General features: G+C 39.6%; 6 protein-coding genes, 1 long non-coding RNA gene and 1 pseudogene across 10 annotated transcripts; 7 read left to right on the forward strand and 1 right to left on the reverse strand.

Annotated features, from left to right (window-relative positions):
- Positions 1-1,865: 1,865 nt before the first annotated feature.
- LOC131189324 (uncharacterized) lies at positions 1,866-14,485 on the forward strand. Its single transcript, XR_009152978.1, has 3 exons — positions 1,866-2,023; positions 5,388-5,588; positions 13,129-14,485. It is a non-coding gene; the product is annotated as an uncharacterized LOC131189324 (long non-coding RNA).
- Positions 14,486-28,992: 14,507 nt separating this feature from the next.
- MARK1 (microtubule affinity regulating kinase 1) lies at positions 28,993-100,072 on the forward strand. 4 transcript variants are annotated; one of them, XM_058165446.1, is made up of 18 exons: positions 29,004-29,439; positions 61,072-61,275; positions 62,338-62,391; positions 64,188-64,236; positions 65,847-65,912; positions 66,484-66,554; positions 68,276-68,332; positions 69,678-69,914; positions 70,003-70,122; positions 72,181-72,280; positions 72,981-73,093; positions 84,083-84,257; positions 86,939-87,132; positions 89,153-89,253; positions 91,124-91,282; positions 92,041-92,295; positions 95,343-95,387; positions 98,114-100,072. In XM_058165446.1, exons 1-18 carry the CDS (start codon positions 29,389-29,391, stop codon positions 98,466-98,468), a joined length of 2,406 nt encoding a protein of 801 aa, XP_058021429.1. In that variant the 5' UTR covers positions 29,004-29,388; the 3' UTR covers positions 98,469-100,072. The 4 variants fall into 4 exon arrangements, with proteins under 4 accessions (XP_058021431.1, XP_058021432.1, XP_058021429.1 ...); XM_058165447.1 differs by having other exon boundaries at positions 29,009-29,439; positions 84,083-84,236; XM_058165448.1 differs by lacking the exon at positions 95,343-95,387 and having other exon boundaries at positions 28,993-29,439.
- On the forward strand, positions 73,103-79,951 carry LOC131189321 (uncharacterized). Its single transcript, XM_058165451.1, has 2 exons — positions 73,103-77,249; positions 79,759-79,951. The coding sequence occupies exon 1, from the start codon at positions 75,952-75,954 to the stop codon at positions 76,708-76,710; it is 759 nt and encodes a 252-aa protein (XP_058021434.1). The 5' UTR covers positions 73,103-75,951; the 3' UTR covers positions 76,711-77,249; positions 79,759-79,951.
- Positions 100,073-104,846: 4,774 nt separating the features above from the next.
- Positions 104,847-118,404, forward strand: C1H1orf115 (chromosome 1 C1orf115 homolog). Its single transcript, XM_058165453.1, has 2 exons — positions 104,847-105,454; positions 116,433-118,404. Exons 1-2 carry the CDS (start codon positions 105,164-105,166, stop codon positions 116,550-116,552), a joined length of 411 nt encoding a protein of 136 aa, XP_058021436.1. The 5' UTR covers positions 104,847-105,163; the 3' UTR covers positions 116,553-118,404.
- Positions 118,405-123,105: 4,701 nt separating this feature from the next.
- On the reverse strand, positions 123,106-123,519 carry PFN3 (profilin 3). The gene has a single exon (XM_058165452.1). It carries the CDS (start codon positions 123,517-123,519, stop codon positions 123,106-123,108), a length of 414 nt encoding a protein of 137 aa, XP_058021435.1.
- Positions 123,520-126,966: 3,447 nt separating this feature from the next.
- MTARC2 (mitochondrial amidoxime reducing component 2) lies at positions 126,967-144,366 on the forward strand. The gene is made up of 7 exons (XM_058165450.1): positions 126,967-127,461; positions 131,973-132,146; positions 135,092-135,254; positions 138,751-138,891; positions 140,410-140,471; positions 140,552-140,623; positions 141,553-144,366. The coding sequence occupies exons 1-7, from the start codon at positions 127,199-127,201 to the stop codon at positions 141,677-141,679; spliced, it is 1,002 nt and encodes a 333-aa protein (XP_058021433.1). The 5' UTR covers positions 126,967-127,198; the 3' UTR covers positions 141,680-144,366.
- Positions 144,367-147,823: 3,457 nt separating this feature from the next.
- On the forward strand, positions 147,824-159,927 carry LOC131191493 (mitochondrial amidoxime reducing component 2-like; annotated as a pseudogene).
- Positions 159,928-217,727: 57,800 nt separating this feature from the next.
- On the forward strand, positions 217,728-236,159 carry HLX (H2.0 like homeobox). The gene is made up of 4 exons (XM_058165455.1): positions 217,728-219,050; positions 221,105-221,284; positions 222,157-222,341; positions 226,440-236,159. The coding sequence occupies exons 1-4, from the start codon at positions 218,501-218,503 to the stop codon at positions 226,851-226,853; spliced, it is 1,329 nt and encodes a 442-aa protein (XP_058021438.1). The 5' UTR covers positions 217,728-218,500; the 3' UTR covers positions 226,854-236,159.
- The last annotated feature ends 52,199 nt before the right edge of the window (positions 236,160-288,358 follow it).

Raw genomic sequence — 288,358 nt, forward strand, 5'->3', positions numbered from 1 at the left:
GCAAACCTGATAAAAAGCTCTCCTGGAGACGGTCATCAGGTGATCTTCAAATGACAACTGCCCATCCAGGAGAACGCCCAAGTTGTGCATCCTTTCCATCGGGGCCAATGACTCGCCCCCAACAGTCAGCCGCGGCTGCAGCTGACTGTACCGGGGTGCCGGCATCCACAGCCACTCCGTCTTGGAGGGATTGAGCTTGAGCCTGTTCCTCCCCATCCAGACCCGTACGGCTTCCAGACACCGGGACAGCACTTCGATAGCTTCGTTGGGGTGGCCTGGGGTGGAAAAGTACAGCTGCGTATCATCAGCGTACAGTTGGTATCTCACCCCAAAACCACTGATGATCTCGCCCAGCGGCTTCATATAGATGTTGAACAGGAGAGACGAGAATATTGCCGCTGCGGCACCCCACACATGAGGCGCCCCGGGGTCGATCTCTGCCCCCCCGTCAACACCATCTGCGTCCGGTCAGAGAGGTAGGAGGAGAACCACCGATAAATGGTGCCTCCCACTCCCAACCCCTCCAACCGGTGCAGCAGGATACCATGGTCGATGGTATCAAAAGCCGCTGAGAGGTCTAATAGGACCAGGGCAGAGGAATAACCCTTATCCCTGGCCCTCCAGAGATCATCCACCAACGCGACCAAAGCTGTCTCCGTACTGTATCCGGGCCGGAAGCCGGACTGGAACAGGTCTAGATAGACGGTTTCATCCAGGAACTGGGGTAGTTGACATGCCACCGCACTCTCTACAACCTTCGCCGTGAAACGAAGGTTGGAGACTGGACGGTAATTTCCTAAAACAGCTGGGTCCAGGGAAGGCTTCTTGTGGAGAGGTCTCACCACCGCCTCTTTCAGGGCAGCGGGAAAGACCCCCTCCCACAAAGAAGCATTTGTAATCCCCCGGAGCCAGCCTCGTGTCACCTCCTGCATGGCCAGAACCAACCAGGAGGGGCAAGGGTCCAATAAACATGTGGTGGCATTCAACCTTCCCAGCAACCTGTCCATGTCCTCGGGAGTCACAGGGTTGCTCTTCTTTGCACTTTTTCCAAAGTCTCAACATCTTTTTTGTAATGTGATGACCAAAACTGGATTAGTATTGCAGGTGTGGTCTTGCTAAGAATTTACAAGTTATAGTTCATGTGATTTTGATTCTATGCATGACTCTATGCATGTATGTATACAACATATGTATTCTATGCATGTATGTATACCCTCCAGTGCCACTCAGCCAGAATTGCAACTTGCAGGACAAGGATGGGCTATGCATGCCTTTATGAGTTCTTTGGAGAAGACATTCATAAATTAAACAAATAATGCCTTATAAGCTTATAGATTTCTAGACTGAGCCAGATCTAAATATAATTTCATCTTATTTAGATCATTGCAAAAGAATCTTACAGTGAATTTCTACAGTGTTAGGTGACTCAGTGATACTGCTGAATTATCATCCCAGTCATTGTACAACACTTTTTATACCATTTGTGTTCTCAGATTTTCCACCCTTGGTAACTAACGTCATTGATGCCTTTTAGAAACCTTATTCTGACATGATTCTGTGACAGGCATTTTCAACTGTGTCTCAGGCTGTTTATTCTTTTCCTTTATATAAACAGTAGTGAGCCATTTCTATGACAACCAAAGTAATATTTTTATCATTTGTGTTCTAACCACAATTTCATATATGTTTACCAATCCACATTTTTGTTATTATTTTTCTTTATAAAATGAATGGCTTTTAAAAGGGTGGGGAAGTCCTTACAATATTTTACAATAAAGTCCCAAACATCTCCACTCAGCATGAGCCATAATGAGTTTATTAAAATTTATTCCCAGGGAAATGCGTGTGTGATTGCAACTTTGATTTAAAACAAACCATAATTTTTAAAATGGCATTTTATTTACAGTGCAATCATTTGTAAAGAGATCAATGGAATTAATGCTTCTTCTAACATCAGCCAAATATCTTCTGGACACTGTTCATTTGAGACTACTTATCCAAAATATGATTTCACACCTTATATGTAAGCATTTTCCTTGGAAACAAGGCTGTCTCACTTCTAGGAGTACACATTTTTCTCACAGCTACTGGAAAGTTCCATATAGTTTGCAGAAATTTATCTTTTTTTTTCCACTAAAAGCAATTCTTTAAGGGGAGATGTTCTTTTCTAAGTACATAAAAATCGTTGAAAATTACAGCTTTGATTTCCCTCACAAGCTTCTATCTGTAATTATTCCTACACACTAAAACACACGGACCTGATAGGCATTTCGGAGACCTGGTTGGGCACGGAAGGGGGGGTTCCCCTGGTAGAGATGTGCCCACCGGGTTTCCGTGCATTCCATCAGGCGAGGGCCCAGGGTAGGGGTGAGGGGGTGGCGGTTATTATCAACGAGAGTCTAGAACTGAGGGAGACCACTGTGCCACAGATAGCCGGATGTGAGTCCCTCCTTGTGAAGTGGGGCCGGGATATGCAGGTGGGTTTACTGATCACGTACCTGGCTCCTTGCTGCATGACAGAAACCCTGCCTGAACTACTGGATGTGATCGCCGGGACGGTGGTGGAGACCCCCAGGCTTATGGTCATGGGGGATTTCAATCTGCCGTCAGCGGGGGTAGCATCCATGTCAGCTCGGGAATTCATGGCTTCCATGATGGCCTTGGACCTGACCCAGTTAGTGAACGGTCCCACTCACATCGGGGGAAACACTCTGGACTTGATTTTTGTCTCTGGACAGTGGCTGAATGATCTGGAGTTAGGGGAGTTAGTTACCAGACCCCTGTCATGGTCAGATCATTCGCTCCTTCAGCTGGACTTTCGAACCGCCGACCCCGGCCGCAGGGAGACAGAACCGATGTTTGTTCCGTCCCAGGCGCCTGATGGACCCTGAAAGGTTCCAGATGGAGCTTGGGTCATTCCCTGAGGATTTAGCCCACGACTCGGCTGGGGATCTAGTCACCGCCTGGGATCGGGCGGCGGTTGGTGCTCTAGATCGAGTTGTGCCTTTGCGGCCTCTGACTCGGTGCCTATCTCGATTAGCCCCTTGGTATTCCGAAGGGCTGAGGGAGATGAAGCGCCAGAGAAGACGCCTAGAGAGTATCTGGAGGGCCAGCCACTCCAAATCTGACCGGACACTAGTTAGGTTTCACATCCGGACTTATCTAGTGGCAATGAGGGTGGCAAAACGGGAATATTTTTCCACTCTCATTGCATCAGCAGATAACCGCCCAGCCACCCTGTTTAGGGTGACCCACTCGCTCCTTCACCAGGGAGCGGTGGAGGATCCCTTACAGGGTCGAGCTGAGGACTTTGGGCAGTATCTGTTTGATAAAATCACTCAGATTCGGGAAGGGTTGGACACAGATTGGGTAGATCTGGGTGGGGTGGGAGAGGCAGGTCTTGGGGTTACTATCTGGGATGAGTTTGATTCTGTGGCTCCTGAGGACGTGGACAGGATACTGGGGGGACTGAATGCGACCACATGTTTACTGGACCCGTGTCCCTCCTGGCTGGTACTGGCCACCTGGGAGGTGACACGAGGCTGGCTCCAGGGAATTGTGAATGCTTCTTTGATGGAGGGTGTCTTCCCTACCGCCTTGAAAGAGGCGGTGGTGCGGCCCCTCCTCAAGAAGCCTTCCCTGGATCCAGCTATTTTAGCAAATTACCGTCCTGTCTCCAACCTTCGTTTTGTGGCGAAGGTTGTTGAGAGTGTGGTTGCACGACAGCTGCCCCAGTACCTGGATGAAACTGTCTATCTAGATCCGTTCCAGTCTGGTTTCCGGCCTGGTTACAGCACGGAAACAGCCTTGGTCGCGTTGGTTGATGATCTCTGGAGGGCTCGGGACAGAGGTTGTTCCTCTGTTCTGGTCCTATTAGATCTCTCAGCGGCTTTCGATACCATCGACCATGGTATCCTGCTGTGCCAGCTTGGGGGACTTGGAGTGGGAGGCACTGTTCATCGGTGGTTTTCCTCCTATCTCTCCGCCCGGTCGCAGACGGTGTTGACAGGAGGGCAGAGATCGGCCCCGAGGCACCTCTTATGTGGGGTGCCGCAAGGGTCGGTTCTCTCGCCTCTTCTGTTCAACATCTACATGAAGCCGCTGGGTGAGATCATCCGTGGTTTTGTGATGAGTTGTCATCTATACGCTGACGATACTCAGCTGTATATCTCCACCCCTAACCACCCCAACGAGGCTGTTGAAGTGATGTCCCAGTGCCTGGAGGCCGTATGAGTCTGGATGGGGAGAAACAGACTCAGACTCAATCCCACCAAGACCGAGTGGCTGTGGATGCCGGTGGCCCGGTACAGTCGCTGACCGTTGGGGGTGAGTTGTTGGCCCCCACGGAAAGGGCTCGCAATCTGGGCGTCCTCCTGGATGTACGGCTATCTTTAGAAGAACATATGACGGCCGTCGCCAGGGGAGCTTTTTATCAGGTTCGCCTGATATGCCAGTTGCGCCTCTTTCTGGATCGGGCTTCCTTATACACAGTCACTCATGCCCTTGTTACATCCCGCCTGGACTACTGCAACGCTCTCTACATGGGGCTCCCCTTGAAGGGTACCTGGAGGCTTCAACTGGTCCAGAATGCGGCTGCGCGGGTGATAGAGGGAGCACTTCGTGGCTCCCGTGTGACACCGCTCCTGCGCAGTCTGCACTGGCTCCCAGTGATCTTCCGGGTCCAATTCAAGGTGCTTGTTATCACCTTCAAAACGCTCCATGGCTTAGGACCGAGGTATTTACGGGACCGCCTACTGCCACCAGTAGCCTCACACCGACCAGTGCGCTCTCACAGAGAGGGCCTCCTCCAGATACCATCAGCTAAACAATGTCGGCTTGCGACCTCCAGGGGCAGGGCCTTCTCTGTGCGAGCTCCCGCCCTCTGGAACAAGCTGCCTTCGGGGCTTCGTCAACTCCCCGACCTCCGGACCTTTCGCCGCGAGCTGAAGATGCTGTTGTTTCGACATGCAGGACTAGCTTGAACATAGTTTTAAACCAGGGTTTTGAATTAGGGGTTTTAAACGGGGTTTTAATTGTATTTTTAAAAAAATTTAGGCCATTAATCAAATCAGTTTTTTATATAGTTTTTAATTTGTATTATATGTATTTTGTCTTTTACTGGCTGTGAACCGCCCTGAGTCCTTCGGGAGAAGGGCAGTATACAAATACATAAATAAATAAATAATAAAAAACCGTTAAAAGGCTTTGTCACTCATGTTTAACTGTTACAATTCCTGTTGTCCCCTGCTGAACATGATGGAATGTATACACCAAGAAGTCTTGATGTCACCAGAGTACGCTACAGTGTGGAAAACTTTTAACATTTAATGAAATTACTAGAGGAATAGATTCAGGAGCAAACTAAGTCTTTATTTTGTTCTTTTTAGATTCCAAGTGATAGTCTTCCATATGCAATGGTCATTAACAGAAGTGACAATATAAATACTGAACTCTACAATGTTTCAGTCAAGGCTTTCACATTTTGTGGCGGCGCAGTGGTTAGAATGCAGTATTGCAGGCTAATTCTGCTGACTGTCAGGTTCGATCCTCACTGGCTCAAGGTTGACTCAGCCTTCAATCCTTCCAAGGTGAGTAAAATGAAGACACAGATTGTTGGGGTCAATAGGCTGACTCTGTAAACCGCTTAGAGAGATCTGTTTAGCACTGTGAAGTGGTGTATAAAGACTAAGTGCTATTGCTATTTCTCCTTTTACACAAGACAGAGACATAGTAGACAAGGTCACCAGCCCTAATGACACCTGTATCACATGAAACATTCCCTGCTAATGATAACAGCATGGTGCCAGTTTTTCCACATTTGAGTTCTAAGCCAGTTAATCTTTTTAAATAATAAAACCAGTACAGCAGTGTGGCTTTGGTGCTTTATGCCTAGTTGCCAGCTTTTGTATCAGTAAGTTTCTGGATGAGCTCCACGAATAATTTTATCAAGAATGCACTGTAGTTATCTTAACTTGATCAAACCCTGGCCTGGTTAGTTGATGCCAAATCAGACCAATTCAAGGAAAAACTCAGACTTCTCATTACTATTATTAGATCCAGGAGTCTTTTCAACAGCAAAAAAATAAGAAATGACAGTTGGCAAAACAAAGAAACAGAAAATAGTGTTATGTTTGGACACATACTTAGTGTGCCCTACCTGTGTAGTGGCTAAAATACATGCACAGAAGCATGCAGCAATAAAGTTCAGTTCTTTTATCTTATACCAGCCTGCTCTTATCGGGAAAAAAAAATCAACCAGTAAGTTTAAGGGAAAGTCTTCTCCTTTATTTTCCCCACTTCATTCAAACCAGCACCTTTTATCTAATGGGGAATGTTTCCTGCCAAATTCACCTCATTAACCTCCTGTTGGAATCACTTCTGAAACTGAACTCATAGTTTCAAGACTTCACCTGTTTTAGTATTTGCCTGTAGCATTTTGAAGGGAATGTGGGATGATTAAATGGGATCCAATTAGACAAGATTATATCTTCAAAAGAGCAAGAGCTAAAGATTATACAGAAAATAACAATTATCTGGAATAAGCAGATAAAAGCTGCTAACCTTTCTTTGGATTGTTACAAGAAACTCAGGATGCAAAAAACTAAGAGGCAGGTCCTTGCTTATCCAAGCACCATCTCTATTTTTTTAGCTGATCAAATTCATTAGAATTTTTCAAGGATTTATAGTAGCATTCTCCAATCTGTTGACCTCTTGATGTATTGGACTTCAAAACCCATAACTCCCAATCACTATAACTAGGAATTGTTTAGGCTAACAATTAAATAAGATAGAGATCGCTAAGTAGGAGAAATCTGCTATTGTGTTAGTAAAGGAATATGTCCTATTTAGCAAATAATTTGAAAGCAAAACAGTGCAGTAAAATATACTCTATTTCTGAATTTACCCAATTAAACAGATTGGTAATCCTATAGCTCTCTAACAAGAACAAGAATTGAAATCAAATGCTTGTTTACTTGGAAGAAACACCCTGGCATTTAACATGCATTCTTTTCATCTACTTTTCTTAAGGAATGTATATAGTTAGTCCTCAATTTACGTCCATAATTGAGTCCAAAATATATGTTGCTAGGCAGAAATTTGTGAAGTAAGTTTTGTCCCATTTTATGATTTTTCTTGCTACATTTGTTAAATGAATCACTGCACTTGTTAAATTAGTAGCACAGTTGTTAAATTTTCCTCATTGGCTTTTCTTGTCAGAAGGTCAGAAAAGGTGATCACATGACCCCGGAACATTAACACTGTCCTAAATGTGAGTCAGTTGTCAAGCAGTCGAATGTAAATCATGTGACCATGGGGATGCTGCAAGAGTCATAAGTATGAAAAATGATCATAACTTTTTTCAGTGCCGTTGTAACTTTGAACGGTCGCTAAGTGAACTGTTGTAAGTGGAAGACTACCTGTATTGAGACATCTCTTTTTCTTTTCTTCTCTTACACTACAAATCTATCTTAGATTCAAAATTTTCTTCTCCCATATTTTTTTCCTTTCCTGTGCATGGCACTATAACTGTGTCCATGCATTAATGGAGATATTCTGTTCCTACTACATGCACACAGAAATAATCCTTAAGCATGGTTGTAGACCATCTCATAAGAACAGGAATTCCTGGGGAAAATACTTAATATAGCCAAGCTGTAAAAAATTCAGATACCTAATAGAGGGCAGTAAAGGGTTGCATTTGTTTGTATCTCTCTGGTGCCATTTTATGGTAGCTTATATTTCTGCAGCCCAAATTTAGTAAACCTACATTAGGAATACAGTACAGTACAGCATTATAAACTTAACGAAACACAAAATATTCATTTCTTTCTGAATTAGCATTTTTCCTTCACAGGAAAAAGATGGAAAAGTAATTCAGAATAATAAGCATATTTATTATTATATATTAATAAACATATTTAGAAGAAAAGTATTTTTCTGGAAGCAATCTAAGGCTATAATGTCACAGTTTAACTTAGAAATAAATAACATTTTTGCAAGTTAACCTTCTCCCCTTTCTCAATCATACACAAAGAGAGATGGAGGAGAGAAAGAGAAGGCTGACCATAGTGATATACTGGAGCAGGGAGTACCTGATTCTAGTCCTCAGTTTGCACCGAAACAGATAACTTTGGCCAGACTGGGAAGTTTGTGAAACATCTATCTTCCGATCTGTAGCAGACCAGTGTGGTAGATTACAGTCCATAGTCTTCAGTGAACAGGCCTTCATCCTGCCGTGGATTGATTCAAGGTGCAGCAGCTAATGATGATGATGACCAAAATTTTATCAGTTTTCAAAATCAGTGGTGAATTTGTACTTATTTCCAGGAAATAAACAACCATAGTTTTCTCCTTATATACTGCCAGGGCATCCAAAAAAGGGAAGGGGTCAAAGAAGTCAAGGCAGCCACAGCCCCATGTCCAAAACCCTACCCCTTTTTAGATACTTCACATGCTCTGCATATATTAAATGCTTCAATGATGCAGTCATAACCACAATCTTGACTTTTCTGATACCCTTCCAAATTACCTGGTAGATGATCTTGAAGCATCATTTTTTAACATGTTGCATCACTGTTCCAACATGTAGTTAGCCTTTATGGGTGTTTCACAATAGTGCAATATAGGGGTGTATTTGTGTGTGTGTGTGTGTGTGTGTGTGTGTGTGTTCGTTTGTTTCCAGACATCTTTGTATGTGCCACTGTAGCATTTACGGAATGTATTATTATTATTATTATTATTATTATTATTATTATTATTATTATTATTATTATTATTATTATTATTATTATTATTACTACTATTACTATTATTATTTATTATTTATTCAATTTTTATACCGCCCTTCTCCCGAAGGACTCAGGGCGGTGTACAGCCAAGGTAAAACAAACAATGTAATATACAATTTAAAATATGAATTAAAAAACTTATTACATAATTGGCCTAAAACTTTGGAACATAAAAACTAAAACCCATTAAAAATTAATAATAAAACTTTAAAACCAATAAAATTTAAGCCAGCCCCGCACGTATAAATAAATGTGTTTTCAATTCGCGGCGGAAGGTCCGAAGGTCAGGTATTTAGAGTAAGCCCGGGGGAAGCTCGTTCCAGAGGGTAGGAGCCCCCACAGAGAAGGATCTTCCCCTGGGGGCCGCCAGCCGACATTGCTTGGCGGACGGCACCCTGAGAAGTCCCTCTCTGTGTGAGCGTACGGGTTGGTGGGAGGCATGAGGTAACAGCAGGCGGTCCCGTAAGTACCCAGGCCCTAAGCCATGGAGCGCTTTAAAGGTAGTAACCAAAACCTTAAAGTGCAGCCGAAAGACCACAAGTAGCCAGTGCAGTCTGCACAGGAGTGGTGTTACGTGGGAGCTACGTGAAGCTCCCTCTATCACCCGCGCAGCTGCATTCTGGACTAACTGAAGCCTCCGGGTGCACCTCAAGGGGAGCCCCATGTAGAGAGCATTACAATAATCCAAGCGGGAGGTAACGAGCGCATGAGTGACTGTGCACAAGGCATCCCGATCAAGGAAGGGGCGCAACTGACGAACCAGGCGAACCTGGTGAAAGGCCCTCCTGGAGACGGCTGTCAAATGATCTTCAAACGACAGCCGTTCATCCAGGAGAACACCCAAGTTGCGCACCCTATCCTTTGGGGCCAATAACTCGCCTCCAACAGTCAGCTGCGGCTGCAGCTGACTGAATCGGGGTGCCGGCATCCACAGCCACTCCGTCTTGGAGGGATTAAGCTTGAGCCTGTTCCTCCCCATCCAGACCCGTACGGCTTCCAAACACCGGGACAGCACTTCAACAACTTCGTTGGGTTGGCCTGGGGTGGAAAAGTACAGCTGAGTATCATCAGCGTACAGCTGGTATCTCACCCCAAAGCCACTGATGATCTCACCCAGCGGCTTCATATAGATGTTGAACAGAAGGGGCGAGAGAATCGACCCCTGTGGCACCCCACAAGTGAGGCACCTCGCGGCCGACCTCTGCCCCCCTGTCAACACCGTCTGCGACCGGTCGGAGAGATAGGAGGAGAACCACCGATAAACGGTGCCTCCCACTCCCAATCCCCCCAGCCGGCGCAGCAAGATACCATGGTCGATGGTATCAAAAGCCGCTGAGAGGTCTAATAGGACCAGGGCAGAGGAGTAACCCCTGTCCCTGGCCCTCCAGAGATCATCCACCAACGCGACCAAAGCTGTCTCCGTACTGTATCCGGGTCGGAAGCCGGACTGGAACGGGTCTAGATAGATATCTTCATCCAGGTATTGGGGTAGCTGCTGCGCCACAGCACTCTCTACAACCTTCGCAACGAAGCGAAGGTTGGAGACCGGACGATAATTACCCAAAATAGCTGGGTCCAGGGAGGGCTTCTTGAGGAAGGGTCTCACCACCGCCTCTTTCAAGGCGGCAGGGAAAACCCCTTTTAACAAAGAAGTGTTGATAATCCCCTGGAGCCAGCCTCGTGTCACCTCCTGAGTGGCCAGCACCAGCCAGGAAGGACACGGGTCCAGTAAACATGGCGTGGAGCCTCCCCAACAACCTGTCCACGTCCTCGGGAGTCACAAGATCAAACTCATCCCAAACAGACTCAACAAGATGTGCCTCCTCCCTCTCGCTTGGATCATCCCAATTTCGGTCCAGACCATCCCGGATCTGAGCGATTTTATCATATAGATAACCACTAAACTCCTCGGCACGTCCCTGCAAAGGGTCATCCCGCACCTCCTGATGAAGGAGAGAGCGGGTCACCCGAAACAGGGCGGCCGGGCGGTTATCTGCCGACGCAATGAGGGTGGAAGCGTAGGAACGCCTCGCCTCCCTCATTGCCACTAGGTAGGTCCTAGAATAGGACCTAACTAGTGTCCGATCAGCTTCGGAACGACTGGACCTCCAAGTACTCTCTAGGCATCTTCTCCAGCATTTCATCTCCCTCAGCCCCTCGGAGAACCAAGGGGCCGGACGAGATCTGCGCCGGGTCAGAGGCCGCAAAGGCACGACACGGTCCAAAGCCCCAGCCGCGGCCTGTTCCCAGGCCGCAACTAGTTCTTCAGCCGTGCCGTGAGCCAGATCCTCAGGAAATGGCCCAAGCTCCGTCAGGAACCTCTCGGGGTCCATCAGGCGCCTGGGACGGAACCAACGTATTGGCTCCGTCTCCCTGCGGTGGTGGGTGGCGGTTTGAAAGTCCAGCGAAGGAGGAAATGATCTGACCATGACACCAGTTCTGTTACTAAATCATCTAATTCCAGATCATTTAACCACTGTCCAAAGATATAAAGTAGGTCCAGCGTGCCTCCCCCCATGTGCGTAGGGCCATCATTTACTTGAATCAGGTCCAAGGCCATCATGGAAGTTTGAACTCCTGAGCTGCAGTCAATGACAAGCTGGTCGATGGCAAGTTGAAATCCCCCATGACTATAAGTCTGGGGGTCTCAACTGCCACCCCGGCAAGTACCTCCAGCAACTCGGGTAGGGCTGTAGTCACGCAGCAAGGAGCCAGGTACGTGATCAACAAGCCCAACTGATTCCTATGACCCCACCTCACAAAGAGGGATTCACAACCGGCAATCTGAGGAACAGTGGCCTCCCTAGGCTCTAGATCTTCCCTAATAACAACCCCCCCCACCCCTACCTTGGGCCCTCGGTTGATGAAATGCTCGGAAACCCGGAGGGCACAACTCGACAAGGGGGACCCCCCCCCTCTGGGCCCAACCAGGTCTCCGTAATGCCCATAAGGTCCGCGGACTCCCCCTGAATAAGATCACAAATCAGGGGAGCTTTATTAACCACGGACCGAGCATTACATAACATCAATCGAAAACCCAGGCTCTGAGGATCATGGCCGCCCAAGGAACGGGTAGGGACTGAGGGGCCGGAGCACGTGATCACTTTCAAACAGCAAGCACGTGCTCCCAACACTCGATACGCCCCCTCCTCCGCCATATCTGCCTCTCCCAATTACCGTACAGATTGAACAACCCTCTAATCCTGAAACGAACCCCTCCCCCTCTGCCTTCAGACCAGATGCCGTAATGCTGCGAACAAGCCCGGGGACTGGCTCCCTCCTCGACGGGTTTTCTCCCCCACCCGTCATATCCCTCCCCCCCCTTAAAAAACCCTTATTTAAAAATCTATTTAAAAATCCCCAAAGGTTCTTCTTGGCCACATGCCACCTCTCTGGGTCCCAAGACCCTTCATTAAGGTAGGCCCTCGATAACGTGGAGGGCCATTCTTGCGAGGCGGGGGAATCTCGCAAGCGAAAAAGTTTGAAAGGTGAATATCTCATAGAAAAAGGAGGTTAAAAGGTGGCATTGATCCTGATCAATGAAGATGGTAAATAAATAAAAATTATTTCAACTTAATTATGAGACATTGTGAGCCGTGATGGTGCATTGGTTCAAATGCAGTATTGCAGGCTAACTCTGCTAACTGCCAGGAGTTTGATCATTCCTTTAACATTCCTCATGCTAAATAAATAAATATGCAAATAAATATAGGCTAATTTCAGTAGAAGTTGAAAGACAATCTAAAATACACAGATTATATGGACTGGAAAGTACTGACTGGCTCAAGGTTGACTTAGCCCTCCATCCTTCTGTGGTTGGTAAACTGAGGACCTAGATCGTTGGGGGCAATATGCTGACTCTGTAAGCTGCTCAGAGAGGACTATAAAGCACTGTGAAGTGGTATATAAGTCTAAGTGCTATTGCTACTATACATCTGGCAGATCGACCTATTTAAACCATGCTGCTATTCTACTACATGTCCCCAAGGTGCCAGACCTTACGTTTAATTAAAATAAATGGAATTTCTACAAAACACTTGTTCTCTAACCCAGATGAGATTTGCAGCATTTTATCTCGGCATTTCATCTCCTCAGTTCTCAACAGCCTTCTGGGCAAAAAGAAAAAAAGGAGGAAAAAGAAGAGAGAGCTTTTAAGCTACCTGTTTTTATTTCGTCATCATTTATAATTGGTATTAGTTTTGGATATTATCCCAGAATGAAAGTGGGGTCATAAATCATTAAGAGGTTTAAACAGGATTTTAGTTTGTCCTTTGCTGCTATTATCTTTTGTATTTGAAATTAAGTTCAATTCTGCTACACTTGATTTTAATCTTTTTAGGAATGGCGGGCAATTTGGCCAACTCTATTACCAATGCTTGTGGATTTCTGCCATATCAGTGCATTAGGTCCTCTGAGGATCAGAACTTGCAAAGGAAAACCCAGTGACTACATCAGCATCTCTTTGCTACTATGAAGAAGTCAGTAATCTATTTTCCAGTGTGCCATCCTTGGATCATTGAGTGCAGCTTGTTAGTTGTGACCGAGGGATGTTCCAAATACAATAGATTTCTTAGTTTCATTTAAAACAGTTCCTGCTTGGGACTTTAACATTCCTCATGCTAAATAAATAAATATGCAAATAAATATAGGCTAATTTCAGTAGAAGTTGAAAGATGATCTAAAATACACAGACTATATATGGACTGGAAAGTACTGAATCAAGAGGAGTCTGGTAGCATATTTATTGTATTGTGAAGCATAAGCTTCATGCGCTACAGTTCTCTTCTTCAGTCACAGTAGTAGAATTACTAGTTTTGTAGGATTTAAACTGGGATGAGTTAGGGAAGGGAAAGGAGAGGGAAGACAGGATGGTTATGTAGATGCAAGTTACAGGTGAGACCAAGTGTAGGTGCTGCATTGATTAATAATTGTAAAAGGTAAAAACCCATTGTTTGTTGAGGCTTTTGAAATAGCCTGCAAATGTTTAACCTTAGCTTAGCACCCTCTCATTTGATTGTGCTGTTAAAGTTTTCCAAACTAGCTGCTTTGACATTTGTGATACAGCAGTGTTCAAAGAAGCTGATTTAATAATTTTATTTTGTCCTTCTAAGTCCTGATGTTGAACTTGTGCTATTCATTCTTCTATACAAAGTTTGGCCTGTCCAGAGGGGCATTGTTGACAGTTGATGGCATAAATCCTAGTCTTCTTTCTGTGATAATTTTTTCCCGGACCAGAGTCCAGCTGAAAGAAAAAGAATGGAGAGAAATCTCAACTCCTCCCTTTCCTTTACAAAAAATAAAATACCTCTGTATATAAAAATGTCAGGGTAATAATTTAAGAGCTGACCAGCTGCTACAATGATGAAACGATGCACTGATGTAATGATGGGAATGAGTCAGCAAGGTTTTTGGCTGTTATCCCTTTAAAAGCCTGTATAATAAGAGGCCTTCTTTTTATTAGGACGTCTCTCTCTCGCCGTATGTTCTTCCCTGCTGTAATTTACTGATTGTTTGACTTCTGCCTATAGTACATGTATGTATAGTATATACTATTTTGTAGATAAAGCCACTATTTATTACAAACCTGTATTTGCTGTTATTGCTCCTGGGTTGTCTCACATAGTAAAGCTGTGCGCACTCTGACAAAAAATCTAGGAACCATTGTCATGCATACATTGGCCTTAAATTCCATTGAGTTCAATAAAACCTTCAAGTAATTTGTTGAATTTTTCCCCCTTCTCTCTCTGCTCTCTTTGAAATGGATCACACAATTTTCAGGTTGAATACAATATGGTTCTATTTTCTATAGAACATACCGCTAGGCTTAATAACAGAACAGTGGTTACTGATATTTTCTGGTCAGGTTACTCTGTCTTTAAAGATAACATTTGTACTTTTGCAACTTTTATTTTACTTCCCATTCCTTCTCCCACTTTTATTATAACTGCAACTGCTATTTTATCAGTTCCATTTTTTGAAATCTGGGTTTCATCGAAAAGCTTTATTGCATACCCACCATATCAGGATCAAAAAACCAGAGCCACATTAGACACTGTGGCATGCCCAACCTGTGACACAATATATACATTATATATTCTCTCTCCCTCCCTCTTTCTCTTTCTCTCTCCTTCCCTCCCTCCCTCTGTATGTGTGTGTGAGTATACATAGATATATATATACACACACAGTATATTATAGTATCTTATTCCAACAAAATAAGGCATTAGTAACTACTGTGACAGGAGGAGGGATTGCAGTCTTCTTCTAAATGTCATCCATCCATCCATCCATCCATCCAACCAACAAACAAATTATATTTTAATTAAACAAAAACTGCTGGAAATTTGTTTTGCATTCACTGTTTTATCTGTCATTGCAGAATATGGATTAGACCAAAAGATAATTAGGCCCAGGAAAATTTCTAAGTAATTTGATCTTCCATATTTATCTTATGAAAATTTTGAAGCTGGGTATTGAGAAGTCATAGCAATTTTTGCCAAATATTATGATGGTAAGTGAAGTTCTTGATCTCATGGGTGTGGATGTGCTACCAAGTACCTTATGATGTCATCCTGCAAATTACTTGAATAACTTGTGTGTGACATTTGCATTGTGATGCAGCTGACACAAATTACATAATTCGCATTATTTGCCTGATGATGGACATGATACCAGCATGGCTCTACTGGATGCCTGTGCCTATTCTGAAGGGCCAGATTAAAGCCAACTGATACCTTAAGCCAGGGATGAAATGCTCCGGGTTTGGACCAGATCGCCAGATCTGGTAGCGATGGCAGTGGGTGGTTCAGAGTACCGGTAGCAAAAATCCCTGCCCCCCCTCTTGCCCATGCCCAGCTGAGCCGCACGATCATCAGGATTTTTTTTTAACTTTTAAAAGCACTTTTTCTTCAGCCGAAAAAATGCTTTTAAAAGTAACAAAAAAAGCCTTTGATGATTGTATGGCTCAGCTGGGATCGTCAGAACCCTTTAAAAGCATTTTTTCTACAAGCTCTTCGACCAAAGAGGTTGTAGAAAAAAATGCTTTTAAAAATAATAATAATAAAAAAGTTGGCTATGCCCACCCAGTCACATTACCCCCCCCCACCAAGCCACGCCCACAGAACCAGTAGTAACAAATTTTACATTTCACCCCTGCCCTAAGCATACCCCAATAATGCTCCCCCTCAACGAAAGTGAAACTCACACCGTGAGATGGAAACAAGTACGATACCTGTTAACACTGTCAAACAAAATTTGTACATTTTAGTAATTCACCTTGCCAAAGAAATTTTTAAAAAACGCAGATTAACATCAATGGCATTACGACAATTACAGAGAATTTGAGTGTGACAGTGAAAGAGTTATGGGCATGATAGCCTGGGGGGGAAACCTGGGGTGCCCCTCTTCCCTCAGTGCTTCTGATGAATTTATTTTGCTCAATGGTTAATCCAGGGCTGCTATTCTATCTGCCATTACAATCAGCCCACAGCATCCAGTCAGTGAATCAGATGGTCGCTTTATTGTCAGTCTGATCCATGGACTGTTGGAATCGGGCTGCATAACTGAAAGTGAGCAGCGGGTGAGTGAGCAAAACCAAAACCATCTCCTCCTCCATCCATGGAAAAATTGTCTTCCATGAAACCAACCCTGGTACCAAAAACTAAGGCCAAAATATGCATACACATACAACTTATGGCATGAACTATGACTTTGAAGAAGCAAGTTTATATATACAGTATATATACTTAAGTTTGCATATCCTGCTAGATCATATAAAGCATATTATATCTTAAAGAAATATGTAAGCCTAACTTCTCAAAGCAATAGTAAAACTGTTGTGCTACAGTTGGCTGGGTTTCTATAACATTCTTAGGCATAAATCATGATTTACAAGCCACAATTGCTCAACATTATGACCTAGTATGTTATGCAAATCTAAAGCACAACACTGACTTGAGTCAGAGTCTTTTTAAATAATTTGATATATTGAGTGCTACAAGTGTTTCTGAAATAGGCACTGCCCATGGCTAGCCATTGGTATCTAGACTTCATTTTAAAAGCCAGCTATTATTTATCATTGTTGGCAACTGCAGGGAATCTGAACTCTGAGGGATGATTTAATATGGCAAGATTTGAATGTTGAATTTAGTGCCATTCATTCAAAACAACTTTGACAGAACTATTGGGAAAAGATTTTTAGCAACTAATTCTATCCTTTAGTTTGCTCAGCTTCTCTACCATAAGACTGTGGAAATGTATTTTCTAGATCCATGTGCCAATTATTTGTAAATAGGAGTGGAGGGTTTCTCAGGAAAGACTTTAATAGTTTAAAATATCCTAGTATTTGCCTACCAACATTGTTTATGCCCAGAAGAGGTCTGTTTTTTTCTCATGCATACACACACAGATACATGGACCCACACACAACATAATATCTTTATAAGAAGGTGTTGTCAAATATTGTTGAGGGGACTGTCAACCATTCTTCAGTCAATGTAACACTCAAAAGTTCTCACATTCCAGATAACTGTACTTATAACCCCAGACAATGTTTGAATAATCCTTGGGCAACTGTGACAACTGAGAGTTTTTTAAGAACGGCATGCTCCTTGTCATAAACACAGCCGTTGATTGACAGTGGTAAAAGAGCAGAGCAAAGTGGTCTGGCAGAACATGTGACACCACTCAAATTATACAGTTTATGAAATAGACTGGACTTCACCAGATGAATAGTACGGTATAGGAGATCAAGCATTAGTTGCCAAGCTATGTGTCAGATGAACTGCTGAAATGTGCTTGGAAAATGACAGCTCAAAGTTGGATGTACAGTATTTACTGCTTTTTGTCTATGGGCAAAATAGAAAAACTATCAACCTCAATAATGTAAGTGAACATAGTTTGTGTTTGGGAACATATTTGGGTGTAGAGGTTAAGGCAGTAGGCTAGAAACTGAATTCTAGTCTCAGAGGCAACTGGATGACTGGGTCACTCATTCTCTCTCTCTTTCTCAGCCATAGGAAGAACTCAATTGCAAACCATTTTTAAAAATCTTGCCAATAAAACTTCAGGGACTAGTCCAAATAGTTGCCAGGGCCCAATACTGATTGAATGGCACAAAAAAGTGTTTTGAATATTTCCTTGTTTTTTTTCCTTGTTGCTTGTTGCAGATTATAGATTTGTTATTTGGATGGTCTCATTCTCCTTTTCTCAGAACCAGATCCCACAACTTTATGTAAACCCATCACTGTTTAAAGCAAATTAGTAATTTTTTTTGTTGTTCAACATAAATTAACTCAGTTTCCACTGTTTAAAATTGGCCGTCTTATAGCTAATAGCCAATATTGTTATTTTATGATTAATAAAATTTATGTAATAATCATTGAAAATGAAGTAATTGATTCTCATATATTCCCAGAGCCCCTTTTTAAAAAAGTTGTATTTATTTATTTTTATATTTATATATTTAGTTGTCCTTCAGGTTGTCTTTTAAGTTATTTAAATTTTTTAATAATCATTGAGTGTAAATATTTTCTTGCCCATGTATTTTAAAAGTTTTAGAGATTTTGCAGTTTTGGCTTAATAGTATTTGCAATAAGTGAACTGGCTTCTACCTTTTGAATATTTACTAATAATTAATTTTCATTGTATATAGAATAGTTTAACTTATTCAATTATTTTGTGTTTCATTGAAATTGTACTCAATTCAATGACCACAATAAAGATTTAAAGCTCAAAGCATACACAGCCATGACATGTATTCTGGAAGAATGCAGCGATTGTATACACAAGTGCTCTTGTTATAGACAAGTGAAGCACTTGGAAAAATGCTGTGGGACCAAATCTCAGACTGCATCAGAGACTTTATTGATATTGCCACTTACCTTCTTTCATGTGCATTATGTGAATTTGCATAATATATTCAAGAGGTTGTGGGAATAAAAGAATCTTTTCCAGAAAAGAGACTTGCACATAAGGAAGTAAGACCTGACAACTATGAGGTGGGGATAACTAGATCACAAATTTAAACAGAAGAATATATTTTTAAAACAAAAAGCTTCAATATTCAGACATTAAGAAAGGATACATAAAAGAGAAACAGAAAAAAGGAGAAAAGAAAACACACAGAGAAAAAGGACAAAAACATAAGACAGATAAGAAAGCAGCTGTTTTTAAATACCTTGAAAACACAGAGCAACACTGATTGGTGGGAGAAAATAGTTCCCAAATCATGTGACTCAATGCATGTAGGCTTTCAGAATTCACAGAAGAGTCAAGAAAGTCAAGATGTGCTTTATCACAAGCACAACCATGTGATGAAAATGTGCTCCCTTTTTATGTGTTGTAATGCACATAAAGGCTTTGATCGCATGGTTGTAGCGCCATCTTGACTTTCTTTCTTCATCCTTCCTTACATAGGCTTTATTTACAAAAGAGAAAAATTGTATTTCCAGGCTAAGACACAGTGCAAAAGTTCTAACAGTGTAGACACAGGGATAAACAGGAATAAAAATATTTTATAAAAGTATTTAACTTAAAAGGTTGCTGAATTGTTGTGGCTCCCGGGCCTGGCCCCCTGCCAGAAAGTGACTCAGAGAGTGAGGGGGAAGGGCCGTTGGGGCTCCCCTCTGCAGGGCCGGCCTCTCTGGCCCAGGTCCAGGAGCCAGAGGCAGGCCAGGTGGAGGAGGTGATGAGGCCTCTGTCTCCTGTATCTCCCCCCGCCCAGGCAATGCTTCCAGACCCAGCTGTGGACAATCAGTCCTGGTTAGATCCCAGATTTCTTAGACAAGAGAGGCGGGAACAACAAAAGAAGGGGTGGGGCAGGCCTAGAGAGTGCTGAGTCACGTAGCCACACCCCACAGGGTATAAAAGCAGGAGGGGCTGCTCTACTACTTTGTGACAGACAAAACAAACTGACTGGAGAAAACTTGAGCTGAACTATTTGACTGAGCATTTGGCCTGGATTGCTGTTTGTTCCTGACTTTCTGGTTGCTCCGGTAACGAGCTTCTGTGAGGCCGGCATCAGGGAAGATAAAGAAAACCTTGGCAGACATTCGCTGGTCTGCTGCTAGAGCTGATAGCTGCCGTGGACTAAATTGCTGGCTAATTGAGTCAGTTTACGTGTCTCCCAGACTGAGGTGGAGGGGACAGAACATGAATAATGGATCTGTGAAGCTATTAGATCAAAAGAAGCCCAGTTGATAAACACGATGGGCAATTAAAAGTAGAAACCATGGAGTTAATAGGAAAATAAAACTGAAATCATTTTAATTACCATGTTTTTGAGAAAGGAAAAAAAACCAACTTACTTTCATATTAAAGATAAAGGCAAAGGTTTTCATGTCCAGACAGGTTTGACTCTAGGGACTGGTGCCCTCTGTTTCTTTGCCAAGGGAGACAGTTTTATCCAAAGGCATTTTCAGTGGTCATGTGGCCAGTATAACTATAAGCTGAGGTGCATGGAATGTTACCTTCCCACCTCAGTGGTACCTTTTTATCTACTCGTATTTGCATGCTTTCAAAAGTGGGCAGGAGCTAGGCCAAGTAATGGGAGTTCACTCTGTCATGTGGTGCTTGGGCAGTGGTGGGATTCAAAGTAATGTAACAACCGGTTCTCTGCCCTAATGATTTCTTCCAACAACCAGTTTGCCAAACTGCTCAGAAAGTTAACAACTGGTTCTTCCGAAGTGGTGCGAACTGGCTGAATGGGTCTCAAACATGGGTAGTCAGCTTGGGTCTCAAACATGGGTAGTGTTCTGTTTCCCTTCCCCCAATACTCCCAGCAAAGAGTCAGTCAGAGGCCTTCTTTTCTGATTTATTTACATATATATAAATGTCCTGGCTACGTCTACCCACGGGCCTGCCAAGTTTCTGGAGATAACAAGGAAATTACAGATAAGGCCAGAATTACTCACGAATATATTCTTCCCTCCATTGATACAGATTGCCTGCGCAAATTCATTACTTTGTCCAAGACAAAAAACCAGGAAGTCCCGCCTCCTATTTATAGTCTCTGCAGATGTCACTGCATGACAATTATGACTTGGCTTTGTCCCAACTCTTCCGCTGCTGCGCACGCCGGTCACGTCTGCGTAATCTTGCATCACTCCAAAACTGTTCTTGGGGCGTTGCCAAATCAGAAGGAGGCTCCAGGGAATCAGGCTTTGCCGGCCCCTCCTCCTCCCTTTGAGTGGGTGCCAGGGAGGGAAAGGGCTCAAGAGAAGCAGGGCTGGCCAGGTCTTCTCCCTCACTTTCTGAATCATCCGAGTCCAGGAGTCCGGGTCCAGGAACCTGGGTCACAACAGGTAGTCAGCTTTTCAGCTGACAAGTTCAGCCTCTTTAATTGCTGTGCCATTACGCCCTCACCTTCATATTAGCCGCATATAAATGGGGGGGGGGGAATGCAGTGAGGACAAGATAATTTTAAGTCCCTTTCTTTTGGCTTACAAATTTAAAAACTACTGAGGTTTACTGAGTAACATACAGGTCCCCTCATTAAAGAACATGCAGGGGTAGACTGGGACCCTCCTCTTTTTGACATTTTGCAACACCCTTAAGATAGTTTTGTTTCAGTGGGCAACCATTTAGTTTTACATCCTGTAATTGCTTTTAATAGACTTGGAAGGGTATCAACTGAGATTATTATGATTTTATATATGGCCAAAAACCTCTGAACTGGGATAGTTTAATGCACTGATATGAATGAATCAAATCAATAATAAAATAAAATAATAAAATGTATATTATTTAGAAATGGCCAGTTGATAATTCATGTATAACAACAATTCTGGTATTATTAGTCTTCGTCTTTATGTGAAGTCTACAGAGAGTGCTCCTACAGCCAAATGATTTGGTTTAAAAATGGATGTGAAATAGGACAATAGACCCGTAATATGAAGTATGACAAAATGAGATATCTGCTTCATTTTTTATGATTTCCTTTTTTAAAAAGTACTCAAAATATTGTGGTTATCGAATATATTTAATCCTTCCTGCATTGTTTAAGGAAAGAGTTTTTTAGTTTAATTTTTGTTCTTCAGCAGGCTTTAGAAGTCTTTCAGGCAAGTAGATATATATTTTTTCTGTTTCTCAGGGTTGGGGTTTGTTTGTTTTTTTGGTGGTTTCAATTTTATTGATCATCTAGATTCACTATAGAAGAACGTTGTCTAATTGACTTCCATCTTCTAAATTATTGTGGGACTGCTTAGCAATACAGATGTATCCCCAGTGAATCATTCTCTTCTACTTGACCAAATAATACTATCATTCTACAAAGCATTATGGTATAGGACATGTTCCTTGTGGCTTAGGAAACTATGGACTTGGTTTGTCAAGAAGGATTGTTTCATGGTAAAAACTGCTGCACTATGATGACAAAAAAAACCCGATTCTTTTCACTAGGGGGAAAGGGAAAGAAGAATGGATCCTGAAATCAGTTTTGCTCAATGCCAAATGCATTACAGTACTATACATGCATGGTGTTATCATCCTATGAATTATATTAATGAATTATACATACTCCTATCTTTTATATATATGATTTTGGTTATACATATCATTCAAAATAAATATTTTAATTTGGCACATAAATATACTAAACTTTGATAATTTCTTCAACTATTCTGATCAAATATGTGACAATTTCTATTGTAAAAACTTGGGAGAAAACTAAGTTTATAGTCAAATAGTTTAAATAATATTTAAATAAATATGTAAATAATATTTTAAATGTTAATTATACAATTAATTCAAGATGGGGCAAATGGTTCTTACTTCTGATTATGTACATACATACACATATACATATATGTATGTATATAATTGAATCAGTAGACTGGCTCCTCCAAAAATGTCTATGCTTAGAGATTTAACATTGGATTGCAAGTATCATGAGCAATTCCGAAGATACGATTCAGTTCTTGTCTGTCATACAGAAAATCTCACCATACTGTTGTCTGTGGAGATTCTCAATCATCCAGGCCTTGGTTGTCCCAAAAGCACTTTTCAAAAGGCAACTGGACTTTCTTGGGGTTTTTTCCCTTGAAAACATTTTGCTTTCATACAAGCAGCTTTTTCAGTTCTGATTGAATGGCGGGGAATAGGAGGATTTATATTCTTGCAATCATCTGGTTGTTAGCACTCTGAAGGCCAGTAAAGAGAGCTAACAATCGACCTCCAGAGTACTAATGACCAGATACCTGCAAGAATATAAATCCTTCTATTCCCTACCATTCAGTCAGAACTGAAGAAGCTTCTTGGATGAGTAGCGAAACATTTTCAAGAAAATAAAAAAACAAGGAAGTCCAGTTGCCTTTTGAAAGCATCTTTGGGATCACCATACTGTTCTGTATGGTACCATTCTGAACTATGGTCTACATCAGAGGTCCTCAAACTATGGCCTGCAGGCCAGATGAGGCCCACCAAAGCCATCAATCAAGCCCGCAAGGGACCACGAGGCTGCCCCACCCACATCGTCTACCTACCTGCCGGCCCCCACCGGCCTTCTGGAGGCTGAGGAGGCCAAAAACAGGACTCGTGGAGGCCTCAGGAGGCCAAAAATGGGCCTGTTTTGGGGCAGCAGAATGGTTCTGGAAGCCAAGGAGGCAAAAAATGGGCCCATTTTTGACCTCCCCAACTTCCAAAGAGAGGGAGAGAAGGAGGGAGGGATGGAGAGAGAGAAAGAGAAAGAGAGGGACGCACACACACACAAGCAGAAGTCCCTTACCACCACCTTCCCCAAGGCAGCTGCATCCCTTCACGAACCTGCTTTATACCCCCAGGAGCATAACAAATTAAAGTTTAATTTGTGTGTATACTGTTAATGGACTGCTAAATTGGCCACACACACACAATCACATGATCATCTAGCCACACCCAGCCAGCCAGTCTGGCACCCCCAACAGTCTGAGGGACTGTGAATTGGCCCCATTTAAAAAGTTTGAGGACCCCTGGTCTACATAGTTCACAAATCATTTTAAACTTAAGTCTTTTGAATGAGATATTTTGGAGAGTTCACCTCCAACACATTTAGGTGTAAATTATGGGTTTAGGGCCTACCAACAGCAAAATGGTTTGCAGTTCTGCCAATTTTGTCATAAACTCCTGGTTTCAGAGTATAGATTAAGGCATGTACAGTATCCGAAATCTTGCTCTACATATATAGATAATGATATAGAGCTGGAAATACAGGAGATATGGATATAACTATCCATGTAGAGGTACATATAGATACTAGTATTGATACAGATATAGATTTATATAGAAATCTATATTAGTGGAACCATGGATGCAGATACAGTTGTAGATATATTCTTCAACTACACAAAGAACACTATGTGAAGGATGAAGTGATTTCCTATCAGTGACTCAATTTACACATCATTGTAAACCAGTGTTGGACAACTTTTTGGTAATGAAGGGCTATATTAAACTTATTTTTGGGACTTAGAACTACAACATAGATGGGTCTGGAACTGAGGTTGGGGAGAGCTTTGTGATTCATTTTGCTTTCTAAGTGTGATGTGCTTATATAACAGTTTTCATTTATTTCTCATGGTGTTATCATCCATTTTTAATAACCACAGCCAGAATATGGTTTGAACATCAAAGACTATCCTTGCATTACAGCATCATGAGGTTTGTTTGGTTTTGACTTATGGTAACATATTGTATAAACCATGCACTGTTAGTAGTAAACCAGTTTATGCCTTTGGGTTAGGATTAGGGTTAGGAACCCTTAGGGTTCCTGAATTCAGGTATTATGAATTATTCAACAAACCAGGAACAAAACAATACATTGCACAATATGTCATTTAGCCAATATTCACTGCTTCCCATTGATTCTGTATAGCTCAGTACAGCGAGGATAAGTTTCTACTCTCTATAAACCAGAGATTTGAGTTCCTAGGAAAGAATACATAATTACCTTTTATTATCACTTCAGCACTGCTTGAGATCCCAAAATATTCCTGTCCAAAAAGCAAGCAATATTATAGAATATTTTTTTTAAATAGTTGATCCCAACTATATTAAAAAATCCAAATTTGATCTATATGCCTATCATGAATAGCAGTTCCAAAGTTAAGTCTGGTTTATACAACATGTTAAACCATAACAGGGATCCAGCATGGTGCAAATCTAAAATGTTCATCTTGGAGTGAGGAGGTCCAGTTACCCTTCTACTCTCAACTGAAGAAGCTCACTAGGTGACTCTGGGATAGTCATTCTCTCTCAGCTTACTTTCTTGCAGGGGCTTTCATTGTAGGGAAGAAAAGGGAGGAGGTCCTATGTATGCCATCTTGAGCTCTTGAATAAAGGGCAGAATATATAAACAAACAAATAAAATGATTTATTTAATATTGTATGAACTCAGTCTTTAAATCTTAGATATTATCTGCCCCATGTATTTCAAATCTATGAAATGAAGATTTGTTTGTTACATTGAGTTTGTACTAACTTCAGAAAATTGAAAATTGGCTAAAACAAACCACAGCTTGTGAACCTATCAAGTAATCACAAAGCCTATTAGCTAAGCTTATTTAGTTAGGCAGGGAGATAATGGAGTCCAAGCAAATGAGAAGCTGTTGCCTTGATAATTTCTTATGGACTGTTGCATTCCAATTAAATCTTTTTGCTCTCACGTACAGCTCTCCCTATTTCCCTTCTTAAGACCAACCTATCTGAAGAAATAATTAGTATTGTACTATTGACATAAAAATGAGCTATTGGGAAAAGAACTGCCTGGATTACTAGAAACATAATCTAGCATTATGTATGATGATGATCCGAGACAGCAAACGGTCACCTCAATATCAAATAGAGTTAAAAAACATCAACAAGTTTTTCCATGCTTACTGGTGACACTGAAAACATTTGTACGGCTCTTAATTTAAGCTGCTTGCTCCTATGGTCACCAATGGAGAAATCCATGTGGTGCTTCTGAAAAACAAAAAAATATCAATGGAACTGGACTGAGAATAAAAAATTTACCATCTGCACCCACAAATGTCTTCTTGTTTATATATTAGAGTGTGTAAAGCTGATTACATAATTTTTTAGAATAGTGCTGTAAACTTCATTACCGCATACATAATGCAGATGGTACTTGAAGAATCCCATATGGAACTTCTAGATAAAAAGAACAACAAACTCAATTAATATCATTAACACAAATTGTTGTTTTTCTACTGCTATTTTAGTTATGCATAGTTTTCACACAACTGACATCTTGTTGTTTTTCTACGCCCCTTGTAGTACTTTCCAATCCAGAAGCTGCTTTTTCTTCTTACATCTTCTGCACGTGCTCAGGAAAGAGGCTTTGGTTTGCTTTACAAAAGCTGTGTATCAATATTGACATCTTGGTGCCTGGAACTGTACCTTCTTTTCTTAAAAAAGCATTTGGGGCACAGAAGACTGGGATTGGATTATTACAGCACCTTAGCTTTACCAGAGCCCTAGTCCTTTTTTAAAAAAAAATATTATAATTTTTATACAGAATAAAAAGTAACATGAACGAATATTAGGAATGAAAAAAGAATGAAAGAAGGAAGAAAAGAGCAAAGATAAAAGTGCAGAAATTCAAACAAAAGAAAAAACTGACTCCAACTTTCTTTTACAGAAGTTATAAAGTAACCTCTTACATTATGGTTACAGCATTGTATGCACTTTCTATTATTCTATTTCTATCTATTATGTTTATTCCAATCCTCAAAACCATATATCATGATTTTTTTTCCTGCTTCCCACAAAATGTCAATAAGAGATTTCCAATTAGAAAATTTAGATAATGTCCTATAATTTACACAGTCCATTTGACCGTCTCAGCAATTTCTATCTCTATCCATTCTTTCATGGAGGGTATAGTTGAACCTTTCCACTTTTGGGCATATAATAGTTCTGTTGCAGTAATATATAAAAACAAAATTCCGTATTTTTTCCAGTTGCTTATCCATCAGTCCCAAAAGAAAAGATTTCTGATTTCAATTGTATATGTATCTTTAAAAACTTCTGTATTATTGTATCAAAATTTCCTGGCTTTTTTATATGTTCATCAAGCATAAAATATACTTTCTTGTTGATTATATTTATTGCATAACTTTGAAGAACTTTTATACAAAAACTGATAACTTCTAATGACATATATTAACATCATTTTATAAAAATTCTCTTTAAAACTATGATATAGTGTAAAATTTAATCTGTTCAAGCACATATTCTGCATATTATATCACATATAATATACACTGACCGTGTATATTATAACAGATGTTTAGCTTATTTTGTCATACATTCTTTCATTTGTTTTTCTTCTATTCTTTTATGTACTTTAAAATTTTCTAATAATTATACACACAGTTCTGACCAGTTCTGGAGAACCGGTAGCGGAAATTTTGAGTAGTTCGGAGAACTGGTAGTAAAAATTCTGACTGGCCCCACCCCCATCTATTCTCTGCCTCCTGAGTCCCAGCTGATCAGGAGGAAATGGGGATTTTGCAGTATCCTTCCCATGCCACACCCACCATGCCACGCCCACCAAGCCATGCCCACAGAACTGGTAGGTAAAATTTTTTGAAACCCACCACTGATTATACATACAAAATCCATAGACATGAATATCCTTATCCTGTCAGTATTTCTCTTGTTCCTATTCATCTTCTATTCCTATTGTTCCTAATAAGTCTCCTTATTAAAATTCTAATATATCGGAGCAAGTCAACCATTTGTGTTTAGTGTTTAGTTTATTTTCTTCTATAAAATGCTTTCAGTGCTGAGAGCCACAAAGGCATTTTCGAGCACAGCCCAAGTGTCCCATATGCCCATATGCTCAAAAAATAAAATTATTTTTAAAATTTACATTAACTTTTGATTTTATCATACTGTAGATATCCATGCCATCCAAATCTCAAATCATACCCTTCTAACTCCAAAAGCCTCCTGTTTCTTACAACTTTCATTCTTTCCATCCAGACCAAACAGCAGGTTGCAAACTACAATTTCAAATCAGGTAAGCTCAATTTTCCTTTCTTTTGCATCTTGTCATATTTAACTCGAGATTTTTTCCCCTGCTATGCATATTTAGATATGTCTTTCTGCCATTGGTCAAATGGCATGTATGTCGAAACTAGTATTGTCTGAAATTAACATTGTAGGCAAGAAATTAATCCTAATCACATAAATTCTCCCCAAAGATGACAATTGTGTTTTCTCCCATCAACTTCTCTGTGGTGGCCTTCACAAAATCTCTAACCTATTGAGAAACTTATCATTGTCATATCCTGCTTTAGGAAGATTTGTCTGCTCTTTCAACAAATACATTGGGCTTAATTCAAACTGTTAACCACTATCACCTTTGGTACCAGGTGTACATTTCATAAATGTTATGTTGAAAACCTTTTCTATGTACTACATACTCTTAACTGGCAATCAACATAGGGATTTGCTGCTGTACTTCATATTATGGGTATAATGTCTAAACTATTATTTAGTGTTGGCATCCCCTTTTGAAAATTATCATAGCCGTTTCCACTACATACTTTTACCTCCAGCTCATCTCAAATTTTCCACCAATTCAACAGTGGAGATTCGGTTTGAATTTCTGAAAAGGCATTATTAGACTATGCCATTTGGTCTAATTCTGCCTAATTCCTGGTCGCCACTGCAAAACTCCTGCTTTAAATAACTTTTTAATCCAAGCAGACAGAGCCGGCAGTGAGTCTCAGTCAAGGGGTGCAAAACGCCGCCAAAGATCTTTCCCTGCCATGTAACGAGGTGGCTGGCCGCCAAAAGCGTACGAAGTAAAGTGGGGCGAGGGAGGGTCTGGTTTCACGCAGGGACCCTTGCTAGACACGAATCTCCCCGTCTCCACCGGGGTTGGAAAACATACAGCCCAGTACAGGTCAAACTCCACCTGGATTTCGCGCGTCGTTAGCGCACGGAAGATCTCAGTCGGAATTCGGCAGCGGGAGGAGGAGGAGCAGCTCGAAAGGGCGGGCGGTGTGGATTTGGGTTCGTGCTCGGCGGGAGGCGGGAGGGAGGCAGGCTCAGCAATGAATGAAGGCGCGAGCCTCTCCGCAGAGCCGCGCGGCTGAAGCGCCCCTAGCGTTTTCTCCGCACTGCCGGCGACCGGCTGCTTTTTGCGATTCCTCGTCCTTCGCGGGCAGCTCAGCGCCAGCCGCGGTCCCCTTCGTGTCGGCTCAGGAAGGAGGGGAACGGGGAGGAGGAGGAGCAGCCGCCGCCGGATGCAGGGAGGAAAGAGCTCCGGCTCTCCTGCGCAGCGCGGCCGGCTACTCACCTGAGCGCGCAGTGGCGGCAGCGGGAGGAGGAGTCGCCGCCGCCGCCGCCGCCGCCGTGATCCCGGCCCAGGGGGCGGCGGCGAGGGCAGCCGACCCAGAAGCCATGGCAGGGACTCTGGGAGCCTAAGAGGGGTCGCCTTCGCCTCGCCAAAGAGCTCCAGCGGAGAAGCTGCCCCGCAGAGGCCTGCCAACCCGGAGCGGGAAAGGCGGGCGGAGAGCGTGGCCAGGCCAGTAGTAGGCGGTCGTGGGGCCGGCCCTTCTCAGTCTTGGCCCGGGCCGGCTTTGCAGGGCGGCGCAACCGCACGCGCAAGATGTCCACCCGCACGCCGCTGCCCACCGTCAACGAGCGGGACACGGAGAACGTGAGTGCAGCCGGGGTTGAGTTTGCGGCCGGGGCTTCCTTCGCGCCGCCGGTCGAGGGCGAAGGGGCGGCTTTGCTTTCGTGAGGGACCGAGGGAGTACCGAGGTGCCCTTCGGGGTGACGCCCGGTGCCTCTTTCGTCTCAGGCGAAGGGTCTTCCCCACTCCGGGAGGCCTTCTCCGGATCCCCCTTCCGCCCCCGTCCTCGTATGCAGCCACGCCTCGGTGGGATGCTTCCCTCCCCTCCCTTCGCCACACCCGGGGCCGGCTTCTTTTCCCCGGGCGACTTTCTGTCCTTCGTTCGTGCTGCGGGACTCCGGTTCCCCCTCCTCCCCCCGCAGTGCAGCCGCTGGGAAATATTTCTGGTGTGTCTAGTTCTGCTGTTGGCCTGCCAGTCTCGATTTACGTGGAAGCTTTCCAGGTGGTTGGGATAGTCGCTCGTCCGTGGGCAAGCAAGAGGAGGGGAAGGAGCGGGTAATCCGGGCAGAAGGTAACCTTGCAGGTAAACTTTCTGCTCGGATCTCTCGGTGCCTCTGCTAGTACTGATTACCCACTGGAACGGACATCCATTTTTGTCTTGGGATCTCTTGGGATCCAGTAGTCATTCAGTGTCTGCCAGCCCGGATCTTCTAGGCCAGACAGAGATGCCTATATTGTGACCTCCAAAAGTAGGGCTTCTCTGTCAATTCATCATCCATAGCAAGGAGTGAAATTTTTTTTCCACCACCACAATTTTCCTAGTACTTAGTTTTGTTTTTGTCTTGTGCAGCATTCCTATATAGGTTCATCTAAACAATTACTATTGGACGCTGTCTTCACATAACAGTCTCAGAAATAAAAAGGAATGGTTAGTTTTCACTGGGTGGTTGTTATAGGAACAGTACAATAGGGGAAAACAAGAATGAAAAGTCTTAATACATGCAAGTATTTTTAAATGGTGTTGTATAAACACAGACATACTCAAGGATGCAAGATGTTAGACTTGGGGTAGGAGAAATATGACTGGAATGCCCATTTCACATTGTTAATAGTTGCTTGTCTTGTGAAGGAAGAGAAGTTGAACATCCAGGTTGTATAAAACCTAGCATTATATACTGGTAACATGTCAGAATTTATTAGAAGTGAGAGGGAAAAGATATTTGAGATGCAGTAATGCAGTAAGAATTGAACTGATCCATAGTTTTAGAGTGTTCATTTGAAATATGCCATCACTGTTGATGGTGCTTATTTTTCTAAGCAAACATAAGCTCTGTTCACTCTTTCCTGGAATCACTGACAGTATGCTAGGCACCATTTCTACAATCAGTTCTGATTTGAATACTTGCATTTAATGGGAAAGTGTGTGGCAGCAATGGTGGGAAGGAAAGGAAATGCTGACTGTAAAAATAGCTTTGCTTTCACTGGCTCAGTGTAATTAAAGAATTCCAGACTGTTTTAATCAGAATGCTGTATGAAGAAATTGTGTGGATACCCACCTTATCTTATTGCCAATTCCTCAATAATCCTGATCTAGTTTGGCTTAGCTAATACTTTAATATGTAAAGAAAAAAAACATAGTTTTAATGCAGTGTAAGGATCCTGTTCCACTTCCATTATAGGGAAAATAAATTATGTTGAAAGGAGTCAATACTTGTGTCTGTTTATAATATCCCCTCCCCCAAAAGTACATAAAATAGCAAAAATTAACTCTTACATGAAACAAGAAATATTGTTGCTTATCAACTTGGCTAAAACTATTAAGAGTCTTTCTGATTAATGGTAACTTTCTTTTGAAAATGAGATGCTTCTGTGCATTGAAACTTGAGGGCATGGGTTGCAATGAGAAACAGGTGATGGATGGACTTTAGAAATAAATAAGGTCTCTGAAGTTGCTTCACTGTAGATTGAATAGAGTTAGTGGGTAATTGGATTTGAGTAAATGCAGAATATTGAAAAAGATTATTTAATTTCTCTAATAAGTTTCAAACCAAGGGTATCTGTTTTTAGCAATCCTAGCGTTTATTGTAGACTGTGTATTAGAACTTTTCCTTATTTGTGGTTAGCTTGTTCTAATGGATTACAATCTAAAGTATGGTTGTTATTGTCTCTTCTCCTCATATATAATTTTCCTAGAGTGAGTCAGCAATTGATAAATAATTGAAATACTGTAGACAAACAGTTGCTTTTAAAATAATTCTTATTTTGATTTGTAGTCCTTTCCCCGGTTGAATATTCTTATACTCAAGTTTTTAAAATTATTATTACACTAAATATTATCCAGAAAGGTATTGATATTTTTAAGAATGAACCAAATAGGATTTCAAAGAATTGATTTCTCTTTGTCTGCACTTACTGCAGCCTCTGCAAAGAAAAATGAAGGATAATGGTTTCTCTAGACACAATGCTCTTGGCTATCAGAAACTCTTCCAGAGGCAAAATCTGTTTAACTTCAAAAGGAATGTGATTTGTAGATAAAGTGCCGACATTCTAGATTTTCAGCCAACCCGTGATCTGAAAGATGGGGGAGAAAATATGTTTTACATTGATTGCCTGTATTTGACATTTTGCATGCTGGATTTTAAAGTTTGAGTTGATTGTTTTGTTTCTTTTATTCAATATGTGGATGACAGTCCTTTACTGTTTGGTTGTTCCTCCTATAACAGTTAAAATGAGCTGGGAAATATTTAATGTTCATATGAATGTTCTTTGGATTCCTGTAGTCAACTTCAAATATTTTATTTGAACCTTTATTTTCTTAATAGTAATACATAAAAATTCTGGGGAGAAAGCCAGGACTTCTGTGTAAGATTTAAACAATAAAAAGATGGCAAGTTTTGTTTTTCACCTGGGATCACAAAAAGATAGGAGTTGAGAAGAAATACGGGAGAATAATGTGTAGACATAAAACAGCACTGCACTTCTATCAGTGTCATATTTTCAAACTGGGTAGGGCTAGGATCCATTTTGGGAGACAGTTTAAGGAATTTTAAGGGCTGTGGGAGGTACCTTAATTGTTTGCAAGGCTTATTGCTCCTTAAACCCAAATCAACCTGTCTGAAATATAAAATAGGCCTCAGTTTTTTGTTATCACCTAGTTGGGGTCTGGAGACCACAAAAAGAATGCTGATGGGCTGTGCTTTTTATGTGCTTGGCTTGGGATATGAGAATGCTAACATTTGACATTTGTTTCTATTAAATGACCTTTTATTTGTATTAAATGAACTTGTTAGTTTCACATTTAAATGTTCCACAACTCTTTGTTAACTTCTGTAGATTGGGCCCACTTTCATATTAGTAGGCTTGTATTGTTGCCCTAGGTAATAAAATTTAATTAACTGATTATGTAGCCATTTTTTTACTTACCATGTATTAGATTCCTCCAATTTTATAATATAAGGATTTCTCAGCTTGTAGTGCATCTCACTTCCTGTGTATGGATGAGGATGTAGATAGAATTCAGACGATTTTGTTGATGTAAAAATGAGTCCCACTGTATCTACTTTTCTGGAAATAGCTTTTGTTTTCTGGACTTGGAAGCACCAGAGATGTTTGCAGAAGGCTCTAGAGATCAAGCCCACCATTACCAGCAAGTAAAGTCCAAGGCTGACTTCCAAGTTTGTTTTAGATAAAGACTGCCTGAAGTCAGACTCAGCTCCTGCTGACTACTTTATTTCCCCTGTAGTTTGCTTGGAATAGTACAAAAGTCATTTACCAGTGTCTAGTTCGACTGTTTTAAATAGTGAATATCCTTTTTTGTCAGCTCTTTGTAGCTTTAATTTGATGAGTCTTGCTTTCCTTTAAGAAAATTGAGATAACTCAGCTACTGAGCACAATTGCCCTAGTATAGTTTGGAGGTAAGAAATGCACCATCTGCCATAAGACACCAGAAATGAAGGTGCCGAACAAGAATTTTTTTAGAAACTGTAACAGATATAGGACCCAGAAATGTTAATTTATTTTTATTTATTTATTTGATTTTTATACCGCCCTTCTCCCGAAGGACTCAGGGCAGTGTACAGGCAAAAATAAAACAGATAGTACAATATACAATTTAAAATGCAATTAAAAAACTTATTTTAAAATTGGCCTGAAAAGTATACAATGAACTAAAAACCCCATTTAAAATTAGTTAATAAAATTTAAAATTTAATAAAATTCAATTTAAGCCAGCCCCGCGCAAATAAAAAGATGTGTCTTCAGTTCGCGACGGAATGTCCGAAGGTCAGGTATTTGGCGTAAACCTGGGGGAAGTTCGTTCCAGAGTGTGGGAGCCCCCACAGAGAAGGACCTTCCCCTGGGGGCCGCCAGCCGACATTGCTTGGCGGACGGCACCCTGAGAAGTCCCTCTCTGTGAGAGCGTATGGGTCGGTGGGAGGCATGTGGTAACAGCAGGCGGTCCCATAAGTACCCAGGCCCTAAGCCATGGAGCGCTTTAAAGGTAGTAACCAAAACCTTAAAGTGCACTCGAAAGGCCACAGGTAGCCAGTGCAGTCTGCGCAGGAGCGGTGTTATATGGGAGCTGTTGATGCATTTGTCAGATAATATACTATTTCCCAGTTTTTCTAGAATAATCATGCACAGATAAAATTACTTTCAAAATAGTAGTCTCATGTTCTCAATTACTGAGGGAAAGGATTGATAAAAATGGAATATTAAAGAAAATGTATGCATGAAAAACCCAGTTGAGAAAAGCAATGACACAGTTCTAACCCTATTGTATTGCAAAATCTGACACTACTGGATTCATTGTGGCAGTTTGAAATGGTGATGATGATGATGATGACCACATAATTATAGTAATTTCTCCCCTAAACAATATATGTTCCTGCAGCCTATGCAGGAATCTATTGTATCCCAAATAGCTCAAGTGATCAGGAACAATCTGCAGTATCAAAAATAGATTTTTTAAAAAAATGTAAACATATATTTTAAGGAGAAATTTATTTTCCTTTTAACGAAAACTTCTATATACTGTAAAGTTTCATGTGAATTTTTAAAAATATTTTCCCCAAATGTGGGATATAAAAGATTTCTAAAAATCACATCATTTTTTTAACGATTTGAACCAGGAGATAGCTTTCCACAGCTGGACATTTAATTACCTATAATAGATATTATATTAGCCATCCCACACATTAAAATACCACAATTTTTCCTCTTAACTTCCACAACTGCCATTACGCTTTACCAACTTCGTTGCCTAGTGATGGAGTTGCCTGTCCCAATTACTGTAGTTAAGTGAGGATTACCTGTGTACTATTCATAAACCAGTTCCACTAAGTTCAGTGAAACTTCTACCAAGGTCTGTATTCTCAGCTTAAATGACTTTAAAAAACATGTGAAGGAAACAAAAAGTAGCTGAGCGATTAAAAGCATGCATGCCTCTGACTAGTAGGTATGAACTCACTAATTGTGAGTTTACACATTAATTTACAGCAAATCAGTATTCACTTGTTACTTATTTTCATATAATGAATAACAATGATGGTATTTCTTACGTCTCTTATTTAATATTGGACACTGAATTAATTTCAAGAAGAGATGTGTAGACTCCATGAACCAATCTCTCCATCTCCTAGTTATACAGCTGGAAATAAAAGTGTGATAGGAAAACTTCAGAGTCATTGGGAGTTGGGTGGCATACAAATTTAATACATTATGGCTGGTTGTACAGCCATATATTTAGACTGGATTTAGTAGATACCAAGTCCTTCCCAAGGACTCTACCACCACCATCTTAACTTACCCCTGATCTGAGGCAGCATTGGTCATTTTCAGTTTAGAACTAGGTTCACATATTTCAGTAGAGCATAATATGATTTGTTTGCTTTAGCTCTGCATGATAAACCAAGCCACTAAACAATGATGCCTTGGTGCAATGCATGAATTCAGTATATGTTATTAAACTGGTTGCTCACTTAACCATATTACTATGCCAAACAACCACAGTTTAAAATTTTTATTTCTATTATTTTTCCAATTTCCAACTGCATCCACTCATGAATGACTCTAGGAAATTTCCAAACAGTACAATCAGTTAAAAGACAATAATAAAAATGATCATGGTTTGAAATTATGAATATCATTTCTATTTCTGATGGGATTAAAAATTAACTAGGCCAGTATTGATATATGAAAAATAAATGGTTAATTTTGACAATAGATTAATTTTATTACTAATAACTTTGTTGATTAGATAAAATAAGTGTTGTGACATTAAATGAATTCTTAAAGCTATTATAATGAATTATAACATTAAAATGGTATATTTTCATGTTTTAATCATGAATATTAGATATTGATATGTTTTCCGAACATACTACTGTTCCTTTCTTTTGCTTTTATTCTTAAAAACTAGCAACTACCTACTGCTGCAAAATTGGCTCTTTATGCTTCTGCAGCAAACATTGCCTAAACTATATTATCTGTTACACCTTGATTATTGTCTTGCTACTGATTACTATGTTTCTATTTTCAGTCAATGCTTTTAGCTACAGCAGGTGGTCAGAAACAGGAACTTCAACATACTGTGACTTCTGCAGGGTTAGTAGATGATCAGCTTTAATAGCTTCTTATTATGCTACCATAATATAATGTAAAAAGGAGGCTGTTACAGTGATGAGAGAAAGTTTGTGAACCCTTTAGAATTATCCATAATCCTGCAGTAGCATGACCTACAATGTGATCAGAGCTTTATCTAAGTTCTATTAATAGATAAAGAGATTCTGGTTAAACAAACAACATGCAACTGTGTCATGTCTTTATTGAACACATTACCAGGCTATTGAGATCCAATTCAACCTAAAGCAGGATTCTCACTGAATCATTTTAGTAAGATTTACTGAAAAAGCAAGTAATAAGGTTCCAGAAATCTCAATGTCTAGAATACTTTCACCTTAGAACCTAGTTTATTTTTCAGTTTATTAAGAGAAAAGTTTTCTCAACTTTTTTCTTCTGTCCTTCTTAAGAACCAATGTAAATGATATCCAAGTCAAAAGAAATTGTTGGAGACCCTAGAAGAGGGTTGTTGATGCTCATGGGGCTAAAAAGGGCTATAAAACTATTGCCAAAGACTTTAGCTTCCATCAATCCACAGTCATGCAGAAAATATACACGAAGAAAACATATTTCTTTTTCCAGAGTTGTCCAGCAAAAATTACTGTAGCAGCAAAGCATACAAGAGCTTGAGAGGTTTTCAGATGCTGTTGTGTTTTGAACAGCTCTGTAGTTTTATGTCCTTTGCCGTTAAACCCCATGCTTTGTGGTTGGAATTAGAGTATCTTGTTAGAATGCAGTGTTTCATTTTGGCTAAATATGAGAAACCTCCTTTCCCAGTTTGAAACCTCAACTTTTTATCCACAGGATTGGGAATATCATGTGGGGCCCCTTTGTTCTTTAAGAATCTAGACAGGTTGCAGTTCCTCAGGAAATGATGGATTTTGGATTATGCCAGCAAATTCTATAGGAAAATGTTAAGTTACTTGTCTGTGACTTGAACTTCAAATGAGTGTAGGATATGCAACAGACAATTCATGTTTTAGAGTCTGATTTTAATGAATGATTGTATGATGTAAAACAAGGAATCAATGTAAGTATATCAGTGAGTTGAAGCAATTCTATAAAGAGAAACCAGCCAAAATACCATCAAACGTGTGTGATGGATTGATCACTAGGTACAGAAAAAACCATTGTTGCTAAAGGAGGGGCTAGCAGTTATCAAGTAAGGTTTCCATACAGGTAGTCCTTGACTTACAACCATTCATTTAATGACATTCAAAGTTACAACACCACTGAAAAAAGTGACTTATGACCAGTTCTCACACTTATAACCATTGCAGTAGCGCCACAGTCACGGAATCAGACTTTGGGTGCTTGGCAACCAGCATGTAATTACAGTGGTTGCAGCATCCTGGGGTCCTGGGATTGTCAATTGCAACCTGCCTTGAGGGCTTCTGACAAGCAAAATCAATGGGGGAAACCAGATTCGCTTAATGATTGCATGATTCACTTAACAACTGTAGTGATTTGCTTAACAACCATGGCAAATAAAGCCCCCCTGATCGCAGACCTTATTCAGGAAGGGACCGTGGACGTGATGGGCGTTACGGAGACTTGGTTGGTCACCGAAGGGGGGGCCCCCCTAGTGGAGATGTGCCCACCAGGTTTCCGAGCATTCCATCAGCCGAGGGCCCAGGGTAGGGGTGGCGGGGTGGCGGTTATTATTAAGGAGAGTCTTGAGCCGAGGGAGACCACTGTGCCTCAGATAGCTGAATGTGAAACCCTCTACGTGAAGTGGGGTCGTAGGACTCAGGTGGGCTTGTTGATCACGTACCTGGCTCCTTGCTGCGTGACAACAGCCCTGCCTGAGCTGTTGGAGTTGCTGGCCGGGTTGGCAGTTGAAACCCCTAGACTGTTGGTCATGGGGGATTTCAATTTGCCATCAGCCGGCGCAGCTTCCTTGGCAGCTCAGGAGTTCATGGCTTCCATGACGGCCATGGACCTGAGTCAAATAATCGACGGCCCTACCCACGTCGGGGGAGGCACCCTAGACTTGATTTTTATCTCTGGCCAGTGGTTGAATGATCTGGTTTTAAATGATTTAGTTGTTGAACCTCTGTCATGGTCAGATCATTTTCTCCTTCATCTAGACTTTCTGACTGCTACCCACCACCGCAGGGAGACGGAACCAATGCGCTGGTTCCGTCCCAGGCGCCTGATGGACCCGGAGAGGTTCCTGACGGATCTTGGGCCGTTTCCCGAGCACCTGGCCCATGACACGACTGAAGAACTAGTTGCGGCCTGAGAACAGGCCACGGCTGGAGCTTTGGATCGTGTTGTGCCTTTGCGGCCTCTGACCCGGCGTCGGTCTCAACCAGCTCCTTGGTTCTCCGAGGAGCTGAGGGAGATGAAGCGCCGGAGAAGACGCCTAGAGAGTATCTGGAGATCCAGCCGTTCTGAGGCTGACTGGACACTAGTTAGGTCCTATAGTAGGACCTACCTAGTGGTACTGAGGGATGCGAAACGTACGCTTCCTCCTCATTGCGCCCGCAGATACCCCCCCGGCCGCCCTGTTTGGGGTTCCCGGCTCTCTCCTTCATGAGGAGGGGCGGGAGGACCCCCTACAAGGGCGTGCCGAGGAGTTTAACGGTTATCTATACGATAAAATCGTTCAGCTTCGGGACGGATTGGATCAAAATTGGGTAGATCCAGGCGAGGGTTCCGAGACCCGTCTCGTTGAGGTGGTTTGGGATGACTTTGATCCTGTGACTCCGAGGACATGGACAGGTTGCTGGGTAGGCTGAATGCCACCACATGTTTACTGGATCCGTGCCTCCTGGTTAGTACTGGCTACTCAGGAGGTGACACGAGGCTGGCTCAGGGATTACAAATGCTTCTTTGCGGGAGGGGTCTTTCCGCTGCCTTGAAAGAGGCGGTGGTGAGACCCTCCTCAAGAAGCCTTCCTGGACCCAGCTGTTTTAGGGAACTACCGGCCAGTCTCCAATCTTCGCTTCACGGCGAAGGTTGTAGAGAGTGTGGTGGCATGTCAGCTACCCCAGTACCTGGATGAAGCTGTCTATCTAGACCCGTTCCAGTCCGGCTTCCGGCCCGGATACAGTACGGAGACAGCTTTGGTCGCACTGGTGGATGATCTCTGGAGGGCCAGGGACAAGGGTTACTCCTCTGCCCTGGTCCTATTAGACCTCTCAGCGGCTTTTGATACCATCGACCATGGTATCCTGCTGCGCCGGTTGGAGGGGGGGGGAGGGGGAGGCACCGTTTATCGGTGGTCCCCCCCCTACCTCTCTGACCGGACGCAGACGGTGTTGACAGGGGGGCAGAGATCGACTCCAAGGTGCCTCATGTGTGGGGTGCCGCAGGGGTCGATTCTCTCACCCCTCCTGTTCAACATCTATATGAAGCCGCTGGGTGAGATCATCAGTGGCTTTGGGGTGAGATACCAACTGTACGCTGATGACACTCAGCTGTACTTTTCCACCCCGGGCCACCCCAGTGAAGCTGTCGAAGTGCTGTCCCGGTGTTTGGAAGCCGTACGGGTCTGGATGGGGAGGAACAGGCTCAAACTTAATCCCTCCAAGACGGAGTGGCTGTGGATGCCGGCATCTCGGTACAGTCAGCTGCAGATGCGGCTGTCTGTCGGGGGTGAGTCATTGGCCCCGATGGAGAAGGTACGCAACTTGGGCGTGCTCCTGGATGGTCGGTTGTCCTTTGAAGATCATTTGGCGACCGTCTCCAGGAGAGCTTTTTATCAGGTTCGCCTGATCCGCCAGTTGCGTCCCTTCCTGGACCGGGATGCCTTATGCACGGTCACTCATGCTCTCGTTACCTCTCGCCTGGACTACTGCAATGCTCTCTACATGGGGCTCCCCTTGAAGAGCACCCGGAGACTTCAGCTAGTCCAGAATGCGGCTGCGCGGGTTATTGAGGGAGCGGTTCGGAGCTCCCACGTAACACCTATCCTGCGCAGACTGCACTGGCTACCTGTTGTTTTCCGGGTGCGCTTCAAGGTATTGGTTACCACCTTTAAAGCGCTCCATGGCTTAGGACCGGGTTATTTACGGGACCGTCTACTGCCGGCCTCGATCTCCCATCGCCCGGTGCGCTCCCACAGAGAGGGACTCCTCAGGGTGCCGTCAGCCAAACAGTGTCGACTGGCGGCCCCCAGGGGGAGGGCCTTCTGTGGGGCTCACCCTGTGGAACGAACTTCCCTCGGACTTGACAACTACCAGACCTTAGGACCTTTCACGAACTTAAAACCTATTTATTTCGTATGGCTGGACTAGCTTGATTTTTTATCTTTAAATTTTAATTGACTTTTGATGGGTTTTTAAAATTTAAATTTTTGTAATTTTATGGGGGTGTATGTTATTTTAATATTTGGGCAAATTTAAATCAGTTTTTTAAGGGTTGTTTTTACTATTGTGTATGTTTGTATTTTATCTGCCTGTTCACCGCCCTGAGTCCTTCGGGAGAAGGGCGGTATACAAATTAAAATATTCTATTCTATTCTATTCTAAAAAGATAAAATGGCATGACTACTTAGCAACTGGTTTGCTATGCAACATAAATTTTGGGCTCAATTATGATTGTAAGTCAAGGACTATCCATAGTTTTCACAAGAAGACAATGAATATTGCCTTAGGGTGTTTGATAAGGTATGACAGGGTACATTGTTTTGTGGGGTGCTTGTTTCTTTATTAAAACGATTTGAAACTCTGATCACATTGTAGGTCACAGTACTGCAGGATATTAAAGGGTTCATCAATTTTTACCACTACAGATAATCCTCAATTTATGATCACAATGGCACCAAAATTTCAGGTACTAAGAGATTAAGTATGGTGTTACATGATTGCATTGCTTAATGAGAACAATCTTGGCACCCGCTGTTGTTAGCTAAGGAACCACACAAGCCATTCTAGGCTTGTTCTCTCCCAACCCCAAGTCTCAGTAAGATAAGGGATTGCCTCCATCACTCCCCCTCCTATCAAGGCCCATTTGGCCATCCTACACGCTTCCACCAGCAGTCCAGGGCCACGTGATTCTGCTGCTGTTTGTAAGACTGTGGCTCTGGGCCTTCTTGGTGCACTGCAGCTCTGGGGTTGCAAGAAGCTACATAAAGCAGCCATGGTGGTTCCAGTAGTTATGGGCAGAATGAATGCCATATCAAAAAGCTATTGGACAGCAGTTAGAAAATTGACAGTGTATGAAGTCCAATACCAGCTAAAAATCTGGCAGCTGTAATTTCACATTCTTGTGTATATAATAGTATTAATAATTTATTAAACTTGGATACCACATGACTCAACTACTCTCAACAACTTATACTTAGATACTCCTTGGAAATTCTTCAAACTTGTGGTCCTACTTAATTAAGTTAAATGCACAATGGATTTAAACGAACTTGCATTAAAAAAACACAAAGGTTGGCAATATATTTCTCCTCAAACATTGATTGTTAAAAAAATAATACGCCAATAGTTGTGGTTGCTGAGAATGGCTGTATATTTCATAATCTGGAATATAAGAGATTAATGCAAATTGGAGCTATCATGGCTACTGTTACAGCCAACTTGACACCCTCAAGTATACAGGTCTCCAGCTCTTGGAATTCTTCAGTGTCAGGCTTCACACTAGTCACAGCAGTAACTCATAGCTCTTTGGACATTTAACACCCCATTCAGCACTTGGATGGACTTGGGAGAAGACTCCGACACAACCTGGTAAATTTGAATCTTTACTGAAAGCAAGATTGGAAACTTTAACACATAGTTGTCTGCCTGCTGCAGAACAAATAATTGATCATGCTCACTAATATGGGAAACACTGCTTCTCACTTTTCCAGCTTCAGCCTTTTATCCAGAATTGTGGCTTAGTTGCAGTCATTAACCAAGCTGAAAGCATCAAATCAAGGGAAGATAGTCATAGAGATTTTTGCACATAACTTTGTGATGCAGTAATATTATTGTGCAGTAATACTTTGTGATAGTAACATGTCATATTTTTGTGCTGCATCTCCAATATGAAAATGTCATATAAAAACTGCTTTTTGAGGGTAAAACATAAATCCTATCTTGCATAGCAGTATAGACTTTCTGGTTTGGATGATTCCTCAGTCCATGTGATAGGAACTTTCAGTTTGCTTTCTGAGAAAGTAGATTTTCTGTTGTTATGCTGAACCCTTACTTATAGCATTTGACAGTTAGAATAGTACTGACATTTTTATTGCAATTGTAGCTAAACAGGGTTGATTATATAGCTGTATCTGTATTTATCTACATCTATCAACATATATGAAATCAAGACAACTGATGTAAATGTATTTATGTACTGCAGACTGACTTCGCTTAACAACCATATTTTCAGTGACTGTTGGAACTTCCAACAATGCTGAATGAGTGCACTTACAACTGGTCTTTGTAGTTATGACAGTCAAAGCATCCCCTTGATCACATGTTCATGATACAGGTGCTCAGTGTCTCATTCACAGTCACAGTGTTGCAGCTCCCCACAGTCACATGATCACCATTTGCGACCTTCTTTGCCAGCTTCCAATAAAGTCAATGGGGAAGCTGGCAGGAGGTTGCAAACGGCAGTTATGTGACATCCCTGCTTAATGACCTCTGGTGATTCACTTAACAATGGCAATTGGAAATGCTGGAATTTCCATGGCTAAGTGGCACTGTCGTATCCCATGTTTTAGAGCTGCATTACTTAGTGATGGAAATTCCAGTCCCAATTACTGTCATGAAGTATGGACTACCTGTATATTTCATAAATTATCCTTTAAATTTAGCTCATTTCTGATAACCAACTTATTAAGCTCTTTACTATTTTATTTATTTATTAAATTTATATGACTGTGGACTTTGGATGCATACAAGAATAAAAGTGTGTGCGTGTGTGCATATAAAACAATAGTTACTTAAAGCCATGATAAATAATTATTAAAAACATTAAAAACTATAAAAGCAGAAATAGAAAAGAAATATATGGAGAGATGTTGATAATAATGGAGCACCTCATGAGTTCACCCATCCCCCAGGGGTCCCAGACCTAATGGCATGACCAGGCCTTGAGGATTCTTCTAAAGTTCATGGGGAGAAACAGACTCAAGCTCAATCCCTCCAAGACGGAGTGGCTGTGGATGCCGGCACCCCGGTTCAGTCAGCTGCAGCCGCAGCTGGCTGTGGGGGGCGAGTTATTGGCCCCAAGGGAGAGGGTGCGCAACTTGGGTGTCCTCTTGGATGGGCGGCTGTCATTTGACGATCATTTGGCGGCCATCTCCAAGAGGGCCTTCCACCAAGTACGCTTGGTGCGCCAGTTGCGCCCCTTCCTTGACCGGGATGCCTTATGCACGGTCACTCATGCCCTCGTGACTTCCCGCCTGGATTATTGCAATGCTCTCTACATGGGGCTGCCCTTGAAGTGCACCCGGAGGCTGCAGTTAGTCCAGAATGCAGCTGCGCGGGTAATAGTGGGAGCAACTCATTGCTCCCATGTAACACCACTCCTGCGCAGTCTGCACTGGCTTCCTGTGGTCTTCCGGGTGCGCTTTAAGATTTTGGTTACCACCTTTAAAGCGCTCCATGGCTTAGGACCCGGGTACTTACGGGACCGCCTGCTGTTACCGTTTGCCTCCCACCGACCCGTACGCTCTCACAGAGAGGGCCTTCTCAGGGTGCCGTCCGCCAAACAATGTCGGCTGGCGGCCCCCAGGGGCAGGGCCTTCTCTGTGGGAGCTCCCACGCTCTGGAACGAGCTTCCCCCTGGTTTACGTCAAGTGCCTGATCTTCGGACCTTTCGCCGTGAGCTGAAAACGCACCTATTTATTCAAGCGGGACTGGCCTAAAATTTTATTGGGGTTATTTATATTTTAATATTTTAAATCGTTTTAAATTTGGCCACCTTATAATATGTTTGTTTTAATTTCTTTTAATATTTATACTGTGGTTTTTTACTTGGCTGTACACCGCCCTGAGTCCTTCAGGAGAAAGGCGGTATAAAAATTGAATAAAATAAAATAAAATAAAATAAAATAAAATAAATAAAGTTCAGAAGTGACAATTATTATTCATTATTATTCAAATTTGTATACCGCCCTATCTCCCACAGGACTCAGGGCGGTTCACAGGCATATAAAACATCTATATACAAATTAAAATAATCATTAAAAAACTTATTCTAATGCCCAATTATTAAAAATGGAAATATAAATATTAAAACCAATTTAAAAGGGGAGAGAAGATTTCAAAATGCAGGCACCACAGCAAAAAAGACCTGTCCCCTAGGGCTCGCCAAATGTAGGTCCTTAGATGATGGGACCCATAATATGCCCATTCTGTTCAATCAGGTGAGACAAACAGACTATTATACTCTTGATTACTGATTTGTAAAAAAAAAAATGCTGAGTTTCAAATAATAGATTCCTACATTATTTCCCATGGTCTTGTATTTGTACAGTATAAAAAGAAATTAAAAGAATTCTGCAGAGCAAACTTTTGTTTTGTTTCTTCAGCATTGCATAGTCCCAACAGAAATGTTGAGTCTTATGTGAAACAAATTCAACAGACTAAAACTTTCTAATACAAACAGATTAATGGAAATTTGAATCAATTTTTGGAAATAGAATATTTAATTTGGCTAGAATATTCAAATTAAACATTTTTACAGTTTATCCAGATTAAACTCTTACTGCTGTTTTAATATACTAAGACTGGTTCAGATCACAGACACCCAATAAATTGCACCATAAATGAACATTTGGACAGCCCTGTTAACTTTTCATTTTATATGCTGTAATTTAATGCAGGTGGGCAAACTACTTTGCTAATCTATATTACTTTTTTGTATAGTAGTTATTTTTTTTCAGTACTCAAGTATGACCTGTTGTGAATTCCACGATAACGGAACGCATCACAAGACAAGAAGTAGAATATCTTGACTAGGTCTCCAGATTTGCTTTAGGCAAGCATGGGAATCAGTGGTGAAATTCAACTTTTTTTTACTACCGGTTCTGTAGACATGGCTTGGTGGTCATGGTGTGGCTTAGTGGGAGTGGCTTGCTGGGTGTGGCAGGGGAAGGATACTGCAAAATCCCCATTCCCACCCTACTCTGGGACCAGCCAGAGGTGATATTTGCCGGTTCTCCGAAGTACTGAAAATCGTCGGTACCGATTCTCTGAACTACTTAAAATTTCCGCTACCGGTTCTCCAGAACCTGTCAAAACATGCTGGATTTCACCACTGATAGGAATGTTACATTATTATTAAACTATTATTACACTATTATTAATTGACTAGTGTATCTGGATTAAGTGTACTGTATTCAGATCTTCCTAACAAACAGGAAGCAGCAGGTAAAGCTAAGCAAGATCACATCAAATACCTGTACAATTAGCACAGGGACCCCCCAAAGGCTGTGTGCTCTCCCCACTTCTCTTCTCTCTGTATACCAATGACTGCATCTCCAACGATCCATCTGTTAAGCTACTGAAGTTTGCAGATGACACAACAGTGATCGGTTTCATTCAAGACAATGACGAATCTGCATATAGACAAGAGGTCGAACGACTAGCTTTGTGGTGCAACCAAAACAATCTGGAACTGAACACACTCAAAACCGTAGAAATAGTGGTATACTTTAGGAGAAACCCTTCCATACTTCCACGTCTCACAATACTAGACAACACAGTATCAACAGTAGAAACCTTTAACCTTTAAATTTCTAGGTTCTATCATATCACAAGATCTAAAATGGACAGCTAACATCAAAAACATCATTAAAAAAGGACAACAAAGAATGTTCTTTCTGCGCCAACTCAGTAAGCTCAAACTGCCCAAGGAGCTGCTGATTCAGTTCTACAGAGGAATTATTGAGTCTGTCATTTGCACCTCTATAACTGTCTGGTTTGGTTCTGCAACCCAACAAGAAAGACACAGACTTCAGAGGATAATTAGAACTGCAGAAAAAATAATTGCTACCAACCTGCCTTCCATTGAGGACCTGTATACTGCACGAACCAAGAAGAGGGCCGTGAAAATATTTACAGATCCCTCACATCAAGGACATAAACTGTTTTAACTCCTACCCTCAAAACGACGCTATAGAGCACTGCACAACAGAACAACTAGACACAAGAACAGTTTTTTCCCAAAGGCCATCACTCTGCTAAACAAATAATTTCCTCAACACTGTCAAACTATTTACTAAATCTGCACTACTATTAATCTTCTCATCGTTCCCATCACCAATTTCTTTCCACTTATGATTGTAGGACTATAACTTTGTTGCTGGCAATCCTTATGATTTATATTGATATATTGACCATCAATTGTGTTTGTTTATTTATTTATTTATTTATTTATTTATTTATTTATTTATTAATCATACTTTTATACCGCACTATCTCCCGTAGGACTCAGGGCGGTTCACAGGCATATTAAAAAACAATATAATAAATAAGCATTAAAAAGCCAATTAAAACTAAATATGCACCAAGACAAATTCCTTGTGTGTCCAATCACACTTGGCCAATAAAAATTCTATTCTATTCTATTCTATTCTATTCTATTCTATTCTATTCTATTCTATTCTATTCTATTCTATTCAGCCATGAAGTTCCCAAATTGCAATGGACATTTTTTCCATCTGACCTCTACCTTCCATTAAGTTAATAACAATAATCCTGATAATGCCGTCCTGAACCTTTTGAAAGGAAGAATATAGAATACAAGAAGCCTAATTGGAATATAAATATTCCAGATAGTAGGTTAGACATGTCATCTTAAAAAGAAGAGGCCAGTGTTTAAAATTCTCCCCCCCATCCCACATGCCAATTGTTATTTCTGCCTTTTAGTTTAAGTGAAAACTAAACCAAAGTACTTTGTTTGTTGTATGTATATGGGTAGTTGTTACTTAAGGACAATTTTTCAGTGACAGTTCAAAGTTACATTATTATGGACAATTTCATTTCTCATCTATTGATTAATTTTCACCATGATCCTATAAAAAATTACAGTTTTGACAATCCCTTGTCAGAAGAAAGGGCTTCAGAAGTATATTCAAGGCTTTGGGGGTGGTATATATTATGCATCCAGAGGTCAAATCAAGCAGGTTCTGGAGAACTGGTAGCGGAAATTTTGAGCAGTTCAGAGAACCGGCAAATGCCACCTCTGGCTGGCCCCAAAGTGGGGTGGGAATGGAGTTATTGCAATATCCTTCCCCCAGGAGTGGGGAGGGAATGGGGATTTTGCAGTATCCTTCCCCTGCCATGCCTACCAAGCCACGCCCACCAAGCCATGCCACGCCCACAGAACCGGTAGTAAAAAAAATTGGATTTCACCACTGATGCATCCCAATGTAGAAAATTATTGGAAACAGTATCAAGCAACTAGACAAACATCTGCAGTTGAGAGTTTGGTCATTTTAGGCAGATTTTTAATTTCAGGAAAAATTAAAGAATACTCGGATCATATCACCAACCTTTTGTACAACCTTTTCCAAAAAAAGATTAGAAATCAATTAAATATTATCAGTGCTGCTGGTCCAATCATAGTTTCCTGAGGCAGAGGCACAGCATTGTCTCTTTAAAGGCAGATAGGACGGCTCCTTCAGTTAAAGATGAGTTAACTGCTGCTTGAACCTACTGGTGGGCCACCTCTTAGGAGGCTTTAATCACCCCAGGGGGACATGGATGTAATATACCGGTGGCAGCATTGACATCCTCGAGGATCCTTTCACTTCCTTGATATTCACAGGTTCAAAACCATCATGGATCATAAGGTAAGTCCCAACCCCAGTCAGTTCCCTAGGACTCCTCCAAAGTCCAAATCAGAATGACGTTATCTGTAAGTTTCCTAAACTATTTCTCACAATGGCCCTTCAACTATTCTTCTTGTCCCTTGGCTCCCGTGAAAGACTGTTTCCATCCTTTCTTAGCAGCAGCCTAGGTATGTCTTCTGATTCTCATCTGCATCTTAAATCATGCTCTGGTTCATTTTCAAAGCTTGGTTCCTGTCATTCAAAGTGCAGAAAATCTGCTTCACACAAATGCATTGTAGGAGGAGAAATAAAACTTTAATGAACCTCATTTCCTAGAGTTGAGGGTTTTTTTTCCTTTTCCCTTTGTTCCAAAGTGCACTCAGTGTATCTGGTGAGTTGTTTGTTTTTTTTTCCTTTTTTTACATAGCACAATGTGACATTGTTTTGAATCTCGATAAGCTGTTCACATTGTAGGTTAGCAGTGCTTGAAATGTCATCAACCATATCTTCAATGTCAATAACAAATGGGCTGCATATTCAGTTGCATTTCCATCCTCTAAAATGTAGCAGAAAATCAAGATTTGCTTTGTCCAAATGTCTGACGATAACATTTTTAGGTTAGACAGTTCATTTTCAAAAGCATATTTTATGCTGGGGAGGAAAAGCATTTTGTTTTCCTTTGTTTTCTTAGTCCATATTTTCTGCTTTCCTTTCTTTGTTAGACCAACCACTGCTTATGACCTTGTAATATTCTACTTACTGAGTTACTTACTGAGTTCCATAAGCCATAAGCCCTGAGTCCTTCGGGAGAAGGGCGGTATAAAAATTGAATAAAATAAAATAAATAAATAAAATAAATATGACTGAAAAGTATTTTTTTCATTATCTACATACTGTAAATATATATACTTAAGGTGTTATTTGACAATGGTAACTCTTCAATTTCCTTGCTGAATTCATTCCCAAAATTTATATTCATCGTGGTTATAAACCATAGGGGATTTTTAAATTTTGCTTTGCAGTTTGCCAGGCAACGTAAGAACAAGAGCATCTTGTTGTGCAGAATATACAGTTTTATCTGTATAGTCTAGATTGTCAACTTGCTGTCATTTAAGTTATTTTTTAAAAACCCTATTTTTGCCATCAAAGTTCTGTGTTCTCAGCTTCAAGGTGTCTTTTTAGATCATTCTAGTTTAGTTATTCATTACTTAGTACTTCACCCCAGATTTCACACTATGGCTTGACAATTCCATGATCAATAAGAAATGTGAAACTGTCTAAAAAGATGCTCTTTGTACTATTATTTTACCATATTTTGAGGTTATACAAGTCCAAATTTGTTTTTAAAAAGTCAGTGCTATATTCACAACCTAGACTACTCACCTTTTCTGCTTTTTTTTTTATATACAGCAACCAGAGATTCCATACAGCACACCCATAGTATCACAGAATAACTAAGTGCACAGCAAGATATAATAACTAACCGTGCAGGGAAACAAATCCTTTATATTGCAGTACAGAATTTTTAGTCAAGGCCACTGTGAGTCAATAAGAAGGGAAGGCCTATAGATGCTGAGAATTTGAAGTTTGCAAAAGAAGACGTGACTCTCTGCAAGATAGCAGAGAGATTGTGTATACACTCAGGTCAGTTTCGCCTCTTTCCATTGAAAATCTACTTAGCGCTGTTGAATCAGCTTTCAGCTCATCATGAACCCTGTGCAGAAGGAACTTTCAGTTTATCAACAGGACTGTGGTGTTCCACTCTAAAAGGCTTGGGAACTCATTTTAAATTCTTGACTCACAAGTGAAAAACTACTGAATTAGACATAGCAAGTCAAATAGAAGAGTTGGACATAGTTTTCTGCCATTCCACCCACTCCTTGGAACATCATTCCTTCTGAGGTTAGAATGTCCTGTCCCTGTTGGCTTTTCCTAAGGCCTTGGTTGGATGGATAACAGGTTAGATCACGCGTAGCTGCTATGTCTTTTTAATGTTATTTTGTGTTAAATATTTTGTGTTTTTGTTTGTTTTATTGGAAGTTGCCTAAAATGACATAAAAGTGAAATAAGCCGCTATAAGAATCAGGTAAATAAATAATATTGATATTGTATAAAAAGATTCCATTAAAGCCCGGATTTAAAATATACATCTCTCCTCTACCTCTTTTCAAGTTTATAGTTTTAACATAAAACATAATGTTCCTTATAGAGCTAAAATATTCTGAAGTAGTTGAATGTGTAAGTGCTTCATCAATTATGTAAGTCCATCTATTAAAATCCAGAAGAAAAGATGTTCCTGTGTTCTGACTGGAAAAGCTATTATATTCAGTTGTGTGCAGTAATCACCCCGTTAGCATGGTATATCAATTTCTAGTGGCTTAGGAGTAGACAGGATGAGTTACTGAGACTTCATTCACTGTTGTGCAGACATATAAAATAATTTTACTCTCTCTTATGAGATAAGAAAAAAAAGTAGAGAGGCTTAAAGAATTAGTGCAAGGATTCAAACTGAAAGATTCAGTCTGGAAATATGAGTGCAGGCAAATTGTTTAAAGTTTGGAACGAATTTTCCAAATCAATTTGATAGTTTGCTTCAAAAATGACTTAATTTGTGTACTCTATTTTTTTAATAGTACTGAAGACGCTCCTGCTTCCTTCCCTTTTTTTTTTTAAATTTGAAGGAAGGGGGGAAAGGGGAGTAATATGGATGACAGTTGCTGATACATATGAAAAAAAGTTTGATCAGAGGACATATCTATAAAAATGTGGAAACTGGTAGAATATCTGCTTCAAAGCCAGATGGTAATATTTGAATATTTGGACAAGAACTGCTTGCTTTACTTATTGTCTACCAGTGATGGTGATGTTGAAAATAACCATGGCGAATCATTTTGTCTTTATGATGGCTTTCTTCAAAGAGCTGAATGGAGATGCAAACAGCTGCACCATAGCAAATTCCATAGTGTTGTTGGTAATTTATGAATTTAGTTTGAATAGAAGATTAAGCACCATTCCAGTTCAGCTGCCTCAATGTCTCTGCACATGAGAGAAAATTATTTGTCCTGGGGGGCTGTCTAGAAACTTTGCAGAGTCTAGTGTTCCACTAGAATATAAACAATAAATATTAGTAAATCTTTCAGAATTCTAGAATGCTGTTTGCTCCAGAAAAATAGTATGTGAAAAAACTGATCTATTGACCAGCATATGAAACATGCCCCATTTTTAGCCTCCTCGTGTCCTGTTTTCAGCCCCCTCGTGCCCCATTTTTGGCCTCTACGCTGCCGATCACCACCGCCTGGAACGGGCCAAAAACAGGATGCGCAGTGGCTGAAAACAGGATGTGTGGAGGCCGCAATAGGGGTGGTGATCCCCGCAGCCTGGAACAGCTGATCAGCAATATTCCGGAAGGCCGATCCAACCGCCAACCAGCTACTCGTGCTTACCTGTATAACCCTTTAAAAATGCTAGCATTTTTCCTGCAAGCATAGGGTTTCATGGTATATCTTCGACATATTCATCTTCCAGTTAATCTTAATTAACATTTTATATACAGGTAAACAGGTGATTATCTCCAGAACATAAATTGATATCCAATTCAAATTTAGCTCCTGCGAAAAATGAAACTTTTTTTTATTAAGTTTAAATCTTTCAAAAACTCTATAATAATTAAAACCAATCACAAACAAATCTTTCACTTACTAGTTGTTCTTCTGTTTTTATCTTAAATCACTCTTCAAACATCTTCAAATATCAAATAACTCTTATTATGAATATATCGTACTTTTGATTTAACTGAGTGTTGGTCTATTGGTTGCAACAGAAATTGACCGATGCATTTATTACCTGAGCCTAACATGGTGGGGCTGAGAGACAGTGACTGGCCTAAAATCATCCAACAGGCTTTTATGCCTGAGGCAGGAATAGAACTCACAGTTTCCTGGTTTCTAGTCTACACCACTAAGACCAACTGGTTCTCAAATTATTGTAATAACATTTGTTTATGGTCAGCATTCGCAAGTGAATGATTTTAGATTAGGGATTTATTGGATTCCCTAGGATTTGTTTCACTGTTTCTAGTGAATGCAGCAATTTGTATGTGAAATGTTTTTGTGACTACATTGATGAGAGTGTGTGTAGAAGCTTAATGCAGATAGGCGATTTGCTTTTTAAGCATAGTGTAGTCATTATTATTTTCTGCCTTGGAAAGTATTTGTGAGCAGCCTCCACATGAAAGAAATATGACAGAAGAAGTCCTCAGGAAAGGCTGGCATAACTGAATAAGAGTAGGAAGAAACATGCTGGTGTGTCTTTAAAGATAAGTGTATTTGTGTATGTTGACTAAAATTCCTTAGTTAGGAAGTTTGTTTATCAGGCTTTTTACGACATGTTTTCAAAACTGTTCTCTGAAGGCAGTATACTAATTAAGACAATAAAACAAATGCAGAGAGTAGCGTAATTGGAAGGAAAATTGTATACTCAGAAACAGATATGCCTTTCAAAACCCATACAGCAAATAATTGGGAGCTAACAAGCAGAATATTCTTAGTGTATGTCAGTATGCTGCATTTATCTTTGGTGAGTTTGGGCAGCATTTTTTTTTTTGACTTGCAACCCTCTATTAGAATTACCTGCTTGCATAAAATAATGTGAATGCTTTTGATAAACTGTGCATTGTTTTGCTTATGGCATGCAGGCCAAAATCTACTAAAAGTTGATGCCCTTAGTTATAGCTTTGCTATCTTATTAAATATGATAATTTGATAATCAAAACTGTGATGAATGAGTAAGGTCAATATCTGTGGTCCATCTGGCGACAGTCATGGCATATGGAAGATTGTGGTTTGGAATTTAAGACGAATAAAAGGTACATAGCATGAATTAACAAATGAAATGAAAACAAGTAAAATAAATACATTGTGTGTTTCTGAAATCAAGAAAAGAAAGGAAGAATATAATATCTGTAGGTCTTCTGAGTTTTTCCATGCATAATGAAGGGAAGTGGAATGAAGGTATAATAATGAATGAAAAGGCTAAAATACTTGTTAGATAATAAGAATTGGAATCACATAGATTATTATAAAAGTGTAGGAAAAGAGGAATCTATTGGTTGCTAATAATGCATGTTATATTCTAAGGAAAGGTGATAGTGGAAAAAATACAGATGCATTAACACGTTTTAAAGAAGCATGTTAAATGATCTCAATAAGATTTGTGGGGAAAAGTTGTTCTATTAGATGAGATAAGGAGCAAATAAACTAGAAATCAAGAACCTAGCAAAAAACTGAGTTTAAGACTCTCAACACTTTTACATAGCAAAGAAATATATATTGTTTTAAAGTCATTACGTTAATAATTTTGTTGAAACATTGAGAGAATTAGTGAAGGATATAATTGTGAAGTTAGGATTTGGTTATGAATGGTTGGACAGAACGTTTTTAGTAGTATTTGTAATGGATCCGGGGAAAATTGATTTCAAAGAAACATAATCAAAAGAAATGAATGAGAATAAAACAGCTACAAGAAGAGGTTAATCCAATATGAAAAAGTTATAAAAGATAAATTAATCTCCCAACAAAATGCAAGGAAAATGTATATAGGGAAAGAGCAGGTGGAAGTAACTGCTTGGAACAGATTGAAAAGGCTTAGGCTGCAGAATGCCATGGATATCTGTATAGCAACATAATGGGGAACATGAAAACGAATGTTTAATAAAACAATGAAGTAAATGAAGATGTGGATGGAAACTTTTGTTGATTTTCAGATAGTGACTGATAAAGTAAGTAGCCCTGAATTAGAGAATGCTTTGCATGAAACTGGAGTGGAAGACTGATTAAAATTAAAGTATGTTGTTGTTAGTTGCGAAGTCGTGTCTGACCCATCGCGACCCCATGGATAACATTCCTCCAGGCCTTCCTGTCCTCTACCATCCTCTGGAGTCCATTTAAACTCATGCCTACTGCTTCAGTGACTCCATCCAGCCACCTTGTTCTCTGGCATCCCATTCTTCTTTTGCCCTCAATCTTTCCCAGCATTAGGCTCTTCTCCAGTGAGTCATAAAATATGTGGGATAATAAATGGATATTTAGGGAATAGTTCAACATTGAACAGGTAGTAAAACAAGTTTGTATGAAATCCCCTTAGATGTTTTTACAGATAAGTGAATATTTTTTTTTATTTACATTTATATCCAAACAAAATAATGAATTTTGTTAGAGATGTTTTGGTTGGAGATGTGAATGTACTTTTCTGTGCATATGATACCGTAGAGTTAAATGAGAACCCAGTTTGTAACAAATATAGCAATAGCAATAACACTTAGATTTATATACTGCTCCACAGTGCTTTACAGCCCTCTCTAAGCACTTTACAGAGTCAGCATATTGCCCCCAACAATCTGGGTCCTCATTTTACCCACCTTGAAAGGATGGAAGGATGAGTCAACCTTGAGATACCTTAAATATAAGATAGATCATATAATGCAATGAGGAGTACGGATCTGAAAAATTAATGTAGTTGTGTTTGTCAGACAAGATGGAGGAAACAATTGCAAGTTCTACGTTTATGATGGGAAAACCAGAGCAAGTACACAAATTTGCATGCCTTTGTCATTATTTAAAAGACTACTCTGTGATATAATGAGGTCACATGGTATGAGGCAGCTTCTGTGGGGGAAAACTTGAAGTGTAGACCAAGAAAAGTTTTTTGAAGTATGCTAGGTTCAGACTATTTAGGACTACTGTTCTTGAGATATTTTAGATTATACTTCCTGTTTCCTTAACCATATTTATATTCTGAATTAAATTGTAAAGAAGCTAAATTGCTTACCCATGGTTTAGGGATTGAAAAAAATAAATCAAACACATTGTTTCATATTTGGGAATTAATTGTAATTGTGTTTTCTAAGGAAAAAAAACAAGACTGGACTTTTGCAAAACATTATAGAATAAGAACAGATGGACATTCTATTCATATCTCCTAAATGGATAGCTAGTTCCCACTTAACAGAGTGTTAGAAAGAAGATCAAAGGCAACAAAGACCACCACCCTGAGTTGATAAATGCAGATAGCCAGCCATAAGATTCTGTAACCTCTTCCCTTTTTCTTTGCAGTAAACCTGATTAACAAAACCTATGAGAATCAAGCTTTTTTTAACTGTATATTAGAGGACTTGACATTATTGTAATTAAACACCAATGTTATACCAGTGTACTCTAATTAAATACCAATTAAACATCAAAAACAGGCCTAATGGCATAGTAGCTCGAATGCATTATTGCAGGCTAACTCTGGCCGCAGCCTGGAGTTTGGTCCTGAGGGGCTCAAGGTTGACTTAGCCTTCCATCCTTTGGAGGTTGATAAAATAAGGACCCAGATTGTTGGGGGCAATATGCTGACATTTTAAACTGCGCAGAGAGAGCTGTAGAACAGGGGTCCCCAACCCCTGGTCTGTGGACCAGCACTGGTCCACAGCATGCCAGAAATCAGTCTATGCAAACAAGCAAAGCCTCATCAGCAGGATGCAGGCAGCATTCAAAACCATGCCCCCTTCAGTCCAGGGAAAAATCTCTCCCCACAGGACTGGTCCCTGGTGCCCAAAAGGTTGGGGGCTGCTGCTGTAGGGCACCATGACGTGAGTCTATAAGTCTAAGTGCTTTTGCTAGTGCTAGTGCTATGTTCCATTTTGGTGTGCCAATTTGTAAGTCAAATATTTTATATTAACTGCTGCGTCTATATAATATCAAGAGCAGCCTAATGTATAAAAAAAATAATAAATTGGCATTGAACAAATAATGCAAAGATTTTCATTCTCTAGGTACTGTATATCCAATACAAGCTGACCTAGTAAAATACTAGTTATTCCCTAGCTATTTTTGGCAGTCATTTTTCCTAAGTAGGCAAGAGGAGTTTGAGAGAAGAGGTAGCACATGAATCTGAATTTTATCTTGCCATATTAAAGTACAGGAATAAAATAATATTTAAAACTTGTTTGCCCTGCTGTACCTACAAATTATCAATACGTTTGCTATTACGTTGTACACTTTTAGCTGCTGCCAAAAAACAATACATAAGCTTTTGTATATCAACTTTGAGTGGAAAGGATCACATCAACTGTGTTCATAAATAGCATCATCAAATGTCTAATTTTATTTTAAAAAATCCAAACTTTTACTACTGTTTGTCACCCTCCAAAATGCATTCTATATTCAAAGTCTTCTGGCAAAGTTAATTTAACATAACCTTGCCAGTGTGTACCATTCATTATTGCAGTCATAAAATTTTCCCAAAGAATTAATAACTTCATTCTTACTCAAGTTTGCAAAATTAAGGAAAAGTTGTATCATTAAGAATCAAATATTTTTATTTGATAATTATAATGATGGTTTATGGTAGATTAGAATCTGTTGTGAACTTTCTGCGAATGAAATATAATAATATATTGTTAACAGAGGACTTTGAAGTTTAACTTTGCTGTTGGCTTTACCTTTAACTATGTTTGTTTATATATGTAGTAGATTGATGTCAGTTATACTGGTCGGGTAAACAAAATTGTAGAAGTTCCTAAACTATAGACCTGTTTCACAAGGGGGAGAGGGGTGGATTATTATTCTTGAAATATATTTATCAGTATTCAACTAGGGAGGACAATCTATGTGTATGTATGTTTTTATGCACAATTTTTAATGTCTTGTATAGTTTCGCTTTGTTTTTGTATTTTGTATTTTGTCTTTATGGAGTTTGTATTTTAGCATTGTGAATAAAATAAACTTATTAGGAAAAAAATCTGTAAAATTATGGTACTAGAAATTTCTTTATTTACAATCAAAACTGTGGATTGAGGAATTATGTGGTAGAATCCAAATCTATTTATATAAAAGCAAAAACCACTCACATGGTAATCATGAACTCTCCAGAACCGTAAAGCCTACAAACTTGAAATTTGCCACATATGTTCCTCTTGGCTTCTAGGTGCTCACTAAGAAAGGATTTTCAAAATGACCATCAGAGTATTAGTATTTCCTATATTATTAACACGCTCTGACGCTAAGGAGTTCTACTCCCCCTCCCCACCTGCAAAGAAATCTGTTCCAAATGCAAAACACAAGCAGAGGACAGGAGTTTCACCTTCAGTTTTACTTTCACAGCAGAAAGCAGCTTTAATACAGAACACTTGATCTAAGCCATGGCGAGGCTCCTTCCTGTCTCCTTCTTGTTCACACAGCAAATACTGTCTCACTTTCCAAACAGCCCAGGGGCTCGGCCGATCTGGTAGCGATAATAGCTGGTGGTTTAGAGAACTGGTAGCAATCATCTCTGGTGACTCCGCCCCCATCCATCCAGTCGCCTGCTCAAGAGGCACACCAAGGCCGCCTTGCCCATTACCTCCATGTGCTGCGCTTGGAAGGGGCCACTGCCACTGCTCTCACCTCCCTCCCTTCCCACCCGCCTGCCTGCAGACATCCGCCTGCCCTCCTGGAGCACTGCCGTGCTGTCGCCTTTCGCTTTCTTTCTTCTACCGCGAAACAAAAGTGAATGGCAGCGATGGTGTTTCGGGAGGGCAGGTGGACATATTCATTATAGTGGTCAGCTGCAGATGTCCGCCTGCCCTCCAGAAGCATCACCGCAGTGAACAAAACAACCCTATTGCGCCACCCCTCCTCCTGCAGCCAAATGCGCCCAGCTGTGCATGCCATTTCCTCAAATGGGCTGTGCATGGGGCACTTGGAGAGCAAGAGAGCTCTCCAATCTCTGTTTGTGTGTGTGTGTGTGTGTGTGTGTGTGTGTGTGTGTGTGTGTGTGTGAGGGAGGGAGGAATCTGAAGCCGAGGCACCGAAACTTCTGGCAGCGGCGGGGGACGGCTTCTGAGCAGCCCTGAGTCAGCCAGCTCCACCTCACCTACTCCCTAAGTCTCTGGCAGTGGCCAGCCTGATGAGGAAGTGCACAGCCTCGGCTTTGTGCTTGAGGAAGTGAGGGGGAGTGGCATGACAATGGCTTCCCTGCTCAGCCCCGACAAGCTATGCATCCATGGTGTCCACACCAGTATCCCGAGAGAAGCAGAAAAGATCATCGCTTGCAAGCAGATAAGCAAAGGTAGCAAGCGTAGGAAAAATAAGAGGCCCTGTTGTCTCACAGAGCCTGCCGTTGCTTGAGTGGGGGGGGGGCAAGGAGAATGGCGAGACTCGGGGAATAGGTCAAGTGGAGCTGGCTGACTCAGGGCTGCTCAGAAGCCACCCCCGCTGCTGCCAGATGGTTGAGTGCCTCGGATTCAGATCGCTCCCTCCCTCCTTCATACACACACACAAAAACAGAGGTTGGAGAGCTCTCTTATTTCTCTCTCTCCAAGAGCCCCATGCACAGCCCATTTGAGGAAAGGGCATGCACGGCTGGGCGCGTTTGGCTGCAGGAAAAGGCCCAGGTAGAAGGTGGTTTTTTTCTGCAGCATCCTCCTTCCCACTTTGGATCACCCTGCAAGGGGGAGGCTGTGTCTTTGCAGAAATGGGGTGGGCGGTTTGTATGGAAGATTTGCATGGGGGGATGCGCGGCACTCCGGGATAGAGAGCAGGGCAAGAGAAGGCTCCAAGGTTCACTTGGGCAGTCAAGCCAGAGGGAAACGCAAAATATTGGGGGCTTCAGGAAGGCAGAATGTGCAGCTCCTGGCTCTAATGAGTGATGTGAAGTTGGCCACGCCCACCCTGTCACATGACCACCAAGCCACGCCCACCAAGCCACACCTACAGAACTGGTAGCAAAGAAAAAAAGATTTCACCCCTGAAACAGCCCTCTGATGCTAAGGAGTTCTACTTCCCCTCCCCACCTGAAATCTGTTCCAAATGCGAAACACAAGCAGACCAGAGGAGTTTCACTTTCAGTTTTACTTTCACAGCAATAACCAGGGGATAGGATAGGGGAGACTTCTGTGGCGCAAGGGTGAGGGAGAGAAGGGATAGGATAGGGGAGACTTCTGTGGGGCAAGGGTGAGGGAGAGAAGGGATAGGATAGGGGAGACTTCTGTGGCGCAAGGGTGAGGGAGAGAAGGGATAGGATAGGGGAGACTTCTGTGGGGCAAGGCTGAGGGAGAGAAGGGGATAGGATAGGGGAGGCTTCTGTGGGGCAAGCTTGAGAGAGAGAAGGGGATAGGATAGGGAAGGCCTCTCAGGGGCAACCTGAGGGAGAAAAGGGGATAGGAGAGGATAGGATAGGATAGGATAGGATAGGATAGGATAGGATAGGATAGGATAGGATTCTGTGGGGCAAGGCTAAGGGAGAGAAGGGGGATAGGATAGGATAGGGTTCTGTGGGGGGTAGCGAAGCACGGGTATCCAGCTATTGCTTGGATATACATACAACCCTAACACTCAAAAAGGTAGTAATAGTCTCATCCTCTGAATTGAGCTAGCCTTCTAAACAAAGTTTGTAGCTTTTTGCATGTCTATAGTATATTATATTGTCCTATATAGAGTTGAGGTATTTTTAACTAATAACCAAATCAAGTGGTGAGTTGTGCTATATTCAATGTAGGTTCAAGATAAAATGAATCTACATCACAAATTATTTTTTTTATAAATTTAACCTATAAATATAAACTAGATATATAGCATTTCTTTTCCGGGCAAATTTTTTTATTTTTTCCATAATAATTCCCACAATTTGACCAGTGTACAATACAATCACTTATCCAACAATCAATCCTATACTCAAATTATACTCAGTCAGGCCTGCTCGACCGCCACTCCCTCCCTTAATCCTTTCTACCCTTCTCATCCTTCTACTTTCCCCATCATCCTTCTCCTCGCTTTCCTACTTCCCCTCCTCTTTTCCACTTCTCACTACCATCCTTTCTAACCCTCTATCTTCTCCTCCTCCTTCTCCTCCTATCCTTTCTTCTCCCTCCCTATATATATAGGGGAAGAAACAATAGGACAGGAACTTCCTCTGAAGAATTTCCTCTGTTAAATTAATCCAATCAGAGATTAAAGCTAAAGCAACTGCATCATAGTACAATTTCAAGTTAGGCATTTTTAAACCCCCTCTTTCTCTAACGTCTTGCATTATTTTTAACTTTATTCTCGATTTTTTACCCTTCCATACAAAATTACTAATCCCTTTTTGCCATTCTTGTAAATTTGCATCTTTCTTCAATATTGGAATCATTTGAAACAAAAATAAAAATCTAGGCAAAACATTCATTTTTATAGCTGCCACTCTTCCCAACAATGATAATTGTAACTTCTCCAATTCTCCATTTCTTTAATTACTTTTCCCCACAATACCTCATAATTATTTTTATATAACTTTACATTCGATGCTGTAATATATACTCCTAGGTATTTAACCTTTTTAACTACTTCATATCCAGTTATTCTTTCTAGTTCTTCCCTCTGATGTGTATTCATATTTTTAATTATCATTTTTGTCTTCTGTTGATTCACTTTAAACCCAGATACCTTACTATACTGATCAATTGTCTCCTTTAGATATACAGCTGAATGTATTGATTGAGATAAAGAAACAACCAGATCATCTGCAAACGTTCTTAATTTATAATCTTGATTTTTAATTCTAATTCCTTTTATTCGATCTAAACCACGTATATTACTCAATAATATTTCCAAAGTTAGAATGAATAATAACGGTGACAAGGGACATCCTTGTCTAGTCCCTTTCTCAATCTTGAAAGATTCTGTTAATCCACCATAGATATATAGCATTTGATGTGAAGACAAATGCATTCTTTCCATTATGATACACATTTCCATTAAAACTTAAAACATTTATATTTAATAAATAATCAGTAGTTTATTGTAATGACAATAAACTTAGTCTAATATCTGCATGTGCTTTTCAGTTATTAATCCTTTCTGTTATATTTTCTAAACTATGCAAATATAATAATTTTATAATTTTCTTTGTAACTTTAAATAATTATTAAGTGCATTTAAACATTTAAAAGATACGTATACAAAAATATTGTTATATTTTTCCACATTGTTCTCTGATTTCTCTCCTTTAATATCTTGTGACTTCTTGGGTAATATAAAGTTTTCATGGAGTATTTAATTGAAAATTAGATATTAGTTCAATTCTGAACTGAAATGTCCAAGTTTCAATTTAATAAAGAAAAATATAAAGAAAGGAAAGAATAATATTTGCTTATTTTTGAAACATTAGTTGTCTTAATCGTAATAATGAAAGTAATAGTAATGAAATATTTACAAAATAGATTATTATATAGAACACTTTATAAAATTGAACTCCTTTATACTGATTTGCTCTCACAATTTTCCAGTTTTTCTTTTCCCTTACTTTAACTATGTTAGAAATCATAAATCCTGTACAGTTTAAAGTAGTAATTGTTGTTGTTTTCAATCTTGTAGCACACTTCTGCTGATGGATATTCTGAATCTCATATCCAACCCACAAAATCAAGTAGTCGACAAAATATACCACGTTGCAGAAACTCAATCACCTCTGTAAATGAAGACCATCCTCACATTGGGAACTATCGCTTATTAAAAACAATAGGAAAAGGAAATTTTGCTAAAGTGAAGCTGGCTAGACATGTCCTTACAGGTAGAGAGGTAAGTTTCTTTAGGCTAGTCTTGATAACTATTATTTTATTTGCAAAATGTGTGTCCATTATTTTTATTGTTGAAAATAAAATCAACATGTAAACATGTTTTTTCTTTTTGGCTAACTGCAGTGTATATACTTGAACTTTGTTCCTGAGGTGTGGCAGCTTTGTTAGTACCATAAGACACATAATACCAGCAGCTCTGTGGGCAGATTTTGGTCTGTCACTATATTTTTGTAAAACAGTGTATGAAAATTTTTAAAGTATGGTGTGGGTGGGAAGAGAAAGAATTCCCTTCTTGGCTTACTTATCCTTCTTTTTCCTGATGAGATTTCTAAATTCTAAATTAGAAGTACCGGTAGTCCCACTCAGGAGAAAAAGAAGTTGAAAATATTCAAGACAAAAACTTGTCCATATAACTGTGATCACCTTTTGCAGCCTTCTGACAAGCAGTCAGTGGGCAAGCCATATTCACTTAAGTTAGTGTTACAACTTAAAATTGCAGTAATTCATTTAACAGCTGTGGCAAGAAACATCATAAAATGGAGCAAATCTCATTTAACAACTGTCTTGCTTAACAACATTAATTTTGGGCTCAATTGTGGTTGTAAGTCCAGGATTACCTGTAAATATGTTCTACAGGTGTGCTTTCTTTGTTATCTCTCTCTGCCGTGTTTCCCCGAAAATGACCCTATCTTATATTTTTTGAACCCTGAACTAGCATGATTGTTCAGGATGCTCATAATATGAGCCCTACGAGCAAAATAAGCCCTGTTAAGATTGTCAGCCAGATGGGTGTATTTAGTACCATATTTCCCCAAAAATAAGACCTAACCAAAAAATAAGCCCTAATGCGCCTTTTGGAGTAAAAATTAATATAAGACCCGATCTTATTTTCGGAGAAACATGGTATGTGGCTCACTATTGAAAGAATATACACTTTGATAATGAAGAATTATATCTGAGTGGGGTCAGTTTCTGCCTAAAATAAACAATTCTTACATAGTGTAAAAAGTTTGTTTAATTGTTTAACTTTTAAAAAAGTTATTTTTTGCCTTTCTATCCTTAGGTTGCTGTCAAAATTATAGATAAAACCCAGTTAAACCCTACCAGTCTACAAAAGGTAATGTTTTTGTCATAATACATTAGCATTTTAGATTCAAGAGTCCAATCTCTTATTTTTCTTTCTTTTCTTTCTTTGCTCATTTGCTCCAGGATAATTGGAAAACACAGAATAATAGTCTGCTTGGCATTAGGTTGAAAATGACAGCTACGATACATCCTGATTTAATATGGGAATAGATGATAATTACTAGTTAATTTACTATAGGAGAAGGAGAGGCAATGCCAGGGGAGCAAAGTCAAAAGAGGATTCAGCCTAGAATTATGTGTCCACAACACTCCAGTTCCCCTAGGGAGTTCCATTAACACTTATCTAGCCCCAGTTTACTACTGGCTTTTAGTTAATTAGTCTTGTATAAGTTTGAGTAGTAAATTCTCTGATCTGAAACTTAAGTGTAATTCTAATTTGCTGTACTTGATACTCAACTTCTAAAACTGAACTATTTTGGAGAATTCTCTCTGCTTCTGTTGAGTAACTTAACAGGCTGAGCTGAGGGTCAAGGCATGGCTTCAATCTTGTTAGGTGGGCTGGACTGAGAAGAGAGTAACTGGCTCAGTCACCCAGCTGACTTTTATGGCTAAGGCTGGACTGGAACTCACAATTTCATACTTTCTAGCCTGGTGCCTTAATCACTAGACCAAACTGGCTCTCTAATTTTTAAAAAGTATAAGAAGATATTATTTCAAAAGACTGCTTGCTAAGGTACATTTGACAAGAAATGTAAGTGAAAGTTGATGCTTCGCTGATGTAGGCTGTTATTAATGTCAGTCTCAAAATGTCAATCTGGTGTACAATTTCTCTTATAATGAAAATATTTACTTTAAAAATGCAGTTAATATCAGAAATATTGTCTTCTCATCCTAGCATTTAGCTAGACCACTATTTGGTAGGAAGTGAGCTATCAAATCCAAACATAACCATGACAGGTATTTCTCAGAATATGGCTTGAAATAGCTTCTGACTAGTGAGCTGCTATATAGTGCATTGCAACCATTTGGGTATCTTTGTTTTTGTAGGCATGTCTGCCATGTCTGGGGATCATATGAAGAAAAACCATACAATAAAATGTACATGTTAATTTAGTTTTTTTATTAGTCATCTCACAAATCCCCTTGTTTTAATCTAAATTAACCTTTTATTAAACTAGCAAATAAATAAATGCTTTACCTGGTCCTTGAACTGGTTGAGATAATATCAGTTAACTTTAAAAAAAAACTTAAAAATTCAAAGTTTCAATTGTTCATTGACACCAAACTGTTTCCATGTTAATTTATATTTGCACAATATTGATCTTGCTTTGCTGGTTTGAGATACTGCTGCTTTACTGTTGTATTGAAATGTTCTGCAAGAAATGATAATTTTGTGCAGCCTAAAAAAGTATTTCTTCAGATCTTTCTCTTGATTTTCTTATTATTGTGTTTTTCATATGAATGGTATAACCAATCTGAAAAATTGATAAGATCAGTTCCCTAAACCTCAGATAGTAGATGAGTGTGGAAGGAAATTTTAGAAGTCATGTACATTTGTATTAATTATAACTCAGACCTGAAAAAATATTGGCAGTAAAACTAAAAGTCCATTGAAATCAATGTGAAAAGTTAGAGATCATTAAAGGTAAATCCAGTTGATTGCACTGAGAATAATACAACTCATTTAAGTTCTTATCCTTTACTTGTATAGGAACAACTTGCTATTGCACTAGTATACCAAGTTTTAAACCAAACTCCTAAATATATATTCTTTTAATTGATTAAAGTTATATAAAAATTATTCAGATACATGGTTTTTTTTAACAGCTGTTTCGAGAAGTACGAATAATGAAAATACTGAATCATCCGAATATAGGTAGGAATCTTAAAAAAAATTTCTACATTCAATTTATTTTTTATAAATTGTATTTGAATTTTGGAAAATGTCTGAAAAAAATAGTTAATACTTAGTTTTGTGAACATCATTATACACAATTTCTAGATTTTTAATAAATATTGCTTTTGGTTTTTAAAGAATTCATGCTTTCCTAAATAAAGCAAGCATAATAATTCTGGAAAATAGCTACTTAGTTGTAAGAATACAGTAGTAAGGATGCAGATTGTTTCATTGATTTCTGCACAGGCAGTGAATTTTCTAATTGGCTTTCCAGCTTTGCCATGGCAGAATCATAGTCTAAAAATCCAGTTTTGGAATTCCCTTAAATAATTAATCTTTTGTGTCATTACATAGTAAAGACTAAATTATTTCCTTGAAAGAAGCCCTGTTTTTTAAAAAAACAAAACAGGCGTTTTTGTTATATGTATTTGATTCAAATGCTTGCTTGTCCCAGCCTTTTGCCTTCAAGAATGTTTTCTTGCCAATGTAATTGGCAAAGTCTTAATATCCAGCATACCAATTTAGAAACAGATAAAGTGTAAAAGCTTGGCCCTAGTCTATGTTCTGTTCCTTTTGGCCTTGAAAGTTTCTCTCTGTTTAGCACTGAAAAAAAACTGATTACACTACTGTAATTCAAATTCTCATTGTGAAAACGTCTATAATCAGAATTGTAATTCTGGGCTGATTAGCATAGTAGTTAAAATAATACATTAAGCTGTGTATCAGGAATTCCTGGTTCAAATTTTGCTGCTGTGAATTCACTAGCAACTTCAGGAAGCCATTTTCTCAGATACAGTCTTCCCCACCCAGCCATAAATACATGGCAAAGATAATACATTCCTATATTCACCTTCTGGGATTGCTACAAGGATTACAATGAAATAATGCATGCAATACGCTATAAATCTTTATAAGCACTATATGCTATTATTTATTATTAATTTATGAAAATGTGATAATAGTTTTATCAAATAGACTTTAAAGATTTATTTTAGTGAACATTGGTACCACTTCATAATGAAAGTGTGTATCTTTCCCTTTCTGGTTTAGTTTCTCCCATCTTTAAAAACCTACTATGTGATGACAATTCTTCTGGCTGGTGAGGGGTAGAACAATATTGTTCAAGAGACAAGTTATTGTTTCTGAATTGACCAGAGGGCTTGTTTCATACAAGGTATACACATTGTTGCATAAAGAATACGGACCTCCAACTCCTGCTTTCATCAGAATAAGCAGGTTTTCTGGATGCTAAAATCTTGTCAACCTAAACTCTTGCATCACCATAGTCATTTTGGTAATATATTCCAGGGCGTTGTCCTTTTGGTTCTGCTGCCTCCTTTGGGAAACTCTTGTCTTCTTCAGAGGAATCAAAGCAGGCACCATTCTAATCCAATTTAGTTCTAGCAGAATAGTGAATGGTTTTGATTTTAAGAACCACATCTGTAGAACCAAACTGATTTCAGCATGCATTTCTTCATATATGTGATATAGATAAGATACCTCAATTTGGAAATGAAGTATTTAGCTTTGTTTTAAAATATTCTTGGTTGCTTATGATTAGGCAATTTATTACCATTTTTATCTTACAGTTAAACTATTTGAAGTTATTGAAACAGAGAAAACATTATATTTAATAATGGAATATGCTAGTGGAGGTAAGTTAATATTCTGTTCTACTTCTAATGTGTGGAATAGGTGATGCAGATGTTAGAAAGTGAGGATGGAGAATTGTGAAATTTTTTTTTTGAACTTATTCCACATCATGAGAACCATAGTTGAGCTGTAAATTAGCTTTAGGGTTAGCTGGAAGTTACTATTTTGGGGGGATATTGTTGATGGAAGCTGCTTTATGCTTTGTGTCTCTTAGAAACACAAGCTGAGCTACAACCTAATTTTCAATAGATGATGTAATGAATCCCATTTCAGGCTTTAACTGAGGCCTCCTCTGATATCAGACTTTTCACAAAAAACTTTATTCCTACAGATGTTTAGTTTATGAGGGGGAAGAATACTATCCTTACCTTTTCCCTTAAATAAGATATTAAAATATAATCTGAATACAAATTTTATTTTGTTATAGGAAGCAGACACATGGTTCTCTCTAGGATTCAATCTAAAATGAAAAAAGTATTACGTTTTAAAGATAATTTAATTATTTGTAAAACTTAAGTACAGAATACATTTTTCAGTCATATTATACATGTGATAATGTTAAATTTATTTTAGGAGAAGTATTTGACTACTTGGTTGCACATGGAAGAATGAAAGAGAAAGAGGCCCGTGCAAAATTTAGGCAGGTATGAAATAAATAAAAACATACATACGTTCAAATAAAAATAAGCTTGGTTCTTAGTTCCCAAATGGAATTTCAGGTGGTAAAACTAATTTTATTTTATTTTTTTTACGAAAAAACTTTTGAATCAGCTTATCTTTAAAGTAAATATTGATGTGTTGCAGGTTTCAAAAATATCTAATAAACAAGAAATTAATTTATCTCTTTAAAAAATTGTACCATTTTCTACTATGCTGTGAATCTTGAAAACCTTTGAAAATGAATAATTATAATTTAAGAAATTATATTTATAAAAGAAGTAGAAACAAAAAGTGGTCAAGCCATGTTTGTTTGCATGCTTACATGCTATGGTATCAACTCCTTTTTCTACCCTCCTGTCTCCACCCAACATCTGAACCTTACTCCTAACCCTCTTGGGTGGTAGATCCACTGTTAATGTATTATTGCCATTGACTCTTTCTCAATTTTGTACCCACTACTAAATTCCTGCTCCTTCCAACCTCAATCTTCAGAGAATGTGTGATTAAATGATTCATCCTCAAAAATGCAATAAAATCAAATGTTTTATAAAAGGAAGCCCCTGAGTAGCAATACATTAGACATGTCAGCAGAATGAGGACTTTCTCAAGCAGCCAGTTTGGCACAGGAAAAATCAAGTCAGGAATGACTTCTAGGGGTCAGTGAATCTTTGGCAGCTTCCTGCAGTTGGCTCTCAGTATGCCTTTCCTAATCAACATTTTAACATAGTTCATAGTGATTTGGTAAATGTATGTATGACTATCACATAATATGGATGACGTTAAGTGCCAGACAAGGATGTATGTGGATGCGGATGTAGATGTATTTATGTGGATAACAATAAATAATAATAACACTTGAATGGGAGGAATGTATTTTTGGCCTTGAGAGTTTTTGGGAAATCTCTTGCTTCTTTGGCCTGACTTTGAGATTGGTTGAAATATTTGCTTAAAGTACTGTACAAATTATGCTTGTCTAGTTTTCAGTGTATCATGTCGCCTCCTTTAGGGAAGCTACAGTTGTACAAAAAGATCATTTTCCTTCTTCAGTGGTAATTCATTACATTCTTATGCTTGAGTCTAGAGCAAAGAAGAGGTTTCAGCCCCACTGTAGTTTAACTGCATTAAAGTATTAGCATAATGATTGAAATATTAAAATTACAGTTTTAATATAGAAAATATATTAATTGACAGGATTTGAATTTCAAAAACTAATAAGACATAATAATTCTGGTTAAAGTAATGCATTCCAAAACATGGGAACTAGCAAGAGCTAAAATAGTTGAATCTGAATCATTATGATATAAAAAGCCACTGACTAAAACCTCTTCTCTGCCTAGAACTCGTTAACCATGATGGGTATCTCGATGAGGAATCATTGTACTGACCTGCAGCTTCTGTGTTGTCCAAGCCAGCTCTAAGGTTAATGTTAATTGTGATTTGATAAAGCAATCCAATATTTAGAAAGCCACAATTGCAAAAGTTGATCACTGAATGTAGCCATTAATTGAATAATAAGCCATTTTTATTTTTCCTACCAGCCTCCTATCACAGTTGACATTATATGACAATATGTATAAACATATTGCAAGCATTGTATGAAGTTACTAATGCAGATTAATTTGAATGCCTTACAACTATACAGATACAATTATTGTTAGGATTGTCCTTATGTGTTATTTTACTAATAAAGACAATGATATTTCAGATTGTGTCTGCTGTGCAGTACTGTCATCAAAAGTGCATTGTTCATCGTGATCTCAAGGTATGTTAATTTTTCTCTTCAAGAATTGAAACTTTTATAGAACAAAATAAATTAGTGAACAACATTTTAGAGCTTGATTTAGGTTTTCCAAATGGTCTTCATCTTCATCTTACATCTCTGAAAAAAAAATACTTATTATTTGAATATATGCTTCTGTTGAGAAAAGCATATGTTATATGTTACAGATTTAATGTTGACTTTAAGGAAATGCTTTTTTTCTGTATTTATTATGTAATGGTTTTATAATGTCTTTTTCTTGCTTATAGTAAGTTTTTCATGCACTTTCTAATTATGGGCCCCAACCTGTATCTAGTTTTTCCATGTGTACTTTTGTTATATTAATTTTTATGCCTCCCAAGTTCCTCTTTCACTGTCACTGGAATAGCTTCTTTTAATTAAAGGTCTTTCTCATGCCTATTGCTTCTTTAGGTCATTATTTAAAACAGGGGTCTCCAACCTTGGTCCTTTTAAGACTTGCGGACTTCAACTCCCAGAGTCCCTCAGCCAGCAAAGCTGACTGAGGAACTCTGGGAGTTGAAGTCCACAAGTCTTAAAGGGACCAAGGTTGGAGACCCCTGATTTAGAACGTGTGTGGAAAGTAACATGGTAGTTAAGTGAATCTGGTTTCCCCATTGACTTTGCTTGTAAGAAGGTCACAAAATATGACCTTATGACCCCAGGACACCGCAACTATCATAAATGTGAATCAGTTGCCAGGATTTGAAGTTTGATCATGGGAATACTGCAATAATTGTAAGTGTGAAAAATGGTCAAAAGTAACTTTTTCCAGTGCCATTGTAACTTCAAACACTCACCAAACAAACTTTAGAAAGTCAAGGACTACCTATATTCTTAATTTTTAAGCAAAAAAGCAATCTAATAAGTATCATGCACTAATTGAATAATTGAAATAATTAATTTAGAAAATATCACATTAGAAGAGTGCATATTTTTAATAGTTAGAAGAAGCAAACCTTTGGAACTAACAGTTCGTACATGGTATAAATCTTTAAAAGAAGATTCAGACCCATGGCTTAGAGAGTGCTGTAAAGTACTATGAAACTGTATATAAGTCTAAGTGCTATTGCTATTTCTCTACAATGCACAATAATAATTTTTGAAAAAGGAAAGGCTATTAATTTTTCACAAATCTCACTGATGTCAGTTTGATATAAGGTTGCAATCAAGTTGGCAGCTTAGAAATACCAGAAAAGAGGACAAACAGCACATAATTGAATTTGTTATTTGAAGTACAGACATTTGACATTCTAAATAGTTGTTCTACTATTGATGGTATAAAAAACATTTTAAACATAGTTACGTTTAAATTTTCCCCCCTTTATAGGCAGAAAACCTTCTTCTTGATGGAGACATGAACATTAAAATTGCAGATTTTGGTTTTAGCAATGAATTTACTGTAGGCAACAAACTGGACACTTTTTGTGGAAGCCCTCCGTATGCTGCCCCAGAACTCTTTCAAGGAAAGAAATATGATGGCCCAGAAGTAGATGTTTGGAGTCTTGGAGTCATTCTTTACACTCTTGTCAGTGGATCCTTGCCTTTTGATGGTCAGAACTTAAAGGTAGAAATAATATCTGAAATTACTAAAGTCTGGTTTTTGAATTTTTGCCTTAGTATTTGATTTATTTTCTTTGTTTGGCTTTCAAAAGGAATTGCGAGAACGAGTATTGCGTGGAAAGTACCGCATACCATTCTATATGTCCACAGACTGTGAAAATCTACTGAAAAAACTACTTGTGTTGAATCCAATTAAGAGAGGGAGCTTAGAAGTAAGTTCTCTCAATATTTTCTTCATTATTAACCCAAGTCAGTGGAATGAATTAAACACCAGGAGGATTTAAAACTGGTCCTGTAATTCTTCCTGAGACCCTAACCTAAATGTCTTTTGGCCCAAAAGCCATGCCTGACCTTTAAATAACATTGGGGAGGTTGTACTCCAAAACATGGATGGAATCAGCACAGTAATTAAATTGGATTTAATTAAACATAATTACAGTTTGCATTAATTAAATACTTCTAATATAACTATTCTTCATATAGTTAATAATTTCTTTGACTCACAATAAAATGTTTTGGATATGTTAGTGAATTTTTTAGGCAACTAAAAAAAACTTAAAGTAAACAACAAACAATATTACTTTTATTAAGGAAAATAATGTCTAGTAGTCATAGGTTACCCTTGTATCAGAGACAGCATGGCTCTCATATGAGTTACTAGAATACAGGTGCAAGAGAGGATTATTTATTTCTAATTATCAAATACAAAATACCATTGTAAAATATCACAAATCTCTACCAAAGTAGTACATATTGCTTCATCCTTTCATCAATCAAAATATTGCCTTTTCCAGGATAAATTACCTATTTTCAAAACAAATTAAGCTATTGCTTAATATCTTGAAGTTTTCTAATTTTTCAATATAATTTTGGAATTTTAAGAAACTTTATTCTTGGTCTATCAATGCATTGTTAATATTTCTTTTACAATTAAAAACTATTTTCAGTTCAGAATAGCCTAAACAAGCAGTGGGTTGCAATTATATTTTTTGCTAGTTAATTAGGAAATTTAAAAGCTGACTAATTTTAAGTAAAACAATGGGCCTGTTTTCCCCAAAGGTGCTTTTTCAAGAGGCAACTACACTTTCTTTGTTTTTCCTTGAAGATATTTTACTTCTCATCCAAAAAGCTTCTGAATGGTGGGGAATGGAAAGATTTATATTCCTTGCAATGGGTGCTCTGGTCGTTAGCACTCTTTCTGAGAGTCATTGAAGACCTCAACGACTCTCAGAAAGAGTGCTAATGACAAAAGGACCTCAGTGACTCTCAGAAAGCGTGCTGAAGATCACAGCACCTCATTGCAAGGAATGCAAATCCTTCCATTCAATCAGAATTGAAGGAGCTTCTTGGATGAGGAGCGAAACTTCTTCAAAGAAAACCAAAGAAACTACAGTTGCCTCTTGAAAAAGCACCTTTGGTACAACCATGACCTGGGTGACTAAGAATCTCCATAGATAGGCCTGTTTAGTTTAGTATAATCCATACTATCATACGGTCGCTTTCTAAGTTTCAGTATAGGATCCTTTCCTGCCCACTGAAGAAGTTAATAATTAATCCCAAGACTTTTTTGGCTGGAAAGTATCCCTCCATCACTGAAGTTCATCTTTTGCTCAGAGTTTTGTCTGTACTTATTATATTTATTTATTTATTTATTCATATTTTTATACTGCCCTTCTTCGAAGACTCAGGGCGGTGTACAGCCAATAAAACAACAAAAATCCTAAACAAATTAAAACACTATAACAAGTTTAAAAATCTGATTAGACTGCTGTATACTTAAAATATTAGCTAAAATTTTTCAGAAGCTAAAACCCTATTAAAAAACCCACTAAAACCCCCCATATTAAAATCAATCAGGCCAGCCCCGCTTGATGAAAAAAGAAAGTCTTGAGCTCGCGTTTAAAGGTCCAGAGATCAGGGAGGAGACGGAGTCCCACCGGCAGCACCCTGTTTCCCCCAAAATAAGACATCCCCTGATAATAAGCCCAATTGGGCTTTTGAACTCATGGCAATAAGGCCAAGGGCTTATTTCAGGGTTCAAAAAAATATAAGACAGGGTCTTATTTTCAAGGAAACATGGTAGCTGACATCACTTTTAGACCTAAAGAGTGATTTTCTCTTTTGAACAATTGTCAAAGATAATGCCTTTATGTTTTTAAGTAAGATTATAGAATTAATCATTTTAATGCTACTTTAAAACTATATATTTAAATAATATGAAATAATTCAATGTATGGTAATTCCATTTTTCAATTTTATTTATTTTCAAGCAAATTATGAAGGACCGGTGGATGAATGTCGGTCATGAAGAAGAAGAATTAAAGCCATACACTGAACCTGAACCAGATTTTAATGACACTAAACGAATAGGTAACAGTTTTAATCTAACTATTTATTGCTGTTTAAGTTCTCCAAGTATTACCTGCAATATTTCTGTGCTATCTAATTATATATCAGATGTGATTAGAGCTAATTCATATGTCTTGCTCGAGTCTCCAGAATACCATTTTTACTCCAAATTCTTCATTCTCCACTCACTTTTCATAGAAAACATGATTTGCATTTTCCTTTTTTATTATGGCAAAGACATATTTGAAATATGATCTTGAATGGTAATTCAGGGGAGAAATACTTCTGTGTTCAGCTATACTTTGTGCTAAAAAAGAAATGTAAATTGGCTTTTGCAGCTAGGATCCATCATACAGAGGACACTAAATCATCATCAATATCCTTTCGTTTTCTTTTCTATCTTTTATAGTTCTTATTTCTATGAAGATTTAGGTTTGGCAATAACATTTCATAAAACATGGGAGAAATTATGAATTGGCTGATTGATTAGATATTTTTTGAAAATATTTGTGATCTGTGAAGTTCTGAAACATGTTGCTGGACAACTAAATGTAAAGTACCAATATTTTAAATAAAATAGAAAATTATATATAATTAGTTCTGAGATATTCCCAGAATTATTACTTGTTTGGACAAAAACAGTACATTAGAAAATGCCCTTATGTTAGCCTAAATATTTCAGATAGTCTTATCAAAAATAAATTCTGTTTTTTTCCCCTAGATATAATGGTCACTATGGGTTTTGCAAGAGATGAAATTCATGACTCCTTAGTAAACCAAAAATATGATGAAGTAATGGCTACATATTTGCTTCTAGGGAGAAAGCCACCTGAGGTAATTTACCATTATTTATTTTTATTTTTACCTTTATTTTAAATTGTTTTGCATTTCTAATCCGAGGAAATAGAACATATTATATGGGTTTGTACAGACCTTTGAAAGGGACACTTTATAAAATGTTTTATTACGGATAAAGTACCTCTTCTTGACATATTAAGGGAATTGTCTCACATAGCTGCCTCAAAGGCTGTTCCTGGCCCTGTAGATGTCTGGGTATGTGCATACATCGACAAACATTCTGCTTCATTTACAGGAAAATAAAGGGTTTATGCATATAAATGTGCAGACAGCCAGAGATAACCTTGGAAGTAGCTGCACAAGCCTTTCAAACGATGTGGTTGCTTGAGTGCTTTGCATTACTCTAATCTCTCCATAGCATTTACTAACAAGCAAAACAACTCTTTGAAACGTACAGGATGAGAATTTATACATTAGCCATTTTTTAAAACTTTTGCCTAATCTAAGCATGCAATAGATAAACAGTGAATGCTTTGGAGGTTTCAATAAAGCCTAGGGTCAGTATCATTGCTGCATTAGGACTTTAAATATTTTTTCTGACTTTAATAATTAGTGTAAACTTTTGGGCTCTGATATTGACACCTGATTATCAAAAGCATAAACATGATTGTGATACCTGGAGTTCAGTCTATTGCTACCATAGTGGGAAAATACTAGAAAGCATTTGCAGAGCTTCGTCTTGTTTTCTTAATCTACCCATGGTTCTCTGAGGAGTCTTCTTTAACATCAGAGTTCAAAAGCATCAATAGACTCCCTATCCTGCTTTTTCAAATCCAAGTTGCACTTTTATAGAGTGTCACAGGGAATACCATGGTTAGTATAATTCTGATCTTTTGGGTATACTTATAGCATTTGAATATCTTTTCCAAAGCTTTCATGGGTATTTTACTAAGTGCTAGTCTGTGGTGTATTTCTTGACTCCTTGTTCCCGTATTGCTGATGGTTAATCCTAAATGGGAGAATAGAATAGAATAGAATAGAATAGAATAGAATAGAATAGAATAGAATAGAATAGAATAGAATAGAATAGAATAGAATTTTTTATTGGCCAAGTGTGATTGGACACACAAGGAATTTGTCTTGGTGCATATGCTCTCAGTGTACATAAAAGAAAAGATACATTCATCAAGGTACAACATTTACAACACAAATGATGGTCAATATATCAATATAAATCATAAGGATTGCCAGCAACAAAGTTACAGTCATACAGTCATAAGTGGAAAGAGATTGGTGATGGGAACTATGAGAAGATTAATAGTAGTGCAGATTTAGTAAATAGTTTGACAGTGTTGAGAGAATTATTTGTTTAGCAGAGTGATGGCCTTTGGGAAAAAACTGTTCTTGTTTGTTCTGGTGTGCAGTATAACAGAATAACAGATTTGAAAGGTTTCTTGGAGGTCTCCTAGATCAATCCCCTGCTCAAGCAGGAAACCCTATACCATTTCAGACAAATGGTTGTCTAACCTCTTCTTAAAAACCTCCAGTATTGGAGCATCCACAACTTCTAGAAGAAAGCTGTTCCACTGATTAATTATTCTGTCAGGAAATTTCTCCTTTCTCCTGTTATAGGTTGGGTCTCTCCTTGATTAGTTTCCATCCAAAGAAGATATCCAGCACTTTGATACCTTCATTGCCAATTCTGAAGCTGGTTGTTCTAGCTGTTATCATTAGTTTGGCTTTGTTATGTTCAATTTTACTTTCATTTTTTCACTTTCTTCTTCAACTTTGCAGATTTGCAGTTTGCAGAGCCTTTGCATTTTCAACCATCAGGGTAGTGTCATCAGCATAGAGCAGGTTATCGATGTTTCTCCCTTCAGTTTTTCATCTTTTTCCAATCCAGTTTTCCTTAATATATATTCAGCATATAAAATGAATAAATAAGGGGAAAATGCAGCCTTGTTGTACTCCTTTGCCAACCTGGAGCCAATCTGTTTCGCTTAATTCTGTCCATACTATGGCTTCTCATGAGGACAATGAGATGTTCTGGGATTCTAGCTTGAACATCTGAGATTTCTTTTTTTCCCCATGTAGAGTTCCAATTTGCATTGGATGATCCTAAGCATTATTTTCCTAGCATTTCCTAGCAATTAAAGTTATTGTACGATATATCAACAAAGATTCTCAGTCATCCAGGTAGAGTTATCTGGAAGTTGAGTCATGACAATTATACTTATGATGGTTGAAGTGTCCCAGAGTCACATGATCACCTTTTGTAACTTTGTGACAAGCCAAGTCCATGGGGAAGCCAAATTCACTTAACTTCTGTGGCAAGAAAGGTTGTAAAATGGGACAAAACTCACTTAATAACTGTCTTGCTTAGGAATGAAATTTCTGAGTTCAGTTGTGGTTATAAGCAGAGAACTACCTGAATATGTTAACCAATGATAGACACATCCTTATGACTCCAACTCTTCTTTAAATTTAAGATTAGATTCACCTTGAATGAAAGTTATTATTTGACCATAATTCCACCAATCTGGGCTCACCGTTGTTTCTTTTCTGAAAAAAGCTTCCTGAGAGGTCATTCAAGAAGTACCTTCTGTAATGTATTTGAATTTCAGGAGGGAAATTTGGGCGGGAAAATGCACGTTGCTGATTGGCTGATGTCTCAGCCAAATTACTATTTAAAGAGGGGTTTTTGCCTGTTGGTTTTTGCTGGGATCACAATAAACTAAAGAGCTGTTGTCACTTGTATTGTCTCCTGCCTCTTCATTGCCCGAACTTAACATTGGCGACGAGGATGGGATTTTGAAGGCAGTGAGACTAGGAAAAGAGCTGAAGGAGCAACTTAGTTTCAAACCCAGCCAGTCATCCAGAGCGGATACATAGCGATGTCTAGCTATACACCGCCAGCGCCATTCGACCCAGCCAAGGAGAAATGGGGGTCGTACATGGCTCGTTTCGAGTGTTTCCTCGAAGCTAACGAACTGCAAGGAGTATTGGATAATCGGAAGCGCGCTTACTTCCTGAGCCACTGTGGGCCAGAAGTCTTCAATACCGCCAAATCGCTGTCGGAACCAACGCCTGTAGAGTCGGTGCCATGGACAGTGCTACAGACGACGCTAGGAGCACACTACGCGCCGGTGCCGTCGAAGTTTGTGCAATGGTTCAAATTAAGGCAAAGAGTTCAGCGGGAGGGCGAATCGATAAGCGTGTACATGGCCGCATTAAGGAAAGCCGCAACCCACTGTGAGTATAGAGACTTGGAGGACACTTTATTAGAACAACTTATTTGTGGGGTCAGGGACATCCGACTACAGAGGCGGCTGCTGTTGAAAAGTAACCTAACCCTGGCGATAGCCCTGGATGAGGCCAGGGCACACGAGATGTCCACCAAAGCGGCGGAAACCTTACACAAGCCGAACGCACAAAGTCCCTCAGCAAAAGCAACGCAGGTCCACAGCGAAGAGATCCAGGCAGAATGGGAAGATGAAGAAGAGGAAGAGGTTTACCACACCGGGAGGCCGGAAAGAGGCGACCGTGACGAGTGCGTAAGTTGCGGAGGCCAACACCAACGACAGAATTGCAGGTTCAAGGACGCAATTTGTCGGCGGTGTGAAAAGAAAGGACATATAGCTCAGGCCTGCTGAGCCTCCCAACCTTCCTGCCAAAAATTCAAACTGGCCAATCAACAGGGCGCCGGTTCCGCGAAGCGGCCAGGGATTGGCCAGTTCAAAAAAGGCGCGAAGTCGAATCACACCACTGTGCGAGTGGGCCACGCATCGACACGACTAGAAAAGAAAATATTCACTAAGACCAACATCGAAGGAGTGCAGTGTAAAATGGAGGTGGATACCGGCTCATCAATCATGATTATGTCCTGGGACACGATCGCACGGGACCTGCCAAAAGTCGCAAAATGACAGCTGCAACCCCAAAAGCTGAGAGTGCAAGACTACCAGGGAAACTGGATCCCTGTTAAAGGAGCCACAATGGTCAGAGTAAGATATGGACAATTCAAGAAAACCCTGCCGATCACCATCATTGATGGAAGCCTGCCCAGCTTACTGGGACTGGACTGGTTTCGAGCCCTAGGAATGGGCATAACCGGGATACACAGCAATGGAGTCAAACTGAAGGACGAATTGTTGAAGGAATTTGAGGACGTTTTTCAAGACAGCCTGGGCAAGTATGTGGGACCCCCATCTCATTCAATTTAGACCCCCAGGTAGCTCCCATTAGATTAAAAGCTAGGAGAGTTCCGTTCGCTCTCAAACCCAAGATAGACAGGGAATTAGACAAACTAGTAAACCAGGGAATACTAGTCCCCGTCAAACATGCAAAATGGGAGACACCAATAGTGACCCCAGTCAAACCGGACGGATCGGTCCGGATTTGTGCTGACTATAAGGCAATGCTTAACAAGGCATTGCAGAAGAGTGCTTACCCCGTCCCCATAGTCCAACATTTGTTGCACTCGTTAGGACAGGGACAGATTTTTGCCAAACTAGACCTGGCTCAAGCCTACCAACAACTACCAGTTGACAATGAAACGGCCGAAGCACAGACGATTGTCACACACCGGGGCGCTTTTAAATGCACTCGACTTCAGTTCCGAGTTAGTGTAGCTCCCGGGTTATTCCAAAACCTAATGGAACGGCTCCTACAAGGTCTACCGGGAGTAGTTCCATATTTCGACGATGTACTGGTATCAGCAGAAAACTTGGAAGAATTAGGGGTCAAATTGCGGAAGGTTTTGGGCATTTTCAGGTCTGCGGGGCTTTAAGATTAAACTCAACAAATGTCAGATAGGAGTTGAATCTGTAGAATTCTTGGGTTACCGGATAGATAAGGAAGGCATCCACCCAACTGAGAGCAAAGTGCGAGCCATTAGAAAGGCCCCACCCCCAAAAAACAAAACAGAATTACAAGCATTTTTGGGGCTTGTAAACTTCTATGCGGTATTTTTAAAAAATAAGGCAACGGTAGCCGAACCGCTACATAAACTGCTAGCGAAAAAATCTGTTTGGACGTGGGGCAGGGTTGAGGCTAAGGCATTTGAAGGCGTTAAGAATCTTCTGTCCAGCAATAGCCTTTTAATTCAGTACAATGGGATGTTGCCACTAGTACTAGTTTGTGATGCATCACCCTACGGGGTAGGGGCTGTCCTCAGCCACAGGTTACCGAACGGTTCAGAAGCCCCTATCGCATATTTTTCCCGCACGATGTCCGCAGCGGAAAGGAACTATAGCCAACTAGACCGGGAGGCCCTTGCTATAGTCTCTGAGGTTAAAAAATTCCACAAGTATCTGTTTGGGCGGCAATTTGAAATAGTCACAGACCACAGACCTTTATTGGGACTCTTGGCAGGGGACTGTCCAACACCGGTTGCATTATCACCCAGGCTGACCCGTTGGACTATTTTCCTGGCAGCATATTCGTACCAACTGTCTCACCGCCCGGGCAAGGATTTGGGACATGCGGACGCTTTAAGTAGATGCCCGTTGCCAGAAACTATTGAAGACCCGACCCCAGGGACGCCTGTCTTGTTAATTGACTCTTTGGACTCTGGCCCAGTCACATCCACAGAAGTGACTAGGGCATCTTACAAAGATATTATTGTAAGAACTGTGATCGGTTGGGTGCAGAGGGGATGGCCCGCTGCACCGGGGATCGTTTCAAAGAGTTTACAAAGAAGCGTTCGGAACTGTCGGTACAAGGGGGTTGTCTGTTATGGGGGGATAGAGTGGTTATTCCGGAGAAATTACGAGGGCATGTGTTGGAGCTATTGCACGTGGGCCACCCAGGGATTGTGAGGATGAAAAGCCTAGCGAGAAGTTATGTGTGGTGGCCACAAATGGATAAAGACATTAGCGACCGGGTAGGGAAATGCCAAGCTTGTCAGGAATCAAGGCCACTACCCCCAACAGCCCCCATCAGGGAATGGGAGAAACCCCAGGGTCCTTTGTCCAGGATCCACATAGATTTTGCCGGGCCGTTCCATGGGCAGACCTTCTTAATTGTGGTTGATGCCTACTCGAAGTGGTTAGAAATTTTACTCATGAAAACCACAACAGCGGAAGCTGTAATCACAGTCTTGAGGCATCTATTTGTGACACACGGGTTGCCCGACACTCTGGTGTCCGATAACGGCCCACAATTCACGGCCACCCAGTTTGAGGGGTACTTGGCAGGAGAGGGCATCCGACATGTCCTCTCAGCATCTTTCCACCCAGCGACGAACAGACTTGCAGAACGTTTTGTACGCAGTGCCAAGGAAGCGCTATCTAGAATTAGCCCAGGAGATTGGCAATCCAAAATTGATACCTTCCTGGCAGTCCAACATAGAACTCCCTGTGTGACCACCGGCCGCAGCCCATCGGAGTTATTAATGGGTAGAAGACTCCGGTGCCCCCTAGATCGGTTAAACCCAACATACTCCCCTGATGGGTACCAAAGCACGAAGGGAAAAACCAGAACAATGACAACAGGTGACCCGGTATGGGCACATAACTATAGTGAGGGCCCAGCGTGGCTAAGGGGAACAATTGTAGGAGTGACGGGCCCAAAGTCATACTTAGTGGACATGGGGGATGGCAGAGTGTGGAGACGCCACATAGATCAATTACGAAAAAGAATACAAAACGATCCAGAAACCAAACAGCCAGACCCTGACTACCAAATATTTGAACCAACAGCTAGCTCAACCCCGAGGCGATCGGAGGACTTAGCTGAGTCTGAAGAAGTCCAGCGACGCCAACCGGTTCCTCCAGAGGACAGCAGGGACGACTCTGCAAATAATCCAGGGCCGGAGGGCCCAGAGGAGGAGCTGGGAGGAACAAACAGTCCCTCCGACCAGCTCGACTCACTCCCAGGGAATGAATTGCGCAGGTCAGAAAGAGTTAGGAGACGCCCTGTCTACCTGCGTGACTACGTGGAGAAATAACATGCAAAGGTTATGCAAAAATTATGTAAATATGGTAAAATGTGTTCTGGGAGGGGAGGAGTGTAATGTATTTGAATTTCAGGAGGGAAATTTGGGCGGGAAAATGCACGTTGCTGATTGGCTGATGCCTCAGCCAAATTAGTATTTAAAGAGGGGGGTTTGCCTGTTGGTTTTTGCTGGGATCACAATAAACTAAAGAGCTGTTGTCACTTGTATCGTCTCCTGCCTCTTCATTGCCCGAACTTAACACCTTCAAAGAGAATCTTGATTTATATTTATCTCAATAGCTTAGGATATAAACGTCTTTGGTTTCTATGCCCATTACCTTTTCATCCTCTCTGATATCTCTATTCAAATTTTCCAGCACTAATGTAAACAACTAGGAGATAAAGGGCATCCTTGTCTCATACCCTTTTGAATTTCACATGGTTTACTTAAATCCCCATTAATGATAATGTTTCCATGCTGTGATAAGTATCTCTCTTTGACCCCTGGGATAAATTTCTCTCAAAAATCCATGTCTGATTGACCTCTTCCAAGCAGCTGGACACTTTTCTCCAGATTTCTTAGCATAGCTCGTTTACAATCATTATTGTATCTTCTCTTGCTTGCCATTATTTCAGTGATATTCAGTCAGTTCCTGTAGGCTTCCAACTCAATAATGACCAGAGTGCTTGTCTAATTTCATTTTCTAGCCCTAGAAGTTCTTGTAAGTAGAGAATATCTTTTAAGGTATATTGGATGTTAACATCTCTACTGCACAGTGTTTCAGTATACACCTTTCATCTTCTTTTAAGTTTGAATCAGTTACTAACTCTTGAGCATCCTTGAGTAAACTAATTCAAGGCTGAAATAATTTTGAAGTCATCATTATTGTATACATAACATTAAAAAGACCAGCCAGTGGCACAGCAATTTTTCATAATCTAGAGCAGTGATGGTAAATCTAATACATGTGTATTAATGATGTAGCCATGATCTTTCAGGTGACACGGCAGCATTCACCAACACCAAACAATTATTCTTAAAAACAGCCCTGTTTATTATACAAGAATGGAATGTATCCTCGCACAGCCTCTGGAAGTCTTGCAAGAGAGCCATGCTGTCACATGGCCTCTGTAGCTTCTAAATGCTGTCACATGGCCTCCTGCGCAGGCTGCATTGGTTGCCGGTGGTCTTCCGGGTATGATTCAAGGTTTTGGTCATCACCTTTAAAGCACTCCATGGCATAGGACCGGGATATTTACGGGACCGCCTGCTGCCACCAGTAGCCTCCCATCGACCTGTGCGCTCTCACAGGGAGGGTCTACTTAGGGTGCCGTCGGCCAAACAATGTCGGCTGGCGGCCCCCAGAAGAGCGTTCTCTGGGGGCTCCTGCCCTGTGGAATGAACTGCCCGTGGGGCTACGCTTACTCCCTGATCTTCAGACCTTTAAGCGCGAGCTTAAGACTTTTTTCTTTCATCAAGCAGGGCTGGCCTAATGATAAATTTTAATTGAGGGCTTTTAGTGGGGTTTTAGCGGGGTTATTTTATTTTATAATTTTATCTACTTATTTTAAATATTCAGCTCATGGAATCAGAGTTTTAAATATATATTGTATTTTAATTTTTTGTACATGTGTTTTATCTATGCTGTACACCGCCCTGAGTCTTCGGAGAAGAGCGGTATAAAAATGTGAACAATAAATAAATAAATTAAAAACTAGTGCATGAAAGGAGTGTGCTTTTGTGCAATTTTTGAAGGCTACAGAGATTGTGCAATAACGGGGTGTGCTTTCATGTGGCCTTCAGAACCTCCTCAAGATTTTCAGTCTTCAAGTAGTTTCAGAGAATGCTCTTCCGCAGCCTCTGAAAACTGTGTGAAAGGACATCCCATCCTTGTGCAATTTTCAGAGGCTCTGGAGGCCATGTGAGAGCACAGCCTTGGGTAAGCAGCTGGAGCTGTCTACAGAAACAACACAACCTGAAGATAAGCAGTGCATGGCAGATCCTGGGGATCACGCACATGATTGGGCTGTATTTTTTTTTAAAAAATGAAAATGTACAGAATTATTTTTCTTTTGTTTGGGCATTGAGTATTGGTGGTAGTGATGATAGACCAGCAGAGTCAGATTGAGCGTTTTCTGGATTTTTGATGTGTCAACCCCAAAATGGTCTCCATCATTGTTCTAAAATCTTCCTGGTTGTGTTGAACTGCAGTTCCACAGTTATGGAAGTTGTAGTCCACTTCTTTTGGAGGCTACCATGTCATGCTTAACCTGCTTAATAGCTTAGTATTTCATAGATTTTATCTGCTTTAGATAAACATTAAGAGTGTTGCGAGCATTTCATTTACACCCAAATAATAAACTTCTAATCTGTTTGGAAGTTTTCTTCTATAGTGCAAAATGATTAAAAATAAAGGTGTTGGTGCAATTTGATTTCTTAAGGTGTTTTCTAGCACCACCACTACCTTTATGTGAATTGAGAAATAAAAGCAAGATATGCTTTTCTTTGTCACAAGCCAGCAATCTTAGGAAACAAGCTGGCAGAGGCTAGCAATCTATAAACTGGATCAATGGATGCAAGCATGTGCTTCATAAATCAGAGGCTTGTTTATTAAAGACTGATCATTCACTACAAGCAAGCATCTGTCTTCCTGTGATTGATCTTCGTTTCTTTTTCTTTTTTGGGGGGGAAAGACATCCTTGTTGGAGTATAATTAGGAATGGAAAAGCTTTAAAGAATTTTCTCATCCTTTCTGTAACTGATGTTTATTATATATTTACAGTCTTTGTAAACTGCCTCAATGGTGAGACTCTGGATAGTTTACAGCAAGGCAAGAAACAAGAAAATAATAAAAACAGTAACATTAAACAACCCATATATTGCATATATTAAGGTGACCACCCATAGTCACAGATAATTAAAGGCATTGCAGCACTAAAACGTTTTAATTGCTTTTTGAAAAACAATTTATACATTTCTTTTTTATTGCATTTCAGAAAAGGTATAGAAAAAACAAAAAAGGGGGAAGGGAAAATGCAAAATGCAAAATTGGGGGTGCAGCTGATAAGAGAAAGAGCTACAAAAAGAGTAAATTTACAGATACAAACAAAATCTTTTCGAACTAAATTAAATCATAATGTACAATATTTCTAGAATCAATGAACATATCTAGTCATCAAATCCAAAAGCTAAAATTTCATTTCTTTTCATTTCACATAAAAATTCTAAGAATTGTTTCCAGGTAGCAATGAAGATAAACTTTTTTTCTCTAATGGAAGCAATCAATTTTGCCATCTTCACCAACTCCATTAGTTTCACCATCCATTCTTCCATTGTGGGTACCTGTGGGTCTTTCTATCACTGTGCATAAAGAATTGCTGCTGTTATTGCATATAAAAACAAAATTCCATGTTTTCTTTTCAATCTGTTTATCCATCAAACCTAAAAGAAAAGCCTCTGGCTTCATTTTTACATTTAGTGTAAGAATTCTTTGAATTAAAATACATGTCTTATTCCAATAATTCTTAGCTTTCTACATTTCCACAAAAGATGATAAAAAGTACTTTCATATTGTTTACCTTTCCAACATACATTTGACAGACCTATATACATCTTTGACAATTTATCAAGTGTTAAGTGCCAACAATTCATCATCTTGTAAAGTCTTTTTCTAATTATAATTCACTGTAAATTTCAATCCTTTACTTCACCTATTTTCCCATTGATCCAACATTGTATTAACAGATTCAAATTATTCCTTCCACAACAGAATTTTGTGGACAATTGAATCTTCTCTAGAGATAAACAAAAGCCTTCTGCCCATTTTCTTCCTTTGAAGTAGCAGGCTCTTCACGCTGCATTTTACTTTTTTAAAAAAAGAAAGAAAGAAAGAAATCTTGTATAGAAAAAAAAATCTGCAATCTCCAACCAAAATTAAGGTCATTTGGTAATAAATGTTGTTCTAATGTGACTCTAGAAATACTCCCTAATTGTGCTACTTAATTTAACTAAACTTAAGAAAGAAATAGTGTATGTTTTGAGAAAGGAGATATGATCTTGGTTTCCAAATATGTTTTTTATCCTTACAGTGTGATGGGAACGAGTCTCTATCCGGTACTACCCTGAGTCAAAGATCTCGACCTGGAAGTGATCTCAACAATAGCTCTATGCAATCTCCTGCTCACCTGAAGGTCCAACGGAGTATATCAGCCAATCAGAAACAGCGTCGGTTCAGTGAACATGGTGGGGATGGCATTCAACCAAGTAAAGTAGCAGAATATAATTTTAAGTTGTGTTCTCTTTCCTGGGGGCTTGGCAGCAACACCTTCCTGAACATTGCTTAACACATCATGGTGCTTTTATCTTGTGAGCTGTCTGTATAAATATAATTTGGGTTACTGGAGAGAAGTAGTTTTCATTTGCATTTCTTTTTATGTCTGTAGCTATTTTAACTCTGAAGAAAGCAAATTGGTCTGTATTCATAATTATTTCTCCTGGCATATACTTCTTGTTTGAGCTTTTTTCACAGATTTTCAATAGTAGGGGCATTACTAAACTTTTATCCTTCTTTCTATAAGTGCTTTATGATTGGAATTAAATTTTGGATTTTGGTTGCTGAAATATCCACCTCTTTTCAGTGTTGATCTCTATAGTGATATGGACTAAGTTTTTACTTTCCCAGTCTTCAGACTTGAATATTATTGAAAATTTCTAGGGAGATCTCAAATATGCAATACATGTAAAGAGACCTAGGCTGTCATTGAGCTAGAAGAGTTCTACAAGGAAGAAAAAAATTCCCAAAGTAGGAATTTCTATAACCAGTTTCTTTCTGGTTATAGGAAACATTTGAAAACTATTTCTGCCAAAGAAAATGTATCCAAATATATTCATTTGCCATATTCACTGTTCTTTTATTTTAAATCTGTAAGTGTTACTTTCTTACCAAAAAAAGTAAGTTCTTGTTCACATTTGCAAGAAGATTCCATGTTTAACTTTGTATCTCAGGAGATGGTTGAAAAGTAAAATTTAACAAGCAGTATCAAACTTTGCAAATATTTTCTTTCCCAAACCCACTTGCCATGGGAATTGCAGAAAAGAAAAAAAGAGAATGAAGATGGATTAAGGGGTACGAGCATAGTGGCACTTATAAATTTGTGAAGCTGGTTTTTTGTTTTTTTTAATTTATATCCCGCCCTTCTCCGAAGACTCAGGGCGGCTTACACAATGTTAAGCAATAGTCTTCATCCATTTGTATATTATATACAAAGTCAACTTTTATTGCCCCCAACAATCTGGGTCCTCATTTTACCTACCTTATAAAGGATGGAAGGCTGAGTCAACCTTGAGCCTGGTGGGATTTAAACTTGCAGTAATTGCAAGCAGCTGTGTTAATAACAGACAGACTTAGTCTGCTGAGCCACCAGAGGCTTGAATTGTTTGAATTTTTAATATTTCTACGTAAATATGTGCTAAAACATGATCTGTTTTTTACACAAATCCTAAAGCTAGATAAAGAGAACTCAATTAAACAAACGAGTCAAATCCATTAAACTTGTTTATTTATTGAGAAAAATTATTCAAAGCTACATATTTGATATTACTGTTCATATGTGGTAGAATGTGTAATATACAGACATGCTTGAAATGGTATTAGAGGGTGCTAGGTTGGAAATTATTTCCCCTATCAGCTGTGTTCATATTAGAGAAGATATATATGAAACAAGCAATTAGTGAGCTCAATCTTTTAAAACATTGGGCCGGAATATGTTTGAATCCGCTGCCCTTTTCTATCTCATTTTCATTTTTGTAATTATGCAATGTACTTCTTGGATCTGTATTCCATTGAATTTTGAAATTAAAATTGAACCCTAAATATAGCAAAGTATGTCTTATATTTTTGTATAAACTTAGAGAAAATGTATTTGAAAATGAATAAATGATAAAAAAAGATAAATTCTTAAAAGTACAGTATCTTAGATTTAAAACATATTTGGAGTGAGTTTCTTTGTTTGGGATTCTTGCAGAATTTTCAAAAATTTACTTTGTACACAAGTGTATCAAATTGATAACTAAAGAACTGCTGTTATTATTATTTTGGCATTTCCATGAAAATGGTTAGATGTAATTAAAAAAATTCCCTTATTGTAAGTCTGTAAACGAAGTGACAGCCATTAATATTTTGGGAAGTTTATGTATAAAGACTAGAGTTTTCCTCATGGGAGGGGTGCTTCCAGCGGTGAAATGCTCCCGGTTCGGACCGGATCATCCGATCCAGTAGATGGGTGTGGGTGGTTCGGAGAACCGGTAGCAAAAAACCCGTGCCCACCCAATTGCCCGTTTGGTGCTTCTTTTCAGCTCACTCGCTTTTCCCGCCTGAACGGTAGGAATAACTTGTAAAAAATGTTTTTAAAAGGTTAAAAAAAAGGCTCTGACAATCACAGCTGAGCCGTGCGATTGTCAGAGCCTTTTTTTTTTTTACTTTTAAAAGCATTTTTTTACAACCTATTCGGCCAAATAGGTTGTAAAAAATGCTTTTAAAAGTAAAACAAAAAAGATTGCGTGCCACAGCTGATCACACACACACATCCGCGTGCTGTTTTACTTACCCCATGCCTCCTTTTGGCATGCACTGCACATGCATGCACCTCACATTTGGTGTGTAATGCACACCGCGCATGCACGCACACAGTGCGCATTTGGCATGCAGCACCCATGTGCAGCCAGCAAACCGGTAGTAAATCAGTTCAGATTTCATCACTGGATGCTTCTATAAAATTATTCAAGTCAGTAAAAAAATAAATTAAAATTTGCTTTCAAGTAAAATATGTGTGCAATAGAATAGCTCTTGTCTTATTTATATTAGCTTGCCTTACTTGTATTTCAGTAAATGTAAATACTTACCAAACTGACTGAAGCTGCTACATGATGTTTTCTTGGTTTCATAGTTGGCCCATCTATCCCTCCTGCTGTCTCATATTCGAAAAGAGCTCAGGCAAACAGTGCAGAGAGTGAATATAAAGAAGAATGGGATAAAGAAATGTCACGGAAATTGAGCAGCACAACTGTTGGTTCCAAAAGTGAGGTGACAGCAAGTCCATTGGTAGGGCCCGAAAGGAAAAAATCAACAGTTGTTCCAAGTGTAAGTGAAATTTTTTATTCACTTGTTCTGTCAGAGCTCTGTAGCACAGGAGTGTCAAACTTGTGGCCCGCGGGCTGAATGCGTCATGTGCTGTTCACGCCCACATCCGATTTAGCGAAGGGGGGCAACGTTGCAATACGTCATGTGACGATGTGTCATTGTGAGTTTGACACCTGTGCTGTAGCACATAACAAGTCTTTATCATTATTGTTTAATACTTTATGTGAATGGTTTGATGGGAGCATATAAAATTAAGCAAGACTTTGAAAATCCAAGTAGTAACAATATCTGAATAGCAAAAATAATTGTGTCATTTGGATTATTGAGGGATTTGCAGGTGAATTTATATTTTGGCATCTCTCAACTAATCCTGAAAAGAAGACCATATCCATGGAGGAAAAGTTCTATGGTTACCAGCTGGAACCTGATCTCTCATTGTCCAAGTTGCTCAAAATCTTACTTTCCCATCCTTCCAATTTTGCTTCCAGACAACTCTGCTGACTCCTTTATTTTGAATCAAATGCCTTATTGCTTGAAGGGGGGAAAAACCCTATTCATATAGCAGAACTGAAAGTTTATACTATCATTTCTTGATATTAAAATATCTGCATTGTGATTTATAGCATCATCAGCCATTGTGGTGCAATTTAAGCTTAAGCGTAAGTGTATTAAGTGTGAGATAATGCTATAGATTTCTTTTCAGAAGTATGTATAGCTATGTTTTGTTTCTAGTAATGTGGAACAGTTGATAGCTATAGCAGGATATTGTGTACTGAAATCCTACAGCTGTGACTTAGACAGATGACTTAGAAGTAGCAATCTTTACCTTGTGGGTTCCTTGGTGCTCTCTGACCTTAGTCTCCCCCCCCCGACATTTCATTATCAAACTAGATAACATCATCAATACTAGTAGAGAATGGGCTTTGTTTTCATTTTATATATTAGTGCCGTGATAGCAAACCTATGGCATGCATGCCCAAAGTGGCATGCAGAGCCATGTCGCCTGGCACGCATGGCGTCACCTATTCCTCTTCCGGGTTTCTTATGCACACGCAACGATCAGCTGCCCGACGCACGTACTCAGCAGGAAAATGGAAGACCAGCTCTTCTAGTTTCCGGCACTGCCAAATGCAAAAAGGCCAGCTGATCGTCACATGCGCGCCAGAAACCCAGAAAAATAGCTTACTGAAAGCGGAAATTCAGTAGCTAAAACGAGAAGTTCATTTTTGGGCACAAGCATGTGCCCTGGGCAGATCCTCTTCCAGGTTGCGGCTCAGATGTGTGCATGCAAAGTACCTGGTACCAAAAAGGTTCGCCATCACTATGCTAGTGGTTTGTCCTGTCAGTGTTGGTAAGAGTGGACTTTGTGGTATCTTGATTAGGCTGTTTACTGTTAGCTTGTTTTTCTGCATTGGTAGTTCCTTGATTAGGATATTGTTTATTTCTTGATTGTTGGTCTAGTCTTAATCTCGTTGTTAACATTACATTACAGTTCTTATGCAGATCCCCAGTAACATAATAGGAGCTGCACTCAGACCTTTATGCCCAAAGAACGATATTGGGGCTTTTGGATCTTGTGCAGACCCATTTTTGAATCGGAAAATTTCCCCCTCCTCCCCAGCATAATTACCTAAACCCTGACCATCAGATCAACTCTTTGCTGTGTTTTGCTCCATCATTTGTGCTGATGTTGCATTCTATTCTGAATGCAAACTATAGCTTATAGGTAGAGACTAATTAAAAGTGTGGATAGTCATTGAGGCCTATTATTAGGAGATAATTGCAGTAGCTATTGCCAGAGACTATAAAGAATTTGTATTTCCCTTCAAGACTGTTCATCATTACTATCACTTTGCATTTAAAATCTTAATAATGAGAGCTTGTTCTTTTCATATAATGCCAAAGGTTTTGACTTTTCTCTTGTCTATGAGCATGATAACATACTATAAACTTAGACTTTTTCATCCTGCCATTATTTAACTTGTATTTATGTGTAAATCTGTGTCCAACTCTCCTCTAGAACAATATGTTTTCTGGAACTAGCATGACCCGGAGGAACACCTATGTCTGTGAACGTTCTACAGATCGCTATTCTGCCATTCAGAATGGGAAAGACAACAGGTACTAAACTTCATCTCCCCAGAATCAAAAATCTCCTAATTATTCACATTCAACATAATGCAGAATGCTTGGAAACAAATCATTTAAGCAGGTTCTGCAGGAAAATGGAAACTAAGAGAAGCCCAATTAGCCTCAAACAGCCTTCTTCTGATATTACTTCCATTATTCCTGAACAGAACTAATATTAGAACCCATTTGGTCTGTGAATTTCTATGTAGAACTGCTGCTACATGAGCATTATAAATACATAAGCCATACATCAATGATTAACACTGTAACTGTGGGCTGTAATTGCTGTTGGTCCCTTTGTTGTCCTTGCTGAATGATGTCAACTGAATGCACAGGTCAGCTTGGAAAATGCCAGCAAAAATTAAATTGCTGCTTTTTCAAAACACTCTCCCCTTGATTTATTTACTAAGTTAGCTGGAATGTTAATCTTGCAAAGATTATTTGCACGCTTCTTGTCATTCCTCCATAGAAGCATTGTATCCTCCCTTGTTCATTTCTTCTACACATGCCTTCCTTAATTATGTTTCTACTAATTGCCTCTATGTCTCCCCTCCACCCTTGAGTTTTCTAAACAGACCAAAGTGCAAAACCTCTTCTTGCTTTTTCTATTTAAAGCTATCCTAATAGCTCCATGGGATTGACACATTTTTTCATTTAGTGGTTTGCGGAAATTGCAACTACCAGAAAGAACCTTCAAATAAGCAGACAAGGGGGAAAAATAAAATAGAGAAAACACAGCAAGGAAGATAGGTGGGTCCTATGCCTTCTGAATGAGCCATGAATTCAGGCAGAGGTATTATAACTTCTTGAAACTGGTGCAACCTTCGCTGATTAAATAAAAATAAAATAATAATCTTTTTTCCTTACACTATGACAATTAGCCACATACTCCTTCCTTCAGTCCTGGGAAGGCTTTTAAGTGTTGGCTTTTAAGTATAGTTAATTTCAGAAGCAAACCAAAGCAAAGATTTTATAGATGCTTATAGGGCATCTTTCCTCAACTTGGTTATCTTTCAGGTATTTTGGATTTACAACTTCCAGAATTACTAGCCGCCACTGTTGAAACCCTATATTAGCTGGGAATTCTGGATGTTGTACAAAGTCATCTGGCTAGAGGTAGAAGAAAAACATAAATTGTCTAAATACTGACAATATAAAAACATAGCAGAATTATGCCCCTGAACAAACAGTTGTTTTTGGGTGCTCTGAAATCAGTTGATTTCGTTTGGAATGAAGTCTAGATGTGGCTTCTTTCAGAATGACTAACAGATTAATTTAAAACACTGCTAGTAGCTTAGTAGTGGTCAGGATCTGTGAATGACATGATAGACCTAAGCTGTGCCAAAGAGTGCAAAGCATTTATTCTGGTTGATCAAGGAAGTCAACCATAATTGTTTTTCCTAATTAGACAGGCACATACATTAGTTTGGGTAGGAAATGTTTCTCCTTTTTTGGTGTACTTTTCTAAATCTACTAAGTGGATCTTAATTAATATGCTTCTGCTTCTTCCATTACCAAATCTAAAAGTAGTATGTTTTTTTCCTTGATCGATACATAAAGGATGTCACTAGTAAAAAGATTCCTTTCGTGTTTTTGGTTTTTGTTGTTGTTGTTGTTGTTTTTTGTGGAGGAGCAAGAAGAAGGTTACTCAGCCATATTTGGTGTAAGGAAGCTGCCTTGTTTCTATAACTTGAGCCAGTACAAACATTTGCTGCATTTCCTGTTAGAAGCTGATGTTTATGGCTAGGCTTTAACCTTGTTTTTGAAGGGGAAAAAAAGATAAAACCTTTCTTTGGAAATTTTACATGTAACACCTTATTTCAAGATACTCCTCTAAACCTCTTCCTCCCTATAATAAAAGCCTAACAGAAATGTCTGCAAGTAGTACTCCTGCTGGCTCTGCAGTCCCTTCTGCCATATCTGCACGACCTCGACATCAGAAGTCAATGTCAGCCTCTGGTCATCCTATAAAAGTTGCACTTCCAACTATCAAAGATGGCACTGAAGCTTATCGACCAAGGTATTTTTCAAAATATAATAATCATTTGCCAGGTCAGAAGTCTGTAAATAAGCATTATTAAATTTTTAGAAATGATGCCATAGGCAACACAATGTTGCTCTGAAATTTCTATTGCAGACCTATTTGGGGTTGAAGTGCCTAAGGGTAATCTCATGTGATGAGGGTGGAATGTTCTTATCACTTGGTGGACAAAGTGTTGGGATTGTTTTAAGGCAGAAGGTGGTCCTACAACAGTTTTCTGAGATCAGAATGGAAAGCAGTTCATGAAATAAATATGAAACCAGATGTAAAGTTATTGAAGGAAGTATGCAGAGGACTCAGTAAGCTGGAAAATGGAAATCTAAAGGGAGGATAAGAAAAGTGGTTTTTTTTCTGTATGTGTTTTTAACATTACAGCACTTCTGCTACTGGTTTTATTACTGTTTAATTACAAGAGTTCTAAGAGACAAAACAAGCTAGGAAATACTATATTTTAAAGGATACATAGGAATTTGAATAATTTTCTATTTTCAAATGCACTCCATGTTTGTGAAACCAATATCTTGCAAATATGACTGTACTTTTTCAAAAGTATTTCTAAACTTATTCTTTCAGTAAGTGTTGTTGTTTTTAAAAAAAATAAGCAATCCAGATTTATTCAAAAGCATATAAGCTTTGTAATAAATTGAGAACACATGCCAATTTCAACCTCAGCTTTAGTCCAGGGTAAGTTTGAGAGAGGTGCCAGTAAACTTTCAAACTTTCTTCTCCCTCTTCAGTAGCGCAACTCAGAGAGCACCTGCTGCTTCCCCGTCTGCTCACAGTATTAGCACTACCACTCCAGATAGAACCCGATTTCCTCGAGGGAGTTCAAGCCGAAGCACTTTCCATGGCGAGCAGCTACGGGAGAGGCGAAATGCCACTTACAATGGGCCCCCTGCTTCACCATCGCACGAAACAGGGACATTTGCTCAAACTAGAAGGGGAACATCCACTGGCATTATAAGCAAGATAACTTCCAAATTTGTCCGCAGGTTAGTAAGAACCATTGTTTCCATTTCCAAGTTATTGCAAACTGTGAAATAAGAAGCTAATTACTGTTAAAACTAAGCAGGCTTTATTCAGGTCAGTGCTTTGTTTTACAACTCCCTAGAAACCCCACTGAAGCCCAAATGTTCTCAAGATTTGGGATGCAATAATTATGATTTTATTTGTTGATGCCATTATTAAAGAAACTTGGATATCTTGCATGAAATGTAAAGAGTTTAGTATTGGCCAATGTATGTGAAAATGCTAATAGGCATGCTAGCATTTTAGATATTAAAAGCCAATTCTACCACAAGATTCCTACATGGATGTCATTTCAACACCGGGAATTGTGGCGAGCATCTCTCTGTTTTGGCATGTCTACACTGCATGAATCTGGTATTCATGAGTATTACTTTAAAACTTAAGCTGATTTTCCAGATTCTTTGTATTTTAAGTAAAATTTTAAACACTGAAAATGTAGGCATCATCTTTGCAAGATCTCTCATACACAGGACAAAATGCTTTACCATCTGCTGCAGTACTTTAAGCACTAGCTAAAATAAACCTTTTCTCTTGAAAAGCAGAAAATATGAATTTAAATTAATGAATGCAGTCACTCTAAAACTTGTAGGCCACAAAATACACTTTGTGGGTAGATTTTAAATCCCAAATCAATTATTATGTAGTCAAACATTCCGAAAGTTAAAAGTAATTTCACTTTTTATTAATTTGCAGTTTCAAAACAAGGTGTCACCTTGAGACAGTATTTTCTAAATGCATACATTATGAATCTTGTTTAAATGCCTTAAGTTGTAGAGGGAGTTCTACACTGACTGTTATTTTGTATCATATATATTCTGCTTTTAATAAAGCACTTTTCACTTCTGAAATACATTCTTTGATCACTTCAATGCAGAACTTGGCCCATAGCATTTAACATTTATATTTTATACTTTATATTTAAGCTTCCTCAGGTATCTAGATATTTGTAACACAGATTCAAGGTCTTTGTTTGGAATTGTCATGATTGCAATATTTGTTAACCCAGCCTTTTGATTTCTCATGTATAATAGATTGAGAAACATATTTCACTAACAAGTGTTCTTTAGTGTTCAACTGGTTAGTGGCATCTGGAGTATCTGTTTGACATAGTATTAGATCACATGGCATATTTATGCTTTGATATCACAGAGAATAATTTATCTAAAACACGCCCTAACTTATACATGGAACTTTCTGCATATATCAAGCATGCAAAGTTTGTGACCTATTAAGCTGAAAGTGATCCAGTGGGTATCTATAGAAGCCCCCTGAATCATGTTAAAAATGGTGCCCGTCAAAATGCAATGATCTACTACCAATAGAAGGGAGCTAAGATAGACTAACCCAAATTAGAATTTCTGATTAATTTGCAAATAAACCAATTGTTTATTGATTTGGATAACTTCGGAACCAATCACCTTAAAGCTATGTATTGTTTGCTGGAAAGTACAAGCATATGCTACATTTCATTTGATTGGTCACGTGCTATGCAACTGTAACACAGACAGTGTTATAAAAACAGGTAGTCCTTGACTTACAACAGTTCGTTAGTGACCAATGGAAGTTACAACAGCGTTGAAAAAAGTGATTTATATCATTTTTCACACTTATGCCCATTAGAGCATCCCTATGGTCATGTGATTTACATTTGGATACTTGACAACTGGTTCATATTTATGACGGCTGTAGGGTCTCAGATTTTTGTGATCCCCTTTTGAAACTTTCTGATAAGCAAAGTCAATGGGGAAGCTAGTTTCATCCATGTTACTAACTTAACAACTGCAGTGATTCATTTAACAAATGTGGCAAGAAAAGCCATAACAAATTTCTCACTTAACAACATAAATTTTGGGCTCAATTGTGGTCGTAAGTGGAAGACTACCTGTACTCAGTGATAATGTTGAATGAAAATAATAATGAATTATACATTAACACATTTACATAAATGGATGCTATGTTCAGTATGACTGACTCATACATCTATTGAGATAAAAACAGTTGTATTGGATATAAAATTAAAAATCACAATATATAACAATATAGACTCTTTAATCTTATGATATGTATTGGTAAATATTGAATAATTAGTGTTGAATAGAAAAAAAATAATGAAGCATTATTAGAATTGTTTTTCCAAGCCACAAGACAACTTCTGTCAGACCACTGCATTCAAAACAGGGTACTTAATAAATGATATTATAGGAACTATTGAAGCTGGAAGATATACATTTAATATGGAAATTTTCAGGTATTAGTACCCTAAATTTGCAGACAAATATATACCTAATATAATTATCAAATGAACTGCAGTGTTGTGGTATGAAGTCATGACATAGCAAATATTAGAGGCATAATTAAAAATAATCATTCCTGGGTCTTGAATGCTGTAGTGCTTTAAACAATGCGATGCTTTGTGAGAAATGGGTAGAATAAAACAAGAGTGTAGTCAAAACTTTGGTTTATGAGTATGTCAGCAGATGGTTATTTTTAGCCATATTTCTCAACCTTGACAACTTCAGAATGTTTGTATGTCAATTTCTAGAATTCCAGCGCTGGCTGGGGAATTTTAGGAATTGAAGTCCAGATATCTTAAAACTGTTAAACTGAGAAATACTGATGCAGTGCTTCCCAAACTTTTTTATTACCCAAAACCACTTCTCAGAAAGTCCTTCTTTAAATGACCCTGTTATAATCGGTAATGAGTTTGTGTATCGTTATCCAAAGAAAAAACACCCGATTTTGGGTAGTGTTCCTAGGTTTTGGAAGCATTGATGTAAGGGATAGGAGTGGGAATGAAGAAACTAAAGTTGGCCACTATAGTAAAAATAAATTGGAGTTGCATATAAAAAGCTGTAGCTGTAGAAAAGTTTATTAAAATCTTAGTAAATGACAATTTTATGCTGAATATTTGTTCATCAGTAATTTAAATGTTGTTCTAGATGCAGGTTTTCTTGACTCATTTATTTTTAACCTTCATTTATTAAAACCTTACCCTTAACTTTGTTTTGAGGGATCCAAGTGAAGGCGAAACCAGTGGCAGAACTGACACCTCAAGGTGAGGAGCCACTATTAATACTTCGCTGCTGGGTCCCTTTGTGCTCAAAATCTCATGATTCTGAAAGCTTTTAAACTAATATGTAAAATGGCAAAATCTCTAGGTAACTTGTATCTTTAAAATATTACATCTGAGTTCAGTTTCTTACTTCTTCTTTAACTCCTGCTTTAAAATAATTTATTATAAAAGCAGCAATTGTCTGCAGATTCTTATACAGCAGTTCCTAGTATGGGCTGCTCAATTCCTTCTAAGGCTTTCCAAGGTCAGAGTGTTGCTCTACGTTGTCTTTCCAAGAACAAGCTAAGGGCCTAATCATCTAAATCAATAAGCACTCTGGCCATACTTGTTGCTTTTCTGCAAATACTAAGCAAAATTATTAATGTTCAGGCATGTCACTTTTGGCTAACACAAGCATATACAGAGAAATAATCAGGACCAATATTATTTTTAATCATTAAATAAATACCTTTGAGCTAGTTTCCATAGATCCTACTTGGACTTCTGGGTTTGATCAGGGATGCACAATTGAAGAGCCCCAAAGTTGCATGTTACCTCCAAAGACCATACTTGTGTGATGTTCAAATGTCATCACATTGTAGAATTGTTAATGAGCCATAAAGTAATATTAAATACATGAAAAGTAACTATATTAACTATTGATTAACACAGTCACTGTAATGGTAATTGAACTAAAATAAAGATATTCCATCTGCTCCTTTTGCTAGCTACCATATTTCAGAATGCAATCCCCAAAAGCAAATGCAACTTTTGGTTCCAGAAAGTTGTGCACCCCTGGTTTATGCCAAGGGCCACATAGATATTGTTATATATAATTATCCTATCTACTGCACAGAATGATGTGCAGCCTACACTCAACAGAATTGCATGCATTAATTTATCTTCCTTGTAGAGTAAGAGGCAAGACATGCACACTCTATGTTTCCACCTCAATCGCACTGCATGTTGAACAGTCTGTGCATGAAATTGTTCTTAGAATCTGAGCAAGCACTCCTTTCTTAGTGACAGTGTGTTTGGTTGGAAGTTTTATTAAGAATTGCTTTTTCATGTCAGGATATGCAAAGTATATGAATGCTATATACTTCCTAATGCTTCATGGAAGGTGGCCCTTGACACATTTAATATATAAACTTTCATGTTGCTAATCTCTGCCTTAAGCTATTGAGTTCCGAATTCCTCCTGCTGTGGTCATTAACCTAATGCACTGAAGTGCAAATAAGTGGCAATAACTCTTAGCCACATGAATAAGGATAGAATTCCTATTTGTGTCTGTAAAAATAGTATAAGACAACTGGAATAATTCTAGCTTTAATCCTTGCATGTGCTACAGATTATGCTAACAGTGTTCAGTCTTGCAGGTTGTGTGTGCAGATATATCAGCACCACCAGAGGTGAAAGAGCTCTTAACATGATAAACTTACCATAACTTAATAGAAAAATGCTGTCAAATTCAGATGATGACTTGTTTGTGCTTAAGCAATACTCAGCAGAAGATAAAAACATCTTAAGAAACGAACAAGTGCTTCTGCATCCACCCTGGAATCTTCTCCTCTTTCTTTCTTCCGCGCAAATCCTTGCCAAATGCACTTTCTCTGAAATTCTTTTGCTATTTGCTATGGGGGTGGCTTGTCATGTGCTTGTTGTTGAGGTGAGCTGCTTTCAAAAGGGCAGGAAGCTCCTTTGTTTATCCAAGGCATGTTAACCCAGTATCCAGTAGTCTATACCAGGGGTCTCCAACCTTGACAACTTTAAGCCTGGAGGACTTCAACTCCCTGAATTCCCCAGCCAGCTTTGCTTTGCTGGCTGGGGGATTCTAGGAGTTGAAGTCCACCAGGCTTAAAGTTGTCAAGGTTGGAGACCCCTGGTCTATACAGACATGGTATAGTGAGTAACAGTTCTGATGTCTATTAACAGTTGTGTTTCTTTCATATCCCAATTGACAAAGTGCTCCAGAACATAAAATTCATAAAATATCATGTTTTTTGAGAGTAGTAGGAGCTGCCCAGAGTTTGATATAAGATGGGCAGCTGCATAAACGTTTTAAATAATAAATGTGGTGTGTTAATTGATACCTAAAGTACTTAATATTGGGGAGATATATTTTTTCCTGTCAATTATCCTACTGAATGCTTAGTTTACAAATGCTTCTGATTTGTTTAGAAGATGCAAAGAACACCATGCTGCTTAGGACAATGCACTTCTGCTAGTGTTGTTTCTGGTGTTTTTTATAGCACAAAACAATTCCTTGTGGTTTTTTGATGCAGATTTCTCTCCCCCCCAAAATAATAATAATAATAATAATGTAACAAGAATTACTTTCCTGCGTAGTTAGAGCAAACTATTTGTTTATTGTCAAAAATAAAAATGAAAAGCATCCAAAATTATTATCGTTGCTTTTTTAGATCTACATTTTTAAATTGGCAAAATACACTCCCGTAATAAAGAGGTATACACATAAATTTCTAGAGAATAACAGGGTAGCTGCCTTTTCCTGCTGCTTTTGAAGCATGTTTTCTTTCTCTTCTGTTTTGTGTATTTTCAAAGCCCTGTACAGAGTTCAGATGGCCAGCTCTAAAGAAAGCTAAATTGGTGACAGCTGAGAAAGTCTCCTTTGGAGTTACACTGATATTTTTAGCAGCAAGATTGTGATTGAAATGATATTTTGACCCAATACTTTGTTTGGGTGTAAATATTATTTACCTTTTCAGGAGTACTTCTGGGGAACCAAAAGAAAGAGAAAAAGAAGATGGCAAAGATTCCAAGCCACGGTCTTTGAGATTCACCTGGAGTATGAAAACAACAAGTTCCATGGACCCAAATGATATGATGAGAGAAATTCGAAAAGTATTAGATGCTAACAACTGTGACTACGAGCAAAAAGAAAGATTCCTGCTGTTCTGTGTTCATGGGGATGCACGACAGGATAGCCTTGTTCAGTGGGAGATGGAAGTATGCAAATTGCCACGCCTTTCACTCAACGGAGTCCGCTTCAAGCGAATATCGGGAACTTCTATTGCCTTTAAAAACATTGCATCCAAAATAGCAAATGAGCTTAAGCTGTAGAGAGAAACAACATTTCTGGGATCAGGGAAGATTCAAGCTTATGTTTTGAATGTACTGGTTATGCCTAATACAATTGGCCTGTGAAACTCCCCATGTAGAGATTGTCCCTATTGCAATAAGGTTATACATAGTTATTCTGAATTGTAAAATTTAATTCTGTATGACCTACATTAAAAAAAAACCAGGTAAGTACATAGAGCATTCTTTTCATTTTATGTTCACAAAGTTGTATAGTAAGAAGGCTTAAATACAGACCTTGTATAGTTGTTTAGACATCAGCACAGAAGTATGTTTACTTTGAGTTGAAAATTTCTTCCTAGTCTTTTCCACCCCCCATTTTTGGTGGTTTTTATAAATCTTACCTGTACCATGCATTTTTCTTTAAAAAACTGTCCATAGTTTTTTTAAAAATGCACAAAAAATGTTTTTCAGAAGTGTAGCTTAATCAATTTTACTTCGTAAGAAACCACTTATAATTTTTTTAAAAGGAAGTTGGCGCGTAGTCTACACGGGATTCCTTGTGTTTCCCCTTTTCACTCTTACCATCCTTTAAGAAACAGTGTTTAGTTCAGAAAAAATGCAAACATGTTTAGAGTGTTGGCACTTAACAGTGAAGAAAATGGAGTTCTGAAACACACTGGGGAATAAAGTAAAATGTTGGATTACTTTTATTTGCAATCTGAAATGTTCTTAGATACTTGGGTCCAATGATTCACTAGAGTAAAAATATGCATTGTATATCCATATTGTAGTATGAAATACTATTTGCTACCTTAGAAGACTACAATTCCCAATTTGTGAAAATATTACCTTCATACTGAGATTTTCATAGCACAAGAATTGTGAAATTATAATTAATGTTAAATGCCACCTCAGGAATTAACTGGTTTTTAGAATAATTCCCCCCAAAGAATACATGGATCTTCATATACTTTTAAGCCTACATTGTTTATTGCATTGTTTGATGTGATTGTATAAATTCTGTTCCCATGTATCTTTGAGTTTTGAATATTTTGCCCACTTTCTTGTATTTATTATAAATCATTATACCCGTGAAATGCAGCTGTGTGCAGGCAGTTGCCTAGATAAGAAAATCCCTTCATAATTAGTGATTCAAACTGCAAAACCATTAGGACATGGTACATTTTTAATATTGATTATCTTGTACTGAATTAATCATAGCAGTTGGTTGTGCAATGTTATTTAATGTTGTAATTTCTGTAACTTCAACATATGGCCCCATCTGCACACTCCTATAAAGATTAGAAAAATCACCCCAAATTATCACTTTATTTAAAAGCAAAAAGCAAAAAAAATGTGGTAAACTCTGTAACCTGAATTTAGAAGGCTGTAAGTGTAGCTAAATGTGCCATTTGAGAATGGCTTCTGACAGATGGACTTGAGATGCTGTACTGTACTGTGATGTAGCTCTTCTGTAACAGTTCTGCTCAGCAATGAACATGTACTGCCTTAGGAAGCAGATGATGTTTTGGCAAGAAAGAGCTGTGTTCCTTTTTATCTGGTATTCCTTTAAACTTTTTTTAATGAAAGTCATCCTAATTCACATTCACTGGTGCACTCTATTAAAAACTTACTTGAACAGATCTCCATACTATCAATCATGTTGCCTTATTCTTGATCCAGCAATCTGTACTGGATGTAGTTTGCAAAGGAATTGTGAGAAAGGGGAGGGAAGACGTAATGGTTTCATATGTTGCATCAGGAGATGTTTAGAGTTTTGTGAATAATCTACATCCATCCACTGATTGTAAATGCTCCCATGCCACTTCAGTTATATGACGATGAGACTTGCCGAGTTATCAAAATTTCCTTTTTATTTCAAAACAGCTATATGAAATTAGCCTGAATGTATTTCTTTTTATTTCTAGAAGCAATTCAGGTTTGTAAGTCTAAGTTCTTACATTAATTAACTTCCTTTTTAAAAGATTTATTCAGCACATTTATATACCACATTATCAAAGTGTACTCGGAAGTTTAACAATAGAAATTTTAAAAACTAGTTAATTTTTCAATGGTGTAAAATGAATTTGGAATAATCTACATCAGTTTTATGACTTAGTATGGATTTTGTGTATAGATGTTTTTGATCACCAAACTTACATCCTTACAATCCATAGCCCCAATGTTTTGGCTTGCACGTAATGTTAAATTGTCATGTTATTTGGTGGTTTTAACTTAGTACAATGTGGAAACCGATGCCTAGAGAACAGCTATAGTATACACATCAGAGTGAATGTTTTTTTCAGTTTGATGAACCAAAACCAAGTTCTAATAGAGTTCTGCCTTAAAACATCTGAAATATATATGGGAGATTGTAATTTAATTATGCAGATGCTATATTTTGCATCATGCAGAAGTCCTACAAAAAATTCCCACTGGGTTTAAATGTAGGTGGAAAAAACATAGTCTAAATTCTTTATGTTATCAGACCAAGTGTATAGTTGCTAATAATTGTTCTATATATGGCTTTCAGGCATTAGTGAACACTCAGTGCAAACAACAGAGACCCGCATAGCCAAACAAAAAATTTGTACGGAGAGATAATGTGGGTTTGAAATAGCCACTAATATAAGTGATTATAAAAGGCTTCATTTTTTAAATGACATTTAACTAGATTTACCTCACTAATTTAGTTTTTGTGACTATATACAGTAAGTTCCACAACATCTCAGTGTAACTTGCCTTGATTGCTACAAAATTATATAAAGCAACTGCTTGAATAATTATAGCTATAAAGCTGAATCAAGACATTTGGCTTAAAGAATTTGCCTGTTTTGGAAAACAAGACCACTGAGCCTTGGATAAATGGCTTTAATTGCTTAGAAGGTCTTCACAAATAGTTGAGGATTTTCTCTTCTCACATCAGATAAACCCTTTCTACATCAGCAGTGTATGGTAACCACTCTCATTTTGAGAGACAGGTCTTCTTTCATACGATAAGAATATTTACTTTTAGATGAATCTGCAAATTACAAGTATTATTTTCCATGAGTAAACAAGTGAAAGTGGAGGATGGACCCTAGGAAAAAACACACATTTAAAAAGTTTATAAAATGTATAAAGTTCCATTAATTCAGTGACCACTTAGATTTTCTGCTCTCACCCTGGTTATTCAGGTCTTCCAGTGATGCACCTATCACTACTGTAATTGAATGCATCCACCTTGGTGCTGGGTAGATGGTTTCTTTCTTCCAGCCTTATAAATTTATCAAGGAAACCTGGCCCTTTGCATAACCCCAAGGGAAATGGGCAGTTCAAAATGTGACATATAAATACATAAAAATAACTTGTCCAAAAATGATAATTTGAGCCTAATCATTTGCACCTTGAGAAAAAACACTGCTTGATTTTTTTAATATAGGTAGTCCTCAACTTACAACCACAATTGAGCCCTAAATTTCCATTGCTAAGTAAGACAATTGTTAAATCGGCTTTGCCCCGTTGTATGATCTTTTTTTGCTGCTGCTGTTAAGTGAATCATGCAGTCATTAAGTGAATCTGACTTCTCCCATTAACTTTGCTTGTTGGAAACCCCTGGGCAGTTTGTAAATGATGATCATGTGACACATACACACACACACACACACACACACACACACACACACCAGGACACTCAACTGTTGTAAATACATGCTGGTTGCCAAATGATTAGATTTCGATCACATGACTACAGGGATGTTGCAACATGCAATTGCCATAAGAGTGAAGACTATTTGTAAAACACTTTTCTCAGTGTTGTCATAACTGTGGTCACTAAACAAATGATGGTAAGTTGAGGACTACCTGTACAGGTATCCTGAGTCCCATCAAATGGTACACTCAAGGCTGTACAGAAGGAACTTGCAGTTCACCTGTAGATGCCAGATGCCTACTGTTCTTTTAAACTATTTTAAGTCAAGAGAACAGGTCTGTATTTTCATTCAACCTCAGAATATACAGTATGTAGACATTTTCTTGCAATGAGCATCAGAAACAACAACTTTTTCTGATTATTGCTTTGGGGAGAAAATGTGTAATTTTTGATATTTTGGTACTTGGAAATTCTAATGCAGCTGGATACTGAGGCATGAGATAATACTTGATCTACTATATTGAATTCCTATAATAACTGAAACAAAACAGGAGTTTGCAAATCAACTTCTGCAAGCAGGATATATAACTAAAGAAACAATCCTAGCATAGAATATAAGCTAGAACCCTAAAGCCAGGGAAGTTTGTTCATAGCACAGTATTACGAATTTCTTATAGATACTGTGCATCGATATATCTCAAACTCTGAATTTTGTTATTGCTGGATGACTATTGGGAATTCAGATAGGCAACATGAGTATAAATCTCTGCAGTCTGCATGGAAAGCACACTGGAGAAATTTGAAAAAGAATGGTGGTATTTATTCCAAGTCTGTCTCTCTCTCTTTTTTTACTCCCCTGAGTTCTTTTATGAGAGCTAAATTAAGCTTGAGTGTTGATTATATGAATTCAATTAACCAGCCTCTTGGTTTGTTTGTTATGTAAATAGAAAGTGGTGGGAATGGCTGCTCAGGCTTCCCTAGCCTGCCTGTTGCATAATAAATAGAATGTGGATTAATTGCAGGTCTAGTTTAGCCATTGTACGATTACTAACCCCCTGTTAACAGGACCTCCTGTTTCATAAATATACTTTCTTTTCTCTCTGTAATTAAGTTAAATTTTGTCAGGACAAAATTTGTCAAAATCAAGTCAAGAATTGTTTACAAAGCGTTATTGACTTGTAAAAGATAATTGGATTTCTTGATGTTTTCAGAAGAGGACCACTTAACAGGAGTTACAACCTGGATGAGAATATTTTAAAACCTTTATTTGAACTATCATCAAATCCATGTAACACGGACAAATGACTGGAGATGACAGGAAGCGAAGCGCAGTCCAAAAACATGAAAGTCTCAGCAAGTGGTAGCACATTCCTCAATATAGAAGCTAAATGGTCTTGTTTAGCACTTGGATAACAAACCACCAAAAACAGTAGAAGAATAGAATAGAATAGAATAGAATAGAATAGAATAGAATTTTTATTGGCCAAGTGTGATTGGACACACAAGGAATTTGTCTTGGTGCATATGCTCTCAGTGTACATAAAAGAAAAGATACGTTCATCAAGGTACAACATTTACAACACAATTGATGATCAATATATCAATGTAAATCATAAGGATTGCCAGCAACAAGTTATAGTCATACAGTCATAAGTGGAAAGAGATTGGTGATGGGAACTATGAAACGATTAATAGTAGTGCAGATTCAGTAAATAGTCTGACAGTGTTGAGGGAATTATTTGTTTAGCAGAGTGATGGCCTTCGGGAAAAAACTGTTCTTGTGTCTAGTTGTTCTGGTGTGCAGTGCTCTATAGCGTCGTTTTGAGGGTAGGAGTTGAAACAGTAAACATGTAAGTTAAACTGGACAGGCGAATATGATGTTGAACAAAAGCAGTGGACTATTTTATTCCTTTTGTTCAATAAATTTTCCAATAAAGCAAGTATCGGGAGCTTATCTGGTACTTAAAACTGAGGAAATAAAAAAAAATTGTGTACTTCCATATTATCAGAAAATCAAGAGGAGATATTAAAAGTCGCTCATGAGGTTCTTCATATTTTAAATATTAACTGGATTTTACTTTGTTTTGATGAGATCAATAAGGATACTTATTAGGGGCAAGAAGGCAGCAAAATACATACAATTTACATGCACCACAGATATTTAGAAGAGATAAATCTAATAGTGAGGGGAAATGACAAGGAAATAGTAATTGTGGCACTGTATTTCTTGTCTTGGCTCCATAGCCACCTCGACTGAAAAAGGACCTTCAAAGCAGCAGCTTCTGCAGAATAAACCATTAAAGGTTTCTAAAGTCTCATTGTAAGTCGATGTAATGCTTTGTGAATTGGGGCTTTCATGATCACCTAGGAAGGTTTACCTGCTGTCCCCAGACATAAGAATTTCCACTTCTCTTGTTTCTGAACTGCACTAAGAAACTGGCTTCTTTATTAAAGTAATAAAGTAAGCCTTTATAACTGCCGATAGTCTAAAATGGATTCTTAACTTTTAATTACCTAATCTTATTAATTCTAGTTTTACTTGTTCTATTAGAAAGTTGAAACCACCAGATTACACAGTCAAAAGTTCAAAAGCAAAGGAGAGTGGTTGGGGGGAGGGAGAAGGAGGGCAATTGGAACCACAACTCTTCCTACTCCAAAGCAAATCCCTTTAGTATCCGATGAAAAAAGAGGTTTTAGCTACCGGACATTCTGCCTTTTTTAAAAAAAAAAAAGGGGGGCCCGGCCTTTCCTTCCTGGAGTGATCATACATGTCTCAGCGCTGGATTCCTGCGCATGGTCAGGCGCTGGAAGCCCAGAGGAGCCGCCAAGGCTGCGCTGCCTGGCAGTGTCAACAGTGCAACGCGAGGCTGGACGTTGAACTCTGGAGAGGCGCTGGCAAAATCCCTGCAAGAGCAGGGAAGGGCCCTCCTCATCCGCCTCTCCCCGTCTCCTGCGGCGGGACCCGACAGAGGCCCGCGCTCGCCTGTCTCCTGGAGCTCCACCTGTTGTCGGGCTCAGTTGAGAAGGGAACTTCTGCGGCCTGTTTCGAGGGGTACCAGGAGGGAAGGCTCCGAAAGCGTCCGCGCCTTTCTCTCTCGGCGCGATGCCCGTGGCGGGCGCTTTGAGGGCCAAATTCCGCCGGCGGCGCAGCCCCGCGGAGGACAAGGTCTCCATTCTCGAGCGGGAGGAACGGCGGGAATTGGAGACCCCGACGGCTCCCGAAGGCCAGCCTGAAGAAGAGGAGTTGGCCGGCTGCGACTCCAAAACGGTGGCTTTTGCCACCCTCCCGGACAACTACCAGCCCCTCACTTGGGATGGCGAGCAGCTGCCCCGGCCAAAGAAAACGGAGCGCGCAAGTAAGGCGCGCAAGAGGAGACTTAAGAAATACGGCAAGGTAAGATTGAACACGCGGGACTTATGGTGCTCGGGGAGCCTTGTCGTTGGCCCGCCTTGCTGAGGCGGATGAACAGAACAGAATATCAGAGTTGGAAGGGACCTTGGAGGTCTTCTAGTCCAACCCCCTGCTCAGGCAAGAAACCCTGTTATCATTTCAGATAAGGGGCTGTCCAGCCTCTTCTTAAAAACTTCCAGTGTTGGAGCATTCAAAACTTCTGGAGGCAACTTGTTCCACTGATTAATTGTTCTAATTGTCAGAAAATTTCTCTTTAGTTCTAGGTTGCTTCTTGTTTCCATCCCTGGCTTTTTGTCCTGCCTTTGGAGAATAGATTGACTCCCTCTTCTTTGTGGCAGCCCCTGAGATATTGGAACCCTGCTATTGTGTCATCTGATCCAAACTGGAAGTTGTGTTATAGCAACTGGACTTTGTGTGTGTGTGTGTGTGTGTTTGTGTTTCGCTTCTCCAGGTAGCTGAATAAGCAGCAAAAAATTTCGAGCCAACACAAAAGCTGTGGTGGCTCAGGCTGTAAGATAGCCTGTTATTAAAACACAACAGCCTGCAATTACTGCAGGCTCGAGTCCCACCAGGCCCAAGGTTGACTCAGCCTTCCATCCTTTATAAGGTAGGTAAAATGAGGACCCAGATTGTTGGGGGGGCAATAAGTTGACTTTGTAAATATACAAATAGAATGAGACTATTGCCTTACACACTGTAAGCCGCCCTGAGTCTTCGGAAAAGGGCGGGATATAAATGTAAATTAAAAAAAAAAAGAAGAAGAGCTCAGTTGCCATGACTCAACTTCCAGACAACTCTACTTGGATGACTGAGGATCTTCATCGACACACTGCCCAATACAGGCTGCAGAGTCGAGCGCATTTAAGAGAAAAAGGGAATTCAGAGAAAAAGGGGCAAATAACTCAGCGAAACTTTGCAGGGTTTGTAGTGCTTACAGGAGTTGTTTAGAGACAGATCCTCCCCTATCAGAGTTTAAAGGTAAAATTGAATTCAGGGACTAGTTACTTTCCCCTTTAGAGTAGTGAAAGGATTTTACGAGGACTTTCCTATCTGAGAATCGCTGGAAGAGAGGAAGATTTGGGACCGTGCCCCTTAGGTATCAGAAAAGTGGTCACTGGATGGGATGGACTGCAGTCCCGACCAACAAGCCCCCTCCTCATCTTCGGATACGAGGCAAATAAGCGGAGCCTCCCAGGGAGCAGTGACGCTGTCTTGGACTGGCTGCCCTTTGAAAGAAGCCTTCTGAGGAAACTCTCTCTGTGGGGTGTGTGTGTGTGTGGGTAGGTGTGTGTGTGTAAGGTGTGGCTGGTCGAAGTTTCTGTTCACTTTCCAAGCGGATGTTCCACAGGGGAGTTCAAGTGAAAGAAGTATTTCCTTCCTTTTGTTTGTTACTTTGTAAAGGAAAAAATTGTGAAGTTAAATAGCTTTTGAAAACTCATTGAATGCTGAAATTTCATTTCCCCCCCCCCTTTCAGGATTGTTAACTGGCAGCATTTTCCAAATTAAACTGGTCATCTTGTTAATGCCACTGAGCCAGCCATTCCCAAGGGCAAACTCCTGGCAGATCTGCAATATATATAATAATGGATAATTCGCTCAGTTGTAGCAAACATTTTAATAACCTCTGTAGGAAAGAATGGCCACTGGATGGCTTAGATTGCAGTTGTCATGTCTTGAGTCGGTTCATTCCTATTTTTGGCACATGCAGAAAGAAAAGGGTGATGGTTAGATTTGGATCAGTACCAACATGGATGAAGGTTTACTTACCTCTAACATTTTTGCCCCTCTTTCTCCTCTCCTACCTTGTGTGTTTGCAGGATGATAACAAGTGAAATGATGACTGAATTTTTAAATGTATGTTTTTAAGGCCGCTCAAAATTATAATCTCTATTTGAGAAATAAGGAGAAAAGGTTGGCATCAAATTAAACCCTCCGTCCTGTTTACTGCAGCGATCTCTAGAAATTCTTGACATTTTTATGGACTTCCCATCATAACTATGCCTTCCTTGATTCAGTGACGCAAATCCTGTGAAGGCCACTATATTGCACTTAGCTTTCCTCTCTGACTCATTGTTAGTCTCCTATTATTGGACACTGCTTCATTCACCTTAATAGTGAGTATAGGTTAGTCCTCACTTAACGACCACGATTGAAGCCAGCAACTCTATTACTAAATGATGCAGTTGCGAAGTGAAATCTCAAGGGACTGCAATTGATGATGTCACTTCCTACTTGGTCACTAAGTGAGTCATCAGAGGTCATTAAGCAAGGCATCACATGACCAGGACATGCAATTGCACTGTCAGCTTTTCCATTGATTCTGCTTGTTGGAAGCCAGCTGTGAAGTGCACAAAAGACACTCACGTAACTGTGAGGATGTTGTGATAATCATAAATGCGAGGAGTGATCTGAAGTTATTTTTTCATCACCTTTGTAACTTTGAACAGTCACTCAGCAGGGCAGTCACTAAGTGAGGTCTACTTGTAAAAGGCTTCAGGCCAAAGGAATATAGGGTACCAGACAGCCACTGCAAGACCTGGCTGATCATTTCCTGCTTCTTACCCTTCCACCTCAGGAAAGAAAAGCAGATTTCACTGTATCTATCAGTGGCTGCCTTTCTTTCCATTATTTCCTCTGCCTTTCCTTTCCTTTCTCGGTTGTTTGCTCACATAAATGCCTTCAATCCTCTTCTCACATTATTTCCTTTGACATTTATGTAGACTCCTTCTCCCCTCCCCCCATATTATATTTATACTGCAGTTTTAAAGGGAAGGGAAAGTTGGCAGTCCTGTGAACAGAGGGAGGAAAGCAAAAGAAGCCGGCTTCATTCAGCCTGGGCCAGAAATGGAAAGGACACCACTAGGAGATATAAGGGTTGAAAGGAGCATGAGCTTCTAGGACTGAGGATTGTTCATTGACTTAAAGCCATTATTGGATCAACTAGAAGATTATAAAATCAAAAGAAGGATACTGCTGACTGGGAGAGGGCATAGCAACCTGGCAGCCACTGGGACCACTGGAGTATGCCAAGCACTGCCGCTAATCATGGCTGGGGCTCCTACTAGAACAGAACTAAGTGTTGGCTACCATCTGTTCTGAAGGGCTTAAGAAAGGTCAGGTTGGAAAATAGTTTTGAATTGAAGCAGCAGAACATGACTGGAGAGTGCATTTTCAAAAGGCTGGGAATAGGAGGAAGACAACTTCATCCAATCCTATATGCAGGAAGGGGTGAGTGGCTTGTACAATATTCTTAATGGGCCAGGCATAAAGTGCGGGTTTGCCCTGAGAGTGTACATGACAGAAAGTTACCTTTCACTCATGAGGATGTGAATATGAGCCTGATGTCTGGCATCCAATCTGCATTCACAGCACACACAGACAAACAGACAACTAAATTCACAATATAGAGAGACAGAGAGAAACAAAGTCTTCAGAAGTCTCTATGATATAATAAAGTGGGTTGTAGCCTATGAAAATTTGTACCATAATAAATGAAAACCAAATGTATCAAGAAATCATTTACTCCTGCATGAAAACCTTTGCAATTCAGATGCTTTAGAAGACTAGTCATGTGAATTACAGATGTAGATTTAATTAGGAATGGAAGTATTATCAGAAGGTGTTGTAGATATATATGAAAATAAAAATGCAGCAGATGCTGATGCATATTATGCTTTAGTGAATGGCGATTATGGAAGAACCAGAGATGAGTGGAGGGAAAACCATGCAACACTGAAGAAAAAAGTAAAATAAGTGAAAATACTAGTAGAATAACCATAGGTAAATCAGGAATGAAAAAGAATTACAAAATAAATTATTTTTTCCAAAAGAATGCAAAGATAGTAGACCCAAGGAAGAGATGTCTATTTAGATTGTATGCTCCTAAAATATGGGGACCTAATTTTCTTTTTGCAGTGAACTACACAGAGTGTATTGCAGTATAGAGACAGTAAGGTCTACATAAATATGTTATGCTGTTTTATTTATCTGAATCTGCATATGAGATGTTTTAGATACTCTGTGGAGCTCTGCAGCAGAATGAGGATGATATCTGAAAAACAAAGAGTTTGCTATATCCAGCGTGGGAGTTGGCTGGTATTTTTTTTCTCTTCAAAAGAAACTATTTTGATCAGTGTGAAAGTGAAGTTGATGTTTACCTAGAGATCTATAGAGGGATGTGTCATTTCTGTACGGAAAAGATTCTAAGCAAATCCATATGACAGCAGATGTTTTTTATCTTTCTGTTGCTTTTTTCTTGGCATCTTAATTTTGTCAGTGCTTCAGTTAGCAGAAAGTGTGCATCTTCCTCCCACAATAGCAGCAAAACAGAAAACATTTCTTTTCAGAACAGCTTCTAGATGGCAACTTAGAGAATGCATCAGCATTAACTTATTAGTGCTTAAGAAGCCATTTCACATTTTATTCCTGTTTTTTTAATTTTTCCATTCATATGGCTCCTTGTATCCAAGAAATTTAGGGCTGTTTATTCCTATTTTATTATCCCTTACAAGCCTTTGAAGGCTTAAGGTCTACAAAGCAGGCTGAGAAATAATGAAGACTTGAGATCACCCACTTAAGTGGGGCTAGAAATTTGAGTCTGGATCTAGTGATCCATGTGTAATATAGCAAATGTTATTGAAGTCTAATATTCTTCAGGTCTAGTCAGCATAACCAATGGTAAGAAATTATATGAATTATGCTCCAACACTACCCAGAAGATCACATGTTTTCTCACCCTGATCATCATTCAGTGAAATAAAAAGAAGTAATGAGAGAACAATTTTAAGGCATCTTTGGGCAACGTGGCATCTTTCAGATAACTAATCAGCTCAGCCTGTCTCAGTACTATGGTCAAGATTTTGTGGGTTTACAGAGCAACAGGCTGAAAAAGCTTTCATAACAGATATAGGGTTGTTCATGATCGTTGCAATTTGTGAAGGACAGTTTTTGATAACTGAGGGCTGCCTTAGCATTTTCTGGTGAGTACAGTTGACAAGGCAAAGATGGCAAGTGGGTGACTCAGAGTTTTCCAATTTTTAATATATTTTTTGGTTTAGGGAAGCAGATGTTCTTGGGTGTTTCTTTGCCGTTCAGATATATTAAGCTATATAGATTTCCTGAATTGTTCTTTGAGGAATTTGCATGCCTCAGAGTTCTTCTTTCTATGGGTGCATTAGTTGGAATGTTGACATTTTCTGCTTGAAAATCATGCCAGAGCTTGTGGTTTCAGAAGCCCCGAGGGCTGCAAAATAAGTGGGGCTGGGGATTCATGCAGCTCTGGGATTGTAGGATCAGCTGAATTCAACATTTTGACTCACGTAGTGAAGATAGTAGGCTTGTTGTATGCAGATCATCTGATTTAGCAATTGTCACCACCAAAAGAAAAATAATTTGAGTACTGTGGTTTTGTATCCTCATGCTCTGGATAAAATATTCATGTCCTGCTTCAAAACTTTTGCTGTACTCTGTATGGAAGTAACCACAAAAGAAAGGCATGCCATTTCTTAGAACACTACTTTGCTCCTTGCTGAGATCAGAACTTCATTGTTCAGGCTGTGATCAAGCATTTCCTGTAGCACACAATTGTTTCTAAAACTAAAGCTTCAGTCACTTTCTTGAGCTAGATTGAAGAAAGTGACAATTGTGCCTTACATGAGATCAACTATAACATAAATCAACAAAGTCCTCAGATTCCTGTATTCTGAACAGAAGAAAAGATAGTGACAAGTTGAACCATTTGGAGGATATATCTCCCTATATTTTAGTATCCCTTGAAAGACAGTTTATCATAGTTGAGTTTGTACAATGGAGAAAACCCAACCATCTCCTTCTCCATTCAACATTCACCTTTGTTTACCAATAGCAAGGATCATAGACAGCTGATCTGCCATATCACAACCATTATTTTAAATCCTCCAAGTTATTGATAGGATACTGGCAGCTGATATATTTGCTACCCAAGTTTCTGCTTTTTTAATCTTTCTATTGGGAGAGGGCAAATACCCTCAACCTTTGCTGGGGAAGTTTTACCTGTTGTGTGGGATGAAAACTATCAAGGTGGAAGGGTTTCTAGAATTTCTTAACGTATGATCCTAAGACACCTGGGAGTTCTCCAAGTTCCTATTAGGAGTCTGCCAAATCAAAATTATTTGCCAGCTTAAGTTGAAGAATAATATAATAATAAAATCCCATCAAACAATCATGAGAAGAAGTAGCAGCAGTGAATAATTCATTTTACGTATAGTAAATAACGATAAATAAAACCCATACAGACAAAAAAATATTTTGGTCCACCATCATTTTTAAAAGTGGGAAAGAGTCCTGAGACAAAAAAAGTTTAACGCTAGGCTATTGTGTTACGGGGATGCGGAGGCTCAGGGGCTAGGACGTTGAGCTTGTCGAACGAAAGGTCGGCAGCTCAGCGGTTCGAATCCCTAGTGCTGCCATGTAACGGATGAGCTCCCGGTACTTGTCCCAGCTTCTGCTAACCTAGCAGTTTCGAAAGCACGTAAAAATGCAAGTAGAAAAAATAGGGACCACCTTTGGTGGGAAGGTAACAGCATTCCATGCGCCTTTGGCGTTGAGTCATTCTGGCCACATGACTACGGGGACGTCTTCGGACAGCGCTGGCTCTTCGGCTTTGAAACGGAGATGAGCACCGGCCCCTAGAATTGGCAATGACTAGCACATATGCGCGAGGGGAACATTTACCTTTACCTATTGTGTTAGGATTGAGGAATGTTAATTAATGGTCAAGAAGTAGTTCACACAATACAAGAAGATCTGGAGATGGAGTTAGCCCTCAAAAGATTGTTTGTGTGTGATTAAATTTTAACTCCCCTTGGATTAATTAAGCAAGTTATTTGTATTGTTTAGAATTCTGTACAGCATGTATAAATTCCCCTGACTCCAGTAATGTGCAAATGGGACTCCTATTTTAAAGAGTTATGAAGATATTTGCATACAGTACTCTAATCCAAAGGCAGACAAATTTCTGGATGTAGGCTGTACTTTGTATTGTAGATCCACCAATCTGAATCTTCATAAAGAAATATATTTAGTTTAGATTTCATTCTCAGTGCAGAGTTTTGTGCTATGTATCAGAATTGAATGTTATTCCCTATCCTTCCTCTTGAATATCTAATTCGTACTCTTAGCTTTATTAATTACAGCAATATCAGAATGAACTTTTGTTGTTTCTGTTAAGACCTACAATTGGCACTAAACCAGGAGATTTTCAATTATCTCTGGGTATTGCAAAATATTCAGAATATTGCTGATCTACATTAACTAGCTCAATTTGAACAATAGTGGAAGTGTTGGAGAAAATAGCTCTCTATCCTTACTTTAGAATGAGAGAGCTAAGCAAAGTTTAATTGAATAACAGGAAAGGTTGGAAGGGACCACCAAAGTTGGTGGACTTCTAATCCAACCCCCTACACAAGCAGGAGATCCTACCATTCTGGACAAATGGCTATTCAATCTCTTCTTAAAAACCTGCAGTGATTGAGTACCCACAATTTCTGAAGGTAACCCGTTCCATTCGTTAATTGTTCTAACTGTCAGGAAATTCCTCCTTAGTTCTAGATTTGTTCTATAACTGGATCCTATTCAGCAAATTCATTCACAGAAACTATATTACCTGTAATCAAGTACTTGAATTTCCTATACTCATTCTTGTAATCGAGAAGAGTCCATAAGCTAATAACTAAGTCACAGTATAGGAGATGGTTCATGATGAACTTGCAATTACTTGTGGCCACTTTCTTGAACCTGACCACCAGGCTGTTTGATCTTGTACCTTTTAGGCCAAAGGCAATGGTTTGGATTCCATTTCAAGTATCTCCTGGATTTCTCCATTGTGGTATCTGAACCATTGGCTGGAGCCATCTGATGTATCATAAGATGATTATGTTGAAGGAAATGGATGTTTTGTGAATGTTTCAGGTCTTGTGTATTTTCACATCCATCTTACTTTAAAAGAAAGATCCAGACATTATCTTCTGGGCCTTCTGAATTGCAGCTCCCATAATCCCTTGCTGTTGACTTAGCTCCAGGAATCAAAATCTCCGTGTTAAGGTTATTTCTTATAAAAAATATAAAAAATAACAATGGCAGTTTTGTCTAAACAGTTTTTGGTTTTGTGTTGTGGAAATTTTATTCTTTTATATCTTTTGTATCTTATATATGACACCTTTTATCTGATATATATATTCTGTCATCTTGCTACCTATTACATTACTATGGTATCCCCCTTTTTTCTATCATTGCTGCAGTACTGATATTTTTATGTTGATCCATGACTACCTTAGATTTTTTAAAAAAGGATAAACCTACCTTAGTATTTTTCTTCCTTCTTGTTCCTTTACCCTTAAATTTTCTCCCCGCTTTTCTATTGTTTTTCTCATACATTCTTAGCATTCCTGGGCCCTTCCACTATTATCTAACAGAGTAAGATAGAAGACAGACACACTTTATATGACCACAAAAATGCTTTCTTCTTTGAATCCTTGCTATGTAAGCATTGCAAGGATTGTTAAATGCCATGAGTACAGGGGAGGTCTAGCACTGCCCTTGATTGTTGCCAATATCTCAATTTCCTGACCACTGAAGCCTATCAGGACATTTCCTGCACTATTGTTTTATGATACCCTCTCTTTTGTATTGTCCTGATGACCTTAAGGCTTGTCTGTGTACAAGAAATTTTTAGAAAGCTTCTGTCAAAATTCTGTAAAGAACTAGCACTATAACAAAAGGCAAAACAGACAGTCTCATCTTAAAAATCTCCCAACTGCAGAATTTTTTTAAAAAGCAAGTGCCACTGCCTTTTGCTCCATTGGTGTGTACTGCTGGCTTTCTTAACACTACCTTCCTAAAGAAGAATCTCACACTATGGCAGTATTCACACCACAAATTGAGCAACCAATTTTTAAGTAGCCTAGTGTTACAGGAAAAGCCAGCCTGTTGTTATTGATTGATTTATAGTTCAGTGTTCTGGCAAAACTCACAAAATTGTGTCAGCCAAGTCAAACATGATAAATATGCTTTTGCAAAGACATTTACCATTCGGAAGAGGTTGTATCCTAACATTAACTCCATGTTATTCTATCACCAATGCTTGCCCTTTGTTCCTGACCCCTATCCACTCCTTTATTCAGAGAGTAGAATCAAGGGAGGGAGAGGTTGTGGATTTTATTTATTTATTTATTTCATTTTGTCACAACAGTATACTTAAAACATCGACATAAAACAACAACACATCATAAAAGAAAAACATATATATAAGCAAAAGTATGCAACAACTATGTTAATTTGATATAATGAAAGGGAACAATAGGACAGGAATGGTAGACACTTTTGTGTTCTTATGCACGCCCCTTTTCCTTTTGCCATGGCTTCTTCCCTGCCATCACAGTCCAACAGCAGCAATACTAAGTGTCAGGAGGAAAATCAGGGGGTTTCTTCCTTGGCTGGTGGTTAATTTTGCCCCTTGTACTAGCTTTGATTCTATTTACCTGCCTCTTTTAAGGAAATCATGTCATTAAAGGCACAATAAAACAATGTTAATATTTGCATAGATTAAAAGTTTTGTTTTGTTTTTATTTACATTTATATCCCGCCCTTCTCCGAAGACTCAGGGCGGCTTACAGTGTATAAGGCAATAGTCTCATTCTATTTGTATATTTACAAAGTCAACTTATTGCCCTCCCAACAATCTGGGTCCTCATTTTACCTACCTTATAAAGGATGGAAGGCTGAGTCAACCTTGGGCTGGGCTTGAACCTGCAGTAATTGCAGGCTGCTGTGTTTTTAATAACAGGCTTCCTACAGCCTGAGCTACCACGGCCCCTAAAAGTAGATGACTGATAGAATATTTAACAATTCCTTTTTTAAAAGCTTCAGAAGGAAAGGGAAAAATGATTTTGATCTGTTCAGGTTCTAATCAAACCAGCCTGTAAATAGGTACTGATCGTTTTGTCTGGAATGGAGAAACGAAAGTACTCATCCTCCCTCCTTCCAGCTGTATTAATATAGCAATGTGATATTTTGGAATGGGGAATCAATGTTTTGTGTGTGTGTGGCATTTGGATGTGTATATTAAAAGAACTTTGTACTGCTGCTTTGCCCCCTTCCAGCTACGGTTCGGATCAATGAGGTTAGGGGAGGCAAAACAAAAGGGTCAGACTAATGAAAGCATCACAGCAAGCCTCACCACTTTTCCACATGTGTCACAATATTGCACGCATGACCAGAGCTTGCAACACTATTTCATCATTCTGACAAAAGCACCAGGATCCTGTGATAAAATCCATAGCTTTTCAAAACCATTTCAAAATGCAAAACACCACAATATTTACTGATGAGATTTAGCCCAGGAACATCATGCCTATTTTTTTTCTTCTTTGCATTAAAATTTTCTGGGGAAAAATCCGACAGAAATTGGCATTTATTCCTCAATGCGGGTTTTTTATCTGTCTTTCGTTACCCTTTTTTATGATTTTGTTGATTTACTGGTTTACATTACGGGTAATTTGCTCTGAAACCATTTGAATTGAAAAGAAGGCATGGAAGAAAAAGAAAGAAAAATATTTAAGATTTTTAAAGAAATGAAATGCACAACAATGACACTTGGCATTGAGAATAATGAACAATGGCTCAAGCATTTAAAGTCACATTTAGAACAAACCAGCATGAAAGCAGTTCAAACTATAACCCCGATTTTATCCTGATGTTAGATATGTTGGCCTAAAAGACAATGATTGAATCAAGTTGATTCAGTGAACTTTTTGGCTAAGTATCGATCCAATCCTGCTTTCCCCAACCATTGGACACTCTGAGAGAATTGTGCTGACTGAACTGAACTGGAATGTTTGGGCTGTAGAAATATTTGTTAAACTGTAGTTTTGGGGGGTGGGTGAATTGTTTCCTCGTGCTAATAATGTTCTTTCACTACTTTCAGAATGTGGGCAAAGTGTTGCAGAAAGGATGCAGCTATATGATCCTTGGCCTGCAGGGTTTGGCCAGAGCCTACTCTTCACCACTTGGCTTGGCTGCTTGGACGGGTACATCAGTGCGATAAATCTTACTACTTTTTGAGGGGGACAAGGATGACGAAGACAACAACAGCAGCAACACAACCCAGGAGGACAGCAATTTTTTCTTTGCTTATATATGCTTCATCTTCTTTAAATGCCCCAGTTTGTCAAAGGAGGAATAAAGAAAATGGATCCACTTGTGCGTTTTATGTAAAACATTTAGCTGTTTTCAAGTTTTCATGATTCTCAAAGTGCTTTAATACCAATCAATTAAAATGAACACATAATGCCAAAGGTACAAAACTAATTAACTGGGTCAGATTTAAACGTATAATACTCTTGGGAAAATTAATCAGTCCATTCAAAAAACAGTGAAAAAAGGAAAAGATAAAGGATGGTGGGAGAGAGAGAAGGCAAATGGAGAGAAGTTAAGGAAACAGAAGAGAAGTAATTGCTTTTTTGGCAAGAACACTTTGCCATCAAAATGTTGGTTGATGATCTTAGATACAAGCACTACAGCCTTCTCCAAAACAATCATGCTAGGAAAGGTTGTAATAGCATAGCATCTGTATGTTCAGCCAGAGGAGTATTGTGAGAAAGACCAACTGAGAAGAATTGAAGAAGAAGCAGCACTCCAAAAGAGAAATCAATTGCTCCCCAAAAAAACATTAAGACAGATATGGTTCATGAATTTTTCATATAGTACCCAATATAGGCTTAAACTCTCCTTATGAAGTGCAGAAACTTGCAGGTTCACTATCTGGAATGAACTGTCACCCATGTATTTTTTAAAAAATCAAGTAGGGTAATGGTGAAGAAGATGGAGGAAAGACTGTGTAGCAGACTGAGGTAGCAAATCAGGAGAATGGTACCAAAAGATCAGAATGTGGGGCCCTTCAGTGTGTGTATCTGGTCTATAGTCCCCTCAACTCTAGCAGTTTCAGAGTCCACATGAATTGAGCAGAGATACTGTAGACTGTAGGTTCAGTTTTCACCATTCAGCAGAGATTCTGGGCAATCTGCTTCTTTAGAAGGGACATAGGGGCATTTTTCCTAAAGCAGCTTCTATCCTCATTGCTTTAATGTAGTGGTGAAAAGTATGCTTACCCTTCTAGGTGACTCGTGCCTTTGTTCTTTCGCATTTGTATTTCTGTAAGATGCTCTATTTGAGAATTCTGGGAGTTGAAGTCCCCCCATCTTAAAGTTGCCAAAGTTGAGAGACACTGAGCTATTGGAATAGATTGCATTTCTCTAGAACCTTCTAGTGATACAAGAGACTCAACAGGCCAGCTCTGAATTACCAGTCCAAAGTAATTATGCTGCTTGGGAATCTACTGTACTTGCAGAGGATCTAAGGTTTAGTTTCTAAGCAAAGGGGAAGAAAGCTCCTCTCTGCAGGGACTTCAATTCACCCAAAATTTCCAAGGAAATGTCAAATGTATATGCATGCCATGGATAGCTCTGCTTCATTGTTCAAGCTCTGGAGTTGTTGCAGCAGCAGCCCAAACCTCCTGCATAGGATTTTATGTTGTCTGCCTATATAGGACATTTATATTACAATAAAATCTATCTTTCTGAGATGGTCCAGAAACCAAAAATAAGTAATCAGATGTATATCTCACTGGAAAAGTATGAAGCTGGGCTAATAGCCTGAATAGAATAGCCGTCTCATCTATGGAGAGGAAAGATTCCAATCTTTCTATTATCAAATGATATGTTTCTGCTTAAATAACATTTATTTCCATGCTTTTTTTTTGCTTGCCTCTGTTTTCAGTATATGTTTCAGAATTTATTTTGTATAACTGTTTTAAGGCTGTATTGTGTTTCAAGTAGTTAATAAACGTATCTGTTAACATAACAAAATGATTTACAAAGAAAAATTAAAGACATTTAACCAATTAATTTGAATACATGGCTTTGTTGAATGATATTAGTCTACTTTCATTCCCTTTTCCTCATCTTTAGTCAGTAAGATTCCCACATAAGATTCATAAGAAATGAGGCAGTCTCCCTTCCTCAAGCTTACAATCTCAAGAGTCCCACCCAAAAGAAAGCAGGACAAGGAAAGAACAAGTACATTTCTGCTATTATCAAGACAGTCTGTTTTGATCAATACATTCTCTTTAATAAGATCAGTTGCAATGGAATATTCAGATGCATTCCATATATTGCATGGATAATCAATTATCTAGGGATATTCTGTTCATTTACAACCATGAAATCCACATATCTCAGAGGGGTTCTCCATTTCCTGATGGATGAGGAAAGGATGAGATGGGCTTGATTTGGGAATATCCCAAACAGATAGAAAGTGGGGAAACCAGAGTATCACTTAGGGGGCAGGTGGTGGGATTAGCCTAGAAAGGGTAAGAAGGTTAAGGAGAACAGCAAAAGAGAGGCCTGCAGGATGACCCAACCAAGGGCAGAAGAGACGAGATAACAGATAAAGGGTGTGGAGAGCTGTGTGTGGATAGAGTTAGAAGGAATTAATCTTGAATGAAAAGGAGATTTGATTATATTTTACAGTTCCAAGGACTGATGATGGTTATATTTGAACAGTCATCTTTAAAGTCATTCAGGTTTTGAAAGCATTAACCTGGCTGGAATAAGATTTCAATTGAAAGGCTGAACAGAAATCCATGCCTGGGTAACAGTTTTAGCAGACTGACAACATTAATTTTGTACGGCAAAACCATCAATCTTCTACCGCTGTAATAGTTTCTCACAGAAGCTTTCATAGATGTTGTTCGTTCATTCATCAGATGGATGGAGTATAGTTCTGGGAAAGGCATATTATATATAAACAGAATTGGGGGAGAGAGAAAGGAATGAAAAATAGCAAAGGAAAAGTGAGAGACTGTCAGCCCTTTGAGGTAATCGAGATCAGGAAACAGATTCCTCAAGCACGCTAGAATTAAACTTTATTGAGATAGAATCTTGCAAAATCAGATTGAGATTTTCCTCCTTTCCTTATTATACCCAGTGAATCAGAGAAGAGCCAGTTCAAGTCTCTTCCCAATATTTTTCTCAATTTCCAGGGTTTAAGAATGTTCCTGCCCTTTTTGTTTTTTGTAACGGTTTCTGAATATTTCTCTCAAGGCCATCTTCATGACAGAATTATCATGAATAATGGTAATTATCTACACTGTTGCTAAGTATTCTTGTTCCGATGATCTGATCAATTGTGTTCTGGGTCGATGCACAAAGTCCTTGTGATGTCACACTGCAAAACCTGGCCCTTCATATTTGGATCTTGATGCCAGTGCATAAGCCACATTGTTTGTATTGCAAGGCATTAATTTGTTATTTGGCCCATTCCCCCTTATGGATGCCTTTGTTTGCTTTTTAAATTTTCCAGGTTATATGTCTGAGAAATAAGACATATTGAAGATACTTTTTTTCCAAGTAGAAATCAATGGTGAAACATTAAGTTAAATTGTAGCTGGACTTAGATGGAACGTGCACTGGATACAAAGCCAAATTCAGCATTTTATATCTGGAGAACGAGATGCAGCTATTTCTATTATGAAAACTCAAATTTCTACACTGCTCTTCAGCACCCTCTACTGTGAAAAATTCAGATTTATTGGGAATGAGAAAATCTTTAAGAAATATTACATAGACTAAGCTGTTACAGCAACAAATGTCTGCACTTTCCAATTCCTTCAGCAGAGTTTACAAAAAATACACCCCAAACAAAATCAATTAAAATAGTTTGAAAAATTCTATTTTAAGCTTCTTGTTGAAGAGGCTTGCTTTGATGATAGTCAGCAACATTTTCAAAAATAGAGCTCCTACCACAGGGAGAAAACAGGATTGTTGATATCCATATTACTGCCCCTTTCATTATCTAAAAAATAAGGGAAATTAAGTTAACTCATCAAAACCTTCTGGGTTTCTACAGAAACAGTTAAAAGCAGAAATGTTTATCTGGCACAGAGAGTGCTATTGTGATTTTTTTTTAATGGAGACTCCGAGACCTCCAGAATTGTTTTCCCACCCTCATTTACTGAACTGGTAAATGGCATTATCCCCATGCTGGATTAGAGTCTAGAACCACTGTCAAGTCTTCCTCTACCTACCAGTTCCTTCATAGCCATTCGCCTGCCATTTCAGATGTCCGTACCTTCTCCTCCCTTTGTGCTGAGAACTGTGTTTGTTAGTTGGAGTATCTGGATGCCACAGCCTCCTGCTCATGCCCTAACTAAATTATTCTCCAAGCCCCTACTGCAAGAGCTTTGCCAACTATGCCATGCTGAGTCCACCTGATAAGAAAGGCGACGTAGAGCATAACAAAATTAGGATAATACATGGTGCAGGTACAGCCAGTGAAGGCCACCTCTAGCTCACATCATTCCCTCTATAATTTTGCACAACCAATTATGCTGAAAATGGGTAATACTTGCTAAAATGATTTCCCAAGAACTGCAAGTGAAACCAATTATCTTTGCAGAGCTGTTTTCTTTTCCAAGTATTTATTATTAATGGTTCTATTTTTAATTCTATGATTGGCCAATTATTTGCAGAATAACTGCAGAGTTCAGCTCAAGTGTATGACTCACTGAGCTTTTCCCCTGGAGATGATAAATGGAAATACAAATATTCTTATCATCTCCTTTATTTCCATAAAATAAGATTTCTATTGTCCTGTTCCACTGCTTGTTTATTGGGGGAGGGTGTTGAATACATTTTGGTTCATTGTAATTTTCTCTAATTTATTTGCACAGGACTTCTTTCTGCTCAAATTCATTGAGCATAACAAACCTTTCAAAAAATTATACTACTCCTTAGGAAGGAGGGAGGGGGTATAATTTCTAGGAAATAGTTCTAAGAAGCAAAATGTTTTCAGGAAAAAAAAACCCCAAGATAGTCCAGTTGCCTTCTAGAAAAACAACTTTGAGACAACTATGACCTGAATAATTGAGAATCTCCATAGACGGTTGCCCTGTTAATGATCAAATTGAAAGACCAAATGAAGCATCTGGAAAAATGGGTTTGAAGGTTTCTAATTCCTAATCTGCAATTTAATGGTTATAATTACATTTTTATCATCATAAACTTCTTGCATAGATTTGCATCAAGCACAAATGCAAGGAATCCCCTTGAACTTTGCACTAAGGCAAAGTAAAGGAAAAGAAAGGCAGGATTATTTCTTGTTGTTTAGCAAACAACTCTGATAAATTTCAGTGGATATTGCATATTGAAATTTCTATAGCAAAAGTATAATCACTTTCTGAACTTCCATGATGGGTTGATAGTTTGGAGGAATCAATGCCAGCTGCTAAACCAATTACTTTTTTTAAAAAAAGGAACTGAAGAAAGTGAATTTCAGGCTTTGGAATAATGTGCTTGAGTATTCTTAAAGAATATTAAATTAGCATGTTTGAGTTTAAGCAGAAGTTAATGTAACAAAATGTTTCATGTACTTTTTTTTTTTTCAAAAAGCAAAATGAAGCAAATGTCGAATAGTGATATGACGCAATAGTTGGGTTATCATCGGGGTCAAATCTAAAAATTTTCCCTACCAGTTCTGTGGGCATGGCTTAATTGGTGGGTGTAGCTTGGTGGTCAGGTGACTGAATGGGCATGGTCAATAATAATAAACAATAAAAATAATAAAGTATACAAAACTTGGGAGGCACCGGTCTACCTTCTTTAAAAATAGAGGCCCTGGTCTACCAATTGTTTTTTACTGAGAAGCACCAGTCTACCTTCTTTAAAAATAGAGGCCCTGGTCTATCAAGTGCCTTTTTTGGCAGGCACCGGTCTACCTTCTTTAAAAATAGAGGCACCTGTCTACTAGCTGCCTACAGCGCTGATCAGCTGTAGTGCGGCCCTTTGAAGTGCCGGGGCAGTCATTTAAGGCCGTTTGCAGCTATATCACCACCGAGTGCTTCAGGGACAGAGAAGAGGAACAGCGAGGCATGGGCAGTGTGGGGGGCAGGGATTTTTGCTACTGGTTCTCCGAACTACCTGCCCCCTCACTACCGGATCACGCGATCCGGTCCGAACCAGGAGCATTTCACCCCTGGTTATCATACATAAAGTGAACCACTGGGGAGTCAACCATCATAAATTTTTCAATCAAGTTTCTTAAGTCACTTGTTTCTGGTTCCTGGTTGTGTGCCTAATTCAGACCTTTGGAAGAGGCTGGAATGATTCTAATTAAAACTTGTGGCCAGATACCATGTAAATCATTGGCTCAAACTAATCTTGAGTCCAGTTGTCTGGCTCTTTTGACTCTTCAAAACACATTCCAGATTCTTTGGTGAAGACTACTTGGTGTCACCTTAAGATATGCTGGATCGATTGATTCCAGTGGGGACTTGTTCAGGCCAAAGCATTTTTTAAACATTGTGCCAATTAGTTTGCTGCTTAGTGGTTCATGTATTTTATATTTGGGGATCACTCCTCCTACCTGTATCATCTCTTTGCCTCCCCACCTTCAGATGGAATAGGTGATCCAGAGAAATCCCTATCCCAATTCATAGTTCAAATAAATAGGCAAGGTGTTCATCAAATGCTTTTATTTCAAGGACCAATACTTTCCCCATGTCCTCCTTTCAGGAGAAAAGTGATTCAGGCAAATTCCTATATCTAGCTGCCTTTTGCCTTCATACTTGCTATCATATCATGCACCTTCTTGTTCAGGGCTCCTCCATGGACCCCCTTTTTGCCCATGAGAAAGATAAGAGCTTTGGCAGATTTCCCAATGCAGATGGACCTACTGTCACCACCTTTGGTTCTGGTGTCCATGACAGCATCTTTCTCTACTAGCAAGTTGTCACGGATCACACTGCACTTTTTTCCAGCAATGGTGATCCCAGTTTGTAGGAAAGATTTTCTATCCTGCCCAGTGATCAGCCCAACTTCCTGAGGAGAAATGGCTGCCAAAAGACCTCCTGGTTTAGATGCCCATACAGACTTATTGTCAGAATGTCCAACAATTGCTACATCTTCAATATTCTTGTCTTTCAGGACTGTATTGATGTAAGCTTTCCAGTCTCCCATGCTGCTTCAGCTCTTGTGGCTTCTTTAACAAGCACTTCTCCTTTGGGTCTCAGGATGTGGGGTATTTTTTTCCGATTAATCCTAAAAACAAAATCTAGTTGTATTTTTTAAAATCCACCTGCTTTCCCAAGGGTATCCCAGCCATGCTCCAGTAATTTCAAGTGATGTCATTAAACCTTTCAAAATATCATTTTGGGGCAACAAAATTACTTCTGTATTTTTTTCTTCATAAACAAGTTTTAATTTCTCGAGAACCTCAAATGGGTTGATTTCCCCCTTTTTAAAAAATCAAAATTCAATAGCAAGAAGCTCCACCCCTACCCCAAGAGAACATTTTGCCCCTGCTTATTATAAAAGTGTGGCCCTTGAAGGATCCCTTCTTTAAAAAATACAGCATCCCACCCACTCTTAAAAACATCTCTCTATCCATAAAGTTATATATTCTATCTTCATCAAACTGGATTGCAAACGATTTACAGGTAGGTAATAGAATTACCCCAAACTGTTTCCTTCAGAATTTCCAATAAGGCATAAAATAGCAAGCACAAAGTTTAAAATTCAAGCCATTAAAACAACTCCATCATAGCAATGCCTGTAGATAAAACAGGTGAAAGAGTTGTATTGTCATAAGGATGATAATCATGGAGTTAAATTAGAAACATCCTGGATCAAATCCCCACTCAACTATGAAATGTGCAGCTTAGGTTGTCTTACAGGCTTATAAAGCTTGAACAGCTGAAAAAGTTAATTCCTAAAAGAAAGATGAAATGTAGATATAATAAATCAGGGATCCATTCCTTTTTTTTATGTCTCCCAGAGCCTGTTTGGTAGCCAGCACAACAGTAGAAAGTAAGCTGCTCATATTTTTATTTAGTACTATCATACAACTGCATATGTCCTGTAGACCAGCTGGGAAGTTACCAAAATAAAATTATTTCTGTATAGAAATAGTGGGTGAATCAGCATAGCTACTAAAAGTATTTTCTATGTCACAACCACCACCAGTTGGAGCCCTAAAAATAACTATGACAAGAAAGTCAATTCCGGTTCAAAGCTATGAATCTTTTCTTCTGGGGATGCCTCGAAGAGAACTAGCCAGTTACTGTCTCCCCCACAAAAAAGGAAAAACTTACTTGAAATACTTCTAGAGGTAACATTAGCTTGAGGAGTTTCACCACTTGGGATGAAAGGACTTGAAAAAGATGCTTTTTGGAAAGCGGAAACCTCAAATTCCAGCTCAGGAGTCTGGGCTCATGGAGAGCTGGAAATAATCTTCTGGGCACTTGAAATCTCAGGTGTCAAAAAGACAAGCAAAGATGATAGCCACCTAGCCAGCTAAAGGCACTCTGAGCTCACAAGGCAAGTATTGTTCTATATATGCTTCAATTGTTGCTAAGGCCTCCTTTGTGATGTCAGAAGAATCTTCCCCACTGCAGGCAACCCTTTATGACCTCATATCACCAAGGAAAACAGATGTCTTCTTCCTTCTTTCCAGCTGTTTTGAAAGGAACAAAAATATTTCTTTTTTGTGTTTCATTTTCCCGGGATGCATACAGTGTTGTAGGGGTGTAGAAACAGGCTTCAGGTTTTCAAATGGCTGACTCAAGTCTTGGATGTAATCCCCGCAGCCCTTCATTCAATTATTACTGAACTGCAATTATTAATGCAGAATAGTTAAGTCATTCAACAAATGGAAATAATCCTATTTATTGAATGTATCTGCATTTATGTTAATTACATTTTACATTTATTGATTTTTAATTAGGAAGATTTTAAAATACTTTAATGGAAGCTGATCAAAACTTAATTGTAAGACAAATATCAATAATGGAAGGTTATATTTATGAAGGGTTGTAGCTAAACGAGGCAGTTCATTTTCTTAGGTTATTTAAAATCATGCTACAATTGTGCAAGGAAACATTATGAAACAGGAAATTATTCCTATGAATACATATATATTGAAATAAATCCTGTTGAAATCAGCTGGTTTTAAATAAACACTAATCCAAGGATAAATTCCATTAATTAAAAAACAAATAAACAAACATCATTTGTATGTGCTTGACCCCAAAGGCTTGGTGGCCAAAATAAATAAAATGAAACAAAATAAAATGAAATAAAATAATATTACATAAGGAAGGAAGGAAAGACCCACATTCATACATAGATACACAAACACACATATACATATATACAGTACTTAAAATTTTGTGAATCTTTTGGAATTTTCAATGTTTTTGCATAAATATGAACTAACTGTGATGACGCAAATCCTAAAATTAGATAAAAAGAACCCAACTGAGCAAATGAGTAAAAAATATACTTGTTCATTTATTCATTGAGGAAAATGTTCCCAAACTACCTGTTTGTGGCAAAGGGTAAATAGTTGCTTCCTCATGAATGCAACTGAGCTTCTTACATGCTCTGTAAAACCATGACCTGGAGTTGGCTTGTGCAGCTAGATTGTCCAGAGATTAGAACTAAATTCTGGCTGCAATCCTGTTTTGCTTGTACATGCCCAATAAACATTATGTCTCCTCCAATTTGCTTGTGACTCACAGGAGCACACAGTTCAAAAGGCCCTGCTTTAACCTAACCTGGTTCATTTTGCCTTCCAGTTAAACGTTAATCTTGTAAATTGATTAACTCAAACATAAGAAGGAGAAAGAGACGAAAAGGAGAGTTTTGTGCTAACCTGAACTGCTGCAGAAATAACATTAAGCAACGCAGCATTGCTGTTCATTATTACAATACCATCATTTGTGCATGGTTTCTTGCAATCAGCTGTTGTTGAGAAAGGGAAAATGAATTCTGGGTGGAAAAGGAGTGCTATGTTGGCATATCACCAATATGGATAGCAACATTTGGTTAATGAGCCACAAAAAGAGATTAACAATCCAGAAAATCAGGGTTTTGTTGTTGTTTTTTGCATTTGTCCAGAATGCTTTAGACCAGTTGTGGAGAAAATACCTAGATTAGATGTCATATAACTTTGTGTTTACACAAAAAAATGCTCGTGTTGTATTGTGTTGGGGGTGTGTGCACCGAGGGAGCTCAACCAATCTCATTGTGCATATGTTGTGCATTGATAATAAAGATTTGAAATCTGAAATCTCATTGGGCCTGGACTCTGATCTAGGTTGCTTTTATGGCTACTTTTGAGAGTCCCAGGGTGCGCAGTGCATTAACGTATTTGATTACGAAGGCAGCTGGAGGATGAAAACCAACCGGTCAAGTTTTCATGCAGAATAACAATGTTGGAAGGGACGTTGAAGGTCATTTTCATGAGTTTCATTGAACTCATTCAGCCATCCATTTGCAGTCATCTGTTTTCATTTTAAATTCTGGTACACAATACTGTCTTTAACGCGGTCCTAGCCTGCCTTCTATTAAACGACAGGCGTTCTGAGGTTGGTTTTAGGTACTACATGCCTTAAAACCCCCACCCCAAGTGTGCTCAGGGGACGACCAGCCAAGGCGCAACAAGAGACCCAGCCGCTAAGTAAGCCCAGCCTCTCTGCCCGCCCTATAGGCTTCTTCGGCCGAGCTCCAGCCCCGCTCTCCGACCTCTGGAGTGTTGAAGGGAAGGGTGGCTGTGCCTGTCCCAAACGAGCTGCTCTCAAAATCTTCCGCCCCCGCTTCGGCGCTGTTTCTGCATGGTTCTGCTGGCGCCGTCGCCATGACGGGCTCCCGTTCGTTTTCGCTGACGAAGTTCGGGCTGAGCCCGCTCTCCGCCTCCGTCACTCTGGCTGTGCTGGTTACGGTGGGAATGGCCGCGGCTTGGTACTGGCGATGGAGGGACCGGCGAAGGCCGCTGCGGTTGAAGCAGGTGGGCACGGTGTCCGGGCTTTTCATCTATCCGATCAAGTCTTGCAAAGGCGTAGCCGTGCAGCAGGCCGAAGTGACGAAGTTGGGGCTCCGGGACGGAGATCTGCGCGACAGGTAAGGAAGGGTGCGGAGGTCGGGGTGGGGATGGGGCACGAGATAAATATGTCCACGTCTGTCGTTTTGGCTGGGAAAGGAGCAGCTCTTACTGCCTAATGCGGCGCCGTTTCAAGCGAGCTCCTGGCATTACCAATACTTGGTGTAACTGCTCTGAATTTCGGATCAGGTTCTCAGAATTGGCTGGCATTAGGCCAGGGGTCTCCAACCTTGACAACTTTAAGCCTGGTGGACTTCAACTTCCAGAATCCCCCAGCCAGCTGGCTGGGGGATTCTGGAAGTTGAAGTCCACCAGGCTTAAAGTTGCCAAGGTTGGAGACCCCTGCAATAGGCAACACATGAAGTCGCAACCTCTGGTTTAGAAACCTCAGAGACTGCATTTTTAGTAAGGTATTAATCCAAAATCAAGCCATCAGGTTTGAAGTGACCCACATAAGAAAAGGATACGGTCCTTTTCTTGGTGTGTGTTTGTGCATTAATGGTTCTTCCAGGCAGGGCTTTTATTTGTTGGGATAAAATTGGCCATTTTAGACAAGCCACTTTCCTTGGTGGCCTCTCTATATTTTCCTGCCCCTTCTTATGTTTCTTTCCTTACCAGGTAAACAAAAATCAATTAAACTGAATCCTCAAACTTTGTATACTGCGATTTCATAAAATGATACATTAATTTGTGCAATACCCCTCCCCCCAAATAAAACTAGTGATTTCAACGGGGATATGGCTGCTAAGCAAGAAAAAAAAAAGAGATAGTTGCATTTTAAGATTAAAGTTTACTATAGTGGTCCCTAATGCTTGTGACACTAAACCAGACTACTAGTTTATTTTGGCAAGGCTGAAGCAGGTTTACATCGGTAAAGTGAGAACATGTTTTGACAGCACTTCCAGTTTGTGTGCATAAGCACCGCTACTTGAAAACAAACAGATGACACCTCCTCCCCAGGCCATTTTGACTGACTGTTTGAAATGCCTTTCAATTGTTTGGAAGAACTTAAAAATATGTAATAATAGAAATACTTGAGAAGTGTATAAGTGGAAACTAGTTATGTTTAGATATCAATAAATTACATGTGGCTGAGACATAGTGATCATCTCATAAAAGTTTTAGATGAAAGAACATTGAATCAGAATTAAAATAGTATTAGAATAATAGTTTTTACTATTGTAGTGAATACTTCTGTACTTCAAATTAAGAGTAACTATAAGGGAATTATCCTCGGTTATGTGATAGGAAGCTATACATAGCTTGCTGTAGACTAATGAATTGTAGAATTTTTGCAGAAAGCAAGGGGTTGGATTTAATAGCTTAAATGCCCCCTTTTTATGATTCGAGTGTTTTTTTTGATTCTGATATGCTGAATAAGGATCTTCCATAATATACCTTACCCATTTGATCAGGATTAAATTATGATAGTTCAGTGGCTTCAAACATTGCAAATGTCTATGCATGTACAGATACAGATTTTTTTTAAAAAAATAGCATATAAATGCACATACAAAAATCAAAATTACTTCTGGAAAGTTGCATTCAATTTCCTCTCATTCCTTTCCCCTTTTGATGTTAAGCCTCTTGCAATTAACAAAACAAAGATAATAGAAAAATGTGGGTTATCTTGTAGAAATTCAGACAAGTTTATTGTTTTCAATCCAAACAAGGATAAGGATCTAATTATTGAATGTTTAATTGCAATGTCAGCTTCTTATGTTTTTCCAGGATTTTCTTTCCCATTTTCTTACTTACTCTGACACAAGTGCTCTGCTAGATGGATTTTCTTCTTTTTCATTTTGCTGTGATCCATTTCCTGGCAGACAGTTACTCTCTGGATAAGCTTCCAAAAGACCTAGTTAAGAGTCTTTTTTCTCTTAAAAGTTAAAGTGTGCAATTTACGCTTTTTAAACGTATTTTTAGACATTTTTAGAGGGTTGAGAGGTCAAAGTGACGTTGTAGATAGAGATAGAGCTTAGTTGTTCCTTTGTTCATCTGCTTCTCCTACAGAACTGTAGAACATTGCTGAAAAGTGACCCATAAATCATGAGTGGGAAAAACCAGAAAATCCCACTAGGCTACTAGTGCCAGTCTTAGCTTAAGATATGCTCTATTCTCACCTATCTAACATGTCTCTGGTGGTAAGCAATTGCGTGTACACTATTTTTTCATAAAGTTCAGAATAAATCAAAGTCACTTGAGTCTTCCGGTTTGATGTCATGGTGAGATCAGACATGAGGAGTGGGGCTCTGCGAACTTGTGCTGAATCCTCCTCATTGGAGGATCTCCCAAGGGCCTAAAGTCACCCTGAAGGGGTGACAAAGAAAGGAGGGGCACCCTGCAGGTCGCAGAGAGCGGCGACTCTCCAGCTGGACCCAGGGATTTCCTCCCATCCAAGAACAAAAATGAGAGGAAGCCATTAGGGCTGTCATGAAGCTGGGGCAGTTGAAGAAACAAAGAATGTGCTGGAGCGCTGTAGATGAACAGTGATTGGAACTGAGTGAAGAAAATAAACCCTGGAAAAGAGACTCTTTAAAATGCTTGTCAAAGTGGTGAATAATTACAGGGAGAAAAATTATAGACCCGAAAGAAAAGGAACTAAAGGGAGAGTGCAAAATCTTTAAAATATAGAAAGATTGGGTTTTTAAACTTTATGGGCAATATTTTGGTAAGGCATTTTAAATGCTGGAATTATTTGTCTGACTATTGACTATTTGCAAAAAAATGAAATAAATATCTGTCAGATTTTGTGCAACGTTGAAATTTATACTGAAGGCGCCATCTCCTGGTGAATGGCATATATACTCAACCCCTACAACCTTGGAAAGTACTGATAAGACAAAGGAAAAAAAGTGAAAATAAATAACACCTGGAACTGTGCTATCTACTGTTATATATCTGTCTACTTCATGGTTATTGGGGATTTAACTGTAAAAAGACATCTAAAGAAAGCGACTTTTAAATGCCAGGATCTATGACTGAATTTACAGATTGGATTTAAGGAGACATTTGGAAATCTTACTGGATTACCTAAATGGAACTAATTGACTAACTGTGGGACACAAAGAACTATAACTATTGCATTCCCCTGAGGAGCAATGCTAGGATTGAGTAAACAGTTTCTAAGATGGCTTTCTGAGGTCATAGACAATTGAGACTTTGGGGTGGTGACAGACTACTGCCAGGCTATTGAGCAATATTTGGGCCTATCAAAATAAGACAAGATGTTGCATCAGGGAGAGATGAGTGGATTTCAAAAAGAAATGGTGTTGATGCTCCAAAGTACTTATGATATGTTGATAAAGAACCATAGGGAGATAAAAGACTTAATGTATGACATTGTGGGGAAATCAGAAAATGTTCAACAAGGGACAATGAATAAAGAGCATAAAACACAGGAAATAGAGGAGATAATAGAAAGACCAGAGGAAAAGGCAGAACAGATAAATCAACAAATAAAAAAAGGAGAAGACAATAAAGACTTATGAATCAAATAAGGGACAATATATTAAGAGATCAAAAAGTGGGATTTGGATAAAAAGAAAGATTTTTTAAAGAGAAGATAGGGGCTTGGGCAGATCCTCTGGGGGTACAGCAGCAAAAGATAGTAGAGATGGAAGAAATATTTGGGTTAAATAGGAAAGATGTAGACAGAGACAAAGACTCAAGGGAGGAGTTTGGGAGGCAAGTCAAAAAACAAGAATTGAAATAGTAAAGCAGGCAAGAGATGATGGTTAGAAAGGAAATGCTGTTTAATATAAGATTGGCTTTACTGAGAGCTAGAATTGAGGCAGAAACAAGATCAAGGGGAAATATTATTATATATATTTTTATGTAATATACTAAAAGTAATAGCTAGATGTAAAGATTAGATGTTGAAAGATGGTATCACTATGTACGTTTAAATAATATTGTGATTGTGATTAGAATGGCACACAAAAACACTGAACAACTAAACAATGAAAGAACATACACTAATACAAATATGTATAATAACACCACAGTTATATAAGTATGATTAATGTAACAAGTATTATTATTATTTGTATTTAAACGAATGATATCCAGATGCCTCACTGTTCATATAATGATATTGATGTATATCCATATATATATATATGTTTTCGTAGGTTTTCACGGGTATACGTATGCAGGTTTTGGTATGTTCGGATCTTTTCCCGTGTAAGATTGGAAGTAATCTTACTTCCAATCTTAATAAATTAAGTAAGTAATTAAGTAATTTACTTCCAATCTTACACGGGAAAAGACCCGAACATACCAAAACCTGCATATATATACCCGTGAAAACCTACGAAAACATATATATATATATACATATATATATAAATAAATAAGGTCACCTGAGTCCTTAAAGTAGAACTTTTTCATTCATTCATTAGAAATAGAATGGAAATTAATGCTAAATTAGTACTCTACTGTCTACTGTTCACATTTTAGCGTAAGTTACCTTTTGAAAGGTTGGATTGATTTTCAGTATTTAGAATATTTTGATATGTTTTTAACTTAGATGTTGGCTTGTGATAAAGGAAGATGGACACATGGTGACTGCTCGACAGGAGCCTCGACTAGTATTGGTCTCTATCACCAGTCAAAATGGCTATTTGACTCTGAGTGCTCCAGAAATGAACGACTGTCGTATTCCAGTCAGATTGTCAACCAAAAATCCAGTACGGGATTGCAGGTACTTTTTTTTTAATGTTTTTTCAACTTCTCGAACAACAGGGAAAAAGTGACTTACATTTAGAAAAAGTACAAAATTAAAACACACTTCACAGTTCTGCATTTCTAAACCAGTCTAGTATCCCCATGATTGCTTCTAGAAAATACTTAAACTAGAGATGCTAGTCATACATATTTTGAACTTCATTTAATTTGACCCTTATATTAGTCTTGGGCCAACTGACTTTAATAAACCAGTTTAGGATATATGTCCCTCATGGGGATACCAACAACAAGATTGATTCAAAGGTCCAACATACCGGTAATTAATCTATTCTTTTAATGTACTTCTCAAGTTAGCACAGATTGCTTAGAGATATTCACAGCTGATTAATGCAGTCTTAAAATAAACATTTAAGATAAAAATCCACATTCTAATTGGAGGTATTAAGAATGCATAGAAAATCAACATAGAATAACACAGAGAATCAAATCTTTTAATCAAACTTAACTATTTTTGTCCATTCATAACCTTTCTCCACATAACATTTCTATTGCTATGGTGCCTGAGTGAATGTAATTTATCATTGGAGGGGCAAGACACATTATTGCTCCTGGCTTTAGTTCTTTACATTTCAGAACCAAGATGAATGAGCTTCCCCCTATTACCAGCAGAACTGCTGTAGATTTTCTGGCATAGTGTCTTTCTTTCCCACCCTACCAACAGTTTATCCTATTTAACTTATATTTGAATCTTATAAGGATGTAGTTTCTACCCCCTTCTCCAACCCTCATTCATATATACATGCATCATTCGTACTAGTAAGAAACATAATGTTACTTTACTTAAAGATTGTTTAGAAAATGAGAGAATTATGGCTGAAATAGGTAGCTGCAAGTAAGGTCCAAATTGCCAAAACTTTCTCTGGAAAAAAATGAGATCTGGATATCGCCCATATGTACTTCAGACAGTTGGTTTTTGTGAGTAGACAATAGAAACCATCGTTTTTGCAACCAACTGCAATCGCTGGAAGTTGTGGGTTCCATCATGCTTTGAACCATAAATGCAGCCTTTCGGGATTCCAGATTCTACAAACCTCATCCTTTTCATCACTTTGAAATTTTACCTTTCTCATTGCTCATTATTTACACTTGGCCGGGTTTCTTCTGGCAACGAAAAGTTCTGGCAATGTTCCTTCACGTGCCAGCCAAGTCCTTATCAAGTAGCAGCGTGCCGACAGACCGTTGCCAGGGCAACCAGGAGTCTGCAGGATGATCTAAAGTACTCACAAGAAATCCCAGCCTTCAGTCCAAAGCAGTCAAAGAGCCAGTAGTCCATAACTTTGTCCAACACAAGGGCCTACAGAGCATTCTCCCTGCTTTTATCCCCTGTGGGGTGTGGCTCCATGACTCAGCATTCCCAGGGCCTGCCCCACCTCTTCCTCTGCTGCGCACGCTTATCTCGGCGTTGCTGTTTTGCATCTAGCCAAGATTGATCCTCAGCAGCTGGTTCTTGGGGCGTTGCCAGGGAGGAGGAGGGGTCGGGGGGAAAGAGGCCGTGTCAGTTCCTCCTCCTCCTCCTCCTGGCCTGCACCTGGAACCTGGGACGGTGCCAGGGAAGAGGAAGGTCCAGGGGGGGAAGGAGGCCTTGTCAGCTCCTCCTTCTCACTCTCTGAGTTATCCGGCTCCAGGAAGCCAGGCCCAGGGGGCGGAGCCACAACATCTGTCTTGTTTACCTATCAGTTGTACAATAGTCGATAGTAGGACACAAGATGGCTAAGTTAAAGAAAATGTTTGGTTTATGGCCTGTGAAGTGCTTGGACTTTTTCACTCTTTGCTGGAACCAAAAGTTACAGTAAGATGAACAAAATCCTTCTGGAGATAACCTGAAATGATTTCTAAGGTGGATTTAACAATGACAGTTTAAAGAAATAGAAATACTGGATTTATAAATGCTATCAAGATATACTGGAGTTATTTCATGAAAATACAAATGGACTTGAAAGAGGATAAGAACTTTGAGAGAAGAGGGAAAGTTAGTTAAAGAAAACAAGTCTTAGAATTTTATTTATGGAACTTAAGGTTTTTTGGGGGAAGAAGGGAAATACATAAACTTTGCTAGCATTTTCTACCCCCTCTGGAGACTTTCTGAGTCTGCTGGAGGAGAGGGGAAAATGCTAATGAATGCCAGTGTCTGAGTTAACATTTCCCCCTCCTTCCCAGGATTTTCTGAGCCGTCTGGAGGGGAGGAGAAAATGCTGGTCTTCGCTAGAGTTTTCATTAGGTATGAGGTCTGTTCCTGAGTGCGAGGGAGAATTACCGTACTGCCTTTCTGAGGAAACCAGCAGAGAAAATGTAAATGGAAATCACTTGATCACAGTAATAAATGCGAACAGATTGCTAGCCACTCAAAATGCAGTCGTAGGAGGGTGGCAGGTCCATTCTGAGACCATCATGCCTGTGAATGTTAAATGAAGACTGTTCAATTCTATCAGCATAGTTCAAAAGAGACGAGATAAATTGGAGCAAGTTCAGAGGAAGGCCAACAAAATGGTGAAGAGTCTGAGAAGTAAGTTCTTTAAGGATTAGTCTTTAAATATCTGAAAGTTTGTCAAATATTTGAAAATTAGAAGAGAGAGAATGGACTAATACCTGCTGTTCCAGAATAAATAAGTAAAAACCAGGATGAGAACCAGTGGGTTAAAACAAGAAAAGAGGCTTAGATTAGATATTAGGAGAAACTTTCTGACTATATGAACTGCCAGCCAATGGAAATGTGGCTACTCCTTTGTTAGAGGTCTTCTAATAGAAACTGGGTGGTCATCCTTCAGAGAATCTTTAGTTTAGTGTACTGAGTAGACAGTTAGACTAATTTACATCTATGATCACTTTCAACTCTATAATTCTATTAAATGTAATTGTAGTGTCTAGCAGCGATCTTATCAATGCCTTTCATAATTCTTTTAGACTATTTGGCTTTGACGTTCAAGGCAGAGATTGTGGAGAAGATGTCGCTCAATGGATTACAGCCTACTTAAAGTCAGAACCATATCGCTTGGTTTGTTTTGAACCAAATATGATTCCGAGGAATTCAAAAGATTTAATGGAACCTTTTCGTCCCACTGATAAGGTAAGCTTTGGTCAGTGTTACAGTATAAGTGGATTCTTTTTTATCATGTACTCAAAACAATTTGAGTGTATTTAACTCTGTAATTGTTAGTCATACTCATTTATTTATGCACATGCAAACACAGCTAATCTCCAAATTCTATACAGAATTGGACCTATAGTAATTATTATTTGAATGAAAGATTACCAGCAGAACCAGGGCAATAGAATAGAATAGAATAGAATAGAATAGAATAGAATTTTATTGGCCAAGTGTGATTGGACACACAAGGAATTTGTCTTGGTGCATATGCTCTCAGTGTACATAAAAGAAAAGATATGTTCATCAAGGTACAACATTTACAACACAATTGATGGTCAATATATCAATATAAATCATAAGGATTGCCAGCAACAAGTTATAGTCATACAGTCATAAGTGGAAAGAGATTGGTGATGGGAACTATGAAACGATTAATAGTAGTGCAGATTCAGTAAATAGTCTGACAGTGTTGAGGGAATTATTTGTTTAGCAGAGTGATGGCCTTCGGGAAAAAACTGTTCTTGTGTCTAGTTGTTCTGGTGTGCAGTGCTCTATAGCGTCGTTTGAGGTAGGAGTTGAAACAGTTTATGTCCAGGATGCGAGGGATCTGCAAATATTTTCACGGCCCTCTTCTTGATTCGTGCAGTATACAGGTCCTCAATGGAAGGCAGGTTGGTAGCAATTATTTTTTCTGCAGTTCTAATTATCCTCTGAAGTCTGTGTTTTTCTTGTTGGGTTGCAGAACCGAACCAGACAGTTATAGAGGTGCAAATGACAGACTCAATAATTCCTCTGTAGAACTGGATCAGCAGCTCCTTGGGCAGTTTGAGCTTACTGAGTTGGCGCAGAAAGAACATTCTTTGTTGTCCTTTTTTAATGATGTTTTAGCTGTCCATTTGAGATCTTGCGATATGATAGAACCCAGAAATTTGAAGGTTTCTACTGTTGATACTGTGTTGTCAAGTATTGTGAGAGGTGGAAGTATGGAAGGGTTTTTCCTAAAGTCTACCACCATTTCTACGGTTTTGAGTGTGTTCAGTTCCAGATTGTTTTGGTTGCACCACAAGGCTAGTCGTTCGACCTCTCGTCTATATGCGGATTCCTCATTGTCTCGAATGAGACCAATCACTGTTGTGTCATCTGCGAACTTCAGTAGCTTAACAGATGGATCATTGGAGATGCAGTCATTGGTATACAGAGAGAAGAGAAGTGGGGAGAGCACACAGCCTTGGGGGCCCCTGTGCTAATTGTACAGGTATTTGATGTGATCTTGCTTAGCTTCACCTGCTGCTTCCTGTTTGTTAGGAAGCTTGTGATCCACTTACAAGTCTGTTCCGGTACCTGTAGCTGGTTTAGCTTAGTTAGAAGAATGTCTGGAATGATGGTATTGAATGCTGAACTAAAGTCTACAAAAAGGACCCTTGCATAGGTCTTTGGAGACTCAAGGTGTTGTAGGATGTAGTGCAGAGCCATATTAACAGCATCATCTGTTGATCTATTTGCTCGGTATGCAAATTGCAAGGGTCTAAAAGCGGATTCGTGATGGTTTTCAGGTAGGAAAGCACTAGCCTTTCAAAGGTTTTCATGACTACAGATGTTAGAGCAACTGGTCTGTAGTCATTCAGTTCCTTGATGGTGGGCTTCTTCGGCACTGGGATGATGGTAGAGCGTTTGAAGCAAGAAGGAACATAGCACATCTCTAGTGATTTATTGAAAATATGGGTGAAGATGGGGGCCAATTGGTCAGCACAGACTTTTAAGCAAGAAGGAGTTATCTTGTCTGGGCCTGGCGCTTTTCCTGGCTTTTGTCTGTGAAATAGGTCCTGCACTTCCTTTTCTGTGATCACTAGGGGTTGTGAACCCAATGAAATGGGGTCAGTTGTAGGAGGCTTGGCTGTTGTTGCTGTGTCTGAGATGGGGGTTGTGGAGATAGGTGGCTGTAGTTTCCTTTCAAACCTGCAGTAAAACTCATTCAGGTCATCTGCCAGTTGTTGATTACCTTCAGCCTGGGAAGGAGGTTTGCCATAGCCGGTGATATTTTTAAGATAGAGAGGACTGCAAAGTCAAAAGCATCCCATAATAGAATAGAATAGAATTAGAATAATTTTTTTTTATTGGCCAAGTGTGATTGGACACACAAGGAATTTGTCTTAGTGCATATGCTCTCAGTGTACATAAAAGATACCTTCATCAAGGTACAACACTTACAGCACTTAATGATAGTCATAGGGTACAAATTTAACACTTAATGATACAACACTTAGTGATAGTCATAGGCTACAATCAATATCAGTATAAATCGTAAGGATACAAGCAACAAAGTCATAAGTGGAAGGAGATGGGTGATGGGAATGATGAGAAGATTAATAGTAGTGCAGATTTAGTAAATAGTTTAACAGTGTTGAGGAAATTATTTGTTTAGTGGAGAGATGGCGTTTGGGGAAAAACTGTTCTTGTGTCTAGTTGTTCTGGTGTGCAGTGCTCTATACTGTCGTTTTGAGGGTAGGAGTTGAAATAGTTTATGTCCAGGATGTGAGGGATCTGAAAATATTTTCACAGCCCTCTTTTTGACTCGTGCAGTATACAGGTCCTCAATGGAGGGCAGGTTGGTAGCAATTGTTAAGAAGGTGATACTAGACTATTTCCATAATGCTGTCAAGAAAAAGGCAATTGGGTTTCACTTAAATATATCATTTCTTTTTCTTAATGTACACTTAGACGTTCTCTGCATAGGAATGGTGATTGATACTAAAAGACAAGTATAATGGAATAAATGTTTTTAAAACTACCACTGTGTGAGAGATCCCTTTGCAAGGAGAGCAGCCTTTGTAATCAGTTTCCAAGTGGTGGCTGGCTTGGTTCTTTGTTGTAAAACCTGAATAGATTTGATCACCAGGTGACATATCTACCTTTTCTTCAGCAAATGGCTGTGGTCAGATATTTTAATACATCATTTAATGAGGCTACCAGAGATCACAAATCGTCCTTGGTTAGCATGACAATTGGGATTGGAATTGCCATTGCTAAAGAATGCAGTTATAAACCACAATGTGATATGACTATGCTGCTTAGTGATTGTCGTTAAGCAAGGACCTCACATAGCAGCAACATCTGACTTCCTGCCGGCTTCTTCATTTGATTTTGCTTATGGGAAGCTTGCAGGGAACATTGGAAATTGGAATCATGTGACCATGGCTCACTGCGACATGATGTTGAGCCACATGCCAAATGCCTGGACCATGGAGATGCTGCAGTAGCAGGAACTGCAAGGACTGATCTTAACTACCATTTGTTCAAAACTGTCATAACCTTGAATGATTGTTGAACAAGTGGTCATTAAACAAGGACCCCCCTCCCCATACAGACAGTTATTTTGAGGCTGCTTCCTTTTGTGCTACAAACTGACCATCCCTCTGTATTTTGTGTAAATGTTCAATGTTCATTCATTGTTCATTTATGGAATATGCTTCTCCAGGTTGCCTATTCGGACTGTAGTCCTGTCATGCTCCTCTCGGAAGCTTCTTTGGAAGAGCTTAATTCCAGATTGGAGAAGAAAGTTCAAATACATAACTTCAGGCCAAGCATTTTGGTCACTGGGTGTGGTCCTCATGAGGAGGTAAGGTAGGACATAACTTTTTAGTTTAATTTTGCACTTACATATGCATGTAACTGTTTAATAAAACATTTTTAAACTTGTACTTCTCACAAGAATCAGCCAGATGGCTGGAAGTCTAGAAAACGAACATATTGCAGGCATTAAATTGGGGGAAAGTTCATGTTATCTAAAAGTTTTCTTTGCAGTGAAAGGAAGCTTTTTTCCCCCTTTAGTATGTTCCTAAATTTATTGAAGGGGGAGAGTGTCTAGTGTGGGTAAAAATAATAATGGTAACTGTGCTGAATAGAATATTTTTAAAATCATTTTCTTCAAATAAAGTTCTGATGTCAGTTATTTCCCCTGGCAAGTGGAAATATCAATCTGCTCTTTATTTGGCCACAATGGATTTCTAGGTTCAAGGTGAAATCATTCCTAAAAATCAGTAGTAAAAGCATAAATTATATGGTGAAGCTATGCAGTAAGATGTCTAATTTACTTACACTGAATAATAGGACTTAAAAATACACAAAGTATCCTTTTTTGGAGAAAACCAAAGAACCTGTGAAGCAAGCTAGAGTTCCAGGATTCTAAAGCTTTAGATTAGGTTAAAAGTTACTTTTCGTAAGTAAAATTCATTCCAAAAATAATAGTCATTCTAATATGTAGCAAAAAGTAGTATTTGGAGAAATTACAGTATTAATGATTCCTATATCAACCAGGCATATTCACCATACTATAGACAGATAATTTCAAAGTTTTCTTTTTTGCTGGCAGTTTTGTAAAGTCCAGCATGATTTTTTTCTGGTTTCTCTCTTTTCCCAATGCCCTTCATCAAAATCACCTCTGGAAGGTTAGGATAGCGGGCCCCAAGCTTTCTGGCAGCCCAGTTTGGGGTGGGGAGAGGGGATGGTTCTGTGTGAGTGGCAGGCACTCACACTATGCGAGCATAAATGGAGCTTCACATGTTAGCACCTGCCACTCGCGCAAGTGGAGCTGAGCGTGGGTATCCATCACTTGCTCACCCGGTTTCAAACAGGCCACTGTCCAGTAGTGGGCCATGGCCCAGGGGTTGAGGAGACTTCCTGAAAATTGGGGAGCTGGCGCAGGGGATTGAAAAAGGTAGGAATGTCCTCATACTTTTTGCAGGTGGGAATGTTCCAAATAAAATTGCCTCAAATAGGCAAGCAAATACCATTTACAAAACAGAATTTCAGGTTGTGCAAGTAGCAAAGCTTGACTAATGTTTTGCAGATACAATTGTAAGTAGTTATAATGTACAGACATTAAGTAACTACCAGGTGTATCACTTTATTTTCAGACTGTATATAAAATTGATATTCTGTAAAATTGAATAGTTAAAACTCAAAGCAAGGAACATAATCTGACATTCGTCTATGAAATGCATCACTCAGAAGTATTATTCTTTCTTTTTATTGGTCTTTTTTATGATATTTACATTCATGTCAGAAAGCTCATAATAATGCAAAATTCATACGAGCAAGTTGAATTGCCTTGGACTTAACCATTATATTTTTGTAGGACACCTGGAATGATATTATAATTGGAAGCGTACAAATGAGAGGGGCAGTGGCCTGTCCCAGGTATGCATTTTTTGTTATTGTATTTCATGGCTGAAAATAATTTAAGGCTGTTGTTACCTCATTCAGCTTTTTCATTGTAGGTGTGTTCTTACAACAGTTGATCCAGATACTGGCATCATAGACAGAAAAGAACCTCTTAATACTTTGAAAAGGTAATAAAATATTTTGGCATCTTTAATACAATTGATGAAAGCCAGTTTGGTGTAGTTTTGGTATTAGGCTAGAAACGGGGAGTCTGTAAATTCTAGTCCCATCTTAGGCACAAAGCAGTTGGGTGATCTTGGTCCAGTCATACACACTCAGCTCTAGAATGGAGGCAATGGCAAACCAGTCCCAACAACGTTGCCAAAAAACAACAAACATTCATGGCTTTCTCTAGGCAGTTACCAGGAACCAAGATTGATTTGAAGGTACACACACACACACACACACACACACACACACACACACACACACATTTGGGAGGGCTAAAATTTTATTGAGAACAACCTTCCACAAACTGGTACCCTCCAAATGAGATGAGACTTCAGTTTCCTGGCTGGCAATTACATTCCCAGTGTTCCTGGAGGAAGCAGGTTGGAGAAACTGGAGCAAATGCAATAGCAAAATTTCCTTGTTTTGTGAATTTTTGCTACCGCAGAGTCTGTTAATAAAATTAGGCATTTCATGAATGAAGGCGAATATACATGTCCCAGGATAGGTAGGTAGTTCATCTTCAATGTTTCAATTGTATTACTTAGTTTTCTTCTTTAATGTTCTTAATCCTAATAACTGATATGAATATTATTCAATTTAAAAAATGAAAATACAATTTCAAGTACAGTGCAACTTTTAAGGATGTATGTTATACTAAAGTCCCACTGAGTTCAGTTTAACAATAGTCCAAACAATTATGTTTAGATTACAGATTTGATTTTAGGCTTTCAAAATAGTTGTTACTATATGATTGTGAGATTTTGCAACAATCTGGAATTTTTGGCATATAGGAAACTTACGTTTGTTACCTTCTTATAATAAAACATTATCTGCTTTTTTTAACTCTTTTATGAGTAATTCATTATGACCTTATTTTTTCTAATAGTTACCGCTTGTGTGAGCCTTCTGAAAAGCATATATACAAATCAAGCCCTCTGTTTGGATGGTACTTTGGAGTTGATAAAACAGGAACACTTAAGGTTGGAGATCAGGTTTACAAGATCATGTGGTGATAGAAATTTCCAAATGGAAATGCATTTTTGACATCTTTTAAATATCTTTTTTGAAGCTGCTATCTTTCTAATGAAAATTTTCTATCCTTAATCTAAGAATACTTTCTGTAACTTTTTAAATGCAGTTATATTGGTGATAAATAAAGGATTTTCTGCTTTCTAGAATTGAGTCAAAAACATTGTCGTGATTCAACTCTCTATAGTAATTAATACATCATGATTATGGAAAGTTTATGAAAGGTAAAACGAAGTATGAGCCATCAATGTGATGTGCTGCAAAGAAGACAAATGCAATTTTAGACCACATCAAGCTGACGTATAATTTCCAAATCATGGGATATATAATCAGTCCACTATGGTTTTTCTCTGGCTCAGACTGAACAAGCACCCTTTAAGGTTTCAGAGAAGTTTAAACAGGTTTAGAGGAGGTTGGCAAAGATGATCAAGGAATGAGAATCTAAGATTTTTGAAGAGAGATTGAAGAAGGTGGGTGTGATCACCTTAAGAAAATATGGTTGAGGGGGATATAATAACCTTGTTCATATACCTGAAAGGATGTCACATGGAATTTTAAATTTTTCTCAGTAATTATTTTTATATATTACTGTTTTATAGTTTTATTGTTATTGTTTATTAACAAAAATTGTTATTTTTAATGAGATGGGTAGCTATATAAATTTGATGACTGAAGGAAGGAAGGAATCAAGGAATGAATCAAGGAATCAATACTAGTTTGACAGTGGAACCAGTGAAATGAGAGATGATGGGGCTCTCACCTGCTTGAAGTGTTCATGCAAAGAGCTGTCTGCCTGATATGGTTTAATTTGGATTCCAGCACCAGGCAAGGATTTGGACTTAATAGCCTAAATGGTTTCTTTAACTCTGTAATTCTAAGTTCCAAATTCTTCGCTGTCGGTCCATATTTTTATGTATCTTATTCTAACTATTACTTGGAACTGAATTGCGTTTGGATCGGCCTCATGTTTCCTAATCCCTTTGATAATACTCACAAAGATAGATAAAATATGTATCGATAAGCTTTCTTTATACCATAATTTGTATCTGGTTTATTTTTAAGAGCTCAAATTATTAACATTTGTAATATATGCTCTTGCTTGTAAGAATATTACCAAGTTACTGAATGTAAACTTTGCAAATGATAGAGGAATTATTACTTGATTTTTAAAAATATAAATATAAAATGTGCAAGCATTTTTCCATGTAATTATCTGAAGTTATTGAAAGAATATATTTGCAAAAGTATCAATAACCTTATTTAGTATAATAGTCTGATTTAGGGTGATTACTAAGCTTCAATTATATATATCATAGAATTATGCATTTGATATAAGAATGTAGTTCCTTTTTAGTGCATATTCTTCCTTTATTCTGCAGTATATGTTCTTGGTATTACTATCAGGAAAATGTACTATGGAACTTAAAGGTGAAAAAAAGGATTCTCAAATTCTGCTGTGCTCCCATAAAATGATAAATAACATGAAACATTTCATATATGCAACTATTTTATTGAAGTTAGCCACAACTAGAACCTACTCACAAAACATCTTCTAAACTGTTTTAACAAGCCGGGAGGGGCATGTATCTAAAGGTGGCTGAGCTCCCAGTCCCAAGAACCCTGTCCATTTCTCAGGTCCAAGGAGTTCAAACTGTTCATGTCAACTACATTCAGCTACCTAATGTTTAAGTAACATTACATATCAATAATTTGGATTCTCAGTCAACAACATGGCATTATGTGAATACAAAAGTAACCATCCCTTTTCTTTTTCCTTTTTCCATTTTGTTCATTCATTCATGTAGTCTTCTTACCTTCCCAGTTATAATCTTCCATATGTGATGATCATTACCAAATGGGCTATAGATACTGACCTCTATCACCCCTCTTGGCTTTGGTCAATTGGAACTTTCACACAACCTTTTTAGTGAGATGGAACATCAGCCTTAGTTGTCCCCAAGCTGCATGCAGCACTCCCTGACAAAGGAAAGGAGAATATAAGTCAGTTCTGAGACATAGAGGCCGAGTGTGCTGTAAGTGCAATAAAACCCCAGTTTTATTTCAAGTATGCTCACATTATTCTATGGAAATTGGAATCCGAAGACTACCTTGCAAGGCAATTTACTGTTGGCTGATACGTTCCCAACTAGTATACTAAGGATTCAACATGTTTTACAACCTTTGTCCATTTTTAAGATATAATTTTAAAAGATTAACTTTTCCTAACACTGTTTTAGAAGCTATCCAAGTAAATTGATCTTAAACTAAAGATACCAGACATCTGACACAAACAGGATATGTCATCATTTTTGTCTTCATGCCCACTACCTGGTAGCCTTTGCTTTAAAATCTAATATTTTTTTCCCGAAGGCCATCACTCTGCTAAACAAATAATTCCCTCAACACTGTCAAACTATTTACTAAATCTGCACTACTATTAATCTTCTCATCGTTCCCATCACCAATCTCTTTCCACTTATGACTGTATGACTGTAACTTTGTTGCTGGCAATCCTTACGATTTATATTGATATATTGACCATCATTTGTGTTGTAAATGTTGTACCTTGATGAACGTATCTTTTCTTTTATGTACACTGAGAGCATATGCACCAAGACAAATTCCTTGTGTGTCCAATCACACTTGGCCAATAAAAAATTCTATTCTTTTATTCATATTGTCTGATTTTTTTGAGTATGTTTTATTAAAATTCTGGATGGTAGTAGTCATTTAGCACACAAAAATTGGTGTGTTGGGACTTCTCCATGGTCACCCTTGGAGCTTTGCTGGCTAAGGAACTCTGGGAGTTGAAGTCCACAAGTCTTAAAGGGACCAAGGTTGGAGACCTCTGGTCTACATTTACATTGTTTCCTGATTCCAGCATTCAAGTTCAATCCAGCCTTTTCAAATCTATGACGACTGTAGTCTGTGGATCACACGACTCATACATATCTGTGGGGAAAACGGAAACGCGCATTGTCCTAGATTCCATATTATTGCTAGCATAAATTCTTGAAAATAAAGATTTTTTGGGAAAACACAACAATTGAAAAATCAGCCTTTTCTGATGCTGGAAAAAGTAATTGCGTGCACATAGGCCACAGGTAGGTTGGTTGGTTGGTTGCAGCTTTTCACTGTGATTTTATTTATTTTTATTTATTTATTTATTTATTTGTTCAAATTTATATACCGCCCTATCTCCCTAGGGACTCAGGGCGGTTAACAAGCCAATAAAAAACATATCAATACAAAAAGTAAAATAGTCATTAAAAAACATATTAAATACAGCCCAGCCAATTAAAAACAATATATAAAACCCATTTAAAATTAAAATTAACCTTTAAAAACCTAGCCCAGCCCTGCGCAGACGAATAAATAAGTTTTGAGCTCGCGGCGGAAGGTTCGTAGGTCCGGGAGCTGACGAAGTCCTGGGGGGAGTTCGTTCCAGAGGGTGGGAGCCCCCACAGAGAAGGCCCTTCCCCTGGGTGTCGCCAGACGACACTGTCTAGCCGACGGCACCCTGAGGAGTCCCTCTCTGTGAGAGCGCACGGGTCGGAGGGAGGTATTCGGTAGCAGCAGGCGGTCCCGTAAGTAACCCGGCCCTATGCCATGGAGCGCTTTAAAGATGGTTACCAACACCTTGAAGCGCACCCGGAAAGCCACAGGTAGCCAGTGCAGTCTGCGCAGGAGAGGTGTCACATGGGTGCCACGAGGGGCTCCCTCTATCACCCGCGCAGCCGCATTCTGGACTAACTGGAGCCTCCGGATGCCCTTCAAGGGGAGCCCCATGTAGAGAGCATTGCAATAATCCAGACGAGACGTCACAAAGGCATGAGTGACCGTGCATAGGGCATCCCGGTCTAGAAAGGGGCGCAACTGGCGGACCAGGCGAACCTGGTAGAAAGCTCTCCTGGAGACGGCCGTCAAATGATCTTCCAAGGACAGCCGTTCGTCCAGGAGGACGCCCAAGTTGCGTACCCTCTCCATCGGGGCCAGTGACTCACCCCCAACAGTCAGCCGAAGACTCAGCTGACTGTACCGGGATGCCGGCATCCACAGCCACTCTGTCTTGGAGGCATTGAGCTTGAGCCTGTTTCTCCCCATCCAGACCCGTACGGCCTCCAAGCACCGGGACAGCACTTCGATAGCTTCGTTGGGGTGGCCCGGTGTGGAAAAGTACAGCTGAGTATCATCAGCGTAAAGCTGGTACCTCACACCGAAGCCACTGATGATCTCACCCAGCGGCTTCATGTAGATGTTGAACAGGAGGGGCGAGAGAATCGACCCCTGAGGAACCCCACAAGTGAGGCGCCTCGGAGCCGATCTCTGCCCCCCTGCCAACACCGTCTGCGACCGGTCAGAGAGATAGGAGGAGAACCACCGATAAACGGTGCCTCCCACTCCCAACCCCCCCAACCGGCGCAGCAGGATACCATGGTCGATGGTATCAAAAGCCGCTGAGAGGTCTAATAGGACCAGGGCGGAGGAACACCCCCTATCCCTGGCCCTCCAGAGATCATCCACCAACGCGACCAAAGCCGTCTCAGTGCTGTATCCGGGCCGGAAACCGGACTGGAACAGGTCTAGATAGACAGTTTCCTCCAGGTGCCGGGGAAACTGACATGCCACCACACTCTCAACAACCTTCGCCGCGAAGCGAAGGTTGGAGACCGGACGATAATTACCTAAAACAGCCGGGTCCAGGGAGGGCTTCTTGAGGAGGGGCCTTACCACCGCCTCTTTCAAGGCGGCCGGGAAGACTCCCTCCAACAAAGAAGCACTCGTAATCGCCTGGAGCCAGCCTCGTGTCACCTCCTGAGAGGCCAGTACCAACCAGGAGGGGCACGGGTCCAGTAAACACGTAGTGGCATTCAACCTACCCAGCAACCTGTCCATGTCCTCGGGAGCCACAGGGTCAAACTCATCCCATACAATGTCACCAAGACCGCCCTCAAACACCCCATCTGGATCCTCGCAATTTTGGTCCAGACCGTCCCTAAGCTGAACGATTTTATCGTATAGATAACCGTTAAACTCCTCAGCACGTCCCTGCAACGGGTCATCACGCTCCCCCTGATGAAGGAGGGAACGAGTTACCTGAAACAAGGCGGCCGGGTGGTTATCTGCCGACGCAATGAGGGATGAGACGTAATAACGTCTCGCTTCCCTCAATGCCACAAGGTCGGTCCTAGTATAGGACCTCACTTGTGTCCGATCAGCCTCTGAACGACTGGACCTCCACAAACTCTCTAGGCGTCTTCTCCGGCGTTTCATCCCCCTCAACTCCTCGGAGAACCAAGGAGCCATACACCCCACAAAAACCATACTCCACCCCCATGGTTCTTTTTTCCGGAATCAATACATTCCCAGTTTCCTTATTCTGCAAATTTAGTCCCCAATGATGTTCTTTCTTTATTGTGTCCAAAGCTTTCTTCAAAGACTGCCTGTCCACAAGTGTAGTGCTGTCTTTTAACAAAGGCCTGTGGCTTCTTTTGCTTCATTCGCTTTTTGATTTTGTCTCTGCCTGGAACTGAGAGGACCATCTGCCTAGAAATGGTGGAGGTTGCAAAGCTGCTTCTGCCCAGAGCTTCCAATGGAGAAGAACTGTGTAGATCAGGGGTCTCCAACCTTGGTCCCTTTAAGACTTGTGGACTTCAACTCCCAGAGCCCCTCAGCCAGCAAAACTGGCTGAGGGTCTCCAACCTTGGCAACTTTAAGCCTGGTGGACTTCAACTCCCAGAGCCCTCAGCCAGCAAAGTCCGCCAGGGTTAAAGTTGCCAAGGTTGGAGACCCCTGGTGTAGATTAGGGGTCTCCAACCTTGGCAATTTTAAGCCTGGTGGACTTCAACTCCCAGAATTCCCCAGCTAGCAAATTCTCCAGCCAGGCTTAAAGTTGCCAAGGTTGGAGATCTCTGGTGTAGATATATGTTCAAGGAGAAGCTCTTCTCTTCTAGATGGAGTGGGGGGCTATATGGCAATGAGCAGAAGGGGGGCTTGGGCAATGAGCAGAAGTGAGACCTTCTTTTCCACCCTCCACTGCTATTGCGAAAAGAAGGAAGGTCGATGGCTATCCTGAAAGAGTCACCGACCGAGAACCACACCCAGCGAGCAGGCCCGTTTATCCCACTATGGCTGCTTCCGTCGCCCTTTTCCCCTTCCCGGGGTTGCTGCCGCCTCCGCTTCTGCTCGCCTGGATTTGCACCGCCGCCGCTCTCCTCTCCGGGGTCGTGGCAGCCTGGCATTCGCAGCGGAGCTGTCGAAGCCGTCGGTCGCGGCTGAAACTAGTGGGGACGGTGGCTGATCTCTTCATCTACCCGGTCAAATCCTGCCGGGGGGTGGCTGTGAAGCGAGCCGAGATGACCTCGCTGGGCCTCGGGACCGAGAAGCTGCGGGACCTGTAAGCTGGCCGCGGAAAAGCGGGCACCTTCGAGAGGCGGACTCCCTTTCCAAAGGGCCGCTTCTTTCAGGGTCGTTCAACAACTCCCGATCTCGCCGATGGGAATCCCCAAGAAATCTTGGAGGGATCGTCGGTGGAAATTCTGAGTCACCCAGGTCATGGTTGTCCCAAAGGTGTTTTTTCAAGAGGCAATTGGACTTGCTGGTTTTTTTCAGCTGAAGAAGCGTCTTGGATGAGAAGCGAAACGTCTTCAAAGAAAAACCAGAAATTCGAGTTGCTTCTTCAAAAAGCACCTTTGGGACTCCTGGGGCGGGGGTGATTTTTCTCGACTGTGTGCTGGTTTATCTAAATTGATGGGAACGGTGTTGTGTAATCTTAAGCATTTGTGCGCTCGCAAATCAGTAACACCCACCAGTCCCATTCCCCACTTATCAAAACCTTCCTAAGCGATTGCCACTACTCCGAGGGAGGGAGGGAGAGAAGATCTAGTGTTAAAAAACCCGAAGCAATGTACTGGATTAGCTAGCTCAGGAATAGGGAAGGGTAAGCCTAACACAGTGTTTTTCAAACCTGGTAATTTTAAGGGTGGACTTCAGCTCCCAGATTCCCAACCAGAATTTTGGGAGTTGAAGTCCACCCATCTTAAAGTTGGGCAAAATATAAATAAATAGTAAACACAGGGCAAAGAAAAGAAAATTGCGCTAGGAAACAGGTACAGTATTTGGAAGAAATCCTGATTGCTGTACTAAGTATCTTTACAATGCAATTCAAACCATTCCCTTTTTTACTTTCTTGCTCCTGATTTCTAGGTAGAGGGATGTCTTACTCCTCTTCATCCCTAATTGCATTGGCTAGTAGGCAATCTCTCCTTCCTTTCAATAGGAAGAGTATCTTGCTTGCCCATCACTTCTCTTAATAATGTTATGCTGCCTTGGTGGTTATGGAAATGTTAGCTACAAAACCCAAGAGTGAGATTATATCTTTTACTGGACCTTTTGTGTGTGGAATTAGATTAAGTAAACTAGCAAAACTAAACTAGCATTGCTTCAGGAATTTTTCCCAACCCCTTTTCAAGCACTGATCTCAGGAAGTATTTGCATTTTCTTCCTTATAGTCAAGTAAGGTATTCTCCCTCCGCTTCAGTGTCTTCATGATGCGTTTCTGTTTGCATGCACTGGAAAGCACAGGATGGGCTGCATATGCCCTGGTTAGAGTGATGTGGCTAGCTTTGAATGGAGCAGCATTTTTACCAATTGGATCTCTTGGATTTTTCCCTGGAATGTTTTCCTACACACAGCTTCTACTGTATCTGGTTTTTTTTGAACGGTTCTTTTAGTCAACTTTTCTCACCATAGCACATTTGGTGTTGTTTGGTTCACTTGGTGGATAGTAGACAGATACATGGAGAGCCACAGAATTTACAAAATCCCACTCCAATATTCCACTGGATTTATTATATTGATATAATATCTCTCTCTCTCTCTCTCTCTCTCTCTCTCTCTCTCTCTCTCTCTCTCTCTCTCTCTCTCTCTCTATCTTTGGTTATTCGGATTTTCTCCCGCGTAAAATTGGAAGTGTCTTGGCGACATTTCAACGAAGTTTCATTCGTCATCTTCAGGCTGGTGTTTACAGCTTCATGCTTCTAAAAGCAATGTGTGATCACACATTTCTTCGAGAAGCACGAAGCACGAAGCTGTAAACACCAGCCTGAAGATGACGAATGAGACTTCGTCGAAACATCGCCAAGACATTTCCAATTTTATGCGGGAGAAAACCCGAATAACCAAAGACCTACATTATGTAGGTAGGTAGGTAGGTAGGTAGGTAGGTAGGTAGGTCGGTCGGTCGGTCGGTCTTTGGTTGTTCGGGTTTTCTCCCGTGTAAAATTGGAAGTGTCTTGGCGACGTTTCGACGAAGTCTCATTCGTCATCTTCAGGCTTCAGCTTCGTGCTTTTGGGAGCAATGTGTGATCGCAGCTGTTTCTTCCTTTTAACTGCTACAAAATGCCCCACTACAAAATGCCCCACTACAAAACTGCTACAAAATGCCCCACTAGCAGTTAAAAGGAAGAAACAGCTGCGATCACACATTGCTCCCAGAAGCACGAAGCTGAAGCCTGAAGATGACGAATGAGACTTCGTCGAAACGTCGCCAAGACACTTCCAATTTTACACGGGAGAAAATCCGAACAACCAAAGACCTACATACAAACATCCGTGAAAACCTCAGAAAACAAATATATATATTTGTTTTATATATATATTATATAAATATATATACAAATAATATATATTTGTTTTATATATATATATATCTCCATCCATCCATCCATCCACTGGGTTTATTATATTGAGAACAACATGTTACCAAATCCAACCCAATCCAACTCAACCTTCTTGGGGGTGGGGGGGATGATAAAATTCCCTGAGGTCATGGTGTCTTCTCTTTCTTTTCTACTACATGTAGTAGTGTACCATTAGCAAGGTTTACAATAGGTTTGTTGTTTTAATTCTTTGTCTAGAGCAGTGTTACTCAACCACAGCAACTTTAATACATGTGGATTCTCTGAATTCCCCAGTCGGGTCCAGCATACCGCTGAGTCTAGTTGATTTTAAAGGCTGCAGTGTATTTCTGTTGCTTATTATTTTCATATGTAGGTGTTTTTAAACAATATATGCTCTTTTTTATGTAGATTTTGGACTGTGATAAAAGATGATGGACAAATGGTATCTGCTAAGAACATTCTTCGCATGGTTCTAATCAGTGTATCCTGTGAAGATGACTATTTAATCCTGAATGCCCCAGGAATGAAGACACTGCAAATTCCTGTTGAGCTCCCACAGACAAATTCAATCTGGAATTGCACGTATTAAAAGTTTTATTTTTTCTTCCTTCCTGATTAACAAGTTTTTCAGTTTTATTCTGATAAAATTTTATTCTTGCATTTATGTGTTTCCATAGACTTCCCCAGTCACTCAGACCTGTATGGAGCATAATAAGCAAAAATGGGGGGCGGAATGGAATAACAAAATAAAAATGCTGGTTGCCCAACAATCATACTGTGTGCCCAAGAGCCTTTCAGGCCTTCTAAATGAAAAGGCAGTCTTGTACAACTGAATTTGGAGGGGTGTGTGTGGTAATAATACCACAGAATGTGGAGACTACAATATTTGGGATGCAGGCTCTAGTAGCTTTCTTTAATCCCTCCAGAGGCTATAATTTTGTTGTAATCTGCTGAATAATAGAGGTACAGTAGTCCAGTATTGCGCAGTGGAAAATAGGCATGGAAGGCAGTAGGCAGATCAGGAGATAGATGTAACCCTTAAACTTAAAAACCTCTTTCTTCAAATAACCCCACACCACCCAATCTCAAAAATGGCATCCAGTCCCACCTGCTTGCTGACATTCATTCAGTCATTGCACTGCAGCCCTCATTAATCTCTCAGTTTTTAAAAGTGCATCTTCCAGCTAATCTTGCATATTCATAATTTTTTTTAAAATGCCAGCAAGAGTACAAAAGGGAAAAACTATATTTCAGTACTATACAAAATAATGCATTATATTTTATATTAAAGGTATTTCAGCAAGCTATTAAAATTCTGCAATTGTTATGACTAATAATTTATGTTAATCATTCATAATTTATTAATTTCAATGAATTTTATTCCCTTTTACAATGTATTTGATAAGATTTCTGCCCTTAATTGACTTCCTGGTTGGCTCCGTTGGCAATGGAGGTGATCTTTCTGGTCACCAACCTCTGGATCATGTTGGACTGCTAAGACAGCGACAATCAGCTGTCCAGCAGTTCGGAAACCCCCCTCTTCGGGAGAAGAAGCGGTGGTGAGCAAAAAGAAGCAGAGGTAGAGCTTCCCTAGAGCTCCTGGAAGATACCAGGGGGCTCGAAGGGTTAAGCCCCCTCAGAACTTCAAAGTGCTCCAGATCTGAGGCTTTTTTCCTGCTCCGGCAGACCTAATTGCCGCGACCAACTTCCGGGACCAATTTTAACTTAAAGAAGATAATACCGGACTGAACAGAAACAGGAGAGCTCTAATTATAAAAGCAAGTAATCAATCAATTCCCTGTTATTTTTTTTTTAAGTTTTGGATTTGACTTCAAAGTGAAAATGGCGATCGTTCTTTAATGAGCTACGCAGTTGAAAACGAAAGTGTTACAATTCTCTGTCTACTGTTTATTGCTGAAGGCCAGCTGGAAATTTTTTTTTAAACATTGTAATGAGAAGGGAGAAGAGATCGAGATATTGAGACTGATTTAAAAAAAAAAAAAGACTTAAAAGGTTTATACGTAATATTAGCCGGGACCAATTTTAACTTAAAGAAGATAATACCGGACTGAACAGAAACAGGAGAGCTCTAATTATAAAAGCAAGTAATCAATCAATTCCCTGTTATTTTTTTTTTTTAAGTTTTGGATCTGACTTCAAAGTGAAAATGGCGATCGTTCTTTAATGAGCTACACAGTTGAAAACGAAAGTGTTATAAGTCTCACTGTCTGTTTATTGCTGAGGCCAGCTGGAAATTTTTTTTTTTTTTTAAACATTGTAATGAGAAGGGAGAAGAGATACTGAGACTGGAAAAAAAAAGACTTAAAAGATTTATACGTAATATTAAGTTAAAGAGAAATTTTAAGAGATGGCAGCAAAACAATTAAAGTCAACTGCTATCAAATTTAGCAGAAATGGCAAAAATTTCTGCCTACTTGAAAGACTGTACACAAGAAAAATATATATTGGAATGGAGGAAGTGGATTGATTATATTCAAAATAAGTATCAGATTAAAAAATATCAATTAGTTTTTGAGTGAAGTTAGGAATTATTATGTATTAGTTTAAGAAAGAAGGGAATTGATAGTGTGATGGTGTGAAATGGAATATGTTTTATGTTATATTTTAGATTATGTTTGTTAGTTACAATACCCTGTATTCTGTTCTGGGAAGTCTCGGGGAAGGAGGCGGGAAGGGAAGACTATAAATTGATTGGTTGCCATTGTACAGGAATAATGGTAGAATTAAACAAGTTGGAATGGTGTAATGTCGGGACTGCTCGGCAAACACTCCCGAAGGAAAGGGTAAGGAAAGAGGAGTAAAGAAGGAAGAAAGTAGGTAGGTAGGTGGGTAGGGAGGAAAGAAGGAGGAGAAGAAAGGATAGGAGGAGGAGAAGAAGGAGAAGATAGAGGGTTAGAAAGGATGGTAGTGAGAAGTGGGAAAGAGGAGGGGAAGTAGGAAAGCGAGGAGAAGGTGGTGGGGGAAGTTTAAGAAGGATGAGAAGGGAAGAAAGGATTAAAGGGGGGAGTGGCAGTCGAGCAGCCCTGACTGAGTATAATTTGAGTATAGGACTGATTGTTGGATAAGTGATTGTATTGTACACTGGTCAAATTGTGGGAATTATTATGGAAAAATAAAATTTTTTTGCAAAAAAAAAAAAAAAAAAAAAGATTTCTGCCCTTAACTGATCCACTACTAAATTCATGTAGTAAAATGCTTTTTAGCACTGCACACCAGAACAACTAGACACAAGAATAGTTTTTTCCCGAATGCTATCATCACTCTGCTCAACAAATAATTCCCTCAACACTGTCAAACTATTTACTGAATCTGTACTACTACAAATTTCTCATTGTTCCCATCACCCATCTCCTTCCACTTCTGACTGCATGACTGTAACTTTGTTGCTTGTATCCTTACGATTTATACTGATACTGTTTCCTGATTGCTTATTAGTACCCTATGACTATCATTAAGTGTCGTACCTTATGATTCTTGGTGAAAGTATCTTTTCTTTTATGTACACTGAGAGCATATGCACCAAGACAAATTCGTTGTGTGTCCAATCACACTTGGTCAATAAAAAATTCTATTCTATTCTATTCTATTCTATTCTATTCTATTCTATTCTATTCTATTCTATTCTATCCTATCCTATCCTATCCTATCCTATCCTATCCTATCCTATCCTATCCTATCCTATCCTATCCTATCCTATTCACTTTTGAAATGTCCCTTTGTTGTTCTTACTTTTCCAATTTATATTTTTATTCATGCATGTGAATTTCCACATTCTCCATATCGCAATATTTTGAAGAGTTTGTGTTAGCTTATAAAGTGAACTCACATTGTTTTCTGTTTCTCAGTGCTAATTATTTTGGTATGATAGGAAGATACTCAGAGCTAAAATAATTATTTCTAACTCTGATTTTTATTAATACTTATTAATGCTTCTTCCCCGCCCCCCCCCAGTTAATATCTATGCTTTTACTGGATCATTGTCTGAATGTGGCTTTCTTTCTACCCTTTTTTCCTGTTAATTTAGGTAGCTATTAAATTAAATTATTAAAATTCCAGTGGTGTTAGATTTGTGGAGCAATCTTAGATATTCATGGGTGGTATGGTAGTTAAGCTGCTTTATATGCAAGCAGAACACAGAAAGACAAAGCATGGAAGGACATGAAATACTGAAATATATATTGAGTGTCTAGCTTCCAAGAAATTGCAGAAATGTCTCTTATGGTCTGTTAGACGATATGGACTCCAAACTCAAGGCAGGGACTGTGAGATGAAGCAGCTGAATGGATCAGTACTTTCCTGAACGTAAAGCCTTATCGGTTGATCCATTATTAGACAAATATGGTAACAAGAAAGCCAGGAGATTTCTTAACCGCTTTTCTACGGTGAGGTAAAAATATAGTTTCCCTCAAAAATATATTTGTAATATTTGCATTAGTTTTAAACTCTATATCTTCCTGTATCAAAGAATAGTTCTATAGTAATGGCTTAAATGCCTCAGCTCCTCCTCCCCCCTCCTTCTCCTCTTCCTCCTCCTCTAGTAATTCAAGGTTGCTCACATTCTGTGAGACAGATTGGGTTGAGATTAGATGGCTCAAAATCATTCAATAATTTTCTGAGACTGACTTCATCCCAGGGGTGAAATCTAAACATTTTCCCTACTGGTTCTGTGGGCATGGCTTAATTGGTGGGCGTGGCTTGGTGGTCAGATGACTGGGTGGGCATGGCCAATAACAATAAATAATAAAAATAATAAACAAAGTATACAAAACAATAAGAGGTACCAAAAGCCAACTTTCACACTTTACACACGCACAACACAACACAACTGACTCACACACAATGTAAAAGCAGCTGCACTTCACCCAAAATGGCCCTTGCAACAAGCAGGAACTTCACACAGCCACAAAAAGCTCAAAACCCAACTTTCACACTTTACACATACACACAACACAACACAACTGACACACACACACACACAATGCCATATACAGCTTTGTGAGATTTTGTGTGTTTGTGTAGTTAGAGTGAAACACTACAGAAACACACCAAATCTCAGAAAGCTGCACAAATATTTTATTATTTTATTTTATTTATATTTTTAGATAAAAGCAGTTAAATTTAAATTTTCCTTTTAAATTTAGACATAGCAATTTAAAGTTAATTGCTATGTCTAAAAAAAATAAAACACTTTAAAAAAACCCTAATTAACTATTTTTTTAAAGCTCCCCCCCTCCAGTTACTTATCCTATTCAAGGGACAAGGCAGGCAGTTTGAGTTGCTCACCGATGAGATGGATTGCAGGCAGGCAGATTCAGTTGCTAGCTTATGCAATTGATTGCAGCAGCCAAAGCAAAGCAAGGCAGGAGTGAGCCTGAAAGAAGTAGCAAGTAGGCAAGTGGGGACCGGGCGATTCTGTGAGCATGGGCAGCGGGGTGGGCAGGGATTTTTGCTACCGGTTTTCCAAACTACCCATTCCCATCGCTACTGGATCGTGCAATCCGGTCTGAACCGGAAGCATTTCAACCCTGCTTCATCCTCTATCTCCCCAGTCCTATTCTAATCCCTATATTATATGGTATGCTTAGAATTATGTTCCACCGAAATAATTATGATTTGTATTTAGCTAAATGTATTGGGATTATTAAATAGTATGGAAGTTTCAGTGTATTTTGTCAACTTCCTGGAAACATATGATAATGCTGTGACTTCTAGAATGTTTGCTCTGGGATCAAAATAAATCATATAACCATTTTATGTACACCTCTTTCTTTATGGTATTACAAAAATATGTATAATCAGAGAAAAACTTATATCTGCAGAATTTGTACTATCTTTGTGCCAAAAAATGTAGTCAAGGAAGAAAAATGGAGCCCAGATTGTTCCTCTTCATTGTCCCTATTTATTGAGGCTTCTTAATAAATATTGTATATCTTTTAACTATTTTCTTCAGCACAAGTACTCAGGAATTAATTCACTGAATTATCATGCATGTTGCTAACAGAATAGATTCTTATATATTTGAGTTTTTAATGAGGCTTAAGTGATTAGTTAAGCACTAAATGTATGAAGATAAGCCATAGAAAGTAAATGATTCGTATTATTCTTAGTAATTGGAAGAAAATGTCTTGTTTTAATATAAAACGCTTCATTGAGATTTCATTTTAAAGTTGCAAGGTCTGGAGGAACTTATCTTATCCTTACATTATTCCATACTAAGCAACAGCCAACATACAGGGTTTTTAAAAGATACGGTTTTAACTTATTTCATTATGATGGTAAACATGTTTTACTAATTCAGCCAGGAAGATGTATAGCAAAGGGATTGTTTTTATGGTGAAGAATGCTTGAAGAATTAATATGGATTGCATAAAATTGAAAACAGAAGAAAAAAAATGCCATTTCACATCCTATTGATTTTAAGCTCATAATTTTCATTTCTACGTTAAGTATACCTAATTGATAACCATGATTAGAAAAAAACTTTAGTTATTTCCCTTTGCATGCATTTTTTAAACTTCTAATAATAAATGGGTAGCATGTTACTATGAAATACATATGTAAATACTTAATTAAGATCACTATGAGATTTGACTTCATGTGTGTGCAAGCTATGATTTATGATTTAGCTATTTGTGTGAAATCTACCAGTTAGGATTACAGTATTCAACCAATCATAATTAAATATACCATGGCTTGGCTCAGGGGCTAGGAGGATCGAAAGGTCGGCAGCTCAGCAGTTCGAATCCCTAGTGCTGCCGTGTAACAGGGTGAGCTCCTGTTACTTGTCCCAGCTTCTGCCAACCTAGCAGTTTCAAGGATGTAAAAATGCAAGTAGAAAAAATAGGGATCACCTTTGGTGGGAAGGTAACAGCGTTCCGTGCGCCTTTGGCGTTGAGTCATGCCGGCCACATGACCATGGAGACGTCTTTGGACAGCGTTGGCTCTTCGGCTTTGAAACAAAAATGAGCACCGCCCCCTAGAGTCGGCAACGACTAGCATATATGTGCGAGGGGAACCTTTACCTTTAATGCTATCTATGAATGTTCACTATCAAAATATGAAATAGATATGTCGTGTTTTAATTAAAAGCATTTTCTGAAATTAAAGTGTAGTTTTATCAAATTGCAGTAAACTCTTTGGAATGAAATGGTCACAACTGAAGATTGCATTTTGTTATGTCAACCAATAGTGGCACTTTGAGACAAATCCCAATCTTTATGATTCTCAATATTAGACATTTTTTGTATTTATTTTAAAAGGTTGCCTATGCTGAAGCCAGTCCACTCTTGCTGATTTCTGAAGCTTCCTTGGATGATCTAAATACAAGGTTGGAAAAGAAAGCTTCAATAACTATCTTCTGCCCAAATATTGTTATTAAAGGCTGTAGTCCTTATGAAGAAGTAAATATTATTATTATTATTATTTTATTCTATTTATTTGTATCCCATCTTTATTATTTAGTATCTAATTGGACTCAATTTCTTTGATATAGGATTCTTGGGTTGATATATTAATTGGAACTGTTAAGTTGAAAGGAAAAATGTCATGTCCAAGGTAAGAGAGTTTAATGATGGTATTTTGATCTCATGCTCCAAAACACAAAACAAATAATTTCATTTTTATAGACATTCCTATTATTAAATGAAATTAAAATGTGGCAACATCTTTGTCTGTATGTGCATTTTCACAGCAGTGGATCCAGATACTGGGATCATAGGTGAAAAGGAAATCCTAAAAGCCCTGAAAAGGTAGCAGATAATGTTTATGAATGTTCCTTCTTTAGATGTTTGGATGTCTTTGTACCAATTCACAATGTTAGTCAGCATAAAGTAGCAATTTACAGACAGAAACCAGCACCACATATATGATAAGGAACGTTCTTACTGTTTTAACATCTTCAAATACTGTAGCACTTTAAGCTCTTTCCAATAAATCTTTTGTAGTTCACACATACAATGCAGTGGTGAAATCCATTTTTTTTTACTACCAGTTCTGTGGGTGTGGCTTGGTGGGCATGGTGTAGCTTGGTGGGCATGGCTTGTGGGCGTGGCAGGGGAAGGATACTGCAAAATCTCCATTCCCACTCCACTCCTGGGGGAAGGATATCACAAAATCTCCATTCCCATCCCACTCTGGGGCCAGCCAGAGGTGATATTTGCCGGTTCTCCAAACTACTCAAAATTTCCGCTACCGGTTCTCCAAACTGCTCAAAATTTCCTCTATCGGTCCTCCAGAACCTGTCAGAACATGCTGGATTTCACCCCTGCTACAATGTTAGGCAGAGAGATTCACATGGTATACATTTAAATCAGTTAATTTGTCAAGTTCCAATTTTTCATAAGTCAATTAAATTAGTTTCTTCAAAACAATTCTCTATTTATTATAATTTGAATTACTTTATTCTATTAATTAACTGAAACTACTGAAGGTTTTTTTCTTCATATCCTTTACTACCATAAAAATCTCTTTCTGATTTTGAAGCAGGGGCTTCTGCATCTATTAAACTTATAATTCTGAAACAGCTGAGCAGGCAGTTAAAGCTCCAATATTTCTAATAATGTATGCAAAACTGTAAATCCAGTTTTACTTAGAGAAACTAAGTAATTGCTTCCTCTGTGCAATATCTCTAGCTTAATTCCATTTCATATGGCTATGACGCTAATGCCTTTGTAAAGCATGACAAAATATGTTGCATGAAAACATTCCATTCTAATAGACGATTTGTGCTATCATAATCACTGTTGATAAATATTTATTATCACCAGTGCTGCAAAATTGAAGTTCACTATTCGTCTATATGCTGGAATGTATAGGGTCTATTTTATTCCAAAATAATATCTAATTCTGTTCTTCCATTTCTTTTCTTTATTTTCAGTTATCACAAGTGTGATCCTTCTGAAGAACATGACTATAAGTCTAATCCTCTTTTTGGATGGCTATATGGAGTTGAGGAAACAGGATCTATTTCTGGGATATCCTTAGGTTTACTTATTTCCCAAAAAGGCTAATAATGAAAGTATGTGGTATTTTATTGTATAGCCAAGACAAGTGAAAATCCTCTTCAGCACGCTTGGATCACTTATTGCTAAATGACTAATGACTGGCCATTTGTAAAAACAAGTGTGCAGATGTTGAGCTGCCTAGAATTAACATCTGTAAATTTGAAAACTTTTTACTGGAGGAATTTCCATATATCTGAAATGATTTATGTCTGATTTTTTTAAAATCTCAAAAACTTGGCATTTTAACAGCTGTGTGCAGTCTTTATATACTGTATGTATGTTACCATGATTAAACTTGTAGCTATTCCTGTAAGCTACCTTGAGTTGCCATGTGTGAATAGGCAGCAATGTAATTTTTCTAATACATAAATATGGGAATTTTACAAACAGTGCTATTAGCTCAAGCTTTACTGGATTTTATTTTTAAAGGTATATTTTGTCCCAGAAAGATTAAAAAACTAAAGCTAGACATTGAAAAATCATAAATTAACTGGTTAATTTCAGTAAATTAACTACTAATTTATTTTTAAAAAATGTGGCCACGGAAATATTTCGCATTTACAAAATCCTTAAGCAATGCTTCATGTATAATTATGCAAAGATATTTTGTATTTCAGAAGTGAAGAGTACCTTTATGGATGCAATAAAAAAATAAATCCTAAGCACTTTTACTGTGGGTAACTCAGGATCATGTTTGTTAAACCTTTGACCATTAAGAAATGTAGAAGATGTTGCTGCCTCCCAAAATGTGAAGCCCTCAGAGTTGGTCCTGTGGGCTTCCTTAAAGATACCAGTGCTTGCATGAAATGCATCTAACTCAAACATTGCAGTGTCAGTTGGGAAGCTGCCTTTGGTGCGTGAATCAAGAAAGATGTCTTTACTTCCTGCTCAATTGATCTGTAAAGATAGTTCTGGTGAGAATTCAGCAATCACAGAATGAGGACAGATTTCTAGCAACCAGTACAAAAACCTTTAGATGAATGCTGTCCTTCCACAGAAAAAGAAAATAGGAAAAAAAATGGTTTCTGACTTTACTTGATGCAGATATAAGTAAAAATATCTAATTTATGACAATTCTATTTTTGATTTTTTTAAAATGTACTGACCATTGCAGATAGAATTCATTTATACAGAGTGGTAATATTGCCATCTTGTGGCGAAGTGTGTAAATAAACATCTTTGAAACATTGAAATATTCTAATTTTTAATTAATAGAAATGGAATAGAAGTAAATGAATAGAAATATAATCAAGCAGAGGAACACTGGGCTGGGGGCTGGGTGAGAAGGAAGATGGGAGATGCATTTTTTTTATTTTTTATTTTTTGTATTGTAGTCCATAGCCATGGGGAAACATGGTACACTTCAATATCTTAATTGCTGCCAGGAGGTTTAGTTGCATTAAGTTTTAAGAAGCTTTAAGAATAAGAAACCATTTACAAATATTATGTTATTGTGCAAGTATGGAGACTTCTGGTGTTCTATATGTCTGTATCATAAATAGTTGTAGGCAAATCTGCCTTTTTGTCCCCTTCCCCCTCCTCACTTTTGTTAGGATACCTGGAACAAGATTATAATTTGTGGTTTTAAAATAAGTGGTGGCAAGCAGCAGGTAAATTTGGGACAGGAAGGAGAATAACAATTCCTTACTTATTCAGGGGCCTCTATGGAAGTGCAATTAAAGCCACACACCTGGTTTTCATGTGCCATGCAGGGCTTTGAGATGTCCTCTTGACTTTTTATAAGTACCCCCTTTCCCAAGATGTTCCTGTGGTTGATCATATTTCCAGCAGAATATTTCTTTACAACTTCAGGTACATGCTGACAAGCATTGACCCAAATAATACTGACCCTAGATAATAAAGAACCATTGGGAATACTAAAAAGTGAAATGACACTTTTTAAACCACTTCTATGCCAAAAATAGTGTGAATCTATGTGAATCTATGCATCAGAAACTAAGATTACAGTTCTTTCCATGCTTACTAAGATTACAGTTCTTTCCATGCTTACGTAGGGTTTCCACAACTGTGGCTGGAGTTTCTGCAATGCCTAACCAATCATTCTTCTCTGAGAAGAATGAGTCTTGTGATTGTGTTTAGCTATGCAATTGGGTTGTTTCTTGGTCTTAGCTGGTTTGCAGCAGGACAAAATGTTTTATAGATGGGCCTGCAAAATGAAGTGGTAGCCTTTATAGATTGGACATTATTTGGTTGAGGGTTTGGACACACTAAATGGGCAGCTACAATGCTAATGTTTTCCCAGAAAGTATCTATACCATCCAGATAAACTCAGGAAAGAGTCTTATTCTTTGGAAGTGGCAGAATACTAGTTTAGGATGACATTTGTTTCAGAGTTGATGTTGGAATGTCCCTGGTTGTGGTCTAACTAGATACATTAATTTAGGGAAGGATACTCCAAATTGGCCTATACCAACCACCAAGGGTTGATGTAGCTATTCTTTGTCATCATTGTTATTAGTTAAAGAAATATTTATTAAATTATTTTCATGTAGGAAATGTTTGAAGGTCAAAGAACAATCTGAAACTTCATGAAGGGAGTCTATGCACTGAAGATTTTGGGGACCTCTGATCTAGGCCCACCTAACATTTGTGATTTGACTCCTATGCAGAACTGTCTGGAGCTGTTGTAGCTATTTTGTGAAATCACTAAAATTCAGTACTACAAAAGTTCACTTAATCCATTTGATACATTTTAACTGTAGATATATTTATCTCTGGAGAATTACGAAGACTGTATGCATTCAAAGAAACCCAGATAGACGGCAAAAGCTGTATCGGGTCTTGTGTGACCCTGAAAAGTTTATTCGTGCCTTCTATCAAATCAATACTGTTGACATTTTGTGTTCAATATTGTTGATGTATTAGTTTCATTTATCTAAGATACTCAGGACCTTTCCTCAGTACTCAACTCAATGGTTATCTGCCCATCCTTGAGTCAGTTATGAAACCATTCTGGCACTCTAACTTTGACTGTCCCAGTGCCAATCTTTCTGCTTTCTCTATTGTGTCTGTTGCAAGTCACTGCATTGTCCTGATTTGTAAGTGTACTATTTCTTACAGATAAGGTGATGTGTTTTCTCTTCTGGCTCTGTTGCCATCCCTTTTCAGCATGTCACCATCAAGGGGGGAAACACCTGTCAAGCTGTGGGGCAGGAATGGCAAAGGCTGGTTGGTTGGTCTGTCCTTCCTCCCTCCCAAGTTTCATCTGGGCATCTCCCAAGTGTCAATAATGTGGCAAAGAAATTGCATGAGAATAAACTAGGGGAGAAATAGTTAAGAATGGACTGAAGCAGATTTGCCATAATGATGCAACTAGCCAGATCCTGTCAAACTTAATTTGACTAGCTGCTCAGAAAACAAAACTCTGTTTGAAAGAGAGAGCCGGAACATGATAGAAACTGACAAGTGTAAAGAAACTGGCAAATAAAACAACCCCCTTCCCTTATTATTTTCTGAACTTCACAATGAGTATAAGCAGGGCTGCTGCATCTAAAGAAAAAATTACAGAGTTCTTATAAAGCAGAGAAGTGCAAAAATGTCTCTTGATTTTCTCAAATAGAATAGCAACAGCCTAGTTATTTTCAAAAGTTGTTAAAAGGAATAGTACTTATACAGCCAATGTTCTCCAACTAAAAAGTGGGACTTTGCTGTCTTCTCCTCTACCTTTTTAGAACTAGTCAGAGAAGCCAATTTTGAAAATTGGACGTAGATGTTGTGGGCAGATCTGAAAGAAACTCAAGAAGCTGAATCATAATAAAGAAGTTTGGTAGAGAAATTGTTGTGTCAAAGCTGGGAAGCTACCAGAATGGAGAGGGGTGAGCTTTGAAGTATGATTTTCTTATGTTAAGCCAACAGCAGCACATTATGTCTTCAGGGTATGAAGAATCTCTATTACCTGGTGATGCATTATTTTGGAGGTGAAGTAAATTGACCTGTTATGGGATGGAATCAAAGATATTGGATAGCACAGGCCTGTTGGACAACCACTAGATGGCAGCAAAGAGAGATACAGAAAGCTACAGTAGAACCTCTGGTCACAAATGCTTCTGACCATGACCAAATCTGGTTCCGACTAAAAAATTCACATTTTTTTCCCACCCCCAATTTCCCCTTCTATGCCAGTTTTTTTTTTGTAAATTTTTGAAATTAGGTTCGGGTCACGACCAAATCTGGTTGCGACCAAAGTTATGGAATGAATTATGGTCGTGACCAGAGGTTCTACTCTCTACTGTAATACTTTGTGGCTATCTAGTGATCACTGACATTTTTTTGGCCATCTGCTCATCCTTTCTGAAAGAGCTAATTTGGTGTATAGATTGTCCTTGCTTTCCAATTGCCTTGTTTAGCAACCATTCAAAGTGACAACAAAGGAAACCAAATCTGCCCCTTCCCCAGCTTTGTGACTAGTCTTCTCATTTATGACAATTCTAGGATCCCATAGTCATGTGATAATCATTTCCATGCTTCCCAACTGGCTTGCGCAGAGTTAATGCAAAATGTCAAAGTCAAATTGCAAGTTGTGGTCATATGACTGACGTCTTCTTAACAATCACGCTGACGTGCTTAACGACTGAATGAAAGTGGCATACCTTCATTGTGGTCATACAATTTTATGCTTAGCGAGTGTGGTGCCGAGTCATGAAGTTGCCGGTCCCAATTGTGGTGGTTAAGGGAGGTTTATCTGTGATGGTTGAAGGTGCTGGATTAGAAGCCAGGTGTTCTGTTTCCCTTCCCCCAATACTCCCAGCAAAGAGTCAGTCAGAGGCCTCCTTTTCTGATTTATTTACATATATATAAATGTCCTGGCTACGTCTACCCACGGGCCTGCCAAGATTCTGGAGATAACAAGGAAATTACAGATAAGGCCAGAATTACTCACGAATATATTCTTCCCTCCGTTGATACAGATTGCCTGCGCAAATTCATTACTTTGTCCAAGACAAAAAACCAGGAAGTCCCGCCTCCTATTTATAGTCTCTGCAGATGTCACTGCATGACAATTATGACTTGGCTTTGTCCCAACTCTTCCGCTGCTGCGCACGCCGGTCATGTCTGCGTAATCTTGCATCACTCCAAAACTGTTCTTGGGGCGTTGCCAAATCAGAAGGAGGCTCCAGGGAATCAGGCTTTGCCGGCCCCTCCTCCTCCCTTTGAGTGGGTGCCAGGGAGGGAAAGGGCTCAAGAGAAGCAGGGCTGGCCAGGTCTTCTCCCTCACTTTCTGAATCATCCGAGTCCAGGAGTCCGGGTCCAGGAACCTGGGTCACAACACCAGGAGTCCATGAGTTTTAATCCTGCCTTAAGCATGAACTGGGTGACTTTGAGCCAGTTGCTCTCTCTGTCAGCCTAGGAAACAAGTGGCAATTTTCACTTCAGAAAAAGGTTGCCAAGAAAACAACATGGACTTGTTCCTGTAATAATCCAGACATCAGTATTAACTTGGAAGGACCCTATTGACAACAAATAAATGTTTGTTTATAATCTAAGCAAATGCTTGCTCAGATTATGGATAACGGAACTTTTGCTTGGATAGCCAACATGTAGGCTTGCTTCATAGTAAAGTTCAAAGGCTGCTGTTATGCTGCATTTACTGTACATTTATTACTTACAGTAATACATTTATTAGAGGGAAGCGGTGGCTCAGGGGCTAAGATGCTGAGCTTGTCAATCGAAAGGTTGGCAGTTCAGCGGTTCGAATCCCTAGTGCTGCTGTGTAACGGGGTGAGCTCCCTTACTTGTCCCAGCTTCTGCCAACCTAGCAGTTCGAAAGCACATAAAAAATGCAAGTAGAAAAAATAGGGACCACCTTTGGTGGGAAGGTAACAGCGTTCCATGCGCCTTGGGCATTTAGTCATGCCAGCCACATGACCACAGAGACATCTTCGGACAGCGCTGGCTCTTCAGCTTTGAAACAGAGATGAGCACTGCCCCCTAAAGTCGGCAACGACAAGCACATATGTGCGAGGGGAACCTTTACTTTTACCTTTGTTACTTACAACATTGCCAAGTGATGAACAACATTTTTAGCAGAGTGGAATACCAATAGCCCTTTTCAGCATAATAATAGGAAAGTGAACAAATTCCCATCTATTTATTTATTTATTTATTTATTAATCATATTTATATACCGCCCTATCTCCCGAAGGACTCAGGGCGGTTTACAGGCACTTTAAAAACACATAAACACATAAATACAATATAAAAACAATTAAAAAACTTATTCTATAAGCCCGTTATTAAAATATAAAACAAAAACCCAATTAAAACCCATAAATTTAAAATCTAGCCCAGTCCTGCACAATTAAATAGGTATGTTTTAAGCCTGCGGCGGAAGGTCCGAAGGTCCGAAAGCTGACGAAGTCCGGGGGGTAGTTCGTTCCAGAGGGTGGGAGCCCCCACAGAGAAGGCCGTTCTGCGCCGCGACATTGCCTCGCTGACGGCACCCTAAGGAGACCCTCACTATGAGAGCGCACGGGTCGGTGAGAGGTATTCGGTAGCAGTAGGCGGTCCCGTAAATAACCCGCCCAATGCCATGGAGCGCTTTAAAGGTGGTCAAACAGCAAGCACCCGAAGGCCACAGGTAGCCAGTGCAGTCTGCGCAGGATGGGTGTCATCACGGGAGCCACGAGGGCTCCATCTATCACCAGCCGCATTCTGGACTAACTGCAGCCTCCGGATGCCCTTCAAGGGAGCCCCATGTAGAGAGCATTGCAGTAATCCAGGCGAGACGTCACGAGTGCGTGGGTGACCGTGCATAGGTGACCGTTTAATCTCTGATTAAAAATGACTATGTATGCATTAATTCATTACATTTCCATATTTCTCTACAGTTATCCTTAAGAATCAGTATGTGTTATCAATTAATTCAGTAAATGTTTGTGTATGTTTTTAAGATCTATGTTTCTTCTGGTGGATTAATTGAATAAGCAATGTAAAAGAATACATTAAGTATAATAGTTGTAACAGCAAGTGGTAGCTTTGTTTATTCTACTGCAAGTTAATTTACTCTTCTTTTCACCAACTCAAGAAGTCAGTGGTATCAGGGTTTTGGTAATATACAGATCTATTTAGTTTTATTACTTACAGTAATACATTTATTAGAGGGACGCGGTGGCTCAGGGGCTAAGATGCTGAGCTTGTCAATCAAAAGGTTGGCAGTTCAGCGGTTCGAATCCCTAGTGCTGCTGTGTAACGGGGTGAGCTCCCTTACTTGTCCCAGCTTCTGCCAACCTAGCAGTTCGAAAGCACATAAAAAATGCAAGTAGAAAAAATAGGGACCACCTTTGGTGGGAAGGTAACAGCGTTCCATGCGCCTTGGGCATTTAGTCATGCCAGCCACATGACCACAGAGACATCTTCGGACAGCGCTGGCTCTTCAGCTTTGAAACAGAGATGAGCACTGCCCCCTAAAGTCGGCAACGACAAGCACATATGTGCGAGGGGAACCTTTACTTTTACCTTTGTTACTTACAACATTGCCAAGTGATGAACAACATTTTTAGCAGAGTGGAATACCAATAGCCCTTTTCAGCATAATAATAGGAAAGTGAACAAATTCCCATCTATTTATTTATTTATTTATTTATTAATCATATTTATATACCGCCCTATCTCCCGAAGGACTCAGGGCGGTTTACAGGCACTTTAAAAACACATAAACACATAAATACAATATAAAAACAATTAAAAAACTTATTCTATAAGCCCGTTATTAAAATATAAAACAAAAACCCAATTAAAACCCATAAATTTAAAATCTAGCCCAGTCCTGCACAATTAAATAGGTATGTTTTAAGCCTGCGGCGGAAGGTCCAAGGTCCAAAGCTGACGAAGTCCGGGGTAGTTCGTTCCAGAGGGTGGGAGCCCCCACAGAGAAGGCCGTTCTGCGCCGCGACATTGCCTCGCTGACGGCACCCTGAGGAGACCCTCTCTATGAGAGCGCACGGGTCGGTGAGAGGTATTCGGTAGCAGTAGGCGGTCCCGTAAATAACCCGGCCCAATGCCATGGAGCGCTTTAAAGGTGGTCACCAAAACCTTGAAGCGCACCCGGAAGGCCACAGGTAGCCAGTGCAGTCTGCGCAGGATGGGTGTCATGCGGGAGCCACGAGGGGCTCCATCTATCACCCGCGCAGCCGCATTCTGGACTAACTGCAGCCTCCGGATGCCCTTCAAGGGGAGCCCCATGTAGAGAGCATTGCAGTAATCCAGGCGAGACGTCACGAGTGCGTGGGTGACCGTGCATAGGTGACCGTTTAATCTCTGATTAAAAATGACTATGTATGCATTAATTCATTACATTTCCATATTTCTCTACAGTAGGGCTTAAGAATCAGTATGTGTTATCAATTAATTCAGTAAATGTTTGTGTATGTTTTTAAGATCTATGTTTCTTCTGGTGGATTAATTGAATAAGCAATGTAAAAGAATACATTAAGTATAATAGTTGTAACAGCAAGTGGTAGCTTTGTTTATTCTACTGCAAGTTAATTTACTCTTCTTTTCACCAACTCAAGAAGTCAGTGGTATCAGGGTTTTGGTAATATACAGATCTATTTAGTTTTATTAGTTACTTAATCAACAGTTTTAAAATCCTGTTAAGCTACTAATAACTCTTTGATTGCTTGACAAGTCTAATGGTAACACAGAAGATCCCACAAGCTCCCTTCCTGTCATCTGCTCTCTAACATTAGAGCATCCATCCTCATTTTGTGTAATAAAGTTTGAGGATCTTAACTGAGCAGAGTCAATGTCCAGATTTTTACAGAGCCCTTAAGCCATTATAAATGTAAACTTTTCAGGGGGGGCACCATAAATTTGGGTGGAGGAAAGTCTTCCATAACCATCCCAATAGCTCTTCTGGCAAATGTAGAGTACTTTCCATGCCTGTGTGGGAAGAGTTTAGCATGACAGGATACTAAATCTCAGCTGGGTAAATGGTCAAAAGAAAATAATTCTTCTACCACGCTATCTCCAAGATGTCCAAATAGCAAAAAATATTCCTACCCCTACAACCTCATCACTTATTTGACAACAATGTTGCTGCCATGAATATAAATTAAAATGTAGCCAAGATAATTTAAGAGCATTTTTTTAATGCTTTCTGCTTTAATTCTACCCACCCAGGAGAGTTAGATGAGACACTACCTTTAAAGAGTTTGATTTTAGTTTACCATGTTGTATGAATCTAGCCATTTTGATGTCTAAAACTTGGTATCTGGCTTAGTATATCTGTAAATTCAGGCAGATATGACTTACACAAATACTATAGTTAAACAAACTATTGATAAACAGATTAGATGAACTAATTAGAACCAACACATTGCTTTCTCCTTGTATCTCTTGTGAGTTTCTTAGTCTCAATGATATTTACTAGGTCTAATCTGTTTGGATCAATGTAGAACTAACTTGAAGTCTGTGAACCCAACAATTAATCAGCAGAACAACTTGCCTCCAGAAGTAGTGAATGCTCCAACACTGGAAGTTTTTAAAAAGATATTGGATAACAAGTTGTTTGAAGGGGTGTAGGGTTTCCTCCTAGGCAGGGGGTTGGACAAGAAGATCTCCAAGGTCCCTTCCAACGCTGTTATTCTGTAACTCAATTTTTTATTATTTTCCTTTGATAGCTAAAGCAATATCGAGTTGGTTGAGATTATAATGTGGTTCATTTTGTTTGGTTAACTATGGATTATTGAATAAACTACAATTGGGTTCATTTACTAGGCCACAAGCCATATTTATCAAGCATAATGACTGGGATCACATAACACATTAAGCCAAACTGCAACAACTATATTATGGCTGAGTGTTGGGAAGAACTCTTAAATTTATGTTCTCTGATATTGTATCCCGCATGCATATCCTTCCAGACATAATCTTTTTAACTGGAGTTGCCAAAATTTGAAATAAGTATTCAAAAATAAATGCATATCATTCCTGATGTATAATCCTTTTGGGAAGAATAGTGGTATGCATCTGTCTGTATGAATGCATCAGTGTTTTCATATGTTTATATATGTAGATATCTTTCCTCCCCCTCCAATATTTTCAATAATAAGCACCCTTCGTTCATTGCAATTGTGGCATGTATGATCTGGTTTTGAAGTACATTTACAAAATAGCTCTATTTTTTCAAACTTTTTTTGGAGTTGATAAATTAGAATGTTTAAAAGTCTTTAAAATGCTATGCATAAAATACCAGCATATTAAAGTAGAGAGGGCAGAATATCTACCACAGGTGGGGATGATTATTATTTTTTAAAGTGTGCATGGAACAGTCATGTGAATTTACAGTATTGTGGAACACACTCCTTAAGTGCTTGGTTGTGTTGGAAGAAATATCCATCTGGGTTCAGTTCCAAGTGGGGACAAAGACACTGGAAACATGGAGGCTGCTTGGAAAGATGGTTTAATGGTGGTCAGGATCACATGGCTTGAGTTCCTGAACAGAAAAGGGCCTGAGATCCTGTGTGCTCCCTGGTTTTATGATTTTTCTGAGCTTTGACCTTTCTGGGGCACAGGAAGAGTATCCTGATTGGTTGTCAGACTCCCAGGGGGTGGGGGTCTTAGCTAGCCTTGCTGGCTGTCTCTCAAGCTTGCTTGAGCCTTGCCATGTGGTGAGTTTCAGTTGTATTGTGTTGCAAATCATGGGGGGATTGAGTGAGCTTGGTTGAAGCCTTAATTGCCCATTGACAAAGGTGGGGAGAATGAGTGAGCTTAGCTGAGGCTTTTAATGGCCCATTGACAAAGGTGGGGGAGTCAGGAAGTTGCAGGAGCTCCTTTGTCTTTAAAATATGTTTCTCCATTTCTCATCCAGGAAGGTATAATATTCTGCTTTTAAAATATTTCCTAGAATATTTCATTCTTCTAGGAGGGGTGGGTGCTAAATTCCTACAATCCCTACTTTTTTTTTTTTCAAAACGTGAGTTTTGAAACATGCTCTTGGCAAAAATTAAAATTGATCAAATCAGTGGGTGCTTTTAATTTTCCTGATGCAAAGGAAGCCATTGATAGAGACAACAGAAAAAAAAGATTCCTTCAGTGGCTCCCAAAAGCTTTCAACCATGAAGGTCTAGCAGCCAGGGGAAAAGTTCTGGTAAGAATTTTACAGTATCCAATTTTCTATGCCAATTAATTTCAGCTGTTAGATATCACTTTCTGAGAGCTTCCAGTCAGGTCAAGCAAGCACACATCCCAAAATTTTCACAGCCATGGTTTTCCTTTAAATTACAGGCTGTCCATTTCCAAGGGTTGGTTACTAAACCTGCCCTAGCTCTTACTTTAGTCTATCCAAGATTTTTTTCCAGTCCAAATTGAGGTTAATCAGTGTGCAATCCAGGCTTTTTCCTTTCTTCTTTTTTTTTAAAAAAATTACACACAATGAGCCCTGGGACTTCTACTCATGAGACCACCAGTGCAACATATCTTGCTTTACTGGGCAACTGGGCAGCATCATTTGTGAGTCATAGTCAGGGCTTGGGTTTTGGATATCACTTTCTGCTATCTCTTCAAGAGAGGAATTGCCTGAGGGGATGCCTCCCCATGGAATTAGCAGGAGATCTGACTCCTTGGGCTTTTAGTGCCACAGAGCAAAATCAACCTAAAAGTCTTGTGTGGAGGTAAGTGAAGGAATAGACTAATTCTGAATGGTGTGTCTCTCTGTGTGTGCCTGTGTATGCAGCTACTTTACAATACAGGCAATACAAACATTTTGGACATATTTCCTCCCACCAGACAAAAATCTAACGTGTTCAGAACTTGCTGTGGTAGCCACTCAAATACAATCCTTACATGAGTACTTTAGACTGATTACAAAGTAAATGAGACAAGACAGAAAACCTTACAATGAATTTCCACCACTCCCCAGTCATTCCAGTTGTCTTCTGGGAATTGAAAAGAGTCTTTAGTCTTTACTTGTACATCTCAGGGTCCTTTCTTTCATATCTTTTGGGTGGCATGCTTGTTGGTCAGTCAGGTTTGGAAAGGTCTGCTCCAATCTGGTTGCTGTGATGACTTTCAGTGGGGGCTGGATTCAAACTCAATTCCTGACTCCAACAAATGGAAGGTCTCCTCTGGGGGCAGCATCTGGAACCATGTGCTCTGCTTCCACAGTTGCAGAGTCATCTTTTCAGGGCTGAAAGACATTAGAACAGGATCTCCTCCCCACTTTTGTGGGTAATCTTCTCAGGAAAGGCATTGTAACAGGATTAAAGGGGGGGGGTAGATATCTTGCAGGCAGAGTTTGAAAAGAAACAACACATCAATATTGCAGTTACTAAAAGGTAATGCAGTTTAAACAAAATGGAGACACAACTGATGAGAAAGAAAAAACTTCACATACTTCAGGAAGAGGATGAACAGGTAAAATCATTTAAATACACAGTAAATGCAAGACTGAATTTTTTTTTTTTCTCTTGTAAGTGAACTTAAAATGTTTCCTTATAAACTTGAGTTGTTACTTTAAGATAGAGAGGAGAAAAAAAAACAGAAATAGGATGAAAAGTCCTTTTTACTATTTTGTTGGCCGGACAAAGACAGGAAAAAGGCTCTTTCCTTTTTTTCTCTCTCTCTCTTCCCCATTTTCATTGTTTCAACCTTTTGTTTTTCTCTAACAATTTAAAATTCTTGTCTCTAGATATCAGATACATTTTACAGTTACAATTACCTCAAGGGCCCACAAAGACAGACATACACACATAAAAAACAAGGAGGACAAAGAGAGGAAAACAAAACTCTGAGATTTACACACACACTGATCATTCCCGCCATAAATCTCAGTTAAATTAGGGAAGGCACAAATCTTAACAGACAGACCACGTGGTTCCATAGAAGAAAGAGAAAGAGACAAACAAACAAACAAAACAAAAACCCAAACATTCCTATTTATATATTTCCCTTTTCTTTTAAGTACCTTTATTTAGCCAGATTTGTTTCCTATTCTCATCTTTATTACACAATTTCCTCAATTTCTTTTTCCGCATACCAGGTAAAACTGGCAGCCTCCGGGCACTCCAGGCCCCCAGCAGGTTTTCCAGGGGATTTCCCTCCACCCTCGAGCTACTGCTTCCCATGTTTCCCTCTCCGATGTGAGGTTTTATTTTCACTTTGGCCTAGCCGGTGGATCCTCCTACAATTTTCAGAAAATACACTTCTGGGAAGGACTTCCACTCCCTTCTGTCGAAGTATGGGCACCTTCCTGTTAAGGGAGCTTCCAGTTTGGATCAAAAAAAAGGTGATCCCAGAGGACCTACTGCCCTGCCAGTAGGTACGAGCACCTCTTCAACACTGCTTCCTGCTTCCTTTTAGCATACCAGGCAGTACTGGCAGCCTCCGGGCATCCAGGGCCCCAAGCAGATCTCCTGCTTCCTTTTTTCTCCTTTTTCTTTTTTACTCTCTTAATTGCTTCATTCACACTTACTTTCCTCTCGCTCGGCTTCTGTTCCTAATAAACACAAAGTTCCACGTTTGGCTTCCCCCCCTTGCTTTCTCTATCCTACCGGTCACGGCTCGGTGGAGCTAGCAGTAGGCAGAGGTGCGGCTAGAGGTTGCTCAAAGAGGTGGAATCAGACTGTTTCCTCAGGTGGAATCGCACACACACTTCTTCCTTCCCTAACAGAAGGTCCTGTGCTCTGGCAAAACCCCCATGCTCTCCAGACTTTTGGTCTTTCTGCGGTTAGGAAATGCACAGAGGATGCAAGATCCAGCTGTGATTGGGAGCAGGGCTCTCTCATTCACACACATGCAGGCATACACATATTTCCCATGCTTTTCCATGCTTAAAATTAAAATTTAGAGGTACTCACCTTCTTTCCAAGCAGTCTTTGAGCTCAACACTCAAAACCCCTTTAAAACCTAGTTCCAAATGGCCAAGGTCCAGGAAAACTTACCCACAGACTCAATGGGTCTGCTGCTAGCAAGGAGGCTTACCTGGGCCAGGTCCATTGGTTAGGTTAGCTTGGAGTCCCATCTCGGGTGCCAATTGTTGGAAGAAATATCCATCTGGGTTCAGTTCCAAGTGGGGACAAAGACACTGGAAACATGGAGGCTGCTTGGAAAGATGGTTTAATGGTGGTCAGGATCACATGGCTTGAGTTCCTGAACAGAAAAGGGCCTGAGATCCTGTGTGCTCCCTGGTTTTATGATTTTTCTGAGCTTTGACCTTTCTGGGGCACAGGAAGAGTATCCTGATTGGTTGTCAGACTCCCAGGGGGTGGGGGTCTTAGCTAGCCTTGCTGGCTGTCTCTCAAGCTTGCTTGAGCCTTGCCATGTGGTGAGTTTCAGTTGTATTGTGTTGCAAATCATGGGGGGATTGAGTGAGCTTGGTTGAAGCCTTAATTGCCCATTGACAAAGGTGGGGAGAATGAGTGAGCTTAGCTGAGGCTTTTAATGGCCCATTGACAAAGGTGGGGGGGGGGGAGTCAGGAAGTTGCAGGGAGCTCCTTTGTCTTTAAAATATGTTTCTCCATTTCTCATCCAGGAAGGTATAATATTCTGCTTTTTAAAATATTTCCTAGAATATTTCATTCTTCTAGGAGGGGGGTGGGTGCTAAATTCCTACAGTTGCTTGGAGAAATATTAACATATACATTCTGTATAAGTTATTTCAGAGCATAATTTGGCTTCTTTTAATTTTATAATAGAATATTTTATATCTTGATGTTACACAAGTTATATAGTATTAGAATTTCTTAATACAGTATGAAAATGAAAAATTGATTTTCAAGACAGCTGAAAGTAATTGGAAAAGGCTACAGAAAGGAAATATACTGTATATATTTTGATATGGTAGTTTATGTTTATATGTTCTGAATATATTTATTCTGAAATCAGTATTACTGAGGGCAATATGATTTATCTATTAGAATATGAGGTTCAGTATGAATTCCCACACTTTTAGGTGTAAGAACCATCTTCCTAGAAGTAAGTTTCATATGGTACTTCTGAAACTCAATATAAAAGAAACCTCCAAATGACATCAGGTTGTACGCTAAGTGTAGCATTTCCTCTAATTCCATGTAGCTGCTGGAATCTATGTTGCTAAGTCTTCAGAGGTGAGAAAGACAAGAGATTCACAAGCAAGAGATGAAACAGTTGCACCCCCAATATGTATCTTAGTGCATTAATAGGCAACCTCAACCTGCACTACACGAAACTCACAGTTCCCCTTCCAGTCATAATAGTTAAATATTAAGCATATTTCCCTATCATTTTGGGAATTGGGAAACATATGGGAACTGTAGGTTAAATCCTCAAATAAGCACCACATTATTTTAAGAATGTAAAAGCACTTTTTTAAAAAAAAAAAAAAAGGAAAACCATGTATTTCCCACAATGGTTCCAACTCTTTTGCAACCCTTAGCCTCCTAAACTATGAACCTCATTGCTCTCCAAAGTGTGTGCCAACTCCTATCCAATGGCAACTAAGTGTTTGAAAAGTGTAAGATAGGAAAGACATTTTGTCTTTAAGGTCTAGCTGCAAAATGTTGAGTCTGATAACTATACGTGAAGTTGCTTTCCCTTTTTGCCCTTAACTTTAGACGTTGCATACACTCCATTTGTGAGACAGGATAAGAACATTGGAGCATTATTCAATCCCATCCTTTTTTGCGCCTTGCACTGGTGGCTCATTTGAAATGTTATATTGAATAAAACTGTCATATTAGCCTCTGAACACATGCTCTGAGAGCTTCCTATGACAGTCTCCGGGATCTTCTTTCTTGCCTTGAGCTCTGGTTAGCATCACTTAAGAAAGCTTTTGGTAAACAACAGACTAATTGATCGTTTAGCTTTCACATAGCTACCGCCATGCTGTACTCACATCTGTGTACCATTTCTGTCATCCTTATGCCATAACACTGGAGAAATGATGGCTGTTTCTTGCAGATTCTTCTGTGGGCTCGGTTGCCAAGACCAAAGCTGTAATGGTTTGTTATTATGACCTTTTGTTATTCCATTAGTGCTCAATTGCTTGGAAAAAAAAAAGTGGTGTGTGCATACTTTAGGAAAGTTTTCACCCTTTCCACTGACCTGACATCACAGTTTATATTACAAAATGTATTAATGACAAAGTCGTGTTTTCATGTCAGGAGGACCAACTTTAACAGCTATAATCTGCCCTTAGTCATCATAAATATAAATGTATTGGTAAAGCAGATCTTGTTAATGTAGCCAAGATAAATGCTAGGCTATATTTCAAACCAAGTGAAGCACACAATGTTTGGGTCTGTATGCTTATGTGTTTGTGTGAGAGAGAGACCGTTTGAGTCAGCTGAAGCACATTGTTGTTAGAAGGCTGTTAATATGACCTCCCTCCTCTTCACCCTATATTGCTTGTTTTTCTTTTTCTTTTCCTAGAACAGTAATTACCTCCTGCATAGTTGTTAAAGAAGGATACAAATCTGTGGTAATGCAATTAGGGCCTTCACTGGATCACTAGTTCTAGCCCAAAGTGCAGAACATTCAGGAATACAGATAGACCTTCTAAATCAATTCCTCATTGGGTAAATTATTGGCATTTCTTAATTATTAATTGGAGTCAAACTAAGTGGAATTTAGTTCCCACAATTTTGATTTTGGTGCCTCTGTTAGTATCCCTGATTTAAAAGTAAGGATTCTCTTGAATCAAGTTTGGTCCTGGGGACTTCATGGCAACAATATGGTTTTCCGTTGGCCTTTAAATAAACAGAGCAAAAACTAATTTACAACAATACAAGTTGTTATATCTCACCTCACCTTTTTTTCTTTTCATGCAAAGCATCTTTACTCCCATTACATGCATAGTTTCATACAATGCACTTGTTTTTAAATGTCTTACCTGTCTTTGAGATTCACATCAACTCCATTTAAGTTTGACTTTTTCAGTCTCTTCTTTCTTCTTGATCCACTCACTCTTCCTTTATATGTTTATTTTGCTGAAACATAATTAATTCTTTCTATATTATTAAATAGAACATAATACACTTCTTTATGCTGGTTACTGTACTCACTTTTCTTTCTATTTATATTCATTAAACCTTCATTCACACTTGACCCTCCCCTTGTTTTACCACACACATTCTTTAAGTACCCCATTCCCATTGCATTCAACTTACTTTTATGTTTCTCCTAACAAACCAACTCTCACTTCCTTATAATAAAGAGGATATGATTACAATTATACAGAACCATTTTTACTTCCTTTGACAAGTGTTCATTTTTGTAACAGACCACATGCTACCCCCTGTCTTTCTGCAGTATTTGCACATCTTAAAATTTCTCCACTTCTTATTTTTAGTACACATTCTGCCAAAGTACAATTTGATGGATTTGCATTAGGTTTTTGCCAGTTAAATATAGACTGTAATTATTCACTCCACTTTCCTTGTCAAACACAGCTTACATTGATCTGGGATACATTAATTTATTGCATCATCTTTCACTGTAAACGATTGGGGTTTTCAGCCAACAACATGTCATATTTGGCCATATATTGCCCTTCAGCTAACATATCCCTGAAATCAACCCCCAAATATTTTATATACATTTATCCATAAGAACATGAAATCAAGTGGATGCCACATATCCTTGTCTGACTCTCTGTTCAAAGTTAAACCTTTTGCAATTCCATTTCTTCTCACATTTTACAACATCATATACTGGTACCATGCTAATTGCATTCAGTAGCCAACTTTCAACTTCATAATCCAAACGTATTTTTATCATATGCTCTTTTAAGACAAATATGTAATAAATCTTCTTTCTCACATGTCTATATTTCTCAGTGAGCTGAAATCTTATCCACAGTCCTTCTCTGACATAAAGCTATGTTGTATTTCTCACATTTTGCATAATGTTAACTCTTGTACTTTTTTAATCAAAAATTTGCCATGTATCTTCTCAAGCAATTAAGCCTCCTGTAGTTTCACTGATTGTTTTCTTTATTTAGGAGAACAATAATACCATCCCTTGAATCTTGAATCCAAGATAGACTTTATAAAATAAACAGGCCTTAACATTTTTTCAGTTATCCCTTCTATTCCCATAGATTTCCCTTTCATCATTTTTTATTAACACTGACATTTATTTCAATTCTTCTCTTTGACATATTGCTATTATCCCTATACAATTTCATAAACTACTTCTTCCATATTCCCTAAAGTTTCAATTGAGCGCTATGTTCTATCCGGCTTGCCGAACTGTTAGCGCCAGCGGCAGGAGGCTCCGCCCACCTACCAGGATGTCATTACATCCCATTTTTTTACCATCTGTGATGCACAGAAGAGGCGCATGTGCACTCCTGCATGCTCCTGTCCCTGAACTGGTAGCGAAGGTAAGTGGATTTCACCGCTGCTTTGTTTCCTCTTAATTTCATTCATGCAAAATGTTGCACACATTTCCCCAAAACTGATAGACCCTTCCATTTTCACACTTATTAGAGCATAACAAGAATCTATCACCAATCCACAACCATCTGATTAAACTGATTATGTACTATCAAGTCAGTGTCAATTCTTAGCAGCCACATAAACTTTCTCCATCATATGACTATCTAGATGACACAATTCATGTTTTCTGACATACAATATATTTTAGCCTTCTCTTTTATAATGAAACCTACATTTATACTTCCATACAACAGTCTATTTTTCTTCCTTTTTTCATTAGCTAATTTATTCTCATCTTCTACCATTTACACCTTTTAATCCAAAGTTGTAGTATTCTATATATGCCATGGTCATCACTAAATAGGCTCGCTATATTGTTTGCTATAACCCATCATGACTTTGGTTAAGCAAGGCCAAATTTTCACACAATCCGATTTAGTAAGATAGAAACACTGTACACTAGTTTACCAGCTTCAGTCCTATTGTGTCAGTTGAAGCATTTAATGATAAGGTCAGTTGTAACAATAACCTTATCAGATGTATATGCAGGTACTAAATTTGGGCGTGGTAAAAATGATGACCATTCTCTTGGAGTTACTACAACTACTGGAGGAAGCCATCATAAAGACTTTGTTTCAAGAGGTTTCCTCAATGTAGAAGAAAATGTACAAATCACCCATTAGTAAGCCTAGAAGACTCTGAGATTGCTTAAAGAGTCAACAGAGCGTAATGCTGTAGCCAATGAAAGAAATTTTTACAAATGGCCCTTTTATTCACTGAGAATGACAAAGGACATATTTAGAGGTTTAGTTTTTAGACCTTAATCCTTTTGGAAAACAATATGCCTCTCAGGAATCCTGGAAGTAAAATAATGGGGCTCTGTGTTATTTAACTGCTCTATTATTTAACTACAGTTACTTAAGTCCCTGGAGGGAAGGATGTAATAAATCTTTAAGTATTTGTTCTGGTTTATGGCTGAAGGGAAACTGTATAACTCTAAATCAGCTGCTGTAAATATTTGCAATGGCATATTTTCCTACGAGGGAGGGGGGGTCTTGGGTGTTGGTATAATGTTTGGGTAGCTGGGCTTTCAGGGCCCAAAGCCATTTAACATTTGCACCAACTTGTCATTTGATATTTGCAAGGTGGTGGCTGGGCACAGATTTGTGTGGTAGGAACAATAGGCAGTCTCCCTGTATTACCAACAGAAGATATGCATGAGCCAGGATTGTGAGATAGCAACTGGATGCAAGTTGGAACTTGGGAAAAAAAAAAGCTGAGCAACATATTGGTCACAATAGAGTCAGCGGACAATGGTAGTTCTTGTCAAGTTGCTATGACAGCTAGAGGTTGTCCAGAAAGAAGAGTGTTTATGTTGCGTGCATGATGCTTCTGGAGGCATCTGCTGATCAAATAGAGAGAACTTTTCTGTGGAACTTTCCTTTTGCATTTATATTCTCTGAGAGGGTGAGGAAGATTGTTTAGGAAAGAATGCAACAAGAGAAATTGTCTTACTTTTGTGGTGGTGGTTTTTGGGCATAGTATAAAGAGTTGTGATTTAATTTTCACTAACTAGTTTATGCCGTCATGGAAACTGCCTCAACATTGTCCTGACAAGTATGCAAACATTGACCTTCTTGCTTTATGTAGTTCGTTTTCTATACTCTAAATGTAGATCTATACAGTGGTGGGATTCAAATAATTTAACAACCGATTCTCTGCCTTAATGATTTCTTCCAACAACCAGTTCACCAAAGTGCTCAGAAAGTTAACAACCGGTTCTCCCAAAGTGGTGCGAACTGGCTGAATCCCACCACTGGATCTATATATTTTCTCTTGTAATGAGACCCCCACTTGTAATTACAAGAATCTTTGTTTAATTACCCCAGGCTCTCCTTTTTACCACTTGACCTCACTAGCATGTTTTCTATTCCCATTTCTTTGTGTGCATCTGTAGAGAAATGTTGATTATGGGCTCTGCTCTGCACAACAAAATTTAACCGAGGAAGGGACCTTGGGGATCTTCTACTCTGACCTCCTGCTCATGCAGGAAACCCTATAAGATTTCAGACTGTCCAATTGTCTAATCTCTTCTTAAAAATCTCCACTGTTGGAACACCCACAACATCTGGAGGCAAGTCAACCCGCTGTTTAATTGTTCTCATGGTCAGGAATTTTTTCCTTAGTTCTCAGTTTGTTCTCTTCTTGATTGGTATCCATTTGTTGCTCCTTGTTCTGCAGTATTGCATTTATTTCAGGATTTTGCTTTTATATCCCAAATATGTACTGATAACTTGTGCGGAGGGAAGACCTGAATAGGCGAAAGGAGCTAATTTAAACAAATGACTCAAGATGTTGCTACTGAAAGCCTGAAGGAAGACAGCATGATGTGAGGAGGGGCAAGGCAATTCTTGTTGTGTCCATGGTGGTTTTTAACACTTTTACCTATTTACCTATTCTCCACTGAAGTCACTCATTTATATGTGTGGAGGAGAATAAATGGGAGGAAAGCTGAATTCCACACGAATGTCTTTCTTAGCTTCCACTTTAATTTAAAGGAATTAAATTAAATTAAATCAAATCAAACACATTCATCTCCAACACAGTAATAGCCTATGTAGCTCATACATGAGAGAATGAATCATTGAAGTCAGTGGGATTCACAGTATTGCATAGGCTTAGCCATAGAATTGTGTGATTTCTCTTTCTCTCTATAAATACATATTTATACTTAACTTCTGTTAAAGAAAGCAATTTGTGTGTAGAGGATGATTTGGATATATAAATAGAGGATCAATTTGTTTTACAAATGAAGTGTCTTATTTTACAGGCAAATAATTTTAATCAATAGTTATTAATTGAATTCATAATCAGTTTTTGCCTTGTCCTGCCCTATTTTAGATTGTGTCCAGTTTAACTGATGTACATATACATACAATAGTTGAGCAATGACTGGACAAAAATACTTTTTAGGATTGTTTTCAGAACTGGCAAATAGCTGACATGGAAGAAAGTTTGAGCAGGATACAGGGTTTCTGTATATATTTATAACCCATAAAATGGCAAAGATATTTTTGTTGCTAAGGTTTTTTTAAAAGCCTATTTGAATTAGAGTGTATTTCCTTTGTTTAATTGCAGAGGGCAGCTGAGCCCTACAGAATCTCCTGATATTGGGCAGAAATAATGTCTTCAGATGCTGTGCTTTTCATAAAATAATCAGATACAGGTTCCAGGTTATTTTTAAAAGGCAGCTCAATGGGACAAGATTATTTTAAGGTTCTAAAACTGAGAATCAAAGTGAAATCACACTTCATACTGAGCAGATTTTGTAGGGAAAATATTTAGCAATATTGGTTGAATCCTCTATTTCAGTATTTCTAAACCTCAGCAACGTTAGGGTGGGCTCCAACTCCCAGAATTCCCCGATCAGTATGAATTCTGGTAGTTGAAGTGCATTCATCTTAAAGTTTCTGAGTTCATTCACTGAAATCAGGATTTAAACAGATCTGGTGCAAAATACTGGTCAATCATCAAAATATGGCATCAAGCTAAAGTTCCCTACCATATATATCTTTGCTGTTGTCTTGTGTCATCTGATGTTTCGAAGTCCAGATATAATATAATTGGAATCCTACAGCAGAAGAGGACAAGAAAACTCTTTCGCCTTCCATATGAATCTGTTGATTGCTCTTTGCAGCACTGCAAGTTTTTCACTAAGATTGCAATGGGTGCCATTTGAAATAAGTTCAACTTGGGCACTGCCTTCATTGTTGCAGTACCATAATATGCTTTCAGTCCCAACCAAGTAAGTTTTGTTTTTCCACCTTTCAGGATCCTGTTTTATTCTTTCCATATGATCCCAAAAAAGATTTTTCAGACATGAACACGTTAGCTTTGGCAGAGGTTTGGAGGCTAAAAATCCCCAAAGCAAGGAATTAAATGTTCTTTTCAGCAAGACATCATACATCAATATTCAAGAATTGATATGTATTGGGTTTCTAAGGGTCTTATAGTATCTATCAGGGAAGTGAAGATTCTCCAATGACATATGAAGATCATTATCCAATTTTAATATCATGGTTTCCAGGAGAAAAATTGCTTTTCAAATGTAGAATGAATGAACAGCTATTAATCCAAGAAAGCGTATTACAGTACTCTACAAAAATCTAAAGAAGAACTAAAATGTTTTTTAAAATATAAATGCAATGGAGGGATGTCAGAGACAACTAGATTAGAGACAAGTAAAACTTATCTGAAAGGAATTATTATAAGGATTACAAGAATCAGGAAAAAAATAGATTGAAACCACAATTGTAAGAAAAGAACAAAAGTCTTAACAAAGCTAATCCAAATGATAGATATTGAAAGAACCAAAGAAACAACTATTAGTCTTATTAGAAATGGAAGAGCTTTAAGATTATGTCAAACAAAATCATTTTGAGAATGCAAATGTGCCAGGGAAACAACTGGTATATCAAATCAGGAAAGAGAAGGATAGGAAAAAATTAAAGTGTGGGTGGAAAGTATATATCAATAAGCAAACAGCAAAAAGTAGAGCAAATGGAATACTTTTCATAAGCTTTATTTAATACCTAAGGGCATCAGGCAAGGGTGCCTTTACTATTTGTAACTGCTTTAGAAGTCTTGGCAGGCAGATAAATAACTGAGATCAAACTTCAAGGAAGAGAATATAAAATGAAATGCTATGCAGATAATGCTGTACTAATTATGCAGCCAGATAGCTCTAGAAGGCAGTTAATGAGAATAATCAAAGATTATAGTCCATTCTTTGGTTACAAAATTAATGGAAGAGGGGAAAACGATAACAAGAAGATGCTTTGCTTCTGAAGAAGATATTGTGCAAAATAGAGTGGTTGTGAGATAACAACAACAAAAAAATCCAGTGAAATATTCTGGACTTTATTTGAAAGGATGTAACAAAGAACATATTTCAAAACAATGGTAATAATAAGTCATAGAAAGAAATAGGTAATTGGTAATTTGATATTGGCTGTAGAATCACAGCATGGGCAACATGCTGTGCATGTTGGGGTATGCATAAGAGCACAAGCGTGCCTACCATTCTTGTCCTATTGTTTCCTTTCGTTATATCCAATTAATATAATTATTACATACTCATACTTATATATATGCTAATATATTGTATAGTTATTACATGCTTATGCTTATATATACTGTGTGACAAAATAAATAAATAAAAAATAAAATAAAAAACACTTACTATAGTCGACTATGGCTGATCTCCAGAAAGTCAGGAGGGTCTGCATTGGGAGACCATTGAGAACTAACAAAGTTATAGGGTAGGTGGGAAGGTAGGTTAGGAAAAAAGCAATTGCAAACTATTTCCCAAATGCTGCCAAGAAAACCACATGCATTTCTCCATTTAATCACTGAATTGATATTGATTTTGGAGAATTTTACTTTACAAGATATTCAATTCTATTGAAATGTGGATAATCAATAGATGGCCATAGCGAAATACAGAAGGCACCCATTCCTTGCAGCTATCTAGAGGTCATCCAAATGTTTGAGGGACTCTGGTAGCCCTAGCTTCTGGTAACTTTCATGCTATACTTAAAAGAATAAGGCTATATGAATCCAACTTGCTGAGACTCAGATCTAACAAATATCTGCAAAACCTACAGAATATCTAAAAAGCAGTTTACCATTTTCTAAATCGGCAATTACTTAAATTATTACTTAAGCTATTCATTTTATTTTAATATGAGAAATAAAGACTCTCTAGGACTTTTTCCTGAAGTAGAGACACAGTGGAAGAAAAACAAGTTGTCTAATCTTTCCCCAATCTGCAATCTGCACGAGACTCCATTTTCATGGAAATTATGCAATTATGTAGATTCATATCCATAGATGTGGTAAAAAAAGTCAAGATGCTCAACGTGACAATCTGATGCAAGCTCTGCCTATTTTTTAAATGTAGGCAAATCTTTTAATTCATAGCCATACAACCTGACGCCCCAGATCTTTCCACAGGCCAAAAAAAAAAAAAAAAGAGTTTTGGCTGCAGCCTTTCAAGAGTTCCAGAATTTACCAAATGCTAATCTGAAGGTGAGACAGAGGACTAGTCTAGGGCAGTGTTGGCGAAGCTTTTCAGCACTGAGTGCCGAAACTGGAGCGTGCGCACACACAGGGGTGAGCACTGTAAACTAGAAGAGTAGCTCCCCAGCGTACTGAGATGGGAGCACTGGAAACTGGAAGAGCAGTTTCCCAGCATGCAAGTGCTTGCCGGGAAGCTCTGCTTTCCAGCATGCGCATGCACGCCGGTCACCTGATCTTTCAGTTTCTGGTGTGCATACACATGTGAAGACCACCATGTGCGCGCCGGAAACCAGAAGAGCAACAGGCGACGGCTGGCATGCCTGGGGAGATGGCTCTGCATGACACTTTTGGCAACTGTGCCGTAGATTCGCCATCACTGGTCTAGGGAGCATACAGGTATTCCTCAACTTACAACAGTTTGTTTAGTGACCGTTCAAAGTTACAACGGCACTGAAAAATGTGACGTATGACCGTTTTTCATAGGTATGACCTTTGCAGCATCCCCATGATCATGTGATCAAAATTCAGGTGCTTGGCAACTGTCTCTTATTTATGACCGTTGCAGTGTCCCAGGGCCATGTGATCGTCTTTTGTGACCTTCTGACAAGCCAAGCTACCTGGATTTATTTATTTATTTATTTATTTATTTATTTATTTATTTATTTATTTATTTATTTATTTATTTATTTATTTATTTATTTATTTATTTATTTATTTATTTACATTTTTATACTGCCCTTCTCCGAAGACTCAGGGCAGTGTACAGCAAGTAAAACGACAATAATCCAAAACCATATAAAATATCATAACAAAGTTAAAAATCTAATTAGACTGCTGTATACTTAAAACTATTAGGTAAAAATACAAAAGATAAAAAAACCCTGTTAAGAAACCTGCTAAAATCCCTAAATATTAAAATCAATCAATCAGGCCAGCCCCGCTTGGTGAAAAAAGAAAGTCTTGAGCTCGCGTTTAAAGGTCCTAAGATCAGGGAGAAGACGGAGTCCCACTGGCAGCTCGTTCCACAGAGCCGGGGCCCCCACAGAGAACGCTCTTCCCCTGGGGGCCGCCAGCCGACATTGGTTGGCTGACGGCACCCTAAGGAGGCCCTCCCTGTGAGAGCGCACTGGACGCACCGGACAATGGGAGGTAACTGGCGGCAGCAGGCGGTCCCGTAAATATCCCGGTCCGATGCCATGGAGCGCTTTAAAGGTGATAACCAACACCTTGAAGCGCACCCGGAAGACCACCGGCAACCAATGCAGCCCACGCAGGAGAGGTGTTACATGGGAGCTACGAGGAGCTCCCTCAATCCCCCGTGCGGCCGCATTCTGTACCAGTTGGAGCCTCCGGATGCTCTTCAAGGGGAGCCCCATGTAGAGAGCATTGCAGTAATCCAGGCGGGAAGTGACGAGGGCATGAGTGACTGTGCATAACGAGTCCCGGTCCAGGAAAGGGCGCAATTGGCGAATCAGGCGGACCTGATAAAAAGCTCCCCTGGCGACGGCCATCAAATGGTCTTCTAAAGACAGCCGTGCATCCAGGAGAACGCCTAAATTGTGCACCGATTCCCTGGGGGCCAGCGATTTGCCCCCCACAGTCAGCGATGGGTAAGCTGACTATGCCGGGACACCGGCATTCACAGCCACTCCGTCTTGGATGGGTTGAGAAGGAGCCTTTTCGTCCCCATCCAGACCCGAACGGCTTCAAGGCACCGAGTCATCACATCGATGGTTTCGTTGGGGTGGTTCGGGGTAGAGATGTACAGCTGAGTGTCGTCGGCATACAGCTGACAACTCACCCCAAAACCACGAATGATCTCTCCCAGCGGCTTCATATAAATGTTGAACAGGAGGGGTGAGAGAATCGACCCCTGCGGCACCCCACACGTGAGTTGCCTAGCGGTCGATCTCTGCCCTCCTGTCAACACCGTCTGCGAACGGTCGGAGAGGTAGGAGGAGAACCACAGGTATTCACCACAGGTATTCACCACAATTAAATGTAAATGTATTACAAATGAAGTTTTTGTTTTTGTCCTGACCTACCATAGCTTTTTCAAATGAGGCACTTTCACTTTTCTCCCACTTGGTGTCCATCAGTTTACTGAACTTCAGTGCCAATAATTTCCAACCAGTTATGTTGTTGTTGTTGTTGTTGTTATTATTATTATTATTATTATTATTATTATTATTATTATTATTATTATTAATCATATTTTTATACCGCACCATCTCCCGTAGACCTCAGGGCGGTTCACAGGCATATTAAAATAAGACAATATAATAAATAAGCAATATAAACCCAATTAAAACTAAATATTATAATAGCCTAATCACTAAAACAGTAAAAACCGATTAAAAACCAAATAAAATTTAACTAAAATATTTTATTCTTAGGCTAGTCCAGCTCGCTGAAATAATAAAGTCTTCAGTTCACGTCTGAAGGTCCGGAGGTCGGGGAGTTGTCGTAATCCCGGAGGAAGCTCGTTCCACAGGGCCGGTGCCGTCACAGAGAAGGCCCTCCCCCTGGGGGTCGCCAACCTACATTGTTTGGTCGACGGCACCCTGAGGAGGCCCACTCTGTGGGAGCACACGGGTCGTTGGGAGGCAATCGGCAGCAGAAGGCGGTCTCGTAAGTATCCCGGTCCTAAGCCATGGAGCGCTTTAAAGATGGTGACCAAAACCTTGAATTGCACCTGGAAGGCTACTGGCAGCCAGTGTAGGCCGCGCAGGATGGGTGTTATATGGGAGCAACGTGGTGCTCCCTCTATCAACTGCGCGGCCGCATTCTGGACTAGCTGTAGCCTCCTGGTGCTCTTAAGGGGAGCCCCATGTAGAGAGCATTGCAATAGTCCAGCGGGAAGTGACGAGGGGGTGAGTGACTGTGCATAACGAGTCCCGGTCCAGGAAAGGGCACAATTGGCGAATCAGGCGGACCTGATAAAAAGCTCCCCTAGCGACGGCCATCAAATGGTCTTCTAAAGACAGCCGTGCATCCAGGAGAACGCCTAAATTGTGCACCGATTCCCTGGGGGCCAGCGATTCGCCCCCCACAGTCAGCGATGGGTAAGCTGACTATGCCGGGACGCCGGCATTCACAGCCACTCCGTCTTGGATGGGTTGAGAAGGAGCCTTTTCGTCCCCATCCAGACCCGAATGGCTTCAAGGCACCGAGTCATCACATCGATGGTTTCGTTGGGGTGGTTCGGGGTAGAGATGTACAGCTGAGTGTCGTCGGCATACAGCTGACAACTCACCCCAAAACCACGAATGATCTCTCCCAGCGGCTTCATATAAATGTTGAACAGGAGGGGTGAGAGAATCGACCCCTGCGGCACCCCACACGTGAGTTGCCTAGCGGTCGATCTCTGCCCTCCTGTCAACACCGTCTGCGAACGGTCGGAGAGGTAGGAGGAGAACCACAGGTATTCACCACAGGTATTCACCACAATTAAATGTAAATGTATTACAAATGAAGTTTTTGTTTTTGTCCTGACCTACCATAGCTTTTTCAAATGAGGCACTTTCACTTTTCTCCCACTTGGTGTCCATCAGTTTACTGAACTTCAGTGCCAATAATTTCCAACCAGTTATATTGTTGTTGTTGTTGTTGTTATTATTATTATTATTATTATTATTATTATTATTATTAATCATGTTTTTATACCGCACCATCTCCCGTAGGACTCAGGGCGGTTCACAGGCATATTAAAATAAGACAATATAATAAATAAGCAATATAAACCCAATTAAAACTAAATATTATAATAGCCAAATCACTAAAACAGTAAAAACCGATTAAAAACCAATTAAAATTTAACTAAAATATTTTATTCTTAGGCTAGTCCAGCTCGCTGAAATAATAAAGTCTTCAGTTCACGTCTGAAGGTCTGGAGGTCGGAGAGTTGTCGTAACCCTGGAGGAAGCTCGTTCCACAGAGCCGGTGCCGCCACAGAGAAGGCCCTCCCCCTGGGGGTCGCCAACCTACATTGTTTGCACTCTGTGGGAGTGCACGGGTCGTTGGGAGGCAATCGGTGGCAGAAGGCGGTCTCGTAGGTATCCCGGTCCTAAGCCATGGAGCGCTTTAAAGATGGTGACCAAAACCTTGAATTGCACCCGGAAGGCTACCGGCAGCCAGTGTAGGCCACGCAGGATGGGTGTTATAAGGGAGCAACGCGGTACTCCCTCTATCACCCGCGCGGCTGCATTCTGGACTAGCTGTAGCCTCCTGGTGCTCTTCAAGGGGAGCCCCATGTAGAGAGCATTGCAATAGTCCAGGCGGGAAGTGATGAGGGCGTGAGTGACTGTAAGGCGTCCCGGTCGAGGAAGGGGCGCAACTGGCGAATCAGGTGAACCTGATAAAATGCACCCCTGGCGACGGCTCTAATGTTCCTCTAAGGACAGCCGATCATCCAGGAGAACGCCTAAGTTGCGTACTCCTTCCCTGGGGGTCAATACTTCCTCCCCCCCAGTCAGCGATGGTGTAAGCTGACTGTACCGGGACGCCGTAACCCACAGCCACTCTGTCTTGGAAGGGTTGAGCTGGAGCCTGTTCCTCCCCATCCAGACCTGCACGGCCTCAAGACACTGGCCCATCATCTCAATGGCTTCGTTGGGGTGGTTCGGGGTGGAAATGTACAGCTGAGTATCATCAGCGTACAGATGATAATCCACCCCGAAACCACGAATAACCTCACCCAGCGGCTTCATATAGATGTTGAACAGGAGAGGCGAGAGAACAGACCCCTGAGGCACCCCACAAGTGAGGCACCTTGGGGTCGACCTCTGCCCCCCTGCCAACACCATCTGCGAATGTCAGAGAGATAGGAGGAGAACCACCGATAAACGGTGCCTCCCACCCCCAATCCCTCCAACCGCCGCAGCAGGATACCATGGTTCATGGTATCAAAAGCCGCCGAGAGATCTAATAGAACCAGGACAGAGGAACAACCCCTGTCCCGGGCTCTCCAGAGGTCATCCACCAATGCGACCAAAGCCGTCTTGGTGCTGTATCCGGGTCTGAAACCGGACTGGAATGGGTCCAGATAGACAGTTTCCTCCAGGTGTTGAGGAAGCTGATATGCCAACACACTCTCAACAACCTTTGCCAAAAAGCGAAGGTTGGAGACTGGATGATAGTTCGCTAAAACAGCCAGGTCCAGGGAGGGCTTCTTGAGGAGGGGCCTCACCACCACCTCTTTCAAGGCAGTGGGGAAAACACCCTCGAACAAAGAAGCGTTGGTAACTCCCAGGAGCCAGCCTCGTGTAACCTCCCGTGTGGCCAGTACCATCCAGGAGGGACACGGGTCCCATAAACATGTGGTGGGATTCAACCTACTTAACAACCTGTCCATGTCATCAGGAGTCACAGGATCTAACTCAGCCCAGATAACATTCTCAAGACTCGTCTCCTCCATCCCACCCGGATCTATCCAATCAGTGTCCAAGCCATCCCAAATCTGAGCGATTTTATCAGACAGATACTGTACAAAATCCTCAGCACGTCCCTATAAGGGGTCCTCCCGAGCCTCCTGCGTAAGCAGGGAGTGGTCACCCTAAACAGGGTGGCTGGGCGATTATCTGCCGATGCAATGAGTGCGGAGAAATAGTTATGTTTCGCCACCCTGATCGCCACTAGATAGGTCTGAATATATGACCTCGCTAGTGTTCGGTCAGGTTTGGAGCGGCTGGACCTCCAAGCGCTCTCTAGGCTTTTTTTCTGGTGCTTCATCTCTCTCAGCTCCTCGTTATACCAAGGAGCTGGTCGAGTTCGTTGCCGGGTCAGAAGCCGCAAAGGCACGACGCGGTCTAAGGCGCCAGCCTCCTCCTCCTCCCAGGTGGCCGCCAGTTCCTCAGCCGAGCCGTGGGCTAAATCCCTCGGAAATGTCCCAAGTTCCGTCAGAAACCTCTCAGGGTCCATCAGGCGCCTGGGACGGAACCATTGAACCGGTTCCGTCTCCCTGCGGTGAGGTGTAGCGGTCCGAAAGTCTAGCCGAAGGAGTAAATGATCTGACCATGACAGGGGTTGAGATATTAATTCCCCATTAATTCACCATCAACCCATGTTGATGGTGTGAATAATACTGTAATTATTCTGCTATTCTACTTTGCCTCCAAAATGCCTCCTTGTTGGCACTGATGAAATCAGTTTCATCACAAGAAAATCAAATCAGTTGTATACTTTTCCTGTGGTTCCATTCTCATAGGAAGCCTGTTAAAGGTCTGTAGCTAAAAGTGACAGAAATTATGTTTGATTTAACTGCCAAAAATGACTAAAAGGAAAAATAGGCATGATATATATTGATTCTTCTATGAATTGTTCTGTAAATTGATTGCTATCTATGCTTAACATGTGAACTTAACAGTTTTATGTTATAATTTATCAATGACTGCTTTCATTAATGCCCAATCATTTAAAAATAAGCAGATATATTTAAGCAATAAACTAAGGTTATAACAGAAAACCAGTAAATTACCTTACAATCTGTTCTTCCAAAATTCTAATAATTGAGGAACAATCGCCCTTTAATTAGTCACTTAAACTTAATAAGGAGTTGGAAAGATTCCCTGTAATCTTATTTACATTGAAGAAGTCAAAGGAATTGCTATTCAGCAAAGTCAGTCTGTCTAGCTAATCTCTGTGAGGACAAGGCCAACACAATAGCTCTATCTTGTTTATCTCATTGTACTTTTCCTCCATGCTTAGCCATCTGGCAGCCAAAATGTTATTTGCAAAGAAAATAAAGTCTCCTTACTATGGCTTGGCTTTTATGTGTTTAGGAGGAGAATCCTGCTGGCTTTGTGAAAAATAAATGGGAGGAAGTTCCTCAGTGCTGGCCTCTCTTAACCTGCTGTCCTTCATGTGTGTTAGGATAACTACGTGAATTCCCAACCAACATGCTGGGAAGTTTGAGAACTAGAGTTCCAACACAAGGGCCCAAATGAAGACAGTCGCCTCTCACAAAACAAACATTTGGGAATTACAAGGTGTGTTATATCTTTAGTAAAATGGTTTTAGTACTGACTGGTTAAAAACTCATGTGGACATAGGATGCTTTTGTTGGGAATTCTAGTCCCACCACCTCTGGGGAGAGGGCAAGTGCCAGATTGGGAAAGATTGCTGGACTGACCTTAGAGTGTGAGCTAAGATACACAAAACAATAAAGAACCATGACTTGCACTATATTTTTGCAGTTTTACAGAAACATAATTTTAAACACAACAATAACAGTGTATCTTCTAGATGTAATTCCGCATGCCATGTACCTCAGTTATTTCCATATTTAGCCAACATCCCATAAATGTTTACCAGTTTAGTAATCCTTGACACTTGTAGGTAATTTGTGTCCATCAAAAATAGATCATCTATAGCTTTGCTCTTTAAAAAAAAGTTATATTGCCATCATTATTATGCAGCACGGCATTTAAGTGAAGGTTTCTATGAGCATATGTTTTATGGAGCTTGTCTGTATAATGGGTCAATTACTTTGTCTCATTAAAAAAAAGAGAGAGCGTTTTGTCTTCAAACCCTGGAAGAAAGAGTTGCTCTGCATCATATTGTTTTACCCAGGAGACCCTCACCTTTCAGATAGGTTGGGCTTTAAGAAATATTGAACAGTAGCATTTTGTGCCAGGTGAGCTGAAGTTCTTGCCTCTGACTGCAGAGTAGTATCTGAAATAGTGCTATGCTGGGGTTCTAGTAGACAATTCTTAGGATTCTCAAAATTAAGGAAGACATAACTTCCTCCTCCCAGACACCTGCCATCTTTGGAGAGACTTTGATTTTGTGCAGCCTGGTCAACTCCTCCATATTATCTTCATGTTCAGCATGACAGAAAAATAGCACATCTGTCCTTTTGCAATCACAGTCCCGAGACATACTTTAATGCTTTAAATATGGGGGTAGCCCCATAGTTAGGCATTATGCATTTTCTGTCCCAGATCCTTTTTCCTTTTATTAATATTTGCTATAAAGTATCATTTATAGAATGAAACCATACCATGTGAGTCTGAAATAGATCTTTGGGGAGTTGTCAAGGCTGAGAAAGTGCTTATTCCCACCATTGCTGCACTCCAAAATATTCTACAAGAACTACCATCTGGAAGAGAAGATAAATGTAATCGCATTGCATTGAAAGGGAACATTTAAAAGACCAATGTAGAGCCTGTGACATTCTTCCTCTGAATATTAGTAGCTCCTGAAAAAGCAATGGTAGTTATGTACTTTGAAAGCAGCACAGGTGACTGTTTTTTTATTCAATGAACCCTCCCCCAGTTAGATCTTTGAATGTTTGGACAAATGTTTTTAAGCCTCTGTTATATTCTTAGTTCTATACTTTACTTCAGACTATTTCACTGATTTCTGGAAGGGTCCACACAGTTTGGCAACTTTACTAGCTGTTGCCCACCAGGTAGCTCTGATAAAAGGAGATCTTGGAGAGAAACTGATTAAGGAAAGCTCCTTGCAGTAAAAGAGCCGAGGTAGTGCAGTGGTGAGAGCGGTGGTTCTCAACCTGTGGGTTGCGACCCTGTTGGGGGTCGAATGAAGATTTGCCAGGGGTCGCCTAAGACCATTGGAAATATGGGAAGTATACTTGCGAGTCGACTTAATAGGGGAGGAGTCTCTGCTTTAAGGCCTCTGTCCTCAAGACAATCACAAGCAGTTCAGATCGCTAGCCAATACAGCTTCAGGCGCAATAAATTAAAAAAAAACAGTTTGCGCTTTCCCCCCCCTTCTGCAGCTGCTGAGGCGCACTGAGATCGCTGCGAAAATAATTTTACGGTTGGGGTCGCCACATTGTGGGGAATTGTATTAAAGGGGGTCGCAGCACTATAAAGGTTGAGAACCACTGGGTTAGAGTGTAGTACTGCAGGCTACTTCAGCTGACTGCTAGCTGCAGTTCAGCAGTTCAAATCTCACCGGCTCAAGGTTGACTCAGCTTCCATCCTTCCGAGGTTGGGAAAATGAGGACCCAGATTGCTGGGGGCAACATGCTACTCTTTAAACTGCTTAGAGAGTGTGAAGTGGTATATAAGTCTAAGTGCTATTGCGAATAGTTTAGATAACAGTGCATCATCCATACGAAGAGCCTTGGTGTATGAGATCAAATATCCATCTAGCATCTTACTTCCATCAGTGAACAGGCAGAAGCCTACACTCTATCATCCCAAAGATGCTTTTACAAGAGGCAACTGGACTTTCTGGCTTTTCTTTGAAGAAGTTTTACTTCCCATCCAAGAAGCTTCTTCAACCTCTTTGGGACAACCATGACCTGGATGACTGAAAATCTCCATAGATATCTACAATCTATCATTCTAATGATACTGTCCTCAAGGATGGCAAACCAAAGGCTCTTTAGACATTATTAGACTATGATGCCTATGTTCTCTGGTAAGAAACAGTTGCAGCTGACCATAAAATGTCCCATCCCAACTTTGATATTTTATCTAGGAATAAATCCCCCTGGAGACAATGGGATGTATTTTCAGGATGCATGAGAAGGACTGATGCCTTTTGAGTAAAATTGACCAAGGATTAGGGTTAAGGTTAAGGTTAGCAGCATTAATCAACTGGATTCCACTTTTATTTTAATTTTTGATTCAGTGAGCTAAAAGATGACAATGATATATCAGGAATAAAACAGCATGCTCATTTATTTGGGAGTAAACATCATTTCACTAAAAAAAAATCCAAATTATAAATGATTTAAGGTGGAAAGAACTTTTCAAGAACTGATACATTTGGAAAGTGAGATGATTAGTTGGAAAAGTAGCCACAGAGGTTTTTTTTAAAACTTCTGCTAAATAGATTTTTTTTAACGTCTGTGAGTTTGCTTTCCAAAAATGTGCAAAGCTGGTCTAAGCAGAAATGGCAGGAAAGGGGGGGAAAACACTCCTATTTGTCCACTCTATTAATACTGCTCTCTAACATCCAAGCAAAATACAGAAATTGTTTTGATATATTTTTTTCCCCTGTAAAACCTAGTAGGAGCCAGCTCTGGCTTGATTCAGAAGAGAAGAAAATGAGAACTTTCCAGAATAAGAATGCCATTGCTATGATGGCCTTCTGGTGGCTATTAAAATAATTCCCGAGAAGGTGGCTCTCCAGAGCAAGATCGAACGATCTCTGAAGGTGATGCTTTTTGTGAGGGGCAAGATTCCCAAGGCAACATGGCTGAACGGTACGCTCAGTGACATTTGCAATAAGCTTTCCAATCCATAAACTGTGAGAAACATGTCCTTAGATATGAGTTACACAGCAGAGTTTTTATTATTTCCCCCTTGCCAAAGACAATAATTACACTCCCCCCCCCTTTCAAAATAAACACCACACTGGAATGTGCTGCAGCAAATGGTTAGGGCTTTATTATATTTCATGTTGCTTTCTAAACAATTCTCAACCCTGCTGGCTCTCTGTCAAACAGAAGGCGACCAACAATAGCAAAATCCCATTAAAGCTGAGAAAGTTCCTTCCTGAGGTGAACATGGCCAGAAATAGCAACCTTGGCTTAGCCTCTCTATTTGGCACAGGGGACTAATAATGCATGTCCTGTTAATGGAAATTATCTCATTTCATCCCAAGTGCAGCTCTAGAGAAAGCTGGGCTGACGCACAAACGATCAATATAAGAGCATTCTTCTCAAAACAATAGACGCTCGGTGGGATTGTGGTGAACAGAGTCACCCTGCAGAACAAACAGAAGGTATAAAAATAGGCTTCCACCACACAAGCACAACAGACTGTTTTTCCTTCAATGAGAAGAATGGGTTTTGATTTGGCTGCTTGGCATACTTCAGCAGATGTACAAAATAAGGACATCAAGAATGTGTGTGTGGGGGAGGAGATCCAGACCAGAGCTTGGATTTTCATCTAAAGACCTAAAACCACCAATAATCTTTCATCTGGGACTCTTTTACATCCATCATTGCACTTCCCACTGGTCAAGCACAATCATTTTAAACCAAGAATTAATATGTCAGGACAGATTGAAAAGAACTTAAGATGCCTGCGTGGGCTGAAAGAAGGATTAAATAAAGTGAATGTTTTAAGCACATTAAAAGAACTCAACCATCCCATAGCACATCCCATCCCACTCCATCACAAAGCATATTTGATGTAAGGCTAAAAAAATTGCTGCGGAAGGATGAATTGACGAAGACCACCAATTGACTTTTCTCCTCATTCCTGGAAGCCTTTGTGAGATTCGCTCTGAAAAATTACTGTGGTAACTCTCCAAATCAAAGAAAGTACAGCTGTGAAAACTACAGAATATGGTGTGGTGGTTACTGCAGCAATCCATTAAGTGTACTTATTTGTTTGATTGACCAGCAGACACATGAAAGGTTGAGAACCACTGGGTTAGAGTGTAGTACTGCAGGCTACTTCAGCTGGCTGCTAGCTGCAGTTCAGCAGTTCAAATCTCACCGGCTCAAGGTTGACTCAGCTTCCATCCTTCCGAGGTTGGGAAAATGAGGACCCAGATTGCTGGGGGCAACATGCTACTCTTTAAACTGCTTAGAGAGTGTGAAGTGGTATATAAGTCTAAGTGCTATTGCGAATAGTTTAGATAACAGTGCATCATCCATACGAAGAGCCTTGGTGTATGAGATCAAATATCCATCTAGCATCTTACTTCCATCAGTGAACAGGCAGAAGCCTACACTCTATCATCCCAAAGATGCTTTTACAAGAGGCAACTGGACTTTCTGGCTTTTCTTTGAAGAAGTTTTACTTCCATCAGTGAACAGGCAGAAGCCTACACTCTATCATCCCAAAGATGCTTTTACAAGAGGCAACTGGACTTTCTGGCTTTTCTTTGAAGAAGTTTTACTTCCCATCCAAGAAGCTTCTTCAACCTCTTTGGGACAACCATGACCTGGATGACTGAAAATCTCCATAGATATCTACAATCTATCATTCTAATGATACTGTCCTCAAGGATGGCAAACCAAAGGCTCTTTAGACATTATTAGACTATGATGCCTATGTTCTCTGGTAAGAAACAGTTGCAGCTGACCATAAAATGTCCCATCCCAACTTTGATATTTTTTCCCCTGTAAAACCTAGTAGGAGCCAGCTCTGGCTTGATTCAGAAGAGAAGAAAATGAGAACTTTCCAGAATAAGAATGCCATTGCTATGATGGCCTTCTGGTGGCTATTAAAATAATTTCCGAGAAGGTGGCTCTCCAGAGCAAGATCGAACGATCTCTGAAAGTGATGCTTTTTGTGAGGGGCAAGATTCCCAAGGCAACATGGCTGAACAGTACGCTCAGTGACATTTGCAATAAGCTTTCCAATCCATAAACTGTGAGAAACATGTCCTTAGATATGAGTTACACAGCAGAGTTTTTATTATTTCCCCCTTGCCAAAGACAATAATTACACTCTTTCAAAATAAACACCACACTGGAATGTGCTGCAGCAAATGGTTAGGGCTTTATTATATTTCATGTTGCTTTCTAAACAATTCTCAACCCTGCTGGCTCTCTGTCAAACAGAAGGCGACCAACAATAGCAAAATCCCATTAAAGCTGAGAAAGTGCTTATTCCCACCATTGCTGCACTCCAAAATATTCTACAAGAACTACCATCTGGAAGAGAAGATAAATGTAATCGCATTGCATTGAAAGGGAACATTTAAAAGACCAATGTAGAGCCTGTGACATTCTTCCTCTGAATATTAGTAGCTCCTGAAAAAGCAATGGTAGTTATGTACTTTGAAAGCAGCACAGGTGACTGTTTTTTTATTCAATGAACCCTCCCCCAGTTAGATCTTTGAGTTGTCAAGGCTGAGAAAGTGCTTATTCCCACCATTGCTGCACTCCAAAATATTCTACAAGAACTACCATCTGGAAGAGAAGATAAATGTAATCGCATTGCATTGAAAGGGAACATTTAAAAGACCAATGTAGAGCCTGTGACATTCTTCCTCTGAATATTAGTAGCTCCTGAAAAAGCAATGGTAGTTATGTACTTTGAAAGCAGCACAGGTGACTGTTTTTTTATTCAATGAACCCTCCCCCAGTTAGATCTTTGAATGTTTGGACAAATGTTTTTAAGCCTCTGTTATATTCTTAGTTCTATACTTTACTTCAGACTATTTCACTGATTTCTGGAAGGGTCCACACAGTTTGGCAACTTTACTAGCTGTTGCCCACCAGGTAGCTCTGATAAAAGGAGATCTTGGAGAGAAACTGATTAAGGAAAGCTCCTTGCAGTAAAAATCCAATGACCACTAGATGGCAGCAAAGAGCTAGAGGAATTCTAAATCTAATTCTGGTCCTCCTAACTATGGGGAGACTTGCCTACTCTCAAAATAGCTACCATGGTAAGTGGGTGCGTTCATTTTGTGGTTGCCATTGTTTGTTACAACTTTCCTCTCTGTGTGCATGTGCAATAAGTAATTTTAGGAATATTTAAGAAGGCAATTTTTCTAAAAGAAATTTATTTATTTATTTATTTATTTATTTATTTATTTATTTATTTATTTATTTATTTATTTATTTATTTATTTATTTATTTAAATTTTTATACCGCCCTTCTCCCGAAGGACTCAGGGCGGTTCACAGCCTGATAAAAAATACAAAATAATACAATATAAATACGATTAAAATATAATTAAAAAACTTATTAAATTGGCCATGATTAAAATTTAGAATAAAACCCATTAAAACCCATAAGTTTAAAACTAACCCAGTCCAGCGAGATGAATAGGTGAGTTTTAAGCTCATGACGAAAGGTTCGGAGGTCCGGAAGTTGACGGAGTCCTGGGGAGTTCGTTCCAGAGGCGGGAGCCCCACAGAGAAGGCCCTTCCCTGGGCGCCGCCAGACGACACTGTCGCTACCGACGGCACCCTGAGGAGTCCCTCTCTGTGAGAGCGCACGGGTCGGTGAGAGGTATTCGCAGCAGCAGGCGGTCCTGTAGATAGCCCGGCCCCATGCCATGGAGCGCTTTGAAGGCGTTCACCAACACCTTGAAGCGCACCCGAAGGCCACAGGTAGCCAGTGCAGCCTGCGCAGGATAGGTGTCACGTGGAGCCACGAGGGCTCCTCTATCACCCGCGCAGCTGCATTCTGACTAACTGAAGCCTCCGGATGCCCCTCAAGGGAGCCCCATGTAGAGAGCATTGCAGTAATCCAGACGAGACGTCACAAGGGCGTGAGTGACTGTGCATAAGGCATCCCGGTCTAGAAAGGGGCGCAGCTGGCGCACCAGGCGAACCTGGTGGAAAGCTCTCCTGGAGACGGCCGCCAGGTGGTCTTCAAAAGACAGCCGTTCATCCAGGAGAACGCCCAAGTTGCGCACCCTCTCCATCGGGGCCAATGACTCGCTCCCAACAGTCAGCCGTGGACTCAGCTGACTGTACCGGGATGCCGGCATCCACAGCCACTCCGTCTTGGAGGGATTGAGCTTGAGCCTGTTTCTCCCCATCCAGACCCGTACGGCTTCCAGACACCGGGACAGCACTTTGATAGCTTCATTGGGGTGGCCCGGTGTGGAAAAGTACAGCTGGGTGTCATCAGCGTACAGCTGGTACCTCACACCGAAGCCACTGATGATCTCACCCAGCGGCTTCATGTAGATGTTGAACAGAAGGCGAGAGATCGACCCTGCGGCACCCACAAGTGAGGCGCCGCGGGCCGACCTCTGCCCCTGTCAACACCGTCTGCGACCGGTCGGAGAGATAGGAGGAGAACCACCGATAAACGGTGCCTCTCACTCCCAATCCTCCAACCGCGCAGCAGGATACCATGGTCGATGGTATCGAAAGCCGCTGAGAGGTCTAATAGGACCAGGGCAGAGGAACAACCCTCATCCCTGGCCCTCCAGAGATCATCCACCAACGCGACCAAAGCCGTCTCAGTGCTGTAACCGGCCGGAAGCCGGACTGGAACGGGTCTAGATAGACAGTTTCATCCAGGTGCAGGGGAAACTGATATGCCACCATACTCTCTACAACCTTCGCCGCGAAGGTTGGAGACCGGACGATAATTACCTAAAACAGCCGGGTCCAGGGAAGGCTTCTTGAGGAGGGGCCTCACCACCGCCTCTTTCAAGGCGGCCGGAAAGACTCCCTCCACCAAAGAAGCACTCGTAATCCCCTGGAGCCAGCCTCGTGTCACCTCCTGAGTGGCCAGCACCAGCCAGGAGGGGCACGGGTCCAGTAAACACGTGGTGGCATTCAATCTACCCAGCAACCTGTCCATGTCCTCGGGAGCCACAGGGTCAAACTCATCCCAAACAATATCACCAAGACCGCCCTCAGACGGTCTACCCCAGGAATTTTAAGAACTAGAACTTTTCAGGACCACATGAAATGCATCTCAGGGCACCTTAGGAAGTAGCCCTTATAGCACCTTTGAAAAATTCTGGCAAACTGAAGACGTGCTAGATGACTGGAGGACAAGTGCATCAAGGGTTCTTCTAAGTTCAGTTCTCCTCAATATTTTCATTAGTAAAAGGTAAATGTAAAGGTTCCCTCGCACATATGTGCTAGTCTAGTTGTTGCCGACTCTAGGGGGCGGTGCTCATCTCCGTTTCAAAGCCGAAGAGCCAGCGCTGTCCGGAGATGTCTCCTTGGTCATGTGGCCGGCATGACTCAATGCCAAAGGCGCACGGAACGCTGTTACCTTCCCACCAAAGGTGGTCCCTATTTTTTCTACTTGCATTTTTACGTGCTTTCGAAACTGCTAGGTTGGCAGAAGCTGGGACAAGTAACGGGAGCTCACCCTGTTACACGGCAGCACTAGGGATTCGAACCGCTGAACTGCCAACCTTTTGATCGACAAGCTCAACGTCCTTTGGACCTTTCACTGCGAACTGAAGACATATTTATTTACTCGCTGGCTTAAATTTTAAATTTTAAATTTTTAGATGAATTTTAAGGGTTTTTAGATTTTACTATGTTTTAAATTTTCGGCCAATTTTATAATAAGTTTTTTAATTGTTTATTTTAATTGTACATTGCTATTGTTTTTATTTTGATTGTGAACCGCCCTGAGTCCTTCGGGAGAAGGGCAGTATAAAAATCTAATAATAATAATAATAATAATAATAATAATAATAATAATAATAATAATAATAATAATAAAAAAAAAAGGAAGGAATATTTATCATATTTGCATATTGTACAATTTGGGGTGAGATAGCTAATGTCCTAGAAATCTAGATGGCTAGTTGGAAAAATGGCCTGGAAATAAATGAATACATTCAATAGAAACAAATCAAGTGTATTATTTCCCTTAAGAAACAAAGATGGACTACATAGGTAGATGAGGAACACCTGACTTAGTAAGAGTCCTTGTGAAAAATTATCTTGGAATAACAGTTGATTGCAAACTGAACATAAGCCATCTGTCAACTGCAGGGAAGGCAAGTGTAATTTTAGGCTCATCCAGCAGAAGTATAATTTCTAAAATACTGGAAGCAATAATTCTGTTATTATTTATTTATTTATTTATTATTTAAATTTTTATACCGCCCTTCTCCCGAAGGACTCAGGGCGGTTTACAGCCAAGTAAAAATACACCATGATACAATATGAATACAATTAAAATACAATTTAAAAAACTTATTAAATTGGCCAAAATTAAAAATTTAGAATAAAAACCCATTAAAAACCCATAAATTTAAAACTAACCCAGTCCAGCGCAGATAAATAAGTGAGTTTTGAGCTCGTTATGATCCGCCAGCAGCCTGTGGAGCTGGCAACGGAGTCAGACAGTGATGAGGCTGAGGGAGAACATGGGCCAGTCCTGCAGGCTGGGGAAGGCCCAGGTGAGGACTCTGCATTGGAGGCACAGATGGGTCCAGGGCATCGAAGAGTGATGTGCGACTCTGGAGCCTCCAGAAGCTGACAGTAGTGAGGCAGAGGAACAAGAGGAGCCTGTTCCTAATGCATGCATGAGAAGAGTTGCCAGAAGGCAAGAGCAGCTCAAGCAAAGAGGACGACTTGGGAGTAGGGCCAAGAAATGATTTGCCCCTCCCATAAGGCATAATAATAATAATAATAATAATAATAATAATAATAATAATAATAATAATAATAATAATAATAATAATAATAATAATAATTTAATTTCTATACCGCCCTTAAAAGACCAGCAACGGCGTTTGGGCTCTTTGTCGGAAAACAACATTGATAGCTTTACTCCTTGTCTTGCTGCATTTATTTCTTGTAGGCGTCTTCTGCTTTTGAACTTTTGCCAAGAAAAGCCTTTGGCAATTTTCCTAATTAGACCAAGACTGGTGATAAGCCTGAAGAACTGTGTTATGAAGAATTTGCTTTGATTTAGTTTGGACAATGCTGAGAATGAGTTAATTCTCAGCTGCTCTAAAAGTTTTTGAACTGATTGCATTTACTCTTACCTACTTGGGCCTGGGTCACAACAAATTCCATTTCTGTCTGTATTAGCTGGATCCACCCACATTAAGCACTGTGTCCAGTATAGACATTAACTGTAAGAAGGATTCAGACAAACTACAAGAGGTTCAGGGAAGGACCCTAGAAATTAAGCCTTGTGGATAGATGGAAAGAAAGAGGTGCAAAATAGGAATATAACATACGAAAGCATGGACGCATGGAAATGGGTTAGGGAGATTTCAGACTGAAAAACTGAGGAGCTCTTTCAATAACTGCTATTTGCTGACTTTGCCTAATATACCAGGGGCAGCCATAGGTCCCTTAGATCTATTGCTGCTGTGGTTTGAGTGTTGAAATGAAATGGTCCCTTTTTATGTAAGTCAACTCCAATCCAATATGTTTTGCTTACCTAAATCAATGGATTATACAGAGTGGAACAGAATAAAATTTTATTGTCACTTTAAATGTACACTAATCAGCATACATTAAAATGAAATTTTGTTGCATTCAGCTCTCAAAAGATAACCATTATGCATATATGATACAGAGAAACATCACAGTCTAGTTTGAATGTATACATATAAATGGTGGAAGAAAAAAGAATCCTGCGAATTTACAAAACGGATGGCTTAAGGAACAAAACAGATATGTCTGTTCTTTGCTTTCTAGGAATTCAGAGCACTACTTCAAATTGCCCAGCATTAACACATGCAGGAGATGCCGTTAAGAAGGTGACCTCCGTATCAAGAGCCATCTACATAATATGCTGACAATGTCCTCCTCTTGTATTATTCCCAGACTACGGAATACAATCTTTTGGACCCTGCTTTTGGACTCCACTCTTTTGGGGCTTAGATAATTTATGAAGATGCATCTTTTTTTTTTTTGCCAAGCTTTTAACTCTTGATTTTACTATCCATCTTATCCATACTATCCAAGTTTTAACTTTCTAGATTCTGTTCTTTTTAAAAAAATCTGTTTTGTAACTATCTCAGCATCTTTTGATATTATCCTATTGTGGAGATGTGCAATACTCAGATCTGCCTTCTGCAGCCTTGTTGTGAACGTTTTAAAACTGCTTTAAAATAATAATAATAATAATAATAATAATAATAATAATAATAATAATAATAATAATAATAATAATAATTTAATAAATTAAAAGATTAAATAAATGGAAAACCAAAGCTTTGCATGGACAGCACTTGAAAAACATTGAAGGAAAATGTGATGACTTTACATGGGCATGGCTTAAGATGGGAACCATCAAGAAAGAAACCGAAGGTTTAATACTCGCTGTTCAAGAACAAGCACTACAAACTAATGCCACGAAAGCGGAGATACAAAAATACACGAACAATCCAAACTGCAGACTTTGCAACAGCAAAATTGAAACTGTTTCACATGTGAATGTAACAAAATCACACAAACTGATTACAAAGCTAGACAGGACCGAGTTGCTAAATTAATCCACTGGTCATTATGTAAAAAATACGACTTACCTGTATCCAAAAAGTCATGGGAACATAAAATGGAAAAAGTTATAGAAAATGAGAAGGTGAAGATCTTGTGGGACTTTCGAATACAGACGGATCGTCATTTGGAACACAACACGCCAGATATCATAGTTTATGAAACCCGAAACGTACAATTTATTGACATCGCGGTACCAGGAGATGCCAGAGTCGAAGAAAAAGAACTGGAAAAAATCACAAAATATTGCCATTGAAACTACGCGATTATGGATGAAACATGTAACAGTGATACCCATAGCCATCAGGGCACTTGGTACCATGTCCAAGAATTTTATAAGATATATCAACAAATTGCAGCTTCCTGCAATACATGTTTTCTAACTCAGGGCCCTCATGTGGGGGTCAGTGTATGTCAAAAGAATCAAGACACTGAAGCCCCTATTCTAATCTTGGTCCTTCCTGGGCCATTCATGGGACTTTCCAGTATTTTTAAATGAATGTGACTTACTCCACATAGGACCCTTCCCAATCCTTTACTACCAATATAGACAAAGGCACCGTTATTTAAAAGGAGGACAACTCAGCAAACAGCTTCCTGCTTTGTGAGGTGTATTGGCTGTGTAAAATGTATTTAGAGCTTTTGCTCACTTTTGCTGTGAAAAAAAAAAGCCCTCAGTACCTTTTACACAGAGCTTAAAATAGGAAGGTACTGAAGAGTAAAGACCATTCAGTTGCAACTACAGTTACTTTTTCCCCTGAATGTATGCCATCCCTTACCAGCAGCCTGTCAATATCTCAGAGTCTTCTGAGGTCTATAAAAAGATCCTCTAAATTCTTTATTCATGTAGGTGCCTACTTGGGTTTCTCTGTAAATTCTCTTCTGGGGAAAAACATCTGTCTTCTAATCAAAGATCTTAGAAGATCTGAGGAAGATGACGGGTGAAATGCTCCTGGTTCAGACTGGATTAGCTGATCTGGTAGCAATGGCAGTGAGTGGTTCGGAAAACCGGTAGCAAAAATCCCTGCCCATCCCCAGCTGAGCCACACGATCGTCAGAGCCTTTTTTTACCTTTTAAAAGCATTTTTTTAACAACCTATTCAGCCAAAGAGGCTGTTAAAAATGTTTTTAAAAGGTAAAAAAAGCCTGTGACGATCACAGCTGAGTTGCCCGATTGTCAGAGGCTTTTTTTTTCTTTTAAAAGCATTTTTTCTACAACCCCTTCGGCCAAAGAGCCTGTTAAAAAAATGCTTTTAAAAGGTAAAAAAAAGCCTCGGATGATCACAGCTGAGCTGCACGATCGTCAGAGCCTTTTTTTTTAACTTTTAAAAGCAATGCTTTTAAAAGTAGAAAAAAAGATTGCGCGCCACAGCTGATCACCTTCTACTTACCGCATGCCTCCTTTTGACATGCACTGTGCGCGTGCAACTCGCATTTGGTGTGCAGTGCGCACTGCACATGCACGTGCAGCGCGCATGCACAGCCAGTGAACTGATAGTAAACCGGCTCAGATTTCACCACTGGATATATCTATTCTCTGCCCATCTTTCCCCCAACCATGGCTTCTTTTTAGAATGGCAAGCTGTAATGTATCCACTGGGCCAGCAGATGGCACCAGAACATACTTCTTCCAGCACAGTTTTCTTTAAGGACTGGTTGTGAATACAGTATGTGAACTTTAAAGCACTTCTTTTCAGTTTAGGAAATCTGAAAAGGAGAAATAATATAGATTTGTATTGGGCAGGCAGAATTTTCTTATTCTTATTCCATACTTGAATTTTGGCATACCTGATAGAACATGTGAGCAGTAATTGCAAGAGAAATGAACAACACAGTCTGTTGAATTAATTCCATTTATTGAATGCCTTTATTGAATGAATGGCCCCAAATGTAATGACAGTTTTATACAGGGATTAGATTGTGGATGGAAATATCAATCAATCAGGATCTACAAGTAGATTATTTCTGTGTAGTAAATCAGCAAGGTTTCTGCCGTTCTATTGTCTAAGAATTCAGATGAGTTTGCAATGCACAGTCATAGAGAGTGGAAAACCAGAAGCAGATTTTTTTCAGTGGTGAAAATATCCTGCACTTAAAAATTCTCGGGCTAAGCTTCTATTTATACACCAAGCAGAGGCAGCAAGGGATGTGCACTGCCTTTAAGTCATCCTGCTCCAGTAGGATTTTCCTTGAATTCAACTGTGATAAAATAAATCGGGATTGAGTCTTCCAGATTAGAGAATGCACATCATACAGATATTCCTTTTAGCCACGTTGTTACCAGAAATCTCAGCAATGGCTCTGTTCACACAGTATTATTTGAAAGAATGTTGAGTAATGGAACAGGCACAGCAACAACTTATTTTCTCCGCCCCTCGTCCCCCCCCGCTCCACCCCAATAGAGGCCTTAGAGTTTTTGAAATTGCAGAAATTGCATTGTATACTGTAATTTCTCTGATTTTATTCTTAGATTTCTTAAAGGACTAAAGTAGCTCGGGAAGCAGTTATCATAATTCATAAATGGAAGCAAAGAGCAAAAAGTTAAATTATTTTTGTCAAGTACCACTCTGATAAAGATTTTGTTGACTCTTCTTATAAACTTCCTTGTTGTCCTAATGCCAGGTGTGGCAGTTGTTGGATTTCTCTGCTCCAAAAGTCTCCACTGCTTTATACCACAAACACAATATGGTATTCCACACTTTCTACACAATTGAAAAGATGCCATTTCTTCAGCTTAGATTCAGTCGGTACCTTAAGCTTGTTGTTGGTTAGAGTTTGGGTAAAAGACAACCAAGATGGTAGCCATGTCGAGTTCAAATAGGGTATGTCTGAAAGCTTGAGTAAAATATAGTGCGGGTTAACAATGTGATTGTGTACATTCCTACCACCTATGTTTTTCCTCCCTAAACCACATGACAGGGCAAAGAAAAAAAATAATTTTAATCAACAGCAAAGACCAATAATTCAAAGCCATCATCCTAAACTTCTACTTGTTCAAACTACTGTATATTTAAATTTGGCGATTGATTTCAGATTAAGCCTGCTTGAAACCGAGGGTGTGGGTATTTAGTTATTTAGTGATAATTTCACAAATTTTCATGATTTCATTCCCTGCATGTTTTCTCAGAACTCATTGATTCTTATGAATACGTACAAAAGTTAAAATCTTAAAGCTCCAGTAGTAAACAAGGAAGAAAATGGACTAAAGATAGAATTATTGTAAGAGATCCAGTCAACCATTAGAAGCCAATCAAGAGAGAGAAAAACCCTCTGTGGTGTGTCTAGTAGTTATGTTGATTGTACCACCCAGATCCCGCAGCCCTGGCCAAGAAGCATATAAGGCCTACTTCACAATACATTAAAACATACTTTGCTTAAGCTTGGCTTGTTACATAATTTTTTTTAATATCAACGCAGCATACTAAACCACAGACTGAGATTTACAAAGCATAGAAGATAAAAACCAACCGTGTTGCTCTGTTTGTACTCAACAACACACTAAGCCAACACGCTAATGTCTTACTCAAATAATAAAACTTTTTGGATTCATGAAAATCATAAACTTGGGCTGATTTTTTTAAAATAATGCACTACACCTTAATAAGGCCGGCATCTGGTTCAATGTTTCATGTGCTCCTAGCTTGAGTTAGTGTCTGTGACTCCATATCTTTGCTCAGTCTAACCTTCCTCATGGGAGATTTTAGCCAGAGAACAGATGATGTCTTGATAAGCAAGCAGAATAGAAAAAAATAAAATACTATGGGACAATGTCTTGGGCATTCAGCTTCCTTTCAGCCCATTATAAACCCATGCTAAGTATCAGGCTACACACTGGCTTTTCTCCTGCAGCGTGAGGAAAGAAGGCAAGGCCAAGTTAACCACAAGAACTTAACCAAGGACCGACTGGGTAGCTTTTTTGATGTTTCACTGAGGCTTGTACAATGAAGATGAAAGTGAACAAGGATGATGGCAACCAAGTTTATTCTAGCCACATGGTATATAGCATGGCCTGCATCCAGCCACTTCAAAGAAATGTTTTAAAACAGCAGTGAAACTAAACAACAATCAAACCAAAAAAAGAAGAACAGCACGGTCAGTCCTTGATGCAAGAATTCGGCTTAATAACACTGGAAACAGGAAATGGCCCTGGCATTATCAGAACAAAAGTATTTAACGTCCTCCAGAGGTTTGTGGGATTGAGCTAGATGGACCCATTCCCAGTATATGGAGCTGCACTTCTGAGCCTACTTCTTATAAAGAGCCTTCTGCTGATTTTTGGCCCAACTGGCTTCTGGCGACTTGCTAAAAGGTTGCTAATCCTGTTCTCAGGATTTGTGCCTGATGTATAAGAGCTCAAAAGATGCTTTCTCTGTTGCTCTTTAATGAATCTTCCTATAAATAAAAATTAGCAACTTGGTCCTGAGGTCTTGCTCAAAGCTACCCTTGCTGGATAAACTGTCCCTTCCCCATGAGAGTCAATGTTTATGAATGTTAATTGTTCCCTTCTTCAAGAAACTTCAGACACAAAAATGCAGTGGAATGAATGGCCTTGGTACTGTGACTCCTTAGCAGGCTTGTTATTTAGCAGGAGAAAATATTGGGGGAATAATTCATACAAACATCCCCTACCTGTTTCTTTCCAATAGGAAAAGACTATATCTCCCATTATGCCCCAAGAGCAGTCTGCGTGAAGTGAAAATAATAGGCAATGTAGTCTACTATACTATATACTCCTAAAGCTATGCCTTGGACTTATCTTTTTCTCTCTGAACCATCTCCCTCTGCAAGGCAAAGATGTGTCTAAAAGTCATTTCCTCGTGAGTGATTTATAACATTTTATACTATCATCTAGCCATGTATGTGCTGATAAAACAGTTAAGAAAGATAGCCTTCATATCACCACACCAACATCTGGGTGATATTGTAAGGCAGCCATGTGGTAATGGTCTAAAGGAAGTGGGCTTCTAAAGCCATTTCCTTGTGAGTGATTTAGGACATCACCTTACCATCAATGCTATTCTTCACCACTGAGTTAAAATGCTACCTGCTATCTTCAGTTAGGAAGTTTGATGTTCCCATTGCTTTGTCTTTTCAGAGTAGTGGAAGCCTTACTAGGTTTCATCTTGAGATATCCAAAATGTTAAATGGAGAATCTAAAACATGGGGCTGAATTTCCTATGTTCCCAAAAATGAATCAGATTGTGTTAAGCCTCCAACCAGTTTAGAGATGGGTAACTTAATTGTATAACATAAATTATACGAGCCATTTTTAATATATAAGAGATTCAGCTTCTGTCTTGCTTATAGACTGAACACTAAAAAGCAGGTAAGGAAGATGAAGCTCTATATGTCTTCCTTAACTACAGCCCAGCTGTTTCTAATAGTTTGGCAAATGGGGAGTAAGGATTTGAGTTCTTGGAATTTTCATAGCTTCTCCACTTCTTGTTATACTCCCTTGACTGAGAGAAAACCACTTACACTCAAGACTTTCTCCCTTGCTATACTGAATGCTCTCCACTTATCTTTAAGTCTGCAAAGAGCAATCACACCTTCCCTACTGTCACTACTTATCCTACCTCTATGCTCCTGCTAATAATAACTTGACTTCTGGTCAAGACAATGATAAAGTACAACATCTGGACTACAATAATCCAAATGACCATTATATGGTAGCAAAGAGCTACAGTACTAACCTGCAGGTACAGAGATCAGTTTTATATCTATTAAATTTATATTCTATTAAAAATAGAGTCCTTTTGGTGCTTAAGCCTATGCCATCAGGCTAGAAATCCTGTCTGGCGACTAGGCGTTCTAGTCCTGTTTAGGCACAAAGCCAGCTAAGTAACTTTGAGCCAGTCATTGTTTTTCAGCTCAAGGAAGGAGGCAATGGCAAACTGCAGGAACTAATCCAATCAGTCATCAGGAGACATAAACTGACTCCAAGGCACAATCAATTGATCAATCAATTTATTAAGCGGTTTCCCTATTTCTACCTATTTATGACTCAGATAAGCCTTGATAATATCCTTTTCAGGCATTCTTATTCTCAGTCTATGAGTGATGGCAGACTTAAGTCACTCTTAAAGGTAACTGTGGTAAAGCCATAATTTCCTCCTTGAGTTTTCCTTGGACAGTGTACATGTCCTCAAAGGGAAGTTCTGACAGGCTTGGACTGGGAAAAGTGATAATAAAGAGGTCAGCAATTGAGAAAGCAATTTTTCTGCTGGGATAGTTTTGTGTTGATTCTACATGGCTGGACAGCATCTCTTTTGGAGGGACAAAAAGATCTTTAACATCGCTTGCAAAGTGTGTAAAACCTATTACACTTCTACCAACTCAGTTTAAGGCAACGGCATCCATAGCAATGATGCCAAAATGGCATATGCAAAGCCACCATCAGAATCCACATCCCAGTGTCTGGAGCAAACATTCAAATTGTTGTACTTGTCCTCCTGCCGATGCCTATGTGTCCACAGGTGAAGCAAGCAGAGGGTATCGGTGGAGAAATAAAAACATGTGCATGATAATCACGCTTCATGATTTCAGACTTGTCTCACATGTAAGTTTGCAAATGTCAAGCAGAATTTGCATGATGACAACAGCATGTGCACATCTGTTACTGTTTGCTGCACACATGCCTTTTGAACATTTACTGGGGCTGCCATATTTGAGCTGTCAAAATCCAGATGACCACCAGATGGGAGGAAATAGTATTTATTCTCAAATGAAAAGATCAGTGCAGCGCATGAAGGGTGTGGAGGACTGTAGATTTTGGGTACTATTACTACTGTAGAATGAACACTGGAAACAATGGAAAGATCCACATATACTGTAATTATGTACAGAGGTATTTATTTCTAATCCTATTATATGCTATTATATTACCTTCACTTTACTGCTCAGACAACATGCAAGGCAACTCACAGTAAAATCTAAGGATGAAAGAAAGCTAAACTGGTAATTACTTATTATCAAAAGATACCATCCTTTAAACTCATCCCTGAAGTATACTGAACCCACAAGGAGGACACAGTAAGAAAGAAAATACAACGCATAAAATGATATTGAAGACAGGACCCTCTGATGGCTGCCTCTATATTTAGTGAGAATTCTGCCTTGGAAGCCAGCTACGTTTGGGAAGCAACAATTTCTACTCCAAAAGCTGTTGGGAGACATTGGAGCTTTCTTTCTCTCTTCCCGCCACGATCTAACCCGAATGGGAGTAATAATCACCCCGCGATCCTTTTTCCCCAACTGCCCCTTTGCAGGTAGGCTTAGACTACCGCTTCCATCATCCTCGGCCTCTTTTCCCTGTAGAAAAAGAATCGGGCGTCGGACACGGCTTAAAACCGCCTTCCTCTCACACTTGCACCTTCTTTTCGGTTTCCCGCCTAGCGGCTCCTTGCAGAAGATCGCGGTTCCTCCGCGTTTTTCTACGAAACTTCGGGACAGCCAGATTTGGCGAGGGCGATCGGTCCCGGAGACTCAGTTCGCCGCGGCGGCAGTAAACGGGTTCCCTCGCCTCTATTTTCGCAGCGCTTAAGACGCGGGGACGGATTTGCGTCACCCTCGCGATTTGCCTTGCGAGATAAAAGTTGCACAAATATTGGAAAGGGAAATGCTCCGACTCGTAAAAAAAAAGCAAGAAAAAAAAAAGCCCTCCCTCCCTTTCTCTCCCTCTTTCACTCTCCGGAAAAAAGGATTTCTGCTGGTTCTAAATTCCTCAAGCGCTTCTATTTTGGGCGCCCAATGTGGCAGGCGCATCCGCTCATTTAAGCCGTCTCGGAGCCGATTGAAAACAGGAGATGACCCCAGGCCCGAGCAAAGCCGGGCCCTTCCTGCCCTGCCCTGCTTCTTCGCGTCAGGCGGGGCCTAGGCGATCCTCCTTCGGAGCGCAGCGCAGTTTCCTAGCCTTGTAGCCGGTGGGGGCTTCGGGGGGCTGGAAGGAGGCAGCGCTTTTTTCTCCCACCCTGGGTGGGGGGGCGGCGGCTTGTGTGCACTCGCAGTTGCGGTCTTTGCAGTCCCTGACGCGCAGGGATCCGGCGCGCGGGGAATGCACCGTCCTGAAATAACGGAGGGCGTGAGGCGAAGTCGCCTTTAGCCGCTTTTATTATCAGAATGAAAAAAAATCTGCATCCAAGGGGCTATTTCATAAATCGGACGGTATTTTGAATGGCGTCTCTTCCAGCCGTGGCCTTTCGTTCTTTAAAGCAAGCAAATGAAGCTGCTTGACAACAGGGCCCGCTTTTTGGAAACATACCGGCTCCAAAAAGCCCTGCCGCTTCTGACAAAAAAACCGTCAGAATAGAGCTAAAATCGCGGAAGAAGCTTTTGGAGTGTGACTGGGATTTTTCCGTTTCAATAACCAGATGGGGTGGTCAAAAAGGTCAAGATGGCGGCCCAGGAAGCTCTGATCGGAATTCCGCCTGTTTTTGTTTTTTTCCTATCTGCGTCTTGACTTGTTTAAAAGAGACCACTGAAAGTGAAAGCCGAAGGAGTCTCTCCTATAAATATATGTAAATGGGGCCTTTAATTTAGTCCGGTTGAAGAATTTCTATTATTTATGGAAGGTTTTGATGCATTTTTGGATTTTATCCTACTCAGGAGGCTATTAGAAGTAGAGCAGGTTATAAATATTGAGAAGGGAAGGGAAGGAAAATTGGAACCCTGATGGTTAGGCAATGTTTTAAATCCCAGGCTATGCCAGTCTCATCGGGCTCAATTGGGCTCAAGGTTGACTCAGTCTCATCGGGCTCAAGGTTGACTCAGCCTTCCGTCCTTCCGAGGTTGGTAAAATGAGGACCCAGATTGTTGGGGGCAATAGGCTGACTCTGTAAACAGTTTAGAGAGGGGTGTAAACGCTGCATAACTCCTTGTCCTAATTGCTTCACATTCATTAGATGACCTAACTTGTTGGAATCTAATCCACTTTCGCATCTGTCAGATTTGGTGAGATGGTATTACTGTAGAATATTTGGTGCTGTTTCAGCCTTGATCGATGACCTGTTTTATCCTGATTTAATTAGGGAAGGTGTTACCTGGACCTCACCTACCAGCTATGATTCCTCAACATTTCCCTGCCCTGAGATCCTCATACATCGCTTATCTCCTGTTGGCTGGGAATAGTGGGAAATGTAGTCCATCAGCCTTTCTTTATCAAATTTGTATAGCCAGCCATCCCATCAAAGGCTACTCTGGTGCACAAAAATAGATAAAACTGCCAATATAAAAACAGGTAAAATGTTTAAAACCACATTAATATCATAAAAACAAAAATACATACCATTGATGAAGGGAGGATGAAAATCCCCCTCTTCAGCAATGGAGCCTCCTAAACAAATCTTGGGGTTCCCTGGGAGCCCCAGTCCTGATAACCAGATTTTGAGGGCCTTATCATCATCCTAACATTTTTAGATCTCCTAACTTGGCAAGAGCTGTTTGAATGTCTATAAGATTGATTAAGTAAACACACATGCAAATACACACACTGAAAATAGATGCTTCCCCAGTGTGCGCTTCCAATTAGCTAGGAGAATGTAGAGATCTGAGGACCAGATGCTGGGAGACTTTGTGGCCTGCTTGTGAACTTCCTAGACATTAATGTGCAGGACTGCTCTAAGAAGCAAAACCTCCCAAAGGAAATGGGCCTTCATGCTGATCCAAAAGGGCAATCAATATATATGTATGAGATTTGAGAGGTGGAATTTGATGGAGTGTCTTAAGGTCACCACACACCAAGCAGGTCCACTGCAGTGATGTGACTGAAAGGGAGCAAACTGCAAGGAAGATATTAAATAGTGATGCTTCATGATCTTGCTGAAGGGAAATGTGCCAAAAAAGCGAACAAGTCAACACCAAAAGCAAATTGTCTCTTCCCTTCTCTGCTAAATGCCAAAATCTGATCAGGCAATTTGCTTTTCTGCTACAGTCATTCATGTCATAACAATTACAGTCTTGATTCACAACCACAAAAACCACCAATTGCATTTATTTATTACATTTCTACTCCGCCCTTTCCTTCAATTTATTTAAGCAAAAAGGCATAGTTTCTCCACTTTTTAAAGTGCTGAGTACCACGCCTAGGAATGGGTTTTAAATATGTCTGTAGCAGAAATAGCAGAAAAGTGATTGGGATCTATTTAAATGCTGGGTGCTTGGCAGAAATTTTGGCTTCCATAGGACAACTTTTGAACAATTCAGATTACTGAAAGAGAATTCTCAGGAGAAAAGCAGGAGAGAGTTTTTATGTTCACACCAACAATAAATTTCTGTATTCAACATATGCTCAATGGTACACTATTCCTTAATGGTTAGAATATGTTTTGCCTTGCATCTGGCATCTGTTAATGCACTTAAAGATGTTTTTTTGAGGAGAGCAATCATATGAGACCCCCAGTTTTGGTGTTGCTATTTCTCATCTAGAGATTTAGAGCTGTTTAATTCCAAGGTGATATATACTGTACTATTTGTTTGAGTAGTGAATGAAATTTGAGCACCAGAAAACTTTCCAACAAGGGAAAGGAAATCTCTATGTCCTTCATATGTGGGTATGTGTTATTTCTAAAAAAATTATAAGACCTCCTCAGTCAGATGCAGAGGTTGAACAACTTTAGATATTACTAAATTCAGTGGGACATATTACTAACAAAGGTATCAGATGCCTAGGAACAAGCACAACTGAACTCAGTAGGAATATACTTTCAGAATATAGTTGCCTTAGATTTTCCTTGAGATCCAACTAATCAAGTTTTTTACTTTTATCAGTGGGCAGTCAAGATTCTTCTAAATGATTCCAACTTGATCTCTGTTGTTTATCTTCATCTGAGGACCAGAGAAACACTTGATGCACATGAAAGTTTTATTTAATTGAAGTGACAGCAGAGGGAAGAAACTTTTATAAATTTGCTATCAAAATTAATGAAAAATGAGACATGTATGCTTCTAAAGCTTTTGGTAGTGAATTCCCGAAGTTTAATTATGCACCTTATGAGAAAAGGAAAATACCTCCTGTCATATAATGCTGGAGAAATATCTTTCAATTGAGTGTTGCTTTCTTGCTCTACTCTCGAGAAGAGAAGTGGATTGCAGTAATGCAATAATTGTGAACTATAAGAGTCCACAGAAATATTTTTTTTTAAAAAAACCTTGCATCTATCAGTACAGATAGTTTCACCTTACAAAGAATTGCCTTTAACAATTTCTTGCTGTCCCATGAGGCCCATCCTTAGGTCCAACTCTTTATTGTAACTTATTTGGGAGAGGACTTCCTATGGGTTATTTTTAGATATCCTTAAACATGTAAATGCTGAGCTGATCCAGAGTCTCTCCCCACCCTTCCTGTCTTTCTTTCTTTCTTTCTTTCTTTCTTTCTTTCTTTCTTTCTTTCTTTCTTTCTTTCTTTCTTTCTTTCTTTCTTTCTTTCTTTCTCTTTCTTTCTTTCTTTCTTTCTCTTTCTTTCTTTCTTTTCTTTCTCTCTCTCTCTCTCTCTCTCTCTCTCTATTTCTTTCTTTTTCCTCCCTCCCTCTCTCCTTCCTTCCTGATGGTTCCTTATCCAGAAATGCTCAGGCTCCCCTTCCCACCCCTCATAATGCAAACTGGGGCAGTTGCAAATCATTTTCCCTGACAAGAAAATGGTCTTAAAAACCATTCAAAGGGGAAACCAGTGGCCGAGGAGTGAAGGATCTATTCTGTCTAGTGGGGAGGAGACAAGGGGGTAGTTTTGTCTGGCAAGCTAGAATGTGGAATCTGTTTTGAAAAAAAGGAGAAGCAAAGCTTTATTTTCAATTCTACCTTTTCAGAGGGCATTTAATTTCGCCTGTTTGGGTGGCAATATTCCTTCCAGACAAAACAATAGTATCGGTCCACTCCAAGCAGATTAATTACTGCTTTAAGTAATTAAGCACCCACTTGATTTTCTATGTACCTCATTTCCCTTGCCATTTGAAACTTGACATCTCAAAATTCACTCTTTGCTTAGACAGATGCCCCTGCTAACTTTGCTTCTCTGAGAATGATGCCGCCCATTTGGCACCTCTGGGAAAGCCCCTCTACATTGAAAAAGAGCTGTGAAGGAGAAGCTGGGACAAGCCTGGCAGTGCACAGTTGGACATATAGTACTGGCCTGTTCAGAAAGTTAGTGGGTGGCTGTAACCAAGGCACCTCAAAAAGCTGCTTTTTAAAAAAAAAATAGGTAATGGTTATACTTCCATGGATGTAATTGTAAATAAAATCCATCCGTTGCTTATAGGGTTATAGTCTGCTTTGAAAATATTGTTTTGAAATCATTGCAGAAAAAAACCCACATTCGTTGAGTTTGCTCTTAAAGCTGAAGCTTTAGCTGGACATTTTTCTGCCCATCTGGACCAGAAGGAAATATCCCTGGCTTCATGGCCATTTACTTTTGCAATAAATAGAGCTGGCTCTTAATAACTTTGCTCAAACTCCTTCAAACCTATGCCTTTTTGAAAGTGAGACTGGTTAATTCAGAAAGGGCTGTCTTTCAGATTCCTAGAAAAACATCATAGTATACGTTGATAAATCATTTTCTTTATTATGTTTATGTCCAAACTTGGGAAGATGGATTTTTGCTTTTTCTTTCTCCCAGAACAAGTTTTCTTTTTAGCATGTTCCCTCTGCCACTGTCAGTTTAGCTCTTTGGAAAAAAGGCAGAAGTCACAAAGGCAATCCTTTCCCTCTGCCATCAAATTTATTGAACAGAGATGTCCAAAGTCAACAGAAGTTGAGCTAAAGTGGGCTGAAAGGAGATTTTTGATCAGTCAATGGTGGAGATAAATCCCTGCCACTCTTCTTTCCAGAAAAAGTGAATGTATATTATACAGTAATTATCTGGGATCTGAAATTTCACCTAATATCTGTAGGACCGCATTCAAAGATTTATCCAGTTTATAACATGTGCCAATATGAAAATAAGTTGATTTTTATGGTGTCACATGGATGGCTGAGGCAGTAATTTTTCTAGTAATTGCTGCAAAGTGGAAAATAAAATAAAATTGATGGCTTCCTGCCCATAATTCTGGACATGACATTAGGCATACTTGTGAGATGAGTTTAATTCCATGGAAGACTGATCTGCATAGCTATCCTCTGAAATGTTCTTCACCTAATTCAGTGGGATGTTCCCAGTGAAGGTTTGTGCCCCTGCAGTTGCTAGCCTTAAGTGACTGTAAGGTTAAGAATTTTATAACAATCTCACCACTACCAAACTGGGAATGATTTTAAGATTAGGATATTTTTTTAAAGTTCTGAACATTCGTTATAGATTTTTTGAAAGGGTTGGTTTCACTCTGACTTGGGGATCCCCTGAAGACGCCCACTCCACTAACCAATGAGTTTTCATCCCTGCTGTTCAAGTAATTCTCTTTATGTAAAATCCATTAGGACTGAAGGGCCTGATAAAGATTGCAAAACAAAGCAGTCCTTCAACTGTTAATTGTGAAGGGTATTTAAATCTCTTCGGTGTTCTTAAAAAGAAGCCTTCCATACAGGGGTAGTTTGATATTAGGAACACAGAATGTTTGGACTTTTAAAAAATGCCTAATGACCAGGCAAGGCTTGCTTTATGCTTGTTTTTTTATATGCAGAATATAACATCTTTTATTTGGGTAAACCTCATTTATTCCCACCTGGTCTTTAGGGCATTTATTTACACAAATCTTGTTGAAATTAACAAGCAGAAGTAGCATGTTCATGTTCAGAAATACAAATTGGCTATCTAGTTATGAGGCCACTGCCACACCCCTCTACACGTTTTATGTATATTTACATGGACTGTATATATGTTTACTTCTCTTATGTCATATTCTCATCATATGCCAAATAAATAATAATAAAATTTACAAATGATAAATGTGGGAAAGAGCAAAGTTGCAAACATTTCTGTCTCCATCGTCCACACATTCATTTCTGGACTGTAAGATTTTAACCCGATTTTTAAAATAAACATATAACAAAAATGATTCTATGATTAACATAAATTCAGCACTGTTTCCAGTTTAGAGAAGCACCCTGTTTTTCTAGTATTTCTAGCTCTGTAGCCAATTCTGTCTTTGTATGAGGCAATATTCCTTTTTGATGGGAATCAAAAATTTTTTAAAGAAGAAATAGTAGGTTTTGTGGGGAGAAAAAAAGATCTAAAACTCAAAGGCAATAATTTAGACTAAAGTAAAAAATTGTTCAAAATTTGTGTTGCAGAGAATATTAATGGGAGGGGGAGCAGTCTTATACTGCTGGAGAATTGAATTGGCATTAAGAAAGGCATGTTTCCTCTGAAGATCAGCACTGATTACTTTTCTGCTCCAGGGGCTCAAATTGAGGGTGGATAACCATCTAACCTATAAATGTGATAGCTCCGAGTTTCAGTATATGATATCAAACACTTCTGGACCTCATGGGATTTATTTCTAAGGGAATCTAGTTTTTCTTCCTGATTTTTATCACAATTCCCTAGCACTTGTTTCTGTGCCTGGATCAGATTCCAAAATTCTCCTTTCACTTCTGAAAAAGAAGTCCAGATCCAGGCGGTTTATTTGTGCTATCTTGGTAAGTTCAGGCCTTGTTGCCATCCATTTACACATTTCGAAATAAAACAATCGGGGTGTGTTGTTTGCGCCGGCCTACGGGGATTGCTTTTCGAAACAGCCTAGACACAGATCCAGTGAGCTCACCGCGGTGCACTTTATCGACTGAAATAGCAACTGGATTCTTCAGCGACCCACGGAAGTTTCGGGCACTCGTCAGTCCCAGCCTACCTGCCTATATCAAAGAATGAAAGGAGCTGCGTACGAAAGATTCATCCTCCTCACATCCCCGATCCTCCATATTCAGGAATGGAGGGGGATGACATCGCCTCAATTTTGTTAACACCCCTACTCCGTTAGAAAGGACTTATAATTCACTTGGAAAGGGAATGCCCACTCTTTGCATCGCCCGCGAGGTCTTCTTCTCCCCTTCCCGAAGAGAAACCTAAGCTGCCTCTGGCGCTGCCTCTTTCTGATTCTGAAACTCAAACGGGACGGATCGTAAAGAATAAAGAGAGCTACATGCTCCGAATCCAGCATATCTACACCACTTTCTTCGGCATAGAGGACCGGCGAGAGCAACTGGCAAGAACCCTGCAGTTTCGAGGAAACCCTGCAGTTTCAGGGAAACGGAGAGCCCCGAAAAGCCGATTTTCGCTGGGTTTGAGAACCGTCACAAACTTGAGGACACGGCGGAGGCGTGGCTTGTTTGCTCCCCCTTCTTCCTTCCTTCCTCTCTTGGACATCCCTCTGCTGCTCTGATTGGTCGCCTCCCGTCCAATCAAATCTCAGAAGAAATTTTTTCTTTTTTCTTTTTTTCTCTCCGAGGTAGAAAAAAAAAAGAGAGTGAGTCTGGGAAGCTGATTTTGCTGAAGGGTCGTGGGCGGGTGGATACTTTTCATTCCCCCCTCCTCTTTCTTTTTCCAGAGAGGGGAGTTTCTAGGGTGTGTGTGTGTGTGTGTTTGGATGTGGGTGCGCGCGCGAGCTTGGTTTTTTTTTGGGGGGGGGGGTTGTTGTTATTTTGTTTGTCGCGCCTGGCTTTCGCAGCGCGTGGCCGGAGCTCTGCGTGGCCTCGTTTCGCCTCCAACGATGCGGCCAGGCCAAGAGACATTTCCGCGTTGAGCTCTCCAGGCTGACCACAGGAAAGGCGGCAGTTTACTGCTCGCTGGCTGGCGGCGGGTCAGTCGGAGCGCACAGTTAACCGAGTCTGCGGGTCCATCTGGCCACTGAAAGGAGCCGAGATAAGAGCGGGTGGCCGCCGGATCGGCAGGATGTACACTGCCGGACTCGCTCCCTTTTATGCTTCCAACTTCAGTCTGTGGTCAGCGGCATATTGTACCCCGGCCGGCCCCGGGGCTGGCGGCTGTTTCTCCTTGGATCCCTCGGGGCTCAAGAAACCGTCTTTCTGCATCGCGGACATTTTACACGCTGCCGCAGGAGAAGCCTCTGTGGACGGGCTGCCCGTAGGAACCGCGGCTAATCTGGCCTCCCATTTAGGTGGAATCCATGCCCATGCACAGTATCACGGCGCCGCTTCCCCGCTCAGACCGACACCCATGGTGGCTCCGGACACTTCGGTCGCCTTCGCTTCTAGGCTGTCACCTCTCTCCGCTACCTACCATAACTCTCATCCTCAGCATCAGCGCTCTCCCACGGGGGGCTCCGGCGGGGCCGCTGCACGAACCCCGGGAGGAGGGCAAAGCCGCCAGACCCACTCCGGCTCTGCAGCCGCTCCCTGTAGCAAAGACTTGAAATTTGGGATTGATCGCATTTTGTCTGCCGAGTTCGACCCGAAACTGAAGGAGAGCAACACTCTGAGAGGTTAGCTTTTTGCTTTCTCTTCCATTCTGGAGAACCTAAATTGTTTTGTTAAACTGTATGTGGAACAGAACATGTGTGTGTGTGTGTGTGTGTGTGTGTGTGTGTGTGTGTGTGTGTGTGTTTATAAACAGAGAAGCAGCGCCCCTTAGAATTTGAGCATAATAGTCTCCGGTTCTTACAGGTTCCTTTCACAGTCCTTTAGAATGGTCCGTAAGAACTCTTTATTTGAAGGGAGATTATATGTAATCTTCCCAGTTCAACTGGAAGGTCAACCCTATGTGGTCCTGCTATGAGGTTGCGGACCCTTGCTTACAACCTGCAGGAAGGGCGGGTTGAACGGGCCAAAAGAGTTTACAGAAGGACCCGTTTTGCTAATCTTCCTTCAGTTATTAATGCCCAAACCTTTAATTAGCTCGAAAAGATTGAAAAGAACAAAAAAACAAAAACAAATCTTTGACTATAATCAATGTAACTTGTAAAAGCACAGCCCTTTCTAGAATTGGAGGAAGGAACCCAACACAGCTCTGATGCGGCTGCAATGTTTCTGTTGTTGCTCAATGGAACAAACAGTTGAGCAATTGGATTGCTTAAAAATTCAGAAATCTTTGGAAGAAATGCAGGCCAGAGTCTCCTTCCAGAATGTATTTACTTGGAAGTAAGTCTCATTGATTTGGACACTGCAATTCTAAACTAATTGAGTGGCTTTTCTCTGGGATCGCAGGGTATCTGAATTGTCCGTACATGTAGTCCTGTTTTCTGACCCCCAAAATTGGGAATAAGTACTCCATGAGGTAAATCAGGTTTATTTCTCAGTAAGTACTTGTAGCTTTGCACTGCCCATATATTAATCTGGGTGTATTAATGTATTAATCTGGGTGTTGGAGATAAGAGCAACCAACTTGTCTCCATGAGCAAAGTCACCCCATTATTGCTTATGATGGGCATATTTATGACCCAAAGGAAAATGATTTCTGATTGCACTTAATGTTAAATATTCTTATGGATTATGAGAAATGCAAACTGCCCAAGAAAGCTTTATTTTCCAGGAGATAGATAGACAGCCAGGCAGGCAGGCAGACAGACAGTCAGGATAGCTGTGATTTAATTGTAATATCATATCAAAGCTGCAAAAAACCTGAGTTTGAATTTCTGGGTTGGATGGCTTAAGCTCCCACATGGTGAAAGCTGGTTTCTTAGATTGAAGCCCATCAGCCCAAACTGTTGCTGAGCATCCATGGGCCTGGAGGTTTTTTTTAACCTATCAGGTAACTCATTCTGTTGGTCCCTTTGCAAGCAAATTTAGAAAGATTCAATTGAAGAATGTGCTGAATCAAGCACGAGAGAATGGCCTAGAGGCCTGTCACAAACTGTGAATTGCCCTTTTACTTTCAGTGTGGCTACTTCACATTTGTAAAAAACTAAGAAAAGCAGCTTGGGCTCTTCTTACTTACAAAGTAAGATACAAATATCATACATTGGCTGCCCTCCCTGAAATACTGCAGGATTTTGAGCCCTTCAGTCTTCCTTTGTTTTTCCACTTCCCTCCACCTATCCTTGCAGTGGGAAGGATTACCCCAAACAGATTATCAGCACTGCAGTACAAATGGCTACATTAACTGGGAAATATAACTAGGGAGAAAATCTCTTATGGCCACCCTCATCCATCTGACATGTGGCATCAAAGACCAAAAGAGGCACTTGAAAGTTTGCTGGAGAAGTTCTTCCCTAGTTTGGGCCTACCCTGTCACCAGAGGGGTGATTTCAGCCTGTCTTGAATGGAATTGGAATTGGTTTTAGAGTTTAGTTTTGGTCTTGGATGAGGAACACATGCTGTGGGTCTCACAGTGGCATTTGTGCACAGAGGAGTTTGTCAATTTCAGGTCTGTTTAGGATCTCCAAACCTTCGAAGGTGACCTTGGAGTCCCCCCCCATTTCCCTACAGGCCACCAGGGCTTGCCACCAATGGGTTTATGGCCGAGGTATGTAGAGAGGGTTGGGACCTGCACCATTCTGCTAGTCTTGTAACAGAGCTCTCCTTGTTCCTGTGCCCACAGATCTGACCTCTTTATTAACCGCCAGCCGCCCAAGTGGGATTCATGTCCCCACATTACAGCCTCCGTCGGGCCAGTTCTTCACGTCTCTAGAACCCATTAACGAGACTTCTGGGGTCCTGGGACCCTTAAACACAACCCCAAGGAATTCCGTTCAGCACCAGTTTCAAGACACTTTTCCAGGTATAAAAACTCATCCTGAGCACGGATCAATCCCTCTCTGCCACTCTCAAAGTGAGAGTGAACCTGGTTGCTTTCCGATTTTCCCATCATCCCTAGACAATGTGGCACTTTTCCTGGCTAAAATTTACTCCCTTTGGAAAGCACCCAATTGAGGAAAGTAGATTAATTTTTTTTCAAGGGTTTTTTCCCTTACTCATTTTTACTCTTGAAATAAGGATCATCGAAGCAAGCCTATGGAAGGCTCAGCGTTTGCAGTTAGGATTCCTCAGCACCGGATCCTAAGCTCGATATTTGTTTCAGCAGAGCATACTTCCACGCAAATGGATCCTGGTTATGGGTGGCCCCTTTGACAAGCAAAAAGACCCTCAACAATCTTAGGTGTGAAAAAGGAGCTAATGAAAGACTTTCTTTGCTCCTGACTTAACTGACATCCTCTCGGGGCTATAACTTTGGAAGGCTGGGATTGTTAACGTGGCCAAGAAATTTAGCAACATCTGGAAGATCACGGGTAAAGGCGCTGACTTTCAATGAGAATTAGAGCCCGGGAATCTTTAGAGGCGAGTTAAATAGACTAGCGATCCAGCAGCATAAGACGATCCAAAGAAAGAAGGAATTGTAGGGGCGGGCTGCGTTATTTCAGGCAAAGCAGCGGCAGCACAGGGTTCTTTTGCAACCACTGAAAGACAAGATTAGCGATCCTTGACTACTGGAACGGAGCTATTCTTAGCAGCCGGCTTCTACTGGAGAGTTTCTTGGAAAGTTAGCCCCCTTGGACGCGCTTTCCCTGCAAGAGGTGGGGGGCGGGAATAGACTTTTATCCACTCATGATCAGCCCCTTAAATGCCTTTTTCTTTTTTTGTTCAACCTTCCAGGTCCATATGCGGTGCTTACGAAAGACACGCTGCCTCAGACCTACAAACGGAAACGCTCGTGGTCCCGGGCGGTTTTTTCTAATCTCCAAAGAAAAGGATTGGAGAAACGCTTTGAAATCCAGAAATATGTCACCAAACCGGACAGAAAACAATTGGCCGCCATGTTAGGGCTCACAGATGCTCAAGTAAGGATTTTTTTCCGATTAAAAAACTCCTTTTGACTAATTTATCTGTAGCCCCAAAACCGATTGAGCATTTAGCTGTGATTCTGCTTGGACGTCTGTTATAAATCTCACCCTTCCACAGACTGTTATTTGTTAAAGTTTAAATGCTAATTATTTAAAGCAAAGAAAATCTGTCACCTTAGCAAAGAAATAAAACCCACATGTCCCTATATTTAATATGTAGCAAATAGACTTGCCCACTTTACCTTTCATGCGTAACACCCACACCATAAGTGCCTTGTGGTATCCCGATTTCTTACCCACTGGACAAACGAATGTTTCCAGAGGAGGAACTTATCCCACACAGTGGTTCTACAGTAATATCTTACTGAAGCTATTTTCATTATTCCTCAGCTTATTCCAAAATAATTTCTACTGGTGGGATATGCACAACCACCTCACTACCACATTAGTTCAGTTAGGTTGGCAGAACACATGGAGCTGGGCAGCTAAATCGTCAGGTCACATTTGCACAGCACAGCAAATCATAAACAAAAATAATAAATTTAATCAAGTGTAGTGGATTAATAGTGTTATGCAACTGCAGCCCTTAAGATTTTGCCTGATTTGGTTAAGATTCATGGCTGAAGTCAGTTACCGATGCTTGAATTCAGGAAACTGGATATAAAATGGAGTTCTTCTATGCCTGCTAAATGTCCTGCTTCATATTTGTCAATATTCAGAGAAGCTGAAATGCTGCCTCTCAAATTTGTCATCTAACCCATCTGCACACTCTTACTGAACAGAGTGTAGGTTTGTGCAACAGCCTTAACCACATCAGTTACAATTCAAGCAACTATTAGCCAACATGTTAAAACTAATTTTAACTTTGATTAGATGTTGTGGGTCTGAAAGGGTGTATATGATGGAATGTTGCATAATCTAACTACTTTATGGTTCATGTACTGGGGAACCAAAACTAAAGATCAATTAAATAAGCTATTAAACTGGGTAGATCTTGTTTGTAGAAGGTGGTTGAAGTGGACAGTGTTTTATGTGTGGGAGAGGTGCCTGCAGGGCAGAAAAGAACAACTTAACCGCCCCTCCTCCACCAACCTCTGGGTGCAACATAAGCAATTGGTTTCTACATGGCTTTGTCCTGAGTAAGACAAGGCAGTAAATAACACGTCTAGCAGGACCATAAATTAGGTCCGAGATTGATCTGTCATTACAGCCGAAGTGTTTATTTTGGCTGCTAGTGGGAAATGCCTGCAAAAAAGAAGGGACAACTGGCTGAGAAGAAACCAAAAATATGGACAACTGCCATTGGCTCCAGCCTAATCCTGTAGAACTGAGTCCACAGTTCAATTTTTCAGATTTTTTTTCTTCTATTGATATAGTGGGAGAAATTGGACAAATGCACATGTTTTCTCCCTCCCTCTCCACTGTTTTCCATCACAGTGAGTGAAAAGGGATCCTTGTTTTTTTCCCATTCATTCATAAATGCCCTTTCTGGGTGAGTGCGGGCTAAATTTTATAAACCGGTAAAGTCTGTATTTTGAGAAAGGAAAATTTCTGAGCACTTTCTCTAACTAATGTGTAAACTGTAGGAAAATGCTAATACTATCCTCCTAGCAGCCCTGTGATTTCAAAAGACATCCCTTGTTCAGCGAAAAGGTGATTCTTATTATACAAACCTTAATTTATCATCCAGATTCTATCTATCTATGGGAAACCTGTGAATATGTAGAAATGGCTGACTGAACTACACTTCCCAGCAATTCCAGCCAGGCTAGTCAATGGTGATAGATATTGGAGGTTCCTATAAAAGGTGGGGTGGGAGTAGACAATAGAACAATATTTAATGAAATAACATATAAACATAGAAAATATTCTATAGTTTTTACTTATTTTAGTATCTTTTCTTTGGATAGACACACAAACATATTGTACCCTATTTGTAAAGAAAATATGTCTGGGAAAGCAGGCACACTCTTAATTTTTGTGAACTGACTTGTTTAATTGTGCAACGCTACAAATGGCTTCAGAGAAGTAATTTCCATTGAGTTCCCTAGATTTTCTCCATGGTAAATAGATATTGCCTTAACCTCTTTCTTTGAAAACCAAATTGACAACTTTAACCTGATCTCTCAATTTGTTTTAGAATCAGTGTTAAAATTAGTTACCAAGCTACATATGCACTTATATCATCAAGATGGCCTCTCTTGGAATCATTATCAATGACAACTTTTTTATATGAACAAAATAAAGTAAAAATGTAGTGATAGAAGTGACAGGACAATTATAAAGCCAGATTCATAACCAATATCAATGTTATTTTGTTTTTAAAATGTTTAAATATTTTTTAAAATGTAGGTATAAATGGGATAAGCTGTTATCATCATATATCCCCACCCCTTCAGCTTACATATACTTGGTCCTCCAGTTGGAAGTAGAAAGGAAGTCCAGCCACCGAGTAAAATCAGGCTGAGGCACATTCCCTGCTACTTTCCAGAACTAAAAAGCCTGGGCTGTTTGATTAATATTCCAGCCTCACTCACCTATAGACCACCCAGATTTTAACAAGAAAAAATGGAATGAAGGGAGAACTAAGAAATAAAAGACTTTGTAATTGTAATGTGTAAAATGCAGAGGGACAAATTAAATGCAGTTGTACAAATTAAAGAATTCATATAATTTTGTTGTAGCCGGAGAGCAGAGGAAGAGGAAGACCTGGATTCGTCTGTCTGTGTCTTTCTTTCTCAACATAGCAGTTTTGTTAGGAAGTGAAAATCTAAACCAGTGACTTTGCCTGCAAATATTTCTGCAGGGAAATGCTGGGGTCACTCTTAGAAACAGCAGGATTAAGAATTTGTGAAGTACTTATGATGGGAAGGGAAAACTTGGGAGTTCAGCAATTTCATTCCCCCATTGAAATATGATTTTAAAAAAAAGCCTAAGGCATTTTCCTTTTCCTCTCTTCTGCCTTTTTCTGTCCACTAATGTCACTGACCTTGATAATGTCAGTGCAAGGAAAGCCAAAATAATGAATTAGCACTTCAGATTCAGCTTTCCCCAGTTCCCTTTATCATCTTGCATGAAAGGGGGGGGGCATCTTTAAATCGTGAATTAAACTTTGGGATGCACCTCCTCTGTGGGGTCTCAACAATTATATGGCTAATGTTTTAAGAGGACCCAGCAAAATGAGCCCAACCTCCAGATTTTGTCAGGAAGGAAAGGGGCAGAGAGGAATGGATGACATTCTACTCAGGTAGCATAAACACTTGAAGTCATTGTTGTTGTGCTTTCAGCTACTCTTGACTTCTGGCAGCTAAGTGGACACATCCCTGCAGGGTTTTTTGGCAAGGTTGTGGGAAGTGGTTTGCCTTTGTCTCTTTCCTAGTGAGAGAAAGGGACTAGCTCAAGGTCACCCAGCTCTCCATGTTCTAGCCTGGTGCCTTAACGACTAGTCAAAGTAGTTACTGAACTTGGAGGGTTAGACTCCCCAAATGCCCAGACAATTGTGAAGTGCTTCTCCCCCTACCAAAAGCATCAACGCCTCCTCCTCTTCCCACTCCCAAGCAGCATCCTCTGTCCTTGGGGTCATATAAAGCCTGTGCTCAGGCACTAACAATGGTTGGATGGCTGATAAGAAAATGGCCCTAAATTTTCATTTTAAAAATGAGAAATAACCTCGAAGACACGATCCTTCCGAATTACTGTATTGTGCACTTATTTCTTTATTTAGGAGAACTAGAGTATTTCACTCTACTTTTTAAAAAAAATATCCCAGACGAGGGAGGGGAACTATTACAAAATGAAGCAAATGCCGGGGTTAATTTTGAGCCCCTCCTCTCTTCTGTATATGTCTCCCCCACCCAACCCTTTGATTTGTGCTCTCCACCCATCCATCTTTTTAGTATCATAATGATGCATTTGTTCTTGTTGTGTTCTTTTGTCATAGTTTATTTTAGCGTTAGGGTTTTACTTAAGTTCCTTTTACACGCCTTTCATTTTTCTTCCTCGTCATTATTCTAAGCCGCCTAGAGTAGCCTAACGAAGAAACAGGCGGCAGATAAATTTAACGAATAATAAACGCATAAATAAATTTGCTCGCAGGTGAAAGTCTGGTTCCAGAACCGGCGCATGAAATGGCGGCATTCCAAAGAGGCGCAGGCGCAGAAAGACAAAGAGAAAGAGCCGGCCGAGAAGGTGGCTGCAGCCGGAGCGGCTCTAGGGCCTGGGCCAGCAGGCGAAGGTGAGCTCGAGCGCAGCCCGAGCCGCTCGGAAGGCGAGAGCGACAGCAGCGAGGCCGAATCCCTGGATCTGGAGCTCGGAAGCGACGCAGAACGGACTGAGCCGGGAGCTACCCCTGATCAGGCCATGCAGCGGCACATCTCGGAGCTGCACCCACCCGCCGGTTTGGAGACCGCAGCTCACCCCGAGCCGCCTCCTCCTCTCCCAGGCCTGGAGCAAGGCCGGGAGCCTCTGCGGTGCCCCGAGTCTTCGTTTTGCCTGCGGGACTCTCCATGATGGCCTCCCTTCAGCCAAGCTGGGAAGCTGCCAAGAGCCCCAGCTCCGAGGGCTAAGCCGGACAGGGGCCTCTTGGATGCGGGATGCTAACTCCTAGTGTGGGCGGAGCGCACCAGAATGGGTTCCGGGGGAAATTGACTTTGAACGGCGGGTGGAGCTGGGCTACCTTCGGAATCGGGGCCTTGTCCTTATTTGGAGTGTGCGGGGGGCCCCTCCCCAAAAGACATGGGGCGGCCCAGAGCTGATCCTGCAGGCCTCCAGACGGCGCGCCCTGAACGGGTCCACTCAGGTAGGCAGGGAGGGAAGTTCGGGCGCCTTCACGGCAAAGAGTCCCCCGGCCACGAAGGCTTCTGGTTCGAGGAGTTTAGCAAAGGCAAAGGGGGAAAAAATCGATCCTCCTCTGGCGCCCTCACCCCCGTGGCAAACGGTTGCTTGAAAAACGATGCTGGGAGAGCCAACAAATTTGGAGGAAGATGGAGAAAAGTGGATTGTAAATAAAGAGTTTCTTAACACTTTAACGGGTATTTTTGTTCATAACAAAAGTAGGCTAGTTGCCTTAATGGTCTGACGGCTGAGTTGCTGATCCTTACCTGCTGCACCTGAGCATCGATTCGTATTCTCCCAAAATCTCCAAGTTCTGTTCCCCCCCCCTAGGATGGTATGTAATAAGTACTTTGAAGAAAGAGTAGGCAAAGTTTGTTCCAAACTTTTTCGGAACCAAGAAATCCAAAGTTGTAGAATAGGAAAGCAATCCTTTCAGGGATTTTAATTTTCCTTATTTATTAAAAAGCAAGGGATTTCATACAGAGCTCTGCATTTAATTTCTTTAGTTACAATGAATGGCTTGGTGACAAGCAAATGGCACTTAAAAATAATCCACTAAATAAAATTTGAAGGTGAATCCTTCAATCTGCCCTAAAGGTAGAACACAGAGGAAAATGTAGATTAATTTAATGGAGGTATGCAGCTATGGTTTCCAAGCAGCTTAATAGCTGTGTCCCCATTGCATGCTCATTTTAACAGCCTGTTTTTGGGAGGAACAGTCTGGTATCCAATGTATCTCCATGAAATTTATTTCTAAATGCATAGGGTTGTGTTCCACCTACTGTGGTATACTTTGGAAAGAATATCTACATAATTACATTATTTGGTTAAAGATGTTTATTACTTAACATTGCTTTGACTAGAGGAAACATTACTTTCAAAATAGTTCAAAATAGTTATAGCCAAAAAAAAAAAAAAGGCCACAAGTAATTCACGCTTTTCATTGTTGGGTTCTTCAGGAAAGTCATTCTGAAACTGGAAATTAAGACACAAGTGTAGTTCCAATCTCACTTATTTTAAACTTAGTTGGTAATAAACCACATAGCATAAAGTTTGTTCCTCTCCAAGCATTTTGCTCCTTCTGCACATTTATCTGAAAAGGAAAGAAACAGCATCAGAAACAAAGAATTGTGTATTTGGGAAGAAATTGAGTCTGGGGAGTAAGAGAATTATAGGCGAAAACTGATTTACCTTTTAATTCCTCCTCCACTATTTCACTAATAGCATCCAACATAAGGAGGCAACTGAATTTGAGAAGAATGTTAAGGAGCTTTGTTGCACCTTAAAAATGAATAGATTTATTACAGATTGAGCTCTCATCTAACTATAAAAAAAACTAATGCTGGGACAACAATAACAGTAAACATTAGGGTAAAGAGAAATAAAAAGTGCCAGAATATAAAGATGGTTTTAATTCTTTCATTGGCAGTAGTAGTTGCTAGATGGTTATACATACTTTTTTTGCACTATCAAGATAATATTTAGTTGTGTTCAAGACTCAGGAAACGGAGTTAATCTTTGATGGAACACAGTTCAGCCTTTCATATTAAAATGGAGGAATAAAAAGAAGGGATCGATATAGATACAATATAAAGGATATGTCTAAAATAAGAAAAGGGAAGTTACACACTGATATTGCTACCTAGGATATATTCACAATCTATATATAATCTGCTATGTTGAATTTATTTCCACTTTTGCCAATAGTTCTAGCAGATAAAGAAACCAGACTGAATATTATGAAAGAAGATTTATGAGTGACTTTTTCAAGTCACTAGAAATAAGATGATCTCTCTATTGGAAATTTTTCCACAGACCCCAGAATTTGCACGCACATACAAATTGTAGCCTCTGGGAAGTGTGCAGGGGCCACTAAAAGTGTTGGCAGAAGGCAAGCAATTCCTGATCCAGAGGTTTTGCATCCATGCTATAGAGCAAAATTTGAAACCAGGGATCCCAGGAATCCTGGAATCTATAAACTAGCAAAGTTTAGGGGACTTAATCTGGAATTCAAACCTTTGATTTTTCTTTTAAACCAAAACCCTTTTCCTGTCATTCTTGTAAGAATTATATTGCACCACTGTAATTTATCTAAATTTGTCTTGGATCATAATGTTCTTTTGAAATCTCAGCTATGCTACTTAGACAGCCCAAATGACTCATACTATTTATACAACCAAATCGCAGAATTGTTTTATTAAGCAGCTTAGGATCAGCCTCTGCTTTATCATTTCACATGTACAGTATATGATGTACAAATTAAGTTTTGTTGCAGCCACACTATATGTCACATGTTTTGTTGCTATTTTATTGCTGTGGAGGCAGATCATAGTTATTTCTGAGAATTGCAAAACATGAAGGATTTAGGAACATTTCCCCCCCAAAAGAGGCAAAATGTAATTTTTACTTAGGGTGCAAGGTTTTACTTAGGGTGCATCTCCAACTTCAGTTCAGAGTGAGATGAAACTAACCATTCTATGATTTATCCCCACTTATCAAAAGGTATGTTGCCGTTCAATTATTCGAAAATTGACAATTAAAAGAACCAATGTGATGAATGACAAATTGACAATTTCCTCTCATTGAATTATCTGTTATTGATCACAGCTCTGTTTATTTTCCTTCAATTTGTTTAATCTACGGAGAGGATTATCTGTCCCCCACCAGCATAATAAGTGTAATCGCATAATATATAGAAGGCGACATGTTCCTGCTCCTTTAATCCAGTCCAAAGGAAACAGGTTGCTTTCTTGCTAGATATAGTCTTGATTGCCCACTTGTCATCTTGCCTGAAGCCAGGTATAGAATGGATAGAAATTCTACTCTGTAATCAGTTGGAGCTTATCAGTAGGTGCTCAGGATCAGGTTGCAAGCCCTCGGAGTATAAGCATCATAAAGTAAGTTGAAGGGTTGCTATGAATCAGGCAACAGTTTCCCATCTAATTCCTTGTACTTTGAACAGAAGTGGATTTCTGTATGTGTATAATAATGCACAAAAGAAGTGTAATAATAGAAAGAATTCTTATTCCTACTAATTCCTACTACTACTCTTGACCTTCTTCCATACAAGCCACACTGGCGGGAAAGAGCAACAAGAAATAGGATGGGAAGGGGGAAAAAAAACCTGTAAAACTTTATCAGAAAGTGGAGTTCTTGGTAACAAATGTAAAGAAAACAAATAATATCTGAAGCAATCAATCATTCCCAGCCTGCATAGTTGCTGAAACATGGAATCATTTCCCATATTAGATGTAATTTCAGTGTCGTTAAGACAAATCCTGGCACCTCTCTTACTAGTTGGGATTGATGGCAACAGAAGGCACACAAAGCTTGCGGTCTTATACCATGTTCTACCACATTTGCTTCTGCATAAGTATGTTGATAAGTTTCTGTGATTGGATTTAAATCCTATACCCATATTTGCTTAGAGTAAAACCCCTTAAATGGGATTTACTTCTGTCTTTTTTTTTTTGTGATTTATGATTTAATTTCTACACAAAGTTTAACCCTGATCTCAAAGCAAGGAAACACAATTACTATACCAGGTGATCTTTTGCCAACGGAATAAGCCATATTGTGATTTAATATGATGCACAGTAAGCTTAACAATATTCTAAAACTATTCACATCTCTATTTAATCCAATGTTTTTGGTTGGGGGAATCAGCCAAAGTGGGATATGTAAGCAAAAGTACTAATTTTCAGGAGTTATTATATGCAAGTAAATCTTATGGAAAATACATATTTTTTTTCTTTTTGTTTCTGAATGGTGACATTTCAGTCTGTGAGGATATCCCATGGCAGTCATCAAGATCATGAAATCATTCTATAACATCTGGAGGGCATTGTTGTTGTTTTTGTATTAGCTCTTCATTTGATTGGGATTACATATTCATAGCATTTTCATGGAGATTTAGTTTTTAGTTTGGGTTTAAAATCAGAATATCTATAGTTACAGGATCGGTTTATGCATGTAGTTCTATAGGAAGCTGGAACCAGACTCCTTGGGATTCTAATGCCTGCAAATATGTAGCCCACTTAACCTATGACTGAATCAATCCATTTTTTTTTTTGAGTTTGTACAATAAAGGTTGAATGACAAACTAAACAAAAGTGCTTTCTCACAATAAGTTAAGCCCCACCCCCACTCTAAATGAATGCTGAAACATTAGGTTTAACATAAGGAACCCTTCTGTTATGTAGAAGTCTTCTTTTGAAAAAGGCTGATCTTAACTAAGTCTACTCTCCCAGGCTAAGGTACTAAGACTTGCATCTCAGGGCTCCTTCCTGGTCATATGTAGAAAGGTTCCACTGAGGTTTTGTGAGTCTTGCTTCAAGGTATCTAGTCTGGGTTCTCATTTCACTGGAAGTATATTCCTCTTGCTTGCCATACAGTATAACATCCGTATTCAGACTGGAAGGGTCACATATGTCCCTTTGATTTAAATGGGGATGGTAAGTTAAGAACCCAGATGAAAGTAACTGGAAGTGAGGCATATTCCTTGATTCAACAGTTGCTTAGTTTGTTTTAGCTATTTCCTCCTGGTGTTACAAATTGGGCTTCACTGAGGCCTAAACTCCTTTTTGAAGAGACAAATCTCACCAAAATGCTCCTGAATTAGATGCTAGAAGGACAGAAATCAGTAGGGATTGTAACATGTCCATTTGAAAGGTTGTCACTTGGAACAAAAAAAAAATTAAATACAGCTGCAAATATATGCAGTTTTGGTTTAGCTGCCTCATCTTCTCTTTTCCTGGAAGAGAAGATTGCAGTAAAAAAGGGAAAGGGGTCTTATTGGGAGTTAATGAATCTAAATAAATGGTGTATTTAAATGAGAATTTGTTACAGGGGAAAATTACATTTAGGGCTGGGTGCCAGCCATTCAGGAATGTCTACTTTGTGGATCTGTTTAAAGATATTCCCTGTTGTCATTTCCTATCCCATAAGAGAGTGGCCTTAAATTTAATGCAGTTTTCCTCCAAAGGCAAATACTACAGACAGGAGTTATACTGTAAAATCCATTGGGTCCTAGCATAGACTTGGCCTAACTACTTCAATATTTTTAAAAATATTACTGCATTTCAACTCAAGAGATAAACTACAAAGCGATGAGCTGGATTTACTGCATGGCAGGCATGTAAGTAAGAATCACAGCATAAGCTTTTCATTTGGGCTGGATTCAATACACCTCTTGGGCTTATTGATGTCAGCAACTGAAAACATGTTATGAGGACACTTCTCTGTAAGGCAGGAGCTGAATGGATCCCTAGTCCATAGCCTGAGTGGATTCATTTGATGTCTAACTAAATGCTATTTAAAAGCTTTTTAGTCAGGCTAGAGTAATAGCTCCATAGAGAGTACAGTTTTTAACAGACATACAATAAAAACCTAAGCATGTTACTTGGCAAACATTAAATTCAAGATAATGCATTGGATGGAGACCCAAATCAAAGATGTGCTTACTATAGGGAGTAAGTCTCATTATTCATAGGGCAACAGTTACTTTCCATAAGATTGTTTAAGATTAGGACTGAAGTTTTATGTTTTCCAATCATATCCCATGATCTCCAGCAGCATGTCTTAGTCAGATTTAAATCAGTTTGAAGCCAGGTAAGCATGTTTGTACAATCCCATTAGAAGCAATGGGACATCTACATATGATGTGTGTTAATGTCTATGATGCAGCCATTAAATGCAAGAGCTTTTGGTGCATTTCTTCTGCTAGAAAAGGATGAGAGGAATTCAGACTAGAGTTATTTCTTCCACTGGCAGCAAATCCTTTAAAGAAAAAAGATCAGCATATTCTAAACCATGCTAATTCTGATTACTAATAATCATTCAGGAACCAGGCAATGAATTGAAGTATATAGTTTACTGCATTTTTTATTGTAGGTTATTAAAAGCTACTACAACTGTACCCCTTTCTGATTTTTTTTAATAAATTCACTTGTCAATCTTCAAGGTACACCTGGGCTATCTTTGTGGAGAATAAAATGATGCATTGATTTCAATGGGAGAAACTGCAACTTCTGCATTAGAGCTCTTTAAAACACCAACGGGACCAGATTATGTCAATTTACTAAAAAATAAAATTTCCTGGAGTAGATTGCAAAAGGCTACGCCAAGATAAAAACATAAGATTGCCTTAGAAACTCCTATTTTCTCAAAACAATTTCAGTTGGCGAGACACCCTACTTCTTTAAAGAATGTCCAAAAAAAGCAGTTTCAAACCTCCTTCCAGGTCCGTGTATTGTCTTCCTGATATATATCGATCTGTAGTAGTTTATTCTTCCAAATGCTCGGTCTTGGAGATAAAAGCTGAAAATCTTTTAATGAGAAATTTTCACCCGAACGGTATTTTGATACAAGCGACTCCCACCACCCTGTTTCTCGGAAATACCCGAACATTAAATGTGATTTACTCCGTTGCAAGTAACGTGAAGACAGCGCTCACCAGCTTTAAAACAAAGACGCCACCCCATAAAGTTCGTATTAGGCGGTGTCTGAAAAACGAGGACGTGGAGCCGTTTCCCGCTTTAAGAAATTTCACTGCGAGGACAATTTAGCCGCTACACTCGTGGGAAAGGCAGAATTCAGCAGCTTTTGCTCACCTGGCACCTTTAACATTATTATTTTTTTGCAAGCTGCGGGGGGGGAGGGGGGGGAGGTCCCTGCACGTGTTGTGCCTTTCTGGCGGGCGGTGCCAACGTGGCGGCGGAGACTGAAGAGAGGCACGTCGGAAGAGAAACAAGGCGTTCCTGGGAAGGGGCCTCGGTTCGAAGCTGGTGCCACGATCCCTCCAGGAAAGAGGCGCTCCGTTTAGCCCAGAGCAAAGACTGGGCGGTTTTCCGAGAAGGCTTCGGCGATTCTCGTATGGAGGCTTTGAACAGAAAATCCAATGGTTGTAGAAATACTTGGAACTGAGGAACAGGATCTGGAGCCACGACGAGGATTCTGAAAGGCGAGCAAAAAACCCTGGGAGGTCGCGCTGCTGTTGCTTTCCAAATCAAGCGGCAGTAAAGCCATCCAGTTCACGGAATAACCCTTTGCAACCTACTCCAGAAATCTTTTATTTTTTTCTCTCTTTCCTGAGCTGTTAGTTATAAAGGACTGTACAGAGCTTCCAAGTGCTTTGAACTGGCAGCAAAGATCATTCTAGGCTTTTTCCCAAAATACGCATTTCTCAATCTCAGCCACTTCAACAACAATTTCGGCTGGGGAATTCTGGGTATTGAAGTCCACATATTTTACAGTTGCTGAGATTAATGAACAGCCTCCTCTCCCCTCACATCCTGTCAGCTGAAAATGAATGGAATGGAATAGGAATAGAATGGAATGGGAATAGGAATAGGAATGGTATAGGAATAGGAATAGGAATAGAATGGAATAGGAATAGGAATAGATTAGGAATAGAAAGGAATAGGAATAGAAATAGAATAGAAATAGAGAGGAGAGGAGAGGATAGAATTTTTTATTGGCCAAGTGTGATTGGACACACAAGGAATTTGTCTTTGGTGCATATGCTCTCAGTGTATATAAAAGAAAAAAAAGAAAAAAACATTCATCAAGAATCATAAGATACAACAGCTTAGTGATAGTCATAGGTTACTAATAAGCAATCAAATCATACTAGGAAACAAACAGAACAATATAAATTGTAAAAATACAAGCAACATAGTTATAGTCATAAGTGGGAGGAGGTAGGTAATAGGAAAGATGTTGTGTTTAGATGTTAAGAGTTGCACTGACTGCAATGAGTCAGTTCCTAAAAGCAACTCCACATCTTGATCCTGATATATCACCTCTAATCTAACCAAGTCCATTTAAGAAAGGGAAGGAGGAGATAAACTCTTCCTTGTTTCACCAAATCCTAACTTACTGCATTTTTCTTCCATTATCTTTGTGCTTCTTTTGTTTATGTCCCAGTAAACAGATCCCATGGAGAAGCCTCAAGATATGCATTAGACAGGATATCATCCTGAATTGAAAGTATGAAATTATCTGTTTATTTAGGACCCTTAACTACCTTTATACTCGATAATTATCCTCAGTGCTCCCCTACTTGAAAGGTCTCTGTCTCATTAATGTAAATTTGATGTGAGCTGCCCAGAGTCACTGGCTGAGATGGGCTGCTCTAGAAATTGCTGTAAATAAAATAAAGCCTCAACTGTCAGAGACTGATATTTGTTCAAACACCCAGCGCAATAAATATTCAAGAGAAAACCATAACTCTAGATCCATTAATTCAGTAGAAAACAACAAAAAGATGAAATCCATCTGAGGTAGGTTGGACTGAGAGAGTGTCCAGCTCCAAACCCCCACTGAGGTTTTCTGTCAAGAGTAGACTAGAATGTGGGCTTTTGTTTCTAGTCCCAGAAACAAGACACCCTATCATGCTATTAGGTCTATATAGTGTGACCCACAAAATTCAATGTGTCTTCAGCTAAGTGGGTCATCTAACACATGTTTATATAGCATCTGGACACACTTGCACTTTACTCTCTGCAGAGTTACTTGGAAGGAAACTCCAGTGGTTGGATAGAATCCAGCTGAAATCCTGCATGTTTCTTGAGTTGGAGAAGGCCAAGAGGTCAATTCTGAGGCAAACAGTCCATTTAAAAAAACATGTACTGGATCCTTTGGTGAATAGAATCTATTTCTCAGACATCCTGCTCTAATTCTCTTTCTTCTCCTTTGATGATTAAGATTGTCATCCCTTGTCCCAAGAGAATCTGGAGGAGACCATCTTGAACTGCATCCATTTGCAGACTGTTTCTGGGATGAAAAAAAAATTACTCTTGGGCGTGAGACCATAATTGGGTGGGTTGGAGGTTAGAGATTTTTTTTCCACCCTTTAAAATCCTTAATGCCTCTTCCAAAATCAAGTCCTGCTGCAGTGCTGAGTGTGGCTATTCTACAGAAGTGTAAGTCTGTTTTAAGGGAAATATGTGGTGGTGGTGGAAAATTGAATTGGGTTTGACTATGTACCTGACTGATATTTTGCTCAAAAAGTGTACTGTATGTAGTTTGTTTTGAAAAAAATAAAAAAACTTTTTCTAAAAAAAAAGAAGTGTAAGTCTGTTTTCTCCAGCAAAATCGCTTGGGATAAAGCAGCATTTGTAACATTTTTGGCTGCCAACTTTCCTCTTGAAACCAAAGTCCTGCTCTTTCAGGTGCAGGATTTCTTAAAATACTTGAACAAGTCCACCGCATATAAGTTTGACTAAAAACATGTTCCATGCTTTCCAAGACAGCAGCCTTGCTGCATCCTGCTTCTTAGTGGAATTGCATAGGAACCTCCCTGAATCTGCCAATGAGTTTAAGACTGTAGTTGCCAAGTTTTCTGAAAGGAGTTTTAATTTTGATTTGTCTGGCTTGAGAAGAAAACCACAGGCGTGCTGCATTGAGATCAAGGAGATTTTTTGCTTCCAAGTAAATTGATCAGTAGTCACAAAGGTAGGTTTTGTGTGTGTGTGTGTGTGTTTTAAAGTTTTCCGATTCCTGGCAGAGTAAGCAATTTTAAAACATTTGGAGGATGGGTTGTGAAAGCTGAGCTTTGCCTCTTTCTTCAACTCTGTGCTTTCTGAGCAGAGAAATTGACCAACAAGCCATGTGGCAATTAACCAGCTATCTACAAGGCTGATGTTAGTGAGGATTCTACAGGTGAAGTTGAGACCTTCTCTTCAGCTCATTGGGAGAGAACCAAGCATGTTTCCTGGCCAAGACAGGCATTCTGCTGAAGAGATGGGACTACTCCCAAAGCAGAAGGAATTCGCTTCCCTTGATGGAGGCAGAGGCCATCCCCCTCTGCTTAAGGCTGATGGAGCTCTCTTCCCTCCCACCTTCATTTTTTTATTGCTTTGATTTCTCTGCTCAGAAAATAGAGTTTTTGTAAACTACCCAGAGTCACACATATAGAATAATGGAGGTTTGAATGTTGGATTCAATTTTGGATACTGACAACAGCTTACAGTTCCCATTGTCACATTCTACTATTGGCTGTGGTCATACAGTATATTAAGCTGTGGTTTGTTGAACCACAATGTACTGAACAAACTACAATTGTCTGAGTTCACAAAGCACACTTGCCACCAAAGCATTTGGCTTGGCCTATTGTGCAAATCCAAGTGAGTTGTCTTGGATTATGCCACCTGATTGTTTTCAACAGTGTAGATGCACTAAGGTTTAAAGGCTTAAACTGATACCAAGTTAACATATTCTCTAGATTCGTGAACTACACCAGGTGGTTTAGCACACTGTTGTACTAAGCTGTTATAATAAGCCTAATAAAAACGAATGCCCTTATTTGATTTATAGTGCAAATGCATCTCCAGGAGTTTATCTGTCTTGGTTGTTTGGAGTGATCCCAGCCTTCCTATCTTCTTAAGATAGCAGCAAGTGAGGAGTCTTTTATTTCAGCTCTCTGTGATTTGGTTCCCACAACACAGTAAACTAAACTTCAATCACATTATGGCTTAGTATGAGAAGTGAAACAGTTTCCAGGTTTGTGTGTTCAGCTGAATGCCCCAAAAGGGCTCTAGAAGCTTTAAGAAAGTATAGTAAAAGGAAGGAAATCTCAAATGGTGAGTTCAAAGCTGTTTTGGGTTTAGCAATAGGTGCTACATAGCCAATGTAGTCAACCAACACATTCTCTGTAGCCTTGCCTGGGACAAGTTAGACTGACATCAGAAGAGATATAGCTGGATCTTACTGAATGTTCTAAGGAGACAGTGACCTCAGGGCCACTAGGATCTGGTTCACACATGGCACCAATCACAAAAATTTAACCTGATAACCCTCAATGTGCTGGGTCTAAAAATATGCTCACACTATAAGCCAAAGATTTGTTTCTCATAAGACATGAAGGCCAAATAAGTCACATAATGGGTTAGAATGAAGTGTAAATCCAGATGTGTAAGTGTGCAAACACCTATAAGAGATAGACACTCTTCTCTCATTTGTAGCATATATATTTCAAATGTTAAAACAGGAGTTTGTTTTTAAGTTTGACTCTGTTCCCCATATTGTTTCTGCCCCAGAATCTATTGGTCTCCTGGACATTGTATGAGTGTTCCTAGTTAGATCAACTTGCCAACTCTCTTTTAAACAATACTCGCAAGAGCTAAAACCAGGGTTTGCTTGGAGCGATCTCCCAATTTGCAGGAAAAATAGTTACTCTCCAGCCATAACTCAGCTTTCAGGTTTCTAGCCTCCCAGGTGAATAAGAAACGAAATGCCTTCCTAGGGTACCGCTCACACTTTCTGATTGGCTACTGAGGTTCCAGTGTAACTCCTCCTCCGAGCCATCCCTTTCAGGGATCCCTCGTTCCACAGCGTCCCATTGCGGGGAAGTCTGAGCAAGTCCTCGGGAACATCTGGGCCGGGAAGTCCATTATCCTGCGATGTCAATCTTAATTCTAGACTCAACTTGCGCTGTGCCTCTCTGTTCTCTTGTTAAAGAGCCACACTCGGTATTGATGTTTACAGTTCTTCAGTTCCCCCTTTGAACTCCAGTTGAAGTCACTCGTCCTCAACAAACTTTGGCTGAACAGTTCAGCAATATCCCAAAGGTTATAAATTCATATCATTTCCTTCCACAGGGGGAAGAAACTTTTCCTAAGCAAACTTCCCTGACTAACACACATTTTGAGCTATAAAAACAACAATCATTGTGTGCCTCCTTTCCAGGATTGCTGCAAAAGTAAACTTCGAAATTCATTTGCAGCGCTTTGGATGAGAGACAAAAGCAAAGCGCAAATGTCCAGTACAAGCTGGCTTTCCTATTTATTTATTTATTTATTTATTTTGTCATAACAATATATGTAGGAATCATACAAAAGATTATATAGTATATAAACATATATGGGTAAATATAAGGAGGTATAAGCATATATATAGAAAGAAGAAAAACAATAGGACAGGAACGGTAGGCACGTTTGTGCGCTTATGCACGCCCCTTATGGTCCTCTTAGGAATGGGGTGAAGTCAATAGTAGAAAGTTTTTGGATAAAGCTTTTAGGATTATGGGAAGAGACCACAGAGTCAGGTAAAGTGTTCCAAGCGCTGATGATTCTGTTACAGAAGTCGTATTTTCTGCAATCTAGGTTAAAGCGGTTGACATTAAATTTAAATCTATTAGTTGCTCTAGTATTATTGCAATTAAAGCTGAAGTAGTCTTTAACCGGAAGGACATTACAATAGATGATTCTGTGAGTTAAGCTTAGGTCTTGTCGAAGGCGACGGAGTTCCAAGTTTTCTAAGCCTAGGATTTCAAGTCTGATGGGATAAGGTATTCTATTGTTTTCAGAGGAATGGAGAACTCTTCTTGTAAAATATTTCTGGACACGTTCAATTGTATTGATGTCAGAGATGTGGTGAGGGTTCCAAACAGGCGAGCTGTATTCTAGAATTGGTCTAGCAAATGTTTTATATGATCTGGTTAATAGTGTGGTGTTTTCCTATGAGAGTGAACGCTTGATTGTTACTAGCCACTAGCTGCCTTGGGCAAAATCCTAATTTTTCCTTTTCCTTTTTCGACTGAGAAAGCATCTTTTCCTTAGTTCATTAGAAGAGACCTTCTTGCCGGCAAAAGATTCCAACTTTAATCCTCTATTTTTTCCCAATGGTCTCTTACATAGTGTGAAACTGTCGGAACCATCCTATTTGGGCGTGGCTCACGAACTCTTCATTTAGTACTTTCTAAATAATGGTTTGATTTGCATAAACTAGGCTACTTGGGCAGGTTGAACGAAGCACATTTTAAACAACCCACTGCGTTGCGTACTGTGTGTACATTCAACCATTGTGTACTGATTCGTACTCCTGAACGACCACGATTCACGATCTTCATTCGAATGAAGCAACTATTCAACGCAGTCTTTCCTTCTGACAAAGCATTCCCCCCCACACACTTTTTTTAGCCTTCCCGAACCATTTTACCAACCACACCTGGAAGACTCTAGTCTGAGAAAGAAATGCATAAATAAAAAAAAGTTGGGGGTGAGACGAACTTTGTTTCCCAGGGACATCGCTCCAAGCATCGCTTCTATGAATGTTTAATTTGAAAGGTAGGGTGTAACATTTAGTTAAACGGTATAAACACTACAGTAATGTGGTAACTATTTGTAGTTAAGATCCAATTAAGCTATTTGGTTAAATGCAAATATTTATATTCCCACTCTTCCTCGAGGACCCGAATAGTAAGCATGATTTTACTTCCCGAGCTGTGCCTTCCCTTCGATCGCAGATCTTCCGCGGAAAACAGCAGAGATTGTCGCCACCGCTGCCCCGCCGCCCTCCATTGGCCAGGCACATCTTCTTGCCCTGGGAGCCAAGAGGAAGGAAGGGGAGGGCGAGAGACCATTAAAGCGGGGTTGCGCGGATTATTGATGGGGGTTCGCTGGAAGGTCCCGACGGTGGATGGGATTCCGGCTCCAGACCTCGCCCAGCTGTGATGAGGGCCACCTGGCCGAAACCAGAGAGCCGTTAATGGGTTTAGCCTTTGTTAATTGGGGGCTCCGGAGCAGTCGGTACTTTCAGGAAGGGAAGCGATTTTCAGCTTTGTAAGGAAATCTCCAAGGCGAGAGATTACCCGCCAGCCAGGGATGGTGAGGCGGAAAAGGGCAACAAGCTTTCTCCTAGGGCTGGGAAGGCAGATGTAGGCAGCCGCTGCATTTCTTTGAGCACCAACTCTCCTTACTATAGTGATCATCAATTGTGTTGTAAATGTTGTACCTTGATGAACGTATCTTTTCTTTTATGTACACTGAGAGCATATGCACCAAGACAAATTCCTTGTGTGTCCAATCACACTTGGCCAATAAAATTCTATTCTATTCTATTCTTACTATAGTAAAAGCGAAGGTGGTGGTTTCCCTCCGCTTCATTCAAAACTTTGCCACAATAAAACTTTTCCCTGGTTTCATTGATAATTTATCTAGGCTTTCTTTCTCGAATTAACATTCTTAGCCTAAACCCGAGTTGTCTGAGCTCACAGAGTTTGTGTGACTGCAGTTGCACCTCACAACCCCACAAGCATGCCCTGGCAATATTTGGTTTCTTTGCCTGCCTTTGTGATGCTGCCTTGATTTCATTCCCACACTGTGAGGGAGATGGGCTTAGGCTCCCCCTGGTTATCCTGGAATTAAAATAGTACTCCCCCAACCACAAAACAAATCTACCCCGTCTTTACCTTGAGATAAATTCCACTGAATGCACATTTTATGGGGAAAGAAAAAGCCAAGGTTTGCTTGACTTATGGTTTATATCTAACCGTACCCAACTTCTCACCCAGGGATGTTTTCAGACTTCTTTCTGACCTGGGACTTGATGAAGAACTGCATGATCTATATAATTAACTGAAGAGAGCTTTACAAATCACTCCTGGCTAGGCTATCACCAAGCCTTGATACTAAATATTCAGAACACAGAAAACTTAAAGGGAAATCACCTGCAAGGAAATGCCTTTAATGCATTATACCTTTTCTGTCGGCAATCCTGTTGCTCAACATTCTTAGATTTCTTGAGAATAAGAATAAATTCTCAAGGTGCAGGTCTCACTGTGTGCTCACACTTGCTACAAACACAACCTATGAAGATTTATCAGCATTTACTTGGTTTATTCACTAGTTCTAACAATAAAATGGATGTCTACCTTTCCACGTATTTATCTTAAAGCAAAAAGCACAGACCCATTTGCTTAAACAGATCCTCCTCCCACAGATAGTCTTCATACTGTTATTTGATAGAAAAATAATTGCAACAAATTTAAAACTTAAGGCTGCAATGTGGATTGGTTTACTATGCAATACTATTTATATCTACTCAAGAATAAGTGTCACTCTGTTTGAGAGGGATTATTCTCTGGTAAATAGTTACAGGGTTGTAACATTAAATCATCTACATTAACTGTACAAATTTTATGCAATTAAAAACACCTCCTCCACTTTAGTTGGGCAGTTTAATGCCCACTTAATAGTGAATGACTTTTTTTAAAAAAAAGGCTCATTCTCCTTTCTAACCCAAGCTTCATCACCACTCCTTTTATATTCACATGCAAATTTAATTGACAGAGGCTAATAACTTTTATAAGAATAAGTCCTTGATAAACCAATGGGACTTAAATTCTGAAAACTTTTACAATAGAATGTTGATTATTGTGGGAATTATTTGTGAGTAAAGGTGCTAAAATTATACTGAAAGATTGAAAGTAAGTTCCACTGAATTCAGTGGGATTTAGAATTCAATAAAAATAATAAAGTGAATACAGGCATTGCAAGTGTATGACTGCATTGCATGTACCTCATACATGCAATGGGATGTAGACTGAAATCTATTGATTTGCAAAGTGGTCTCCACTTTAGCAATGCTAGATTGCATAGAGTGCTACAGTTTGGGCATGGTTCAGCTAAAATTGGACTTTCTTTGTGCCTGCCACAAATGTGCCACTGTTGACCAATATTATATCTTCCATTAACAAGAAATGCTTCATGTGACCATTTGAAATTAAACTTGATAGCTTAGCCTACACTTACTCTTTCTTACTCAAAAGTATGTTTAGATTGACCAAGTCTTGATTGATCAAAATATTATGGCCAGTGGAGAATGGTAACCCATCTGGCAATGATATTGGTCTATGGAAGATTACAACTTGGAATGAAAGATGAATTAAAAGAAATAAAGGACAATAATCAAGTTCTGTTATGTTTGTGAAATTAAGTGAAAGGATAAGGATGTAATCAACCTGAGTGAAGATAGCCAGATCTGGTAGAATTAATGGAAAAATCCATAGAAACAAAGGTATAGGATTAATTTGAATGCAAGGACTAAATGAATCCCAGAAAGTAGGAACTGATATTATCTAGATTATTGTGGATCTATATGAGAGTGACATTTAAGTAGGCAGAGAAAATGCAGAAAGATTTTGATAGAAATAAAAAGGAATTTTGGAAGTGGATGAAAATGACTAAGAAAGGAACACCCAGCAGCATCAATGGAATTACAAATCAAAGTAATGAAAAAATTTGGGAGAAACTGATAAGAGAAAATACTGAAAGGAGCATTTTAGAGATTTGTATCAGTCACATGTCAAAGAGCAAAAATAAAAACAAATGTTATAAACATTAGGGTCCAAGAAATAATTATGAAGAGGAAGTCATAAATACTCCCAGAATGTTGAAAAATGGTAAAGCAAACAGGATAAACAGCCTTACTGAAGAAATGTTAAAATATGGAAGTAATTTGCTTATGAAGTGGTTGTGTCTCAATACGAATATGGGTATAAAGTATGTGAAGACAGCATGTATGCCTGAAGATGAGAAAAATGCTATTATTACAAAGCATATAAAGGGAAAATATGAGTAGATGTAAATACTACAGGGTGGGGAGTCTGTTAGATGTACCTAGGAAGATGTTTATCAGAATTCTCATCTAAAGGATACAAGAAGTTATAATGAGCAATATTTAGAAGTACCTTGCAGCTTTACCAGTTAGAGGGCATACAAATCAGGTTTTGCTCTTCAGCAGGTCATTGAGAACTATATGAATGTGAGAAAATATATTTTACATTTATTGATTTAGAGAAAGTGTATCATCAAGTTATGATCAAGTTGTTGGACTGCTACCTTTAGTCACTGACAGTTAGCCTTTGCACCAGTCAGTCTCTCTGAGCCCAACCTACCTCACAGTTGTGAGAATAAAATTAAGGGAGATTATCATGGATGTTGCCTTGAGTTTCTGAAAAACATTGAAAAGGGGACCATAAATCTACAGCTAATAATGATCTGTTAATCTTGAGCCATCTTTATACATTTTCCATTCTATTCTTGTGCAACCTCTAATACTGTTAACAATATGCTTCTTCAGAACAAATGCTGGAGAGTTATGAGCAAGAAATTGTTTCTGAATTCATGTCCTGCTTAGGCTTTTCTTTGACCTCTGGCTAGCTCTGTGGGAGAGGAATGCTGGACTAGGCAGGCCTTTAGTTTGATCCAGCAAGACTGTTCTTACATTTTGATGCTGTCAATTGATGCTGTTTATGTTTTGTGCAACATCCTCAAGAAAGTATTCAATAAATGACCAAAATTTGTTTTCCCACCAATGAGTAATAAGGAGAGAAAACTATAAAGCAAATCATGAAATCAAGTCCTCTCTATTTATGATTGAATTCCATTTATCCATGTGAAATCTAATAATTCAAGATAAGTAAATTGGTTGAGTGTTTGGGAATCAAGCAACATATTGAGCTTCTGCTATGCCGGATAACACTTTTTCCTGTAAAAATAATTATGTAATAAGATTATGCCCAGATGGTCAAAATAACTATGTGTGCTGGAGAATAAATTGTTTTTCTTTATAGCAGCCTATTTAATACTGAAAAATAGAAGATAATCACATTTTTTCATTGTTCTAACTTTTTTGGTACCCATTATATCTATAATCCACATAACCATCACCTTCTGTCCCATTGGTCTCAATATATAGCAACAATCTTCTTGCTTTAATTCTGCATGCATTTATTCCTCCACAAGAATTATAAATGCTAGGCCAAGAGAAGGCCATGGCAAGAGGAAGGCTAGATTATAGGGGGCAGAGATACATGTTTCCTTTAGTTTAATGAACTTTTCATAATCACTTGAATGTCTACAGCTGTCTGATTCCTTGCCAAGCCTTTTAAATTGTCACTGTAATCATAGTATTTACATAGTCACTTGTCTGCATATACATCTTACAGAGGCCAAGAGTGAAATCTAGCATTAAAAATTAAAAATGCTATAAGTAGAATTCAGCAGAACTTGCTGCATACAAACTAGAGGAGTATAAAACAAAAACCTGAGCAGCTTAGAATAAAAAATAAAACATCAATTACTGAGAAACTGACGTTCACTTGAATTGAGCTGCATTGCCTTGGCTACTTATTTCATTGATGAAATCTAGAAATGTCCTCACCTTGAAACCAACCAGAATCCTTTTGCATCCTAAAGAATTCAGATTTAATTATTTATTGTATTTATATGGCTGCCTATTTCAGAAAAACATGGTTTAGAACCAATTTGGAGTCAGTGAGTGACATTCTGTCTGGAATAAGGCAGTATTGATGGATAAGGATGGAGTATTTGATTCCAAGTAATATGTGCAGTGAAAGGGAAGAAACAGGAAACTACTGAGTAATTCTTCTGAAAGATCCAAACAAGGGTGAATTTGAAGGATTGAATGATATTAAATTGGACTTGACTCCTGGTCACTGTATGTGTAAATGATTGCCAGTTTGCTCTATCTCCAGAAATAATTTCTAGGTTTTCCAAGAACGTTCTAGAAAACTCTCTACTGACTTTATCTTTCATTTCTTCCAATTATATATCTCTCAGTTTTATCAATCATATTTTTTTCTAATCTATCTGCTGACATCCTGAGTATGTGAATTTATCTTTACTGATCCTTATTTCCAAAGAGCCCCCAGCCTTTTATTTGATCCAAGTCTGTTTGATTCTTTTTACAATCCATGATAGATTTAGCAACCATCTCCAAATTCAAAAGTATTTATACTCTTTCTCTCATTGTTCCTCAGTATCCAGTTTTCATACCACACACTACATCTGAAAATGTAATATTTATGGTAACTATTCATAGTTGTCACTTAAATCTGCTTATTCTTGAATAATCTTGTCTAAATTTGTGATTGCTGTCTTTTTTAGGATTAATCTCACAGGTCACATCCATAAACAAAAGGCTGGGGGATTTTCATACAGGAAAGCGGAGTGAAGAGAGATTTATGGAAGAAAGGCATTTAGGATCTTGGAATAGAACTTAGCAAAATAATTATATTCTTTTTTGGCTTGTAAAAGATTAGCTAAGCAAGCCATTACAGCTGCTCTTTCTCCCAAAACACAACTCTTGAATTGAAGAATCCAAATGGAGAAGATTATAATCTAGGACACTGGTTTCTCTCAAAATTGAGCTCATATTTCTCTGAACAAACGGCATTCTTCATTCTTCATTGATCCTTCTCAGGAAGGATCAATTTCAAATTAACTTCCTTGTTATTGAAATCGGGCTAATTTCAGGTTTTCTCCCTTCTATCCCTTCCTCAAATTCCTTCTGGATCAGGTTGCTTTTCCAAACAATTCTCTCTGCCCCTATGATACTGAGCTCAATGACTCTTTTTTTCCAATGGCATTAGGCCTAAGTACTGGAATGGTGACAGATTTTGGTGAAATTCCAAATGTGACTCATGTATATCCTTAGTGTATTCCCACAATTTAAGGCAAGGGCATAGGATCACTACAGATTTAAATGTAGAATCTGATACACATGACATGATTAAAAATTAGGTATATTTGAATATGTGCAAAGTTTTTGTAGCCTCTGAGCATGCACAGTGGCCTCTGTCATAAGAGTTCAAAATTGTGAGAAGGCTGGAGAGCAGTTAAGCTTCCTGTCAAGTATCTCATGCTTCACTTTACAAAATTATTGTAGAAGGTTGGATCACATTTAATTAAACAATTTATCAACCAAATAAGGCTTTCTAAGGCATTACAAAATGTCAAGCATATTCAGATTTTTTTAAAAAATGGGCAGAAAACTAGGCAATTGTTACTAAAATCTTAGTTGGATACTTTCAGCTCTGTAGCAGAGTTTGCACTACTTAAGCAGTAGCATATTCAAACAAGAGAGCCAATTTGCTGTAGTGGTTAAGGCACCAGGCTAAGAACTGAGTTCTAGTCGTTCTTAAGCACAAAGCAAGCTGGGTGACTTTGGGCCAGTCATTTTCTCTCAGCCTGAAAAAGAGGCAATGGCAAGCCACTTATAAAACTTTGCTAAGAGAACTGCAGGGACCTGTCCAGGCAGTCACCTGAGTTGAAGGCACAAAACCAAACCAAAACATGCAGACACACCTACCTCAAAAAACAAAATGAACAAAACCACACCACACATACACACACATTTGAGCTAATTCTGTGTAAATGGGCTCTGTTAAACCTCCAGCATATGTTAGCAAAGAAAGTGGAGGAAGCAAAAGGAAAGAACAGGAAAAATAGCTTAAAGACAGCCCTTTCCCTACTCTGAACAACTTTCTTTGGTTCTTTCCCTAATCTTGGGGTTGATAACTCCTTCTGGAGTGAGGATACTATCCTTGACTTGCTACCCAAATAGTATGTACTGGGATAATTTCACTAATTGCATATCCAATATGTAGAACATTCCCCCCCGAACCCCCCATTAGCCGTGTCCAAATCCGACACGGAGAGAATGAGAAAGGGAGGAAAGCGGCGGAGCCTCTTTGCACCGGCCCTGCAGACCTCAGCGCCGTGATGGATAGCGGGCCAAAGGGACGGCTTCGAACGGCCCGGCCTTTCCCCGCCTCTCCTCCCAGTCAGTCTGCGTAGGAATGCGGATGGCCCGGCCGTCGGGGCAGCGCGTAGTCAGATTTTATCGTCTGTGTATCTTTGCTGGCTCCAGATGATCCCGGCGCAGTAATGGATGGGCCTCCTTGGCGGAGGCGGGTGGTAATTCGCCCGGCCAGCCGGCCTTGTATGGGGCTGGCGGATTCCCGTCGCGCCCTAATCCGCCCTGTAGGCCATAAACGTCCCTGCTCGTGAGAGCCCTGGCAGTTCTTGGAGAAGGCGACGAGAGCGGGCAGGGGAAGCTCTGCTTTGCCCTTAGCAGCCGCCGCCATTAATTAATTAATTAAGGGTGATTGGGGTGAATTTGTTAAGAGTGAAAAGTCGACGAAGTGAAGGACAAAATAAAATGTCTTTGTCGTACTAATACAGATAATAATAATAATAATAGTTCCTTCGGGATTATGGTCCTGCCCTCCTTCCTCAGAAAAGTCCGAAATCTTGACTGAACCCAAAAGGCCCGCACGGTATCTCGACTCCTAATGTGGTTCGTTTGGTTTTGGTTTAGCGGGTTGGGCGAAGTAGTCTCTGGGGCTAGGCCCGAAGGCCTGGGCGTGGCGCGAAGGGATTCCAGAGCCTGCTTCCCAGAACTGGCGAAGCGGCTCGAGTTGCAACCCAGCAGCCCGACCGACTCTCTTGGACGCGAGGGACGGTTCCCCCCCCCGCCCCCCGAGGTCCTGTAAGGCCTTGAGGAAAGACAAGACATCCCTCCTCCCTCGGGGCAGTTTTCATCGAGCCTTACCGGGTTCCCTTCTCCTTTCCTCCAGCCACAGCTCAGATTAATGTTACAACAGGTTTTTATTATTATTATTTTTGCCAGGCATGGAAAATGGCGATCGACGCCCTGCCCGGTTTTTATGTGGATTGGATGCATGGGAGCCATAACAAACGGGCAGAGCGTCAAATCGCAGGCATCGTCTTGACTTTTTGCCTCGCGGAGACTCCTCAGTCCTGTCGGGATAGGCGCGGACGTAGGTCGGAGGTGGGCGCCCAGCTAAGTTGCGAAATGTTTAAAACTTTTCTTCCGACCTTGCTGGCCTGCATTCGGGTAGATGGAATGTCCGAATTCCTTGACCTGCGAACAGCCAGACTGTGAGCCGCGTTTCTGAAGACACTATCGTCACGCGCACCGGATTGTCCAAGTATTAAGTTCTTTTTAGGTTTTCCTATCGGGCCGGAATTTGCAACTTCTTTGCTTTAGCTGAAGCTTCTCTACTCCCCCTCCCATCCCCCACCGCCCAATGGCGGATTTTAACGGAGGAAAAACTTAAGAATGTCTTTCGTAGATATTCTCGATGATTCTCTCATCATCATCGTCATGGTTCGTCGCACAGCCAGCCAGATGTTAGTATTTTTGTCCGTCTGTTGGACAATAAATTTTCATGCGTATTTCCAGCCGCTATTGTGTCGGCTTGACTATTAAGTAAGGTCAAAAACACCTTACTTAATAGTAAGCCCTCTTGATATTTAGTCAAATCGGTCGTTTCTTTTCTAGTTTAAGTATTTCCCTTTGAGAAATAAAAATCGAATCAATTAAAACCACTGGGTAAAATAAAGCTCATCGGGACAGTGACATTAATAACAGAAGGTGGAACGGTGTGTAATTTATGCGTCGACGATGGGAATTTTACAACTTCAGGAAAGAACTGCAAGGCCAGTTTAAGGTTGGGATAAAAAAAATCACTTGCAGCTGACGATTTCTTCTGATGAGCCTAGACAGCCCCATATCAGGTAGAGGACTTTTCAGATTAACCAGTTTCATTAAGAGAGATAAGCTTTCATTTCGCTTCGTTTCTCTGTTAGTCGGGAAGGGTCCTAAGGTACTCTTCGTTTCTCCTTTTTTGGCTACATAGAAAATCCGGGCACTTAAAAGGTGACATAACTCGGAGAATACGTATAAGGAAAGGCTTTAGAATTGAATCGTGGCGCTAGATGTTGATATATAAACTGTCCAAGACAGATTTCAGCAGCGTTTGTGAAACTGTTGTCATCATTGTGATGTTTTAACATTTAAAATACAAGGGTTCAAAGGGGGGAAAAACCCTCTTGGATATAAAAGCGTCATTTCCTCTGATTGAAAATCAGCCGTCCTTGCCAAGCCTTAAAACTTGATTTATATATGATGTAAGTCACTGGATATCAGCATAATGAAGGATGAATAAATTCAAGATTAAAGAAACTGTAAACCTACATCCTCCTTATTTCACCTTTTCCCAGCCTAAAGCTCTGCAGATGGGCTGACTGGGGATTATGGGAGAAGGACTGAATTGTCAGGGGGTGGTGGTGGTGGTGGTGGAGGAGGAGACGACACCAGGTCGCAGAAACGTGGCTCTTTTTCGAAGTGCTGTGCTTGCTTCTTTCTGTAAAATAGCGGAAAGTGAGACGAAGCAGCCGCGCCTACGATTCAGCCTCTCCTGCTTCACTGCAGGGGCCGTAAAAATCTCCGGGGCGGTGGAATTCATCTTGTGGCCGATCGCAAATAAAGCTCCACTGGCAAAATATCTAATCATTGCAAGGAGTTCAGGAACTGGTAGTTTTCAAAGTCATATTGCTTCTGAACCTGGAAGGTCTTTTCAGATATCTTGGCTAATAGCCGGGTATGGACTTCATTCTATGAATTTGGCTTTTGACTCCATCAGTCTGAGTAATCAGCACCATATTCCACAGCAATTAATCCCTCCTCATCTTCAGTAGTCATTGTGTCACTTCTTGTGGCCTGCATCCAGTCTAGATTGTTTTCTTCATCCACTCCCTGCCCAGTTTTCTGTTGTTTTATTTTATATTCTCTGAGGGTCTTTAAGTAATGTCTCTTTTATCATTTTAATAATACATTCACATGCCTTAGTTTATACTGTATGCCACCCCCAACCTATTTACTTTTCACAAGGTTTGTATATTTGGGTTGCAAAATTCCGGACAACCAGTAGATGGCAGCCAAGAGTTTTTGATATTGTCATCTAGTAGCCTAGTGTATTGTAGCCAAGGTCTAGTAACCCTTATCTTTCACGGTAAAATTCTTAATTGCTTTAATAGATAGGGAAATGTTACTATTGTTTTTTTTTTTGAAGTGCTAATGCAAACATGACAGTTTTTATAATCCCTAATAATTTTTCACTATCTTTGTGTGCAAAGGGATACACATAGCTTGAAAATTGCACATGATCATTCCTGTTCTATTCCACAACCAGTCCCTGGTTATATCTATGTCCTTATAACTAAGCTCTTCTGACAACTTGTCCCAATAATGTAGTTAATTTGATTTCTGTGTGCTGCAGCTGTGTTCTGAGGCATCCATCTCCACTCACCTGCATTCTGTAGTGGTTGCGTACAACACCCTTCGCACCCACCCTTCACAACCCATGGCACCCATACATCCACTCACACTTCTTAGTGCCCTCTTGTGATACATGCATACCCACCTGCACTCAGTAAGCCCTCCCCATAACACCCACCAACTAGCAGTGCATATGCATCTGCCTGTGGCACCCATCTGTCTGCAGCACCTATACACTTTCCTGCATGCCATAGCCTTTCCACTTCATTCTGCTTCACCCATGCAATACATGTTACAAGGGCAATTGGGATTGGTGGGATGGCCATTGCTGCTGATATTGTTATGTGATGCTCTATATTATGACCACATTGCTTAGTGACAAAATTCTGATCCCAGTTGCCATTCTAATCTGAGAATTTCCTGCATAGGGATGAGGATCTTGCAGATATTCCTGGACTGCCACTCCCAGTATCCTTCATTATTAAGTCATACAGACTAAGGCTACTAGGAGTTAGAATTCAGAGGTATAGTAATAGGAAGTCCATAAGTTCCCCGGCATTGGCCTGGCATGCTTTAGGCTAATATTCCCCTACACTGTGTGCATGCATATGTATGTATGTATGTATGTATGGGTATTTATTTATTAAATTATATCATACACATGTCACATAAGTAGTGTCTTCATGAGGTAATCATTTTTAATAGTAGTTGAAATAATTTGTGTATTGAGGGTACCGTATTTGGGGAAAGGGTGCTTGATTCTATAGAATCAATGTGGTATTGCATTGCTATTCAGTGCTATGGATGCATATAAAATCATAAGCAAGTTTATTCAAAAGTGACCCAATAGATTCAGATAAATTTACGCTCTAATAAATAAAAATAAAGTTGCAACAGCATTTGTTAACATCTATTGGGATATATCAGGCAATTTATTTAAATCCCATTAATTTCAGTGGGACCTAAAAAAGGTTTGCAGTCTTCTATATTCTTTCAGATTCAAATATTAGAAGGGCTGCAACAACTACATCTCTCATTAATTTGAAGAGAGCCAGCTTTTTAAAAAAATGTTTCTTACTAGTACTCAATTCCTATTCAGAAAACACATTAGGGACTATTATATAGTCACTCCAGGCTATAAATTAATCAAAGATTTATGCCTCAATCAGGGAGAAAAAATCCCATGGTTATTAAAGTTTGTTATGCCCTGGTCTGTGGGAAAAATAATTTCTTTGATTGATTTTCCCCTAAAGACTCAGGGAAGGTCTCTCTCCTCTGTTATGAATAGTCTGATCTTTCCTGTCTTCCGGATTTGGGGGAGGGGACGGGAAGAGGAAGATCTCTCGAGAAATACATTTTCCATCTTGAATCTCACTTTGCAGCCTTTCTTTACTAATCTTTGAAAAATCCTTCAAGAAAAGCAAATCTCAGAACACCTCTGGGTCTACAATATTATATTTTTAAAAGAAGTTGAGAAAAAAACTTTATATGGCATGGAAATAAATTGAATGTAAAGAATGATTAACCAAAGAACTGATGACTTTTACTGCATATATTTTGATAGGTCAATAGCAGGTTATAAACACAGCATCATGATGTCCCTATTTCCAATGGGCCATATGATTATATCCATATTCCGGAATGTCCTCCAGCTTCTGAATATTCATGAGTTGATTAATATTTTATTTAATAGCCTGCCTTTCCTCCTGAGCTCAAGTCAACATATGTTAGAACTAAGGAGAAATTTCCTGACAGTTAGAACAATTAATAAGTGGAATGACTTGCCTGCAGAAGTTGTGAATGCTCCAACACTGGAAATTTTTAAGAAAACGTTGGATAATCATCTGACTGAGATGGTGTAGGGTTTCCTGCCTGGGCAGGGATTGGACTAGAAGGCCTCCAAGGTCCCTTCCAACTCTGTTGTTATATTATATTTCCTCCAATTCTATCTTTATAATACTAACTCTGTGAGGTTTGTTGGATGATGACAAATATTTGAAAGAAATCCAGTATTTTTCCATAGTTTGAAGCTGGATGTCTCTTGCTCTAATCCAGGATTCTAATTATTATATTACACTGGTTTAGTAAGGAAAACAAGTTTTATTAGCAGTTGTTTATATTAGTATAAAAACTCCTCTAAGGAATCCTGGAAGCTGGTTTGGGTACTGAGCATGCTCCAACTTCCACTTTACATCATTTAGTGCTATGTGCAAAAGTCCTTTTGAAATCCCTTGGTCTGTTTGTGGGCAAAGAAATTATCTGGCAGAGGAATACCACTTCATCACATTTCTCCAAGGAAGGAATAATTCTTCAATCCCCCTTCCTAGGATTGAAATTATTCTTTTTCTAACAGAATGGCAAAAATTTCAGAAATTTTCTTAGAAAACATATTTTTGGTTCTGCATCTAAGGTTCACAGTTGCACTTCCTTGGGGTGTTGTTGAGGCAAGAATGGAGAAGTTTATTTCATTTGCACCTTGTATCATTTATGGATCTGATGTATTCTTCCTTTTATATAAATAACTCCAGATTCATTTTTCCCACTCTGGGAGATATGGAAAATTTACCACAGTGCATAATCTAAACACAGCAGATGGCAGCACTTAGCTGACATTGAAAAGGCTAGCCCCAGCCAGACTTGGTTAGTACTTGAATGGGAGACCACCAGGATGCTCCAGGATTGTATGATAATATTGGGAAATAAAAAGATAGTATTGGGGGAAAAAGCAATGTAAAGTTACTTCCATATTCTTGGCAAGAAAACAGCAGCTGGTGTCTTATGTAGTCACCAGAATTTAGGGTTGATTTAAATCTTTACCCCTTTTAGTCTGGGTATATCTGGAAGACAGAATGCTTGGGAAAACTGAGTTGGATTGTCCTGACTACAAAAACAAAATGAAAATACATACTAGTCACTTTTAAGGTGGGAACAGAAGTCATTAAAATATTGAAGTCTCATTTTAGTCAATGTGATGATTTTAGAAGCAAGTACTCAAAAGATTTATCTGCCTAATGCTTGCGGGGATGTTTATTCATCATCCTTTGTTTGTCTGTGAACAAGGCATCCTGCATTCTGTAACACTTGCCTGCAACACCCTCCTCCCCACCAAACAACCTCCTGATCTTTTAAAACAAAGCTCATTTGACAGTTTCCAGTAATGGCCTCATGGCAGTCTATGCACAGTGGAGATTAATTCAGAATGGAAGGTGAATGAATTTAGTCCTGGAGAATTTATTTTCACTTGTTCAACTGACTATGTAATAGATAGTTAATAAAAACTCGCATCTCCACATCATAGTGTTGAATTATGTATATGATAATCTAACAGAGCACAGCAGGGAAAGATTCTTTCACTAATTCATTTCTTTAACCTAGCCAGTGTGGTATAGTCATCAGAAGAACAGAATAAATCAATCCACAGAGCTAAGCTTCATAATGTAGGAAAGAAGTGTTTACTAACTGCTTCTTTGTTAGAAACTTTTCCTGAAACATTTAGCTGCAGTTCCGTTTGTTCATTTCCTTGATAATTTATTTTAAACCAACCCCTCTGTACTGGTTTGTAGCATTGTCCCTCTATCTCCACACCTGAGGCTCCAGTATATTCTCCTCAAAAGTGGCTAGAGCAATGTTTACTGGATATTCAGTCTCCCTTTGAGTGCTCTCACCCATGAAATGCAGAATACAATCTGTGAATCTGTATGGTTTAGTTTTGGGCTGATTTCCCTGTAAACTGCATAGAATGTAATCATATTAATAAAACCATTTTTTTCAACCCATTTCATAATATTTTGCTCAGGATATTTCTTAATGTTCCAAACAGGTTTGTAATCTTGAAGTTAACCTAGGTGGACATAATTAGGCTTCATAATATCTGTTTTTGTAGAACCACAAAACAGAAAAATTTTATTTAACCCTGATGGATACAGAAATAGTGTATTGTGTTGACTTGCTGAATCACAAGCTATTCAAATTTGATGTAAAAAACTCATGAAAAATATACAGGAAAAATATGAAGCATTTTTAAAATACAGATCTAATGCTTATGGCTTCAGTAATTGGAAAATGCAGATCTCAAGAACAAGTAAAATAGTATTTTGCTACCACTAATCCAGCTGATCCAGAGAACCAACAATTAATTTCTTATAGGAAACTGGAACCGGGGATGATGGACTGAGTCAAAATAAATGGATAGTTAATGTTATCAGTAAACAGCATTGACAGATTCCTTCTCTATGCAAGCAGAAAGTTTCAGGAACTGGGCTTTTTGTTGGCATCTTAAAAAGATGGAAAAAGATGATCTTTGGCTTTCAATTCTCTCTATTTGGATATTTTTTTATTAAAAAATGTATGGTAAACTTATAATCCTTCTTCCATTATTTAGACATAATCACCAAGAAATATAATGAGATATAGTTGTGGGTAGACTTGATGGAACTGCACTGAAATTTAGGGCATGCTTATTTTAAGAGGAAAATTTAATACATCCAGCCAGTTTTCCTATACAGTAAAACACACACAGAGAACCACATGGAACTTGTATCCGCTTTCCAATGTAAGACTTTACAGGGCACAGATATTTCAATAACAGGGCCTTACTTTCTGGAAGTGTATATGGACCTGGAAGTTTCTACATATTTCTGGTTCTCAGCCAAACCTTGATCCATATATGGGCATCTTCTCTTATGTGTAACATAAGCATTTTGCATGTGGACCTATGTTCCTGTCTGGTTCTCAGCCACCTCTGCTCCTGTGATAATTCTCATCAAGAGAATGATGAGGAGCCCATTAAGTCAGTCAAGTAACGTGGAGACTCCAGCCTTAGATTCTGCTTTCCCTGTTTGTCCTTTAAGTGTATGTTAAGTTCTAAGTCTGTGAAAAAGTTGATGAAACTTGAATTTCATGACCTTTCCTGGTTTAGATTCTGGAACTTTTAGAAGAGATTCTCTTATTATTAGAAACATGTATAAAGATATATTCTCTGATTTCTCATTGACCATTACTTTTTGCAATAATAGATACAGCTTAGGACAAGGGAATTTCTTCATAGAAGGAAAATATTTCTGCTTATTTCAGTGTTCTTCTGTTCAAAAGTCCTCCTCCTCCTCCTTTTACCCTGCTTGATTTGTCTTTGCTTGCACTATTGTTGCACTCTGGATTGATGGTTTCCACATTTTTTTCACAACGACTCCCAAATGCTTTTCCTCACCAGCATGCTTACTGGCTGTTCTATTTAACACATTATACTTAGGTCAATTTTGTACCAGACAAGTTATTTTACATTTGCTTGCATCAAAGGAAATTTACCATATGTGGAACCACTCAGGTTAAGAATGTAGATCTTTTTGAACTGCATTATTTTAACCCTTTTCTGCATCTAATTTTAGTGTGGGATTACAAATATTGTTGTTTGTATTCATGGATGTACCAGATGTTAGAGACAAGCATCTCTGCCCATTGTATGCATATTTAATATTGCTCACTGGGCATCCTGGGAAGTGAAGTTAAGTCAGTAAAAAAGTTAAAAAGTCTGTTGAAAATGGAAGATCACCTAATTATTTGAAAGGAAAAACCAGTGAAGTGACAGACTGGAGAGTTGTGTTTTGGGCATAGAATTCTACTCCTTTTTTAAATAAGTAAATTAATCTGGGGTTAACTTTTTTATTCTCCACTTCTGTCAATTTCTGTATTGTTATGTAGAAGTAAAATACCTGACTTTAATGAGGCTAGCTTTGAGATAATTAGATATAGGATTATTGACTAAGAATGGAAGAAGACTCTGAATATGACAATATTCTCTTTTTTCTTCTCATTGGAGAATAAAGAAAGAGATGGAAGGCTATACAACACCAAAAATGAAAATCCAAAAACCCCTGTCTTGATCTAATGAAAGACTCATTGTCCACTGTTCTGTTCTTATCACCGTACCTATCAGAGATATACAAACAGCAAGCATTTACGGTAGTATTCTTGGCTTGTTTTCCCCAGTTTTTTTTCCTCTCTTGGTTTTTGAGGATCTGTTGAAATATTGCTATCCAAGTAATGACCAAGCTTGATGGGAATGAGAGTTTGTAGTTCAGGGATATAGATTGGGAAAATCTGATGTTAGACAATTATGGTATAACTTCATTTATTAGCAAAATATTTTTGTGTGATACAACCCAAAGCAGCAAATGGAATATTTCTTTTTATTTAATGGAGGCTAAATGTTTAGCTTTGCCTGACGTGACCAACTATAGTCTCCTCTCTGCTCATGGAAGCTGATAGAAAGAAATTAGGACCTTGTTTTACATAGATGAACTCAAATAAATGAAGTATATTTTGTTGTGTGATCCTTATTCATGTTTATTTTCTCCTGATTGTCCATTTGCTCTTGATTCTTGAACACTAGAAAACCTGCAAATAGAGAAGTGTGACTTCTCAAAAGCTTTGCTATTTGGCTGTGTTGGAGACCTACAGATAAAGTACAGGTAGTGCTCGACTTACAATCGTTCTTTTAGTGACTATTCAAAATTACAACAGCACTGAAAAAAGTAACTAATGGCCATTTTTCACTCCTATGACTGTTGCAGCATTCCCACGGTCACGTGAATAAAATTCGGATGGTTGGCAACTGACTCATATTTATGATGGTTGCAATGTCATGTGATCTCTTTTTGCGACATTCTGACAAGCAATATCAGTGAGGAAGCCAGATTCACTTAACAACCATGTTATTAACAACTGCAGTGATTCACTTAACAACTGTGGCAAGAAAGGTTGTAAAAGGGGGCAAAAGTCACTTAACAAATGTTTCATTTAGCAACATAAATTTTGGGCTCAGTTGCGATCATAAGTCGAGGACTACCTGTAAATGATTTCACAATTCTATGTATTTATTTAATTTATATGTCACCCACCTCACCATCAAGTGACCCTATTTGGGAAGAGAAAATTAAGGGGAAGCATGATAGCTAACGTTGAATGCTTTGAAGGGGCTGCTCTCATGAAGAAGATGGAACATACTTGTTTCAGAAGGTTTCAACATTCGGTTTCCAGAATTTAATGTAATTTAAATATTAGGAGAATGTTTCCAATGAAAAGACACATTTCACCCTGGAACAGTTTGTCTTAGAAAAATCCCATTTTTTCACTGTTTCCTAAATCAGTGTCATGTTTTACTCCATTGTTTTTTTGTCAACTGAAGTCAATGTTTCAGTAATTGGGAATGTAGAAGGAAAAAAGAAATATTAAAGTAACTCCTGCCATTATATTTTAACTATTTTTGTGCATAGAATGAGAAATATCAAATCCTGTGACTGTTTCAAATATAAAATTACTGACAACTGCTCTTCATTCACCCCCTTTTAAAAGCTGTTCCCCATCAAAACACACAGATTATATGAATAAACTTTTTAAGTAAAAAGAAGAAGTATTTGGAATTAGCTTGTCCCCTTCTCTTCCCTTCCCTTCCCCAAATAAAAGATAATCTGAAAATTGTTTTCCACTCAAGACAGTAATAAAAAGTTCAACATGCAGTTCTTAAAACAGCTCAAATTGTTAAGATTACATTGTTTGACAGTCTTCCATTAATCTGAAGTCTACAGTAATTTCAGCAAGAGGCCTTATCATATTTTACAAAGGTCAACTGGATCACCTCTAAGCTCATGATTAAGTTAAACAAGCTGATTCCGATGTGTAAGTTTGGGGAGTTTATGAGAGGCTCTGCTGCTACAAAGACACCCATAAATTCTACTTTCACACACGATGTCAAGCTCCTTTGAGAATTGTACTCCCATTCAGTGCAATTCCCCTAGAAATATTATAAGAAATATTAAATTAAATCAAGCTTATATGACATTTCTTCTAAAAAGAACAAAGTCCATTTTATTGGGGAGGGAGGGAAGGATGTGCAAAACTATAGTGCTTGCTTGATACCATAAACCAAATTTATAGCAGTGTATGTGAACAACTAATTCCTTAAAGTTAAAACCTACATATGTTATCAACGGTTAGTTTTAAGTTTGGTATGTTACACTTTGGCAGATGCTTACAGGAATCTGAAGAACCCACTCAATGCTGTCTTAAACAGTGTATTCTTATATGTGACTAAACTATGTAGATATCTGAATGTCCTTTAAAGAGTTGTCACTAAAGGGCTTAAATTATAGGCTATTATTCTCATGTCTATGACATAATGACTCTATAGGGTGTAAATAGAAATATCTTTACAACAGTAATTGCAGCTACTCTTAGTAGTGTTCCAGATTAACACTGCTAAATTTTTACAGAGTCAAAGTCTTCATACGCCAAAAGGATATCTGTATTTTTGCTGGCGCAACATTAGCCTAAGGCGTGCCCTTTCTCACTGATATATTTTAGTCTTTCCTATGGGACAATTCAGGGTTAATTATTTTTACTTCTGGGCACCTCTCCAGAACAGTTTGGTTCAATTCCAGTTAGGATGAGCAGACATGTGACCTGATACTTGGCTGGAAGTGATCTGAATTCTTCAGCCATCCCAAGTGAGAGCTGACCTTTGTCTAAGGCCATGTCTAGAAGGCCTAATGTTAAGAGATATTCAGCTCTTTTCCAGCTAAGGACAAAAACATATAAGAACTATCTGGCTAGATCAGCTCAAATACTCTGTATTGCTTTTGTGAGAAAAACACACATTGGTGAGAATGATTCATGTAGAACACTGCTTTAAATCTAATCTTTTACTGGAATTTATTAGCTGTCTTAGGGGACAAAAAGTTAAAATATAATTAAAAAAACCCCAAAAGACAACAAACCTGGTGAAGCAGCATGATTGTGATGAAATATGGATGCATGGAAAGATGTAGTACTTTTAACTGAAGCATGCAATGAGAAATACCCAAAGGAATAATAATGCGAAAAGAAATGAAAATTCCTTTTTCGGATGTATTGGCAATGATTATAATGGATAATTACTGATCTGGAAGTGTGACATGAAATTGGCATTATACAGTATCTGCATCACAGTTCATTGCCTGATCATATTTGCTCCTAAATCTGTTCCTAAATCTACAGCAACTGCATTGATTTCTGAACTTCAAATAACCCTTCTCCATGTTATTTATCTGGCTGCTATAAGTGGGAAAGACTTACAGCTTTTATTTGCTATAGCTCTTAAGATTGTTATGGACTGGATGATTATTAGTGCCTTTAAAGAATTAGAATTTTATGTGTAGTTCACAGATGCCCATACAATGCTTTGATTTTTGACATTTGGACCAAAAATATTGTTGCCCACACAGCCAAAATAGCACCAGACATGAGCCACAAACTGAAGAGAAGGGTCAGTGAATATGGGATCACTTTAAGGTCTATAAAAATAGAAGATTAAATCTTCAAAATCCTAAAAAAAAGAAAATTGCTCCAGAATGACCATAATTAGTAGCTACTTGAAAGCAGCAATGGAGATTTGTGTCTAAGCCAGGGGTCTCCAACCTTGGTCCCTTTAAGACTTGTGGACTTCAACTCCCAGAATCCCTCAGCCAGCAAAGCTTGGTCTTAAAGGGACCAAGCTTGGTCTTAAAGGGACCAAGCTTGGTCTTAAAGCAGGGGTGTCCAAACTTGGTCCCTTTAAGACTTGTGGACTTCAACTCCCAGAGTCCCTCAGCCAGCAAAGCTGGCTGAGGAACTCTGGGAGTTGAAGTCCACAAGTCTTAAAGGGACCAAGTTTGGACACCCCTGTCTTAAAGGGACCAAGCTTGGTCTTAAAGGGACCAAGGTTGGAGACCCCTGGTCTAAGCCTATAAGGTTTCTGACTGCATCTGTTTTAGCAATGGTGGACACAGATTAAGTCAACAGGGCTTTACTAACATTCCTTGTTAATAAACATTCCTTAAGTCACCTGCCTTGGTCCATAGAACATTTAAACATAAAGAAAGAGAACTTAAAATGTGTGCATGTTTCTGTAGCATTGTGGAGGAAAGAATGGAATAGTTGGCAGACCTAGGAACAAACCATGCTGCAATCTCCCTAGCAAGTCCCACTTCTTTCTATAAAACATCCTTTCAAGAAATCATAGGGCTTTGTTCTATCTCCTTTTCCAATCAATTTTCTTTTTTGGATGGTGGTGGTGGTAGTTACATGTTTCTTTTACTGTTAGGCCTGGGATTTGTCCAAAACGGAGTGGAAAGACCACCAAGTAGTCTCATCAGCAGAGCCCTAATTGTAGTCATTTATTATAGTCACTTATCTGATAACAGTCCTGTTATCTGTGATAGTTTTACAGGACTCAAATCTACCAGGCTTTTGCACCAGTGTGTAAACATGGTACCTTGGGGGCAAAGTGTCTGTTACTTACTGTCAACACTTTGCTGTTGGAGAAAGGCTGAACACAGCTTATACGAAGTAACTATGAGTTTAATAAGCTCCAGTGAAAGCTGCAGCATAAACAAGGCATCAGGAGCTTTTGCCTTGTTAGGTCTCTTCAGCAAATTCAGGTAACTGAGAAGTTCAAACAACACTGGATTAAAGCTTATCATGGGGACATTATGCAATAGCAGGACCTGGTAAACCTTTCACTGAGCAATAAGGATTTGGTGAGTTAAAATGTCTGGGAGGGAAGCTCTCCCGAAGCTTCAGCAGAAAATTAAACGTGCCAATATTGCTGCACAAAAAAGTCTGTTACCAACATTAAAGTCATAATTATATAAGGGAAGGCAATCTTATGGTATTTCACTTATATTAAATATCTTTGGGGAAGTTACTATGTAAAGTGGGCAAGAATGGCTCATACAGATTTGCCCCAGCCAGATTTCCTGGTTTTTCTCTGTTTTTAAAGGGGGTTTCCTATGCAGAAATATTGGATCATTTCATTTTCTTCTGAAACTTCAGATAAGCTTCCCTCCAACCATTATAGCTGATCACTCTCACTACTTCTTTTCTGTTGTTTTTTTAAAAAAACTACATTGAGCCTACAGTTGATAACATTGATCAGGAGGGATTCAAAAGACCCATTAAGAAAAACTTGTAGCATTCATTCAGTACTGACACTCTTGCTCTGACATGACCAATAGATGGGAAACATGGTTGATGATGATGGCCCTGAATCCTATGGGGCAGAAGGTGAGTGTAATGGTGCCCTATAAATCAATTTACTTGCTCAATCCCATCCTTTTGTAGGCAAACACTGTACATGGCAGTCTCCAAACTGTGGTTTGGCAATAATGACATTTTTCTTAACTTATATTTTGGAAATATAAGGAATGTGATTTCATTGCAGAAGAAATGTTTTTTTATGGAAAGAAAATGGGAATGTTAACAACAAAAAGTAACTACATATTTATGGGGGAAGAACCCTGATCTGAAAAAGGAATTTTAATTCAAATGAAGATGTTTGAGTAAGGATCTTCCCTTTGTTTACATAATCATGCTCACAAATGAAATAATTCCCAGAAATTTGCCAGTCTACATCAAGAGATCAGTATTATGAAGAATAAATTTAAATGAATATTGCAAATTACACTGAACATTCCTTTTACTACTCTGAAACTTATTTTGCAAATTAAGTTTAAGAGCAAATTAAGTTCAAGAGCAATCCTATTTCCATCTGGAGCCATTTTACAGTGTAGATTTGCTGTGTTCATTTTCAAACTGAAGAAGGGAAGGGGGAAGGGGGAAAAACAACATTCATTTTAAAGCTCAGGAAGTAATTTGGTTCAAAAATATTGCCATGACTGACAATTGTATTGGAACATGTTTTAACAACTGTGGATCTTTCAGTAATAGCTTTAGAAACTTTTCCCCAAACCCAAAGCTTCTACAGAAAGCTATTTTGATACAACATTACAATCCCATATGCAGACTCACTGAAATGTTCCAGCCAAACTGTGAAATCTTACTCATAGTTTATGAATGAAATCTGACATCTTCTTTGTTATGAGAAATAGATTTAATAAATCCAGTCATCTCCGCTATTGGTCTTTGGACTCATCTTTTTACATTAGCATTCTATTATCCATGATAAATGGTTCAGTTAAGTCATAACCATTTGTCCATTTTTCCCCATGGAAAATGTTATTTCCACATTAGAAAAAAAAATCTGGAAGATTGAAATTGGGGTTACTGTTGCTTCAGAAAAAGTCTGGGAGAGTTTACCTGTACCTCATTTTGTCCTTTTTCCTTCTCTGCATGACCACAGGAAAAGCATTTTAAAGAGTACCCAGAAAATCCCATTTTTGTAGGAGATCTCTATGTCTTCATCTTTATCTCAAGGCAGATCTGTATTTCAGGTTCACCTCACTGCAGGGATTTTCAGAGAGCAGGAATGGATGATGTCACCCAACTGACCCCAACCCAGCGGATAATGCAATCTCTGGCGAGGTTTTTTGAGTTCTTCTCAAAAGTAATATTTCCTGTCTTGCTCTGGCTTGAGTTGTACTGTATGGTTCACATGCTGTGCTTCAGTTCTTTGACTCCTCCATGTCTACTGTTGCTTGCAGTGGGAAAACCCCCTCCCTTCTGGTCACTGGTCTGCCCTCCATTGCCATGGATTATCTTAAAATTCAGTGATGTAACACTGCAACTATGGACCTGGCAGTGTTTGGGTTTTTTTTGGACTAGATGAAATCGAAAAGAGTTTTTTTGCTCCCTCTTTCTAACCTTAGTGACAGGAAAAATGAAAGTTCCTGCCTTCATTCTTCTTTTTCTAGTCTAGTAAGGGTAAAAAAGCAAGGAATCCACCAATTATTGCAGTAATCAACTTGATCCAGACAGATCATCAAGTCATCACCCTGGCCAAAGTGAAGAAAAGGGTTGAAATTTGGAAAGGAATTTCCAATTAATTAATGCTCAGGAGGCACCCAAATGAAGGGTGTACTGTAAAGCATACAAGTCCCAGAAGGGACAGTTTAATTCTTGGGTTAGTAATCTGCACAATAGAGTTGACTGGGAAATTAATCCAGACCCCTATGGTTTTGGGGATATTTGGGGTTAAAGTGATCCCCCCTTAATTTCAGGGTTCATTATTTAGGTTAGGATGTTTGAATAACATACTAAGTCCCTCCATTTTGTGGAGATCTGCAAGCTGCTTTAAAACAGTTTATGGTCTGTGACGCATATTTTTTTCTTAAACCCTTTAAATGTTTTAAGATTTTTCTGTACACTTTAGTGAAGTAAATGCTATAAAGGCATCTTCACAATTTCATGATTACTTCAGAATGAAAAGAAGCATTGTGAATTACTATGGGTTTTCTGCAAATACTTTATTCTTAAAGCTTGGAAGGCCCCTATGTTAATTTTGGGGAGTAACTGATGTGAAGCAGCTATAGCTATTTGAAATTCTTATTGACAAATGTAGCACTTTAATAAAAAAACATTATCTTAAATGTTTTCACAGACTGTCATCTTAACGGCGGATACAATACATTAATTGGCTTGTAGCTGTTGGCCTATCAGGGCTCCATTACTTTATTAATGTAATTGCCAATTGTACTTTATCTTCCGTCTAGGTAATATGACAGCTGAAAATTTATAGTCTGTAAATATAAAGGGTAAAGATTCCCAAGAAGGAACATATGTACTTTCATAATTTCTGAGTTATTATATTGCTTGGTCCTAAACAGTAAGATATTCATTGTTTAAACAAGGGTTCCTACATGTAATAGCAGCTGCAACAATTTGTTTATATTGGAACCATTAAAAACATCACTGTATAAATAAATTTGTTTTATGCAATCGTTCTTAGGTTTGCTTTTAATTTTATATGAAAAATAAAATATAGTAAAATGAGTGATACTATAATAGTCGTTCATATAATAATAATATTATACTGTCAGAATAGTAACTATTACAGTTTTTACATTATTATGGTTGGTGGCACAATCTGCCTGATACTTACATTCGATTGGCATTTTTGTCTATCGAGTCATTCCCAAGAACCTGGGGTAGCAGACATATTGTTTAATAATAAAAAAGGTATAATTGCAAGATATAAGCTGTTCCAAGTAAAGCTGCCTTTTGCAACTGATTGGTGGCAATTTTGTCAATGCCAATGGCATTCAAGTGGTGTTCCAGATATTTTGAAATTGCACCCAAAATGCCTATTAGTGTTGCTCCTGTCTTTGCTTTCCTTTACTGCAATCATTTTACTCCTGTTTGGAAGCCTTTACATTTTGAGAGTTTCTCCTGTTCTTTATTTTCTAATCTGCTGTCTTCGGGTATTGCAGTTTCCACTATTCAGACTTCTTTTTCCTGTCTATGAGCTTTCCAGAGGCATCTGATTGATAACTGTATGAAGCAGTGTTGACTTTTACAACTTGTCAGAACCAACACTGTTTTTATTACTGCACAGGGTAAATTTCCTATTACCCTATTTTTTGGACTATAAGATGCACCAGTGAATAAGATGCACCAAGATTTCGAAGAGGTAAGTAAGAAAAAAAAGGGTTTTGTCCTTCCCCAGCCCCTAGGAACACTCTGCAGGTGTCCCAAACCCTCTGTGTGCCCCAATTTTTGCATTTTTTTCCGCCTGTTTTTGCAAAAAATGGGGTGTGCAGAGGGTTTGGGAGGCTTACAGAATGCTCCTGGGGGCTGGGGGAGGGCAAAAATGCCCCTGTTTTTTCGCAAAAACGGGCCCATTTTTTGCAAAAATGGGATGAGCGGGGTGGGGCTTCGGGAGGCCAAAATGGCTGTGTAAGACGCTCCAACATTTCCACCCTCTTTTAAGGGGGAAAAGTGCATATTATACTCCAAAAGATACGGTACTTGTTTCCTTTTCTGTCCAACATCTTTTTGCTTGCTGTCCATTCTGTAATCAGCAAGCAAAGACTGCAGTGTAGTGGTAACACTACAACTTGACTACAAGAAACAAGCAATCACATTCCCATACTGATAGAAATTTAAGTCCTCTTTGTTCAATCAGACAACTTCCCCCCAATTACTGCCTAGATTATGTGAAGGTGATTAAATAAGTCAGTTCATCAGAGCAACAAAAATACTCTGAGGTTGACCTGCTGGCTTGGAAGGATAAGAATTGATGGTGAGACAGGGAGAATTCAACTTCATCTTAGTGAACAATAGAACTGGCATACATAATGGACATAAGGTGACATACACACATAGGTTTTGTTTTCTCTCTTCTTAGGAAGATTTGCAGTCCACTTTTTGAACAAGACACCCATCTCTTCTTCTGAAAAAGCATGTAAAACTTCCTTGGAGGCAGGTAAGCACACTTATCCTTTTATTATGGAGATTTGGGAAAATTATTAAGAAATAAACATTACATATACAGAACAAAAGAAAGCCTTGAAGGCCATACTAAAATTAATTAAAAATATTCTAGGAAGGTTCCAATTTAATTCCATGAACTTTGATGGGATTTTGTTATTCTTTATTATAAAGAAAGAATTTTAAGGAATATAGGACATCGTGGAAAAATGTGGATTTGGAGGCATAAGTGAGAAAAGTGACCCCACATGACATTCATCAATAGAGTACTCACTTTATCTAATCAAGTCAGTATTCTAGCTTTGACATCTCCAAATTACAAGGTTAAGACAGCAAGGATAGAAAAGCCATCTGTTGGGAAACCTGATAAAACTGAATTAGAAGGACAAGTAATCTAGCCTGGCATAAAACAACTTCCAATATTCCACACATAATCTGAAACTGGGCTCATAGTAAGGGGCAACAAAGCAAAATAAGTGGAACTGCTTAAAGAAGAAAATCCTTCAGGATAGTTGATGGAATTGAAATCACAATGAGAAGCATGCATTGAAATAGAGGGTTAAGCAAAACTATGGGCAGTGTGGCGTGTTTTAAAATAAAGAGCAGTATGTTAACTGTAATTTTAAAAGATGACAAAACAAACTGAATTTGGCAAAGTTTGCAGAGGTAATGAATGCATTGTATACTTATTCACCTACTCATAAATCTTTGATTTAAAATAACATTGATGGGAAAATAGGACTAAATATTTGAACGTGTCCTTTTTGCCTCTTTAGTTGCAAATCTCTAGGTAGTGTGAACATCTCAAAATTGTGGTTATTTATTTATTTTAAGAAGAAACTGAACTCATTGTTCTGAAAGGTATAGGGAGGCCTTCCCTGAAGAAGTGAATAGTGGTACCCAGTGGTGGGATTCAAATAATTTAACAACCGGTTCTCTGCCCTAATGATTTCTTCCAACAACCAGTTCACCAAACTGCTGAGAAAGTTAACAACTGGTTCTCCCAAAGTGGTGCGAACTGGCTGAATCCCACCACTGGTGGTATCATTTAATGGCAGAAAATAGAAGTATTTATTATTAGATCACACTACCTAGGATGAGGAGAACTCACAGACATATCTACTTTATTTACCAAAGTAATTTGAAATGGGCAGCTGTGTAGATTGAATAAATAAATAAATACATACATAAATAAAGTGTTATAATGCTTTTATCTCGTGTTTACCCATTGCTAGACAGAACTTTTATATATTGTATATTAGGTAAGGTATAAAGAAGAAAAACAATAATATGCAAGGAGCAGCTCATTAGCAAAATGCTCAAGAATAGATTCTGCTCCTTTCTGGTATGCTAAGGCACTAATAAACTAATAAACCACTAATAAAGTTTCCCCATTTGCTAGCATCCTTTCCTCTCTATTTTTTTCACAATGTCGTATGGGGTAGATTGCACTGAGACACTTAATTGGCCCCGTTGGATCTCCCTGGCTGAGTTGAATTTGGGTTTCTCTGGTCCTAATCCAACACTTCAACACTGATTCATTAAATACAAGACTTTTTTTTAAACAAATTATTACATCTCTATTCATTAAAATAAAATGATGCCACGCAAATAAAAGGAAGTACTTTATACAACTACCTAGAGACTGGATTTATTGCTGTAAGAACTCATGCTATCTATTGACTTTAAAGGAGCTTAAATACATATTTTGAAATGCCACCCATTGTTAATTGGAGTTGAAGGCAAGGCTAAGACAACTGAAAACTCAAGTACTGTACATATGTTTGTGAGCACACACCTGCAGCACCTTGAAATAATCTTAGCATCTCCTTTGAACAAAAGGCCTTTAAGCAAAGGCTGTATAAATAGTGTCAAAGGGGAACACACCCAGAACTCTCTGGGTGATCACGATAAACACTTCTGATATTTTGCAGATGGACTCATCATCTGTGAATTGTACAATAAAATTTTATTAAGCTTTTAGACATCCAGCTGGTTGTATTCATTGGGAGCTGGGTTCCTTGCACCCCCCCAACAATCTTTTACATTGCTTCATATTCCTCTCCTAAGGATGCTATTCTATTTTTTCTTTTGACAGGCTACTCATCTCCAAATACAACATTTCACTTTCCAGAATGCTATCAGCTGTTTCAGAGAGTTCCTCCCGAAGATAGTCTTATCAGTTTTCTAATGTTAAAGGCCATAATACTATAAGTATTATAAGCTATAAGTATTATAAGCTAGTATTAATAGCTCAGGCTGTTAAGAAGCCTGTTATTAGAACACAGTAGCCTGCAATTACTGCAGGTTCAAGCCCGGCCCGAGGTTGACTCAGCCTTCCATCCTTTATAAGGTAGGTAAAATGAGGACCCAGATTGTTGGGGGGGCAATAAGTTGACTTTGTAAATATACAAATAGAATGAGACTATTGCCTTATACCAGGGGTCTCCAAACTTGGTCCCTTTAAGACTTGTGGACTTCAATTCCCAGAGTTCCTCAGCCAGCAAAGCTGGCTGAGGAACTCTGGGAGTTGAAGTCCACAAGTCTTAAAGGGACCAAGTTTGGACACCCCTGCCTTATACACTGTAAGCCGCCCTGAGTCTTCGGAGAAGGGCGGGATATAAATGTAAACCAAAAAAAAAAAGCTAGATCTGAAACCATGCCAACTAATATTTATTCTGAAGTAACATCATCATAAGTCTTCTCAAGTCTTCTCACAAGTTTCAACAAGGATCATTTATTATGTAGCTACATTGGTTAAAATGGACACGTTTTAAATAAATCCAGCAGGACTAGCATGGTGGAATATTTTATAAAAATGACCCATTATTTTTAAAAAATGGATTTTGCACATGTTGGATTTGATTCTGAAACTTGATGAGACTCAACAATTTGATTGCGTCATCTTTGAATCAAATGTCCAGACCGAATCTTTCTATAATCCTAATAAGAACTTTTTAAAAGTATGTTTTAAGCTCCAGAGGCCAATCTCAACTTCTACAGCAAATTAATGACTTGATTATTGCTACATTAAACTTTAAGTCAAATAAAAACATTTAGCATCAACAAAAAGGTTAGGCAGACTTCGCTGAAGAGAGAGAGCCAAAGATGAAAATCTTCAGCCAGACTAGAACATTTTGCATGGTGATTTATTGAGCATAGATTTTGTGTAGTTCTCAAAACTAAATTTGTATGTTCTTAAATAGTGAGATGAATGTTTGTAGAGCATTTTGCCCCACCCCCCCAGTGAATGTTACTTTTATTTTGCTTGGCGATGGTTGTATTTATGCTACTTATTTTTTATTTATATATTTGTTTAATTTGGATAGTCACTCATCTCAAACTAGTGTTTAATGTTCTTGTTTTGATGATCTGCCTTTATATTTTTGATATTGTCATTCTTAGGCTCCATTCTCCTAAGAGGATGGGGAAAAAGAAATACAAAATAAATCGATAGCTAAACAAATAAATGTTTGTTTAACTACAGAAGTGAATGAAAGATGTAAATAATCTTTATTAGAATAATTTTCAAGTCTTGGTATATTATGAGAGGAGTATAGCTGAAACAGCAAAGAAATACCAGTTCAGCTGTCAGACTTGGAAGCCATCTTCAGGCCTGCCACAAATTCTACTGTGAGAAATTGGGAGGGGGGGATTGTATAGAGTGAAGAAGATATGTAGTCAAAATAAAATTCTTTATAGAAAATCAAGGCCATTGTGCCTTGCAGTTGTTTTGAGAAGAATGAGAAGATATCTTCTGTTCCGGACGGTACTTGATTGGATGTGTGATGGACCTGTGGGTGAGGGGCAAGGTCTTGAACTTTCTCTTGGGTGTGGACAACCCAGAAGCTCTCAGATTCAGGTTTTCCAGGTGTGCCAATGACATCTCTAATAAAAGTTAGCTTTGAGGAACTTCAAGCTTCGGAGTTTGATTTCGTTGGGGGTGTTACTTGGAACCCTGACATTAGCAGCTTGTTAACTGCATAGTAATTTATTCTAGCTAGTCAAATTACTATTTTTCAAATTGGCCATGACTGACCATCATTGGCTTAGGCTGGGATTATATTGCTTCCTGTGCCCTGCATATGTTATATAGATCATCTGAAGGAACTTGGAATACCCAACTGATCTACTTAAGAATTTTGATATTTTGCCAATGGATAGGGACAGGTTTCAACCAATAGTAGAATTTTATACTTTCACAAATGGGGACCAGGCATTATTCATTTCTTTATTCTAATAGTTGGGGGTTAATTGCTCCAGACTTAAATGCAAGCTCCTGCTTTATCCATTCTCTTCTTCTTTTCCTGTTGTTTACTACTATGCATAACAAAGAATTCTCAAAAGCTCAAAGGTTTGCATATATTTTTTTGACCTTAATTTTGCTTAATATTTATCAAGGTAATATGGATTTTGCATATGTTTTTTCTTTATGGTCAAATTTCCTGTTTCTGCTTTAATACTTCCGTCTTTCGCTCTTGGCAAATATGTCTGAGCCCATTTTGTATCCAAAGTTGTAGAACCACTGCAAAACGATTTTTCATTGATCAGAAATGGGAAAAGAACGTTAGCTTAAGAAAATTGTCTACATTGGCCAAATTCTTTTCACCTGTGAATCTCCTTCTGTTAAAGTAATTTAGCACGTTACTGCAAGTGAGAAGTCTAATGACATGTATCAAACAGGAAACGGATTCTGGTTTCTAACCTCCTCTGAATATGGAAACTGCCAATAATAAAAAAAATTGCAGAGCAAAGGACTGACTGTAGCAGTAAAGGTGAAGAAGTATTGTCCATTTGTCAGGAATGGTACGGGCCTCCTGCTTAAGCAGGTGATTTGACTAGAAGATTTCCAAGGTCCCGTCCAACTCTGTTATTCTGTATTATGTAATATTGTCTTCTGGCAAAGAGAATTCTGTTATCCAGTCTCTTATTGATAAAAAATATCATCTTCTAATGAGACTAAATGAGCCAAACAATACTTTTTAAAAAAAATATGTATAGTTCTCCCCCTTGCAGGCAGAATGTAAAATGTAACAGCAGAGGTGAAGGACAGGAGGACTGAGAAGCATCTCCCATGACATTTAAAGGGCAGGGGAAATAGGAAGGATATATGAGACCCAGCAGTTCCAGTGGATTATGACATTTATTTATTAGATTTTTATCCTGCATGTATTGCTTTATAAATAATTTAAGGCAACACATACACCTAATACTTCCTCCTTCTTCTATTTTGCCCACAACAACCCTGTGTGGTGGGTTGGGTAGAGTGATTGGTGCAGTCATCCAGCCAACTTTCATGCCTTATACATGTCCGGAGCAAAATGATAATGATGGGTGTCCACTTATATCAGGATATATATACACATATACATATACATGCACATATACAGACAGCCTTTCCAGTAAGAATGTCAAGATGTACAACAACCCTGCAAGGTGGGTTGAGCTGAGCCAGTGACTAACCCAAAATTAACTATTAAATTCTATGGCTCTTTTGTTCCCAATCCAGCACTTTAATCACTGTCTCTTCACATCTCTACTTGAAGACCAACCACTTGGAATCTCCAAATTTCATAGAAAGATGGGTTTTGAAAATATGGAATATATTGCAAAGAAGAAATCAAACTTGGGAAAATGATCTACTTTGGTACTTAGTATTTGACTCAAGGGCCTGTTTGGAGAGTCTCCAAAGCTGAAGTCTGAGAATTTGGCAGGGATAATGGCTAGGCTCACAGCCAATTCTTTTAAAGCTCAGAGGTGTCTATTGGGGACTTTAAGTTCTGTTGTTATAATCTTACTTTATTTATTTTAACTGTAAACTATGTTAAATGATGAGCTGCTTAGAGAGTCCTTCTGAGGACAGAGGATAGGCAGAGACATAAATTTGTTGTTGTTTGCTTACAGTGCACATTTCTGGGCAAGGATAAATAATGAATTCAGTAATATCCTCTTCAGCTAATTTTAAATATTGCACACTTTTGAAGGGTCCTTAGTGCTCTCATGTCCAATTCCCTGCAGTTTGCTTAGCAAGATTTTTGCAAAAGTGATTTGCCATTGCCTCCTTCTGAGGGCTGAGAGAAATGACTGGCTCAAGATCACCCAGCTGGCCAGGAAGATCATTTAATTTGGTTGTCTGACTCATTCCAAGATTTATAAATTCACCATTCTCTCTCCCAACCATTCTCATTCCTCATTTGCTCTGAGGAATTTGAACAGTTTATCTCCTGTCCAAGCAGCATCACAGAGGACACTCTGTGAATAGCCTCTGCTTATCACCACTTTTACATGGCTTCTCTAAGCAAATGTTTAGCCCTACTTGACTCAGGATGAGTGCTGTATTGATTATTAGCTTGAGAGAAACATCTGGTTTCCATTATAAATAGTAACAGACCAGAAAAGGGGTGTAGTAGTGGGCAGTGCAGTCACTTAATAGTCATTAGGTCTAGCTATATAAAAAATAAATAAACTGTATCCTGTAATTACAGAAAGCAGAACATAAATGAGTCTGCAGATCTGATTACATGAAGAAGAAAATATTGTATCTGCTTCGTATTTTTATTCATTCAGTAGTAATTGGTCTTCTGAAGTATTGTTTGTCAAAGATCTTAAGAGATTTTGGATTATGGCAAGAGCTTTTTTCTGAAAATCTCAGAAAACATGAGTAAAGCTCATGGTCGAGATGGTCCATGGTCCTTAATTTTTTGTAAGCAACAAAGTTGCAAGAGAGCCACTGACTGTGGATCAGATTTCTCCATCTGACAGCAATAGCAGTAGCACTTCAATTTATATACAGCTTCACAGTGCTTTACAGCCCTCTCTAAGTGGTTTACAGAGTCAGCATATTGCCCCCAATAATCTGGCTCCTCATTTTACTGATCTCGGAAGGATGGTAGGCTGAGTCAACCTTGAGCCTGGTGAGATTCAAACTGCCAAATTGCAGGCAGCTGACAGTCAGCAGACGTAGCCTGCATTGCTGCATTCTAACCACTGCGCCACCACAGTTCTGTGCCCTCCTCTTATATTTGAATTATATGCCAGACACATCTGGAGGATGCTGATATGCAGAAGGTTACCATGTAGTATAAACTTCACATTTTGTCTTGGCCATTCATAAAATGTTGGTTGAATTATTATGCACAAGCATAGCAGGAATAACTAGTGGGAAGTTCATCGGCAACTAGGTCTCACTGAATATCCCCTTGCTTAATTCTGTGGATTGTGATTTTATTTTCCTTTTATCTATTTTACCTTTTATTCACCACCTAGAGTACCTTTGGTAAAGGGACCACATTAATATACTAAATAAACAAGAATTTCATTGCAGCCAACTTCCTAATTATCAATGTATTTTCATTCAAAGGAGGTTGCCTATCTATGGCTCCATATGACCAGTAATAAGATTTATACAAATAAACTACTCAAAGCCACAGGTTCAGTAGCACTTACATCACTAACCAATGACAGGAGCCAAAGCATGTCTGCCTTCAGCTCCTCCAGTTTATTTTCAGCAAGAAGAGGCAGGATTGCTCCCTTTTGACTGATAGCCAGACCAGACCAGATTCCACATTTCCATAACGATGTTGATTTTATAGAGTTTGTGTTTTTTTATCTTGACTTGTGGAGGTTGTGATATACACCACTCTGGGTTGTTTGTGGTTAGAGCAGCTTATAACCACAGAAAAACAAATAGATAACATTCTTCCTGGGAGGCGGGGATGTAAACTTTAAGTAGCTTTTCCACTACTCAGTGATGATTTTCAAAAAGTTCTCCTTCAGTTCTGCCTTCCCAGCTCAACTTACAAAGATCTAGACTCTGTATCATTGGTTATGTTTATTTGTTTTACCCATATTGAATCAAATGTTCTCACTTCTTCAAAGTCTTCTCATGTATTTCTTGGTTTGGTGTGTTAACTATTTCTTGGTTTGGTGTGTTAACTATTGGTGGATTATCATCTGTACGCTGATGATACTCAGCTGTACATTTCTACCCCGAACCACCCCAATGAAGCCGTTGAGGTGATGGGCCAGTGTCTTGAGGCCGTGCGGGTCTGGATGGGGAGGAACAGGCTCCGACTCAACCCTTCCAAGACAGAGTGGCTGTGGGTGCCGGCGTCCCGGTACAGTCAGCTTACACCATCGCTGACCGTGGGGGAGGAAGTACTGACCCCCAGGGAGGGAGTGCGCAACATAGGCGTTCTCCTGGATGATCGGCTGTCCTTGGAGGATCACTTGACAGCGGTCGCCAGGGGAGCATTTTATCAGGTTCACCTGATTCACCAGTTGCGCCCCTTCCTTGACCGGGACGCCTTATGCACGGTCACTCACGCCCTCGTCACTTCCCGCCTGGACTATTGCAATGCTCTCTACATGGGGCTCCCCTTGAAGAGCACCCGAAGGCTCCAGTTAGTCCAGAATGCGGCCGCGCGGGTGATAGAGGGAGCAACACCCATCCTGCGTGGTCTACACTGGCTACCGGTAGCCTTCTGGGTGCAATTCAAGGTTTTGGTTACCATCTTTAAAGCGCTCCATGGCTTAGGACCAGGATACCTTCGAGACCGCCTCCTGCCACCGATTGCCTCCCAACGACCCGTGCGCTCCCACAGAGTGGGCCTCCTCAGGGTGCCATCGACCAAACAATGTAGGTTGGCGACCCCCAGGGGGAGGGCCTTCTCTGTGGCGGCACCTGCCCTGTGGAACGAGCTTCCTCCGGGATTATGACAACTCCCTGACCTCCGGACCTTCAGACGTGAACTGAAGACTTTATTATTTCAGCGTGCTGGACTAGCCTAAGAATAAAATGTTTTAGCTAAATTTTAATGGGTTTTTAACCGGTTTTTTACCGTTTTTAGTGATCTGGCTATCATAATATTTAGTTTTAATTGGGTTTTTAATGTTTATTTATTATATTGTTTTAATATGCCTGTGAACCGCCCTGAGTCCTACGGGAGATGGTGCGGTATATAAGTTTGATTAATAAATAAATAAATAATAAATAAATATTTCCTTTATCACAATTGTAGCTGTGGTAGAACACTATGATAGCTGTTCCTCTCTTACAGTTAAAAATAGGCATGACATCGCATTCCACCTTTAAAAAAAGAATAGGTTACCATGGGTCAGACATTTACATTTCATTAGTCAGACATTTCAGTAACTGGAATAAATACACAAAGTGAAGCTATATTCATTTGTTAGATGGAGGGAGGGGAAAATATTTAGATATGCTGTTTAAAAGCACAGTGCAATATCCAGTGTTTGGTATGGAACAAGTTCTTTGCATCGCTCTTCAAACAAACAGATGATATTAATAAATTGCTGCTCTGTCCTGAATCTACATCTGTAAAAGGGGCTTCATTCAGTTGCTGATCCAGCTATTCTGGATGAACCAAATTGTCCAACAGCTATATGTTGTTTAGCCACAGGCTTGAGCCAACTAATGAGGCAGTATAAGACAGGCAGTTTTACCAAACTGGTCAAAGGCATTTATCTTCTTCCTCAAGAGCAATTGCCCTAGCTCTGCCCTTCAAGCCAAAGCCTTCAAACTGGGGGTTCAGTGCTGTTTATTGCTCTCGCTGTGTGCGGCCTGGATAGACAAACAAGAACAGGCGAAGACAATCCTCATTGACAGGAGAAGTTGTGAACATTCCAGGTCTCCATTTTAACAGCATGAACCTTTGCTCTTGTCAACACAAGCAACCTAATAATGTTGGAGAGCTACACAAGGAATGATGGGGGGGGGGGATTGGTCCTCTATCTAAACGGGTGAAGGGGCTTATCTCTTAACAGCCTAAAACATACCGAGGGCTAGATAAAGAGTTGGAGTGACACCTGTAAGGGATAAATTCAGGAAAGACCAGTTGGATCTTGGTTAAATGAGGTTTGAAAACAGACTTCAGTTACTATATCAGTGCTTTCATTTCTACAGTTTTTGCATACGATCTGGAAAAAAAAAGTATTTTCCATCATTCATTTTCCAAAGCTTCTTTCTTTCTCTTATTTACAAAATGAAATGGCCGTTTCATTCAGGCCTAAATAGCCCCATTTAGTTGAGGTAAAAATATACAACAAAATAATATAATGAAGCAAAAGAAGGGAAAGATTCAAAATCAAACTGATTTTTTAACTTGGAATGAAGCCACTTTAACACCGTATTTTTATAAAACCAGAGTACTATGCTGGACCAGATGTATAGCATGGCCAGTAATACCACAAAATGTTGGGATTTATGAGGGATGATTAAGAAGATACTCTGCAGCCTTTCTGCTGTCATATAGTATTTATCAGAATCAGAGAGGACTTGGTTGTCTTCCATTTTCATTTTATTTATTTAATTGTAACAACAGCAATTGCCCAGTCCAGATCAGGATCACTGTCCTCATAATAGATTTTATATAGGACTTACACAGATGCAATGGATTAATTTTTTAAAATGTAATTTTTGCTATTTGGAAAAAAAAACCCTCTATGGAGCTCATTTTTTAAAAAAAATCTTTGTCTACATGTATGTGCACACCATTTGCATCAAGAGTTTGGGGAAAAAAATAGATATCCCCACTCTATATGTGTAGGCACCAATCCAGAGTGGGCTATAGTTTTTTTTTCAAAGCAGGAAAAAGGTCCAAACAATATGGCTATTAAATCTCTAGTTGTTATGGACATAAACCATGTGATCAGTGGTGGGATTCAAATAATTTAACAACCGGTTCTCTGCCCTAATGATTTCTTCCAACAACTAGTTCACCAAACTGCTCAGAAAGTTAACAACCGGTTCTCCCGAAGTGGTGCGAACTGGCTGAATCCCACCACTGCATGTGATAACTCAATTTTGTATATTTTAAGTATAAAGCAGGGGTGTCAAATTCAAGGCCCAGGGGCTGAATCCGGCCTATGGGGCCTCCCTGGAAACAGCAAAGGACCAGCCTGCGGTGGGGTTGCAGGAGGGTTGCAGGAGGCCATCACAACCGAAAAAGGAGCTGTTGTCACTCCCGAGTGCTCCAGCCACCACAGGCACCCCTGACCCAAGTGACATTGAGCTGGCCACGCCCATCCTGGCTATGCCTACCCAGCTCCCTGAGATCAAACACAACCCTGATGCAGCCCTCAATGAAATCAAGTTTGACACCCCTAGTATAAAGGAATTTTAATCAACTGTGGATGATCTTGAAAATGCTAAGCAAGATCAGACAGAATAGTACTTGGATAGGAAACCATGAAGGGATACTGGAGCTAATGACTTGGCTGGAAATACTGCCCCCCCCCCTCCGCAAAAGGCGACGGGAAACTACTTCTACACTGTTTCCAAGCAAAGAACACAGGCACATGAATTGAGCTTAACTAGAGAGAAATTTTATTTTTGTTTTTGTATCATTGTCATTAAATTGTGAAACTTAATTCTTCATAATTTGAAATTCTTAATTGAATCAAGAACGGTGTAAAATATTTTGAATAAGGTAAAATATCTATAAAATTAATTATGTAAATAATTTGGATTGTGAAACTTGCACAGGGTTCTAAAAATGGAATTAAACCAATGTATGATCATACAACCTAAAGGAAAGGACCAATAAGCCCAAGATACATGGAATAATAGATCAAAAAGCAGAAGTAGATAAAATTACTTTTATTGAGATTGGCTATAATAACAGAACATTACAAGTCTGATTGTGTTGTACTTCATCCTAATACTTCAATGAATTGAGAAGATCTCTGTGTGAATCTCTTCTGAATATTTTCTGTTTTCTTACTTACAATTTGTATTATTCTTTGTTGTTCTGCCAATGAAGCATGCATATTTCTGTTAAGGTCACCTTCCTTACTCTCCACGCCTGTGACTCAGGCCATGATTCTAATCAGACAAAACTTCTCATTAGTGTCATCCCAGCTCCCATATATTCCAGATCCATAGCTGCTCAAAGGAAAGTCCGTGTTAGCAATGATTGTCTGCAGCTGATACCACTGGAACACACCAAATGGTATTGGGACAGACAAAAAGAAATAAAGAAATAAAAAGAGTAAAAGATAGAGTTGCATGAAACTCCTTATTGGATAAGCGGTAGTAAAATTGAACTGCCCTCATTGGTGACAGAGCCAGCAACACATAGCTGGCAGAATCAAGCTTTTCTTACCCAGTTGAATTGACCAGAGCAACAATCCTTTTTAAAAAGATATATCAAAATATTTTTCAAAAGACTTGCTATGTTTAAAAACAGAGCTAATGCTAAACCCATGTATTTAAGGTGCTTAAGGTACCTAGTCAGGCATCCTTGGCAGTGACATGCGTGATGACCAGGTGTCTGGTTTCCCTAGCAACCTAAGAGAATGGCCAAACAGGACAGTTCCCAGTGACCAGATAGTAGAGAATGTGCCTGCAACAGTCTAAAGTGACCATAACTACATTATCACCAATGCCATCAATAAGACACTGTAGGCTATTCATAGTGGAAGTCTGTTTGGAGATTTTAGGGGAAGGAGGAAGGGAGAAAATACTTTTTAAAGAAAAGCTAATAAATACAAATTTAATACAATAGTCTGATCATAAGACGAAGATAACATCATGAGGATATGTTCTTCAAAAATATTAGCAGGGTATTTTCAAGAGATCTGCAGATCCTGGGTGCCCTCTGTTCTGACATGCTCAATATAATTTTAAAAATCCATCTAGTTTCTACTTCTACTGCTGCTGGATGTGCATGTTACTTCTTCCATCTGGCTATAATAGTAGGAACACAGGTAAGAAGCTGAGTCTCTTTTTCTGAGAACCAGGATGTTGCTATACCTGTATTCTAGGGCTCAGAGATATGAAAGTACTGAAGAATCCCAGGAATTTGCTAATCTGAGCAAAATGTCTCACTGGATCTTATTGCAAGTAGATTGACTTCCTGATTCAACCTGTCACATTCTCTGTGCTGAAGGAGATAGATTTGAAAACAATTTCTAGCAATCAAGTCATAGCAAGACAGAATCAATTATCTTGAATGGCCTAGCTTGCCATGCCAACACATTTCATTTTACATAATATTTTTTATTAAAATAGTAGTTTAGGAGATTTAAAAACCATGCAATAAAGGCAAATGATTTCTCATCTATTTTTTAAAATAATTCAAGCATATGCCCAAAGACCCCCAGTTAGAGAGTAAAGAAACTATCCATCATATTGTAAATAACTCTGAAATATTGACTAATTTGTTGGATACACTGCTACTTAATAATTAACTCAGATGCCTGCAGAAAACAGTGCTTAAATTTAAATGTTTGTACCTCAGGTCAACCAATTTGAGATTAATTATGAAAATCTCTTTGCCAATAAACTATGAATGTTTTGATTCCATCAAATTATACTATCAGACCAGAAGAATCACATAAGTCACAGCATTATCATCCTTTCAGAGAGGCATCTGAGGAAAAAAAGAGGCTAAAATTATTTTTACAGTCACAGAGATTGCTGGAATTATGCTTAGAGACAATTTAGTGAAGGAATAAGATGATATTTTTCAAAACTGACATATATATTTGGCAGATATAGGAACCCCTGTGGCCAAGTAGTTTGAAAATTGACTCCGTTATTTAGTTATCTGGATTACTTGACTCCTTTCTTAAAATATATGGAGACTACAAACAAAATTTGATGTCACTCACCGATGGGGGGGATTGGTTATTTGGAAGAATTTCCTATGCATTTAAAGTAAGGAAGGGAGGAAGGGTAGCATACAGCTAGTTCTTGACTGGCAACCACAATTGAGCCCAAAATTTATGTTGCCAAGCAAGACAGTTGTTAAGTGAGCTTTGTTCCATTTTACAACCTTTCTTGCCACAGCTGTTAAGTGAATCCCTGCAGCTGTTAAGTTAGTAACTTGGTTGTTAAATTAATCTGACTTTTCAATTGACTTTGCTTATTAGAAGATCACAAAAGCAGATTGCTTTTGGACACTGCAACCATCATATGAACCAGTTGCCAAGTATCTGAATTTTGATTATGTGACCATGGGGATGCTGTAATGGTTGTAAGTGTGAAAAATGTTCATAAGTCACTTTTTTCAGTGCTGTTGTAACTTCATTCATTAGATGGTTGTAAGACAAGGACTATCTGTACAAGCCACATAAAGCTTATAGCTCTCACCTTTTCTCTGTTTTTGAAGCGCCCAGAGCCCTACAAAATCATAGATGTTGAAAATAACTGGCAAGCTGTCAAATTACAACAAACAACTTTTTAATTTCAGCACACATTTTACTTTCGTGGGCTTAGAGCAGGGCTATCAAACTCACGGCCCGCAGTTGTGGACCATCACGCACTGGCCATGCCCAGCTTAGCGAAGGGGGAAAAAGTCATGATACGTCACATGACAACGCTGTGACAATGCGAGTTTGACACCCCTTGCTTAGAGCATCTATTTTTCTGTAGACTCCTTACCTAATTCCTAAGAGGCTAAATATTCACCAAATTTTTCCTATCTTGGTCCTAGTGGGGAATACTAATACAGGTACTAGATCTATCTTGTCAAAACAGCATATATTTTCCAAGCAGACCGAAGGGGTGGATCTATTCTTATAGCCTTTGGGGCTGTATCTTAAGTGTTTTCCCCTAAAAAAAAATAAAATTAGAAGATTAACAAGAAAAAAGTAAAGAGAAAAAGAATAACTTTTACATTTGTTAGACATCAACAAAAGTATATTTACTGAAATAAAATATTATTAACAAAATGTTCTTAGAATAAAAATATCCTTAGAATAAAAATATAGGGAAGAGTTTGGTCATTTTCATATCCAGGAGAATGGGGAAAGAACAACTAAACTGGCAACAGATGGTATCATAGAGAGCTTGGAGAAATAACAATCTGACCTTGTTCTGACAGTTGCAAAATTTAAGTTAGAACAGTGCCTGTACATATTTTTTCCCATGCAAAATATCTACATTGTTTTAAATGTCTGTTGTGAAATATGCATGCTAAACAAATTATGCCTCTTTTTCAGGGTTTGCTTAACAATTCAATCAATAAGAACAACCACCCTTCCAACATATTTATTTATTGACAACATTTAAATCGCCACCCAACTCACAGTGACTCCAGATGGCTTACAGAAATAAAAACCCAGTACAAAACCCAGTAACCTAACCCCCCCACCAAAGGTAACAGTCAAACTAGCCAATTTCCTATCAGCCTGGAGTCCCCAGGCCCATTAGCAAAACCGTGTCTTCAGAGAGTTTTGAAAGTGTGTCAAAATGGGGGCCAATTTTATAATCCTATGGAGCAGTGGTGAATCCAATTTTTTTTTACTACTGGTTCTGTGGGCATGGCTTGGGCGTGGTGTGGCTTAGTGGGCATGGCTTGGTGGGCATGGCAGGGGAGGGATACTGCAAAATCTCCATTTCCACCCCACTCCAGGGGAAGGATACTGCAAAATCCCCATTCCCATCCCACTCTGGGGCCAGCCAGAGGTAGTATTTGCCGGTTGTCTGAACTACTCAAAATTTCTGCTACCGGTTCTCCAGAACCTTCTCAGAACCTGCTGGATTTCACCCCTGCTATGGAGCATTACTGTATTAAAGGACAGTTACTCTTACCCAAGTACTGTACATATAGTTTCTTTAATGAATATATATTTATATCCATTAATGGAATACAGACCCCACATTTATAGGCCACTGTGATATAGGGTTAGGGTATTGGACTCGCAGCAAATTCTAGTCCAGAAACTCACTGGATGAAAATGGTTCTCAGGCCAGACTACCTCACAGAGTAATTAGGAAAGGGAGTTCTATATATATGCCTTCAGCTACTGAATGAAAGTAGGGTATGCATCTTAACATAAAATGAAGTAAAATTATAAAATAAAATAATCTAATCAAACTTCAGGGGAGAAATGTTGATGCCTTGTGAGCAGGATTTTAATTGGCTCTATTAACTAATGAATTCTTTCTAGTCTTCATAATCTTGACGCTGTTTATTTTTTCTGGAATGGTTAAGAAAGGAATTTGTCCTAACAGCAATTGGGTTACTGGGAAAAATAAAGATTGATGGTTGAGGAGTCAAAGCAACAGTCTGATAACTAGTGCAGTTTGTGTTCAAGTGTTGTTTCTGTCTAAAATACCCTTTCCCCTTTTAATGGTTTAGCTCTGTTTTTCCAACTCAGACATGGTATACCATAATTCACATCCCCTTACAGTATATACTAATGTTTCACAATCTAAAGAAAAATTCATACATAGAACAGAAACATTCAGTATTATTATAGTAATCCTCATCTGAAACCATTTATAGACTTGATGCAGTTACATTTCTTAACTTCCATTTATTAGACAATCATGTGTCCTTTGCTTAATCCAGATGGATTGTACAAAGAAACTTGTATTTGTCTGGACTTCTTCCAGAGAATGAGTTAACTGTTAATCATAAACTATTGCATATCAGAATGCCTAGGATCAGTTTTTAGAGACTTGCCCCACTTCTTAATTTGTTGATGATATTTTATGGGATAAAATTTGTATCAGAACACAACCCACATGTGGAACTAATAATGGTCCTAACTACATCACTGAAACGAAGAATTTGAATCCCATGTTTTTTCACCTCCAGCAGTTGTTTGTAGTGGCTAAGTTCTTCCATGTATTACTCAAAGAGATTTAGTAAATGTTGCTTCTGTTTAGCACCTCAGTGTCAGCCGGCAGAACTGAGGCATCCAAAACCTTAGATTCAGAGGCTGAAAGTAAACATGAGAGCTGCCTATCCTCCCCTCACTCCTGTTGTCTTGTATTCTCCCCACCTCCAGGATCTTGGTTCCAATCTTAGGCTACCCCTGTAAGTAATTCTAGCCTTCTTCCAGGGACAGAAAAATAAATTCTTGGTGAAAGATAGAAAGGCAAGCATTTTTAAAGTACTGTATATCTGGACCTGCCTTCTCCATGTTATGTATGGAAGGAAGCTATACAACTTGAAATTTGTGCTTGCTAGATTATTGGAATGTATGACAGTCATGAGATGATGTTCCTGAATCTCCTTAACATGGAAAACAAGCTTTAGGAAAGAGGGGGGGAAGGATTTTGAACTTCTGTATAAATAGAGCCAGGTTGGTTTAGTAAGGAGAGATCAGCAAGGATAGAAGGTAGGTCTCTTACTCAAGAAGAAGTCACAAAGACTCACCCACCTTTGCCTCATTTATCCTATTGCAGGGTAGTATGATTTCTGTGGAAGATTCTGGCAGGTTCTTCTGTTCTGAGGCTACTCCCAGATTCCCTCAATTCCCTCAAACTTTTGCATCATTCCTCTACAGTTCAGTAGTATTGGATCTCTCGTATGGTTATTTCATGCTCATACTTACATATACTGTTGTGTTTGACAAATAATAAATAAATAAAATAAATAGTACAAACCAAGTTTTAATTTACTTGAACTTTTAAGGCTAAACCCCCTTATTAGAGAATAAGCTTCATAGCCACAGAAGGATTATTTCTTAGTAAATTTCCTGAGGATTCTGTTGCTGAAAAGCTTTACTGGTTTGGGGGGAATTGGGGAAAGTGTAAGCATGTACAATACATGAAGGCTCCCATAAAAAGTTCTGAAGGGAGCTAAAGAAATCTACTTATAAGCAAATTTTATATATGCTAACTCAGTTATTTTTAAAAGCTCCCTTTGGCATTATTTTCATGTGCAATGATGTGATAAGGAGAGGACAGATATTCCTATTCATTTTTCAGCCCTCATTTTAATAAGATTGTTATTACCCAAACTTTTGAAAAAGATGATATTGTGTAACTGTGTAACATAATGAATGCATAGTGAAATGTGCACAAATTATATATTTATACTCCATTTTCCCCATTTGACCTTCCCAAGAGCCAGCATTGAAAAGGCAGAGGATGACTGTTAGATTGGGGCAATAACGAGGCAGGAGACCAGATGAGTGACAACAGCTCTTCAGTTTATAGTGAACCCAGCAGCGAACAACAGAAAAAACCTCTCTTTATATACAGTTCAGTCGGAGGCAACGGCCAATCAGCAACGTGCTATTTCCCGCTCTAATTTCCCTCCAAATCTCTTAAAGATACATTACACTCCTTCCCTCCCAGAAAACATTTTACCCCTATTTACATGAAATTAGCATCTTATTTCTCTACGTAGTCACGCAAGTAGACTGGGCGTCTCCTAACTCTTTCGGACCTGCGCAATTCATTCTCTGGGAGTGAGTCGAGCTGGCCGGAGGGACTGTTTGTTCCTCTCAGCTCCTCCTCTAGGCCATCCGGCCCTGGATTATTTGCAGAATCGTCCCTGCTTTCTTCAGGAGGGACCGGTTGGTGTCGCTGGACCTCATCGAACTCAGATAAGTCCCGCGTTTGCCCCGGGTTTGAGTCAGCTGTGGATTCAAACATTGGATAGTCAGGGCCTGTTTCTGGACTTTTGGTTGTTCTTTTTCTTAATTGGTCTATGTGGCGCTTCCAAACCCGGCCATCCTCTATCTCTACCCGATACGATTTGGGTCCGTTGTTTCAAGGATTGTCCCTTTACCCAATTTGGGCCTTCTCCGTAATTGTGTGCCCATACTGGACTTCCCACTGTCATTTCTCTTGTTTTACCGTTTGTCCCTTTGTACCCGACTGGGGTGTAGTTTGGGTTTAACCGGTCTAATGGGCACCTAAGCTTCCTGCCCATCAGTAGCTCTGCTGGGCTGCGGCCAGTTGCTACACAGGGGTTCTGTGTTGTACTGCTAGGAAGGTGTCAATTTTAATTGCCAATCGCCTGGCCTGATTCTGGACAATGCTTCCTTTGCACTCCGACGAAACGCTCTGCAAGGCCGCTCGTCGCAGGGTGGAACGGCGCCGAGAGGACATGCCGGATGCCCTCTTCTGCCAAGTACCCTCAAACAGGGTCGCTGTGAATTGAGGGCCGTTGTCGGAAACTAGGTGTCGGGTAACCCGTGGGTTACAAATAGGCGCCGCAGGACTGAGATTACGGCCTCGGCTGTCATGGATCTCATAAGAATGATTTCCAGCCATTTGGAATAGGCATCGACTACCACTAGGAATGTTTGCCCATGGAAGGGCCGGCAAAATCGATGTGGATCCTAGACCATGGGCCCTGGGGTCTCTCCCACTCCCGAGTTGGGGCCGTTGGTGGTAGTGGTCTGACTCCTGGCAGGCTTGGCATTTTCCTACCCTGTCACTAATCTCCGTGTCCATCAAGGGCCACCACACATAGCTCCTTGCTAAACCCTTCATTCTCACGATCCCAGGGTGGCCTCGTGCAGGAGTTCCAAAACTTTTTCCGCAATTTCTCCGGGATCACCACTCTATCCCCCAGAGCAGACACCTCCTTGAGCCGACAACTCCCGCTTTCTTTACATATTCCTTAAACCGCCGCCCGCGCAGCGGGCCATCCTCTTTGCACCCAACCAATTACAGTTCTTATTGTAATGTCCTTGTAAGAAGCCCGAGCCACCTCCTTGGAAGTGACTGGACCCGAGTCCAAAGAGTCAATTAGCAGGACGGGTGTGCCCGGAGTGGGGTCTTCGATAGTCTCTGGTAGTGGGCATCTGCTCAAAGCATCTGCATGCCCTAACTCTTTTCCTGGCCGATGCAACAATTTGTAAGAATACGCAGCCAGAAAGATAGTCCATCGGGTCAGTCTAGGCGAAAGTGCCACGGGCGTTGGGCGGTCGCCTGCCAACAGGCCTAGTAGGGGTCTATGGTCTGTGACGATTTCGAAATCACGGCCAAATACATATTCATGGAACTTCTTTACCCCGGAAACTATGGCCAAGGCTAGCTGACTATAGTTTCTTTCAGCCGATGACATTGTTTGGGAGTAAAATGCTATAGGGGCTTCTGTGCCATTTGGCAACCGGTGGCTGAGCACAGCCCCCACCCCGTAGGGAGATGCATCACAAACTAACACCAATGGCAGCGTGCCATTGTATTGAATCAGTAGGCTATCGCTAGACAGAAGGTTTTTTACTGCTTCGAATGCCCTAGCTTCCGCCTTTCCCCAAGACCACACAGCTGTCTTCGTTAGTAATTTGTGTAGCGGTTCGGCTATGGTCGCCTTATTTTTTAAAAATACCGCGTAAAAGTTGACCAGACCTAAGAACGCCTGTAACTCCGTTTTGTTTTGGGGAGCTGGGGCCTTCCTGATTGCCCTAACCTTGCTCTCAGTGGGGTGGATTCCTTCCTTGTCTATCCGATAGCCCAGGAATTCCACGGATCCTACCCCGATCTGGCATTTATTCAGTTTGACTTTGAGACCGGCGGACCGGAAAATGCCCAAAACTTTTCTCAGCCGTACCCCTAAGTCTTCTAGATTGTCGGCGGATACCAGTACGTCATCAAAGTACGGTACCACCCCGGGGAGTCCCTGCAATAGCCGCTCCATTAGGTTCTGAAATAACCCTGAGCCACACTAACCCCAAACTGTAACCGGGTGCATTTAAAAGCACCCCTGTGCGTTACGATCGTTTGTGCTTCGGCCGTGTTGCTATCTACGGGTAACTGCTGATAGGCTTGGGCCAAATCTAGCTTGGCGAAGACCTGGCCTTGCCCCAAAGAGTGCAGTAAGTGTTGTACTACTGGGACAGGGTAGGCACTCTTCTGCAACGCTTTATTAAGCGCTGCCTTGTAGTCAGCACAACCGGACCGACCCGTCCGGTTTGATTGGGGTGACTATGGGTGTCTCCCACTTTGCATGGTCAACTGGCACTAGTATTCCCTGGCTTACTAGTTTGTCCAGCTCCCGGTCAATTTTGGGCTTTAGGGCGAACGGAACCCTCCTAGCCTTTAACCGGATAGGGCAACCTGTGGGTCAAGGTTAAAGGAGATCGGGGTCCCTCGTACTTGCCCAAACAGTCTTTGAAGACGCCCCGAACTCCTTCATTAGTTCGCCTTTAGGTCGACGCTGCTTCGAAGACTCCGTCACTCCCATGCCCAATGCCCGGAACCAGTCCAGTCCCAACAAGCTCGGCAAGGTTCCGTCGACCACGGTGATGGGCAGGGTCTTGTTGTGCTGTCCATACTTGACTTGGACGGACGTTACCTCGGACGGGATGCGATTTCCTTGGTAATCTTGTACCCTTAGTTTCTGTGGTTGCAGCTTGCGCCGCGATGGCTGGCAAACGCTTTCACGAGAGTGTCCCAGGACATGATCGTGATCGATGAACCGTGTCCACTTCCATTCGCACGGCACCCTTCAATGTGCGTTTTAGTAAAATCTTTTTCAAGGCGCGTGGCTGCTTGGCCTACTCTCACGGCAGTCTGATTAAGTTTCGCTTTTTGAATCGACCAATCACGGGCCTCTTCGCTGCTCCGCGCCTGATTGGTCGGTTTGAATTTTGGCGGAAGGTTGGGGCGCCGACAGGCCTGCGCTATGTGCCCTTCCTTCGCACCGCCGACAAGTCGCATCCTTAAATTTGCAGTCTTGTCGCTTGTGTTGTCCCCGCAACTCGCGATTCGCCCGGTCTTCTTTCTCTGGCCTCCCGTGTGGAAGACTTCTTCCTCTTCCTCGCCTTCCTCCTCGGCCTGGACTTCCTCATTGTGGACCGGGTTGTTTTCGCCCAGTCCCCGCGCGATCGGCGTTTGCAGGGTTTCTGCCGCTTGGGTGGACATCTCATGAGCCCTGGCCTCGCCCAAGGCGACTGCCAGTGTTAGGTTGCTTCTGGACAGCAGCCGCCGCAATCGGATGTCTCTGACCCCGCAAATGAGTTGGTCGAGTAATGCGCCTTCCAAGTCTCGATATTCGCAATGGTTGGCGGCTTTTCTCAGCGCTGCCATGTACACGCGAATCGATTCGCCTCTCGTTGCATCCGCTGCCGCAATTCAACCTTTGACCGAATTTTGAGGGCGTCGGTGCGTAGTGAGCCCAAAGGGCGGTCTGCAGGGTTTGCCACGGTACCGACTGTACCGGCGTTGGCTCCGAAAGCGACTCTGCGGTGTCGAAAACTTCCGAACCGCAGTGGCTTAGGAAGTACGCTCTCTTCCTGTTGTCGGAGACCCCTGAGTTCGTTTGCTTCGAGGAAACACTCAAACGAGCCATGTATGACCCCATTTTCTTTGGCTGGGTCGAATGGCGCTGGCGGTGTGTAGCTGGACATCGCTGCTATCCGCCTTATTTTGCTGGGTTCGCGTATTCCTGGTTAGTTCAGCTCTTTCCTGGCGCTCTTGCCTCGAGATCCCACCTTCGCCGCCAGTGTTAGATTCGGGCAATAACGAGGCAGGAGACCAGATGAGTGACAACAGCTCTTTAGTTTATAGTGAACCCAGCAGCGAACAACAGAAAACCCTCTTTATATACAGTTCAGTCGGAGGCAACAGCCAATCAGCAACGTGCTATCTCCCGCCCTAATTTCCCTCCAAA

Source organism: Ahaetulla prasina, chromosome 1, assembly GCF_028640845.1.
Source record: "Ahaetulla prasina isolate Xishuangbanna chromosome 1, ASM2864084v1, whole genome shotgun sequence".
Classification (NCBI taxonomy): Eukaryota; Metazoa; Chordata; class Lepidosauria; order Squamata; family Colubridae; genus Ahaetulla; species Ahaetulla prasina.

Coding starts and splice junctions, on each gene's coding strand:
- MARK1 (XM_058165446.1), top strand. CDS start 29,389: ATGTCCACCCGCACGCCGCTGCCCACCGTCAACGAGCGGGACACGGAG. Junction 69,915..70,002: donor TTGATGGTCAGAACTTAAAG/GTAGAAATAATA, acceptor GGCTTTCAAAAG/GAATTGCGAGAACGAGTATT. Junction 70,123..72,180: donor TTAAGAGAGGGAGCTTAGAA/GTAAGTTCTCTC, acceptor TTTATTTTCAAG/CAAATTATGAAGGACCGGTG.
- LOC131189321 (XM_058165451.1), top strand. CDS start 75,952: ATGTCTAGCTATACACCGCCAGCGCCATTCGACCCAGCCAAGGAGAAA.
- C1H1orf115 (XM_058165453.1), top strand. CDS start 105,164: ATGCCCGTGGCGGGCGCTTTGAGGGCCAAATTCCGCCGGCGGCGCAGC. Junction 105,455..116,432: donor GACTTAAGAAATACGGCAAG/GTAAGATTGAAC, acceptor CACTACTTTCAG/AATGTGGGCAAAGTGTTGCA.
- PFN3 (XM_058165452.1), bottom strand. CDS start 123,519: ATGGGAGACTGGAAAGCTTACATCAATACAGTCCTGAAAGACAAGAAT.
- MTARC2 (XM_058165450.1), top strand. CDS start 127,199: ATGACGGGCTCCCGTTCGTTTTCGCTGACGAAGTTCGGGCTGAGCCCG. Junction 132,147..135,091: donor AATCCAGTACGGGATTGCAG/GTACTTTTTTTT, acceptor TAATTCTTTTAG/ACTATTTGGCTTTGACGTTC. Junction 135,255..138,750: donor CTTTTCGTCCCACTGATAAG/GTAAGCTTTGGT, acceptor ATGCTTCTCCAG/GTTGCCTATTCGGACTGTAG.
- HLX (XM_058165455.1), top strand. CDS start 218,501: ATGTACACTGCCGGACTCGCTCCCTTTTATGCTTCCAACTTCAGTCTG. Junction 219,051..221,104: donor GGAGAGCAACACTCTGAGAG/GTTAGCTTTTTG, acceptor CTGTGCCCACAG/ATCTGACCTCTTTATTAACC. Junction 221,285..222,156: donor GTTTCAAGACACTTTTCCAG/GTATAAAAACTC, acceptor TCAACCTTCCAG/GTCCATATGCGGTGCTTACG.